This window comes from Callorhinus ursinus, unplaced genomic scaffold (assembly GCF_003265705.2).
Source record: "Callorhinus ursinus isolate GAN/ISIS: 27379988/994484 unplaced genomic scaffold, GSC_fseal_2.0 scaffold22, whole genome shotgun sequence".
Lineage (NCBI taxonomy): Eukaryota > Metazoa > Chordata > Mammalia > Carnivora > Otariidae > Callorhinus > Callorhinus ursinus.
In genome coordinates, this window is record NW_027397084.1 from 5,857,980 (window position 1) to 6,095,700 (window position 237,721).

A 237,721-nucleotide genomic window follows, 5' to 3' on the forward strand; every position below is an offset into this window, starting at 1 on the left:
GACACCCCCTGGGGCTGTCTAGAGGGATCCCACCCTCTGTAACTCTTCCTTTTTATGGGGCAAGTATTGGGATGTGCTTGCAAATGGGAAAAAATAGCCTTGAGCCTGGGGACCCAAAGGATGAGTGTGGGTTCCCGCTCCGTTACTAGAGTCTAGGACCATTATTTGCTAGCAACCGATGGTCTTGGGGGAAATTGAGTCGGAGTGCAGATTCACCACCCTTCTCTGGGGGAAGAAGCAATCCCTGGCCCAGCCAGCTTAGTGCCAGTAATGAAAAGAGAGACTCAGGAGCCAAAGAGCCAAGCATTTGGTGAAAAGCTTTCTTTGTGTTTATCCATGTATGTATAACTGTATCTTTATGTAGATCTAGACACATATGTATAAATCTGTGTGTCACATCCTCCATATATCTATATAGTGTATGTTTGTGACACTCACAACACAAATACAAAGGGTTTGTTTTTTATATTATCAAGGCAAATAAGGAAAAGGGATCCTACTAGAAACATTATTTTGCAGCTCGTTTTTTTTCACTAAATGTATCATGCCTTTCCCTGATCAAAGTTGAGGAAATTAAGGACCAGAGAGATAAAATGAGTACCCCATAACTAGGAATCATTCAGTGACTGAGCAGACCTGAAATCTTTATGCCTTCGTCCACCCCACCACCTGGTCCAGACTCTACCTCACAGCAGCACAGACCCTGCCTCCGAGATGGGGTTGGTCGCTGTAAGACCCTCTTCGGGGCAAAGCTCCACAACTTCTGGTCCCCTGCAGAAGTGCAATTTCATTCCAGATCCTGCAGAGCTGAAGCATCCGACAAGGCAAGCTGTCCTTTGTGTTCCTATTTAGCAAAAGGAAGACAAGTCCCAGGGAGGGTTCTTAGGCCTAAAAGTATCAGAAGCCCCAGAGGCAGAACAAATAAGTGGTACTGAGGAGTTGACTCTAAAAGTTCTGTCCTCTGGGGCACCCGGTGGCTCAGTCATTAAGCGTCTGCCTTCGGCTCAGGTCATGGTCCCAGGGTCCTAGGATCGAGCCCTGCATCCGGCTCCCTGCTCGGCGGGGAGCCTGCTTCTCCCTCTCCCACTCCTTCTGCTTGTGTTCCCTCTCTTGCTGTCTCTATCTGTCAAATAAATGAATAGAATCTTAAAAAAAAAAAAATTAAATAAATAAATAAATAAATAAAAATTCTGTCCTCTCTAATCCTTGTCACGAAAAGCTGTATGTATCTAATACAGATATCTATTTACCATGGCGGAAGATGGCAGCTTTTTTTCGTGAACCTCAAAGCTGACAACACAATAAATTTGTCTCTTCTTAGCCCAGTGCTATTGCTCAGTTAGGGGGGTGTTTTCTCAGTGTCTTTTCTTGTTCTGCATAATTTAAACAAAAAAATTCAGAAGACAGTTGTCAGATAGTACATTGTATTTCTCAGGATTGTTTAAGAATAGAGAACGTGTATGCCCATAATGAACTCCTGGTGCCTATTGTTAAATAGGGTAATGATATTAACAAGTGTACAAGATCTTCTAAATGAACTGTGAACTATTATATTGCAGCCATTGAGAAACAACATTCTATCAATAACTAGTCTCCTTGCCTCTTTGTTCACATCCTTTCAGTATATTCTCAACATAGTAGCCAGAACGATGCTCTTAAAATAGAAGACAAGCCGACCCATTGACTCCCAACTATGCTATAATGGCGGCAATGCTAAGTGCTTCGAAGAAAAATAAAGCAGGATAAGGGACTAGAGAGGGAGAGGTGCCATTTCAGATGAAGCAGTCAGAGAAGGCCTCACTGACTAGGCACCATTGGAACGGAGTCTGAACTAAGTGAGGGAGTGAGATGTGGGTAGAAAAGGGGCTGAAAGAAAGACAAGATCTGAGTCCACAGCAGACAAACACCACCATCTCAACACCCTACTTAAAGAAATGTACTTCTGGGGGCGCCTGGGTGGCTCAGTCGTTAAGCGTCTGCCTTCGGCTCAGGTCCTGATCCCAGGGTCCTGGGATCGAGTCCCGCATCGGGCTCCCTGCTCGGCAGGAAGCCTGCTTCTCCCTCTCCCACTCCCCCTGCTTGTGTTCCCTCTCTCGCTGTGTCTCTCTCTGTCAAATAAATAAATAAAATCTTTAAAAAAAAAAAAAAAGAAATGTACTTCTGCATAAATGGGCACTCGTTAGTTTCCTTTCCTACACAGCCACACCATTGCATCCTTCATATCTGCTCACCAAAAATGGTATTAAATGAAAAAGTCCTACATAACTACAGCCATCGACTCTCAAAGTTCTTTCAATGGCCTAAAGGTCCTCTCTCTCTGTCCTGTCTCCAACCCTCTCACCCCCTTGCGCAATTCCCTCTCTGACCCTAGTTCCTCCCACCCTCCCCCTTGTCACTCAACTCAGCCTCTCTGGCCTCCTTAGTGTTCCTGGAACGTCCTAGCTTCAGGATCTTTGCACCACGTTGTCATTGGTCCAGAATGCCCTTCCCGCACCTGGTTTTTACGACTTGCTCCCTCACCTCTTTCTGGTCTTGACTCAAACGTTGCCTTCTCAGGAGTCTTTCCCTTTTTCTTTCTAAAATTGCCGCCCCTCCCCACCACACACACTCAATTCCTTATCTCTCTCCTGTGCTATTTTTCTCCTTATGGCTTCACATCATCCATCCAGCATACTATAGACTATCATAGTCTTATCTAATTTTCTTATCTCTCCATGAGGTCAGGGATTTCTTGTTTTTTGGGGGGAGGTGTTGGGTTTGGTTTTGGTTTTTTGGTTGTTTGTTTTGTTTTGTTTTGTTTTGTTTCTCACTGCTTTATCACTAGCACCTAGGACAGTACCAAGCAACAGGTAAGGCACTCAATAAATACTGGTTGGTTGAATGAATGATTGAATGAATAAATGACAACCGTACTCAACAAAATGATCAGCTTTTTTTTTTTAAGATTTGATTTATTTATTTGTCAGAGAGAGAGAGAGCACAAGCAGGGGAGTGTCAGGCAGAGGGAGAAGCAGGCTCCCCACTGAGCAGAGAGCCCGATGTGGGACTTGATCCCAGGACCCTGCGACCATGACCTGAGCCGAAGGCAGACGCTTAACAACTGAGCCACCCAGGCACCGAAAATCATCAGCTTTTTGACACTACTTAGCATTCCAGTGAGTCACATCATAGTCATGGAGACTTGAAGCCAGTTTTTCCAACTGAAAGCTCACAGGCTACAGAAGAGTTAACCCAGATTTAGTTTAGGACAGGTCAAATACACTGTGAATATCCTATATCAGAGATTGCCAGGGTCCAGGAAAGTTACAAGGTTGGGATGTTAAGGCAGTCAAATATTCCAAGGGGAGCCAAGCTACAAATAGAGCTCGTGTACAGAGTAGCTCCAGCTGGAGGGTTGTGTGACTCACAGGGGGGAATGGCCTCCAGCGCCTCAGGAGGGACTTGCTGGAGAGAGCAGGCTGGACATGGTTATGTTGGCTTCCAACTGCTCTTCCAGCCTTCCATCCAAGAACTCCCACTATAGTGGGTTCACATCTGGCCTCTTCCCTCCTCCTCCTCTGTGCTTTACAACCAAAGTCCTCTCAACTCTGCTCCCCTTCAGGAACTTGCTGTTGCCCTCCAGTGGAAGGGTAGACAAGATCTGTTTGTCTTTATTGCAATGTGAGCAGGGAAAGCCCTGGCCACCCCCATGGCTTCCCCATAACCAGATGGGAAACTGGCCCCACCTAGCCCCTGGGAGAATCCTTTGAGGATCTTTACCCCCTTGTTACCATCCTGTGGCATATCTAACACTCTTTGATTTCAATAAATGCTGGTTCATGCATTAACGATCTATTATTTATGAGTCTGGTCAATACAGAGCACTTATTCCAGAGTTCTCTGCAAGACTGTGGGGCATTATACCTTCTAGATTATGCTGTAAGGATCTGTGGATAAAAGTAAGCCTGTCTCAGGGTGCCTGGCTGGGTGGCTCAGTCGTTAAGTGTCTGCCTTTGGCTCGGGTCATGATCCCAGGGTCCTGGGATCAAGCCCTGCATTGGACTCCCTGCTCAGTGGGAAACCTGCTTCTCCCTCTCCCACTTCCCCTGCTTGTGTTCCTTCTCTCACTGTCTCTCTCTCTCTCTGTCAAATAAATAAGTAAAATCTTTTAAAAAAATGTAAGCCTGTCTCAGATGTCATGTTTCAGAATCCTAAGTATCAAAATCCATAATTGGCTGCCTCCTTGAGAACAAAGAGAATGATGGTTTGTCTGCTCCAAGAAGGATACGCAAGAGGAACACAAACAAAGAATTGTTGCTATAGGGAAATGAGATTTTAAAATGACCTGAGAAAACCCGATGGTAGGGTGCCCTGGGGTGAACGCTGCCAATGTACAAACCAGGCTGGGAGTGTGGCTAATCAATGCTTATGCAGGCTCTCAGGCAAGCCTGTCGGGTCCCCCAGGACGCTGGAGAATTTTGAAGATAATCACCTGTGACACTCAGCCTTTCCTTGAGACACAATTTTAAACAACTGACCTTATTTCTGAGCTGAGTGGATGCCAAAATTGAATTTCTGCTCAGTTGGAACCAAATTCATTCCTAGCCATCTCTCAAGTGAGTTGGCAATCGTTGCTTTGAATTCTTTGTCCCACTTAGGCAGAATTAATTTGGAGTCATTTTGAAGTCTTTCCCCTTTGGACTGGGACATGGCGAGGAAGCCCCATGGGTCGGTCGGGTCTCACGTCAACCTCTCTGTCTATGCGTCTGCTTGGCTTTCTGTTTCCTTTGAAGTCTTGCTCACTTAATATGGGGAACAAGGCTCCACTAAGCTACCTTCTGCTTGGGGTTCACCTCAATTCCACGAGTATTTGTTGAGTAAACACCACAGGTCGGGGACTCTGTGACACTCAAAGGCAGTGGGGCTGGCGTTTACAGAGGGTCCGAGCTCTGGAGTCAGACTGGCTTCTAATTCTGGCTCTACTAACCAGCGGGGGGACTTGGGCAGTTATATATGCACCATAAGAGGGGCGCCTGGCTGGCTCAGTAAGTGGAGCATGCGACTCTTGATCTCAGGGTCGTGAGTTCAAGTCCCACGTTGGGTGTGGAGATTACTTTAAAAAATAATAATAAAATTTAAAACAACAATAGCAAGCAACCCTCTTAAAATATATATATATGCACCATGAGCCTTTGTCCCCTCAACTGTAAAATTGGGATAATAGTTCCAAAACTGAAGACATTGTAAACAAATTGAAAGTAGCATAAAATAGAATAATGAACAGCCTCACATGCAACACATGATAAAATAAGTCATTACACTATTTTCAAAGTACTATTAATCCCAAATCTCTGGAAGCTGACAGCTGAAAAAGGAAAATAAGCCTCACACACTCAAAACAAGTCAAGGATAGCAGAGGGCAAATGATTAAATTCATATAGCCAGTCCAGGAAGGAGCAGAAGGAAAGTAGGCACCAGTTTCAAAATGTATATTAAAGGAAGTAAGTGCTGTGAGCACTGGGAATGCACATCATGGTTCCTGCCTTGAGGTTTCCTTCCCATCATCTATCATCCAAGCCTCGGTGCTCACATAATTAGAAAATTCAGGGTGTTTTGTTCTCTCTGTGGTAAGCATGCCTAATTGAAATTCCATTGCATTCCAGTCCAATCACATGAGATCAGCATATAAATTAAAGGCGGTTTGAATCTCTGAGATGAGATGTAACTTTTGACTTTTCTACTTGAAGGAACAGAACAGTATCATTGCCACTCTACTGAATAACACCCCCCCACAAAAAAAGCTTCTCCCCGCCCTCCCCACACTCCCATGGTCTGCAAAACAAAAAAGACAGGAAAATCATGCCTAAAGTTTGACAGAGGAGTAGTCTGATTTACTAATAAAATTGCTCCCAGTAGGTATAATTTTATGATGCCCCGTGAGTCTCTCTCTCTTTAAATATGTATATATATAGTATATATGTAATAGTCATACATATATGTACTAATGTATATTACACATATGTAAGAGTAATCTGTGTATGTAATAATGGTAATAATGTATATGTGTATGCACATATATGTAATCGTATAATACTCTAGCAACTATTGTCAGTGGGCAATCTATTTCACCTCTACAATAAGCCTTTTGCCCACACGAAGTCCCTTAAGGTGAGTGACCCTCTAAATATAAACAGTCCATGAGAAACCCCCCTCATGGTTGTTCAGAGCTCCAGGAAACAGGTGACATGGGAGTGAAGCAGATATTTAAGGCATCGACTATCCTCCATAAGTGAGCATTTCTGGTTTTCTGACTTGAACATGTAGATATTTTCAACCTTTTAATTCTAAGCTGCCTTCTGCTTGGTCTCCTCTGGTGGGGCACACACCCAGTGAATAGGACCTGTCTCGTCCAAGAAAAACAGCCCTGAGTAGGCCACTTTCCTCGTATCTCTCCTGGGACAAACCAGTTTGCCTATCTTTGCCTGACATCCACACATGGAAATGTACATAAACGGTCACTTTACTGAAGCTCCTAAAATGTCCATTAAAAACTATTTCTCTCTTAGTTTAATAACACCAGTCTCTCTTTTAAAACCAGTTTCTGGTCAATAAAATGCTTGAGACAAATGACTGTGTAATCAAATTCTTTCCATAGCCCACTGATACGGTTTGATGATTTTTTTTAAAGATTTTATTTATTTATTTGACAGAGAGATAGAGAGCACAAGTAGGCAGAGTGGCAGGCAGAGGGAGAGGGAGAAGCAGGCTGTCTGCTGAGCAGGGAGCCGGACATGGGGCTCGATCCCAGGACCCTGGGATCATGACCTGAGCCGAAGGCAGCCGCTTAACCGACTGAGCCACCCAGGCGCCCCACGGTTTGATGATTTTAATTAATGATCGCTTTTAACTCTTTCATGTGATTTTTTTTCCTAAAACATTTATGATGCCAGTATTTCAAATAGGAATTTCCCCTCCGGGCAACTTTGGCAGACCATACTTTTTCCCCCACTTCCAAGGTGAGCTTATGTTGATTGTGATTTCATAATATCACTGATATGGTGTTCCCTTTTTAAGAAAGTGGATTAATTGAAGGTGGGGGAGAGCACAGGTGTGTAAAGGGGAAAACACTCTCTTTTTATATAGTTATTGAGTAATTTGCAGAAACCATCTACATCTCTTCTGTAAAATGGGGGAGGGTTGAACTGAATTTCCTTTGTGTCTCCCCCAGCTTTACCATTCTGTGAGTCTAACACCCACTTGACTTTGAACTCCTGGGGAGCAGTCAACAGGTATTAATCATCTCAGTATTTCCAAAGCCTCTCCCGAGGTCTGGCACCCAGTAGGGCCTTCTGTGTTAATAAATGAATTAATCACCTTGCCTTTTTATATGCTTCACTCCAATTCCTTCTGAACATAACAAGAATCATATGTTGCCATTAATGGCTCACAATTCTGTTCTAGGGATCTCAGGATCTTAAGTGCAAAATTTTCCTATTTTGTGTTTTATTCTGTTGCCAGAGGGCACGTACACATACACTAAGTACGTACGTAGTGCTGACGCTTTTGCTCGAGGTGAACCCGTTCATTAGTTCACACAGTAAATATTTGTGGAACCCGCCAGGCAATGGTATTATGATGCCGAACTACACAGTTTTTTCTTTTCTTTAAGATTTTATTTATTTATTTGAGAGAGAGATTGGGAGAGAGAGAAAGCACATGAGAGGGGATAGGGTCAGAGGGAGAAGCAGACTCCCTGCCGAGCAGGGAGCCCGATGCGAGACTCGATCCCGGGACTCCAGAATCATGACCTGAGCCGAAGGCAGCCCTTAACCAACTGAGCCACCCAGGCGCCCTACACAGTTTTTTCTATCAAGGAACTTCCAGTGTAATGAAAAAGTCAGACAAGTTAATATAAAATAAGTGCTCTGAGGGGTAAGCTCAGGTGCTGTGGGAACTGAGAAGCCGACCCGGTCTGAGGACTTCAGGGAAGGTTTCCCAAAGGAAATAATAAACAAACTCAGAACTTACAGCTAAATGGGAGTTAACAAAGTCCAAGTGGGGAGGAGGGTGGATGGCCTTGAAGGCAGTGAGCCCTAAAGGATGCTGAGTTGGGGTTTATTTACGGGGCAGCAAAGGATCCTGGGAGCAAGTTCAAGCAGGGAAGCGACACGATCTAATTCTATTTTAGGAAGATCTCTCGAGACAGTTGGAAAGGGACAAGACCAGGAAAGGGACACTAAAGATGAAGACGGTGGCAGTAGCCATGAAGAGAGTTGGGTGGATTCTGGATATATCGAGAAAGAGAGATAATGAAAGTTTATGTGTGCATGTTGGAGGGTGATCGGGAATAGACAAGTCTGAGTTTTGCTTGGAGAAACTGGGTGGATGGTGTGTCAGTCACTCTGATAAGAAACATCTTCTAAAGCATCAGTACTTTGGGAGGGGAGAGAAGTGATGATGAATTCCATAGGGTAGCCAAGGGATATCCAAGATGAGATTCCCAATAGTCAGTGGACCAGATGGGTCTGGATTTCAAGAGAGAGTTTGGGGTTGGAAATATAGAATTGATAGCCATCAACATAGCGATGAAAACTGTAGCTATTAGAATGTCTTGAGGAGGAGGAGAGAGCAGAGGAACCCCAAGAAATACCAGTCTTTAAAGTCACTCACATACTTTGCTTGCTGATTAATGTCACCTGCTCAGTCCCTAGAGCTAAGAACCAGATTGACCCTAGGTCTTAAAGGATCTGGCAAGTCACTTCCCACCGTGGGCCCATCTGGGAGCTCTGCGGAGGCCAAAGCCAAGCCCAAGGCACTTAAGGATGTCTCACATACATTATCAATTATTCAACCAAAAGAATTTGTGAGTATTGCTTGGTCATATGAGTGTGGAGAATAGGAAATATTACTATGAAATACATGGGAGCTAAAGCATGTTCCTGATCTTAATGCAAGAACCTTTTTATTGATTTCATCAAACACTACAGACAGAGGTACAATACCAAAAAAATCTATCTAGTGTAGAGATCCCTTGTTTGTCACTAAACTGTTACTGGGGTGGGGGTAGGGCAGAGGCAGCACAATTCTCTGCCTTTACCAACTTCCTAAATCACAGACACAATTTAATCAAGGAGGAGGAGATGACAGCTCTGATAGATGAGCAAGAGTGATGTCTACCAAGAACCACAACCAAAAAGAGCACTTAGACCCCTGATAACAAACTGAAATCAAGAGCTTTTGGCATCACTCTTGAGTAATATATGTATGATGTCTCAATAGTCATAAACGGTAGTTTTGGAGGCATTTTAATAAGCAGGGTTAGGCAGAAATTCATAACCAAGCAAATAATAACTCTTTTTATAATTTTATAAAACCCTGGGAAGATTGGAGTTATTTTCTTAGTTTGTTTTGTTTCGCATAATCTGAAGTATTCCAGAGCCATTTAAGATCTCACCTGTTGAGAATTCTCAAGCTCTTGTCAACTTTAGAAGAAATATTGTGATTTATGAAGGAGCTTAAATCAGATAAGAGATCTGAGGGGGAGCAGAACCATCCAAAAATTGTTATCTTAAAAGGCTTAGTTATTTTCTTAATCATGCATCTGCTACAAACTCACATTTTAAAAAGCTAACTTTTTGCAGGCACTCCAGTTCTGAGGATGTAATGAATCCCTAAGATTCGACATCTCAGTAAACATAGACAGGTACATTAGTGGCAAATAATAGAGTACGGAAAATGGAATCATATATCCTGCTTCAAAACCTCTCATGGTTTTGAACTCTTTGGACTTTAACAGGAATCTGGACATTATACATTGGCCCAATGAATCTGTAAATAAAAATCCATCACTTTTAAGTCTCCCTGTAGAGGGGTGTTCTAATGGAAATGAAGCTCTATTTTTTATTGAATGTTGAATGTTTCTTATATTTCAAACACACATTTATCAACTCATTCAATCCTCACAGCCCTACAAAGTGGGCACTATTATCAGCCCCATTTTCCAGGTGAGTAAACTGAGATACGGAAATGACAACCAACTTCCCAAAAGCTGCATAGGTAATAATAGTAGTATTTAGAGTCTGGGTTCAAAGTCTTCATGCTCAGTCATGGTCATCTTAGAGGCAAGATTTACCCCATGTTGTCCACAGAACACACACATCAGAGTCACTTAGAGAGCTTATTTAAAAATCCCAGTTCCCAGGGAAAACTCTTCCTCCATGCTCTGCCTCACAGGTGGACCCATCCTTCCCATCACCTTCCAAAGCCAGTGGATCTCCTACGCCAGTATGTCTCAGACTCAGAGCTCCCAGAATCATCTTTAGAGCTTGTTAAAAATGCAGGTTCTAGATAGTAGGTTTTTTTTTTTAAGTTTGTTTATTTTAAGTCATCTCTGTACCCAGCATGAGGCTCAGACTCGCAACCCAGAGATCAAGAGTCACGTGCTCTTCCTACTGAGCCAGTCAGGATGCCCCTAGATATTAATTTTTTGAAACTTTATGGTTAGCACGATAGGAAGCTCCCAAGTTTTCCTGTTTCTTTGATCCTTCTGTATTTTGAGAAAGAGGCTTATTGGATCTTTCCAGGAAACACAATATATCAAGAGTCCAGGTCTGGATGATGGGAGGGAGACTCCAAACTGCTGCTATGCGCGGTAACACAGAAGTTTGTCTTCATTGGGAAGGTAGCTGCAGCTCTGCGGATCTGTTTTTCATGGAGGTGTGGGATGAGGTCCAACAAAAGAAGCATACGGAGGTCTGATTTCTCCGTAGGGGAGTCATGCTCAAGTGTATTTCTGCTGAAAAAAGACACACTGAACACTGCAACACAGCAGCATAAGTTTAAGGAGGGACACAGTCCATAGAGAAAGCAGACAGATGTCTGGTTGGTGGATTCTGAAAGAATTACAACCACCATCTCGTTTTATGGTGACTCATCTCCATGATTGGCTTATTAGTTACCTTGTTTTTAAAACCATTTTAGTGGTTGCTGTCTACATCCTTTCGCATTACAGTCTACCTTCAAATCATATATAACCACTTCTTGCATAGTGTGGTAGAGAACCTTAACACGACATTCTCTGTTTTTTCCTCTCCTTTGTGCTCATGTTTCCATGCATTCTGCTTTTCCATATATCATAAACTCCATTATGCACTGTTGGCATTTTCACTTTCAACAATCACTTTAAAAGGTAATTAAAACTAAGGGGAGGGAGGCTTTTTCAAAATCTCCATTTTTACCATCTCTGGTGTTATTTCTTTGTGTGAAATCAGGTTCCGTCTGAAATCATACTCCTTCTGCCTAAGGATCCCCTTTAACATTCCTAAAGCACCAGGTGGCTTGCCCTTAGCTCCCTCAGCTTTCCTTTGTCTGAAAATACATTATTTTGCTTTCATTTTTGAGAGTTGTTTTTACCAAGTATATCATTTCAAGTCAGCAGTTTTTCTCTCGGTATACGAAAGATGTTTTCCCATTATCTTCCACTTTGCTTAGTTTCTGATGAGATGACACTTGTTGAATTTTTTTTAAAGATTTTATTTATTTATCTGACAGAAAGAGAGAGAGGGTGCACACAAGCAGATGGAGAGGGAGAAGCAGACTCCCCGCTGAGCAGGGAGCCCAAAGTGGGGCTTGATCCTGGGACCCTGGGATGATGACCTGAGCTACCCAGGTGCCCCTGAAGAAGACTTTTTAAAAAGGTCTTTGATTATAACTTTTTAACATTTGATGAGTTATTTTGGCTTTCCTAGAAACGCAAGGAAACACTTTAATCACTAATACATCATCAAGTCTAAATTTCTTGCCCTGACGTTTTTCTTGCTAGTATTATATTGTTAGTATCTGGTAGGCCTTAAGCTATTCATACACTTGTGTTGTTCTGTATTCAACCAGGGTGATATAGTTCTTTCAACTATGATATACAATTTATATTTATTGAATTAATTTCACTTTTCCAATCACTGATGAGAAAATTCCTACTCGGTCTAAAATCATGGCATTTTATCAAGATTGCTCAGAAGACTGAAGTCCAGCGTTCTAAATGTTCTCACTTCACAGAGTTGTATTCAGATTGGAGCAGGTGACAGGACTGGAGGGGCTGATGACTACCTATCTCATCTATTTTGTCTGGGTTTCTGGGAAGGCAAGAGTCAGGACTGTTAAAGAGGAGAGGAGTTTTATGCACAAAAAGCTTGGGTAATGATGTGGAAAAAACTAGAAGAGAAGTAAGTGACATGTCATCTGTCCCTCTGGATGAAGCCTCATGTACAACCTCTTTGATTATATCTCTCTACAGACTGTGAGCCCCTGTCTCCTTGCACTTTCTACAATTATATTTGTGTGGTGTTATTTGATTAATGTTTGAATTCTCCAGATATAAGCTCTGTGAGTTTTTGTTCACTGTTTATTCTTATCATCTGAAGTAGTGCCTGGCATATAATAAATACTTAGCAGGTATTTGTTAGATGAGTGAATGAATGAATGAATGACCTCATAACTTATTCCTGCTAGAATCAGATACCAAGGAGAAATACTTAAAACTGCAAATAGGGGAATGTTGATAATGAAGGAGGCTATACATGTGGGGGGGGTGTGGGTATGTGAGAAATCTCTGTACTCAATTCTGCTGTGAACCTGAAACAGCTCTAAAAACTAAAGTCTATTTTAAAAACTGCAAATAATTATGCTATTTTAACTGGTTTTTTCACTAGATGATGGAGATTAATAAAATGATGGAGATTAATAATCTTCAGCTACTGTTACAAATCGTGTGGCTTTATAACATGAATACAGTTTTGAGCAATAGAAAATTTCTGCTGTAATGAGTCTCTGCTCTAAAAATGTCATGTTCATTCTGGGGTGCCTGGCTGGATCAGTTGGTAGAGCATGTGATGCTTGATCTCAGGGTCATGAGTTCAAGCCCCCCATTGCGCGTGCAGCCTACTTTAAAAATAAAGAAAGGAAATTGTGACTATGTCATGATATTCTGCTATTGATTTATATTATAACCTGTATTTCATGCAATAGAGATTAAGTGGCAGCCTCGGGGTACAGCACGACTCCACAAGGCACCATCTACATGGGTTACAAATGAATGTAATCCCCTGGAGCCGCGTAGTAAAGTCACCCTGGTTAGGGCCTTAGGTAAAACAACAGGCCTAAAATAAGAAGAAGAAGATGAAAGAAAGAAAGAATAAATAAAACAACCAGGCTGATGATGGACTTTGTGAGACTTTGGAGCTACGATTGAAAATGAGGAGTTTTCATTTTCTGGGTGGCTCAGTCTGTTAAGTAGCTGCTTTCCACTCAGGTCATGATCCCAGGGTCCTGAGACGGAGCCCCACATCGGGCTCCCTGCTCCGCGGGAAGCCTGCTTCTTCCTTTCCACTCCTCCTGCTTGTGCTCTCTCTCTCTGACAAATAAATTAATTAATTAATTAATTAATTAATTAAAATTAATTTTTTATTAATTAATTAAAAAATCTTTAAAAAAAAGAAAGAAAGAAAATGAGGAGTTACTTCAAATAAGGGCAAAATTTCCTTGGAAGTTGATGGAAGTGTTCTAGGATTAGATTGTTGTTGGGGCGCCTGGCTGGTTCAGTCAGTAGAGCATGTGACTCTTGATCTCTGGGTCATGAGTTCAAGCCCCATGTCTGGAGTAGAGATTACTTTAAAAAATTAGATTGTTGTGATGGTTGCATAACTTTGTAAATCTACTAAAAGTCATTAAATTGTAACTTAAAAATGAGTGAATTTTATGTTGTGTAAATTATACTTCAGTTAAGCTGCTTTCTTAAACAAACAAACACTGCGTTCAGGGAAGTGTCTTCTATCCCTGCCTTCAACCCTGTTCTCTCCTACTCCCTACAGGAAATTATGTTTATTAGTTCTTGGTTTATCCTACCAGTTTTCCTTTGACAAATCAGCAAATACCTATGTATGAAGAAATATCTTAAGTGATTTTAAAATGTTGCCTTATTGGGGCACCTGGGTGGCTCCGTCGTTGGGCATCTGCCTTCGGCTCAGGTCATGATCCCAGGGTCCTGGGATGGAGCCCCAAATCGGGCTCCCTGCTCGGCGGGAAGCCTGCTTCTCCCTCCCCCACTCCCCCTGCTACTGTTCCCTCTCTCTCTATGTCTCTCTGTTGAATAAATAAATAAAATCTTTTAAAAATAAATAAATAAAATTAAAAAATAAAATGTTGCCTTATGTCTGAGTGGCTCAGTCGGTTGGGCGGCTGACTCTTGATTTCAGCTGGAGTCATGAATCTCAGGGTCTTGAGATGGAGCCCTGTGTGGGCTCCCTGCTCAATGGGGAGTCTGCTTCTCTCCCTCTCCCTCACCCTCTGCTCCTCCCCATGTTCGCATGCAGGCGTGTGTTCTCTCTCTCAAATAAATAAAATCTTTTTTTAAAATGTTGCCTTAATTACTGGTGATTGAGAAAAAGTGGATCTAATTGAGAGATGAGGAGAAACTCCCTGTAAACTTTATAAGGATTTTGAAAGAAGAGTAATTCTGGGGAACGCAAAAGTTTTAAAATTTATAACATTGGTTTCAATACGCCTCATTATTTGTGAAACATATGCTTTCCATTAACTTGAGTGAGGGAGTTACAAATTAAGAAAAAGAAGAAGGACAGAGAGGGAAATAACAAAATTGCCTTCTGGGAGAGCAGGAAGAAACAATTAGCAACAGTGGGGAGGGAAGGTTGTAAGAGGAGTTTGAGGGGTGTGTGTGTGTGTGTGTGTGTGTGTGTGTGTGTGTGTGTGTGTATCTTTAGGGATTTGCTGAGTTGGAACAGTGAGGGAAGGTTGTAAGAGGAGTTTGGGGAGGTGTGTGTATGAGAGAGTGTCTTTTAGTGGGATTTGCTGAGCTGGAACAATGACTATCAAAAAGAAAATCTGATATATTACAAGTTCACCCTGCTTCTGAAGGAGAAAGCAGGCAGGCTTGCATTGGACAGTTCCCCATATAGGCCACGAGGTGGCGACATCCACCCAAGACGGTCCTCTTCTGAGACCTAGGAAAGAGGCTGTATGGCTGTTAAGTATACAATTGTTGAACATACAGAACACTTTTTTTTTTAGCAGACTTTATTTTCCACGCAGTTTTAGGTTCGCAGCAATATTGAGCAGAAAGTACACAGATTTCCCATATACCCTGTGACCCCCCCCCCCCCACACACACACACATACCTTGCCCATTAGTAACAACCCCCACCAGGGCAGTGCCTTTGTTATAATTGGTGAACCTATATTCACACATCATTATTAGCCAAAGTCGTCCTTTTACATTACAGTTCACTCTTGGTCTTGTACATTCTATGGGTTTGGACAAATGTATAATGACATGCATGCACCATTAGAGTATCATACTGAATAGTTTCACAGCTCTAAAAATTCTGTGCTCTGCCTATTCATCCCTCCCTCCCTAACCCCTGGCAACCCCTGATATTTTTACTGTCTCCATAATTTTGCCTTTTCCAAAATGTTAGATAGTTGGAATCGTACAGCATGTAGCTTCTTTCACTTAGTAACAAATATTTAAGTTTTCTCCATGTCTTGTCATGGCTTACGAGCTCATACAGTATGTATAAATCTAAGAATGCAAGCCGGGCAGGTAAATGAAAAGCAAAATCTCCACAGTTAACATTAACTTTTCCTCTCACTAAATCTTCCAGTTGAGGAATTTCCTGACATGAAAATGGGTTTGGTCACCAAAGTGAGAAATAGTAAGACATTTTGTCTTCAAGACAAAAACCTACTTAAACTGTAATTTTGCTGTCAGCACTTAAGAAATTCACCATCACACTTTTCAGTATTTCCATGGGGAAGGTTTTGATACAACTAAGTATGCCAAGAGACTCATCTACCCTCTCCACCAGGTGGTGGGGATTCCTTCAGCTCTAAGCCAGAGTGGCAAATTGTAGTGTGTACCAAGGATAAAAGGTAGGGTGGGCTCTTTTTTTCCTCCTCACTTCATTAGGCAGGACCCATCAGTTTCCATTTTCAATGGCGTCTCCAAGAGGATTTTAGTCCTCCCAGGGGCCCCTATATCGAAAAAATGTACGTGACCCATGATCGCCTTAAAATTGCATAAACTTTTTAAAGTTTTCCAAGGGCTTTTTATTTGGTTAAGTTTGGGTTTTTTGTTAATTATATCAGGAAACAGGAAACGGGTAAAACACCAAACAAAGAGAAAATTGCAAAGTTTCAAACAATGCTACAATAAATAGTCTCACAAAGAGAGTTGTCCCTGGTATTCATTGAAATGTAAATGAATTTAGCTTTGGTCTTTCTCCTTCCTTTACAGCCCCGGTTAGCTTCGTTCTTGGGACACACTCCCCAACTCTTATCCTCCAAGAGATTTCTCCATCCTTGCCTCCCGTTCGACCTCACCTCCTTCTTTTATTTAATACTTACAGGAAAAGCTGTAGATAGGCATAGAGGATACAAAAATAACCAAATGAGCTTTAATTACACTCAGAAGAAAACAGATTTTTGGCCCAAGTTTTCCTTCATCAGAAAGGAAGACTACAGGGGGGCTTTTCCTTACTGGAGCAGGGGCTGAGGACCAAAACTTGGGCCAAAGCTACAAGATGCTACAGAGTAAACAGTTCAAAGTCCAACAGTCACAGGATGGGAGTGATGAGGTACTTAATATATGCTGCACATCCGGTAAACTCTATCCTATAGTACTGAGCGTCTGCCTATTGAGAAATCTCTTCCTATTTAATTAATGCCATCCATTTGAATTAGGGTTTTTTTTTAAGTCTGAATTAAATATATTGAGGCAGGTCTTGTCATTGCCTCAGCCAGCTGCCAGATTAGGACCCCTTTACCCAAGGACTTTATCAAGTCACAGGTGTCCACCCTGCTGCACCTGCTCAAGGGAATGAGCAGATGTCTAAGGAGAAGCCCTTTAAGAATAGCTGATGGGATCTGGTAGACCAGTTTTCCTTTTCCTTCACCCAACCAGGGAATTAGCTCTCAGGTTGTGTTATGCTGGATCCCAGAGTTCCCAGCTAAATTATGTTTCAGCTGTGCATGCTGGTATCTGGCTTGGTAACATAAGCCGTCTTGCTTGCGTTTCTTCTCCACTTGCCAACAATGGTTCTGGGGATCCCAAATACGCTACTCACTCTCACATCCTTGTCTCCCAGCGTCTGCTGTTAGGGAAGTCCAAATTAAGAATATATAGATGTGTGTGTGTGTTTGTTGTGGAAAAATACGTATAACACAAAATTTACCACTTCGACCATTTTTCAGCAAATACTTCATGGTATTAAATACATCCACACTATTGTGTATCCCTCACTACAATCCAGCTCCAGAACTTTCTTATCATCCCAGATGGAAACTCTCCCAGTAAATAATAACTCCCCATCACTTTCCCCCAAGCCACTTTACTGCCCTTGCTTCTCAGCCCCAGTATCTACTCTTCTACATTCCTCTCCATAAATCTATTTCAGGTACCACATATAAGTGGATTTATACACCATCTGTCCTTTTGTATTTGGCTCGTTTCATTTGGCATAATGTCTTCAAGGTTCATCCATGTTGTAGCATGTATCCTTTTTTAAGACTGGAAATATTTCATTGTATGTAGTACCCCATTTGGTTTAGCAATTCATCCATGGATGGACATTTCTGTCCGCCTTTCGGCTATTATGAATAATGCTGCCGTGAACATTAGTATACAAGCAGCTGTTCAGGTCCTTACTATCAATTACTTTGGTATATATCCAGAAGTGGAATTGTTGGATCATATGCTAATTCTATATTTAGTCTTTCGAGGAACCTCCATACTGTTTTCCATAGTGATTGCACCATTTTGTACTCCCACCAGCTATGCATAAGGCTCCAATTTTTCTACCTCTTTGTCAAGACTTGTTATTTTCAGATATATAGTTTGTAAATATTCTCTCCCATTCTGTGGGTTGGCTTTTCACTCTTGATAATGCCCTTTGATGTACAGAAGTTTTTAGTTTTTATAAAGTCCAATTTGTCTATTTTCTTGTTGTTCCCTATGCTTCTGGTGTCATATCCAAGAAATCACTGTCAAATCCAATGCCATGAAGATTTTCCCTGATGTTTTCTTTTGAGAATTTTATAGTTATACGTCTTATGTTTAGGTATTTGATCCATTTTGAGTTAATTTTTGTATATGGTATAAAGTAAGAATCCAACCTCATTCTTTTGGTAAATAATGTGGTCAATAAGTTAATTTTTAAAATAAATAAAGCCTCAACAATTATGAAATAACAAGAATAGTTTTGCTAAAGACAAGGGGGAATAGTCTACTATCTTTAGTAGTCCTCCTACATTCTTATTTACATGGTGGATTTCTGGTCAATTACCCATGCCATTATAAAAGAGCTACTTCAAAGACGGGTAGAGAATGATAATTCTGAAATCTGTGGGAACTGAATAATGAGGGCTGCCTAGTACACATATGAGTGGTTTTAACTTCAGTATCTTCTTCCTGACTTTGGAGGGGCAAATTATAATATTTAAGAGATGAGGATATTCTTCATAAAGGATATGAAGAAGCAAAATAGTGTTCAAAAATGTGAGCAAATGAGGGGTGTCTGGCTGGCTCAGCCAGTAGAGTATATGACTCTTGATCTTGGAGTCTTGAGTTCAAACCCCATGTTGGGCATAGAGCTTATGTTTTAAAAAAGTAAGCAAATTAGGAAAAAATTTAAAAAAAAAAAAAAAGATGTAGGAGCAAGTCTTGCTCTGAGGCCTTAACAATAAACCTCCAGGGGCACCTGGGTGGCTCAGTCGTTAAGCATCTGCCTTCAGCTCAGGTCATGATCCCAGAGTCCTGGGATGGAGCCCCGCATCAGGCTCCCTGCTCAGAAGGAAGCCTGCTTGTCCCTCTCCCACTCCCCCTGCTTGTGTTCCCTCTCTCGCTGTGTATCTCTCTGTCAAACAAATAAATCTTAAAAAAAAAAAAACAATAAACCTCCAACCATTTTTTTTAAGCCTCAAATTATTCCTAAGTTTTGTGAAAAATCTGCCAATCACATTTAATGTTTTAGATTTTGGGGAAAAATTAGAAGATAAGTTTGGCTTAAAAAAATCATAAAGAAACAAAAAGAGCTTAGAAAGCGCTGTATTTTCACTTTAATAGAAAATACTGGAAAGAATTTTTTAAGCCTCAAGTTACCTAATGAAAAATTAGTATTACTGTGAGTCACTAGGAGGGAGATAACAATTTAAAAAGTAAAAATAAGTAGACGGTCAGGAGTAAACATTTCAGAACCACTCATTTCCTCTTTAACCAAAGTTGTCCTCGCATTGGCTTTTTTCTCTGCTCTAAAGTTTTAAAACGATATTTCCTGCAAAGGAAATAAATAAAGGGACAGGTACAGAGAGACAATCCACTTTCTAAATGCCTTCCCTATACTAAGTATTATTACGCTTTGCATCCAATTAAAGAGGAATTTTCCTCTGTGATCAGACTCCTTGGTTTGGTTGTTATTGCTTCTTGTCCAGAAATGCTCTGGGTCTGTATCAGCCTGGCAAACCCTCCTTCCCCTTGGATAATCATTAACCAGCATATCAAATCCCAATCACTTACAATTAGATCATGTTCACTCTCCCTTCCAGAAGTGCAGCAAGAGTAAAAAAGGAAGGAAGCAATTTAAAAGCAGGCTTCAGTTTCTTCTGACTTTCTGGATTGGATAACTTTGGCTTGCTTCATTTTTCCCAAGAAATAGCCCAAATGATTGTACAATTAGACATCATATTATTTATAAACAATTATAAGTTTCCCTTAGAGATCCTATGCTCCAAATGAATAACAAATTGATGAAAGGCAGGAAGACAAAATAAAAAGGCAGCAAGAAGCCAAGATACATTTATTAGATATGGTGCTTACTTTTGTGCTTAGCAACGATGGCTAATTTGATGTTTTGTTAGTTGAGTTTGGTTTGAAGTTTCTTAGAGTTCAGCTTCAGTATCTCCTGCTTCTGATCTTGGCAAATATTTTACCAACATACCAAGAAAAAAACCAGCAAACTCCTTCCTCCCCCAGCCTCCAGCCTTCATCTTTCTCCTCTGTATTTTGTATGTTATTCTCTGTCCTGTTAAAGAGTGAGCAGGTGGGATTCTTGGCCCCCTCCTGGCCCTCCCTTCCACCAGTTGCAAAGCTGTGAACAATTAAGATGCAATATGGCTTCCAGGGGTTATATCAGATGCTCAGTTAATCATGGCATCAGGATTCAAATATTTAGGATTGTCCAGAAGAGAGCTGTGGGTGACTGAAACACCAGGCTTCTGAATTCTGTCATCTCCCTGGAATGGAATACGCATTGTAAATATGTTCACACCCTCCCAATCTATCTCAACTGCTAGAAGTTGTCTTGAACAAAGCAGGTATTGCCTTGCATTGGCCCTCAGTTTTTCCTTCCTGAAGTCAGAATTTTCTCAGTGGGAAGACTCAGACATACTTGCTAAAACCTCTGAACCATCAGGAAGTTTTAAAAAAGGTCTTTCCTTCTTCAGTCCACTTATTCCAGCATGCAAAAGCCATAGCTAAGCTCTAAGTTAGAGTCTTCTTCCACCTTTCCAGCTATATTGCAAAATGTAAGATATGTTTTTTAGTAATGAATTGAAATACTGGCAGTTGGCATTGATAGCTAATATTCCTTTACTTATGTGCATCAACCTAATCAGATTTACGTAGCCATTTTGCCCTTGTGATGCCACCCTCTACCACTTTCTTTCTGGATTGCCTCCCTGTGGCATAATTTAACTTGGGCTTCAATAATAAAATGCATTATAATTGAATATGGGTGGGTAAAATAAAAAATAGTAAAAATTATATTGAAAGCAAAGTATTTGCATTATTCATCATTGTTTTAAAATTGTTTTCTCCATTGAGTTTATTGCCTGATAAATATTTACGTATAGTTTAACTATGTGTGTGTACACATATATATACTTAATAGCCACTCTTTCTTTCTTTCTTTTTTTTTTTTTTTTGAGAGTGAGAGAGCACCAGCTCAGTGCAGGGGGACGGGCAGAGGGAGAGAGAGAGAGAGAATCTTAAGCAGGCTCCACACCCAGCACCGGCTCGATCTCACCACCCTGAGATCATGGCCTGAGCTGAAATCAAGAGTCAGAGACACCCAACCGACTGAGCCACCCAGGCACCCCTACTTAGCAACCACTCTTATGGGTTATTACCCTTACTTTGGCATTACAATCTCAGTCCTAAGAGATATTTGAAGGGGAAAAAAGTGTCTGGGGGGAGGATGTTGAACAGATCAATGAAATTATACAGATAATCAGTAGTCGAACCAGGACTGGAGTATATTTTTGTCCTTCAGTTTGCTTCTTAACATCACCCTCACTGATCAAGGTAACCCATTACCCAAAGTAAAATAAAACCAAACACTCCATTCAAGGGGCATTTACTATTCTCCACTGCTGATTTTTTTTTTTAAAGATTGATCGATTGATTGATTGAGAGAGTAGAGGGAGGGCCAGAAGGAGAGGGAGAGAGAATCCCTAGCAAACTCCACGCTGATCATCGAGCCCAACACATGACCGTAAGATCATGACCTGAGCCGAAACCAAGAGTTGGACACTCAACCAACTGTGCCATCCAGGCGCCCCTCACTGCTGATTTCTTTTCCCCAGAATTCAACATCATCCTCTGTATAATATATCATTTCTCTGCCCTATGATAGCTGGGTCTAATTAGCTTTGCCCGTGGGTTTTGTTTGTTTGTTTGTTTGTTTTTGTTTATTGGTTTGTTTTCAGGTCTATGCAGCGGCATCTTGTCAAAAACCCTTATTATTATTTTTATTAAACTTCACTGGAGCTTACTACAAGGCAGGTTTGAGTCTGATGTAACTCTGTCCACCTGTGTTCTGAACAAAGTTCTCCTTGCTAGAAAACCTTATTACATCTGACTTGGTTTCGCCAATAACATTTTCTCCAACATGTGCCCAAAGGCAATATTAAAGAGAGGTTCCCGGAACTACTTATAAACTCGTTTTGAGAACTGAGTATGACCTCCCCCAAGCCTCATCTAATCTTATCATGGAAAGGGAAGTAAAACTTGTCAAGGTTTAAGTTCCTTTATCTGTCACATAAGGGAACCAGGCTACATGACATTAAGATCTTTTGAGCTCCATGAATGCTGATTCTTACTTTCTGTAATATTTTAAGACCATACAGCCACAGAAATGGGATGTATCTTTAGAGATTTATTTTACACACTTGCTTCTAATGAGATTTCTCCCTTTCAGAAGAGCTTATGTTCCCTATCCCAAACTCCTTACTCAGGGTAGTTAGAAATGGCTTTATATATATCAAATAATCCACGGAACAGTTCATTTCCTATGAAATAAAGCAAGAACCCAGACCTGGAACTTAAGTGTCTTTCTTTGGGCTTCCGAAAAAGTTAGAGTGAAGTCCAAATTTGCAATGTTTCCAAGGTCAATGCTAAATGTTATATTTTTATATAATGTTGGACATAACACTGGTCAGATGATCATTCTCCCTCCTTTGGTGACTAGAGAACTAGATCTGACTTGTCATTTACATTTCTTGTCAATGTGATGCAAGAATTGTGTCCCCACATGAGTCAGTCTATAATGTTTACTGAGTGAAAAATAGCTACAGCTTTCAAAGGTAGGAGTATCAGGAAATAGAACGGACATAAAAGATATATATCCCTTCTGGGCAGCTTTCGATCTCATAAAAAAAAATAGAGACAGACACGTTTACTTTATCTAAACTGTAGAAATTCACAATTACACGCAGTAGTTAGTGACATTATACAAAATTAATACTGTGTGACCGGGTGTGGTTATTAGAGCAACTGAGACTGGTTGGGGTGAAGAAGAAAAAAATCCTCTTTTGAGCAGTGTGAGTTTTAAAGTGAGGGAGGGTTGTGTGGAGGTGGGAGAAGGAGGGGCAATCTGGGGCAGAGGAATGGTATACGGTATGACTCTGAGACACGTGCGAGTATGCGGAGATTTATAGGTGATTCAATTTAGAAGGGATGGTAAAATTACCTTTCAGTGTTTGATGTCTTATTAACTCTCATTCATGTACTCATACGGTAAATACTAAGTACCCACTACGTAACATTTATTGTGCTTGATGTCATGTAACTACCTAGAAGTATCCTTACTGCAATGATGAATTCCAAATAAACATCCTCCCCTTTTTTTTTTGCAGATTTTAACGTGTTTATTTCCACAGTTTGTTTTTATTAAAAGTGTTGTGACAAAGGAATCCTATAAATAGTAAAAAGAGGGAAATAATAGTGCTCCATAGCCCGAAGCAAACGGTGTAAATACCTTTGTAAACAAGGTAAAGTTGCTGCGCTTACTAAAAGGACAAAAATTAAACTAGTTACAGACACCACAATTGTTTAAGAGGTTAGGAAGTGTTTTGTCCCAAGTTTTGGTGCTCTAAAATGGCCAGCAGTATAGTAATTCTCTATTCTGTAGCCTTGATCATCTGTGCCTTCTCTCTTCCTATAGAAAAACACACTGGATGAAACAAGCACTGGCTCTCTACTGTTTTGAAGAGTTTTGAGAACATTGCCACCAAAACAACACAGCTGGAACCACTGGCCTTCTGGAACATTAGAGCTCCTGAGAGAATTTGAAACAGTCATCAACATTTTTCTCTATTTTTGCAGGAAAATACTGGAAGTAAATAGGAGCATGAAATTCAACAGCTGGCTTGGAGTGTTTTACGTTCAGTTGTTTGGAAGCATACTGATTCAGCTCCTTTGAATCTTCTCCTTAGAAAACACAGAATTACTCTATCACCTCTTAAAGCACACTAAGACCAAAAAAAAAAAAAAAAGGTCATTTGAGGATAATATAGTTTTTGCATTAAAGGTCAATCTGCAACAAGAAATCTGTTCAACTCACAGATCTGGAGACTCGTGGGGAAGATAAGCTGTAAGTGACCATTTGTCACTGAGATATGCAGGTGCTGAATTTCTTAGTAGATGCTGCCAGAGTAAACCAGTTGTGGCTACTGGGCAGGGGGAGGAAAGAAATTAAATCTTGTCCTCTACATGCATAGTTGTTTTGGGGGTGATGCCCCAACTCTGGAAAAAAGATCTAATTTCCACAACGAATTAATTAGGCAGCACAGCTCACTTTAAATAGTAGCTCATCTTTTTAAGCCTAGTTCTTACCAATGACTTGAACTAAAAATTCAAACCACTGGGTCATGCAGTCAATAAGTTAAAACTATAACAATAAGTTATAAGACATAAGATATGAGTGGAAAACAAACCCTATTGACCCGGGGAAGGGGGGTGGGGGCATTTAGTGTATTTTGTGTAGGATAAGGAACAGAGAAAAGAATATTTTCATTATGGCTTTAGGATGGAAGCGCTTCAGATAGTCCCGTACCCCCCTTCCCCCAAATCAAAACCCCGGTGGCAGTGACAGAGCCAGGAAACAACCTAACCTACCAGCCTTCCCCACCCCCTAACCGGGCCCGGTGGCTGCACTCCAATCGCCCCTGCTTCCCACGGCTCCGGAGGAAGCGGCTACAGCCCATTCCAGTAGATCCAACGCCCAGGCCTGGGCGTAGGGAGAGAGCCCTTATTGGTGGGTCGCGGGCAGCGAGGCCCAGATGGGAATAGGGCACGTCTTCAGCCCACAGCAACTAGGCGCCAGCGGCTTCAAGGGAAGACTTTGGGACCTGGATAGGGCTCCCCCTCGCACCAGAAGTCATCGGCTTGCGGGGTCTCCAGGAGCCACACCTCTCGGGGCAGGTCACAGGCCGAGCCGGAGGCCTCCTTGTCCCTGACGGGCTCCAGCACCCGGTAATAATGGCAGTCCCGGCCATCGTCGGGGTCATAGGGCGGGGCCAGAATGTCCAGGAAGGCGGCAGGTCCGTACACAGCGTGGATCTGGGGCAGGTTGTCCTGGTGCGGAGTGAGGACAGAGGGGCCGCTGGCCTCGGTGTACTCGGCCCGCGAACGCAGCACGCCCGACCGCACGGCGTCCCGCTCCCGGGCCTGCAGCGGTGGCTCGAACGGCTGCTCTGGCGGCGGGGCCCGCGGTTGTTGCCCGCCGCCCGCCTCCAGTTTGTCCATGCAGCTGATGCGCACGGTGCCATAGTGCACCTTGAGCATGCTGTGCATGCCCGGGTGGTCGTGCAATGGGATGGACGTGCCGCTCTTGAGCAGGAACACGCCGAGGCTGAAGCCGTCGGTTTCGTAGATGTGCATGTAGGTGACCGGCGGCAGGTTGGGTGGCAATGGCTGCAGCGTGGCCTTACGCGGGGCGATGTTCAGGTCCTCGGCGCGGACTTGGGTCAGCAGGTTCTTCAGCTTGCTCAGGTTCTTTGGGAAGCCCTGCGGCATCGAGGCCTCGGGGCCTGGAGCCGAGCCGAGGTCGGAAGCACTGCGGCCGTCCCCGCTGCCCCAGAAGGTGAGGCACGCCTGGCGGGCGATCCGTTGAATCAGGGAGGCCATGTTGTCTCGGGGCATGCTCGGCTGTTCCTCCGCGTGCCGAGGCCGGCCCCCGCCGCCACCTGCTTTCCTCCGACCTTTGCAGTCTCCCGCGGCCGCCAGGGCTGCCCGCAGCCCGGGGCGAAGCTAGAGGCCCCGCAAGTACCGGTCTTTCAACATCCTCCCTTTTTAATTCCGTTCTTGTCATCTCGTACCAAACACTGGTGTCACCTAAGTACCATGCCACTTTATCACGGAAGGAAGTCTTCCTTAATTTCAGTCTGCCCTAAATCAGTGTAACTGTTAGCTGGTCAGGCCACCTCATATAATCCCAGAGAATGGCTAACAAAAAACTCAACTAGAGCGGTTTATTCATATAGGGATTTGTTTACCTAAAGGAATAAGAATCCAAGGCTTGCTATAAGAAAGTAGGCATCCTTCGTTCCCCTGCTTCTTCATTCCTTAGTACTGATAGCTGCAGTTCCAAGCACTCTATGCATTCCAGATATAAAGAAATAGGAAGCTGAGAATTTCTATTTATCTAGATCTCATCTGCCAAACTGAGTCACATGGCCAGCTTTAACCACAAGGCAGTCTGGGAAGGAGAGATTTTTGGTTGGGGAAAGGGTAGCTGGAAGAAGGCTGGGATGGATGTTGAGTGTGCCCCTGACACAGATTCCAACTCCAAAGTCCTACCTCCCCTTTCTTATTCCTCTGTATGAGTTGTGGCCATACTTTTTCTTTCTTTCTTTCTTTTTTTGAGTTGCGGTCATTTTTTTTTTAAGATTTTATTTATTTATTTGACAGAGAGAGACACAGCAAGAGAGGAACACAAGCAGGGGGAGTGGGAGAGGGAGAAGCAGGCTTCCTGCAGAGCAGGGAGCCCAACGCGGGGCTCGATCCCAGGACCCTGGGATCATGACCTGAGCCGAAGGCAGACACTTAACGACTGAGCCACCCAGGCGCCCCGAGTTGCGGTCATTCTTAACCACGTCTTCAACTGCAGTTGGATGGGTTGAGTATACATGTTTGGGAGTGAGGGCTGCTCCTGATCAAAGAGTTGAAAAGAAGAACCCCCCCCCCATGCCACCTGGCTTCAGACCGAATAAAATGAAATAAAAACTACTTAAAAAAATAAAACTACTCAAACCTGTCCCCGGGAAGATTTACCTCTTCCTAGCATTTTTATGCTAAAATTCTGTTTTATTGTTATGCTAAAAATGTCTGTTGCCTTTCTAGCCTGAAGCCACATTGAGAAAAAGCCACTTTCTATTCCTTTGTTCTCCGTGGATGGCCGACTCTACAAGAGAAGAAAGAGCTTGGAAAGAGGATCACTCTTCCATGCTTGATACGTACATTTGGATAGATAATCGTCACCTCAAACTCAACAGCTTGCATCCTTATCTTATTTTTGCCCCTCTATAACTACTTCTTTGCCCCTACAAATGCTTCCCTTATCTGGCTTCCCTATTTTTGTTACCGGCACTATTCAATCACTCAACCCCAAAGCTCAGAGTCCTATTGACAGCTTCTCCATCGCATCCTTCCTTATAGCCACTGGAAGTCCCAAAAGGAAAGAAGTAAGAGTATGGTGCTAAAAATATGTTTGAAGAGGGGCGCTGGCTGGCTCAGTCAGAAAAACATGTGACTCGATCTCAGGATCATGAGTTCAAGCCCCACATTGAGGGTAGAACTTACTTTAAAAAAGTAATAAAAATAAAAAATATGTTTGAAGAAATAATGGTTGACAAAAAAGATACATAAAAAGAACACATGAAAAGATTTTCAATATGGTTAACCATTAGTGAAATGAAAATTAAAACCATAATAGAATACCACCTCAAATCTATGAAAATGGCTTTAAAAAATACTGACAGTACCAAGTGCTAATAAGAATGCAGCGCAGTTGGAACTCTCATACACCGCTGGTGGTAAAAACAAAATGGGGCAGCCCTTCTGGAAAGCCATTTGGCCGTTAACTTAAAAAGTTAAACATACCCCAGCCATATGACCCAGCAATCCACTCCTGCGGTACTCACCCTAGAAAAATGGAAGCTATGTTCACACAAAAATCTGTACATGAATGTTTTTAGTAGCTCTGTTCATAATAGCCACAAACTGGAAAGAACCCAAATGTCCTTCAGTGGGTAAATAGCTAAACAAGCTGTGGTGCATTCATCCAATAAAACACTACCCAGCAATATAAAGAAACAAACGACTGAAACATGCAGCAATTTGGATGAATCTCAAAAGCATTATGCTGAACGAAAGAAACCAGTCTCAAAAGCTTATGTACTGTTTAAATGCATTTATATCATTCTCAAGAGGACAGAACTATCTAGGGTTGAAGAACAGGTCAGTGATTGCCATTGTAGGGATGGGGAGATGGTGTGACTATAAAAGAATAGCCTGAGAGGCTTTGGGGGGTTCATGAAACTTTTCTGTATCTTGATTGTCATGGTGGTTATCCTAATCTCTACAGTATGTTCTATATACACCACAATACGCCTGTACACCAAAAAAGTACATCTTAGTATATCATAATTTAGGAAGGGGATAATGTATAATTGTAATAGCAAGTACTCTCCACACAAACAATTCAACTGATGGGAATAGAAGAAAGCTAGAAAGTGGTGAACTGGCCATGGGCCTCTGTCAGAGTGTTATAGAGAGAATGGAGAGGATTTGCTAATCTGCACATTTGGTTAAATGGAAGTGGGATACGAGAACCTCTGCTACGCTTCCATAATTTCACTCTTTTTTTTTAAAGATTTATGTATTTATTTTAGAGAGAGTGTGTGGGGGAGCGGGCGGAGGAGCACAGGGAGGCTCCCCACTGAGCATGGAGCACGATGAGGGGCATGATCTCACGACTCTGAGATCATGACCTGAGCCGAAAGCAAGAGTCTGCTGCCTAACCGACTGAGCCATCCAGGTGCCCCTTTTCACTTTTTTTTCTTTAAAAAAAAAAAACACAACATTTTGATCATTTGAATTCTCTAAATTAAAAAAAACCGTAGAAATGTCCTTCATCTTTCTTTTTAAAGATTTTATTTATTTATTTGAGAGAGAGAGCGAGAGAGGGCACACACAAGTGGGGGAGGGGTAGAGGGAGGGGGGGGAAGCAGACTCCCCGCTGAGCAGGGAGCCTGACGCAGGGCTCGATCCCAGGATCCCAGGATCACGATCTGAGCCAAAGGCAGCCGCTTAACCGACTAAGCCACCCAGGTGCCCCTCCTTCATCCTTTGATTACTGAAAAGCAGGAAAACTTTCAGTGCACATGAACTCCCGGATGTGTTTTACTTTAAATACGGGCTGTTTCAAATTCTTTCCCAGTTCAAAGTCCTCAGTTCCTCCTCACTGCCCTCACTTAAACCTGATGACCCTTGGTTACCCTCCCGTGGGGGGACGGCTTAAGTAGTGCTAGTTTGGCTAAGGTCTCCATTGACCAGAAGTAACCTGCATGATGGGTGACAGAACGGAATAGTAACTCGAGGGGAGCATTTATTTGCATCTCAAAAATATTTTTGAATATGAGCTCCACTGAGGTTAGATATTGAGAATGTTCCTTCTGGAGATAGATCAAGAGGAGAGACCTATCTGGGAAAGTTTAGCGAACTTTCCACCTTCCTATTGCCCTGTATCCATCATCTTTTCCCTCTCCAAAAGTCTCAGAAGAGTGGATCCTTCTCAAAAGCTACCAATCCTTCCATGTTCTGAATTCTACAAAGTTCTCACAGTCAAAATTTCTTTTGTGCGACAGAGCACATTTTTCTATGCTCCAAAACCATTTAATCTTGTGTAATCATTTCTGTGAACATTTAGAGATTTAAAAATGAATGGAGAGATAGGGGGACATATTTTCATACATCATCTATAGACATTTGTTAAATCATTCTCCAGCTGCTTTCAGCACAAACAGATAATTTACCTTTTCTAAAGAGATTTACTATTCCTTTACTATCACTATTGCTTTACTCAGAAACTTTTCTATCAGTCTGTAGAGATTCCATCTAGGGATAAGATGCTGTTAAGAGCGTTTCTGTCTACGTAAGCCAACAGGTATAGAGAACAGGAGGCTGAGGTCTATAGAAGCGGCACTACAGGTTGGAATGTCCTTGAAGATCCTCATACTGAAAGTTTTCCCACATGACTGTGAGCATGCAAACAGCATTGAGGAGAAATCTGTCAGCATCAGATCATGACTGGGGCATTTTTTTTTTTCCTTTTTCTGCAGAACGCTTTGAGGTTGTGACTTTTACTCCATGAGAGGAAGCTTTAGGAAGAAGTCTTGGACCAGAGAAACAGGAAGAGACCACAAGAAATGCCCACTGTCTCAACTATCTTCAGCTGTCCCAACGCTGACCTTAAAGGAACCCAATATTAGTCTGTTAGGAAGCAGGGCACAGGGGCTGTCTGGCCAGGAATGGATACTAGGAAGTGGCTGAAAACCTTTGGGCCTCTCTTCTCCCACACTTTATACCCAGTCACAAGCCTTTCTTGGCAGTCAGGACTTTGAACTCATCAGACCCAAGTCTGGCCTCATGGAAGAAATAATAATACCCATAGCAAGGACATTGGGCAGAGGATAAGAATAAGCAGAAAGTTTTGACTTAAATTCTGTGTGCCTATTCTTAAGTGAAGTATTTAGCATGGAGAGATCTAAAAGTCAACACCAGCTAATTGTGACAGAGTGGCTTTCTGAAAAAATGACTTCTCTTCTGAGTTGAAACTTTATATATATACTCTTGCTCCACCCACCTAGCCTCCTTTCTGGGGGGAAAAAAAAAGATTTCCTCTGCATAATTTCCTTCCCCAACTCTCCTTGCCACTTTAAAGATTTTATTTATTTATTTATTTATTTAAAGAGTGTGAGAGAGACTGAGTGGGTGAGGGGCAGAGGGAGAAGGAGAGAGGGAATCTCAAGCAGACTCCCCCACTGAGCGTGGGGGCCCTGCACAGGGCTCAATGTCATCACCCTGAGATCATGACCTGAGCCAAAATCAAGTCAGATGCTTAACCAAGTAAGCCACCCAGGCGCCCCTCTCCTTTCCACTTTAAAATAATGATAACACTACATGAGATGTAATTTATTGTGAGAAAGGCAAATGCAGAGTTGATTCTGCAAAATACTTATTACGCCCTTACTCTGTGCAAAGCAGTGCTAGGCACTGGGGCTGCAAACTGCAAGGATTCTGCACCCCCTGCCCTTCTTTCCCCCTAGAATAGTCTTCTTTTATCTTTTTATATTAACCTCCCTCCAAGGAAACATTTTAGATATTTTTTTTCCTAACCACCCCCCATCATGAAATTTTACTACCACAGAGATACCATGTATCTGTTTTATATTGTGTCTACTCTCTGCTTTATACATAGAAAGATTTTTTCTTCCCCTCCAAGAGCCAATTTTTACCTTTGGGGTGATTTTATCCTTGTGAAAAATGCATGCACTAGGGCAAAGACCGATAATAAGCAAATAAAGAAGAAAAGTAATTGTGATAAAGATGGAGGAAATACAAGAGGCTAAACATTCAGGTATGGTTACTTTTTAAAAATTTTTATTTAAATTCTCATTAGTTAGCATACAATGCAATATTGGTTCCAAGACAGTATAATTGCTTTAGATAGAGATACCCAGTTGCTTTCACTGACTGAACGAGAAATTGGAAACGGTTAATCTGCAGGCTTTCCTTATCTCGCTTTCTTCTCTACCCCACTTGGTGGGGAATATTGGACTGTTTAGTTGTCCTATGTGGCTTTATACTTGCAGGCAAGCCCCAGGGAAGGATGCCCATAGCTTCCTGGTCTCATTTTCCCTGGAGCCCAGTTGCTTAAGTTCTCTATCTGAAACTTGAAAGGCAAAGAAAGACTGAATGTAATCCATGATGTACAAATAATTTCTCTCTTCCTGTTTTTCAGACCAACTCACGTTAAGTCGTGCTGCCTCCCTTAATCATGCCAAGTTACACCCTGAACACCAGAGTTACCAAAAGCACTCATTCGAGGAATCCAATGTTCTTGGTCATTTATTTCTGCACAACTGGGTAGGCCATTGTTCTTAGTAAGGATGTGAGGCTATCAAAGATCAATTTAACTTGTCGTGATTGTGCTGGAACAAAGCATATATAATTGCATAATGCTCTCTCCACAAAATGTGCTCCAGAAAAATAATAAAGACAGGACAGCTGAATGCTGAAAAGCAATATAATGTTCTGGTTATATGCCCTGGTATGGGTTTTAGAGTCCAGACCTCTGTTTGCAAATTGGCAGGTAAATATTAAGTAACTTAGAGTAACTCTAAGACTCAGTTTATTCCTTTGTAAAATGAGAATAATGCCACTATCATACTGGGTTGTTACGAGGAATAATGAAAGTAATATATGTAAATTATTTAGGATAATACTTAGAGTGTAGTAAGCCCTCTATAAATAGCTGCTGTTATTTTAACTATTTCTGTAAGCCAACTGTGTTTTGTTTTGGCAATCCTTCCTAATTTTGCTTTTTTTTAGACTAAAAAGGTTAAAATTTGGTTGAAATCAAAGCAGGATCTCTGGCATTTAATCATGGGCATGGCATTTTGTCTAATATGTCTTGGTTACATTTGCCCTTCAGTCACATTTGTTAATACTTTTTTCTAAATTAATCTGTTACTGGGGCTCCTGGCTTGCTCAGGGGATAGCGCATGTGACTCTTCATCTCGGCATTGTGAGTTTGAGCCCCATGTTGGGTGCAGAGATTACTTAAAAATAAAAAATCTTTAAAAAAATAAAAATAAATTAATTAATCTCTTAGTTTATTTTCCTCCTTTGGCTGCTAAGTTACACTATATAAGTGAAAATTTTACTACCTTTCATCAGTGCTATGAGATGGTGAATTAAACACTAGAAGATCTGCTGACTTCGGTCCTCGAGGAAGCTTGCACAATTTGAGTCCTTGAACATTCAAAATCAAACCCTCTGCCTTCCCAATTCTTCCCTGAACCTCTGTCAGCTCTGAGATCCCTATCTGGCTTAGTAGCATCACCAACCTGATAATCATCTCTACTAATCCTCAGGGCTATCTCTTTTCACACACAGTCCAATTTCTCATCGGGTCTATGAGGTGTTTCTATTGTGTGTTCCTGCCTCTCCATTCCTTTCCCAAAACGTATCCAAGTGTATTTCCTCAAGAGGGGTGTCATTTCCACATGCCAGACATGTGCTCAAGCACAATGGAATGGACATTCATTGTGTTTGGGGCCACCGGGCACGTTTAAACACCCTTCCTACCCTCTGCGATAGTTCTCTTAGCCTGTTTAGTTAGGAATCAGGAATTCGGCCAGCATCAGGTCTGGTTTTGTGGGGCATGAAGCCAATAAAATTTCAGGGGCCTCCTTCGATAAAAAGCAACAAAATAATGAATTTAAAATTAGTTTTAAAAATTAAGTGCTTATTTCAAATTAGAAAAAAAATCAAAACAGATTACAAGTTTTAAAAAGCTGACCAGTACGACAACCGTCACAAATCAAAAAAAATAATAATTCTTTTTGACTACATCTTCACATGACAATGATTTTGTAATTTTTTTTAAAGATTTTTTGTTGTTGTTGTTTATTTGAGAAAGAGTACAAACAGGGGGAGCAGCAGAGGCAGAGGGAGAAGCAGGCTCCCCGCTGAGCAGGGAGCCTGATGCGGGGCTCCATCCCAGGACCCCAGGATCATGACCTGAGCCGAAGGCAGATGCTTCATTGACTGAGCCACCCAGGTGCCCTGTAATATTTTTGCTACACAAGAATAGAAAGAAGGGCACTTGGCGGGCTCAGTTGGTAGAGCATGTGACTCTTAATCACAGGGTTATAATTTTGAGCCCCACGTTGGGTGTAGAGATTACTTAAAAATAAAACCTTAAAAAAATAGAATAGAAAGATATTTTAGTCTTTCCTTTAGCAAGGTTGGTCAAGAAAAAATTTTATTGATTGTTTAGAAAGTTTCTTTAAAGCTTCACAACTCATGGTTGATCATGTTGTGTACATTTAGTAAGTGTGGTGGGGAAGACAAGAGTTGCAGTTATGGTATCTTTCTTTTGCAAATTGTCCCAAATCTATGACCTTTCTAGGACTCTCCCGGGGCCTTGGAAGGGCTCTGTGCACGTGAGGGGTCCCAACACTCCAGCTTCATTAGCACCATGTTCATGCCATCTCTCCATGCCTTGAGGCTTCACTAATCAGCTATAATCATGAAGATTTCACCCCAGAAGCAAACAAAGGCAGGAAGCAGGAGCCTTTGCAATCTATCATTTTACAGCAATGACAACAGAGGTTTTGCTCTTCCAGAACCTGCTTGGTGAATTTTCTTTGTTGGGTCCCCGGAGTGACTGGCATGGGCTATGGTGCCCTCTCCCCCAAGCAGCCTCACGATATGATGTGGGGCATGGATCCAGGCTGCAGAGCCTCTGGGCCCGACTTTCCAGCCCTCTTGGAGATTCCATGAGGTACCAAACTACTCTACTAAATTTAAATTATTTTCTGGGCACCTGGCTGGCTCAGTAGGTACAGCATGTTACTCTTGATCTCGGGGTTGTGAGTTGGGGCCCCACACTGGGTGCAGAGATTACTTAGAAATAAAATATTTAAAAAAATTTTTTAAAGAGAGTAGTTTCTGTTTGCAACTGCATATCCTGACTGATACATGTGAGACTGTGCTCTGCAGGGCTAAGGCTGGGGCTGAGGCATCATGAGCCCACGTGAGAGAATAGAATAATCCAAGGATGGAAAAGTGAATCTGACCAGAGTGCACAGGAAAAAACTAGTGTCCAAATGCTAGAAGAGTTAAGGATGAAGGTCAAATGCCTGGGGCTCAGAGTTGAAGGTAGAAGTCAGGGAGCCAAAAATCTTGATCGGTGGAAAGAGATGAAAGCAAAGGAGATGGAGAAAAGGTAAGGAAAGGTAGGTCAAGACTTCGTTTGTTAGGCCTGTAGTTGGATGATATATAGGAGGGTGGGGGGTGGGGCTTGAAAAGTAATAGAAGGCTGGCCAATACTGTAACTCAGGCTTTCATTAGCTTGCACTTGGACACACAAAAGCCTTCTAACCTCTCCCACCTTGTTTTCTGTCCTGCAGTAAAGTTGTTTATACGAATCATCAACTGGAGGCCATTGTTATTGCCTTACTTAAAACAAAATCAATTGTGGCTCTCCATTGCCCATAGAACATCACCGAAATCATTAGCCTGGCATTTCTGACCCTCTCTCATCTAGGTCAGCCCATTTCTCCAGCTCATTCCTCATTAATCTTCTTGTACCCCATACTAGAGCCACGCTTAACTGTTTGGTGTTTCCTAGACATGCATTTCATTTTGCCATGTGCGTGCTAGTTCTTTCTGCCTGGGAGCCCTCCCTGTCACTTCTCAGCACATCCAAATGCTCTTGTCTTTCAAAGCACTTCAAATGCCACATTTCTTTAGCAGCAACATTTCTTCCCCTGGAGCTTAACACTGACTGTAACTTTCATGAGACTTTTTGCTTTCCTTCTTGCCTTATAGTTATTTAGGCACATATTTTTATTTCCTCTAAGAAGCCGTAAAGTTACCCTGGATCAGAATTCCTGGCACAGGGCCTCGTATATTACAGATGCCCCAAATAGTGTCAAACAGAGAATCAAATGAAGCAACTCCTGACACATAATTCTCGGTAGAACCTAAAACAGGTGATGGTGACCTAAGGTGTAGTAGGAAAAGTGAAATGCAAATGGTTACATGTATCTCTGGTAAGTGTTCACTAATTTATTAAGATCAGAATTTTACTTTACCAAAACCACTTTCAGCCTTGGTTTTAATAATCTTTAAAAAAAAGTATAAGGGGGGGGCACCTGGGTGGCTCCGTCAGTTGGACGTCAGCCTTTGGCTCGGGTCATGATCCCAAGGACCTGGGATCGAGCCCCACATCGGGCTCCCTGCTCAGCGGGGAGCCTGCTTCTCCCTCTCCTTCTGCTGTTCCTCCTGCTTGTGCTCTCTGGTGCTCTCTCTTTCTCTCTCTGTCAATTAAATAAAATCTTAAAAAAGAAAAGAAAGGAAAAAAAAGCATGTTAAAAAAAAGGTATTGGGGAGGAGAGGGGGAGGGACACTAAGCAATAACTTCAGAACATTCTCCTTACTCTGATTTAATTGCAAAATAAACACCTCCCACAGCAATTTGTAATGCAGGGGAGCACTTGTGTCCACATGGGGGGAAAAATGAGTTTGGTACTTCGCTTCTGCCAGACATAGCGACGTAAGTAATTGCGCTTCAACAAACTGAATAATAGGAATGTAGTGTTTGGAGATCACCTTAAGAAAAATGAAAAGAAGATGACATTCCTTTAGTTTCTCAAATAGAATTATTTTGTGTTTTAATTAAACACATTGTTCTACCAGCAGCACTGCCCCCAAATTTTGATTAGCAAGTGATATGCTTGTTCCATTATAAAAAGCTAAGAAATTTTTGTTTCTCAGATTCTGTGCAAATAAAATTATATTTCTTTGCCAACATGTTAAATAAATGAAGCAATCTTGGGACATCTGGGTGGCTCAGTCAGTTAAGCATCTGCCTTCAGTTCAGGTCATGATTCCAGGGTCCTGGGATCGAGTCCCGCATGGGGCTCCCTGCTCAGCAGAGAGCCTGCTTCTCCTTTTGCCTGCCTTCCTCCCTGCTGTGCGCTCTCTCTCTCTCTCTCTCTGATGAATAAATAAAATCTTTAAAAGAAGGAAAGAAAGAAAGAAAGAAAGAAAGAAAGAAAGAAAGAAAGAAAGAAAGAAAGAAAGAAAGAAAGAAAGAAAGAAAAAGCAAGAAAGCAATCTAAATTTCAAATCTTTTATAGAGGTTCTTTTGCATAACTTCCCCATATCGGAGCTGTAAGTGATGCTTTTCCTTATTAGAAATTTATAGGAAATATTCTTGAGAGCCTTCTAATTTCCCTTATCAGTGTAAATCCTATATATATCAAACATAAAGGGAGGGATATTGAATCATAAAAAGAAACTTCTTCAACATAAAATCTCTACAAACGTGAAATAACTTCGGTAGAATAAAGAAGAAAAATTCTGATAAAAAAGTGTTTAAATCTCTGCCCATACTTGGGGAAAAGAAAATGAGACTAAAGTCTCAACCAAAAGTTTTGGGGATTCATCTGTCTGGGGCCAATTTTTTCTTTTCCATTAAAGCCTATCTGGGACATTTAATATATACCTTAAATATTTAAAAATAAATTCTAACGTGGGATCCAGACAAAACAAATGACCCATTAGACAAATATGGGGGTTTCAATGCCAACAAAGTTAGAAGATAGGGAAGGTGAATGGTGGGGGGAGGGAGTGAAATCATTTTGCTACTATTTTTATAAAACTCGGAATATTAATTTTCCTCATCTGTAGCTGGGGATTCAGTTAGTGTAAACAGGGAAAGATATCTAAGATTTTAAAAATGCCACAATTTTTCTTTGTTTGAATACTTTCAGACGTATATATTCCCCAGATATAGAAAACACACTGTGTGAAAGATAATTTAGCTTTCTGTGTGTCAATCAAGATCGTTGTTATCATCATTGTATATTGTATATCATCATTTTCCATCATAAACGGAGTCTATGGAGGCCATCAGGCTGAAAGCGAATTTATGTTCTAAGATATATTTTCTTTCATAAATCCTTTATATTTGCTGCTAGGCTTTAGAGCACATACCTTTAAGGCCTATTGGGAAAGGCCTTTATTTGGTTGGACCATGAAATTGCCAATATGTTCATCATTTTTAAGCTATTAAGCATCAATTTCTCCTGGCTTAACCTAACATAATCAGAGGTCAGGTCAAAAGCTGAAGAGGTTTTCTGTCAACTGTCTTTATCAGCATCCTGTGACATTTGCAGAACTCTTACCATCTTCAAAATAATGAGCTGTAGGCTATGATGAGCCACTTTTCCCCGTTCCCACACAAAGCTGAGGGATTCCTTATTTCCTTCCTCTGCCCTTGACTGGAGCTCATGGTCTTGTTTTCCATTGTCACTATCTCAAGAAAGTAGAGCCACACCTCTAAGAGAATGCCATCCTGCCCTGATGACTTCTCTGGTCATGTAACTTCTTGATCGTCTACTTCTGGTCCACTGTCATTAAAGCTCCACCTGTTGCTTTATATTGAATTAACTTTTAGTACATGATGAGGAAAAATACTTGGGATTTTGAATCACTGAGTTTTAGAGTGAGAGGAGAAATCTTAGCAATTGCTTAGCCTAACTGTCCTATAATGAATATCAATGTTGCTGGTTCCCTCTGTCAGCCCAATTTTCACCTGGTCTTCCATTCTCCCCAATGCCGCCAGTATGTTTTGGCAATGAGCTTGACTTAGCAGTGGGAATGATCTCATTGGTTCAGAATCTCAGTCTAAGCTAATCTGGATTCAGCTGGATCCTTGTTATTAGGACGGGTGTTACGGGCTGAATTGTGTCCCTCCAGAATTTACATGTTGAAACACTAACCCCCGGTACCTCAGAATGTGACTGTATTTGGAGCTAAGTCCTTTAAAGAGGTAATTAAGTTAAAAGCAGGTCACTGAGGTGGGCCCCGGTCCAATATGACCAATGTCCTTGTAAGAGAAAAATTTGAACCCGGACATGTACAGAGGAAAGAGAAGTAGAAGACCCAGGGGGAAGATAGCCATTGACAAGCCAAGGAGAGAGGCCGCAGAAGAAACCAACCCTACTGAAACCTTGATCTTGGACTTCTAACTTCCAGAACTGTGAGGAAAAAAATTTCTGTTATTTAAGACACCTGGTCTGTGGCATTTTGTTATGGTGGCCCTCATAAACTAATCCAATGGAGTAAGCATTGGAATGGGACCCAGTTTGAGACAACAGGGAGGGAAGTTTTTGGAAACCTCTAGGAAAAGAATATTCCTTGTTTAAAGGAGAATGCCATAAAGACACTCTTCTTCTCCGTGTTGTGAGGTGGAGATGTGAAGCTTGTAAATTCTGCAGCCAAGTTTGTTACCAAGAGGGATGCTACTCTGAAAATGAGCCAATACTCAGAGATGCGCCTAGCCAGGAAAACTGTGAAAACAGTTCCTGGAATTACTTAATTAAGCCAACCTCAAAGCCTGCTCTATCTCTAAAGTTCCAGTTATGTGGGCCAATAAATCTCAGTTGTTCAAACAAGCAAAAACCAAGTTTTCTGTTACAGTCTCTGTTGTGTTTGATAAGTTACCTACCCCTTCATTTTACAGAGAGAGCCTGAGCCTTCTTCAAATCTAAGGGACCTATCTGATGTTTCAGAAATTTCTTGTTTTGAGTTATTTAATCTATCCTTAACACAACCAGGTTAAAGGTTGAGGGTACATGCCTAAATGGTAAGAACATTAAGAAGAGTTTACAAGTAAAGGGTTTCACAAACAGGATGAAGAAAATATTCACTCTTAAATGATCAATCCAGAAAGGCTAAAGATAGAATTGGAAGTATTAGAAAAGGAGAAAAATAATCTGAAAAGTAGCTTTTGGGGTCAGTAGGTCAACTCTTATGTTCCTGCCACTAGCCTCCTTATTAGTGTCTTTAGTAGGCACTGTGGCTTACCCAACATGTAGGCCCCCACCTTTGTTTTATTGCCTTCCTGCTTATAGATCTCAAGATTCCTGTGCTGCTCCAAACCTTCTTCCATCTGGGAGTAGCCCACTTGCACCTCTGCCCAGTTTTGAACACCCGAATTCTTATATTTATGCTCTCTGCCATGATCTGGAAAGCATAATTACATTTTCAGTGTAGCTTTCATGTTTTTTAAGTGTTTTATGAGAATGTAGATCATGGCGATCCTTTTTTTTTCATTTATTTTGTTTTATTTAAATTCAATTAATTAACATACAGTGTATTATTAGTTTCAGAGGTAGAGTTTGGTGATTCATCCGTTGCATATCACACCCAGTGCTCATTCCATCACATGCCCTCCTTAATGCCCATCACCCACTTACCTCACCCCCACCCACGTCCCCTCCAGCAACCCTCAGTTTGTTTCTTATGATTAAGAGTCTCTTATGGTTTGTCTCTCTCTCTGATTTCGTCTTGTTTTATTTTTCCCTCCCTTTTATAGAAAAAGCATATTAAACATTTGAGGAAGTGGGAATTTTACCATATTTGCCTACTTTGAACTTCTTGACAGCTTCAAACCACTCTATCTCATTTACATTTGTTCTAGAATATAGAAAGTGTCACACTGATATATTATTTTATACATTTTAAGTCATGATTTTGTGAATGAAGTCCTTTAAATCTTGGCAAGCTAAATTATGAATAGGGATTATCAATCAAATTTAAATTTTATCTTTAAAAAAAACATGTTAGAGCAGAAAATCTCCTTAGAGCTTAGAATTGTGGCATACAGTACAGGACAAATAAATATCAATTAAACATTTGGATGAATAATTTTTTGTCTTTGTTTAGTTTTTTTTATGAATGATTTCTGACACCATTTTGTGAAGTGTTTGTGCATTTCAAGTCGATGAATAATTTTGTGTAAAAAAAATGACCTCTCAGGTCAGTTTAATATCAACTTTTCCAAAATTTCAAATAATGTATATAACAAGAAAAGACAAGCTGGGCTATGAAGTTAGTGGGCTGTACATGGGATGCTATTATTTGAACATGGCAATCAGTGATAGAATTGGACGGATATTACACAAAGCCTTGAATTTTGGGATGCCATTATGCAAGGAACCCATAGAAGGTATCCTTTTCTCCCAGCAGTGGGAGGAGCAGTTAGAGTTACAGTACTTCTAAATTGCTACATTGTCCTCTTTTACATGGTGCCATCACTTTCCTGTCACCCTTCTGTATGCTGTGGCTCAAATAAAAAAAAAAAACACTCTGGGGGCGCCTGGGTGGCTCAGTCGTTAAGCATCTGCCTTCCTCTCAGGTCATGATCCCACGGTCCTGGGATCGAGCCCCACATCGGGCTCCCTGCTCAGCGGGGAGCCTGCTTCTCCCTCTCCCACTCCCCCTGCTTGTGTTCCCTCTCTCACTGTCTAGCTGTCAAATAAATAAGTAAAATCTTAAAAAAAAAACACTGGGTTTTTACAGTTGACATGGATAGAGTATCACCCTTGTCTTCTAAAGGCTTCCAATTTGCTGTAGGGCCACACTATTGAGTATTTAAGCAAAACAGAAGTTGATTCTGTGCTAGAAAAATTTAAGAACTTCTGTTTGTTTTTTAATAAATCAGGTACAATCAAAATTCTGCTTCTGTTTTTGTTTTGATAGCTTAAATTCTCATGGTTAGTTCTTTTCTGCTGTTGTTCTTATTTTAATGATTTCAAAATTTGAAATGTTCAGGGTTTAAGTTGCTCATTCTCTTAAAATACAATTGCCATTACATCTGAATGTATGTCCAACCCTTCATTCTAGTCAGGAAGTTGACATGGGAATATTATCATTTTTTTAGGGTCAATTTACTTGGCCATTCATATTTTTCTGGAAACTGTAGCCTAGAAATTGGATGTGAATAGTCTAGAATTTCTGCATTTGTGATTGAAAATCCTAAATATTCAGAACACCAACCTTTGAAGTTAGCCAAAAATAGTCACCAAAGCACTGGTTGATTTTGTATTTTAATATACTCTATGTCTTCTTTCTTCATGCCAGAAATGACAAAAAAAAGTTTCCTTAAGAAAATGTTAACTACCTGATCAAAGAATGAAAAGAACAATGCATTTAAGTTTCATTCAGTAACATTGGCTTCACTGTCCTTAGCTCAGCTTTCTTTTCTTAATTTTGTGTATCGAGTGCTCCTTCTGCACAGATATCTGAAGACAAAACTGATTAAAAAGAATGTGTCCTGTTTCTTGAGTGTAGCTAGTAAGGATTAAAAACTATGCCTGCTGGCAGCCAATCAGCTATAATTTTTTTTTTCTTGCATGCTCAGCGTTGACATAACAAGGTGAATCTAATCTCCTAGCCAAGTTTTACTAACTGCAACTCTGGGGGGAGAAAGTTCTTTCTGATCTTTGCTGGTCTAAAAACTACAGCCATTGAGTAATTTCCATATTAAATTACATGGTAAACAAGTTATCTTCAGTTTTAGGCTATCAAGAAGACTTCGACAAAGTACTTTGTATTTCCATTTGTTTCCCCAGGGCAAAGGTTTTCTGCTCAAACCACCATTATAATTTCCAATCACTGAGATCTAAGAAGTTAAATGACACTAGGAGAGTATCAATGGCATTTTGGCACCCAACAAGAAACCATTAGAGATCCCTGAAAGGGCACATAAACTTTCTCACAGAGTCTAGGAAATAGCACATCAAATGAAATTTCCATCCAAGATCATGAAAGAACAACAAAAATCAACAGACAAAACTAAATAGCAATAACAAATGAAAACAACCCTTCATTTGTAGCCTCCTTCCTGGCTGCAGATTTGAGATTTCGTGAACATGCCAGAAGCAGCCAGGCAGGTCTCATGACTCACAGGCACATGATGCTTCTGCTGGGAGCTCAGACAGGTGGATCCAGATTTGATCGGTTCACCAACTTTGTTGTGGGATCTCAAATATATCACCCAGGGGTTGGTGGAAAACCAATCTTTCAATGAATGCTTATTGATTCAAGGTAATTTTGAAAAAGGAAAGAAAATGAACTTTCAAATTCAAGTAAGTTATGTGACAGCAGGCTCAGTATAAAGATTCACTTTTAGGAGTGATCTAGGTAAGATCTAGGTCAGTTTTCACCAATTTCTATGACCTCTCAGAGTCTCAGATTCTTCAACTGTAAAATGGGTACTTCAGTACTGTAAGTTGTTTTTCAAGGTGAGTGGAAATTAAGTACGAGCTATGTAAAGCAGTTTTTATACAGTAGGTGTTCAATAATGGTTTGTAGCCATTATCCACCTTAACCAACTCCCATTCCCACCCCAACAGTAACAGTTTACAGTTTATTGCATTTGTTTATTCATTCCATCTTTTCATGCAAATATATGACATTTTCATTTGCAAATGTAGAAAATATATGAACATTTCCTTAACGAGCATCCCCGTCTGAACCCAAAAGCAAATAGGAGTTAGTATATGAGATTTTCTTCTAGCTAACAAAGGTTCTCTGATCCTTTTCTGCCACGTTTTCCTCATCACCTGCCATTTGTATACCTATCTTTCTTTACTGGCTTTTGTTTGTATATAACCACAAGCTTTCACCGCTTCACAAATCTCAAATAACGGTTCAGTGGGTGGTGTGTCTTTAGAGAGGAGACAGATGGATTTGGGGTAGCATGAATCCTTGTTGTTGCTGATGGTGGTGGTGTTTTCATGCCTGCCAGGGAGATGTACGGTCCAGGGACTGAAACAAACAAGGAAATGGATAGATTGTACCTAATATAATAAGTAGCTTGTGTTTGTGCTTTATGGCTTTCCTGTATACTTTACTTCATTGAATAAGGTTAACATGGTTATTTAGCATTCTCCTGCCAGCTCTGGAGAGGGCCTTGGAATCCCCTGTGGCTGGACCAGCAGCATCAGCATCACCTGGAAATTAGCTAGAAATCCAGAATCTCAGCTGCCCTCTTCCCAACTGCTGAATCAGAGTCTGCATTTCAGTAACACCCCCATGTGATGTAGGTGGACAGTATAGTTGGAGAAGCTCTGACCTGGGGAAACTTTAAATCTTTTACTCACCAGTTGCCTAGGATTACTGACTGTCTCAAGATGTCTTTTAATTGAATTGAGACTTTATTCAAGACTCACAACATTCAGAATAAGTTTACTACATCCACTTGGTAGTATGCAATGTTAGTTATCTTTCACTGACTTTGGAAGCACTAGGTTTACTGAATGAGAGTAGACAGAGGTTTTTGTTTTTGTTTTAAAGATTTTATTTATTTATTTGACAGAGAGAGACACAGCGAGAGAAGGGAACACAAGCAGGGGGAGTGGGAGAGGGAGAAGCAGGCTTCCAGGCGAGGAGGGAGCCCAATGCGGGGCTCGATCTCGGGACCCTGCGATCATGACCTGAGCCGAAGGCAGATGCTTAACGACTGAGCCACCCAGGTGCCCCATTTTTCTTTTCACCATACTTGTTTCAAGATATTTAGGTTTTACTTTTCTTTGAACTTCTCAATCATGTGCAAAATTATGAAATGTTTCCTAACCAGTAGTATAAGAGATCAGGTTGTTATAAAGGCAGTGTCAGGAACTACCATCCTACTATTTCTTAAAAAGTTTACAGGATTTTGGTTAATGGTGTTGAGATGCACTTGCTCATTATTCTGTCAGTTGGTTTATCATTCAGCTGGGACCTGCAGCTCACTATGAAGTTTTTGGTGGATATACAGCTTTACATCATTCTGTTATTCTTATAATGTTATACTCATATTGCATTGTTAGCTAATTAACTCAGAAACAAAAGAAATACTAATGACAAAGTACAAGATTATCAATGAGGACCGTAAGCATGATACTAATTCTCCAAGTCTCAGATTGATCCTCTCCAGATCCATCAGGATACAATCATCAAATCAAATTCTTAAATAGTATATCCAAATGTATTGATCTCTTTTTAAAAAATCAAACTTAAATACAAAACAAGTGCAAGGATTACAGCCATTCCGACTTTTCAATTATCGGACATGACTATTCACACATGTGTCATTTGCAGGGAGATGTTTACAACCCCTGCTCCCTCATCATTTGTAAACAAAACACAAAAGAGAAAAGAGCAGTTGATTTTCTCCTATGTGGAAAGTGCAAAAATTCAAATACCAATTTATGAGAGCATTTATCAATTTTTGATGCCAAAACAGTTAAATTTTTCCCCAAAGTAAATAAAATAAATCTTTTAAAATTTATCTGTTGGTAAGTAAATGTTCCTTATAAAATTAAAATGATGTAATACTTATCTAATTTAGTTAATTATTAGATAATTAGCTAATTCCTATTTGTGAAGTAGGAAAAGATTGGATATCTTCACGTGTGATGTCCATCACTAAGGAATATATACAATGAGTTTCCTAATATAATATTAAATACTAGGCTGACCTAAAATAAAATATTTTAAAATAAAATATTTTAAATTTAAAACCTCTTCTTTAGTATTTGAGTTTTGTTTCTTAAAAAGTCTGCAGGGACCTCAATGAGATACCACCTCACACCCGTCAGAATGGCTAAAATTAACAAGTCAGGGAACGACAGATGTTGGCGGGGATGTGGAGAAAGGGGAACCCTCCTACACTGTTGGTGGGAATGCAAGCTGGTGCAACCACTCTGGAAAACAGTATGGAGGTTCCTCAAACAGTTGAAATTAGAGCTACCGTTCGATCCAGCAATTGCACTACTGGGTATTTACCACAAAGATACAAATGTAGGGACCCGAAGGGGTACATGTACCCCAATGTTTATAGCAGCAATGTCCACAATAGCCAAACTGTGGAAAGAGCCAAGATGCCCATCGACAGATGAATGGATAAAGAAGATGTGGTATATATACACAATGGAATATTATGCAGCCATCAAAAGGAATGAGATCTTGCCATTTGCAACGACGTGGATGGAACTGGAGGGTGTTATGCTGAGTGAAATAAGTCAATCAGAGAAAGACATGTATCACATGACCTCACTGATATGAGGAATTCTTAATCTCAGGAAACAAACTGAGTGTTACTGGAGTGGTTGGGGGTGGGAGGGATGGGGTAGCTGGGTGATAGACATTGGGGAGGGTATGTGCTACGGTGAGCGCTGTGAATTGTGCAAGACTGTTGAATCACAGATCTGTACTTCTGAAACAAATAACGCAACATATTTTAAGAAAAAAGGAAAAGAAGAAGATAACAGGAGAGGAAGAAAAGGGGAGTATGTCAGAGGGGGAGACGAACCATGAGAGATGATGGACTCTGAAAAACAAACTGAGGGTTCTAGAGGGTAGGGGGGTGGGGGGATGGGTTAGCCTGGTGATGGGTATTGAGGAGGGCACGTTTTGCATGGTGCACTGGGTGTTATGAACAAACAATGAATCATGGAACACTGCATCAAAAACTAATGATGTAATATATGGTGATTAACATAACAATAAAAAATTAAAAAAAAAAAAGTCTGCAGGGCTGTGGTTATGGAGCCCAGATTCACTTACTACTTTATCACTTCGTTTATCACTCATCTGAGACCTACTACCCACTATAAAGTTCTGCGTTATATCATAGAAAAAGGTGAGATTATTTTTAAATTCATACAAAAGTTTAATCATATATTACTGTGGAAAGAGTTTGAGGTCCAAAAACATTGAAGAAGCTGAAGTAAAATTTACTAGGGCATTTCCAAGCTTCTTTCAAATTCCCTTACTTCTCAGATACCCTGGGCCTTCCTGCTATCTGTCTCCGCTCTACTCCCTGTGAAAATCTGCTGTCCCAGAATTTGCTGATAAATTTACACTCAGATAAGACTGAAGGATTTAGTGCTATTAGGTGCTAGCACATTTTATTTTATTTTTAAGATTTATTTATTTATTTGAGAGAGAGCACTTGCTCTTTTTTTTTTAAGAGATTTTCTTTATTTATTTGTCAGAGAGAGAGAGCGTGCACAAACCGGGGGAGTGGCAGACAGAGGGAGAAGGAGGCGCCCCACAGAGCAAGGAGCCGGATGTGGGAATTGATTCCAGGGCCCTGGGATCATGACCTGAGCCAAAGGCAGATGCTTAACAGATTGAGCCACCCAGGCGTCCCAGATGGTAGCTCAATTTAATAAGAAGAAAAATCTCAGATAATATTAGAACCCAAGGTATTGAGAATGAACTGGAGATGCATTCTGACAGGTTGGGAAAACTTGATGCCTTTGAAACCACCTGCCTGCTTTGGCTATTTCTAAGTCCTGTCTAGTTGTAGAATGCTGCCAATATTCAGATGATTAAGCGTAGCAATGGTATCAATGTCAGCATGGAAAGAGAGTGTGGTGCAGAGCTGTCTTTGTCCTTGACTCTACTAGAAATTTTATATTAGTGAAGACCCATTTGTCAGATTTCCAGGTGGCATGAAACTGATAGAGTGAGTGGGTTGAATGGCAGTAAATTATAATCCAAAAGAAAAAGATGCTAGAAGTTGAATTTAACTTTTACCAGGGACAAAATGAATCACACTTGAAACCCCAAATCCTACTACACCACAGGAACAGATGGGTAAGATTCGGTCACCAAACGCATTCATTGCTTCATTGATAGAAGTAGAGGGTCTAGAATGGTAGGTGGTAGATTTCTCTTCTGCACCAGTCAGGACATCGGATGCATTTTAAAAGTTTGTTGAAAAACCTGGAATGGAGACAATCAATCAGAGGGGAAAGGCACATAAAACACATCAGCTGGAAAGGGTTGAAGGAACTGGGGATGTCAAGCCAGGAAAAGTGAAGACTCAGGAGTAAGAGACTATCCTCACATCTTTTATTTATTTTTATTTTTATATTTTAAAGACCTTATTCATTTATTTGACAGAGGCATAGCGAGAGAGGGAACACAAGCAGAAGGAGTGGGAGAGGGAGAAGCAGGCTTCCAGGCGAGGAGGGAGCCCAATGCAGGACTCGATCTCAGGACCCTGGGACCATGACCTGAGCCGAAGGCAGACTCTTGATGACTGAGCCACCCAGGCACCCCTATCCTCACATCTTTTAATCTCTGCCCAACGTGGGGCTCAAACTCTTGAGTCATATGCCTTACTGACTGAGCCAACCAGACACCCCTCTCTTCACATTTTTAAAGGGACCAATGAGAAAGGGTTAGACTTACTCTGTTAGGCCCTACGAGGGCAGAGTGAAACACGGTAATATAAATAACTCTATTATTCAGAGGTATCTGAAGAAAGGTTTCTTTGCCTCAAGGAGAAACGAATTCCCAATTAAAGATAGGGTTGAAGGATAGACTGAATTCTATTTGGCAAGGATAGCTTGAAGAACCAGATAAATAGTTGGACCAAATGCCTTTTACGGCCTCTTTCAGCAGAGAAACTCTGTCCTTCCACATTTCTATTACAAAATTACAGGGATGAGGAAGTTAAAATCATCAGAATAATCAGAAGTTGTATCTCTAAATCTTGGGTAAATTTCTTGATCATCTGCTAGTACTTGGAAGTTTCTTTTCTATTAAATCATTTTCTATTTCCAGAACACACGAATTGAATTTTTACTTCATATTGGCAAATAGACTACCCTCGATAATTCTTTGCACTAGGATACTTTTTGGTGACAAACCTTTGCTTTTAGTATGCAGATGAAAAAATTTTCATACTTTTCCCTTCAATATTTCTCATACAGCAAATTATTCTTTATAGTAGTAATCTCTGATGTCAAAGGTTTTTGGTTTCTCTAGGATTGTATTGGTAAAGATTACATACCAACTTTTATCACATTATTTCTGAGAAAGTAAAAGTACAATGATAGCTTTTGTGTAATTGATTTAGTGTGTGTCACAGTGAAGGCAGAGATACTTTTTGCTACTATGAATCCTGAGTCATGAATGGTTGATTCCCATACTTAGAGTGTTTACTGTGTGTCAGTGTCCTAAGGTTTAAAAAAATACCAATTCATTTGATCCTCACAACACTATAAGATATGTACTATTATTATGGCCATGTTCTAAATGAGGAATTAGGCAATAATTGGCCTAAGTACCACATAAGATTGCAGTAAGCCACTCCTCATGGTCACAGTATCCTAGATTTTTGTTTTTGTAATCACAACCAGGCTCAAACCCCTCCTGAGACATGCCATTACGTCTACCGTACCTCATAATGCCACGTGCTTCAAAACTAATTTTATTTTTCTTCTACTTCATTAAAATTAACATTCTCTGGTGAATTTATTTCAACCATTTATTAGGAAAAACAGAAATCTGATTGAAATTAGTTCACACTAAGGGGTATTAAACTATCAATAGATAGATTCTGGCTTAACATAGTTGTTGCATGGGTTTTTACAATTTAAAGGGGAACACTTGCTACTTTGCAATAGTTTTTAAAATTTAGGAGGTCCAACTTTTGGGGTCTAGCAGGAGGGACCAAAATCCCAACAGTCTAGCCCCAAACACAAAAGCTCTGCTTTTCTATGTCAGAGCTGTACATAAAATTTTGTCTGGAAAAATAAAGGAGACTCCACTGCTTAAAATAATAATGTATATAGAACCATTGCCCTAATGAACTTTCTGGCTCTTCTTCCCCTCCCTTGCCGGCCATGGAACATATTCCATCCACTCCCTCCCCAATAAGGAAGCCCTTAAGAGGCTCACAAAACAGGGCACAGCCCCTCTGTGTTCAATGAACTTCAGGAGGAGTTACAGGAAGTAATTTTTTAAAAAGTTTTTAGTTAAATTCCAGTTAGTTAGCATAGTGTTATAATATTCATATGGTATTTGTCTTTCTCTGTGACTTGTTTTGCTTAACATAATACTCTCTATCTGGCTCCATCCATGTTGTTGCAAATGGCAAGATTTCATTCTTTTCTATGGCTGGATAATATTCCAGTGTGTGTGTGTGTGCGTGTGTGTGCGTGTGTGTGTGTGTGTGTACCATATACCACATCTTTATCCATTCATCAGTCGATGGACACTTGGGGCTGTTTCCATATCTTGGCTATTGTAAATAATGCTGCTATAAACATTTGGGGTGCATGTATCCCTTTGAATTAGTATTTGTATTCTTTGGGTAAATACCTACTAGTGCAATTGCTGGATCATAGGGGTTCTATTTTTAACTTTTTGAGGAAACTCCATACTGTTTTCCAGAGTGAGCTCCAGTTTGCATTTCTACCAACAGTCCAAGAGGGCTCCTTTTTCTCCACATCCTCGCCAACACCTGTTGTTTCTTGTGTTGTTAATTTTAGCCATTCTAACAGGTGTGAGGTGATAGTTCATTATAGTTTTGATTTGCATTTGTCTGATAATAAGTGATGTTGAGCATCTTTTCATGTGACTGTTGGCCATCTGTATGTCTTCTTTGGAAAAATGTCTGTGTCTTCTGCTCATTTAATTGGATTATTGCTTTTTGGGTGTTGAGTTTTATAAGTTCTTCATATATTTTGGATACTAATGCTTTATCAGATATATTATTTGCAAATATCTTCTCCCATTCCGTAGGCTGCCTTTTAGTTTTGTTGATTGTTCCCTGTGCTGTGCAGAAACTTTTTATTTTGATGAAGTCTGAATAGCTTATTTTTGCTTTTGTTTCCCTTGCCTCAGGAGATCAGGAAGTAATTTTGAGCAGATGCTTTCAGCCTCTCAACAAAGTGAAATCATACCACAGAGGTGAACATCTTGGCGACAGGACTATTCTATTTGATACCTAGTGCCAAGAGCCACATTTCCCAGCATCCTGACCTTCAAAATTATTGACAAAGCAAAACTTTTAATACTGGGCACAACAGGAAAGTCACCAGCCACCTCTATGCATAGTCCCACAGTAGCATTCCTCCTTAGAAAAAGCCTGAGTCATCTGGGGACCTGGACACCTCAGCCCCAGGCAGGTGGCCCTGCTTCTCTTCCTGTTCACTGGCTGCGATTGCATCTGAGAGTGTCTACAACTTCTCTGGTGGAGTCAGATTTCTGGTCATGGGTCAGGTCACTGCTTGAAGCAGTTTCTTCCTCCACACCCAATGAATTCTCCAAGGAATCATGAGTATATATGCAGATTTCTAGAGTCACATCTTGTAGAATTGAGAGCAGCCGAGAAATGTCTCTCTGGTTCTAGTCAGTGATTAACTTTTGAAGGCAGCTCTTCAACAGCTGGTTTAAGTGTGTGTGTAGGGGTGGGCATGGGGGGACATAGAAGACCTATTTGAAGTCTCCTTTTCCTGATCAATTAATGGCCCAATTCCAAAGGGTTGTGACTATCGTTGAGTCAGAAGTAATGAGTAAATTTCAGAGATCTGCTGTAGAACACAATGCCTATAGTTAACAATAAGTTATTGTGCACTTAAAACTTCATTGAGAGGGTCAATTTCATGTTACCATAAAAAAAAAAGGTGGGAGAACTCAAGGAAACTTGTGGAGGTGATGGATATATTTATTACCTAGATTGTGGTGATGGTAACAAGAATGTATACATATGTCCAAACTAACTTTGTTGTATATATTTATTATGTGCGGCTTTTTCTGTACCAACTCTTCCTCAATAAATCTGGAAAAAAAGAACGAAGTCCTATTTTCTCACAAAGCTCTCGATTGCTGTAGAAGGGAAATCAGTGTACCTTCTCCCGGATGCCACACTATGGTGCACAGCTGACTAGACGGTTTTCCACTTACTCCTTTAGCCCCTGGGAGTGACAATTCAGTGACATCTGCCCAGAGGGATCAACAACTTGATTATAGTTAGAGCTGTAAGCCACATTTCCCAGAGAGAAAGCCTCAGTTACCATTTCTACTCAATTCCCACTGACAGGTTTCTTTTTATATTACTAAGAGTGAGATTCCTATCATTACATACACTGGAAACATGGTTTGAGCCTGTGGTAAGCCAGATTTCATCAAGACCTTTATAATACAGGTTTTACATGTGCTTGATGATTATTAAATGCATATGTCCAGCAGATTTGCCCTCTCTTAAATTTCAGTTCCTCATTTCAACTGACTGCTCAGACTCTGCTATTAGAAAGACCATCCCCAGCTACCAACCCTGATGTTGCATAAATCAACTCACTATCTTCCCCAGCCAAAATACCACTTCCTCTGGATTCCCCATTTCTGTCCCCATTTCTTTAAATAAAGCCTTTTTCTAGTCCCTCAGGACTCCTGAGAGTATACTCCTCAGAGTATTTTCATGGTTTAGTAGGTTTTGGTTTTGTGAGACCATCCTACAGAACTCTTCCCTTTCTGGCATCATGCCTGCAATCCTTACAGGTGCCAACAGGGGAAATGTGGTTTCTGGCTATGGAGTTCAATCCAAAGGTTAGCCTTCCCCAAGTGATTAAAGATTACTTTTTTACCTACAGATGATGTCAAAATAATAAAATATAAAATAAAATCCAATAATTATCAGTTACTCTGCAGCTAACTATGCTCTTCCTCAACTAGACCAAACAGAAAATACATTAATTTTAGCAACTACTAATTGAGGTGGTTACCCTGGTCTGTGGACTAGCTGTATTACAATCATTGGAGATCTTTTTATTTTTATTTTAGCTTACTTGGTTTTGTTTTGCCCTGTACTATTTAAAAATTATTTAGTTGTGAAAAACACAAATACATGTACAAAGTACCAATTTCAATAGTTATAAAGGATGTACAGTGAAAATAAAGTGTCCCTCCTATCCTAGACTCCAACCACTGAAACTCCCCTTCCTGATGCATCCACTCTACTGGTTCCTTATATTTCCTTCCACAAACATATCATGTATGCACCTAGCAGATATCTTGGTTAATTTGTTTAATATCCATTCTTAACCTCTTGCTATCACGCCTTCCTGTGTTGCAGGAGCTAGAAAACTAAAAGTAACATCAGCCAGACTCCACTATAATCAGAGTTCCTGATGTGATTTAGGTTCCTCTCATCAGATGCACTTGCATGACACTTGATTTTGAAACTGAGCTAAGTGAGGAGAGACAGCAAGAGGCATCCATTTTGTTGGTGTGAATAACGGCAGAGGCTGCACAATTCAGCAGTGTAGTACTGGATTTCCAATTTAGCAGAGGCAGCTTTCTGATTGTAGTGGAGGTGATGTAACTTTTACAGACAACCGCCTTACCCACAGCCTCCAGATTCCATGTATACATACCTGATTAGATCAGTATCGTCAGCTCTCTGGTCACCTGGTTTTGCACTGTGTTCTTTGGAAATGAATCCTGGAAGCTCAGCTGAAATCTAGTTAGTTATTCAACCATCAGTTCTGAGGCCATTGAAATAGATTTTTTTTTCTGCTTAAGCTAACTGGAGTAGATTATATTCTCTGCAGTTGAATCTTGGCTGATAAAATGTATCTAAATGTGTATGCTGTAGTAGGCTGAACAATGGCTCTCCAAAATATTCACATGCTAATCCTTGGAACCTGTGAATGTGCTGCATTTAATAGCCAAAAATAAATAAATAAATAAATAAATAAATAAAACCAAAAACCCCAAACCAATTAAGATGTAATTAATGTGGCAAATCAACTGATTTTAAAATAGGGAGAGTACCCTAGATTATTCAGGTGGGCCCAATGTAATTACAAGGATTCTTAAATGTGGAGGAGAGGGGCAGAGAAGAGTCAGTTGAAAGAATATATGACAATTGAAGAATGACTGGAGAGATGCAAAGTTGCTGACCTTGAAGACAGAGAAAGGAACTATAAGTCAAGAAGTATAGGTGCCTTCTAGAAACTGAAAATGCAATGAACTATTTTGAGTATAAAAATAAATATTGGGGTGCCTGGATGGCTCAGTCATCCCTTAATTTTTTAAGGAAGATTTTTAAGGAAGAATTGGCTTTTATTGATATCTCATTTTCAAATTACCATACAAACTTACCATAAAATAATTGGGCATTTTGCCCAACATCCGTTTGCAAAAAGTTTCCAAGATAGATGAATTTCTTGTTCAATTGGAGTAATAATTTTTTTAAGATTTTATTTATTTATTTGACAGAGAGATAGTGAGAGAGCACAAGTAGTCAGAGCGACAGGCAGAGGGGAGAGGGAGAAGCAGGCTCCCCACTGAGCAGGGAGCCTGATGCGGGACTCGATCCCAGGACCCTGAGATCATCACCTGAGCCAAAGGCAGCCACTAACCAACTGAGCCACCCAGGTGCCCCTGGAGTAATAATTTTTAATGAAAGTTCAGATTTATTTGTGTATGTGATCATTTCAATTATATGGCCATACCCAGATTTGATCATGTGAGTTCTGATGAAGACTGATTTTTATACTCAGTTCGAATTCAGTCAAAATGTATGTCTGGCATACTTTTAATGTTCAATCAGGCTTGGGAGCCACATATTTACTAAATATTTACATGTGCCATGTCCTGGCTAAACTGGCAGTAGAAAGATATAAATATCTGCACAGAATTGTACATGACAATTTATTAACAACCATGTTACCTGACCTAGAGCTTGTTTTTGATATTGACTCACTCTTTCTTGCAGGGGCAAGGCCCTTTTGTAATTCTACACATTTAAAACAGTATATATTCTGAGGATGAGTAATTAAGGTGAGAGGGAGTGTTTCTCACAATTTTATATTAAAACATTAAGAAATAATGAAATACAAACACAGGTATGGGTAGATCGGACTCCAGAAATTGATCAAGGAGATACAGATTAAGAATATGATATACGTGGCTTTAAGATCTGTAAGAGTAATATGGATTACTGTTCTCAAACATTAGGAAGAGCTTGTCATTGAAAGGTAAACAAACCTGAATTCCAATATCACTCTATCCAGCCTAAATCAAATCCAAACATATCACCTTAAGTGTAAAAAGTGAAATTAGAATGACTAGAGCTTTTACAGTTTGTGAAAATTCAGCAAGCTGTACATTTATGACATACATACTTTTGTGATTATATATTAGTTATCAATGAACATTTTGAAACTAGGTTAAATGATAGATTATTTTTATAATTTCAGAGGAGAAAAGGGCTTTCAACTGTAACATAAAACTCCAAAGTCATTATAGGGGCACCTGGGTGTTTCATTCTGTTAAGCATCTGACTCTTGATTTTGGCTCAGGTCAGGATCTCAGGGTTATGAGGTAGAGCCCCGTGTTGGGTGTGAAGCCTGCTTAGGATTCTCCCTCTGCTTCTGCCCCTCCACCCCTCTAAAAATTTTTTTTTAAAAAAGTCATTACAAAAAGATTGACATGTAGTTAAACATGCGAGTTTAAATCTTCTGAATGGCATAAAAACACTTTCAAAAGCAAAACAAAACAAAAACCCCAACATTAAGTTGGGAAAACATCTGTAACTCCCTTGTACAGACTCTATCAAACAGGATCCAACCAGTAAAAGAGATCTCTAAATATCTGAAACACAGAGAATGTAGTATAGGAATTGTTTTCATTGCTGATGCAAAAGGCAAAAAACCAAAAAGAAGATGGTAAGCACCTCAAGAGCAAGTAGCCTTTTGGCCCCTGAACTGGAGAGGAAAATGGAAGATGCAGTACTCCCAGAGCGCAGGAGCCAAGGGCTACTAGCTGAAACCAAAATGATGCAGGCCTTTCTAGTGGAAACAGAGCCAGAGGGACATAGAGAATGTTGGACATGCTACTTGACCTAGGAGCTAGGGGTGGATTATCCCTTCCTCTGGACCCTGTGTTAGTTTCTTATTATTGCTATAACAAATCAACACAAACTCTGTGGCTTAAAACAATAAATATTTATTATTTTATAGTCTGGTGTTTAGATGTCTGAAACAGGACTTAGTAGGCTAAAAACAAGATGTCAGTAGGACTGCATTTCTTTTTTCAGGCTCTCAAGAAGTATTTGTTTCCTTGTTTTTTCAGCTTCTACAGGCCACCTGCCTTGGGTCATGGCCCCTTCCTTCATCTTCAAAGAGAGCCATGACTGTTAAGTACTTCTCATAGTACCATCTCTCTGATTCTCCCACTTCCAGCTCCCTCTCCCAATTTCAAGGATCCTTGTGATTACACTGGACCCACCTGGATAACCCAGGATGCTCTCTTTACTTTAAGGTCAGCTGATTTGCAAACATAATTCCATCTGCAACCCAATTCCCTTTTGTTACATAGCATAACATGTTCTTCTAGGGATTATGACCTAGGCCTCTTGGAGGGGCCATTATTCTGCCTTCCACACCTTCCAGTCTTCCACCAGGACTCTCATGGTCCAAACTCAGCTGGAAGCCAACTGGGAAAGCAGTCTGCATGGGTCAGCACACCATATCTCCCCACCAGCCCATACACACCAATGGGAAAAGGAGAAATGGATCTAAGGGCAAATGGATACCAGGAAAAATTACTCATATCCCTAGATATGAGTTCTTAGAAATTGGTGAGAAAATGATACATAACAAAAATAGAAAAATGAACCGAGGATGTGCCTTGGTGGGTTGGCAATTTTTAGACGAAGAGATAAAAGTAGTCAATCTAAAAAGATTCTCAGCCTCCTTGATATAAATTCAAACAATAGGGAACACTATTTCTCCCACTATATGGACTAAATTAAAAAGATTGTTAATACTCTGTTTTGGTGGCTGTGTAAATTGTTGAAAAAGAGTAATTGGTACAACATTTTTGGATGGCTTTTGATCGATCAATTCCACTTCTGTGAAAAATTTCAAAGTGTGCAAAAACATATGTATAAAGATATTCACTGAGGCAGTACTTATAGTACCAAAAAATAAAACAACCTGTAAATAATTCAAAAGGCCATTAATAGAGACGTGGTCATGGTCAGGAAAAAAAAATGGAATGCACCATTTGTAGCAATGACTTGATATGGAAATAAACATATGCATTGACATGGGAATATGCCTATGGATGGACTGAAAAAGTACAGTTGCAGAACAATATGTGTAGTATAATTATAAGCCACTTACATGTAAGAACATGAACAAAAATTCCAGTTAATATAAATCAAACTGTTAATAGTGGTTGTTCTGAAATGTGGGATTCTTTGAGACCTTTACCGTTTACTTTACACATTTTTTGTATTGTTTGAATTTTGTACAAGTAATTTTTACATAATCTGAAAGAAAAGCATAAGAATGTGTATGTGATTAAAATGTGGATTTAAGAATAGGCCGATTTTTAAATTTATACTGATATATTTGATTTCAATTTATTACTTCACAAAAAAAGTCATCCTGAGTTAATGGTTAAAACATTCTCCTCTTGGGGTGCCTGGGTGCCTCAGTCGGTTAAGTGTCTGACTTCAGCTCAGGTTATGATCTCCTGATCCTGGGATCAAGCCCCACATTATGCTCCCTGCTTGGCAGGGAATCTGCTTGTCCCTTTCCCTCTCCTGTCTCTCCCCCGACTTATGCTGTCTCTCTCTTAAATAAATAAATAAATAAATAAATAAATAAATAAAATCTTTAAAAAACCAAAAAACCATTCTCCTCTCAACATGAATGAATGAATCAATTAATGAATCAATCAATCCGTCAATGAGAGAGCTTCCCTCTCAGACCTCTTACTCTCTCAATAAATTTGTTTAAATTGGGGCGCCTGGGTGGCTCAGTCGTTAAGCGTCTGCCTTCGGCTCAGGTCATGATCTCAGGGTCCTGGGATTGAGCCCCACATCAGGCTCCCTGCTCAGCGGGAAGCCTGCTTCTCCCTCTCCCACTCCCCTGCTTGTGTTCCTGCTCTTGCTGTCTCTGTCTCTGTCAAATGAATAAATAAAATCTTTAAAAAAAATTTGTTTAGAGAGTTCCTCTTTCTCAGGGTTCTTCCCCCAGAAAGGAAACTGTCCCCAAGCGCTTTCAATTCCTGTCTTTACAAAGTGTCTGCCATAAAGTTCCTTTCCCTTTCATTTTAGTTTAAACCATATTCAAACAGACCCATTAACTAACACTTTCATTTGGGGAAGAGAGATCCGAATGTGGACTTCCATTAGAAATCAGAATTCCTACAAGGCTGTTGTTTCCCTTGGCATTAGTATCAGTTCCCCGGGCTTTGTCTTTTTTTTTATTTTATATATATATATTTTTTTTAATCCCCGGGCTTTGTCTTTTAACAAAACTCTGCTGCGTGGTGATCACAACATCTTTCTGCTTTGTAAATGCTCTGTTTAATCAGATTCTGAAACACTGAGCCTGTCTCCAAATTCTGGGTTCTCGTTTCTAACCTGATCTGAGGTAAAAACCGCACACTGCTCGTGGGTAGGGAGTGACTAACTTCCTAATCAGCAGGTCTTGTTAATAGGTCTTGCGCATAGCCTTGTAGTGTTGTAATGGCCTGGATTTCTCCATTCTTTGTATACCCTTTAGGGGTGAGAGGTAAGGCTTGAAGAATCAGATGGTGAGTCCATGATGGAAAGAGAACATGCTCTCGTGCATAGTAACACAACTACATGTCTGCGCAGAGGCTGGGCTGATGGAAGTCAGACTTTGCCTCGGGGAGGGTCTACTCCGGTGTGGACTATGGAGTAGATAAAGGCTGTACGAGCGTTTCCCTTACACGATCAGCATTATTTCACTACCTCCTCCCACTCCATAATTCTTAGAAAAAAATATGACCTTGTAATAAATGGAATGAATTTATTCTGAATATACTTCTTCAGGTTTTTTGGAGATAATATTTCCAAGAAATTCAGGTATGTAAAAAATGAACTTAAAACGATTTCTTAATTCTTTAACAGGGACTGCCTTCACTAAAAAAGATAAGGGACCACTTGGTTAAGGATTTATCTTAGGTAATCACATCTTGGCTAATCATCTCCAGGAAGAGTTTGTTGCAGTGTGGCGAAGAACTCGTTTATAAGACAGCATTTGTTAAGAAGAAAAATCTGATCTAATCACTGAAGTAATAGTTCCTTGATTTGAAATCTTGAGGACACAGAGAAATAATTTTACAGTGTTTTTCTACTGTTAAATTTAGGGCATAATTATTGAGTACCTCCTGTGTGTTAATAGTTGGCAAGAATGCAGAACATAGATAAGGCATAGTCTGGGTCTTCAAGGACATCACCATCGTAACAGGAAATGGAAGTTGTATTACAAAAGAAAACACCTAAACACCAAATGTTTTAGGAGAAGTATAAGGACAATGTTTATGAAGAAGGAGAGGACACATTTAAGAAAGTCATGTAGCAGATGGCATATGAGAATTAATATAGATGATTTATATTGTGTACTTGGGAAATGCAGCTTCATTCCTAGACCATAAGCTCCATGATGCCTCCTTTATCATTTCTCTACACCCATCTACACAACCACCTTGTACAGGACAAAGTAGGTCTTCAGTGAATGCTTAAAGGTGGGAAAAGAAATTAGCATCAAGTATCTACCCTGTGCCAGGCCCTTTCCTGGTTGATTTTTACAACAGATCATTGAAGAAAGATCCCTTTAGATCCTCCTCTCACCCTCTTTCCTCCACCTCTTTAAACAAAAGAAGAAATCATGGCTCAAGGAGCAAATTGACTTGAGATAAGGTGGAACATGAGCTATGGAGTTAGCCTGGGTTCTGCCACTTAATATTTATGTGATCTTAGGCAAGGTAATTACTGGTCTTAGTGCCCTGCTCTTTAAAATGGGGAAAATAATAGTATGACTCAAAGCCTTGCAGTGAGTGTCATGTCAGATGAGATATATGAAGTGTGTGTAGGTCATTGCCCAAGACTTAAAATGATCAGATGGTGTTAGCTGTTATTAATGTTGCTGTTGTTGCCAACACTGGAAATAATATTGTCTACTTTACTGATTTATTTTAAGGAACTCATTGAGATTATATATATTAATGTGTAAACAACTGTTACCTTGAAATAGTCTCAATAGGTGCAAGATTATTTTTTAGAAAAGATATTTAATGGTGAGGGAGGGTTAGGAGGTCAAAGAGGCTACCTATGTCAGGTTTACTAGACCGGGCAGATTGGATTGACAATCCTGGAACAGTGTTGAAGAGTTAGAAAAGATGTGGTATAAAGTAGATAAAAGGGGTGGGGAAGGAAGAATGGAAAAGGAGGAAGATAATGCTCTAGGAACTAAGGGTGAAGAAAAGATAGGCCAAATATAAAATTATGAAGGGTCCAAATCAGAGACAAGATTGTTGGGAGAGAAAAAGAGAACACAGTCCATGTCGAAGAAAAATCCACTCTGTAAAGAAGAAGGGAGGCAGAGGGTACAGGAGATCATTTGGAATGACTCAGGTTCCCTGGCTGTAAAGTGGAGGTATTAGTCTAAGTCTCAGGAGCAAGCAGGTGGAAGTGTATCATGATTCACTTGAACTTGCCCTCAGATACTTAAGGAGATGTGAGGAAAGGCAAAGCTGGGGAAGGAGGTGTGGGCTGACAAGTGGATGGAGGAGAGATGCTAGGAGCCACATCTAGAGGGGGCTGGAGTGGGGGGAGTGGTGAGACCTGGCCCGGAAACCAGCAGAACGGAATGTGAATTCTCAGTAATGTGCAGAGAGGAACGTCTTGGTTTATGAGCTTCTTTTGCTTTGGTGGGCATTTAATTCTGGGCAGCAAAATAATATGAGAACAGGTAGTTTAAGAGTTCCAATGTCAGAGGGGGCATAATCTGCATTGTCACCTGTGCAGTTAAAGAAGTTACAAGGGATCTGAAATAAAAATTCCACTTCTTGTTTCAGAAACAATTCTTGGCTAGGTGGGCAGATGCACAGAAATGTAACAATTTGATGAGTGCCGTTTAGTGTCACATTAGGGCCAGATGAAGAGAGGCTAATGCCCAAGGGATAATGATTATAGACAGAATCCTCTATGGAGAGTGCCCTTGGGTTACTATTAAACAAACACACCAAAAACCTCTTCTGTCATTTCTATAAATGCATAAGGGACGAAAACACAGATGACTAATATTTTTGTTTTCAAAAAAGCTACCCTGGGGTAGAGGAACTTGTGATAAGTACAAATGTCATTTCTGATTATTGGGCAACAGGTCATTTGTATTTACTGCTTAAAATTTGCAAGATGATCTAAATAAGAATACTGCAAATACATTACTGACATGAGAATGTGCCCCGTTTACTGGTCTGTGTCATGATGATTCTAAATGCAGATTCTCTGCAATAAGGTGGATTTTACTTAAATAAGCATACATTCAAAGCATATCTTAGAATTTTAGCTGGAAATCACATTTCTTAAAGGCAGAGTTTGTTTGCTGTGTTACATCTCTCACAGTCCCCAGAATACACAGTGCCTTGTATATTATATTGACTTAGACATTTTTTATTTTTTAAATGTTTAAAAGATTTTATTTATTTGACAGAGAGAGAGAGAGAGAGAACACAAGCAGGGGGGAGAGGCAGAGAAAAAGGGAGAGAGAGAAGCAGGCTCCCCACTGAGCAGGGAGTCTGATGTGGGGCTTGATCCCAGGACCCTGGGACCACAACCTAAGCTGAAGGCAGACGCTTAACAGACTGAGCTACCCAGGCACTCCCCACTTAGACATTTTTTATATTAGAAAAGGCATAATTGATTGAGGGTAGTGGGTACTTAATCAATGCTTATTGAACAAAATGTTTTATATCAAAAGTTTTTAAAGATTTTATTTATTTGAGAGCGAGAGAGCGAGAGCTCGGGGGAGGGGTAGACACAGAGGGAGAGACAGACTCACATCCGCAATGTGGGGCTCGATCCCAGGACCCTGAGATCATGACCCGAGCTGAAGGCAGACGCTTAACTGACTGAGCCACCCAGGCGCCCCTATATCAAATTTTTTGAGATGTGCCCATTTTTGTGTGTGACCGTAGGTATGAGACTGAAAACGCAAATCAATTATCTACTTAGAATCCTTCATTAAGTATCCATAACTTCTAGGATAAGACCTTAAATCATTTCTATGATACACGAAGCCCTCTGTGTTTGAATCTGTTTTCCTGAGCCTCGCCCCCCAAAAGGCATCCCATGGTTTCAATTGTATACCTGCCTGTTGACTTGGCTGTCTGAATATTCTTCCTTGTCCTTCTTACCAGGCAACTTCAAAGTACCCCTAAGGGCTCCCCAATATTTCCTCTTTTGAGGGCAAAGAATATATTTTCTATCTCTATATTGATGACAGAGCAGGTGCTTATCTGTAATGGGTGATCAGTAAATGTTGGGTTGAATGAATGAGTACTCATGACTGGAAATTCTTGACATGATGTTTTGTGAAAAACTGAATTGTCTGATATTTGAAAAATGCAAGTGTATTTGTCATTGGGACTACTTAACATATCTGGTCCTTCAAAAGAGACTAGCTTTAACATTTTGAAAAAGTAATGCTTCTTGAAAGAGATTGTGTTTGAGAGCCTACAAGGCTCTTTGACTTACCTATATTATATACCAGCTCTGTGATGACACTACTATCTGAATAAAGTGCAAATGACATTATTAAAAAGGTTGTTCCAGTTGGCCAAGTGGTGAATCATTTGGTTGGGCTCACCATGTGTTTAAACTTTTTTTAAAAAAAGATTATATTTATTTATTTGAGGGAGAGAGACAGAGATAGTGAGAGAGAGCACAGGGAGAGGGAGAAGTGGGGCTCCATCCCAGGACCCTGGGATCATGACCTGAGCCACAGGCAGACGCTTAACCAAATTAGCTACCCAGGTGCCCCTAAACTTCTTCTTAATGTGCAAAAATGAAAAGGGCTTAGAATGGTCATATGTTTGAGCACATCCCAAAAATTGCTAACAGAGTAGCAGGATTTTGCTGCAAGCTGATGGGTCACCAGTTTGAGCAGGGAGATTTTCCAGCTTCAATGACCTCACAATATAGGCACTGTGTTTGAGATTATTACTTCCTGCAATTGTTCTCTAAAGAATGGTTTTTAAAATTCAGGTTATACATTGATGTAATCTGTGCCAAGCCATGATGTAAAATAGCCAAGCCAAAACAAGATAATAATAAGAAAACTGGCCAGGAAATCTAGTACTGTACAACTAAGAAAGAAGAAACAAATTAGCTGTCTGTAAGATTTGAGCTAAATGAATGCTTTAAAAATAACACAATTAATATTTAACTTCCTTCAGAATAATTTCCTGGTTAGAACAGTTTTTACCAGAAGGAAAGAAGGTAGATGATTTTTTTCAATATAGGTATCTTTTGATAAATTTCTAAGAAAAAAATAGGTAAAAATGATGGCAGTTTAGTGAATTACATTAGTCTGAAGTTATGTTTTCACAGAGTTTATAATATTCTCTTTGATACAAGATCAACATATTCAGTATTTAGCAGGAAAGAAAGTGAATGATTGGAGTAGTATTAGTCCATTTGTCTGGGAATATAAAGAAGGGTGAAGACAGATGGCTAGACTAAGGGGTATGTGCACCCCAATGTTTATAGCAGCAATGTCCACAGTAGCCAAACTATGGAAAGAGCCAAGATGTCCATCAACAGACGAATGGATAAAGAAGATGTGGTATACACACACACACACACACACACACACACACACACACACACACACAATGGAATATTATGCAGCCATCAAAAAATCCGAAATCTTGCCATTTGCAATGACATGGATGAACTAGAGGGTATTATGCTAAGTGAAATAAGTCATTCAGAGAAAGACAAGTATCATATGATCTCACTGATATGAGGAATTTGAGAAACAAGACAGAGGATCATAGGGGACGGGAGGAAAAAATGAAACAAGATGAAACCAGAGAGGGAGACAAACCAAAAGAGACTCTCAATATCAGGAAACAAATTGAAGGTTGCTGGAGTGGTGGGGGGTGAAAGGGATGGGGGGAATGGGCGATGGGCATTGGGGAGGGTATGTGCTATGGTAAGCACTGTGAATTGTGTAAGACTGATGAATCAGAGACCTGTACCTCTGACACAAATAATACATTATATGTTAAAAAAAAAAAAAGAAGATAGTAGGAAGAGAAAAATGAAGGGGGTGGAAATCGGAGGGGGAGACGAACCATGAGAGACTATGGACTCTGAGAAACAAACTGAGGGTTCTAGAGGGGAGGAGGGTAGGAGGATGGGTTAGCCCGGTGATGGGTATTAATGAAGGCACGTATCCCATGGAGCACTGGGTGTTATACGCAAACAATGAATCATGGAACACTACATCAAAAACTAATGATGTAATGTATGGTAACTAACATAATGTAATAAAATAAAATTAATAAAAAAAAGAAAGAAAAAAAGACAGATAGATAGAAAAAACCTAATTCATAATACGGTGACAATAAAGAAAATAAACACAAAGAGATTGTTTTTAGCTGAAAGGTATTTGAGGTTAGATCTGAATACATGGTAAATATGAGATTATCTTTTCACATTTTCTATCCTCCAATTAAGAGTGATTGCTGAGGAAAGCAAGGTTTTGAGCTGAGTCCTAGCTATATGAAAATGTATAAAATATAGTGCCATAACTTGAAGGTCTCACTGGGGAAGTGAGACTCACAAGATGAAAAGACCTCCACGGAGTAATTAATGACAAACATCTGCTTTGTACTTAAAAGTTTAGAACATAGTTTTACATGCCATTTTGTAAGTTTAAAATATTAATTTCTAGACTTCATTCTTCTACTGGGATTTCCTCTGGCTTTACCTTTGGAAGATGGCATCAACTCTGGGATGGTGCTTACTTCTCAACCTTTCTTACAGGCCTTATTCCCTGATCCTTCTAATTTCTTTTATGATCCAATACCTCAACAATTACCTCAATGGGATATTACCCTCTGACTTTGCAAACTGATTTGCTTATTCTGATTTTAAAACTTGTAAGGTACATGGTTTATAATGGAAATAAAACAGATCCAGAAATTTCTAGGATAGAATTGATTGTAAATGTTTTTGTCTCGTTGGCAGATCATGCGACCTGACTCCTGGTTAAGAAGATATGGTCGGGGGTGTCTGGGTGGCTCAGTCTTTAAGCGTCTGCCTTTGGCTCAGGTCATGATCCCAGGAGGCTGGGATCGAGCCACGCATGGGGCTCCCTGCTCAGAGGGAAGCAGGGCTTCCTGGAGCCCCAGTCATTTAAAAGGGCGCCTGGGTGGCTCAGTCGTTAAGCGTCTGCCCTTGGCTCAGGTCATGATCCGAGGGTCCTGGGATTGAGCCCCACATCAAGCAACATCAAGCCCCACATCGAGCCCCACATCGGGCTCCCTGCTCCGCAGGAAGCCTGCTTCTCCCTCTCCCACTCCCCCTGCTTGTGTTCCCTTTCTCGCTGTGTCTCTCTCTCTCAAATAAATAAATAAAATCTTAAAAAAAAAAAGTAAATATGGTCAGTCACCTTATCTACCTGTTGCCTCCACTTCCGTATCAATCATTTAGCCACTGAAACCTTTAACTGACTTTAAACTTTTCTGTTATATATATTCTGAATACATATAGTCATATCTATTATATGTTGTTATATATATCCTGAAATTATACCTTTGAAGGTATTATTATCAAATCCACTAGTCTTTTTTCCCTCCTCTTGTTTGTTTTCCTTAACTTCTCTTTAGTTCTATTCATTGGTCTTTCTTCTTGAATGTCTGGCAACCTAGAGACCTAAGAATTTTGTTCTCTTCCTATGTATTATATTTCTCTTTGTCTCCTTTCATGAATTCTCTTTTGCCTCTCACCAGCCTCATTCTTTCAAATTTTAAATTGTTTACTTTCTTATGGGCTGCTGGAGATACACAGACTTCTTTAAACTCAGGAATAGTTTGTTTGCATATCTGCCTTCCACTCCTTGCTTCTAAGACTCCTCCAGGTTGAAATTACTGCCTTCCTCCAAGCTTTAGTTCCATTCATACCATCTCCCTAAGCTTGCTTTGTTTATGGTAATTTATTTTCCTTTGAATTCTCAGGCATTTCACCTTTACTACCTCATACTTTTAACAAATGATGTGTCCATGTCTTACTTCCTAGATAAAATGCAAATCTTTGAGTATAAGGGCTGTACATCAGCTTGTGTTTGTTTGTTTGGTTGGTAGGGGACAGTGAAGATAATATTCAACAAATATTTGTTGAAGGAGGGGATCAAGATAGTGGGGTAGGAAGATCCTGAGCTTACCTCCTCCCACAAACACACCAGAATGTACAACTACATACAGGACAACTATCTCTGAGAATGAACTGATGGTTAACAGAATAGATTTACACAAGTGAGGATACAAAGAAAAAGCCACAACGAGATGAGCAGAAGGAGTGGAAATGCAGTCCAGTCAGGACCCACAGCCTGATGCAGTGACCTACAAGCAGGAGGGATATCATAACCATAGAGGCCCTGAGGGATGAGGGGCTCCACATCGGGCTCCACACGAGGCTCCACAGCTCAGAAAACCTGCACTGGGAAGACAAGCACCCATAACGTCTGGCTTTGAAAACCAGTGGGCTTATGTTGGCTTGTATCAGGGTTGAGTCAGAGGGCAAGCAGGAAACTGAGACTTTATTCTTAAAGGGCCCACATACAATCTCACTCACTGCCATGGCAACAGTTTGAAAGGCCCCCAGGTATCATGTGAAGGAGAGCCATTGGCTAATTTTAGGGCATGTGCTGGAGAGGCAGGGATCTGTAAGAATGTTCTTCAGAAATGGAAGCACTTGTGGGCACCATTTTCTTTTCACTTCCCTTCTATCTAGCTGGCTCAGCACTAGGTGGGTGCCATTTCTGACTCTGTCCGTTTATTGTGCTGGCACCACTTGCCAGCCCCAGTGTTCCCCCACGGACTTGCCTCACCCAGCCTACCTAACCCAGATCAGCACTCCTCCCGAGTGGCTCCCCACCCTCCCTATACCCAGGGGGCAAACTCGGTTGGCACTGGAGCCCCTCTCAAGCAGCTCCCCTTGCCCCACCACACCTTGTGGGAGGCCTTGGGAAGCATCAGTGGCCCTCTAAGTGCCCCCACACCAAGGGCCAGCCCTGCACACTAGAGTGAGTGCAAGAGGCATACCTGGACCTTGAAGCCAGCAACACTGGAGGCCTGCCCTGCCCTCCAACAAGCCCAGGGCTGTCACAGATTGGCCTCACAGGCAGGCATGCAGAGAACCAACCTTGTACAACAGTGCACCTGCAGCAGTCATGGCCAGGTATTTCAGCCAGACAGGTTTGGGGCTAGCTGTACTTAACAGCATCTGTGTAGCATTCATGACTGGGCCTGTCATATAGCCACAGCAAGGGAAAGCCTCACACAATAGCAAGTCCACACTAGTCACAATCCAGCCATAATAGGAGGGTGCACACTGCCCACACAGGGGACACCTCTGGGATACTGGTTCAGAAGACCTAGGGTAGTTTGTGCTACTGGGACCCACAGGGCACATTCTGCATAAAGCCACTCCATCAAGACCTGGAGATGTAACTGATCTACCTAATGCATAGAAACAAACACGGAGAGTTAGGCAAAATGAAGAGAGAGAGATATGTTCCAAATGAAAGAAGAGACAAAAATTTCAAGAACAAAACAAAAACCGAAAACAAAACTCAAAATCACAGACAAAATGGAGATAAGCAATCTGCCAGATAACGTTGAATGTAATGGTCATAAAAATGGTCACTGAACTGGGGAGAGGAATGGATGAATACAGTGAGAACTTCAACAAAGAGACTGAATATAAAGAAGAACCAGTCAGTGCTGAAGAATGCAATAACTGAAATGAAAAACACACTAGAGAATCAACAGATTAGATGATATAGAAGAATGAGCTGCAATGTAGAAGACAGGGCAGTGGAAATCACCCAATCAGAGCATCAAAAATAACAAAGAATAAAAAATGAGGATAGTTTAAGGGGCCACTAGGACATCAAGAGTACTAACAATCATTATAGGGGTCCCAAGGAGAAAAGAGAGAGAAAGGGAAAGAAAAAACTTTAAGAAATAATGGCTGAAAACTTCCCTAACCTGGCAAAGGAAACAGACATCCAGGTCCAGGAAGCATAGAGAGTTCCCAATAAGATGAACCCGAAGTGAACCACCCTAAGACACATTATAATCAAATTGTCAACAGTTAAAGATAAAGAACCTTAAAGGCAGCAAGAGACAAACCACTGGTCATGGACAAGGGAACACCCATAAGATTATTAGCTGTTTTCTTAGCAGAAACTTTATAGGCCAGAAAAGAGTGGCACAACCAGAGGGCTGAAAGGAAGCAACTTAAAATCAGAAATGCTCTACCCAGCAAGGATATCACTCAGAACAGGAGAGATAAGGAGTTTCCCAGGCAAGCAAAGACTAAAGGAGTTCATCAACACCAAACTGGCCTTACAAGAAATGTTAAAAGGACTTCATTAAATGATAACGAAAAGGCCAGAACTAGAAATTTAAAAATTATGAAAGAAAAAAAATCTCACTGGTAAAGGTTAATACATAGTAAAGGTAGTAGATCAACAACTTACATAGCTAGTATGAAGGATAAAAGACAAAAGTAGTAAATTATCCTAATCTACAATAATTAGTCAAGGGATAGTCAAAATAATAAAATGTAAAATATGTCAAAAACATAAAACACGGCAGGGAGAGTAAAAATGTAGTGCTTTTAGCACAGGCTTGAACTTAAGCAACCAACAACTTTAAAAAGACTGCTATATACATAGTATATTACATATGAACCTATGGTAACCATAAACCAAGTACTTCTAATAGACACAGAAAAAAACAAAGGGACAGGAATACAACTATAATACTAAGGACTGTCATCAAATTGCAGGGGAAAAGAGCAAGAGAAGAAAAGAACAGAGAAGAACTATAAAACAACCGGAAAGCAATCAACAAAATGGCAATAAGTAGGTATCTATCAATAATTAAATGTAAATGGACTAAATGCTCCAATCAAAAGACATAAGGTGGCTGAATGGATAAAAAACAAGACCAATACATATGTTGCCTACAAGAGACTCACTTGAGATCTAAAGATATACAAAGACTGAAAGTGAGGGAATGGAAAAAGATATTCCATGTAAATGGAAATGAAAAGAAAGCTATGGTAGCAATTCTGATATCAAACACAATAGACTTTAAAACAAAGACTGTGACAAGAGACAAAGAGCATTAATAATGATATAGAGATTATCCAAAAAGAGGATATAACTCTTGTAAATATCTATACACATAACATAGGGGCACCTAAATAGTAAAGCAAATATTAACAGACATAAAGGGAGAAAATGACAGCAATATAATAACAGTAGGGGATTGTAACACCCCACTGCATCAAGCGACAGATCATCCAGATAGAAAATCAATACAGAAACACTGCCTTCTTGGACACATTAGGCCAGATGGACTTAATAGATATGTACAGAGCATCTCATCTAAAACCAGCAGAATACACATTCTTTTCAAGTGCACACAGAACATTCTATGTGGTAGATCACATGTTAGGCCACAAAACAAGTCTCAATACATTTAAGAAGATTGAAAACCCACCAAGCATCTTCTCCAACCACAGCAGTATAAATGCAGAAATCAATTAGAAGAAAAGGGAAAAAAACACAAACTCCTGGGGGTGCCTGGGTGGCTCAGTCAGTTAAGCATCCGACTCTTGATTTTGGCTCAGGTCATGATCTCATGGGTCATTAGATAGAGCCCCATGTCAGTCTCCATGCTCAGTGGGGAGTCTGCTTGAGATTCTCTTCCTCTGCCCCTCCCCCAACTTGTGCACGTGCTCGCAAATATTTTTTTAAAAAAATAAATATTAAAATAAACAAACAAACCACAAACTCCTGGAGGTTAAACAACCTATGGATCAACAAAGAAATCAAAGAGAGAATAAAAAGATACCTTGAGACAAATGACAATGGAAGGAATCACAACAAGCAAAACCTATGGGACATAACAAAAGCAGTTCTGTGTAAACAACAACAACAACAACAACAAGCAGTTCTGAGAGGGAAGTTCATAATGATACAGGCCTAGCTTAAGAAATAAGAAAATTCCCAAAATAAACAATCTAATTTATATCCAAAGCAACTAGAAAAAAGAGGAACAAAACCCAAAATTAGTAAAGGGAAGAAATAAGAAAGACTAGAGCAGAAATAAATGAAATAGAGATTAAAAAATATATAAAGAAATCAATGAAACTAAGAGTCGGTTCTTTAAAAAAACAAAACAAAACAAAACCTTTAGCCAGATTCATCAAGAAAAAATAGAGGGCCCAAATAAATGAAATCAGAAACGAAAGAGAAGTACAACAGATACCACAGAACTACAAAGGATCATAAGAGACTTCCACAAAAATTATATGTCAATGAATGAAACAATCCAGAAAAAAATGGATAAATTCCTAGAAACACAAAACTTTCCAAGACTGAATTACAAAGAAATAGAAAATCTGAACAGATTGATTACTAGTAGTAAAATTGAATCAGTAATCAAAAACTCCTGAAAAACAGAAGTCTGGGACCAGAAAGCTTCACAGGTGAATTTCACTAAACATTGAAAGAAGAGTTAATACCTATCCTTCTCAAACTATTCCAAAAAATAAAGAAAAAGGGACACTTTCAAACTTATTCTATGGGTCCAGCATCACCCTGACACCAAAACCAAAGACCCCAGAAAGGAAGGAAAGACCACAGCAAAGAAAAAAAAAAATAAAAAAAATAAAACAAAAACAAAATAAAATAAAACAAAAAAATAAAACTACAGGCCAATATCTTTGATGAACACTGATGGAAATAACAGCAGCAAACAATCTTAAAACTTGTATGGGACCACAAAAGGATCCGAATAACCAAAGCAATCTAGAGAAAAAAAGAACAAAGCTGGCATTATCACACTCTCAGATTTCTAACTATACTACAAAGCTCTAGTAATCAAAAACAGTATGTTGCTCTCACAAAAACAGACACTTGGATCAATAGAACAGAGAGTCCAGGAATAAACCCATGCTTACATAGTCAATTAGTCTGTGACTAAGGAGGGAAGAATATACAATGGGGAAAACATAGTCTCTTCAATAAATGATTCTGGGAAAACTGGACATTGACATGCAAAAGAATGAACCCAGACTGCTTTCTTACACCACATACAAAAGTAACTCTAAATGGACTAAAGACCTAAATGTCAAGACTGGAAAGGATAAAGCTCCTAGGAGGACACATATGCAGCACACTCTTAGACGTCAGTCTTGGCAATATCTGTTTTGGATTTATCTCCTCTGGGAAGGGCAACAAAAGCAAACAAATGGGACTACACAAAACTGAAAAATTTTGCACAGCAAAGAAAACCATCAGCATAGTGAAAAACAACTTATTGTATGAGAGAAGATATTCACAAATGATATAATTAATTGGTTAATATTCAAAATATATAAAGAACCCACACAGCTCAATATTAACAAAAAACCAAAATAATCAAGTTAAAAAATGGTCAGAGGACCTGAACAGACATTTCTACAAAAAACACCAAATACAGATGGCCAACAGATACATGATAAGATATGCAACATTACTAATCATTAGGGAAATGCAAATCAAAACAATGAGATACCACTTTATACCTGTCAGAACGGCTAGTATAAAAAAAAAGCAAGAAATAACAAGTATTGAGGAGGATGTGGAGAAAGAGGACACCTTGTGCACTACTGGTGGAATGCAAAATGGTATAGCCACCATGGAAAACAGTATGGAGGTTCCTGAAAAAATTAAAAATAGAACTACCATGTGATCCAGCACTTCCACTTCTGGGTATTTATCTGAAGAAAACAAAAACACTAATTTGAAAAGATATTTTGTCTCTATGTATATTGCAGCGATATTTACAATAGTCAAGATACAGATACAACTTGTGTCTATCATACATGAATGGATATAGAAAATGTGGTGTGTATATATATTATATATGTATAATATATATATATATATTGTAAAGATGGGGTACACACACACACACACACACACACACACACACTGGAATATTATTTACGCATAAGAATAAAATCTTACCATTTGTGACAACATGAATGGACCTGGAGGGTATTATGCTAAGTGAAATAAGCCAGATAGAGAAAGACAAATATTCTATGATTTCACTTATATGTGGAATCTAAAAAACACAACAAAACCCATTCACAGGTACAGAGAAGAATCTGGTGGTTGCCAGAGGGAAGAGGGTGGGAGGATGGGCAAAGTAGAAGAAGGGGAAAAAAAGGCACAAGCTTCCAGTTATGAAATAAATAAGACACGGGGATGCAATGTACAACATAGAGAATATAGTTAATAATTTTTTAGCAACTTTGTATGGTGAGAGATAGTAGTTTAATTTATCCTGGTGTTCACTTTGAGTAAAGGACAGGTGGGGCTAGGTAGGGAGACATAGGTAGGGGGCTACTGACCAGGCTCACAGAAATCCCAGATGACCAGAAATGTTAGAGATGAAATACTTTCATGAGAGTTACAAACAAAACCAGAGGTAAGGGAACATAAGGAGAGGACCCTGTTTGTTTTGTTATAGACAAGATATTTTCATGAAAGGTACAAATTGGCCACTGAAATTTACCAAACCTGAAGGGGACATAAACATGGTGTTACCAGAGGTCAAGTTCTCTGGTCAGTTTTCTGTAGAAGACCCATCATAAAAGCCCTCAGTGGCAAACCGTTAGGGACCCCCTCTCACCCCAGAGTTTTTTTCTTTCCTTTCTGTTCTCACCTTCACTTAATAAACTTTCACCTCACCCTTTTGTGTCCAGGAGATTCATTCTTGGACTCCCTGAGACAAGAACCCTGCAACTCTGCAACAACTTCAATAATGTATATATGTTGAATCACCATATTGTACACCTCAAACTCCTATAATATCGTATGTCGACCGTGCTGAAAAATATTTGTTGATTGAAAAAGGGCACATGTTCTGTAGTTTTAATACAACACAGCCAACATGTACATCTCATTTAGTGTATTAAAATTTTTTATTTTGTCCTTTTCAGCTCTGATTATGATTGACAATTCTTATTATAAAGGTACCATATGCAACCTTTTTGGAAGAAAAAATATTAAAAGATGGCAAAAGCAGGTAAGAGATAGTGGGAATAAATAGAAGATTGCTACTATGTGACAGACACTATGCTTTATAGTGTAAAGATTTCTTTCAACAGACTCAACAAAATGTTCAGCCAGGTTTAGTTAATTTACCCAAGATCCAACAAAAAAGTAAATGGCTGTGCTGTGTCAGAAACCCAGGTCTACTTGATTCCAAACAGCAAGGCAGTTTTAGTGTTTAGATTCGTAATTCTTACAATTCATAGTTTTGAGAATTAAATGACATAATTGCTTTAAAAAGCATTAGGCACAGTAGTTGGCAGTCAACAAGTGTTGCTCTCACACATGTCTGGAATTGGGTCTATTTAAACAGTAGGGGGACAAACCTGGCTGAATTATACTTGTTCCAGCTCCTCTAAGAAATGTTTATGTTTGATTACAGTAATCCCATGTCCTTCCTCATATGGAGGCTCGAAAAAATGCCTGGCAATATTTCAAATAATGACTATTTCTTCCCCTGCTCAAGTAAAAGGATTTAGATGTTGTAGTCAGCTGACAGAGGCTAAATTAACCAATGATTTATTTCTGTAAAATATAATTTTGTGTGTGCCTAGCGTTTTGTTTTGTTTTTCCCACGAACAAATGCTTGTGATTCGTTAAGAACTTTGCAAGGTAAACTACGGGGTTCCGCGGAGGAGCTGGGCCTCTGAGGGTTGAAAGCAAGAGGTCTCTGTCTTTGGGCCTCTGTTTCTTGCCTTGTTTTCTGTTACGTCCCCCAGAACCTGCCGCTCTGCACAGAGGAACACCGCATCGCCCCCGCGGAAAGTGGGGCAACACAGGCTCACAACACAGGCTCACTCTGCTTATGAGCAAAAACTTTGTTTCCCTCTGGGGCGACAAACCATACAAAACGGCCGTCCCAGCTGTGCCGAACTTCAAGGCGAAGGAGTAACCGCAACTCTTCCGGATTCCTTCCTCTTCAGCCTGCTGCACCTGGACGCGGGTGGCGCGCGACTCCTCGGCCCTGACGTCACCGCACCTGGCACCAGCTGGGGTGCCGGGTAGTGAGCCGGGACGCGGAGGGGGCGGGGCAGGGAGACCGAGGGGGTTCTCGCGAGATTTCCCTCCTCCCGGGTCCAGCTCCCGGCACCTTCCCGGCCTCTGTGGGGTCTCCACCTCTGTTTTCGGTGTCGCATTCTAGAACGGCGGTTGTGGAAGGGAGCGGCGGGAGGCGGGCTCCGGGGTTCGGCGGGCTCTCCCGGTTGGAGCCGGCGGCCAGGACGTACTGGCAGGTCCCACCCCTGCTGCGGGAGCGTCCGGGGTTTGGGAAAGCCGCCGTCTGGGCGGGCGGGGGAGGGCTCTCCCGCGCCGCCGCCGCCGCCGCCGCGGCTTCGGCGGAGGCCAGGAGCGAGGAGCCGCCGCTGTAGCTTCTAGCTCGCGGGTCGCGCTGACGGGACTGGCCGGGGAACGCCGCGGGCGGATGGAGGCATCTCTTCACCCCGCCTGAGTTCAGGAGGGGCAGGAGCGGAGCGCGGGGCCCGCCTCCCGCCGCAAGTGCGGCCGCGCGATCTGCCGGAGGAGGAGCAGGGGGCGCCGGGCTTCTTCCTGCGGGAGCCCCCAGCATGGGTAAGAGACTCGCGGGATTTTCCTGCCGCCCGGCCGGACCTTCACGATTAGGGCAGGCGGTTCCCCTTCTAGGTCTCGGCAGGGAGGGACCGGGGTCAGCCCCTTCGCGGCAACACCGCACCCTCTCCACCGCCCCTCCTCGCCCTGCCTTCCACCTTGCTCTTCTCGCAGAGAAATTGGTCGGAGGGCTTGCGGGTGCTTTCTCCTGCGCTCCCCTCCCCGCCTCTTCCTGCTCTCCGGAAAGGTGAGGGAAGGGGGGAGGGGGTACCCGGTCCCCTCTCCGCGCCCACTGCCCAGCTAACCTTAGCCTGAACTTCCCTCCCTTCCCCAGCCTCCTCTTTCCCTACCCCCTTCTGGTCGGATGGGGGAGGGTGGTGGAAAAACTTGACAAAGTAGCACTTTTAATTTCTTTATCTTCTGCTAGGCTTTGTATAGATTGGCCTTTTAATAAGTTTTTCGTTTGTTGTTGTTAGGAAAGGTAATTTTTTTTCCTCCACTAAAACTTTTAAGGGAGGGATGTCTCAAGGACAGGGAAACTTGAGTATTTAATTTGTTTTTACCTAGGCAAGTGTGTTGGCACTTAAATATCAAATCTCTTCCTGAGGACCGAGTTAGGGTTTGATAGGATTTCAGTGTTGAACCCTTTGAGAAGCTGTTTCCTGTTTGGAGTTAGACTTCCTTGCGAGAGGAGAGAAAAGTACAAGGCCTTATTCGTTATTTACTATGTGCTTTAAAGTTTTGTTGGGAGCTAGAAAAAGCAGAATGTGTTGCAACCTGGTTTGAAAGGGAGTTTTGTTGAGTAGTGTAACAGTTCTTTTGATAGCACATTTCGGTGCGGGCTAGGCACTCTCTTAATCCTTTAAAAATTAAAAGCAATTGAAAAGAAGTGTGTGTGTGCCAAAATAAATGTGTGTCATTATAAAACATAAATTTGTGCCACCGTCGAGCATAAGCATGTTCTAGAAGAATAATCCCAACTTTGGTTTTGTAGAGTAAATCAGGAGAACGCTATCATTTTTTTGTAGTTGAGAGTTGGTACTCTTCATATCAACATACTGTTAACCGAAATTAATAATTCATGCAGCTAACAAATGATTTAGAAGCAGGACAAATACAGACTACTGCTGATGTGGCACCTTCTGCCCACACAATGTTTTGTGGGCAATGCTTTAAGCATAGTGTTTACAGATCCTCGTTAGCTCTTCTGTATTTTACTAGACTTTCTACTTTTTGTCTTTCAGGTAACTTTTGTACACAAACTACTCTTATACCTCCAGAGGGTAAAACCTTTGCTGTTTGAACTTCCACATGAATTCCTTTCTAATTGATTTGTTGAGTTTACTGAGTATTTGACGGTTTATTCCTTTACGCATCAAATTATAAAACCACTTTAACCGATTTGGATGAAAATCATACTAAAATATGTAATTCTTGTCTTAAATAGGATGCAGAATATAATTAAACCTTTTGATGGCCTAGGGCCATCATTTGTGACCATCGGTTACTGTGATGCCTTGAGGGATGTGTTGGATTGTATATAGGACTGTTGATTCGATTCTTTTGCATTTTGATGTTATTTAAATATTTTCTGCTTTCCTATTGGATGTTTGTCACTCTGATTAGAGCCCCCTTCATTCTCCCTTCTCTAATTTTTCTATGAGTGTGGGAATCATTCAAATTTGTAATTCTGCATAAGGGGAAAATAAGTATACCTTTACTTAGTGTGTGAGATGTTACCTTGAGGAAAATTAGCATCAATACTTGGGCATTGGAGTATCTATTTTAATTGTTCAGAGGCCTTTCCTTAGTGACTTCTCTGCTGTGTTCTGGTTAGGCAAGTTGCCACATTATCTAGGTAAAGTGTGTTGTTCGTATGCTCTCAACTTGACTACCCAGCATGTGTTTTGAAGGTTGATTACTTGGCATTTGTAGTTAATTTTTGAAAGGCATTTGTCAGGCATTTCTATATGAATGTATACTTTAAATTTATTGGTCGTGTAATAATGCATGTTAAAGTTATCAAAATCGTTTAAAAGGAGTTTCCTCTTTAATATAAATTTCATTTGCTTGGTTTTATTATCATCAGTCTTTATTTCTTATGATTTAAGATGGCAGCTTAAAAAAATATGTATGTTATTTTATCCGGTGTGTCACAGAATGAAAAAATCTTTAATTTCTTTGTTTTGAAATAATTTGGATACCTATTAAGTGATGGTTCCTACCATGTGAACTATTTAGGTAGGTAGTATAACTGGAGAGTTAAGAGCAGGGCTCTGGACCGGGACAGCTTGAGGTCAAATCCTGGCTCTTCCACCTATTAGCGGTTGTGACTGAGCGAGTTACTTAACCTGTCTCTGCTTCAGTTTCTTACTCTGTAAATGGAGTAAAAATAACCTCATAGGTTGTTACGGGGATTGGATGAGCTAATACTTGTAAAGTGTTTGGAACATGGCCAGTGTTGATTGCTCTTATTTTCATTTTCAAATGATTTCCCTAATTCTTGCACCAACTTATAAAAACAATTCTCAATTTTTGACCTTTGTTAGAAGCTCATATTGCATTTACAAAATTGGTGGAATAAGATGTTTTGTAGTAATGCAGACATTCATTTTTTTTCCCAGAAATTTAATTTTATGTATCCTTATAAAAATTATGTAGGGAGTTTTTTTTTTCCAGTATTGATTATATTTTGAAAAAGTCCATTATTGTTAGTAAGTTTAGTAGTTTTGGGGAAAGTAAATGGGATGAGTACTAGAAGACTAGTTTCTTTGAATTTTATGTTAAGCTAAAGCATTGCTTTTAGTTTCTTCATATAGAGGAATGCTTAACATGTAGAAATTTGAGGTATTCTGTGTGAAAGAATTTGTGGAGAGTTTAGAGATATAGAAAGGCAAAACTTAACTTTTCTTATTCCAGAAATACAGATCTGCATTTTGAAGGGGAAAAGATAGCAAATGGTACAAAGTGTTACAATGTCTGAATTTTTATTTTTGAAAAAGTAAGTGGATTTTAATGATTGAATTTCTGTTAATTTTAGGTAAGGTTATGAACTTCTTAGTTCAGGTTGTTTTTTTTTTTAAGCTCATATATAGCCAGTCAACATGTTTAAATTATGAGGCAGTTTTAATGGACAGAAAAGTGCAATTGGTTTAGAGATGGTCTATGCACTAGTATAATAGAGTGATTTATTTCCTTATTTTACTTTGTTGCACTATTTGGAGAAAATCTTGACTCATGCAGATAAGTAGTGGCAAATGGAAGTTGCCTGCTAAGGGTTCACCTTTCAGTCTCAGGATTTATTTCGGTTAAACTGATCCAGAGCATGAAATAGTCATATTAGGAAATTTTTGTTTCAAATTTGGATCACTAACAAAACTAATAGTAAGTTGTATTTGTTAATTACTAAGTACTCGTGATCAGGTTTTTCTAAGTGTTTCAAACTTTGAATAATTATAGTTCCATAAAATCCCATTAAGGGTGGACATTCACACTGATAATATTTTATATTTTCCTGTGGAAACTAGCCTGATCTATGCCGTATACTTCTCTAAATGAGGAGTTTACAAAGTAAAATGATGTCAGATTAACTTAATTAAGATCTAAATTTTAAGGCATTTGAGATAAAAACAAAGTTGTAAAACATGAAGTGCCTTTGGTTCATTCCATTTGCTAATCAAAAATGCCTCCAAATTTTTATTTGTATGTAATCCAGATCTGTGATTATGTTTTTGTCCTCTTTTCTGTGATGGAATATCTTTCTCTGTGAAATGTATTTTGATCGCAAATCAGTCAGTGTGATACATCCTATCAATAAATGGAAGGATAAGAACCATATTATCATTTCAATAGATGCAGAAAAAGCATTTGACAAAGTACAACATCTATTCATGATAAAAACCCTCCACAAAGTAGGTTTATGAGGAACATATCTGAACATAATAAAAACCATCTATGAAAAACCAAAGCTAACATCATCCTGAATGGGGAAAAATTGAGAGCTCCTCCCCTAAGGTCAGGAACAAGACAGGGAAGGATGTCTACTCTCACCACTTTTATTCAACATAGTCCTGGAAGTCCTAGCCACAGCAGTCACACAACAAAAAGAAATAAAAGGCATCCGAATTTGTAAAGAAGAAGTAAAACTTTCCCTATTTGCAGGTGACGTGATATAGGAAACCTGACTCTACCAAAAAACTGCTAGAACTGATAAATGAATTCAGTAAAGTCACAGGATACAAAATCAATGTACAGAAATCTGTTGCATTTCTATACACCAATAAGGAAGCAGCAGAAAGTGAAATTAAGAAAACAATCCTATTTACAATTGCACCAGAAATAATAAGATATCTAGGAATGAACCTAATCAAAGAGATGAAAGACCTGTACTTTGAAAAGTATAAAACACTGATGAAAGAAATTGAAGACGACACAAAGAAATGGAAAGGCATTCCATGATCATAGATTGGAAGAATAAACATTTAAAAATGTCTCTACTACCTAAAGCAGTCTACACATTTACTGCAGTCCTTATCCAAATACCAACAGCATTTTTCACAGAACTAGAACAAGCTGTTCTAAAATTTGTGTGGAACACAAAAGACCCTGAAGAGCCAAAGCCATCTTGAAAAAGAAAAGCAAAGCTGGAGCCATCAGTTCTGGACTTCAAAGTTACATTACAAAGCTGTAGTAATCAAAACAGTATGGTACTGGTACAAAAATAGACATATATATCAGTGGAACAGAATAGAAAATCCAGAAATAACCTACAATTACAAACATACAATTATGTGGTCAATTAATCTTTGACAAAGCAGAAAAGAATATCCAGTGAGAAAAAAGTCTCTTCAACAAATGGTATTGGGAAAAGTGGACAGCAGTTTGTAAAAGAATGAAACTGGACCATTTTTTACACCATACACAAAAATAAATTCAGAATGGATTAAAGACCTAAATGTGAGAACTGAAACCATAAAAATCCTAGGAGAGAACACAGGCAGTAACTTCTTTGACATCAGCCATAGCACCTTCTTTCTAGATGTCTCCCCAGGCAAGGGAAAACAAAAGCAAAAATGAACTATTGGGACTACATCAAAATAAAAAGTTTCTGCACAGCAAAAGAAGCAGTCAACAAAATTAAAAGGCAACCTGCAGAATGGAGAAGATATTTGCAAATGATATATCTGATAAAGGGTTAGTATCCAAAATACATAAAGAACTTCTAAAACTCAACACCCAAAAACCAAATAATCCAGTTAACCAATGGGCAGAATTCATGAGTAGACATTTTTCCAAAGAAGACATACAGATAGCCAGCAGTGACATGAAAAGATGCTCAACATCATTTATCAGGCAAATGCAAGTCGAGACGATTATGAACTATTACCTCACACCTGTTAGAATGGCTAAAATCATCAACACAAGAAACAACGGGTGTTGGTGAGGATGTGGAAATAAAGGAACATTCATGCACTATTGGTGGGAATACAAACTTGATGCAAGTACTCTGGAAAACAGTTAAAAATAGAACTACCTTATGGTCCGGCACTTGCACTACTAGGTATTTACCCAAAGAATACAAAATTACAAATTCAGAGGGCTACATGTACCTCTATGTTTATTGATTGATTGATTGATTGATTGAGAGAGTGGAGTCGGGGACAGAGGGAGAGAGAGAAAATCCCAAGCAAGCTCCATACCCAGCGCGGAGCCTGACGCGGGCCTTGGTCTCATGAACCTGAGATCATGACCTGAGCTGAAATCATGGGTCAGATGCTTAGCCAACTGAGCCACACATGCACCCCATGCACCCCTAATGTTCATAGCAGCATTATTTACAATAGCCAAGATATGGAAACAGCCCGAGTGTCCACTGACTGATGAATGGATAAAGAAGATGTGGTATATATACATGTGCATGTGTGCGCACACACACAGTGGACTATTCAGCCATAGAAAGGAATGAAATCTTGCCATTTGCAATGACATGGGTGGAGCTAGAGAGCATAATGCTACGTGAAATAAGTCAGAGAGAGAAGAATACCGTATGATTTCACTCATGTGGAATTTAAGAAGCAAATGAGCAAAGGGAAAAAAAAAGAGACAAAGCAAGAAAGAGACTCTTAATTATAGAGAACAAACTGAAGTTTACCAGAGGGGAGGTGGGTGGGGGATGGGTGAAATATGTGATGGGGATTAAGCAGTGCACTTGTGATGAGCACTGGGTGTTGTGTGGAAGTGTTGAGTCACTATATTGTACCTGAGACTAATATAACACAGTATGTTAACTAACTGGAATTAAACATTTTAAGTATGATAAATGTTTAAATTTCTAATGTATATGTAAAAAGTGGTGTCATGGCAAGGGCTTGAAGAAGGGCAAAGAAAGGTGTAATGATTCTTGATTTGGGTGAGAAGAGGACAAAGCTGCAGTTTTGTTTTCTAGGTAAAGTGGTGAAGCAAGGTTTTAAAGATCTGAAAGTGTTCAGTTTGTGTTCAAAAGAGAAAGGGTGAATAAAATCTAATATGTGATTGAAATTAGGTAAGTTTGGTTATCATTATGATTGCTCTGTGACTTGCTTAGTTGTAGGCTTTGATATCCAACTACTAGGCAGATTGACCTCAAGTAGGATTTTGGTCTTTCTAGATGGAGGAGAGGCCAAAACATTGGTCTGGGGAATCTGGATAGAGGTCTATATGTTTCTATAGTCGGTCTGTCAGCATGAGGGATGTGTGTAGTAAAAGGCAGTGTATAGAAAAATAGATGGAGTGGGCCAGCTTGGTGTGGGAATGGGATGGTGGTTGGTAGCAGGCACTAGGTAGATGTTCAGACTGATACCTTGTGGGAAAGGGGAGGAAATGGGGTTTGGCAGTAGGCCTTGAAGACCTAGCCACAAGGAAACAAACCAGACAGGGCTCAGATTTTTATGAGAGATACAAGGTAGGTATTTGTTCCCAGGCACAAAAATGAACTTGGTTATTGGAATTGTTTAGGATGAGCCAAGCATTAATACTGAAAGATGGTGAGCTCCAAAGCTATAGATGTTATATATTTTCTGTCTTGAGAGCATATTACTAGTCTGTATTCGTACCTGGATCTGTAAGTGGTCTTGGATAACTGGGGTGGAATTAGATTCTCTGTCCAAATGCTTGAGAGGATATTCCCTGGTCACAGTCTGGAATTCCTTCTGTTTATTAGGTCCCAGTGATTTGATCTGTCTGCTTTTTCTTTTTTCTTTTATTTTAAAAGATTTTATTCATATATTTGGCAGAGAGAGACTCAGAGAAGGAACACAAGCACGCACGGGGAGTGGGAGAGGGAGAAGCAGGCTTCCCGCTGAGCAGGAAGCCCGATGTGGGGCTCAGTCCCAGGACCCTGGGCTCATGACCTGAGCCGAAGGCAGATGCTTAACCAGCTGAGCCACCCAGACGCCCCTCTGTCTGCTTTTTCTTTGCTGTTCTTTTTCACCTGAGTTCCTCCTCTTTCAGACACATTGCAAAGCAGATTACAGTTTCAGCCTACCATTCTGTTTTAGAAACAAGCACACAATCCTTAATAAGTGTTGAGTAGTCATAACTACCAATATAATATTAAACAGGCAAGTAAGATATAAGAAATTTTTTTAAAAGATTTTATTTATTTATTTTGACAGAGAGACAGAGAGGGAACACAAGCGGGGGGGGGGTGGAAGAGCGAGAAACAGGCTTCCCAGTGAGCAGAGAGCCGGACGTGGGGGTCAATCCCAGGACCTGGGATCATGACCTGAGCCGAAGGCAGATGCTTAACGACTGACCTACCCAGGAGCCCCAAGATATAAGAAATTTGAAAGTATCAATAATGAGTCGTTTCTTGGTTTACTGAAGTGGAGTTAGGCTCTTTTTTAGAAAGACTTGGGTTTTTGTTTTTTGTTTTTGGAGAGTGTACCTCTCATTTTTACTCCTACCAAACTCCTCCGTTTTCTCTAATTGTCTTTTAGGTTCATGTTAGATGTTTAGAGAGTCATTTATTACCATTGTTAAGCAGATAAAATTCCCTTCATAATCTTAGTAGGGCTTCTCTGACCCAAGACTGTGTTATAATACCGGTTGACCCTTGAACAACTCCGGGATTAGGGGTGCTGAACACCACCTCCCCCCACCCCTGAAGTTGAAAATTCCAGTATAATTTTGATTCCCCCAAGACTGCGCTAATAGCCTACTTTTGGCCAGAAGCCTTACTGATAAAACAGTCAATTAACACGTATTTTGTATGTTACATGTATTCTCTGAGAAAATACATTTGCAGTATTATACTGTACTTATCAAAAAAATCTGTATATAAATGGACCAGAGCAGTTCAAACGTATGTTCCTGGGTCTAAGGTACTTTGATTTTTCAGTCAGAACTCTGGTTTTAGTTCCAAGTGAGGTAGACATTTTCCTTTCGGGGTCCTAAAAGTTTCCTCCCTTGGACTAAATTTAATATTGTTTCTTTTTTTTATTTTGGTTTTTGTTTGTTTCTGAAGGTGTCAGACACCTGGATGTTCTAGTCTCTCAGTGACTGTTTTCATTAAACTGAAAATGTATTTACTAGTTGTTCGCATTTAAAGGAGCTTTTACTCTAAGAAGAAGCTCTGCTTTTAAAAAATTCAGTGTTCTAAATTGATATGTAGCCTAAGATGTTGATCTGTTGCCAGATATGGCAATGTTATAGACTCTTTCTTTCCTAGAACCTATTTATACCATCTCAGTCCTTTCCTGCCTCTAGGTAGGAGACTTGCATTTTATAATCTTTCAAATTCTGTATCTGTTATTAAACTTCCCATCATGATCCCATTCTCTTTCCCAACTAATTTACAAAACAGAGATGACTAATATGGGATCCTAAATTCCAGCATCTGTTTTAGTGTCTTGTAGCTCACGTTCTTTTTTGATGATTTGGCGTTCACGTATTCCAAGAGAGTGACTGTGTGGCACCTAATCACTGGGAGTTTCTAGTAGAAAAATAACAACTTTAAGTATGCTAACAGTTACCACCAACATTAAGACAAAGGTTCTGTTCCAAGGTCTTATGGTAAGGAAAGGAGCTTTATATGAAAGATTAATCAAGGGGCACCTGGGTGGCTTGGTGGGTTAAGCGTCTGCCTTCGGCTCAGGTCATGATCTCAGGGTCCTGGGATTGAGCCCTGCATCAGGCTACCTGCTCAGCGGGAAGCCTGCTTCTCCCTCTCCCACCCGCCTGCTTGTGTTCCTTCTCTCCTGTCTCTCTCTCTGTCAAATAAATAAATAAATTATTATTATTATTATTTTTAAAGAAAGATTAATCAAGAGGTATTTGCCTTAATGTTAGGAATGTGGTTAATGCCATGCTAGCCACTAGGGGGATTAGGACAAATATGTTTTGGTGCGTTAAGTAGTTGATAGTAGTTTTACGGGTTGGGCCTATTATTAGAATTACTTGGATTAAAAAAAATTCCTCAACCCCTGGAGATTCTAACATATGTTCCTCTCTTTTCCTCCCTCCAGGGGTTGATGAGTGTCATGAATGTTTTGGGATGGCTTGTAGTGCTATGATATGAATATGACTTAACTTGATAGGAATAAAACTTAACATGTGAATCATTAGAAATCTAAACAAGAGAGGGAATGTAGCACATGAAGAGGATTATTCCATTGTCAGAAATGTTAAAATGTTATAGGAGAAGCATAAGGAAGATCAGGATATAGATTCCTGTGTTGGAAGATAAATGGGATTTGTTCATCTCTCATTAGTTTGACCAGTGACATGGCAGTATTTTTTTTTTTTGTATTCCTGGCACTGAGTCTTTAGAATTAGGTACACTTTCATTTGCACTGATATTTTTAAGATTCTCTTACTTGAAATATTAAAACTGGGGCGCCTGGGTGGCTCAGTTGGTTAAGCGACTGCCTTCGGCTCGGGTCATGATCCTGAAGTCCCGGAATCGAGTCCCACATCGGGCTCCCTGCTTGGCGGGGAGTCTGCTTCTTCCTCTGACCCTCTTCCCTCTTGTGCTCTCTATCTCTCATTCTCTCTCTCGAATAAATAAATAAAATCTTTAAAAAAAAAAAAGAAATATTAAAACTGTCTTAACATTGTCAGTATCTATCAGTGCCCTAGTACTGAGGCCAGAAATTTATGTAACATCTAGACTGACTTTAATAACTGTAAGAGTGAAATTTCTAGAGTATTTATTTATCATGATTATTATAATAAGTGCCAAATTGCTTGTTTTGGGCTTTAAGTATAGAAATTAATACATTTGTTTGTTTGTTTTTTAAGATTGTATTATTTGATTTTATTCTATACCAGGTGGTGGGCACAAAGCAATCCTCCTTAATAAAGTTGACAGTTAACTTCACTTAGAACACTTCTAATAAGGCACATAAAAAGTATTCATCTTACAAATTGTTCTGCAATCCCAGTATACAGTAGCTTGGAAAACAATGTTTAGAAAGCAAAAGCCAATGTAAACAGAATAAAACAACAATTATCGTATAGGTTTCCTATGGCTCTGATTTTATAGTTTTCTTATCACATCATCAATGTCAGAAATCTGATCCTTCAGCCGGCTGCATTGCTTGGGATTTAAAGAAATACCTTTTCTTTCAGGTTTCATTTCACCTTCTAGATCCATCCCGTATTCATTAACATGAACTAGAACTTTCCTTTTAAAGTCCCGAACACTGATGTGTACCTCATTTTCCCAATCTGAAACATGTTATTGTCTGTGCTGCTGCTCTGCTCAGAGGATGACTGAGCTCTTGAAGTGTCACCCGTCTTGCTTCTTCACAGGTTTTTCTGGAGCAACTTGCTTTTTCCTCTTTAACTTTTTGTCAACCTCACTGTCAGAATCGCTGCCAGAAGAGTTTGAAGAAACAAGTTCCTTTGATTTAGGCCTTGCTCCGCTCTCGCAGCCGAACTGCCTTCTGCTCGCTCACTTGCAAAACAGAAGTTAATATATTTGTAAAATTGAGACCATCAGTCTTGGCTAAAGTAGAGTATAATGTTTTAAGGAAATATTAAAGTTGATCTTTCAAATGTATACTCTCCTACTTGCTTTTTATTTATTCTTTAGAGCAGAAACAACTAACTTTAAGTTATTTAGAGATGTGTTCTCCTTATATCAAAGTTTTGTGTTATTTAAATTCCTACTGTGCTGCATCAGGTTGCACTCTGTTGAGTATTTTGTCTTGCTGTTTTGGAGTGTGTGTGCATAAATAAGATGAAGACTCCATTTTTACTTAAGTATTAATTACACCATTCTTATCAAACACATTTTATAAGGCAGTTAAAAAAATTTGCCTTAAATGATGAACATAAATCTGTTGAGAGTGCAGAATTTCAAATGAACGTCAAATGAAGATGTAAAGGTGATATTTTAGACCCCAAGATAATCTCTTTCGCACAAATATTTCCTGAATTTCTTATATTCTTTCTATTTTATAAAACCCAGTTGAACTTAGTTAGAACCTCATAGTGTAAAGCCTAAATAAAAACTCCTTTGTTATTCCCTTCATTTCATATGTAATGAATGACCTTATTTGCCCGGAGCTCATTGATGCCAGAGACTGTATTACTTATTTTGTTCTACTAAAAAAATTTAACCCCCTTAATAACTAGCAGAAAATTGTGAGTCTGCTATGTAGCCACTAAATCTATGATGCAATTATACTTTAATTTGGAATAATTGGGGAGAGGGATCCAGCCAGTCTAATGAATATTACAAAATTTAAGTGTGTTGAAATATATCCACCTAAACCCGGCTAAAAAAATGCTGACTACTGGAGCTACTGTTTCAAGTTGGTATGAGATCTAACTTTCTTTTTAGAAATAAACTCTTTAGGGGTGCCTGGCTGGCTCCGTCAGATTGTGTGACTCGATCTCAGGGTTGTGAGTTCAAGCCCCACATTAAGTGTAGAAATTATTTGAAAATAAAGTCTTAAAAAAAAAGAAATAAATTCTTTAATCCTTTCTGTAAGACTCATTGAGGTTCTTAAATTCTTTTAATAGAGTCAGTAACTTGGGATATTAAGCATCTTGTCAGGTGGGTTGCTGATGGCTTACCTCGTCTGTTTTGCATTGACGTTACATTCTTCTAGTAAATAAAGGGAAGATTATCTGTTTCACAAATCAGTCATTTCTATATAAGTCCCCAATTTATCATGTTAAATTTAAGTGTAAAGGCTTAAGTTGCTTAAACATTTGTTTAAAATAAACAATGTTGAGTAAACTGTAAGATTATACTATCTTAAATGGGTATTGTGAAACAAGTATACATTATGTTCTTTGGAGCATACTAACCTGATAAATTCCATATATGATTAAAAGTTTCCTAATAGATATGTTAAAAAATTAAAAGGAATAGGGGTGAAATTAATTTTAATATTTTGGATGTGTTGGGTTAAAGAAAATAATTATTTCAACATATATTCAGTATAAGAAATTATTAGATGGTTTCCATTTTTTTGTGTTTTTGAAGTCTGATACGTATTTTACATTTATTTAACATTTTGGTTTGGACTAGCCATAATTCAAGTGCTTAGTAGTCACGTGGCATTTTTAGAATGTAAACCCTTAGGTTTGTTGTGAATCTAATGAGAATATATATGAAAATATTTTAAAGTTATGCAATTGTAAATTATTATAAAAGGAATTGTACTATTTTAGGGTTTGTTAATGATAAACCATTTTTGGTTTTATCTGATTAATTCTGTATTAGATGTTTAATTATTGATTATTATGGTTAAATAAGTTAAATATTTTCTCATGGGAAAAATGTTCAGTTTAGTGGATTGCATGTAATAGGCCTGACGTTTATTTCATTCTGTCTTCTAAATAAAATGTGGTTTTTGGCAAATGGCCTACTGGTATATTAGAGAATTTGAAGCTTTTGAACAACATTTGGATTGTTACCTCAAAGTATAATTTGGCCTTAGTAATTAATTAGAGAGCTGTTCTTTCAGTTTATAATGCTTAACTTCAGAGATAAGTAAGATTTAAGAGTGGTATTTCACAAATAAATGAATGGTGTTGGTCAAGAGCACAAAAGAAAAACACAAATAATTATTGGGCATGTAATGTGTTCTCAGAAATGACATAGGAATATATTTCAGGAGCCTGTCAGTTTTAAACATGTAAAATTTTGCATGGACCTTTGTGATGGAATTGTTTGGGGTAAAGAATCTGTATCTTTTATTGGATTTTCAGTGAGGTCTGAGTTCTGAAAAAGGTTCTCAAGGACTCTTAAATAGCTATTGTGTGAGTTCTTTCCCACCTTTTAACATTTCTAGTTCTTTGTAATGAGTCATGTTCCATAGTAATTGCTTTTTCCCAGAATAATAATAATTATAATTCTGTCTTGTTAGTAAATACTTTGATTTAAATTAGACAGATATTTCTTGAGGTCTTGTGTATCAGCACGGACAGAAGCATTCAAAATAAAAAGGTGGGCAAGTTCCTTGTCCTGGGTTGCTGATGATTAATGGGTAGATTGCAGTATATTGCGATATATTGTAATGGGTGTTAACATTTGGTGAATATTATTAGGTACTCCTATTTAAGGCATAGTTTTGAGCACTTTACAGGCATTATTTAATTCTCAACAAATCTATATATTTTTGGGTTCTGTTATTTTTCTCATTTTACAGATTAGGAAGGAAGCACAGAAGTAGTTTACTGAATACAGGCAACTGTGTATTCCAGTGCTTGCGCTACTCTTAACCATTATAAATGGGGAGCGAATTCCTAACTTCCTCCGAGAGGTGTCATTAGGGTTACAGATAACAGGCATTCTTGATCCTTCTTACCTTGCCCTGCTTTTTTTTTTTAACCCATTCTTTCCACATTGTAATTTACTTTGTATTTTCCTTATTTACATATTTATTGCTTGTCTTACCCTTCTAGAATATAAATGTAGAGTATAAACTCCAGGAGTGCAGAGCTTTGTTTTTTTTTTTTTTTCCCTTTCTACCTTAGAGGTACCTGGAACTAGTGGCTACCTTCCAGTAGCAGCCACTCAAATACTTGCTGAATGAGTATTATCATTATACTTGCGTTAGAAAGAAGAATTTAAAATTCTAGGCAATGTGATGTCTTTCATTTCAGTGCTACAAATAGCTGTTTAGTACATTTGATATGTTAGGCACTGTGATGGGGCTTGGGCCTACAAAGATAAGTAAAACAGGGTCCCCTGCTCTCAACCCTGGCCAGGTAATGTTTTCTGGTAATTTGAATTTAACACCTTTTTGAGTGTAAGGATTTAGGTTATTTTTTAATGCATGTATTTACTTTTGGTGTATGCTTGGAAATGTGGAGAAAATAAAATGATTTCATGATTCTGATTTTCTTACAGGTTCTTGCAGTTATATAACTTCATTACACTTTTAAGGTCTACTTGAAGAGTGAAATTGTCTTTTAAATCCAGTTTCCATTTTTTGGTAACCTTAAAATTTCTTTTTTAATTGATACTTTGCTAATTATTAGCATTTAGGGAATGCTTACAATGCTAGGTATTTTATTCAGTATTTAATTTCCCCTGGAGCATTCTGGGGTAAAACATCATTGTTTCCATTTTTCAGAATTAGAAATTGAAGAGATTGTTACTCATCCAAGGTCAGAGAAAGGATGTGGAGAAGGCTGAATTAAAGTTCTATTGCTTTGATTTTAAAGCATGCCCTCTTAATTTTGTTTTGTTTTGTTTTTAAGATTTATTTGAGAGTGAATGTGTGTGCGCGCGCTCGCGTGCGCGGTGCACGCGTGCACGCTGGGAGGGGCAGAGGAAAAGAAGCAGACCTCCAGCTGAGTGCAGAGCCTGACTTGGGGCTTAATCCCATGACCCTGAGATCATGATCATGTCCTGAGCTGAAATCTAGAGTTGGACATTCAACCGACTGGAACGTGCAGGCACCCCCTCTTAATTATTTCTTAAAACATTGGGGGGAAAAGTTGAGCTAAACAGAGCAAGTAATACTGATTGAAATACCTGTCCTAATGTGGTTTAAGAATAAAGAAATGATATTAAATCTTTATCATCCTAAAATTGTGGATTGGTATTACACATTGTACATGTATTTGGGTAATTATTTTCTCTTAAAAGATTTTTAACTAATTTTAACTGTGTGTTACACTTTGGTCTTTTACTTACGTATCCAGTAGACTATCATAAGACTTTTTTGGTGAATTCTATAAAATTTTATGACAAATGCATGGTATTTTATATGGCTTGAAACGTGCTTAAAACTAATTTTAGTATTTTCTCAAAGTTAATGGGAATAAAAATCTGAATGAGAAATATTTAGTTGAATTTTCTAACATGTTTGCTCTTCAGATAAATTTTATTTGTTCTTAGGCTTTGTTATTTTGTAAGGAGCCATTAGTCACGCATGCATGGTAATTTGTTTTCAACTAATTATTAAGTATTTGGTCTTTGTGGGATTAAAATACTTTTGTTTTTAAAATTTAGATTATTTTTATAGACATTTATCACAGATCTGATTTAGTAATATTAAAAGGAATGTAATACTGTGTAAAAATTTTCTTACACCACATATTCTCTTCTCTGATAAAGTACCTGATATGCAAACTTTTGTGCTCTATTTGAATACAAATGGAAGGGGTGGGTTTTGTGTATGGTATCTTTAGAGTGATTTACTTACCTCTGTTGAAAAAAATGTAAGAAACGCTGTTTATCAGTTCTATTTTAACGAACATGAGGAAATTTTCTTATTAGTATTTTGACATTCTGGATAACTTTAGGGAACCTAAATAATGAAATGTCACTGGTAAATGATATTAAGCAATGCTCATCAATTTTGCATTTCTGCATTTATGTAAGGATAGTCCTGGGAAGAAGTTTCTGGTAAAGACTTTTGGTTCTGGTAAAAAATAAGTATTTAATCTTGGGAATAAAAAGTACTAAAATAAATAGTACTAAAGTACTAAAAAAAATAAAATACTTTTTATCTTTTCTATTTTTAATGGAATCATTAAAGTGTTTCTATTATTGCTTCTTTGGAATAAAGCTTATACTTGTTTCTGAATTTACAGTGGAGTATTTTTTTTTTTTTTTCAGTGGAGTATGTTTTTATAGAGAGGAAAAGTGAAGGGGGGGAGGGGCCGAGGGAGAGGGAGTCTTAAGCAGACTCTCTACTGGGTGCAGAACCCTAAGTGGGGCTCTATCCCGTGACCTCAAGATCTTGACCTGAGCCAAAAAAAACCAGGAGTCGGCACTTAACTGACTGCACCACCCAGGCACCCCAATGGAGCATAGTTTTGTTAATTTTTGTATAAGTTCTTGTAATTTGTCATTTGCTATAATAAAGGTTAAAGCTTAATGGTATGATATAACCAGTGGTATAATACAGAGTACATTTAATTTGACAGACCTAATTAGATATTGTGATACCTATCTATATTGTATTGATTAGAACCAAAGTAAGTATTCCCTAGTGAATGTCCATACAACTCAAACCTGTTTGGAATTTGTATAAATTGCTTATATTATGTTTTTTATGATGTGATTTTTCATTATCAGAAGAATACATGTTTATTGGGGCAGAATAGTTGGTGAACTTATATTACCATTGATATTTTGTGCGCAATTAAAAAAATCTGGATTTTAAGAAATTTAACCTTGGTTTTCAGATTTTGTTTTTTAAAAAAAATCACTATTTTTTGTTTTTAAAATCACTATTAAAAAATTTTTGAAAATGTAGACTCCTTAAAAAATACTATCATCAACCCCCCTGCGTGGTCCCCCTCCCTACTGAGTCCAGGTTGCTAAGAAAATATGTTTCTTTTTTTTTTCAAAGTGAGAATTAAATTCCTAGAGTGGCTGTACTTCATTTTAAATACTACATTTTCTTTTGCTTGTTTTCAACCTTGGTTGTATTATTTTTCTTTTTGGTTCTTAGAAATTCTTTTAATTCTTTGGTTTGCTGCAAATATTTATTCCTAGTTTCCAGTTTGCTTGCTTTTAAATTTTGATTGTTTTGTTTGCTTAGAAGCTTCTCACCACAATCTTGATATTTACTTCCATTTCCTTCCCTCCCTCCTTTGCATTTCTCCTACCCTCTTCCTTGCGCGTGCGTGCGTGTGCGCGCGCGCGCGTGTGTGTTTGTATGTGTATGTGTGAGAGGAGAGGTGTTTTTTGTTTGTGTGTATGGGTTTTTTTTAAGCTTGATTTTTTAGTAATCTCTATACCCAGTGTGGGGCTGAAAACTACAACCCTGAGATCGAGAGTTGCACACTCTTCTGACTGAGCTAGCCAGGTGCCCTGAGAAGAGTTCTTTTTCACTCAACTAGAATTTACGGGATGAGATGAAAATCGCTATGTAGCATATTTCCCCTTATATGGAATTTTTCAACCTTAGCAGTTTTGGGTCAGAAATTAATTTGTGTGGTGGACTATCCTGTGCATTGATGGATGCTTAGCAGCATCCCCGGCCCCCACCCACTAGATGCCAGTAGCATTCCCTGAGCTGTAACAACCGAAAATGTGTCCAGACTTTGCCAAGTGTCCCCTGTGGGGCAAAATCATCCTGGTTGAGAACCACTGCCCTAATATAAACTAGGTCTGAATGTACATGTTATAAATATAGTTATCCTGAGAAGAACTGAATTGCTAATTTGGCCCCAAAGCTTGTGTTTTCTGGGGCAAAGCTTGAGGTTAAGACCTCATGTTAGGAGCTTTTTACTGGGACAAGAGGGATTGAGTTCACACAAAACACACTAACGCTCAAGAATGCTACTTTGAATCTGTGGATCGTGTGGTTTTTCTTAATTTTATCTGTTTATATGATAAATTAGATTTTCCAAGATTTCTTTCTTTCTTACTATTTTTTCAAAGTAGGCTTTACACCCAAATGGAGCTTGAACTCATGACCCTGAGATCAAGAGTTGCATGCTCTACTGACTGAGCCAGCCAGTTGCCCCAGATTTTCCAAGATTAAACCTCTATCCCCTGCTTATTGTGGTGGCTAATTATCTATGCATTTGATAGAACGTTATGTGTTTGAGGCAGTATATTTGTGGGTACAATTTTTGGTCTTAATATCACTTAAATTGTTTTTAAATAATGATTATTTTAAGATAGTGAAGCTTTGTAGGCTTATTTTGTGTTTTATGGTAGTTTTGAAAGAATTAACCTTTAAAACAAATCATCTGTTTTTGGGAACTGTTTTTGAGGCTATTTTTAGGCCACTTTCTGATTTTATTCCTGGATGATGGCTGTTGATTTTATTTTTAGTCTCTTGAGTAATTCGTGTTTCTTTTTAAAATAGAAATTTATCCATTTAATTGAGATTTAGGGTTGGAAATTTATAGTCTAACCAAGAACCAGCCCAGTTTCATAGGTTGTCACATGACTCTGAGCCTCTGAGTCTGGCCCCAACTCTGCAGCATCCCATTTTAGAGTGCTGAATTGACAGATCTCTTTGTGTATTCTGTAATCTCTTGTGGCTCCAGTTTATTTTTCATTGCTCATCCTGATAGGCTTCTTTGAAGTATTTAATCTTTTGAGATGTTTTAGAAGTGGATTGCGGGGTGAGCTAACCATACAAGTGCTACTATTGTTTATTGGTTAGTTAAATAATCATAACTTAAGTCTTTGGGTTTAGGATGGCTATTTGTATATATATTGGCAAAAATATCCCCCCAAATCTAGGATGAGTTTGTTTATTTATTTTGTTTTAGTTTTTTTATTTTATTTATTTATTTATTTAATTTTTTTATTGCGAGAGAAAGAGAGAGAGAGAGCACATGAGAGGGGGGAGGGGCAGAGGGAGAAGCAGACTCCCTGCTGAGCAGGGAGCCCGATGCGGGACTTGATCCTGGGACTTGAGGATCATGACCTGAGCTGAAGGCAGTCGCTTAACCAACTGAGCCACCCAGGTGCCCTTGTTTTTATTTTTTTTTAAAGATTTTTATTTATTTATTTGAGAGAGAGCGCCAATGAGAGGAGCAGGCTCCCCTCTGAGCAGGGAGCCCGATGTGGGGCTAGATCCCAGGACCCTGGGATCATGAGCTGAAGGCAGACACTTAACCTACTGAGCCACCCAGGCGCCCTAGGATGTGTTTATTTTGAAGTTTACTGACTTTAGGAATATCTGGTTCATTTAGCTCTAATAAATGAGAAGTTAGTGTTTTTGGTTGTAGTTTATCTGAAAAAAAAAATACTACTTGAACTATGTATAAAATAGCTTTTACAACAAACTAATTTTTAAGGAATAAGTAAATTTTACTTAGACATGAACTGTTGAAATGAAAGTTGGACTTCCGAGTAGAGATTTTGTTAAAGTGGATAAAATATTTGAAAGTCAACTCAGGGTGCCTGGGTGGCTCAGATGGTTGAGCGTCTGCCTTCGGCTCAGGTCATGATCCTGGAGTCCTGGGATCGAGTTCCGCATCGGGCTCCCTGCTCCTTGGGAGCCTGCTTCTCCCTCTGCCTCTCTCTCTCTCCCTTTCTCTGTCTCTCATGAATGAGTAAATAAAATCTTAAAAAAAAAAAAAGAAAGTCAACCCAGTATAATTCTCCTGCAAGAAGGCACAAATAATTTAGAGTAATTCAACATAATTTAAGGAGGAGTTCATTGTATTGCTGACATATTTTTTTGCCACACTTCATGACTCACTATAATATTTTGAAAAACATTGTGTATGTTTATATATACATATGTATAGTTTATATGTGTATACATATATATGAATATCATTAAAGAAATTTAACAATTCTCATATCCAAATATAGGTGTTATAATTAAGTAGATGGCTAAGATCAGATAGCACTATTGAGAAGTAGACAAGAACTTGAAAAACAGTACATTTTAAGTCAGGAACATTTCTTGTTCCATATGATGTGTACTGTAGAACTTGTGGTTTCTAAGACAGTGAAGTATTGTTGGAAGATTGGGATTAGCTTTTTTGTATTGAGTTTAGTCTTAAATTATAAGAGAATTCTATCAGAGTAGGGCAGATGGGATTTATGGCTTTTTAATGATTCCTTCAGGGTTGAAACATACCCCATTGATTCTAACTAGCTCTACTTCTAGGTGAAAGGTTTTGATGTATGCTGTGGGGCATAACATCAGATACCCTCCTGTATCACCTTGGAATGAACCCTAACTGGAAAAGAACGACATTATAATAAGGAACACTTGCATAATTGGGGTTCTGCCACACTAATGTTCTGTAAATACAGCACATTATGAATTACCAACGTTAGTATCATCTTTAATTGTAAAACTGTTCATTTTAGGAAGTTTAGAGAAAACAGAATAAAGAAGGAGGAAAAAAAGACCTGTACATTTCTACAGAGTGAACAGTTATTTTGATGTATATCAGGTCTTAAAAAAATATATTTTACAGATTTGGTTTGTACTTTATACTTAGTTTGGTCTCTTGCCTTAATCATTTGAAATTTCCCTCTGCTGTGCAAAAGCTTTTTATTTTGGTGTAGTCCACATAGTTTTTTTTTTTATTCATTTCCCTTACCTGAGGGGACACATCCATAAATAATTTGTCAAGGCCAATGTCAGAGACTACTGCCTTTTTTTTTTTTAAAGATTTTATTTATTTGAGAGAGAATGAGATAGAGCATGAGAAGGGGGAGGGTCCGAGGGAGAAGCAGACTCACTGCTGAGCAGGAAACCCAATGCGGGACTCGATCCTGGGACTCCAGGATCATGACCTGAGCCGAAGGCAGTCGCTTAACCAACTGAGCCACCCGGGCGCCCTTGAGTTATTTTTCTACTTGGTGTAAGAAAGTGTTCCAGTTTTATTCTTTTGTGTGCAGCAGTCCGGTTTTCCCAACACCATTTATTGAAGAGACTGTCTTTTCCACATTGTACATTCATCATATAAGTGTGGTTAACTTCTAGGTTCTCAATCCTGTTTCACTGATCTAAGTGTTTTTGTGTGAACAACACTGTTTTTGATTATTATGACTTTGTAGTATATCTTGAAATCTGGGATTGTCATACCTCCAGCTTTGCTGTTCTTTGTCAAGATTGTTTTGGCCATTCAGTGTCTTGTGGTTTCATACATGTGCTGGGATTATTCTAGTTTTGTGAAAAACACTTTTGGTATTTTGATAGGGATTGCATTGAATTTGTAGGTTGCTTTGAGGAGTATGGACACTTTAACAATATTAATTATTTTACTCTGTGAGCATGGTATAACTTTCCATTTGTGTCGTCTTCATTTTCTTTCTTCAGTGTCTTATAATTATCACAGTATAGGTTTTTTTACCTCCTTGGTTAAGTTTATTCCTAGCTATTTTATTCTTTTTGGTGCAATTATAAATGGTATTGTTTTCTTAATTTTTCTTTTTGCTATTTTGTTATTAGTGTATAGAAATATAACCAATTTACGGGTATTCATTTTGTATTCTGCAATTTTACTGAATTCATTTATTCTAAAGTTTTCGGGTGGAGTCTTTAGGCTTTTCTAAATACAGGGTCATGTCATTTGGAAATAGTGACAGTTTTACTTCTTTCTTGCCAATTTGGATACCTTTTATTACTTTTCTTGTCTGATTCCTATAGCTAGCATTTCTAGTACTGTTTTGAATAAAAATTTCAAGAGTAGGCATCCTTGTCTTGTTCCTAATTTTTTTTTTTTTGGTTCCTAATCTTAAAGGAAAATCAGTTTTTCACCATTGAGTATGACATTAGCTATGGCCTTTATTATGTTGAGGTGTGTTTCCTTTAAATCCACTTTGTTGAGAGTTTTTATCATGAATGGATGTTGAATTTTAGCAAATGCTTTTTCTGCATCTATTGAGATGATCATATGGGTTTTATTCTTTATTTTGTTAATATGATACATCATGTTGATTGATTTGTGAATACTGAACCATGCATCTCTGTAACAAATCCTATTTGATAGTGGTGAATGATTCTTGTATTGTTGAATGCAGTTTGCTAATATTTTGTTGAAGATATCTGCATCTATGTTCATCAGAGAAAATTGGTCTGTAGTTTTCTTTTTTTGTAGTGTTAGTGGTTCAGGTATTAGGGTAATGCTGGCCTTGTAGAGTGAAATTTGGAATCTTTTCTTCCTCTATTTTTTGGAATAGTTTGACAAGAATAGGTCTTAACTCTTTAAATATTTGGTAGAATTCAACTGTGAGGGCATCTGGTCCTGGACTTTTGTTTGTTTAATTTCATTACTGGTCATCAGTCTGTTCGGATTTTCTATTTCCTTCTGATTCAGTTTTGGAAGATTTTATGTTTCTAGAAATTTATCCGTATCTTCTAGGTTAGCCAGTTTGTTTGCATATAATTTTCCAGAGTAGTATCCTAATAATTCTTTGTTTTTCTGTGGTCTTAGTTGTTACTTCTTTTATTTCTGATTTTATTTAAGTTCTCTCTTTTTTTCTTGATAAGTCTAGCTAAAGGTTTATCAATTTCATTTATCTTGCCAAAAAGCAGTTCTTGGTTTTATTAATCTTTTTTATTTTTTAAAAATCTCTATATCATTTATTTCTACTCTGATTTTTATTTTCTTTCTCCTTTTAACTTTGAGCTTTGTATTTTTTCTAGTTTCTTTAGATATAAGGTTAGATTATTTATTTGAGATTTTTCTTTCTTTTTTTTTTAAGATTTTATTTATTTGACACAGAGAGAGAGACAGCGAGAGAGGGAACACAGCAGGGGGAGTTGGAGAGGGAGAACCAGGCTCTCTGCCGAGCAGGGAGCCTGATGTGCGGCTTGATCCCAGGACCCTGGGATCGTGACCTGAGCCACCCAGGCGCCCCAGAGATTTTTCTTATTTCTTTTTTTTTTTTTTTTAAAGATTTTATTTATTTATTTGAGAGAGAGAGAATGAGAGATAGCATGAGAGGGAAGAGGGTCAGAGGGAGGAGCAGACTCCCTGCCGAGCAGGGAGCCTGATGTGGGACTCGATCCCGGGACTCTGGGATCATGACCTGAGCCGAAGGCAGTCGCTTAACCAACTGAGCCACCCAGGTGCCCGAGATTTTTCTTATTTCTTAAGGTTGATCTGTTATCTTTGTAAACTTCCTTCTTAGAATTCTAAGTTGGTAGTTTTTTTCTTTCAAACTTCGAATGGTTTACTCCCCTCTCTTGAGTGTTCCTGAAGAGAGGTTTGCTATAATTCTTACCCTTGTTCTTCTATATGTAAGGTGCTTTTGTTCTTATGGCTTCAAGAATTTCTATGTTTGGTTTTCTGCAGTTTGAAAAGGTTGTGATTAGGTGTAGACTTTTCTCACATTTTCCTGTTTTGTATTCTCTGAGTTTCCCAGGTGTGTGGTTTGGTGTATGGTACTGATTTTGGAAAATTCTCCATTATCTTCCTTTTCTACCATTCCAGTTACACATATATCTATTGAAATTGTTACACAATTCTTAGATGTTCTGTTTTCTTTTTTTTCCTCTTTACATTTCAGTTTGGGAAGTTTCTATTGACCTATTTTCAAGTTTCCTGATTCTGTCTTTGGTGGTGTTTAGTCTGGTGATGAGCCCACCAATAGCATCCTTTATCTTATTTGTTTTATTTTCCCAGCTTTTATTTATATTTTGTGCTTTAAAAAGCTTGGCAATTTAAGTTTTTGCTTAGATTTTAGAATAAAAGCAATATCTTTAGTGAAGGAATGCTCAGAGTGGGCAATTCCTCTCATCATATGTCTAGGAGAAATGAGAAGGGTAAGGATTATACCTCCCGTTTTATTTAGGAAATACTCTTTTTCATAGTAACTAAAGTCTGTAACAATATGAATGAAGAGCATTATAAAAAGGAAAAATATACCTATGTGTGCAGTAAAATAAAAATTCAAATAATAATTCTTACCACTCATAATTATCTCACTCATAACTTGAAAGTGACACAGTAAATCCATGATGAGACAAAGGTTACAGTGTACTGTGACCATGGTATAGCACAGAGCTATGTTTAGTCTATTTTTTTCATTTACATTTGCTGGGAAAAAAATTGGCCTTTTAGTTATACTGATGAAGTTTGTTTCAAAATTTTTACGTGTTTCAAAACAGTGTACAAAATTATGCTTATCCAGTAGTGGTGTAGGCTTTTTTCTTTAATTTGTTACTTCTGCTGAGAATACTGTGCATGTTGTAAGCACTGTTCTGCTTTTCTTAAGCTTTCTTTAGCTTTTGCTGCTCTGATTTTTCCTTAAAATTCGTTGTGTTCCAATTTCTTCTTTTACTCTTTTTTGTCTTTCATCTTTGGGTGAGCTAGTAAAATTGTTGGAAAGCTTGCTGTTTTTATGTCCATTAGGGTTTTCTGTGTGTTGTACACCAGGGCTACAGTGGTCTAATTCCAGTGTTCATTGGAGATTTTTTACAAACTGCCAAATGTAATTGTCAGGATTTTATTAATATTCTCCTCAAACTAAGAGTATATTCATTATTCCAGAAGTGTGCAGTACCCTTTCTCCAACCTAAAACTGAGAACTGGATACACCTGGATATCTGCTTAAAAAGGGGTTCTTCAGTTCTTTGGAATTGTTTTGGTTCAGTGACATCTAAGATTTCTCACTTTTCTTCTGAAAAAGCATCACCTCTTTCTGACTGCATGTTTTTGGCCAAAATTTTAGCAGTCCTGTGATCTCTGGTTATGTTGGTGTTGTATTTTTCCCCAGAAACTATATAACAGAGTAGGCTAGCTGAGCATGGGACAAAGCTAAATCTTTTGCAGTATGCATACGAATAAAAGCCTTCATTAGAAATTATTTATGTTCTGCTTTCAGTAGTATGGCATAAAGCCATTGATAAAACTTACTAATATTTCAAAGAGTTCAGCAACCCCATGGAAATGTGGTTTCATATATGAACCTGAGGAAAGTGTTGTTAATTTGTTTTCTGATAAATGCTCTTAATCCAAGAAATTTCCTATAAATTCAGTGCAGAACAGTCTTCAGGTATTCCTGTTCTCTGAGATACCTTCACTGTTGAAAAGGTCAGGAACTGTTTTACAAATTTCTGGTCCATACATTACTTTGCAATGCTCTCCAAACCAAAACTCTCCAAAAATCTTAAGAACTCTGACACCAATTGTATGTGAAGCCAAGAGGCTTCAAGTTCATCCTTTTCTGGATCAAAATCTAGATTATGACTTGGAGGAAGAGTATGGAAGATGCCAGCACTGATTATTTTTACTTTATCACCGTACACTGATTTGACAGATTACCCCACAATTAGTTGGGAAACATACTCAATCAGTTCAGTGTTGTTCTTTGAATTTTGTTGGTCTTCAAGTCTGAAACTGAGTCCATGAAATCAAGTATACAACACTGATGCAGCTAACTTCTGACAGAAAAGCTCTTGTTCATTTGAAGTGTCATCTTTGAGCAGGGACAAGGATTTCCCCTTTGCCTGTTGCCCCTGCTGCGGAACTGTCAGGAGCCTTGGGAGCATTTCTGCCTGTGTGCTGTGCATACTGATTTCCAGGTAAAGCTGACCATTTTCTCTGAGGTCCAGATGGTGGTGCTGGCAGCTTCCATTAGTGGTGATTACCAGGACACCTCCGTGGCCCTGGTGCTTAGGAGGGGTGCTTGCACGGAATGGGCAATGGCAGAGGGAGGAGGTAGGGGTAGGTGCAGAGAGCTTGTACCCCTTTGCCCAGTCCCTTCCCCCTTCTCCTGCCACAGTTCCCTCCTCCTGGGCACTGGGGACCTTCTTGTTACCTGTCAACCCTTCAGGGCCGTATCTCAGTGCTGGAAGTTCCTGGTCCCTGCTCCACACACAGCTCCAGGGGCTGGGAGAGGAGAGGGTTGATAAAGTTGTTTATTCTGGGCATAAAGGTCTGGTGGAAGGGAGTCTGAAGTTTAGAAAACTGAGGCAAGGGCTCAGGGCTGTGGATGCTGAGCGTGCCACTTGTCCCTTCAGTTTAGGTCACCAACCAGCTGGCCAGCATCTCAGTGGCTGCTGCCATGCATCCTACCTTGCCTGAAACCTTCTTCTGAGGTGCTACCATTGTGGATCCCCTCTGAAACACCACCTTTGCTGTGGTGCTCACTTTTCCCTTTCAGCACCCACCCCTCATTTCCTGGGGCAGTGATCTGCCACCCTGGCATCCTTTATTTCTGTTAGTATTTTTGATTTCTTTCATTTCCTTTTGATTTTAGAGTTTCCATCTGCTTACCTTACCCATCTGTTCTTGCTTGTTGTCTTTTTTCCCTCCATTATCACCCTTAACATATTAATCATAGTTATTTTAAATTCCCTGTCTGATTCCAAAATATGTATTATATTTGAGTCTGTCTCTGATGCTTGCTTTGTGTTTTTTCTTGCCTTTTATAAGCATGATGTATAATTTTTGTTGAAAGTTGCACATTATGTACTAGGGAATAGGAGCTGAGATAAACAGATACTGAGTGTGAGATTTTATATTAGTCTCTCCAAGAATTGTATTGTGTTTAGTATTCGCTCTAGGTGTAGGTGCCAGAGGCTTCACATTTCTTTAGAGTCCTTTTTTTTTGTCCTCCTGGCTGTCTGGGTTTTCCTAAGAACTTGGGTTTTCCTAAGAACTACTCCTCAGATGGAATCCTGAGACTATGGTTCCCAGAAGTTTCCTACTCTGATGCTATTCCATGTTCAGCCTGTAGTAGTTAATCAAAAATACCATTTAGGTGTTTGCAGTGGATTAACTTTCTGCCCCCAAAATGGTATGTCCAAGTTCTAAGCCTTGGTATAGATGAATGTGATGTTATTTGGAAATGAAGTCTTTGCAGATGTAACTAAGGATCTTAAGATAATACTGTCCTGGATTTAGGACTGACCACAAATCCAGTGAGCAGTGTTCTTATTAAGAGTAAGGGGAGGGAGATTTGAGACACACAGAAGGGCAAGATCCTGTGCAGATGGAGGCAGAGGTTGGAATTATGCAAGCTAAGAAATGCCAGAGATTTCTGGCAGCCTCCAGAAACCAAGGCAGAGCGTGAAAGCAATTCTTTCTCAGAGTCTTCAGAAAGATCCAACCCTGCTGATACTTTGACCTTGTACTCTGGCCTCCAGAACTATAAATGTAAAAGAATAAAGTTTTATTGTTTTAAGTCACCTAGTTTGTGATTGTTATGATGGCCCTGGGAAATTAATATAATATTCTTATCAGTTTATGGTTCTTCTTGTTTGTATTTGAGGTGATCTAGTACTTCTTGCCTTTGACTTCCTGGGTATGTCCATCTCTCCGTATCTTGAGCTGGCAGTTTGCCTTGTGTCTTCATTTCTCTGATGGGTCCAGGGAAAGTCAGTGACTTTCAGTTTGTTTAGCTTTTTTCTTGTAGGGGTGGGAGTGACAGCTTCTAAGTTTTTCATATGTTGGAGCTGAAACTGCAAGTCCAGTATTTTTTGTTTGGCAATTTATACTCTTATTATGTTAGTGATTACCACTTGTATTATTAGCTTTTAAAAATCTAAAGTTAATTAAAAAACAGTCTGTTCCTCATTCCTCTTTGCCCCCAAATACCTCTTAGAACTTTTTGTCTCCTTCTTAGTCTAGACTGTTCCTTAGTTTTGTTGCACAGTTACCATCTTAGCACTTTTCTTACTCTCTGGGATTGGCTCCAGTATTTCTTGGATTTCATGTCTTCCTTTCTTTTGTTTCAGATTTTTTATTTTACTGGGTAGCATGTAAGGTCATATGTAGGGTTAATTTCCTTTTCCTTGCCTGTGTGAAAATGTTACAGCCTATACTTGCCTGCTGATTTGGCTGAGTGTGGAATTCATTTTCCTTTAATACTTAAGTGGCCTTGCCTTTTTACTTCTCCCGTAGAATCTGTTGTCCTCAATGAGAAGTCTTCTGATGATTCTCATTCTTTTGTAGATGAACTCTTTCTTTTCAGAGAGCTTTCAGGGATATATTTATCTTTGTTATAAAATTTCATCTAAACGTGAGTACTTACTTTTTTGTTACTGTACTGGATTTTCATAGACCTCTTTATATTTGAAGATGTGTTTCATTTAGCTTTGGAGTATTTCCTTGTGTTATTTCATTGTCAATTCTCTATTTTTTTCCCCTTAGAACTGTTAATTGGATGTTGAATTGTCTGGATTGGTCATCTGTCTTTTATGTTTTCTTTATGTCTTTTTGCTTTACCTTTTCTGGAAAACTTTCTTGGATTTGTCTCCACCTCTCCAAAAGAGAAAAAAAGTTAAACATGTTGGAAGATAAAGATTTTTTTTTTAAAGATTTTATTTATTTATTAATTTGACAGAGAGAGAACAGGCAGGGGGAGCAGCAGAGGGAGGGCTAGAAGCATGGCCCCCCGCTGACGATGCAGGGCTGGATCCCAGGACCCTGGGTTCATGACCTGAGCCAAACGCAGATGTTTAACTTACTGAGCCACCCAGGCACCCCGGAAGATATAGATTTCTCAACCCTTTTTATTTTCTTAGTTTTTTTTAATAGCAGTCTTTTCTGATTTTATGAACTTCGTTATATCTCTTGAGGATAAAAATTTGTACATGTTCACAATTTTTATTTTGAAATGGTAAATTGTAGAAATAAGTGCAGTACAAAGACATTTTTCCTGTCTTTCTCCTGAATATCTTAGTATGTATTTTCTGCAAGCCAGGATCTTCTACTTGATCACAATCCAACCATAGAATTAAAAAATTAACATTTATTTATACATGCATGGATGCATGATTTCTTACTTTATTCAGTGGAATATATTGTTAACTTTCATTGTTTATTTTGATGCTCAGATTGCCCTGATTTGGCCAGTAGGAGCCTTTTTGATATCACTTCTCTCTGTCCTTTGGCATCACCTTATCTTTTTTAACTTGTTTTGTGACATAATTTTGTGTCCCAGGCTTATCTTGTACTTTTCCTGCCTTAATGGCGGAATCCCAAGGATTCCTAGTTCTCTGTAGTAGAAAGTGGTGTTTTTAAGATCTCAGCATTAGGTTTGCTCATTGCTATTAGACTGTTGCTGGTTTCACACCCTTTCAGTGGACAGAGCTGGTGTGTGTGTGTGTTTTATGTGTGTGTATATTTATGTATTGAAAACTGTTAAGTTCATGGTGGTACTTCTCATTCAGTATCACATCATCGAATCTAGCTTTTTCTCCTTTATGTTTGCAACTCCCTTCTCTGACACAGAGAAGCTTGGCTTCTATTACCCTTAATATATTTACTTACTTGATCAATCCCCTGGATGTAGCTAGTCTTCCATCTCTTTTGTCACACAAACACCCTGTTCTCCTTGGACTATTAGTCCTCATTTTAGATTACCTTTACCCTTCCATAACTCTGCTTGGAAATCTCCCACCCACCCCCAATACCATTTGACCTTTGATATCCCTTACCAAGTTACCCCTCAGCTTGGATGCCCTCTCCACTGTGCTTGGGGTCTGATACACCATGTCAGGGTGCCTCTACCTGGATGCCTACCTCACCTTGTGTTAGAGTGCTGATAGCTGTTGTAGGGAAGCCCCCATATGTGGATGCTCTCCTTACTGTACTCTGGCTCTGATAGCTTGACTTCTGCTTCTACCCCCACCCCAATTTTGGATACTTTTACTCTTCTTGGTCTTTAACTTCTCATATTAGACGACTCCTCCTCACTTCCCCTGCTTTTCCCCCACTGTGCTCTTCTATCCCTAAATGGCTTTAGGACTCAATTGTTTTGGAGGGTAGAAGGGGGGACGTGGGTGTATGTTTCATCCAGGAGTAATTTTTCATTTTATTATGGTTTTTCATGATTAACTATAGTCTATTCATATTTATGAATAAATAATAAGCTGGGGACACTATGTAGGTAGAACTTAGTGTTTTATTTTACAGTTATTAGGCAGAGAGCTGCTCATTGCTGTGGAGACCTCTAAATTCTGGAAATCAGTAGTCATTTCTCTAAGAAACAGCACTCATCCATAGGAGCTATACTAGTTTCCCCAAAGTGTGTGTGTGTGTGTGTTGGGGGAGGGGCACAGGTGGAGGGTGGGGATTAACCCTTTAGTTTTTGGCCTTCAGAGAAAAATGCCTGCCTATTTAGCATTATTGTCTTAGAACTATTGTGCTTGATAGTGAGTGGTAGCTCTTCCAGGTAGAGGTAATTCCCCTGTTTTCAGTTTTGCATTTCCCATAAGCCCTCCTTTTCTGAATTTCTAGCTTTTATAGGATTCTGCAGAGCAATTTGGTATCTGTTATAGTTTCCTGAAATTCTCTGGGCTTTATTCCTGGCTTTATTAGTTATGGATCCATTTTCATAAATTTGAGAAATTTCTTTTTGGCTTTCTTCTCCCGTTGGGATTTTCAGCTGCAAGTAGAAATCCTGTCTAAAATTTACTTAAAAGTTAAGAAAAAACTGGGGCCCTTGGGTGGTGCAGTCAGTTAAGTGTCTGACTCTTGGTTTCACTCAGGTCGTGATCTCAGGGTTGTGAGATTGAGCCCCGAGTTGGGCTCTGTGCTCAGTGTGGAGTCTGCTTCACATTCTGTCTCCCTCTCTCTCTGACCCTCCCACTCATGCGTGCGCTTTCTCTCTAAAATAAATGACTCTTTAAAACAGGTTAAGAAAAAACTACTTCTGTAATAAGAAAACTAATGGTGTTGTTGGTTAATATGCAGTTTGATGAATCTAGAAAAGATCTAGGCCATTTTCCTCTTTCTTCTTTTCCATCATAATCTCTTTCTTGTCTTAAGGAGGGATTAAGACAATCTCTTCATCTTTTTCTTGTCTTAAATAGTTATAGCAGTTTTGGGCATTACATTCTCACTGAGGAACATCTAAAGTCTGCAAGAAGACATTTTTTTCCTTGTGTTTTGTTTTTAAGTTTGGATAAAACTTTCTGCGAACCCTTGCTCATATCTTATTGGTAGAATCCATCTATCACATGTGTATTTGAAAACCAGTGTGTGCATGCGTATGTGTTTGTGTGTGTGAAATTACTATAAATAAATTGTCTTTAGTAAATAAATTATCTTGAGACCATTGCCTCTTTGACCAGCAGCATTAGATATTGGGCCTTTTCAGAGTACACATTTAAGCAAGATTCAACAAGATGACTTCTGCAAGTCAATAAGATGACTTGATTGTACATTAGTATTTGAAAAGCCCTGGTCTGAACAAGAAAAGATTTAACCCTCTGGGAATGAGGGAAGCCGCATTTGTAAAAGTACAAGATCTCAAAATACCTGAACAAAATCGGGGTTCAATAAGAAAGGAAGAAGGATGTCGAGAGTCAGTGTAGGAATGCCTGTTGGTTTTGCAACCAACAATGTCTGCCCATAATCCTTATCCCTTTTTTGGTTGTAACTGTGTGTGTGTTTGTGTGTGTGTATGTGTGTATTCTTTTTAAAAAATCATTGTTAGAGGAGGAAGAAAGGATGAATGGAGGTATGGCTAGTCTGCCATCTTGAATTGGAAATATGTTACTGCTTTCCTGTATTGAGCCCTGTAAAATATTAATAGTATGCACATACGGTGTCCTATAACCTAAAATTCTGTACTTAAAGGCAGTAAAATAGATCCTTACTAATCTTGAGGGTGTATTCATTTTCTGTTGTGTAGTAACAAAAAACAACACACATTTTATTATCTCACAGATTCTGTGATTAGTAAGTCTGGGTGTGACTAACTGGGTACTGTGCAAGGCTGCAGTGAAGGTGTTGGCCAGGTCTGGGCTCTCAGCTGGGGAAGGATCTGCTTCCAAGCGTACATGGTAGTTGGCATCATTTAGTTCTCTGTGGCTGTTGGACTAATGCCCTCAGTTTTTTGCTGACTGTCAGCCAGAGACCTTCATCAGTTTCTTGGTAGGCCAGCTCATAGCAAAGCAGCTTGCATCTTGAAAGCCAGCAAGTGTGAGAGAGTTTCCTAGCAAGAAGGACATTATAATCTTATGTAGTCCTATAAAGTCTATCATCTTTGTCATTTCCTGTTGGTCAGAAGTCAGTCATAAGTCATGTCCCCTGTCAAGGAGAGGGAATTGCACAAAGCCACGAATATCAAGAGATGGGGATCATAGGGACCACTATAGAGATTATCTGTCACTAATAATACATACATCTGACCATAAGAACAAGTTATGACATGAATTATATGTTGTATTGAGGCTTCTACTTAAAATTTGTACTGTTTCATACTAAGGCAATCAAGAAATTTACAAATGTAGCCAAATATTTAAAATCATTGAAGTAAGTCTTGATAATGTCTTTGTAATATTGTTGTTGTTAAACAGGCTCCTTAGTTTTAAGTTTATTAATATGGTTAATTGTATTTCATGAATTAAGTTTTAGACATTTCTTTTTCTTTTTTTTAGTTGACTATATTGTGGAGTATGACTATGATGCTGTACATGATGATGAATTAACTATTCGAGTTGGTGAAATCATCAGGAATGTGAAAAAACTGCAGGAGGAAGGATGGCTAGAAGGAGAACTAAATGGGAGAAGAGGAATGTTTCCTGATAATTTTGTTAAGGTTAGTACTCTCACTTAAATTTCTAGCTTTAGCTTCATAGGATTTAATCTTTAACTTTAAGAAATACATGTATTTTAAAAACTAAATTGTTCAAGGTGTATTTTTTACTCCACATTTGCTTGGTGTCCTAGTGGATAATAACACTGTGTGTATGTGTGCGTACATGTGTGTTTATATATGTATGTATGTATGTATCTACCTGTCTGTCTTTTTAAAAAAATAAACGGTACTTTGTGTTTGGGTAGCACTCTTTTACTTACAAAGTAGTTTTGCTGTGTACATTCTCATTTGAGCCTACTGTCTTGTAAGTAGGGCAGATGATAACCCCATTTTAAGTATGGTGACATATAGATGAGATGGTTTACCCAATGTTGACTAGCTAAGAAGATCTAGAATTTGAAATGAAATCCAGGATAGTTGACTCAAGTCTAATTGTATATTGTTACTTTCATAGTCCCTTTGCATTCCTCTGTTAAGTTTCAGCATTGCAGCAGGTATTTATCAAAGTAACAGTTTACTCTTTAACCACCAAACATTCCCTTTTTAGTAAATATTCTAGTCGCCCCTGCCAGAAAACAATCAAGATTCTTAAAATCATTTGCAAACAAAGTTCTCAGTAGTTTAGAGAAGGAAAAAAATAATATCTGTATATTTATACTTCACTTGTAATTGTCTTCTTTCCTGTATTAGTTTTCTTATACCTAGCTGTATCCCTGGCCTCGTTAGATTATGATTATGAGTTCTTCTGGGAAGGCTAGAATGTGTCTCATTTGTTTGTTCACCTTACGTAGTAATATCCACCTGCACAATGTGGATGTTTAGTAAATATTTGTTCCCTGAATAATTTGTGTTTATTTTAAATATGGTTTTACCTCTAAATATGAACTCCTACTGTAATATTAGTTGTTTCAGAAGTGAATTAACTATACTTTACCTAACTATATTTTATCTCTTGAAACAACTAAGAAAAGCTGTAATAAGGACTTGAACTTATGGGAGAAGGTCACTTTTGTTTTTTATTTTTTGTTTTATAAATCGACTTCTTATAATCTAAAATGGAGTGTAATGCAGATTTGGAAATTGGAGTAGAATAAATGGATTAAAACACAGTCAAGTTCCAGCTTTGTCTTTGGCTGGTGGAATAATATAGGTCAAACCACATAATTTCTCTGTTTTTTTATACTTAAAAATGATATATTGATAGTGTATAGTAAGCCATGCCATTGATCTCTCATTTCATTTCTTTTTTTTTTTTAAAGGAAAGTGCCTTTTCAGAGGTAATATATTGAAGTAATAGAACACTAGTTAAAGAAAAATAAGTTAAAGTATTTATATAGTTCTCTTAATTGTGTGCTGATGTATTGTCCCAGTAGTGGAGATGACCTATCACAGGACTGCATTTTGAAATACATGTTACTTTCCTGTTTCAGTACAACTAACACTAGAACTTGACTTGAATGAATTGCCTGAGAATAGAGGATGCAGTTTGAAAATGCTGGATAATAGAGGGAAGCATAATCTGGGATTAAAAAGTAACCACAGGGTACCAAATTAGAGTTGGAGACATCAGTATGAACTCATGTTTAGTTTAAGATATGTACCAACACATACAGATATATTTATATATGTGTGTGTTAATACTTGTATTAACTTGGTTAATAGACATACATATATTTCTCAGCTCTCTCCACTGAGACAGCCTAGAAACAGTGACACACCAGTAGCAATGACTATACCCAGTGTCCAGATTTTGGTTTCTAAATATTATTCTCCAATAAAAGGAAGCAGGGCTCCTTAGACAAATAGCTGATTCTAGGATTGTGGCAAGGAAAATACATGATGGACCCTGGAGCATCTCATAGTACCAGAAGGTAAGGAAGTGCTCAAAAAAAACCCACAAAATAATGGCCCATGTCAAAACAGCATAGGGGCCAATCTAAAAGAGCTTCCAGTGTCCAGAGCTGGAACAGTTTAAGCAACAAAATAACGTATTTGATCATTACCCAAAGTGGAGCATAAATATAACTAAGTCCCTGCTGATAAAGATAAATGATTGAGTAAATAAATAAATGGGGAAGGGAGAAATCTCACAGAATTATTTCAAATATTTGTAGAGACTTTCTTTCCCTCCATCCTCCCCCCTCCCCTCCCCTCAAAATCATCCCTCAGGAATGGGCTGGACTAAAAAAATAGATGGAAGAAGAAAATAGTAACTTTACAGTGGAGAAAGCTGGCAAGTACTACCATAATCAAGTGATCAAAGCTAATAACATCATCAGTGATATATTATGTTGATATCATGTATCCCCTTCATCTCTGTGGTATTTATTCTTTCCCCCAAACCCATAATCCCAGTTTTAGCGTGAGAAAAAGAATCAGACGAACCTAAATTGAAGGCACTCTACAAAATACCTGACCAGGGCTGAAAAAGAATTTCAAGGTCATGAAAACCAAGGGAAGACTGAGAAACTGATGTTGACTAGAGGAGCCTAACGAGACGTGATGACCAAATGCATTGTAGTATCCTGGATTGGATTCTGGAACAAAAAAATAGACACTGGTGAAAAACAGATGAAATCTTTATAAAGTCAGTGGTTTAGTTAGTAGTAATGTACTAGTGTTAATTTCTTAGTTTTGGCAAGTGTAATATGGTTGTGCAAGATACAACATTAGGGGAACAGAGTGAAGGGGATATGGGAACTCTGTGTACTACCTTCGTAACCCTTCCAAAAACCTAAAATTATTCTAAAGTAAAATTTTTATTGAAAAAATTAACCACAGGCAATCAACAGCGATAGGTAATAAGTTGGCTTTATTACTTCAGCTGTGTATATGAAGATTTAAGGGAAAGTTAGAATTTATAATTCACTGTCCCCTTGAAAATAAGCCTTTTATGCTTAATGTACTGTTAACATTAAGGTACATAGGATATTTTGTAAATGAAGACTATGGAGTGGATGGTAGAACTAACCAGGCTTCCTCTAAAGACTCACGTCCCTGTTATTATCTCAGATAGCTGTACTGAAGAGCACTGATACTCCATTTGGGCTGGAAGATGGATAGAAAGGTCAAATAATTTTTGCAGCTTATTGAAAAAAACTTACGGACACTAAATTGTTTTATGACAAACTGTTCATTTCATTGTCCCTTTGCAGTGTTATTTCATCTTTACATGATTTAAAAAATAGTTTAAAACAATATAGAGCAAGGATTCATGAACTTATGTATAGAATGTTATTTTGGCATTTTTGCTTTAGAGTGTTACTTTCATAATAAACATTACAGATAAAATTGAGTTTTGTTAACCTCCTTATCATTTCCCTCTCCTCCCAAACTCTGTATTCTGAAATTATATGTATCCTTATAATACATAGTTTTATACATATTTACCTGTGCATAAACAAATAGTATTTTGTGTGATTTAGACATTGGCATAATTGTCAGGTTGCAACTTTTTAAAACTTAATATGGGTTTCAGTGTGATACATAACATAATCATTTTGACTACAATATACGTTCATAACACTGTGTAGTTAGCTCATAAATGATTGGTAAATGGGGGCGTCTGGGTGGCTCGGTTGGTTGAGCATCCGACTCTTGGTTTCCGCTTGGGTTATGATCTCATGGGTTGTGGGATCGAGTCCCAGGTGGGGCTCTGCACTTAGCAGGGAGTCGGCTTGAAGAGTTTTACCTCTGCCCCTCCCCGCACTTGCACACATGCTTGTGTATGCGTGCTCTCCCTCTCAAATAAATAAATAAATCTTTAAAAAAATGGTAAATAGAGGAATGATGTCAGGACAATGGGAAAGTTGTGTTATTTTCTAGGTAAAGGGAGCTGTGATAAAGAGTGTAGAATTATAATTTCCATAAGAACGGGAGAGGCTCTCATCTTGGCTGCTTGTGTAAACAGGAGTTCTTTCAGCTTTTAAGTGAAACCTTTTTTTTTTTTTTTAAAGATTTTATTTATTTATTCCAGAGAGAGAATGAGAGAGAGCGAGAGAGATACCTCATGTGTGCGAGCTTGCTAGGGGAGGAGCAGAGAGAGAGACAAGCAGACTCCAGGCTGAGCATGGAGCCTAACTCAGGGCTTGATCTCAGGACCCTGAGATTATGACCTGAGTCTAAACCAAGAGTCAGATGCTTAACCGACTGAGCCACCCAGGCACTCCTAAGTGAAACTTTTTTTTGTTAAGGTGATCATCTGTACCTGGGTATTCTCCTCAAAGTTGACAGTCCTAGCATAAAAAGTTCTATCTTTTGACCCCTCTTCTTTCTGCACTATCTTAACATCCATAAACCAACCTTTCTACTTTACTGTTGTTATGCATTTTTAATAGCTATGGAGGAATCCCTCTGTCATCTGCTTGGGCAGCCTTAAGTTATTACCCACTTAATCCATTTTCTAAGGTTTCAGTTATTGTTACTTATTTTTATTTTTGTTTTAGTGCTCAGGTTCCAAAGTTGCATAGGTCTAAATTGGTATGTCCCAAACCTTACACTTTTTTTTTTTTTGCATAATCACTGGTATTTTTTAGTGTTTGATTTAGTTTTCACATACTCAGTCGTATTTTAGTGTATATGATTTTCTTTTTCCCCCAGAAGGTCAGATGTTTAGGAATGTACATGTAGTTTTATAGTAGAGATTGCACAGTCCTATGGTGTTCCATTCTGGGTCTTTACCACATTTTATGAGGTAAAATAGGACTATTTTTCATTTTTTAGCTATTCAAAACAGTGCTGCAATGAATATCCTTTTGTAGGTTATATACATAGCTGGGAATTTGCTGCATCCTAGGGTACGCACATATTCAGCTATATTAGACATTGTCTAATTTCTCAATAATTATTGCCAATTTAAATTCCTACCAGTAGTATGAGTTTTTCTTCCATGTTCTTTTAAACCTTTGATACCATCAGATTTTCTTTTTTTTCTTTCTAATCTTACAGATCTATAATAATATCCACATGTTTCAGTGTTTCATTTTTGTGATTATGAGGGAAGTTAGGCATTTTTTCACATTTATTGGCCATTTAAATTTCTTTTCCTGTTTCTAGCTTGTTCAGATATTTCTGTCCATTTTTGTTGAGTTCTTGCTCATTCTCATTGTAGTACTTCTTATTGTGAATACTGTGAATTCTGTATTGTGAATGCTAGTCGTTTGTCTTCTGCTTATGTGTCTTTTCTCTTTAACAAGTGCTTTTTGTGGCTTGTCTAAGTATAACTTGGGAGCAGGGAGGTTTTAAAGATAATCTATGTTTTCATTACTTTTAAAGTTTCGATTTTTCGTTGTAAGTCTTTATCAGTCTCTCTTTACTTTTTGTACAGATGTGATTTAGGCAGTAATTAAATTTTTTCCACATAAAAAATATTGAATCGTCTACTCTTTCCTCACAGATTTGTAATGTTTTAAGAATTGAGCCAAAATTGGGAAGAAACTTTCCTCATTCTCAACTTCAGTGTTTTGGACTAAAGTAGAGAGTCAAGTGTCTGATTTATTTGTTCCTGTAAACTTTGAGATTCAGTATCAGTGTTGTGACTTGTTGACATTTGACACTTTGGGTCTTTGTAATTGCAATGAAACAAAGTAAACACTCCTCCTTTAAACAAATACTTAGTAATTGTCTGAAATATTTTGGGGTGTGGTGAGAAGATTTCCCACAACTTATTTTATTGGGGGAGATAACAACATGAAAACAGAAGGATAAATTGCAGTGCTTTATTGGCTGAATGTCAAATGTGTGGTAAAGATGATGGGTGCTAAAGGATCTTGGAAAAAATACTTTTCAGAAAAGATGTTGAAAGTAACATTTGACTTGGTCTTTAATAAAGATAGGAAGTTAGAAGAATAGTTGGTGTGCTCTATGTCTGACAACGGCGCAAAGTGTTTTATGGTAAAAGTAATGGACTACTTCGGTTGAATGTACGTTTTTCTATGGGGGTGTGTATAATGGGATTTAAGGCCAAAAGTATGGATTAAAGCCAGTGGTGCTGTGCATTTTGAGGATAATGTAAAGGTATTAAGACTATTTAAAAGATACTAGGGAAATCACAGAGTTTTTAGAGACAGGAGAGGGAGAATAGAATGCTTTAATGGATTAATCTTAGTGAGAAGGAAAGGTTTTATGAACGGAGAGTTGAGGCTATAAAGTATAGTAATGTAAATGAGAGTTGTGCAGTGAGAATGGAAGCAGAGGGATAGTTAATAGGCATAATATCTTTTATTTGTGTTAAGACTTTGCAAGTTTCCATATATTTTCTCACTTTATTCTGCAATCTATGGAAGTAAGACAAGGAATATGTCATTTATGCCCAAAGTCATACTAGTGATAGTTGGTGGACCAAGGACTTGGTAGTTGATAGCTCTGTAGTAGGCAAATGTCAGCCTGTTTTTAGATGAGAAATGTATTTTATATAGTATGTGCTAGTTATTGGAGAAATGTGATCATTTTGTAACATTCTCTGCTTTTAAGAATCTAAAGACAAAGTGATATTAATCTTAGCCATTGAAATTCTCCAGTGGCATCAGCATAATTGAAAGATGTTAGAATTACAAAATTAAATGCTTTTGATAACCTTTAGAATTAACCCTTGAAGAAGAAAATTCAAACTGCTTCCTCAAAATGCAATTTTATGGAAACAAACTTTTTTCCCCCAAAAACTAAACTTGAGATTTGACATGAGGGCATTGCAAAGACTAAAGATGGAATGGAAACATGAAGAAAATGTACAAATAATGAGATGTTTGGAAAATGAAGCAGGACTTGTAATGCTTGTGTAAAATTATCTGTAGGTAACTTTATAAAATGGAATCAGTTTCATTCATGTTTTTCTACTGCCTCCATCCCTAGAAATGTGCTGAAAAACAAAGTTTAATAGGGAAAATTGAAGGCCCAATGTATCAGTAAGAATGGGATAGCTTATACTGTAGTAACAATATTAAAATCTCAGGGCTGGCATAACACAAGGAATACATGCTTTCGTACAAAATTTCATGTAGTCCAGGTAGTGAGTTATGTTAAATATAAGTAAAATAAGAGCTTTCTTTATTGCAAGTAAGATTAACAGCAACCAAGTAAGGGATAATTCTCAGTAAGCTCTCTTTGAAGCCTGTAGTTTTCATCAACCACATGTCTCTTCTTGCAGCAGTTACCGCAGGGTTTTCAGTTCTTTTTTAGATAATGGGACTCTTCAGTATCCTTGATAAGAAATGAGATTTCCAGGGCACCTGGTTGGCTCAGTCGGGTTAAGTGGCTGACTCTTGGTTTTGGCTCAGGTCATGATCTCAGGGTCCTGAGATTGAGCTGCATTTTGGGCTCCCTGCTCAGTGGGGAGTCGGCTTGAGATTCTTTCCTCTCCTTCTGCTCATCCCCTGCTTCCTGTGCTTGCACTCGCTCTCTCTGTCTCTGAAATAAATAAATCTTAAAAAAAAAAAAAAAAAAACATTTCCCAGGCACTCTCTACTGAGCTATGTTTTAGTAACATCAGTGCCAATACTGTGGCATATCCTCCTCATACCCTGCCTCTCCATTGTTTTATTCTTTTCTGTTTGCCATTTATTCATTTGTCAAATATTTACCAAGGTTCTTTCTATGTGTTAGGACTTTTATAGATGCTAGGGACGCAATGGTGGATAAAACAGATAAGTTCCCTTCTCTTTATGAGTTTATTTTCTAATGGTGGAGAGAAGACAAACATGAAAAAATGAATAAGATGATAATTCTGATTGTCATGAGTGCTTTGAAAGAAAAAAAGTGAATTGTGGGAGGTGGAAAATGGCATTTAATACTTTACTTTGGGTGTTCTAGGAAAGTATCTTTGAGGTTGTTTGGCCAGAAAAACCCAGAAGGGTGCAGAGGAGATAAGGAATGAATTCCCTTTGAGAAGGATCTTGAAATTAGAGTAAAGTAGGCTTAATGTGATAGTTGTGGTTGCGAATCTACTAGAGCTATGTCAAGAAGATAGCATGGCATTAGGAAAGGAATATGGCCTTTGGAGTCAGGATGTATAGACCTCTGTTTGACTTCTTACCCCCTATTCCCCCGTACCCACACACATGCTTACTGTGTGTTCTTCCTTAAAGATGTCTCACTCTAGAGTATGAATTTCTTCCTGTGTGCATGTGGGGAATCCCACCTGTTCGGGTTGTTGGTAGGAATTAGATTTTGAGTGTTTGTACTTTGCAAGTAGATACATTATGGATTTATTATTTTATCCTGTTGTTATTATTATTTTTTTTTTGCTCAGGAATTGCCCATCCATTTCATAAAGGGAAGGTCAGAGAGGAAAATCACCTAAATTGTTAATTTAGTCAACAAATAGGTTTTTTTTCCTGGTGACTATACTATACCAGGTACTGTTAAATCAAACAGTAATAAAATAGGTAAATAAGTTAGAACTTTTCTAATTTCTCTTTTAAAAAAGCTAGCAGTTTAATTTTTTTTTTAAGATTTTATTTGAGAGAGTGAGAGCCCTAGAGAGAGAGAGCAAGCAGTAGTGTGGGGCAGAGGGACAAGGAGAAGCAGGTCTCCTACTGAGCAGAGAGCCTGACATGGGGCTCGATCCCAGGACCCTGGGATCATGACCTGGGCCGAAGGCAGACACTCAACTGACTGAGCCACCCAGGCGCCCCAAAGCTAGTTGTTTTTAAGGAAGGACAAAAATGAAGAAGAAAGTAATTAAAATGAGAAAATATGGGAGAAGCAGTTAGTTTGATTAGCCTATTTCTCTAAACCAAATCTATAGTCTTCATGGTGGTTGTGGTGGAACAGATGAAGTCTGTTTAAAAATGGGCCAACTGTGTGTGAGAGGCTAGACAATAAAAAAAGCTTTTAATGTGTTCAGATTTGTGTAAGATCTAGCTCCTTAGGGTAAAACTAATTTTGATAGGTCTTTTCTACTAGAGCTATGTCAAGAAGATAGCATGACATTAGGAAAGGAACATGGCCTTTGGAGTCAGGATGTATTTAGAAAAGTGATCTGGTGGAAATAAATTTTTTTTGTTAAGTTCTTTGGAATGGAAAAAATAAATAAAATCTTTAAAAAAAAAATAAAATGCCTTTGGAAAGTTGTTTTAGTTACTGAGAAAGGAGAGAAAGCCGACATTTGTCAGGACATGTTATTTAAAGCTGAGGATTTGTGTTCATGTCCTGGTAGAAGTATTGGCGGTAAAAATATTTTTTAAAAATCATAACGTTGGTTGAGGACCTTGGATCTACATTTAAATTGTATCTTACTAAAGAGAAAACCTGTGCTGAAAAAAGAATGAGTTACCTCCAAGTCTAGTTCCCCACTCTGTCTCTGTGGACACTTGTAGAGGGAGGAGCTGCTTGTTACTGCTGAGTGGTGTAGGATTTGAGGCTCACTAGTCCTTGAATCCCCCTTGATGAAAGGGCAGGTAAATGCCTCCTTAGTGCTGCCTTGTGGTCTCCACTGACAGAGAGGAGAAGGGGGCTCATTCCCACCCGGTGGGTACGAGAGTCTTGGCTCTCCACTTGGCCTTGTCTGACACCACGCTGGCTGGAAAAATGGGGTAGTGGTAGTGAGTGGGCGGTCTGGTTACAGCCTGGTGAGGGTGGAAGTCTAGGCTCCCTGTTTGTTTGATTCCTTTTTCTCTGTATTATTTGACTACAGTAGACTGGTTTCCATCTTGCCTAGGTTACCCTTTTCTTGGTCCTCCTGCTGGAGAGAGCAGGCTTTTCTTGGAGCTTTTTTCCTCTCCTCTCAGGGGCAAGAACAGTTGCTGGTTTCTCCAGTACTCAGTCTAGAATACGTGAGGCAAAACTCGTCAGCTCACTAACCAGGTTCTGAGGAACCTGGGCTGTCTTGGCTGGTCTATCTTCTTTTCTCCACTTTCAGAATATTTTTATCTGTTTATTTTTAATATGTAATGTCTAGAGTTTTTAACTGTACTTAAGTGGGAGGACTAAGGAAGCCGTTGATCTATTCCATCTAGATGGTGATGCATTTTTTTAAAGTTTTTATTTTAATTCCAGTTAATTAACATACAGTGTTATATTAGTTTCAGATATACAGTATAGTGATATAACAGTTCCATACATCACCCTGTGCTCATCACTGGACAAGTGCACTTCTTAATCTCCATTGCCTATTTCACCCATCTCCCCAAACCCCCTCCCCTATGGTAACCATCAGATAGATGGTTACGCATTTTAATAGAGATTGAAGTGCATATCATTAATGGTCTAAAAACTCACTACATAGAAAGAACTTCTCCTTTTAGAAATGGTGTAGTAATAGCTAGTTTCTCTTAAGAAAAGCAGAGAAATATGAGTGAAATAAGATATTAAAAGAAATTAATAAATACTTTTATTGGTTGTACTTAAAGAGTATTCGCAGGACAGTGTGGATAAGGGATGTTATTTGTGAGCTTTGCTATAGCTTTCTTGTGAGCTTTATACTGATGGTGGTATAGGTTATTACATGATGTTATTATGATATTTTTACTTTAAAAAATAAGTGGATATATTCATTGAAGATGTCTCAGATGTTGGTAAATGAATTGCTTTTCCCCATCTTTTTAAATTTAAAATGAAATTTTGTTTCCTTTTGAAGAGTTCTCAGAGCTTGATAAGGTGTTTCAGACTTTCTGATATAAGGAACAAGGAAACAAAAGTTTTTAACATTTAAGTATTTTTGGGAGCTGGCAAGTGAATAAAAGTCATTTGGATATTTTTTTCTTTATTTTGACTTAAATTTCTAGCAGTATTTTTCTCATTTAGAAAAAGATTTAAATCAAATCACTGAATCTTTTAAGTTTTTTTTTTTTTTTTTTTACTTTATTAATTGACAGAGAGAGCGAGCAGCAGCAGAGAGGGAGAGGGAGAAGCAGATTGCCCGCTGAGCAGGGAGCCCCATGCCAGACTTGATCCCAGGCCTCTAGGATCATGACCTGAGCCGAAGGCAGACACTTAACTGACTGAGTCACCCAGGCGCCCCTCATTGAGTCTTTTTTTTTTTTTTTTTAATTGGGGAGTTTGACAACTTATCTTGCATTTAAGAATGTTTGTCATTTTATGTCTGTATTCTGTGGGTTAAATGGTTAAGCAGACATTAAGTCTTTTAAGTGCGTTTAAAAACAAGTTACTTTTAAAGAAAAATGGCAATATGGGGATAAGATAATGATCTGATGTATGTGGCTAGTTTGGAAGCATCTTAGTGATTTCTTGTTTTTTTAATATTACATTTTTCCAGCAGAATGCAGATTTTGAGTTTTTTTAAGATTTTATTTATTTATTTGTCAGATACAGAGAGCAAGAGAGAGCGCGTGAGCATAAGCAGGGGGAGTGGCAGGTAGAGGGAGAAACAGGCTCCCTGCTGAGCAAGGAGCCTGATGTGGGACTGGATTCCAGGACCCTGGGATCATGACCTGAGCCGAAGGCAGATGCCCAACGATTGAGCCACCCAGGAGCCCAAGAATTTTTTTTAATGAAGGAAATGTCAGCATGATTTTATGTTACCTTGATATTTTTGAATCCCTTATTTTTTGAAACCTGTTCTTTTAGATAAACCTCAGTGATGTTTTTAAGTTTTAGGAGATGTATTGGTGACCTTAATAGAATAGTTCAGGAAGTTGGCTTTATATCAGGAGAAAATTTTGTGTTTGATTTACTTTCATTATTTGAAACACATTAGATGAGAAAACAGCTGTAGATATCAGAATACTAAATGAAAGACAGCTTATTGGGAATTACAATAAAAACAGTAGATAAAACGTCAAAGTTATACTTATGATACATTGTAGTACATATTTTGTTATATACTGTAAATCATTAAGTATACACACAGCAATTTGTTCTGTGACTTGGGATATTTTTGATAATATTCTGAATCCTGTGTAGGCTGTATTCACTGCATTAATGAAATAGTTCAGTACAGGTAATGCTAGAAAAAATGTCTAAGGATTTAGACATAGTAATGTGTGTTCCTACAACTAAGATCTTTCTCTGAATGCCCCGGGACAATTTGACTTGTAGCACTGTTTGTGAGCACACCAAATTTTTTATTTAAAAAAAAAAAATCACTGAAATAATGTTGAAACAAAATTCAAGGAATATAGAAGTGGCTATTGTGAAAGTTACATTTCTTTCCTTATCCTCCTCCAGCCTCCTTCCACGTTTAGGAATGTGGTAGATACAGACTTATCTGTAGAAAATTTTTTTAACTGAATTATTTGTATCCCCTTCCCCCTTTATAGCCTATATTTAAATTTAAGACATTATTATATAAATCATGTTAATGTTTACCTTGGACTTACCTGGAAAGTTAAATTCTAATTTTTCCCCTTAAGGAGTTAATACATTTTGTTTCTGCTAAGGTATTTCAAATTGTAGAAATAATTGAAGCTTGGAAAGTTTGAGTGCCAGAACCTGGGCTTCTGGGATATCTCCTGATCTTGCTTTTTGGATCAGCACTCATTGCCTGCTTGATAATGTCATCTGTGGCCTCAAGGAGTCTAGCAGCTTTGGGAGAAGGATCTCCATGTAGGTCTAAGGTCTTTTGAGTTACAGATCTATTAGCCCTCATTACCTGCTGTATCTTAAAATCCCTTCATCCTAGAACTGCAAGCACAAATAACATTTTTAAATCCATATAACTAGTATGAAAAATGTGACCATTATAAATTACTGGGGTGTTTTCAGTGTAGTATGTCTGAGTTCTTTATTTCGTGTCTTTCCCACTCTACTTCACTTGGCTCTCATTAACATTCTTGTGATGGAAAAAGAGAAAGGAGTAGGATTCCATTGACAATGAATGTACATAACTTTTTCTCTCTCTTTTCCTACTTTTGTCTTTTCCAGTGGGGGAGGGGCAGTTGCAATAGGAAGGCCCTTTGTCCAAGTTGGAGAGGCTGCAGTTATGTGGAGAATAGCATATTTGGGGAAGAGAATAAATTTAGAAACTTTGAGAATAGTCCTGTTATATCTGTTGTTTTCCTTCATGATTTTGATATGTTGGCACTCAGGAGGTGTGTACTTATTTCATATTAAGGAGATTTTCTCCTGTCGGTCCTTTCACTTTGGACTTAAAGGTTCTTTGCTACTATCTGATTTAATTTAGACATAAAAATTAGTATCTAATGACTTGAGGTCCATGATTCCTTATATACTATTACTTACATTCTAAAAAAACAAAATAAAAACTTTAGGAATAGGGTAAACCATTTTAGGTTGCAAACCTCATTTTCAAATATGGGTCTAATGGATGCAGCCAAAGCTAAAACAGTGGACGTATTAAATAAACATTTAATTCTGCTTATATTCATACATCTTTAGTAATATCAGTTTATATCCATATCTTCTGATTTATGTTTTGTAAAGTTGGAAGTACTAGTTTTAATAACACTTTTGGAAATCCTTAATGTTATATTAAAAACATTAAGTGTATTCCTTAAATTTTAATTAGCATAAGAACTGTGACTCAGTTTAGGATGACCATCTCTTTCATTTGAGAAACAAAAAAAAAGATTCTTTTGCCCTTTAATCTGGTTTTTATTATTCTTTGTGATGTTTATTTAATTCTGTGATATAGAAATTAATTGCTTTCTTTTTTCAGATTATGATCATGCATTGGCTATGATTAGATAACCAAATTATTATGAAGACATATTAAAACATGAAGAAGTGATTTATGAATTTTATTGATCATCTTTTAAGTTGTTTTTGGTTAGTGCAGAGTTCTTTGATTATCTTAATAGATGAAGAATAACTATATCCTTTCCGAACTTCTTGGCTCCCTCTCATTTGCTTGTATTTTTTGCCTCCCTCTAAATTGCCTCTTCTTACTCCTTATCTATGGAACAAATTAGTGTAATTGCATTCTTATTTATATGGAGATTATCCACATTGTCTTTTTCTTGGCCAATTTTGCATTGATTATTACCTATTTTGTAGGATGTTTTTCTCATTTGTAGGGCGAAATTCAAAGTTTTTCTGAGTTTGTTTGTCAATACACGATACTCCTCAAGTGAGGATTCTTTTTTACTGGATTTCCTGGAGTCATTTTTCAAAGTTAGGAAAGGAAGTGAAGTTGGTAGAAAATAGATACTACCATGTTAGTAGTTTATTTACTGGCTGGTTGGGTAAAAGGAAGCAAAGGGCAGAAGAAGGAAGAAACACTGGACACCATAGTAACACTTCATAGGAGTCAGTGAGATTTGCTGTTGAAGATGATAGCCAAAGAGTAATTTGGAGGCACTGTGTGTCTAGGAATTAGGGAAAATTAGGTTGGTGAGTGAGTGAGTGTATCTAGTGGTTGTGGATTGTAGCAGGAAGAGGTTGCAGAGGAAGAGGAGGTGGAGCTCAAGGCAAACTTTATCTGTACTTTTACTTAGAGCTTTGAGGTCACTTGATACTTGTGATTAAACATCTTGGTTGGCACTATGTATTTGAGTGGTTGTAAACCTGAGTCTTCTCTATTCAGTGTAGTCTATATACTTCTAATTCACATTCCCCGTTTCCTTTTATGTTTTGTGCCCTCAGAAGATTTATTATATCTAATATTCTTAGATGTGATTATGTCTCTGAGAATATTGAAGGTCCTTAAAATGTTTCTAGGTCTTGAGCGATATGTTGTAAGTTTTCTTTTGAAACAAGAAGCATTGTCTCAATATATCATAGTTATACATGTGGTAAGTTTTTATTAAAAGATAACACAAATATCCAAAGTTATATAGCCAGTGAAGAGGATTGAATCGAGATTTATAACCAGGTCATCTGTCTCCTGAACCTGTACTCTTAATCACAATTCGTCAGATTGGAGTTACTTTACTAGAGGAACAAAACTTGAATATCAAGCCAAGTTCTTGGTCCCTGTATTAGAAAACAATAGCCCTCAGAGATATATGACTTTCAGTTTTTTAAAATGTGGGCAGCTCATGAGACAGTAAGAAGAATTCAAAATGAATACTTTTTAGCATGTTGAAGTTTTAAGTTCTGTTCTTTACAAAGATTTTATGCTTTTATTAGTTTGAAATATACTAGTGCAGTCTGAAAACTGAGGTTTTCAAGTGTTGATATCCCATGTGTTGATAGCAAATTGGAGTATTTTTCCTTAAGTGAATTACCAATAAAAATGAAGCAGCCCATTTTGTGAAATACTTTGTATTTTCCACGATTTATACTTTAATAACTTTTCACAATTCTTGACCAACATAAGTTTTCCCAAAATGAAAAACTTTTTTTCTCATTGTTAAGATAATATGCATTGTTAAAAACAAAACAAACATAAAACAATTCTGAACAGTATAAAGAAGTGAAAATTGTCTGAAATCCTACCAGCTAGAGAGTAACAACTGGTTAACCTTGTGGTAGATGTAAACACCTAGAGATAACAAATTCTTTGTTAACTTTGTATGTGAAAAATATCTTCTGGTTAGTGATTTGCTTTTCTGATGGTTCCTTTTAATGAACAGAAATTTTTAAGTTTTATTATCAAATGTGTGAGGTATAGGAATACAGTTTTCTCCCAACCCCCTAAATATGGAATATTAGTTTTATGAGCATCATGTGTTTTTCTTTGCTTTTTGCCTGTTATAAGTCAAGCTTTTCTATTTATGGACTATTTTGTTTCATTTATCAGTATGTCTTTTTAGGCCAGTACCACACTGTCTAAATTACATTATCATATAGTTTTTCTTTATATCTTATTAAAAAGAAAAGCCCCCTCACTTTGTTTTCCCTGAAGTATTCCGGCTGCTCTTGGCGTTTTTTCTATACAAATTTAAAACCAGTTTATCGCTCTCCCAAATCTGTGGTACAGTTATTGGGATTGCATTGCATCATTGCATCAGTTTTAGGGAGAATTGATATCCTTAAAATAATTTGAGCTTTTAATCACTGAACATGGTATGACTTCCCATTTGTCTTTTTTTAATTGCATACTTCTTTTCATGAAGGTTTTTTTTTTTTTAAGATTTATTTATTTTAGAGAGTGAAAGAGAGTGTGAAGAAGCAGGGGGAGGGGCAGAGTGAGCGGGAGAGAGAATCTCAAGCAGATTACCTGCTGAACAGGGAGCCCAACTTGGGGCTTGACCCCATGACCATGACATCACGACCTGAGCTGAAATCAAGAATTGGACAGTCAACCCACTGAGCCACCCAGGCGCCCCTTCTTTTCATGAAGGTTTGCATATCTTCTGTTAGAACTATGACTTAGAACAGGTTTCATCAAACTACAGCCCACAGGCCAAATCTGAACATCACCTGTTTTTATAATACCCATGAGCTGAGAATGCTAGTTAATAATTTTTAAATAGTTGGAAGAAATCAAAAGAACAACATTTAATGTCATGTAAAAATTACATGAAATTGAAATTTTAGTGTCCATAAATAAAATTTTTTGGAGTATAGCTGTGTTCATTCATTTAAGTATATAGCTGCTTTTGCACTACAAATGGTAGGGTTCATTTTTCCAGTAGAGATTATATGGCCCACAAATTCTAAAATATTTTACTATTTGGCCCTTTATAGAAAAAGTTTGCCCACCCTGATTGAGAATTATTGTTTGTTTCATTGTTTATATATCTCAGAGTTTCTTTGTATCTTGGGGTGGAGGTGGTGTTTCAGCCTGTCTTTCTTTATGTCTGTCTCCAGTTCTGGTAAGACTTAAACTCATGAGTCACTGTTACCAAAGTGTGTTGCATTCTTTAGATATGTGTGGGCAGAGAAAAATTTGATGTCATGTTTTATATAATAATCACTGTACCTGTGTTTTGGTATTTTACATTTGAGGATTTAATTTAATAAAATACAACTTAATTTGCCTGTTTACTGATATCCTCTTTTATAGGAAATTAAGAGAGAGACAGAATCCAAGGATGACAATTTGCCCATTAAACGGGAAAGACATGGGAATGTAGCAAGTCTTGTACAACGAATAAGCACCTATGGACTTCCAGCTGGAGGAATTCAACCACATCCACAAACCAAAAACATTAAGAAGAGTATGTAAATAATTTCTTTCCTGTTTAAATCAAAATAAAGGATGTTTTATAACCGTTCATAAGTTATGTTAAGAAAAATTAGCTTAACCTTTTGCAGTGGACTGCAGAAACTTCCTCCATATTCTCATGTTACTAGTTACTGGCCCTTGTAGTCATTCTTCTTACAAATATTGAGCATGACCTGCTGACAATTGTTTATAGGAATTAGAAATTAAAATATGGGGCTTTGTTTTCTTATTTGCCTTACAGGTTCTGTTGAATAGTTGATGCTTTGCCTTAAATTTATTTTAATACAATTTATATATTTATGCCATAAATAAAATTTATTTTGTGCTAAGATGTCTGCTCATCTTTAAGTAGTATAGATGCATGCATTTTGGTAGTATGTTTTCTTAATTGGTTAGACATCTGAATATAGACATTCAGCTTCCTAAGGTGATTGGCCCAGCAGTCCTTTTAGGTATTTAGTACTCTCTAAATATGTTAGAACATTTTAGCATAGAGGGAGAGCACCACATTTGAAATCAGACATGAGTTTGAGTCCATCTTATGACCTTAGATCATTTAACCTCTTGAGTTTTATTTTGCTGCTGGTGAGAAAGTGGTAAAAAAGACAGCTAGTATTGCTGTTTTCAAAAAGCTTACAGTATTGGGAAAGACTGTTATTAAAGTATTAAACATTAAACATGTACAAAATACAGCATTTATGGGAGCAGATGGTATTTTAACATAGTAAGACCTGAAGCCCCTTGAGAAATTGAATACTGAATTACATGATTAATTTGAGTTAATAAGTGGTAAATGAGTATTTAGCCACATTTATCTTAGATCAATGTCTTTGATATTGTGGTCTGTAAATCCCTTGTGGTACCAAGTAGTCTACAGTAAAGAAATTTTGTTTGTATATATTTTACAAATACAAGACTATGATTTTTATAGAGTCTCCTTATATCTTGCTACTTCTGTGCTACTGTCTGTGAAGTTTGGGGGAAACCTTTACTTCTCGGTTCTGTCATCCTTTGATGTTTTCATAAAATGAAAACAGATTTTCATAAAAATTAAAAAGATTTCATGACAAGACAGACCAGTTAAAGGATTCTGTGTTGTTTCCCAGTAAAGGCATTGTACAATATTTAGATATTACGCATACTGCTTTCAGACTACTGCCTGAAGGTGAACAGTTTCAATAGCTTTAATTGTCCTGGATGCTCAGACTCTATTTTAGAGACTGGGGGACAGATTACCGAGAGTATTTCATATCCTACAGGTGTACCTCTATATGGAATTTTTGTGCACAGGAGAATTTTAAGGCCCACTGGTGTGTTAATTTATGACCTTTGTCTATTATAAAATCCATTTACCACTTTCTTTAGTTTTACTGAGCTATAAAAGGACAGTTTTCTTAGAGACTAGACAAAGGACTTCAAGGTTATGATTATTTTATTCATTTTTGTGTCCTAATAAGAGAGGCCATACTAAATTTTACCTTCCTCAAGAACACTGGTTATAATTCTTTTTCTTGTAAAAGGAAAAACCATTATGTAGTTGGTGCCAGGAGGTTTAGACTTTTTCCTGAGGATCCTCCATAACTTGTTTTTAAGTGCATGTTCTTGCAAGGACTAAATTGGTAATTTGGTGCTAGCTAACATGTAAAACAGGATGCAGGTTGTTTTTGCTTTCAGATTGATTTTCCAGGAAAAGCAAGCTAATGTTTTTTTTTTTAATCTGATTTTTTTTGTTATTGTTTTTCTCATATCCTTAATTCACAAAATAGACCAGTTATTCAAAAGGTGGTTTATTTTAATATTAAATAGTAGTGGATACTACTATCCAATATTATTTATAATTTAAAAAAACATTGTAAAAGTTGATAAAATAATAACTGCAGTGTGAATGTTCAATTTTAATCTCTGTATGCCAAGACAAGTGAATCTGTATGTGTATTGAATTCTGTTTAAGCAACTTAAAAAGAGAGTTTCAAGTACATACTGTGGTGTTAAGTATCTGGAAACTGGGCTTGTTAGCTATTCTTCTTTAGTCTCCCAAGCCAAAAAAGTCTTGGCTATTTCATGAAGTCTAGTCGCAAAGCCATTGAAACTTTTGCTTTTGTGTGTAAGCTAACCATAATAACTGGTAAAACAAACTGGTATTTTTTTAGGGTGAGCACAGAATAGTGTTTTCCAGGACAATTACTAGAAGTTGCTAAAGTTATAGAAGAGAAAAATTTGCACGTCTCATAGCAAAAACTGGTACAGGTCACATTGCTGCTGAGACCTTTATAAAATCAGGCACAGAGATAATGTTGTAGAGAAATTTGTTTAAGCAACTTAAAAAAGTAAAGTTACTATTTTTCCTAAAATAAATAAAACAGAAAATCCTAAGTTTAAATAAATGGCTCATATTTTGTAGTAATAATAGGGGCCGTTCAGATATTTTTTATCCAGTGTGGCTCTTTCCTTTGGGGGAAAAATTATTTGCAAATAATTTTGCAAACTACTTTGGAAAACACTCTGGTGAATTATGCTTAGTGTGAACAGGGAAAAAACCACAAACTCAAAGTTTTTGGTTATGATATAACTAGGCTTCTCAAAGTTAATTGATATGCTTGGGTGCAGGGGGGCTAATTAATGCTCTTTATCTACTTTAAGTCATTTAAAGGTATTCTTACCCATTAAAAAGAAGCAAGCTACATTTTTTTTAAAGGCCTAATAAGATTATCAAATGATAGGATTTTCTTTGAAGTGCACCCTGAGCAGAATAGAATTTTTTTTTAGTAATGTAGATCATTTCTCTTTCACCTATGAAGTGCTAACTACAATAGACACATTTTCTCAAGCTCACTTCAACTTCCAAAAGTATTTAGGGACTGTATTTATCTATAGTGGAAGAAATGAGAAGTTTTCCTGCAGTATGCATAAAAGCCACTATTAAATAACTACTTAAAAATTTACTCTGAGATGTGATGAAAGGTGACATTTGAAAAATTATACTGTAAATTCTAGGTTAGTTATAAAAGTATGGTCAGCATTGGGGTGCCTGGATGGCTCAGCTGGTTGAGCGTCTCCCTTGGGCTCAGGTCATAATTTCCGGGTCCTGGGATCGAGTCCCACATCAGGCTCCCTACTCAGTGGGGAGCCTGCTTCTCACTCTCCCTCAGCCCTTCCCCCTGCTTGTGCTCACTTGCTAGCATGCTCTCTCGCTCTCTCTCTGTCAAATAAATAAATAAAATCTTAAAAAAAAAAGTATGGTCAGTGTTTACTTTCTTTGGTTCCTTCTATTGTAAAACATTTTTAAAATCAGATATTCCAGTATGAAGTGGAGGAAACAATTACTGAGGTATAACTGTTTCTTATTTGGAGACTAGATTTTTCTATTTGATTGTCATCTGTTTTGCACCTCTTTCATGTGTTGATTGCATATAATATGCTTCTTTTATTGTTTTGGAGGTTCACTTGGATTTATATTTTTGTTTTGGTAAACAATTTTCATAGATCCATAGAACATCAGAGCTGAAGTAACAGTCATGGTTGTGTAGTCCAGCTCTTTTATTTTGTACTTCAGGACATTGATTCCCAGAGAACTTAGGTCAAATAATGAGGAAATGACAGATGTACTAGAACCTAAGTCTTCTGACTTCCAAGCTAATGTTATTTCTTCTGTAGCATGGCATCTTTTTTTTTTTTTTTTTTTTTACTATATACAGAAGTTTATTTGGAGAGGTTATGACTTGATGTAGTGAAGTTGTATCTATTTAGACTGCTTTTCAGCATTCTATTTTGTTGTCAGCAACAATTTCTTTAGAATCCTTGTATTATCAACTCCTATTTCTTTGGGAAAACTTAAAAAAATTTTTTTTTAAGATTTTATTTATTTATTTGACAGAGAGAGAGGCAGACACAGAGAGAACACAAGCAGGGGCAGCAGCAGAGGGAGAGGTAGAAGCAGACTCCCTGCTAAGCAGGGAGCCCGATGCGGGGCTCAATCCCAGGACCCTGGGATCGTGACCTGAGCCGAAGGCAGACGCTTAACCGACTGAGCCACCCAGGCGCCCCTGGGAAAACTTTTTTATCTAGAATATCTGCCACGTCTTTTCCACCTTCTTATATTGTGTTCATCTTTAATTGTGTAACTCTGATCATTGTTCTTTGAATTCTTCCACATCTGTTCCAGTTCAAACCTGTCCTTTCTATTAATTTTTGGGATATTTGTAGTTTGCTCTAAATATTTACTATCTCATTATATATTTGTATTTTATTACTAATTGTTGCCTGTTTCCTAAGTTCTTTTAGTTGCTTAAGTGTGCATTTAATTTATTAAGAAAAGTCACAGGATTGTTGGTGGTAAAGGGTTGATGGAATGTGGATACTCTTGGCATGATGTTTCTTGGCATTAATGCCATATAGTTAGGCCTAGATAATTGTTCATTAATTCATTCAAAAATATTTAATGGGCCTGACATAGGCCAGGCACTATGTTAGATAGTGGGGAGAAGGCAATTAAACTCAGTGCCCATTTATCTTTAGCCTACAGAGGATGGGGTGTACACACATGAAAATAAATCATTATGATAGAATAAAAAGGAAAAAGTGAGTTGTCAGTAACAGGTAGGTTACAGAATTAAATAGTGTAAGTATAGGGTGCTATAGAAACACAAAGGAAGAGTACCTAATTCAGAAAGCTATTTGGGAAGAGGTTTCTTCTTAGTTGAGACCTGAAAATGAGTTGAAGCCCGAGAAAGGTGGACTCTGTGGATGAAAGTAAAGAGTCCTTGGCCAAATAAACAGTATATATATTTTTAAAGATTTTATTTATTTATTAGAGAGAGAGAGAGAGTGCATGAGAGAACACGAGCAGGGATAGGGGCAGAGGGAAAGGGAAAAGCAGACTCTCCTGCTGAGCAGGGAGCCTGACATGGGGATCTATCCCAGGACCCTGGGATCATGAGCTGAAGGCAGTCGCTTAACTGCCTGAGCCACCCAGGTGCTTCAAAAAAAACGGTATACTTAAGTCTTAGAAGGAATAGGATTTGTCATTTTTAAGCAATTAGAAATCAGTATAATTAGATCACTGAGTACAAGATTAAGAATCATCTAGGGCATCTTAAACTGCAGATTTTGATTCAGCCTGCAAGGGCTGCTATAACAAAATACCCCAGACTAGGTGGCTTAAACAACAGAGGCTTATTTTCTCATAGTTCTGGAGGTTAGAATTCTAAAATCAAGGTGCTATCAGAGTTGGATTCTGGTGAGGCCTCTTTTCCAGAATTGCAAGTACCTGCCTTTCCCCTGTATCCTCACATGGCCTTTTGTGTGTGTATGCCCACATGCACATGTGCACAATTAAGTGTGTGTGGGGATTAGGGCTCCCTTTTATGATGTTATTTAACCGTAATTACCTCCCCAAAAAGGCCCTACCTCCCAATATAGTCAAGGACACAGTTCAGTCCATAATGGGTAGGTCCAGCGTGGAGCCTGAGATACTGCATTTCTTGCTGCTGGTCTGAGGAACATACTTTGAATAGCGAGAAGTTATCCTTGAATCATAGGATTCCTGATATGGATATCTGATCATCTACCCATAGGTGCTTTAATGAGTCAGTTTTAAAGATGGGGGTGAATCTGAGTTCTCAACTCTTAGAGTTTGAAAGAAGTTGAGAACCACAAGCCTGGATGGTTATAAATGATTGTCACTTACTTGAATAAATGAAACTTGTTTGAAAACTTTAAGTAAAATTATTATCTTTACCTAGGTGAGTTTGATTTTTATATGTCAGAAAATAGAACTCTTAATATAAGATACATTTTGGACTTGTTCATTTTGTGACTTTTTAACACAGACACTCTTAAATTAGTGCATTTTTAGTATTTCCAGACTTTGATCAGGAAGTAGTCTGAAAATTACTGGCTTGAAAGACAGCTTGTCTGTGAAAAAATTTGTTGTGCCAACAGTGTCTTTTATTGTTTTTATTTTAAGTTTCAAAATTGGCATTGGATATTTTACTTTGGTCTAATTGGTGGGATTAGATGTATAAATAGATTTCATGGCTGGGAACCATGTACCTTATTTGTATTTGGTTTGAATTTATTTTGGCATGCGTAATGTGGGGGCAAGGTGAAAAGCCAGCCAGAACTGATTGTGGTTAGCTGCTTAGAATGCTTCCATGTTCTGTTTTATTCATACATACGAATTCTATGGCAATAAATATGGTGTGTAAATAAAGGTGCTGTTGTTTGTTTTAATGATCTTTCTTAACTTCATTTTTTACTATGCTACTTCTTTCAGAGACCAAGAAGCGTCAGTGTAAAGTTCTCTTTGAGTACATTCCACAAAATGAGGATGAACTGGAGCTGAAAGTGGGAGATATTATTGATATTAGTGAAGAGGTAAGGAAAACGTGCTAGAGATAAAGCAGCAATTGGAATTGATGCTCTGGGTATTAGAAAACTGCTTTATAAGAGTATTAATTTTTCATTGAAATTTTTGCCAGTTTTATTGTATTATAAAAATTTTAAAATACAGGTTTTAAAATGCTTCTTTAATGTCTTAATGTAAGGTTGTCTTACCTGTTGGAATAAAGCTTTAAATTCTTACTATACCTGGTTATTTGTGTACTGTATTTGTATGTGTTGACTTTAGGAATAAAAGTTTTTAAGCTGAAGATTAATGTAATCTAAGTAGCTAAGAATAAAACATTTTCTTCGATTCTGAATTCACTTTAGGCCCAAAGCAGTAAAATAGAAGCAGTTTTACCTTCTGCATAGCAGGGATACAAAAAACAGAATCTTTTTAAAAGCTTTGCCTTGTTTGAATTGTCACATTCAAATGTGAACCAAAAACACTTTTCCCACATTTTAATATCTTACAGTGAGATTTAAAAAGATGGTAGACATAACCTTTCATATCTCTTCTTTTACCATTAAAAGAATATTAAAAACTTCATTTGGCAGCTGAAGATCCCATTTTCAAAGTATATGTTTTGATATCAGATATAGTCATAGGAATTGATTTTATGTCATAACATCATGTAATGTAATTTATCACTTAATGTTTATATTAAATTCCAATATATATATATGAGACAATTCTGTTTTATTTCTACCAGGTGGCAATAATAATAATGTTTATTGAGGCTGTGTGTCTAAAGCATTATGCTAAGTGTTTCACATTTATTTCCTTTTAAATTTCTAAACAACCTAAGGAGACAGGAATTTTTATATCCATTTTATATATGAAGAGATGGAGTCATGGAAGATAAGTGATTGGCTCTTCTAGTTACTGTTGCTGCATAACATGCTGGCCCAAACTTTGTAGCCAATGAACCTTACTAGGTTCATGGGTTGTGTGAGTCAAGAATTCAGAAAGGGCACGGTTGGGATGGCTTGTGCCTCTGTTCCAATGTCTGGAGGGCTCAACTGGAAAGACTCAAAGTTCGGGTGCTGGTGGAATCATGGGAAGGCGCCTTAACTGACGTGATTGGTACCTAAAAGGCTCGAAGACTACCTCTGGGGATCTATTAGGTAGCTTCTCCATTTGACTTGGCTTTCTCATTGTGTGAGGCCCCGAGATAGATAGTTGGACTTATTGCATGCCATTTCAGGGCTCTTAGTGTAAACATTTCAGCAAACATGGTGATAGCCTTTTATAATCTGACCTTGGAAGTGATAGTATTACTTTCACCATATTCTATTGGCTACAAGCATGTCAAAAGCCAGCAAGATTGAAGGCAATGGAACAAAGACCATCTGTTGGTGGAATGTCAAGATTACCTTGTAGATGATCATGTGGGATAGGAGATCTTGTTTCAGCCATTTTTGCCCAAGTCCATATGCATGGGATGCAGAGGAGCCAGAATCTGAATCTACAGTTTGAGTCATTATTCTTTACTGCTATACTATCCTGCCTCTTAGGAATTTCTTAATTTATGGGAATTACAAGGTTATTTACCCTAACTACTCAGTTGCTGCCAATTTGGGATTGCAGGTGTAGATAATTAAGTTTCCTGATGTTTTTCTCAGTTGTATCTGTTACAGTTTGGTCTGTGTATCTCCATCACCTTGGTTTGAAGAACTCTCAATCCTTTGGTGTCTCCTTAAATCTGCTGAAAAATTCTGAACTCTTCAGTCTTAAGAGCCTTCCATTTCTCCCTCCAACAGTTTGTATTCTAGCTGCCTTGTATTTCAGTTGTATATATTCCAGGAATAAATCTTTTATTTTTATGTCACTGTATTTTTAACTTGGTTTATACCTAGAAAACTCTTATTCAGCCTTTAATATCCAGCTTTTTTTGTTATTTCTTTTTAGGGAAGCCTTTTTTGAATCTTTCAAGCCCTTCTTTTGTGCTCTTATAGCAATTTGTTCATACTTTTGTTGTAGTACCTCTTACATTACATTGTAATATCTGCTTAGTATTTGTTTTCTTCTTTAGATTGTTTCACTCAAGGGCAGAGATTTCTCATATGCAAATCTCAGTCTTTAACTAGCAGTCAACACCATGGCTCATACATAGTGAGTGCCTGTTGGATGAATAACTTATTAAAGTTTGCTTTGTAATTCTGAAGTGAAAAACATTTAAAACATTTTAAATAAAATAGCCTTTTCTAGCAGTGATATTTCATGTTCTGCTGTTAACAGTGAATAGTTTACTCTTAAAATTTTTTTTAACCTATTAAGACCTTTTAGCATCCTTAGTAAAAATTATACATTTTAAAAATTATTAAATAGTATTAAATAACCATGAAAGTTAGTAACCTTGTTACTAGTGAATGTAAATATTTTTCTAAAGAGTTTGGTTCCCGAGGATATTTCTGGTTGACATTTGGGGAGTGTTCTTTTTCTTACTTGGGTTAAGATTCACTGTTTAAATAAAAGGCTTAGTAATTTTATGTGGCATTTGGGAAAGTATAGTCTTATATTCATCAAACTTTGTCTAAATCTGAATTTTCATATGCTTAAATAATATATGAAACATATTACAAATATTGACATAATTACAAAATTGAGGCTCAGTGGTGTTTAAAAGAGTGATGTTCCAGAAGAGAGCTATCTACTTCCTGCTATTAATACCTTATTCTTGGTTATCTGGTATTTTTATAAAAATTACTTACACGGTGGATTGCAGTTGATTACAGATTCTCATTGTAAATGTTCTAAAGTGCTACTGATATGACTAATCCCATATATGATAAGTCTAATCAATTTAGATTTAATCTACTTAAAATATATTTTTCACCATTATTTTCTTACAGATTTAGAGGGATTATTTTGCATCACTAACTTTGTGCTCATTCACTTATGTAGGTTAATTTTCCCATAGCGGGACAATTTTACTTAAGAGAACTTTTTATTATTTTTGAGTTGTGAACTCTTTCAGGTAGAAGAAGGCTGGTGGAGTGGAACGCTGAACAACAAGTTGGGACTGTTTCCCTCAAATTTTGTGAAAGAATTAGAGGTAACAGATGATGGTGAAACTCATGAAGCCCAGGAGGATTCAGGTAGATTATTTAAAAAATTTGAATAGATTTAAATAAAATTATATATGATCTAATGCTTATTTGGTATTTTTTGAAACTCTGTTCTTGTTGAACTATGAGCTTCAGTTTTTCTACTTTTAAAAAGCAGCTTATGACAGGGACTTAAAATGAACTAAGTATCTAGGCAAATAATTTAATATTTTTCCTTCTCTGATGTCTGTTTCAACCTAAAGTAAATGTTTAGTTCCCTGATTATGAATTAATACTGCTTATGTTATCTGATTTCTTTCCACTTAAGATGTACTGATGTTTTGATTTGAGTTTGCAAATGTCATAACTACTTCAGAGATTTTAGAATTTTTTAATTAAAAAATCTTGCTTTTGTTTTTGTTCCTATTCAGATAATAAATTAGTTTTTTGTGTAGCCAGAATATCATTTAATATTTTGTGATTGCCCTCATTTATAGGCTTACCCACAAATTCATCTTAAATTTGCTCACCATTTAAAAGTATGATTGAGAACATTTATCCCAGGGGCGCCTGGGTAGCTCAGTCGTTAAGCATCTGCCTTCCGCTTAGGTCATGATCCCAGAGTCCTGGGATCAAGCCCCGCATCAGGCGCCCCGCATCAGGCTCCCCGCTTGGTGGGAAGCCCGCTTCTCCCTCTCCCACTCCCCCTGCTTGGGTTCCCTCTCTGGCTGTGTCTCTCTTTGTCAGATAAATAAATAAAATCTTAAAAAAAAAAAAACATCCCAAAGCTAAATTTAAATTATTTTTATTTTTAAGAATTGCAGTGGAATTTAGTTTAGTTTTTTTTTTTTTAAGGTCTATTTATTTATTTTAGAGAGAGAGAGAGAGCATGTGTGAGTGAGCAGGGGGAGGGTCAGAGGGAGAGGGAGAGACAGTTTTAAGCAGTCTCTGCCCTGAGTGCAGAGCCTGATGTGGGGCTTGATCTCACAACCCTGAGATAGTGACCTGAGCTGAAACCAGGAGTCTGACACTGAACTGACTGAGCCACCCAGGCACCCTTGTTTTTTGTTTTGTTTTTTGTTTTTTGTAAGAGAAATTAAATTCAAAAGTGGTAATGCAGGGATCTAAAGTAGATCTTTTTATGTATGGAAAAATGTATGTAATGAGGTTCAGTATATTTTCAAAGGCAACATTAAATGTTGACAGTATTTAATATTGACAGTATTATTTAATTCATAGTTCACATACAGATTTAATGTTTTAGTATATGCTTTGTACAGTTGTTTTTTTCTCCCAATTCTGGACAAGACTATGCAGGGAATTTATTTCTCAAGTTTCTTTAGAATAGTTTCCCAGTCTTTCATTGTTTTTCTTGACAATTTTGAAGGATTTATGCTGATATTTTATATAATGGATCCTAGTTTGGGCTTTCCTTCAGATTCTTCATGATTAGTTTCAGGTTGTGTTTTAACCGGATTACAAAATGTTATCTCATTGCATTGTATCAGGAGGCACATGATGTCTGTGTGCTTTCTTTTTGGTGATGTTCAATTTAATTACTTGGTTAAAGCTGTGCTGCCAGTGTAAGGGTACTGTTGTTTTCTTTATGATTGGGAAGTGTCTTGGGGGGAAATACTTTGAGACTATAAAATTGACATTCTTCTCTAAGGAACTTTTCTTTCTGCTCAGTTTGTTTATTTATCGGTGTGGACTCACCAGTGGGTTCTATTTTATTCACTAGGTATTAATCTGTTAATGCTATTTATTTTGATACCACCAGATTTGGCCCATGAAAGTTCCTTCAAATTAGTTTCTGTGATTTTTTTTTTAAATCAACTTTATTGGAAATATAATTTATATATAATCTGCCTATTTAAAATATGTGAGTTTGACAGATGTATAGTATACATCCATGAAAACCACTGCCACAATAAATATACAAAATATTTGCATCATCCCCAGAATATTCCTCATTCCCTGATGCAGTCCATCTCTTTTTCTGTCTCTGGTTTCAGGTGATTATAGGTCTGCTTTTTTCTCATTATGGATCGGTTTGCATTGCTGTGTCCTCTGAACAGGTCTTCATCATTGTTTGAGCACTTTGTTATTTTGTTGCACAAGATGTTCCAGGCTCATCTTGAACTTTACCTACTTCATCCTTAATCGGCTACTTATTCAGGCAAAGTTGGTTAGTAGTTAAACACTGAGATCTGAGTACAAGTGTGCTCATTGATCCTGGGGTGATATTGCTTCTAGGCACTCTTAGTGGATAAAACGGGGGAATGCTTACACATGTACACACATGCCCACATACACACTCCTATATCTCTTTACCTATCATCCATCTCTCTACCTACCTACCTACCTACCTACCTGCCTGCCTACCTATTTCTGCTGGTGCCTCTAATTCTATTTTAATACCACAGGGTGCATTCTAGTCTGCAGTGATTTCGTCTTTAAGCCCGTTAGCCATAGAGATGAATGAAATAAATGAGTTTACTTTACTTTTAAGGGAATTTTCAGGAAAGGGTTTTAGGATCAGTTTTAGTAATAATAGGTAATAGAATGATGGTATAGATCAGTCTGGTGAATAGTTTTAACTCATCTTATTTTTAGAATAAAATAAATGACCTTAGGAAGCAGTAGAGGACAGTTTAATCAGTGAATATTTCTTAAGCCTACTATGTGCTAAGTGCTAGGTTGGTTTTGTGAGGGTACAGAATCCCCTCTGCAGTCCAGAAGCTTAAGGTCCAGGCCTCTGAGGGATAAGACAAGTATGAACTCAAATTAGTACATTTCAGTCTGGATTAAAATGGTCTGAGTGTAAGAGGTGCTGGTGGAAAACAGTTCTAAACAGAATACATTGTCACTTAAAAAATTACTTTGTACATTTTCATCTTTTCAGAAATATTCTAGGAAACATTAAAAATATAATCTGCAGCTCTGACTACAACTATTTTAGAAGATGTTATTTTCTAAACTTCTTTTCCTTCTAATTGTTCTTCCCCTTGTTTTCCACTATACAGGCATTTTTTAAAAAAAATTTTAATTGTTATAAAAAACACATTATGTAGAATTTACCATCTTGACCATTTTCTTAGCATAATTCAGTAGTGTTATGTATATTCACATTGCCATGCAGTAGATCTCCAGAACTTCTTCATTTCACAAATCAAAACTCCATACCTATTAAATAACTCCTCATTCCTTGCCCCTTGAACCACCATTCCACTTTGTTTCTGTGAATTTGACTACTTTAGATACCTCATATAAATGAAATCATACAATATTTTCTTTTTGAGACTGGCTTATTTCACTTAGCATAATGTTTTCAAAGTTTGTCCATGTTACAGCATGTGACAGAATTCTCTCAGATTGAATAATATTCTATTTTGTGTATGTACTGCATTTTGTGTAGCCATTCATCCATTCATGGATGTTTGAGTTGTTTCCCCCTCTTGGCAGTTGTGAGTAAAACATGGGCTGTTAAAACACGGGCATACAGATATTTGAGACCTTGTTTCCCGTTTGAATATATACCTAGAAGTGGGATTGCTGGATTATATGCTAGTTCTATTTTTAATTTCTTGAGGATATGCTGTATCATTTTCCATAGTGTTTGCACTATTTTACACTTCCACCAACGGTGGAAAGAGTTCTAATTTGTCCACAACCTCAGCAAACACACTTGTTTTCTGGGTTGTTTTTTATTTTATTTTATTTTATTTTTTTTTATTAGCTGTCCTTATGGGTATGAGATGATATCTCATTGTGATTTTGATTTGCATTTCTCTAGTGATCTTGAGCATCTTTTCATATGCTTATTGGCCATTTGTGCATCATCTTGGGAGGAGTATCTGTTCAAGTCCTTTGTCTGTTTTTCAAACAGATTATTTGGTTTTTTTCCTTTTATAGTTGAGTTGTAGTAATTCTTTATGTATTATGGATATTAATCCCTTATCAGATACATGATGTGCAGGTATTTTCTCCCATTCTGTTAATTGTTTCCTTTGATGTAGAGAAGTTTTTCATATAGGTAGTCTCATTTGTCAGTTTTTTCTTTTGTTGCTTGTGCTTTTAGTATCATATTTAAGAAATCATTGCCAAATCCAATGCAAGTGAAACTCTCTCCCTGTGTTTTCTTGTAGGAATTGTATAATTTTTGGTTTTATGTTTAGGTCATTAATTCATTTTGAGTAAAATTTAAGACAAGGGTTCACCTTCATTGTTTTGCATGTGGATATCCAGTTTTCCTAGCAGCATTTGTTAAGGATGTTACTGGACAGAGAACTGGTTCCAAGCTCAGGTTTGGTTGCTCACTGCTAGAAAAATCAATAGTCAAAGGACAAGTGATGGTGGGAAAGGAAAGGTTGCTTTATTCAGGAAGCTGGCAATCTGGGAAGATGATGGAATAATGTCTCAAAGCCATCTTCACTGTCCAGGTGAAGCTGGAGAGTTTTAAACGGGAAGGCATGGGAAAAAAGGAGGAGGGTAACCTGCAGGAGAAGCCGGCGCCGAGGCGGCTTAGCCATATGTTGACATGACCCAGAATGGACTTGCTGGCATCAGTGGCAGCTGTTTTCAATGTAGTCAGGCCTTATCTTCTGGGAAAGTCTGGTCCTTTAGTCCTCAAGGTCAGTGATCTGCAAATCTCAAAGAAAGTAGGTTAGTTCTGCTGCAGATCAAGGGATTTAAAGCAAGTAAGGAGTGCGTAAACTTGAAGCAAGGTTAATAATTACCCTTAAGACCCGTGGTGATGCTGTTACAGAGAGTCCTTTCCCCTTTTGAGTCACCATAACACCCTTGTTGAAGTTCATTTGACCAGTCTATGCAGACTTTTATCATGGCACGTATGGCTATTTATATGTTTATGTTTTTCCTCTCCAGTAGACTGTCAGCTGTTTATAGACAGAGACTGTTCTTTTTCTTTGTTTGCTTACTGCTTACTATAGGGATCCAAAAAATAAATAGCTTATGATCTGTTTAATTTTTATTCCGGAGTATTATATTTTCTCTCATGTCATTTATGTGCCTTTTTATAGGGCCAACACTTTGGGGAGGGATAGTGTAAAAAAAGCTTCATAATTTATATAGGGAGCAGGTAGCCCTCATACCAGTTGGTTATGTCATCTGTTTTCTAGAGCACAAGGACATGGTACGGATTATTCCTAGGGAGAGTAGATGAATCAATCTCTGCTATGGTTGGTTAACCTACTTGCATGGAGCACTGTGCTTTTCAAATTAGGGGCTTGATCATTTAGCATGTGTGGGTAATTATTGTATTCCTAATCTGACATGCCATCTTGGTTATAGAGAGGGCTAGAGTATTGCTTTTTTCATGTTTCTTGGTTCATATACATGTTTGGGAAGCAGATGAAAGCTGTAGTATGCTCTCTGAAAAGTACATGTAATCATATGAGTAAAATTTTACATACTAATTCATGTGGTACATAGTTCATATATACCCATATACATATATATGACTAGATCATATATTGGTTCAAAAGTCAGTATATAAAAAGATATACATTATAATACTTGTCTCCATCCATGCAGTTGTCTCTTCTGTACCAGAAAGTATTTGTATATTCTTGCTGTCTTCCCAGTGTGTGTTTATGCAGGTTCCCACAAAAACATTTATTTGAATAGTTCCTTCTTTCTTAAATAAAATGTAACATAGTATGTTGTTCAGGACAACCTGAAAATCATGGTGGCTTAAAACAAAGACATAGTCATTTAGGGACTTAGACTGATAGAGTCTCCTTTTTGACACATGGCTTAGACACAGAGGCAGGGCAACAGGAACATGACTTTTAAAGGTTCTGCTCCAGATTTGGACATAATCGCTTCCACTAATATTATATTGGACCATCATGGCTATGCCTGAGTGAAACCGAGTAGGGATATGTAAGTTTCCTACAAGGGTGGGGCACTAAATGTGAATACTAATGCAATCTACCACATACAATACCATGGATCCTCTTTTAAGACTCCGGCCTTTCAGAGGAGCTTCAGTGTTTTCTTAGCTCTGTACATGTGCTGAAAACGAATGAAAAGAACACTATCTTCATGGGTATTTAGTATGAATGGTGATGGCCTTCTGGAAGGTGTGAATTTCCATTTTTAATTTGGCTCCCATTTCTAAGTGCTCTCCCGCTGTATATTTTTCTCCTTAATTTTGCAGTAAACTCTAGGTTCTAAATTTCTCTAAGGCTCTACCTTTTAAACTATGTGAATTAAAGAAACAAATAATTGAATCCTTTAAAAGCTTGTCTTTTCTTTGGTCAGCTTTTTTCTAGTGTCCTTTTTTTGATCAGTACCTCATGAAGCATGCCCTCATTTTTCAGATTATATATATATGGAGAGAGAACTTGGCATAGTACCCGGCAAGTTTTGAAGTATAGTTGATATTAGTTCTTTCTTACCAGCTATTTTATTTTTACTTCTTTACCCCTTTCTTTCCTTTAATTTTCCTCTTTAAAAAAATGTGGAGTTAACCATTTTGAGTAGTGACATGATAAAATGTTAAGCAGAACAATTTTTTTTTTAAATAAAGATTTTATTTATTTGAGAGAGAGAGAGAATGAGAGAGAGCAAGCATGAGAGGGGGAAGGGTCACAGGGGGAAGCAGACTTCCTGCTGAGCAGGGAGCCGGATATGGGACTTGATCCCGGGTCTCTGGGATCATGACCTGAGCCGAAGGCGGTCGCTTAACCGACTGAACCACCCAGGCACCCCTAAGCAGAACAGTGTTTAATACTCAGAGTTAGAGTGGGGTGGGGTTGGGACATTGAAATCATTCTTTCAGTGCAGCTGCTGATTACATTGAAATATAGAAAATCATTTAGATAGGAAGATATATGAGTCATAAAAACATATACTATTTTATGTTCTACTTATTTGAGAATATTTGGTATTCTAAAGTCAGAACTCATGTCTTGAAGATGTGTAAAAACATTGAGAACAAACAAGTACTGAAAACATAGTGGTACAGTTATTACTTAGTAGACTGTCCCCTGAATTACTTCTGATGCATATTTTTGTTCATATATTTCATAGGTATTGGATCTTCTAATATTTATTTTTAACATTTGGGGCACCTGGTTGACTTGGTTAAGCATCCAACTTGATTTTGGCTCAGGTCATGATCTCAGGGTTGTGAGATTGAACCCTGCGTAGGGCTCTGTGCTGGGCATGAAGTCTGCTTGATTCCCTCTCCCTGTGCCCCTCCCTCCCCCAAAAATTATTATGAATTAAAGCTTATGGTGAAATGATGTTTATGATGCCATGTAAACTCAGCTCTTAAAATATGTACAAAAATTTTTTTTAAAGATTTTATTTATTTGACAGAGGAGAGCGCAAGCAGGGGGAGTGGTAGGCAGAAGGAGAAGCAGGCTCCCTGCTGAGCAGGGAGCCCTATGAGGGACTCTATCCCAGGACCCTGGGATCATGACCTGAGCCAAAGGCAGACGCTTAACCAACTGAGCCATCCAGGCGCCCCAGAATTTTAAGGCTATGTGGGACCACTAGCAAAAGAAATACAATTTAAATTTTATTATATTTTATATTTTTACATTTTATATTATATTTATAAATTTTTATTTTAAATTTTTATAATCATAAATACTTTGGGTACTTTCTTGCACTTTCAGCCTTATTTGAATTTTAGTAACTTTGCAGAAGTATGTCTGTCAAAAATGTACTTCTTGCTTGCTTAACCCTTTTAAAATAACACTGCATTCTAAATGTGGAGCTTTGTGATTATGGGGTGGGAAGTCAGTGGTTGAAGTACACTATAATTTCCTTTTTTAAAAAAAAAAAACTTTTAAGTTTTAGGCGGAAAGTTTTTGCATATTGATTTGAATGCCAAGAAGTGAGTGCTTTATAAGAACTTTAGAACTCTTGTGATAAAAGAATATAGATCTTTGAGCTTTGATTTAAGAGTTCCATCTAATGCATTATTTACAGAATTGATGTCCACTATTCCTATGCCCTAATGAAGTGTAACGTACTCTGTCTATAATTGGTATTTTTATAGTCTTTTTAGTCTATTTTACTTATTTAGATAAATATCTTCTAATATTCAATTTCAGGAGAAGCTTTGCTTCTGTAAAGAAGTGTTACGTTTCCATTTTTATAATGAAATGACTCCTTTTTCATTTTGTCAGATCTACGTAACCCTTTTTGTTTAGAGTGTCCTTTATCATCTTTTACATTCCACCTTATTTGCTAAGTAGGACCTGCTTTCAGTTTCCCCCCATATTCTATAAAGCCAGTGACTACAGTTTCTGTATTTTCCTCCCTTGTATAAAGTCTTCTGCCCATCTTAAACCTATAAAAATATCCATTTAGATGTCTATGAGGCATCTCAAATTTAAGATAGTCAAAATTGGTCATTTGTCTTGTTCTCTGCACCTAGATTTGCTCTATACAGTCTTCCTCATCTAAGTTAATGGCAACTCCATTCTTCTTTTATTTAAGAATTAGATTCATCTTTAACTCTTTTTAATCTCACATTCCACACTTGATTCATTAACAGATTCTGTTACCTACTAAATAAATGTATAGAACTATTTTCAGGGCGCCTAGGTGGCTCATTCGGTTAAACATCTGCCTTCTGCTCAGGTCATGATCCCAGAGTCCTGGGAATCGAGTCTGCATCAGGGTCCCTGCTCAGCAGGGTGTCTGTCTCTCCCTCTGCCCCTCACCCCACTTGTGTTCTCTCTCTCTCTCTCTCTCTCTCTCTCAAATAAATAGATAAAATCTTAAAAATAGAACTGTTTTCTTTTACTGCCTCTACCTGGTGTAAGTTATCTTTTGCTGTACAATTGCAGTGGGTTCTTAATTTGCCATTACCTGCCTCCAAAATGTTAATGTGCTCACACTCTAGTAGGTACATATTTTACTTAGAGTAAAAATCAAAGTCTTTTTAAATTGACTACAGAGCCCTCTGACCTGGCACCCCCAATGTCTTCCCCTACCTCTCTGACTTTGTCTCCTACTTAACTCTCCCTTTTTTTCATGTTGGTCTCCTTATAGTTTTTTAAAGATGTCAGGAACATTCCTGTCTCAGCGTTTGCAGGAGTTAGATGAGATCACTCAGAGAGATGGTCTAGAGTGAAGAAAAGAGCTCTGGACTGAATCCTATATAGCAACATTTATGGTGTGGAATTAGATATAATTACTAAAAAGAAGACCAAGAGGGCACAGAGAGAGAGCCAGGAGAAAACCTACGAGTATGGGGTAGTCAAGGAAAGAGTTTTTCAGGGAGGACATAGGCAGTAATGTCTGATGCTCCTTGTGAGGTTAAGGTAAGTTAGATAAGAGAGAAAATGTAATCCTGGATTTAGGGATGGAGAGATCATTAATGACCTGGATAAGCACAGTAAAGAAAGGTGATTGGGACAGAAGCTGAGTTGATTGGGGGGGGTGGAGAGTGGTGGAGAAAGGAAGTATAAAGCAGTCCAGCAGTTTAGGACAACATATTCAAGAATGTTTTTGTTCTTAAGAAGGAAAAGTCTTGATCATTTTTAAACGCTAATGGCAAAGAACAAGTAGAGAGGAAGAAGTTGAAGATGCATATTTGGAAGAATGGGATTTATCACCAGAACAGGATTTACCCAGAAGGTAGAGGGAATGAGATTCATATTGTAGGTATCATTAGTCTCAATTGATTGGCGATACATCAGAGTTAGTGTCGAGAAGCTGAGGGGGAGATGTCTGACTTCTGATTTTTTTCTATAAAAAAGGAGAGATGCTAAGAATGAGAGGTCAGAATTTTGAGGCGATTAAAAGGGTTCCAATAGTTAAATGTTAGAGCCATGCATCCCTCTGGGCTTTACTGGGCTATCGGAGGGATGTGAGGCATAAAATGTTTGAGAAACCCTGATGGATTGTTCTTTAGAAGTTCTGGTTTCTTGTGGGTAGAAACAGTCATTCTCTTAGGAGAAGTGAACAGTGTTTTAATTGGATTATTCAGGCTCTGAAAAAGAAGACAGTGCTTGTTGCTGGTGGGGCGCAGGGGCTTGTGGAATGGCGGTGTACGCTGGTCGTGCCAAAGGTGGTAGATTGAACGCCGGTGGCCTGCAGCCTGGTCTGCAGGATTTAAGGTGGTGTCTGTAGTTCCACATTAGCATTCACCTTGAACAGCCTGAAGTAAACAGCTTTGGAAGGAAAATTGTTGGGGGGCTTTGATGCTTTTACTGGTAATATTTTGTGAGTCTTTATAAATTAGGTTATAGCTAGATGCTGTTTCTAAAGATTCTGTTTAGGAGCTAAGGAATACAGATTTTAACTACTTAAAACACATGCAACATTTTCTTAGGAAATACAGGATTATTTTTAAAATTTTTGAATGATGGTAAAAGATATTCTTTGGAGTAAAAAGGGGGAATTTGTGCCAGCAACTTTAGATTCTCAAATCTAAAGTCCTACTTGGTTTACATATTTTACTTTAACATATTCTACATGAGTTCCCATTTAGTTTAATGGTGAACTTGTATTGCTTTCATTAAATGCTTTGTATTTTCATCAAGTTTCTACTTTAGCACTCAGTGTAGTTCACATAAAGATTCTTGGTTTTTTGTTTTTGTTTTTGTTTTTTCTCCCAACGATTTTACTTTGGGACTCTTGGTTCTTTTGTCATTTTATACGGAGGTACAAGACATTAAGTGGCTTTTGCTTATAGAGATTTAATGAAAAAGGGAGAAAGGATTTTAGGCCTAATAGGAACACTTGCTTGTTACATTTTTTGACTGACACTGGCACACATAAAATGTAGATATAATTTTTCTACAAACTTAGAAATTCAAGGACAATCTGACAGATAAAGTATATAGGCATAAAAATATTAGGAATACCATATAGGTAAGATTTCTGTTTTGTCTGATTATAAAACCTCCTGTTTGGCCGCTTTTCCTTTCTCTCCTCCCCCTTCTTCACTCATTCTTCCTTGTAGTAGTTAAGACATTTTCCCTTTTATTTTTTGGTTCTTCTATGTGATCATGCTCTCTCTTGCTTGAATGGTGCTCAGCAATACATCTTTAAACTCTTCAAAAATCATAGGCACTGAACCAGATCCTGTTAAGCACTTTATAGTAATCTGTTTAATCCTCATAGCAGTCCTATGAAGAATCCTGTTTTATAGGTGAAGAAACTGAGTACATACAGTGGAGGAGGTGATATGATTTGACTCTAGAGTTCATGTGCTTTATTACTGCACTGTGCTGCCTTCCAGCCATTGATTCAGTAGTCATTATAGGGGCACCTGGATGGCTCCGTCAGTTGAGCATCTGCCTTCGGCTCAGGTCATGATCCTGGGGTCCTGGGATGAAGCCCTGTTATCAGGCTTTCTGCTCCTCTCACCATCTCCCTCTCCCTCTGCTGCACCCCTTGTTTGTGCTCTCTCGTGCGTTCTCTCTTTCTCTGAAATAAATATATAAAATCTTAAAAAAAAGTCATTATAGTAGTTTTGACAATTTTCAATGAGCTGAAAATGATCAGCCTATCCTTCGTATTTAGATATTTTTAATATCTAGCCATTTATTTTAGTGATATGTTTTAATGACTCCAGTAAAGTTTACAGTTACTAAATCTAAAAGAAAATTTTCATTTTATGGCCATAATTCTAAAAACTGAAAATCGTACCTTAAAATAATTTGATGACATTGCCTTTATTAATTTGCAGCTTATTAATATCGTAGATTGTTTCAAAAAAGCCTTCCAGGTAGGTACCTCATACTGTTCTGTGTCTGAATATTGTTTTGTCTGATAAGCTGGTTATTGAAGATGTATATTACAATATTTAGAACACAATTCAGCAGTGAGGAGGCAAGCCAGTGGAATTACCTTCCTACCATACAAACTGGGAAATTGAACAAATTATAGAAAACAAATGTTTTCAGATGATAGGAAACACAAGAATGAGATACTTGAGAAAAGGGGAAACAAGGAAAATCCTATCATTGTCCGGAATTTCTACCAGGAAGTAATTTTTGGACTGCAGTGCCAAAAGGGTGAACCTCAGCAGAAGGTTGTCAGTTTTGTTGAGGAGTTAGAGACTTGAGTTCAAGGAAGCCAAGGTAGTTAGAATTGTGGAGCTGATTACATGGGGAAAGAGAGAGGGCGGTGGGGGGGTGGGGGGAGAGAAAACGCTTCAACAATGTGTTTCCTTGAGCGTTTGGCTAATATCAGTCTGTGAATGCATAGAGTGAAACCCCATGAGCTTAGACATGAATAGTTGGTGAAGAAAAATAAATCACTGGGATTAACATGAATAATTTCCAGTGCTTACACAAGATCAAGAATTGTTTGAATTCTCTCCATCTGGTTTTGAGAGACTTCATTGAATACATGGGCAATTCAGTGGAAGGGTGAAGTGAGGGTAGATTGGTGTTCAAATGGAAGCTATTCTAGTTCTACCCTGAGAAAGCTTCACACTAATATGCAGGTACTTACCTGTTTGCCAGAAAAAAATCAACACTCTTTTTTTTTTTTTAAAGATTTTATTTATTTACTTGAGAGAGAGAAAAGTAGCAGGGGGAGGGGCAGAAGCAGATTCCTCACTGAGCAGGGGGCCTGATGTGGGGCTCGACCTGAGCTGAAGGTAGATGCTTAACCGACTGAGCCACCCAGGTGCCCCCATAATTAGTACTCTTTAATGCAGGGTTTCTCAACCTTGTCCTTAGTGACATTTGGGCAGGATAACTCTTTACTTTGGGGGGGGGTCTATCCAGTGCATATAGAATGTTTATAAACATTTCTGATCTAAACCTACTAGATATCAGTGGCAGTCTTCAGTTGAAATAATCAAAATTGTCTCCAGATGTTCCCATGTATCCCTTGGGGGATAAAAGCACCCCAGGTTGAGAGTCACTGTTTTTTTATTTAAAAAAAGTTTTTTTAAAGATTTTGTTTATTTGACAGAGAGAGACACAGCGAGAGAGGGAACATAAGCAGGGGGAGTGGGAGAGGGAGAAGCAGTCTTCCCGCTGAGCAGAGAGCCCGATGCAGGGCTTGATCCCAGGACCCTGGGATCATGACCCGAGCTGAAGGCAGATGCTTAACAACTGAGCCACCCAGGCGCCCCCAAAAATTTTTAATTTTTTAAATTTTCTTGGGGGGTGGGGGCAAAGGGAGAGGGAAAGGGAGAGAGAGAATCTTAAGCAGTCTCCGTGGAGCCTGACACAGGGCTCAGTCCCATGATCCTGAGGTCATGACCTGAGATGAAATCAAGAGTTGGACACTTAACCTACTGGACCACACAGGGCCCCAAGAATCACTGGTTTTTAGAGGATTACAACAAGATCTAGCCCTCAACAACATTAAATAAAATGAATTACTAGCTGTATATCAAGACTTGCAAAATGTGACCCACAGTTTGGAAGAAAATCTAGTTGATAGAAAGTGAACCAGAAATGATGGAATTAACAGCAAGGATGTTAAAAATAACTATAATAAAAATGCTCAGTATGCTCAAGGATGTAATAATAGAAAATGTGAATGTAATGAGTGAAATAGAAGATAGTAAAAAAGAACCAAATGGAACTAACTCCTAGAGATGAAAAACACAATATCTGTAATGAATTCCTTCTTGTGGAATTTCAGCAGTAAACTAGAGAATGAAGAAAAGATAATTGAAACTTACACATGTAGCGAAGACTCCATCCAAAATGAAGCACTAACAGGATAAAGACTGCAGAAAACTTGGGATAATTTTAAATAGTCTAACATGTGTAGCTTGAGTTAGAGAAAAAGAGTAGAGAAAAGGTGGTCAGGAAAAATAATTTGGAGAAAGAATGTTAAAATATGCCCAGATTTGATACAAACTATAAATCCACAAATTCAGAAAGGATAAACACACCCACACAGGGCTTGCAATGGCACATTATAATTAAGTGCTGAAAATGAACAGTAAAGTGGAAGATCTTAGGAAACAGAAGAAAAAGGTACTTCAAGTAGAGAAGAATTAAGATAAAAACTACAGATAATCATGAGAAACTAACTGGCAGAAGACAATGGAATATCTTTGAGGTGCTGAAAGAAGAAAAGTGGTCAACCCAGAATTCTATTTTCGTGAAAATATTTTCCAGAATAAAGGTGAGATAAAGTTTTCAGACAAACAGTAATAGAGAATTCATTGTTAGCAGACCTGCTATACTCTAAAGAATTAAAGTTCTCTAGGAAAAAAAACAAAATGATACCAGGTGGAAACTTGTATTTATATAAGTGGAACGAAGAGTGACAGAAATATAGGTAAATATGTGGATAAGTATAAAACACTGTTTTCCATTTTCAAATTTCTTTAAAAGATAATTGATTTTAAAATAATATATTATGGGAAACAGCTTATGTAGAAGTAAAACAAATGACAACAGTAGCTGTAAACACAGAAGAGATGACATGGAAGTGTACCTATTATAAGGCTATTACATGTGAAGCGGTATAATTTTATTTGAATGGTTTTTGGCAAGTTAAAGTTGCATATTATAAGCCTAGAACAACCCCTAAGAAAATAAAACAATGAGGAATTGCTGATAAGTTAATAATAAAATGAAATGCTAAAAGAGTACTTTAAAAAAGAGAGACATCAAACAAAAAAATTAACTCAAAATGCATTAAAGTCTTGAACAAATACCTGCAACCATGAAACTCCTAGAAGAAAACCTAGGCGGTAAGCTCCTTGACATCAGTCTTGGAGATGATTTTTTAGACCTGACTCCAGAAGCAAAGGCAACAAAAGCAAAAATAAACAAATGGGACTACATCAAACTAAAAAGCTTCTCCACAGAAAGGAACCCATCAACAGAATGAAAAGGCAGCCTATGGAATAGGAGAAAATATTTGCAAATCATATATCTTATAAGGGGTTAATATCCATAATATATAAACAACTCATCCAACTCAAAAAACATGATTGAAAGATAGGCAGAGGATCTGAATAGGTATTTTTTCAAAGATGTTGTAGAGGTGGCCAATATATACATGAAAAGGTGCTCAACATCACTAATATTCAGAGAAATGCAAACCAAAACCACCTGTTGGAATGGCTATTTCAAAAAGACAAGAAGTGTTGGTGAGGATGTGGAGAAAAGGGAACCCTCCTGTACTGTTGGTAGGAATGTAAATTGGTGTAGCCACTAATGAAGACAGTATGGAGGTTCCTCAAAAAATTAGAACTACTTTGTGATCCAGAAATTCCACTTTGGGTCATTTACCTAAAGAAGAGAAGTACACTAACTTGAAAAGGTATCTGCGCCCTTGTGTTCATGGCAGCATTTTTTACTAATGGATAAAAAATGTTTTACATATGCACAATGGAATATTTTTCAGCCATAAAATAGAAGAAAAACCTTGCCATTTGCATCAACATGGATGGACCTCGAGGACGTTATTATAAGTGAAATAAGTCAGACAGAGAAAGACAAATAATGTATGATTTCACTTAGATGTGGAATCTAAAAACAAAACTGAATTTAGGGATACAGAAAACACATTGATGGTTGCCAGAAGTGAAGGGTATAGGATGGGTGGAATGGATGAAGGTGGTCAGAAGGCACAAACTTCCAGTTATAAATAAGTTCTGGGGATGTAATGTACAGCATAGTAACTATAGTTAATAAAACGGTGTTGTATATTTTAAAAGTCATAGGAGAGTAGATCTTAAAAGTTCTCATCATAAAAAAATTTTAACTGTGTGATGATAGATGTTAATTATAAGACTTTTGTGGTAATCATTTCACAATATATATACACATAAGGAATCATTATTTGTACACCTGAAAGTAATATAATGTTATATGTCAGTTATATATCAATAAAAAAAAAAAAAAAGAGGAAGAGACGGCAGAGCCCACTGTCTTTATGTCCACATACTGAGGAAAGGCCGTGTGAAGGCACAGTGAGAAGGCAGCCATCTGTAAGCCATGAAGAGAGATCTCACCAAAACCCAACATGCTGGCACTCTGATCTTGGGCTTCTGGACTCCAGAACTGAAAAAAATAAATGTCTCTTGTTAAAGCCAAAGGAAAAAAAGAGAAAAAGGAACAAAGATTAACTGGGTAAATAGGAAACAAATAGCAAGATCATGGATTTAAACCACAACAGTGATTACATTAAAATTAAATGGTCTAGGGGTACCTGGGTGGCTCAGTCGTTAAGTCTGATCTCAGGTCAGGTCTTGATCTCAAGGTTGTGAGTTGAAGCCCCACACTGGACTCCATGCTGGGCATGTTGCTTACTAAAAAAAAGTCTAAAAACTCTAATTGAAAGGCCAGTTGACTGGATAATATGCTGCCTACCAGAAACTTGCTCGATATATTAAGATACAGGTTAAAAGAAAGAAAAAGGGTATTCTGTTGCAAAGCATAAGCAATCTAGAATGGTTACATTACTAATGATATATTAATATACAAAGGAAATAGGGATAAAACGCATTTCATAATGATGGAGTCAATTCATAAAAATTACATAACAGTTGTAAATATGTATAACCTAATACCAGAACTACAAAGTACATGAGACAGAAACTGCCAGAACTGAAAGAAACAGGCAAATCTATGCATAGATTTGAACATGCTTCTCTCATTAATTGATAGAACCAATGGACAAAAAAATTAGTAAGGATATAGAAGAGTCAAATGATCAAATAAGTGATCTAGTCGATGTTCTGAAATAGTTAACCCAACAACAGTAAAATACACATACTTTTGAAAAGTACATGGAATATTTACCAATAGACCCTTAATGTTTGGGCATCAGACAAGTCTCAGAAATTTAAAAGGTTTGAAGTCCTACACAGTAGGTTTTGTGACCTCAGTGGAAGTATTTCAGGAATAGATACTTGGGAAATTCTCAGTTACTTGGAAATTAAGCAATCTTTATAAATAACCTGTGGATCAAAGAAGAAATTGTGAGGGAAATTAAACTGGTTTTTCAAAATGAAAAAAAAAAGGAAACAATAAAAATTTGTGGAATGCAGGTAAAACAGCACCTGTAGAGAAATTTATTGCTTTCAATGCTAATACAAGAAAAGAAAAAACAAAAGTCAATAATCATAAGTTTTTATCTGAAATCAGTAAAAGAAGAGCAAAGTAAACCTGAAATAATTAGAAGTCAGGAAATGAGAGCAAAAAACTATGAAATAAAGAACAAACCAACTTTCAAGAAAATCAGCGATTTCAACAGTTGAGTTTTTCAAAAAGGTATAAAATTGTTAAAGCTCTAATGGTTGCTCAGAGAAAAAAGGAAAAAATATTACTGATAATCAGATATGAAATGTCTGATTGAGTAATAACCAGTGATATGAATATCACTGCAGATCAGACATTAAAGGGATGATAAAAAATATGAATTTGATAACTTTTTGTTTTTTATTGTTCAAGGATGCACACATTCCTTGAACAATACAACTTATTAAAATATAAATAGAACCCATAGTCTGAGTAGCAGATGAAGAAATTTGAATTCATTATCAAAAATCTTCACACAAAATACTGCTGAATTCTATTAAGGATTTAATCTTACACAGAGTTTTTCAGATTTCTTAGGTTGGTATGACTTTGATATAAAAATCTGATGAAGTCATGAAAAAATGAATTATAAACCATTATGTCATGAGCATAAACACAGAAATCAAAACAAAGCATTAGCACATCAAGCCCAGCAAAATATGTAAAGGTTATACATTATGATTAAAGGGAGTTACTCCATTCATTCAAAAGTAAAATATGTAAAGGTTATATATTATAATTAATGATGTTTATCCCATGTATTCAAAAGTTAATATACTATATTAAACAGCTTAAAAGATGGCCATCTCAGATGCAGGAAGAGAATTTTATGTATTCAGTACTTAATTTCAGTAAAAAAGCTCCATAATAGCAACAGTAGGAAACTTTATAAATTGAACAAAGCTCATCTATGAAAAACCTGCAGCTAACCATTTTTTTTTTTTAATATTTATTTATTTGACAGAGAGAGAGAGATAGCAAGAGCAGGAGCACAAGCAGGGGGAGTGGGAGAAGGAGAAGCAGGCTTCCCGCCGAGCAGGGAGGACTATGTGGGACTCGATCCCAGGACCCTGAGATCATGACCTGAGCCGAAGGCAGATGCTTAATGACTGAGCCACCCAGGCACCCCCTCCCCCCGCAGCTAACATTCTTAATGCTAGATAAATAGTGACATATCTGTACAATGGAATACCAATCAGCAATAAAAAGAAATGAAGTAGGAATGCATGGAACAGCATGGATATAGTTTTATACATTCTGCCTAGCAAAAGAAGCAGATACAAGATGTATGTGCTGTGTGATTAAATTTATTTGAAACTCAAGATACCTGTAGTGACAGAATGAAGATCAAGGTTTCTTGAAGCTTGAACTTAGGAAGGATTGATGAGGGTGGTGTATGAATGCCCATTTGGGGTGACAGACGTGTTCTGTATCTTGACTGTTGTGGTTCCATGGTGCATACATTTGTCAAAAGATATTGGAATATCCATTTAAAATTGGTTCATTTTATTGTATGTAAACGTTCTAATAAATGATTTAAAATATATTACAAAAAGTTATGTGGCTTAGGCTAATATTGAAAGTGGTTAGTATAGATCACTGTACTTGTTAGCATTACATTTAAGTTATTAAAAGTTGTTTCCTTTAATTCTCAAATGTTTCAGATGTGTGAGTAGAGGCTTTTGTTGTTTGAACCATTATTAATAATTTAATGATTATTAATCTAATTAAAATGTTTGGTTCTGGGATCATCAAGAATTCAAATGTTGGCTTTGTTACTACATATATGGCTTTGGAAAGGTTCTTTTTGGGGGGGGGAAGTTCTTAATATCTCTTTACCCAGTTATTTTCAAAATGAGGAATAATAGTTCTTAATGTTAAGCCTATGAATGATTATGTAAATTAGATATAATTCATGTACAGTGCTTAGCAAGTGCCTGTCATAGATTAAGCCCTGAATAAATGTAACTACCATTTTTATTAATTTACCTTGTTGTTATTCTTACTGTTAAACTTCAACAGATTCCTTTAGTTCAATGAACTGGTATCATGTGTTTTTCCCTACCCCTTGACCCCATTCTGAAGTGTTTCTGGGATTTTCTTGGATGATATACTCTAGAACTTTTTCTTAGATTATAAGGCCTTTTGAGAATCTAAGAGATAAGCTTCTTATACCCAGAAAAATAAGCTGAAAAAAGACCCATACAATTTTCCATGGGTTGTTCATAAATTCATTAAAGCCTGTAAATAGGATCCTTTGCTGCTGAGCAAGATTGTAGAAACAACTTTCTTACTTATATAATGTTAAAATTTCTTTAAAAAATTTTTTATTGTAGTTTAAATTTTTATTGGTTCAAATTTAGACTTCATTCATCTATGAGTTAAAATGATAAACTTCTAAGAATGAAAATGGACTTTTTATTTTTATTTATTTATTATTTTTTTAAAGATTTTATTTATTTGTCAGAGAGAGAGAGCACAAGCCGGGGAGCAGTAGGCAGAGGGAGAAGCAGGCTCCCCACGAAGCAGGGAGCCTGATGTGGGGCTCGATCCCAGGACTCTGGGATTATGACCTGAGCCGAAGACAGGCACTTAACTGACTGAGCCACCCAGGCGTCCGGAAATGGACTTTTTAAAATAAAAATTTGCTAATATTACTAGTTGCTGCATTTGGAAACTCCCCTACTTTGATCAAATTGAATCTTATGTAACTTTTAGAAAATGATAAATTTTTGTGCAACATGTTAGAATTCTGTCATGTTTGGCCAAGAGCTGTAAATTTTGACATGCTTTTGTTAAGGAACTTGTATTATATGACTTCCTGGATTTCTAAATTAGCATTTTACTACCTAAATATTCCTAAAATTGTTATTGTTTAAAACAATATCCAAAATAATCAGTTTAAGTGAATTTTACTTTTTTGGATATTTTAATGCTCTTAATTTTTTATTTTTATTTTACCATTTTTAATTAGGAGGTATAGAATGTAAACAGTATGGAAGGGGATCTTTGTGATTCTGCATTCTTCAAAAACAAATTATTCTTTCAGAAACTGTTTTGACTGGGACTACCTCACCTTTACCGTCTCCAGGGAATGGGAGTGAAACTGCACCTGGATCAGTTACACAGCCAAAGAAAATTCGAGGAATTGGATTTGGAGATATTTTTAAAGAAGGCTCTGTGAAACTTAGGACAAGAACATCTGGTAGTGAAATAGAAGAGAAGAAAACAGAAAAGGTAATGATGAACTTCTAGATTAACTGCACTTATTCTCTCATTAAGTATTTTTTAAAATGTAAAAGTCAGTTTGCAACTCTGTTATATTTCCTTTTTTAAGATCACTAATAATTGGTTATGAATGAGAAGACTGAGAAACTGCAACTTTATAGTGATTACTTTAATGTTTATATTTGATTCTTATAAAATGAGAATGTTTACTGGTAAATTTAACACCCGACTTTTCTTAGTGGAAACTTTAGAGTTTTTGGTTATCATAGGTAAAAATAGAAAAGGCGATTTTTTTTTTTTTGCTTTGCCTTTTAAAAGCTAAAATTACATATTTTTTCTTTTAATTTGAAATAGGCCTAACATGGGTCATTTTAAAATGGATTCACAATGAGATACTAAGTTGAATAGGCTCTACTTAACTTTCCTCTGGATTGCCTGTTAGGAGGAAATATGCTAATCTCTCTCTCTAAATGTATGGAGAACTTTATTTTTCATTAGTATTTCACTGGCGTTGTGAAGTAAATCAAAATGAACATACCATAAATTATAACATCTAATAACAGATTTTATTTATTTTACTTTATTTTTTACCACTTGGTGAGATCCTTTTTATTTTTTCCTTCCAAATTAATAACAGATTTTAAAATAAACTCCCAAGTCTTTGTTTTGGGGGAAAATAGCTGCAATTTCTGGAACACTAATTACAAGGCTATGTTGTTTCTGAGGCTCACATCTTAGAGATACAGACTACTTATTTCAGATAGGAGCTTTTTCCATTGACTTTTAGGGTGTTTCATTTTAGTTCTCAGTTCTATGACTGTATTTAACTCTTAAGAGTTTTAAGTATTTCAGTATTTGCTTGCCTAGTTCAGCTGTATTTCACTTATAAGACTGTTTTGGTTGGTGAAATGTATTTTCAAGTTTTCTTCTACAGTGGTTAGTTTCAACATATTTTTTCTTTCCCAGCTTGCTACATATTTTTTCATGTAATAATGATTTGGATTCAGGAAAGAGAACTTGTACTTTCTACCCTACCCTCTCCTAGCTTCAAGACTGTCTGGCAGTTAGAATATGGGGCCTAATTGATTCTTGGTTTTAAAGGTGAAGATTGGAATTCTTATGGTTTTGGAATGGTGCTGTATAGCCATATAAGAGCCAGGAATGCTGGAGAAGCAGTGTTTGCATTATGAGGGACATTAGGTAATCTGGGGCTCCTTTCTAACTCTAAAGCTTATGATTTATATCAAATAACTTTATTTAATTAAGGATTACACTAGTACTCTTTCAGAACACTTAAGATGTTCACTATTCAAGAGTTATTATTAGTGAGAGTCGTCTCAGGGTCACCCTGTATTGATGGCCTTTTGAGCCTTGCTTTGATCACTCACCCAGGAATTGATAGAGAGCACATTTGCTATGTTTGTGGGTGACATCAGATTAAAAGAAATGATGGGTAGAATTGGGAGAAATTAAAGTGAGTATCTTAAAATATACAGAACACACAGTGATAGGTAGTTGGTACATTTAGATTTTTAACTAATGACAGCTAAGGTCAAATGTAATGTTTTTTTCTGGGGAGAGAAGTCAAGGAAAACACGAGTATGAAGGACTTACTTAGTCCTTTACAAGGTAAAATTTTCTCCTGGACTATAGTTACAGAGGTTGTAACATTAGCTAGGTATTTTTATTCAGATAGCAGCAATGAAGTATAAAGACTTTCTTTTCTTCCCTATGTCATCGTAAGGAAGTTTAGTGCTGTTGTTTAAGAGCCACTTTCTAGAGTCAGACTTTCTAGATTCAGATCTGGGCTCCACTACTAAATTACTGTTATTGTGGGCAGGTTATTAACTGCTTCCTTATCTATAAAAGGAGCACATAATAGTGCTTCCTTTATGCAGATTGTTTTGAGGATTAACTTATAATGTATATAAAGTGTTTAGCTAAGGGACTGGTATTCAGTACATTTTCAGATGCTATTTTTTTTTAAGATTTTATTCATTTATTTGTCAGAGAGCACAAGCAGGGGGAGCAGCAGAGGGAGAGGGAGAAGCAGGCTCCCCGCCGAGCAGGGAGCCCAGCGCCCCATGGGGCTCGATCTCAGGCCCCTGGGATCATGACCTGAGCTGAAGGCAGACATTTAACTGACTGAGCCACCCAGGCGTCCCAGATGCTATTATTTTTATTGATTTTAGAGGTTTACAATTAAATTACTGTATTATGGGTAGCAGAGAATGTGTATGGGGAGTTTTAAAAATGTGAAGTTCTGAGCTATCACATTTAGGAAAGCTTATGTCATCTTTATCTTTTCATTGCAGAGTTTTCAGTCACATTACTAACCTGGCTATAGGTATCGTTCGGGAAAGCTGGCTAACGCAAATGGAAATTTTATTTAAGAATATTATCTTAATTCTCACCAAAAATAGTTGATACCATCCTTTTCTATTCCAGCCCTTAGTTATACAGTCAGTAGGATCCAAAGCACAGAGTGTGGACATAACAAAAACAGAAACAGAAAGTAAAACTAAAGGTAAGTTTTTGAATAAAATTTGCATATTGGGAATGAAGCATGCTCAAATACATAATTAGATTTTTTGAAGATGTTTGTTAACACTGTACTACTTGATCACAGTATTAGATCCTATGAGATGTAAGTACTACAGGGTCAAAGATTTTAGTGTGCTTTGTTCACTCATGTATCCCCCTGTAGTTAGAACTGCGCCTAGAACATAGTAGGCACTTAGTAACTATTTGAGTGCATGTATTAATGAAATTGTTACTTAATTCAGTGTATAGTATTGGCCAAAATTATTCATTCATCTTTAATAGCTTCTAGTGTGCATTTTTTTTTACACAAAGTAGAGGCTTAATAAGCATTGTTGAAAAAATCTATTTAAACTACATTATTTACATTTATTTTAGCAAAGGAATATTGTAGAACGTTATTTGCCTATGAAGGTACTAATGAAGATGAGCTTTCTTTTAAAGAGGGAGAGATAATCTACTTGATAAGTAAGGTAAGCTATTTCTCAGTTTTTCAGTGCATCATTTAATTTATTCATTCTTACATTCCTCCTACAATGTAAGCTCTAGAAGAGCTGGAACTTTGAGAACCTGGCACATAGTAAGTGCTCAGAAAGGTTTTTTTTTTGAGAACATTTTTATTGTCTGTCTAATAATTGATTTATTGGGGATTATTTTTACCATCATGTGTGTTTTTTCTCTAACCTCAACTCCTCCAGATTTCTGTTCTCACTTCCTAGTTCACCTCATTACATTTTTCCCCCATCTAATGTTTGTTGTTTATAATATAAAAAGAGATCTTCTCCCTCTGTCCCTTCTCCTGCTTGATCTCTGTCTTTCAAAATGAATAAATAAATCTTAAAAAAAAAAAAAAGAGGGGCGTCTGGTTGGCTCAGTCCTTAGGCATCTGCCTTTGGCTCAGGTTATGGTCCCAGGGTCCTGGGATTGAGCCCCACATTGCGCTGTCTGCTTGGCAGGAAGCCTGCTTCTCCCTCTGACCTTCCCCCTGCTTGTGTCCCTTTCTCGCTGTGTCTTTCTTTGTCAAATAAATAAATAAACTCTTAAAAATAAAAAGAAGAAAAATAAGGAAACAATTTAAATTCCATCAGTATGTAAATGTTTATAAAACCATACAGTGGAAAGTGATGCAGCTATTTTAAAGAATGAAGTAGTTTTATAACTTGGAATAAATTATGGCAAAAGAAATAGAAAACCCAGGAGTATTTGGGTCTGGGCAGAATCCCGTTACTATTTGTAATAGAGGAAAACTATAAATGTTTTGGTTTTGTTATAACCATATAGAATAATTTCTAAAAAATTTCCCCTTGTTTTAAATTGACTTTGTTATCAGATGGTTTAGTGTATGTGATTTTTAATATCCATAGTTTTGGACTGATAATCATACAATTTCTCATGGAAGGGGGGTATTTGGAAAGAATTGTAGAATATCTTGTTAATTTCTAAGGCAAATGAATAATGTGCTTGTTTTTTGGTATATAAAGTGTTAAGAATGTTAAGTAAGATACAGTTTAGAAAATCATATTCTTGCTCCACCTCCTCTCCCACTTTACTTTTTCCTTTCTTCTTGTAAACTGAATTTTAAAATTATTTGACTTACTTAAAAAAATGAAACCCAGTTTTATAATACTGCTGGAAGTAATATGTGGGTAATATTTGCTTTTAGGAGGACCTTATGATCTGTTTAGCCCTTTTTTTTCCTTGTAAAAATAATGGAATTCAGTACTTTCCCATTTTGTTGTAAACTTTTTTCTTATTTAAAGATAGCCCCAGTTATTTTAATTATTCCTCATTTTGCATTATAGGAGACTGGAGAAGCTGGCTGGTGGAAGGGTGAACTTAATGGTAAAGAAGGAGTATTTCCGGATAATTTTGCTATTCAGATAAATGAACTGGATAAAGACTTTCCAGTAAGCTTTTATTTTTCAATGATGATAATAGTTTAATGAACCATTTGCCAATTATTTCTTTAAAAACAGGTCAACTTTATGAGGGGGTTTCCAATTTATATGTTGAGGTGAAATTAATTTGAACTGTAGTAAAACAAAATAATATTTCAGTTTTGTGTTTTATTTCTGGTGTTCTTTCCCCACTGACTATATTGAAAAGTAATGTTAGACTTTTACTTTATTATAATTAAAAGAAAAAGTCTCTCATAGTAGTAGTTAGACAAATTAACACTTCCCTGGAAGAAATTATACTTGAATTTTTTGGAAAATCTTATTTTAAGCTACTCTTGATCTTACAGTACTACTCTGTCAATGCATTTTTGGGAGGGTAAGAAGCAGTCTTTGCTTTATTACAGTATTTAAAGTGATGCTGAGTCATTCATCAGTGCTCTTTTGCTTTTCTGCAACTTGATCCCTTTTTTTCCCCATAGGATGTTGGACCTAATTGAGGATTGATTGATTGATTGACTGAAGTATAATTGACATACAATATCCTATTGGTTTTAGGTCTTATGGATCATAGTGATTAGATATTTTATTTATTTATTTATTTATTTATTTATTTATTTATTTATTTATAGATATTTTTATACATTACTGAATGGGCCCTATAATAAGTCTAGTTCTGTCACCAAAGTTATTATAATATTATTGACTGTGTTCTCTCTGCTGTACATTACAGCCCCATGACTTACTTATTTATTTTATAACTGGAAGTTTGTATCTCTTACTCCCCTTCAACTTATTTCACCTGCTCCCTAGCCCCTCCCCCTTATGGTAACCAACAGTCTGTTTCCTATATCTGTGAGTCTGTTTCTGTTTTTTGTTGTTGTTGTTCATTTGTTTGTTTTTTAGATTTTACAATAAGTGAAATCATATGGTATTGTCTTTATCTGTTTGACTTATATCACTTAGTATATGATCCTGTAGGTCCATCTATGGATTTCATTCTTCTTATAGCTGAGTAATAATCCATTGTGTATGTATACATCACATGTGTGTATATATATGTGTTGTCTTCCAGTAGTGAACAGTTTTACTTCTTCCTTTCCAATTTGGATGCCTTTTATTTATTTTTCTTGCCTAATTGTTGTGGCCAAGACTTCCAGTACTGTGTTGAAGAAAAGTGGTGAGAGTGGGTATCCTTATCTTGTTCCTTATCCTAGAGAAAGAGCTTTTAGCTTTTTACCATTGAGTGTGATGTTAACTTTGGGTTTGTCATGTATGGACTTTATTATGTTGATGTACATTCCTTCTATACCCACTTTGCTGAGAGTTTTTATAAATGGATGTTGGATTTTTTAAATGGTCTTTCTGCGTTTGTTGAGATGACCATAGGATTTTTATCCTTCATTTTGTTAAAATGGTGTATTATGTTGATTGGTTTAAAGATGTTGAATCATTCTGAAATAAATCCTAAGTGATCATGATGTATGATCCTTTTGAGGTATTGTTCAGTTCAGTTTGCTAATATTTTGTTAAGGATTTTTGCATTTGTGTTCACCAGAGATAGTGCCTGTAATTTTTTTTTTTTTTTTCTGTGATGTCTGACTGGTTTTGATATCAGGGTAATGCTGGCCTCATAAAATGAGTTTGGAAGCATTCCTTCCTCTTCAGTTTTTTGAAATAACTTGTGAAGGATAGTTACTAACTCCTCTTTAAATGTTTGGTAGAATTCACCTATGAAGCTGTCTGGTCCTGGACTTTTAAATTACGGTTGAATTTTATTACTTGTAATTGGTCTATTAACATTTTCTATTTCTTTGTAATCAAGTCTTGGAACCCAGAGGAAACGGATAAATTATTAGAAAAGTGAAATTTATCCATAAATGGAATTTATCCATTTCTGGGTTTTCCAGTTTGTTGGCATGTAATTGTTTGTAGTAATTTCTTATGATCCTTTATATTTCTACATGTCAGTTGTAACTTCTTTTTAATTTCTTGTATATTTATTTGGGTCCCCTCTCTTTTTCTTGATGATTTTTGAGTAGAGGTTTATTGATTTTGCTTATCTTTTCAGTAGTCAGCTTTTAGTTTCATTGATCTTGTCTTTTGTTTTTTAATCTCTATTTTGTTAATTTCTGCTCTGGTCTTTGTTCTACTAACTTTGGGTTTTGTTCTTTTTTTTCCTAGTTCCTTTAGGTGTAAATTTAGATTGTTTATTTGGGAATTTTCTTATTTCCTGAGGTAGGCTTGCTTGTATTGCTATGAACTTGCCTGTTAGAATTGCTTTTGCTGTGTTCCATAGGTTTGGAAAGTTGTTTCTATTTTCATTTGTCTCAGCATATTTTTTGATGTTCTCTTTGATTTCTTTGTTGACCCACTGATTGTTTAGTAGCATTGTTTAGTTTCCCTGTGTTTGTATTTTTTTCCAGGTATCTTCTTGTAATTAATTTCTAATTTTACACCATTGGGGTTGGAAAAGATACTTGTTATGATTTCAGTCTTCTGGAATTTTTTGAGATTTGTTTTGTGGCTTCACATCTGGAGACTGTTCCATGTGCACTTGAAAAGAATATGTATTCTATAGTTTTTTGGATAAAATCGTCTGTATATATCTTTTAAGTCCATCTGGTTTAATGTGTTAAGGCCAAGGTTTCCTTATTAATATTTCTCGGATCTATCCATTGATGTAAGTGGGGTATTAAAGTCACCCACTATTATTGTGTTACTGTCAATTTTATATCTGTTAATACTTGCTTTATATATAATTTTGGTGCTTCTGTTTTGGGGGCATAAAGATTTATGAATTTTACAACCTCATCTTGGATTGACACCTTTATTACATAATACCCTTTATCTTTTCTTACAGTCTTTAAAGTCTCTTTTGTCTGATGAGTATTGCTACATAAGCTTTCTTTTTGTTTCCATTTGCATGAAATATCTTTTTCCATCCCATTACTTTCAGTCTGTGTCTTTAGATCTGAAGTGAGTCTTTGTAGGCAGCATATAGATGGGTCTTGGTTTTCTGTTTATCCATTCATCCACTCTATGTCGTTTGATTGGAACATTCAGTTCATTTACATTTAAAGTAATTATTTGTAGGTGTGTACTTACTGCCATTTTAATTGTTTCCTGTTTGTTTTTGTAGCTTTTCTCTGTTCATTTCTTCTCTTGGTCTCTTCTCTTGTGGTTTGATAGTTTTCTTTAGTGTTATATTTGGGCTCCTTTTTCTTTATTTTTTTGTGTTTATTCTGTAGGCTTTTAGTTTGTGGTTACTACAAGGTTTCTGTATATTGACCTATATATGGCAGTCTATTTTAAGCTAATAGTTACTTAAAGTCAAATGTATTTCTAGCACTAAACTTTTATCCCGCATCTGATCCATGTTTTATGTTTTGATGTTTTACTTTACATCTTTTTATTTTGTGTATCCCTTAACTAGTTATTGTAGTTATAGTAAATTTTACTATTTTTTTTAACTTTTATACTGTTTAAGTGGCTGACTTACTGCCTTTATTATATATTTTTATCAGTGAGATTTTGTTTCTTTCATATTTTATTTGTAGTTATGGTCCTTTTTTCTACTTAAAGAAGACCCTTTAACATTTCTTATAAGGCCTTTTTAGTGGTGATGAACTTACTTAGTTTTTGCTTATCTGGGAAACTCTTTATCTCTCCTTCAGTTGTGAATAATTTTGCCTTGTAGAGTATTCTTGGTTGAGTTTTGCCTTTCAGGTTTTTAAATGTATACTGTCACTCCCTTCTTGCCCACAAAAAGTTTCTGCTGCAAAAATCAGCTGATATCTTATGGGGTTTCCCTTATATGTGACTGTTTTTCTTTTGTTACCTTTAAGATTTTCTCTTTGACTTTTGCCATTTTAAATATAATCTATCTTTGTGTGGCTCTTTTTGATTTCATCTTGTTTGGAACTCTCTTTGCTTCCTGGACATGGATGTCTTTCCTATACTAGGTTAAGAACATTTGTAGCCATTATTTCTTCACATAGATTTTCTTACTCTTTTTCCTCCTTCTGAAACCCCTATAATGTGAATGTTAGTATACTTGATGTCATTTCTGAGGTCCCTTAAACTATTCTCATTTTTTTCTAAAGATTTTATTTTTCTTGACAGAGACATAGAGAGAGAGGGAACATAAGCAGGGAGAGTGGGAGAGGGAGAAGCAGGCTTCCCGCTGAGCAGGGAGCCCGATGCAGGGCTCAATCCCAGGACCCTGTGATCATGACCTGAGCTGAAGACAGATGCTTAATGACTGAGCCACCCAGGTGCCCCAACTATTCTCATTTTTTAAAAAATTCTTTTTTCTTCTGCTACTCTGACTGGGTGATTTCCACTATTCTGTCTTCCATTGGGGCGATCCATTCTTCTTTATCCTCTAATCTCTTGATGCCCTCTGGTGTACTTTTAGTTTAGTTACTGAAATTTTCAGCTCTGTGACTTTTTTTTTTTTTTTTTTTGAGTGAGAGAGAGCACATGTGAGCAGGGGTAGGAGAAGCAGAGGGAGAGAAAGAATCTCAAGCAGGCTCCATGCCCAGCGCAGAGCATGACACAGGGTTCAATCTCTTGACCCCAAGATCATGACCTGAGCCCAACTTGAGTCAGATGCTTAACTGACTGAGGCACCCCTCTTTTTGGTACTTTTATATTTCCTACCTCTTTGTTAAGGTTTCTTTCTGTATTCCTTTATTCTTCTCCTAAGTTCAGTGAACATTTTTATGACCATTAGTTTCAACTGTTTATCAAGAAAGCTATTTATCTCTCTTATTTTATATTGTTCTCTTGTTTTGAACACATCTTCTTTCTCTGTATATTGTTTGTCTTTCTGTGTCTGTGTCTGTAAATTTGGTGGAACAGCTACCTCTTGGTCTTGAAGGAGCGGCCTTGTATAGGAATGTCTCCTTTGTTGAGTATGTGTACCAGGGTGATTTGGCTGGGTAGCTGGAGCTGGAGTAGACATGGGCTAGGGGTGCCCTGGGGCTTGCTACACTAGGGCACTTTGGCAGGATGGCTGGGGCTAGAGTTGGCCTGGGCTCCTTGGCAGATGACTTGAGTAGGTGTGGGCATGGGAGGGATTCCAATGTACTCTGTGCCAGGGCCACAATGGTGGGAGAGCTTGAGCTATTGGCTACAGGCCTGGCATATCCTGGAGCTTCTGGGGCCACCTTGTTGTGATGGCTAGAGCTGGGGCTGGCACAGGGCAGTGGATTGCCTTGGTGGGACAGCTGAAACTGTTCTGGGCTTGGGGGTCCAGACTTGCTGGGGCAGTCCTAGCAGGCCAGCTAGAGTACCTGGACTCTTCTCATCAGTACTGTCAAGTATGGGTGTGGGGAGCATAAACACTGGCACTTGTAGGCATCTTTGACCCCTGGAAAGAGTTCCAGCAGTTCCTTCATTTGGCAGAGGCTCTAGAGTTAGTAAATGGATTTCCTTCACTTGTAGTCTGGCTGCCTTTAAATTGCTGTTTTGTTTCTGTGCCTCAGGGCAGGTGAGTCTGCTTGGGACCCTCAGTGATATCCCTCCCTACTGCAGGTTCTTGTATCTGGGGTGTGGTTTGTGTTGTTACCTTGTTTGCTACTGTTCTCTATGTGGTTCCTCTGTTGTTTGTTGTGTAGAAGCTATTCAATCCACCCTCACTTTTTCAGGAGGAATGGTTCTATATATAGGTGTAAATTTATTGTGTCCATGGGATTCCTCCCACAAAGTTAGTTCAGAGTCTTCCTATGCCACCACCTTGGACTGCCTCCACTTGCTACTTCTCTAATTGAGTTAGAGAGCGGACACCCAGAGCAAGACAGTCTACCGTATTTTATTTAAGCCAATGTAGAAATTTCTAACCTTTGTAGTCTTTATGTAGTTAAGTAAATTATTAGAGGTTGTGCTATGGGTTAATGCTGTCTGAGGTCCTTCTTTTGCTAGATTTCATTCAGTATTTATTCAGCCTTTCAGGGTGTTTTATTTTAATGCCTAATGAACAAATTATTTTGGGGGCGTTTATTTGGTGTTTATACAGCATTGACTCTCAGTTATTTTTTAATTTGGGAAAACCAAACTCACATGCTTAGGAATATTTCAAGTTTTTTAAATCATTAAATTAAGTCTTAAAAATAAATGAACACTGGGGTGCCTGGTGGCTTAGTCAGTTAAGTGTCTGATCTTGATTTTAGCTCAGGTGATGATCTCAGGGTTGTAGGATCCAGCCCCGTGTGGGGCTCCACGTTGGGTGTGGAGTCTGCTTAACATTTTCTCTCTCCCTCTCCCCTGCTTCCCCACCGCGCTCTCTCTTAAAAAAAAAAAAAATGCTTATAAACCCAAGAGAATTTGAATAAATTGAGGAAAAATAAACCTTTTTTTTTTTTAAGGTTTTATTCATTTGTTTTAGAGAGAAAGAGTGTGTACATGCGCAAGCAGGGGAGGGAGAGGGATAAGCAGAATCCGCACTGAGCATGGAGCCCAGTGTGGGGCTCAGCCTCACGACCCTGAGGTTGTGACCTGAGCCAAAATCAGGAGTTGGGCACTTGACTGGCTGAGCCACCCACGTGCCCCACGGGCCTTTGCTTTAAATCTTCTGAGAGTTCTGAAGAGTTAGGAGTATAAGCTAGATCCATCTATTAGCCACTCTTTTTTTAAACCTGTCTCTCTCTTCCTTTCCCTGCCACCTCTCCTTCCCCGTACTACTCAGTCGTTAAAGGGAGGTAAAATTGTGTCTAGGAATCTTAAAGTAGGGGAAGCGGTCACGAATAGTTTTGATTATCATTAAGATATTTTGGAGTTTACCAAACTCACTGGTGAGTTTTGACATATTTGAATTTTGATCAAGAAGGCATTTGTTCTTTTTTTTTATTTTAAAGGTTTTATTTACTTATTTGACAGAGACACAGTGAGAGAGGGAACACAAGCAGGGGGAGTGGGCGAGGGAGAAGCAGGCCTCCCGCGGAGCAGGGAGCCAGACGCGGGGCTCGATCCCATTACACTGGGTTTATGACCTGAGCGGAAGGCAGACGCCCAACGACTGAGCCACCCAGGCGCCCCAGCATTTGTTCTGATAGATTAAATTTTTTGTTAGTGACCTTTTGGTTGTTAAGATCTTTTTATTTTATAATTTTTGGCAGGGATGCGATGAGGACAGATATTCCTTCAATTTAGATTATTAATGATCAGAATTTAAGTATAAGTATGTAACATGTAAGTGTTCATGTATCTTCACCATTGTTATTTTAATAGAAACCAAAGAAACCACCACCACCTGCTAAAGGTCCAGGTAGGTAAGAAACACATTATTCAGTTTGCTGTTTTTCATATTTTCAAGTTATAAAGTGGTGAAATTGGGTTTTAAGTATAAACCACTTATATTAGCAAAAACCATATATGCTGTGATATATACAAACTTTAGAAATATATAAAAATTAAGTGTTTACATATATTAATATCAGTATTTTTTAAGTATAAACTTAAAATAGGATCTTAAAAGTAATTTGGATACTTTAGTTATAATTTGCCATTTCTAATTAAGAAAATTGACAAAGTTTAAATGTATTTAGGTAGAATACTTAATATATTGATCTGGCCAATTAGTAATTTAACCTTTTCACATTAAATACATTTGTTAATGTCTCATTTAAATATTAATTTGTATTTCTTCCGACTATGTGCTCTAAGGGTTAAGCAAACTAGATCAGTTTATTTTTATTTTTTTTTAAGCAGTTGAATATATTACGGTGTTCTTAGAAGACTTTTCCGGAGTTACAGTTTTATAATCTGGCTCTTACTCTGTTTCTGTAAATTTTAGCCCCTAATTTCTGATTTTTACAAATGAAGTACAATTATTTTTCTTGGAAGATTTGCTCTATTTTAAAATAATACAAGTCCTTCTTCCCTACTCCCAAGTTTTCAGCTTTGTATTTGCTGACCTAATCCCATAACAAGTAAAGCATAAGTTAAAAATAATTTTTATAGAAGTTGGTGTTGGAGGCTTTTTAGTCACTAGTCATATTTGGGCTTTTAAAATTTAACTAAAGTTAAATAAATTAAAAAATTGAATTCACAGTCACAGTAGTAACATTTCAAGTCTCCATACTCAATATTGGATAGCACAAAAATAGAATATTTCCATCATCATAGAAAGTTCTACTGGAGAGTGGTGTTGTAGATGATATGAACGCCTTCATTTGACAAAGAAAGAACTGAGACCACAAAGTAACTACTTAGTCATGTAATAGTGGTAGGTAGGTGCAGGATTAGATATTTAGCCTAGTGATTCTGGTACACTGTTCCTCTGTTAAGCCATGTTTCCTCTAATGTTATTTTAAAACTAACCTGTACTGTTTAGTGGTATAATCGTCTTTGTGCTTTGAAACTATTTTTTTTTAAGTATTAACTTTGTTTTTTTTCCTTAGCTCCAAAGCCTGAGCTAATAGCTATAGAGAAGAAGTATTTTCCTATAAGACCAGAAGAAAAAGGTGAGACTAATTCTTCCACTTTCAGAAAAGTAATTCTTCCTTTTGTTGTCATTGTAAATAATAATCTCTCTCCACACGGAGTGATTTACATTGATTTTTAACAGCTGTTCAGTATTTAGCAATGTTTGGAGTTTTCTGGGAGGAAGTAGTTTGTCAAGATTGATAGGAAGTTAAGATTTCACTCAAACTGATACCAATTTACATTCATTAAAAAGTTAAACCATTACTTCAGTAAGAATGTGGTGTTTCATTATAGTTCGTTATATAAGAAAACTAAGCATTAGTTATATTTTAATTATTTTTTTAGAGTCCCAATTAAGTTAAAAAAAAATTTCTTAGGTGAGTTCTAACTTTTAAAACACGGACGTGATTTGTTATGTATTATCTAATTTTCACTGCCTATATTTGTCATATAAACTTGGAAAGTTGTTCCAAGGTACACATGTATTTTGTTAAAAATAAAAACAAAAAATATTTTGCTACTATTAATTTGGAGAAAATAATTCTCTTTGTGCAGAAAGATCTGCAATGATTATATCTAGTATACTAGGTTATATATACAGTTGACCCTTGAGCAGCATGACCCAGTTTGAACCACAGAAGTCCACTTGCACATGAATTTTTTTCCCAATAAATATGATACAACACTGTAAATGTATTTTTTCTTAGGATTTTATTAACCTTTTCTTTAGCTTACTGTATTATAAGAATAGAGTATATAATACACATAACATACAAGAAATGTGTTAATTCAATGTTTATGTTATTGGTAAGGCCTTCTGGCCAACAGTAGGCTTTCAGTTAAGTTTTTGGGGAGTCAAAAGTTATACTCAGATTTTCACCTGTGTGGGAGATTGGTGCCGCTAACTCCCTGTGTTGTTCAGGGGTCAACTGTACAAGCAACAACTTGAACACTGTTTTAGAGTGCTTCTGTTTCTACTGCCAGTATTGTTTGCCTATCCTTGTGTGTTGCCTACAGTGTTCCTTTATTCTCTTAACTGATTTCTCTCAACTTTAGTCCCTTGTCTGCTTATATTTCATATTGTTGCCAGATTCATTTATTTTTAACAGACTTTTTTTAGAATAGTTTTAGATTGACAACAAAATTGAGCAGAAAGTATAGAGAGTTCCCATATACTCCTTGCCCCCCCGTGATAGCCTCCCCCACTATCAGCATCCTGAACCAGAATGGATCTCCACTGACATTATCACCCAAAGTCCATAGTTTATCTTAGAGTTCTCTCCTGGTATTGTACATTTTATGAGTTTGGACAAATGTTTAATTTGACAAATGTGTAATGTAATATCTTACAGAATATATCTTGCTACCCTAAGAATCTTTTGCTCTTTCATCTTTCCCTTCCCTCAGCTCCTGGCAACCATTGATCTTTTTATTGTCTCCATAGTTTTGCCTTTTTCAGAATGTTGTGTGGTTGGAATCATACAGTATATAGCTTTTTCACTTTGTAATATGTATTTAAATTTTCTCCGTGTCTTCATGACTTAATAGCTGATTACTTTTTAGTGCTGATTAATAGTCTGTTAACTATCTATAGCACAGTTTATCCAGATTCACCTATTGAAGACATCTTGGTTGTTTTCAAACTTTGTCAGGTATGAATAAAGCTACTATAAATAACATCCTTGTCTGGGTTTCCTGGGGACATAAGAGTTTAGTTTACCTAGGTAAATAACCAAGGAGTGTGATTGCTGGGTCATGTGTTAAGAGTATGTTGTGTAAGAAACTGTCAGATTATCTTCCAGATTCTACCATTTTCCCATCAACAATGAATGAGAACTCCTGTTGCTTCTTATCCTGGCCAGCTTTTGGTGTTGTTGGGAACTGACCCCCAAATTACAATTTTGTATCATCTTCTTTTTCATTCACTAAATACAGTAATCACACTCTTGTCCCTGAACATGTGATGTACTTTCATAGCTTGCTTTCTTTCTCATTATCTGTGCTCAGCATGGAAGTTTTTTATATTCTTTTTTTTTTTCTTTACATTTGAGAATTTTTTATTTGTTATGCAAAAACAATTTATACTTTGAACTATTTCTTAATCTCAGCTGTAATATGGCTATTGTTAGGTCTGAGTCTTGGATCAGTTTATTTTGGTACCTGGTTATAATACCTGTCCTACATGAAAGATTCATTCTGTAAAGATATGTAGAACCACATGTAAGAACTATGTTGTTGGCTTCATTACCGACATTATGATATTCCTTTTATAGTCTCCTCCACCAAGTAGATTGGGAGTTTGTTAAAATTTAGTAGTGACTTCCCATATTCCCTGAAATCAGTCAGGTGATCTTATAAACAAAGTAGAAGGTGATGCATTTTTGTATCATTTATGTGGTCAAAATCCTGGCCATGATGAAGTAACAAGGACTGAATTTGCCCTCCTGAGTTAAACAACTAGAAAACTGGACAAAGTACATGAAATAGTGGTTTCAGATATTGGACAACAGCATAGGATTGTTATCACTGAAGGAAGTTATCACTAAAAGTAAGGCAAGCCCTAAAATTACCCTACCTCATTGTCTAGAAGCAATTTACAGGCAGCAGAAAGGAGGAAGTCCCAACAGAGCCCAGTTTTCCTGCAGAATTGCGGAAATAGGAGATAGGAGTATAGGGAGGCCAAGGCAGCTACAGTGTGTGAGGCAGAGTTCCAGAATGGAGGAAACTGCACAGACAGCACTCTGAGATCTTTGTAGGGCTTACCATGAAGCTTTGGCTGAGTACTGTGAATTACACACATAAGAAAGGAAACTTCCATAGCTGGAGAAATAACTGCTGGAAAGCATTTGGTGAAGCAGTTTCTGGAACTCACTAATAGTTCATGTTTCCACAAGGCACAGTGGAAAGACTTCATAAGGCATAGGATAGAGTCTATAAAAGATTGTATCACCTTAGACTAAAGGTTTCTTTGCATGTACCTTGGAAGCAGATTGAACTAATTCTAGAACAGAATTCAATACAGTTTGAAAGAGTATAACAAAATCTAGCAGCCACGTGTGTAAAATACACAATGCCCATTATCTGATAAAAAAAAAAATTACCAGGCATGTAGAGAAGCCAGGATAATAGCAACCTGTAACTAGAAGAAGAATTAGTCAACATAAACAGACCCAGAAATGACAAGAGATGATGGAAATAGCAGTAAGGACATTAAAACAACTATTACAGTTGTATCGCATGTGTTCAAGAAAGTAGAAGAAAACACAAGCATGATGGTGAGAGAAATGGAAAATGTAAAAAGACCCAAATTGAACTTATGCACATGAGTTAATACAGTATCAGAAATGAAAAACATTGCATGGAATTCAGCTTATTGGACACTATAGAATGAAATATTAGTGAACTGGAAGACACAGCAATAGAAACTACCTAAAATGTGCTAGAGGGGTGCCTGGCTGGTTCAGTCAGTAGAGCGTAACTCTTGATATCAGCATTGTGAGTTCAAACCCCATGTTGGGTGTAGAGCCTACTTTTTAAAAAAATGTACTAGAAAAAAAAGGAATAGAGCATTAGTAACTTGAGTGCAATATCAAATAGTTTTTTTTTTTGTTTGTTTGTTTGTTTTTTTAAGTAGGCTCCACACTCAGCATGGAGCCCAGCACATGGCTTCTTGACCTCATGATCCTGAGATCAAGACCTGAGCTGAGGTCAAGAGTTGGACACTTAATCAACTGAGCCGCCCACAGGCCCTGTTAAGTAGTTTTACGTATGTCTAATTGGAGTCCCTGAATCAATGGAGAGAGAATGGGACAGAAAAAATATTTGAAGAAATAATAGTTGAAAAATTTCCAAACTTATTGAAAACTGTAAGCCCATAGATCTAAGAAGCTCCGTGAACTCAAAGCAGAAGAAACATGAAAGAAACCACCTAAAGGAACATAATCAGTTCAGTGAAAAGCTGTGATAAAAAGAAAAGCATAAAGTCTGAAAGAAAATAATTCTCAACCTTGAATTCTCTACCTAGCAAAATACCTTTCAGGAAGTGCAGGCAAAATAAAAGCTTTCAGACAAAATCTGAGAGAACTTGTTGCCAGCAGACCTGTATATACTACACAGAAAATGTTAAAGGAAGTACTTTTTGGCAGAAGGAAAATGATGTTACATGGGCATTTGGATAAATAGAAACTAATAATGCCAGAAATGGTAAATATTTAAGTAAATATAAAAGACATTTTTTTCTTATTTTTTTTTTTTTAAAGATCTTATTTATTTGCCAGAGAACACAAGCAGGCGAAGCAGCAAGCAGAGGGAGAGGGAGAAGCAGACTCCCCACTGAGCAGGGAGCCCGACGCGGGGCTCGATCCCAGAACCCTGAGATCATGACCTGAGCTCAAGGCAGATGCTTAACCGACTGAGCCACCCAGGCACCCTTTTTTCTTGTTTTTAAATCTTGTCAATAACACCAAAATTCTTCATTGGAAAGATTTTAAAACTTTTTTTTTTAATATTTTGAACTGTATTTTTTTTAAAGATTCTTATTTATTTATTTGACAGAGATAGACACAGTGAAAGCAGGAACACAAGCAGGGGGAGTGGGAGAGGGAGAAGCAGGCTCCCCGCGGAGCAGGGAGCCCGATGCGGGGCTCGATCCCAGGACCCTGGGATCGTGACCTGAGCCGAAGGCAGACGCTTAACGACTGAGCCACCCAGGCGCCCCAAAACTTTTTTTTTTTTTTAACTAAGTGTTGGTTTCAGATTTGTGTGCAAATGTAAGGATTTTTTTAATTAATGAAACAGGACAAATGTAAAATGAGGGAAACAATTCTTAATATTTTCAAAATATTCTCATTAATCTGACATGCCTAAACCTGGTTCAAGGAAGAGAAAAAATGTCAGTGCTTTGCCTAGTAAGCTTTGGAGATGTGCATTGGGAGAGAGAACTAGTATCAGTCTGAGTGTTAAATATTGGTATAGATTAAAGGCTTTCTTTTTAAATAAAATTAAACACAAAGTTCTACCCTTTTTCCACCCTCAACAGAGGGAGCTTGTTCAGACCATGGCCAGGGCCAATTTGAGGAGCCTTAAACTTCAGAGAGGAAATACAGTATATCCCACCGGCATGTGTGTTCATGACTTTTATTTCTGTTATGATCTTAATTCTACAGAGGATATACTTTGAAAAGCTCTGCTGTGTTGAGCAGAGGGGAAAAAGGAGCTACTAGAAAACATGAACCATGGGACGCCTGGGTGGCTCAGTCGGTTAAGTGTCTGCCTTCAGCTCAGGTCCTGATCCCACATTGGGCTCTTTCCTCAGCAGGGAGCCTGCTTCTCTTTCTGTCTGCCGCTCCCTCTGCTTGTGCTGTCTCTCTCTCTCTGGCAAATAAATAAAAATAAAAATCTTAAGAAAACGTGAACCTGATTACCCTATTACCTTTGAGTCTTAAGTGACTCTCCATTGTCTCATGGGATACTTTTCAAATCTTAAGAATAAATCTTGATTGTTTGCTCCCTGCCCCAGGCCACCATGTAGTTTTTATTTTTTCAAACCTGCTTAGTAGTTTCCTGCCCCCTATTTTCTCAGAGGTACCTGAATGCTGGCCATAGTGTGCTTCATTAGAAGAATAACATCAACACTTTGGAGCACAAGTTTTTCTCCTGCTTTTTGGAAAAAGTTTCTTGGACATACCTTTCAGTATCCCACTTCATTCTCAGTGACTTGTATTCTTGATATGAAATATATATGAAAGGAAGCGAGCAACTGATATTTACTTTGGAGTGACAGAGAGAGAGACATGTATATGTGTAGGAGAGAATGTAAGCAAAGCTCTTAGGCTTATAAAATCATTTAAATGGTTACCTTTATGTACATGTTCTCCCTCGTGGTCCCAGTCATATCCATAGGAAGGGTGTAATGGGCTGCTAAAGCCCAGACTGGTTTAATACTTTTACTAGTAGAGGCAGTGAATCTGTATTCACTTGCTTGAGGAACATTTTTTTCCAGTTTCTATATCTGCAGGTGTAAAGGACAGAATTTGTCTTATTTTTCAGTTGATTCATAAGCAGAACATAACCAGATGGTACAAACCTCCAGGCAGGAACTAAATACCAGTATGTTAATAATGGCAGTAGTGTTTCATAATTAGCAGAATGGGAAGGGAGAGTTGTGCTGGTGGATGTTCCTCTTGAGGTTTTCTTGTCTATGTATCTGGCATTAAAGGAGGACAAGTTACTGTTGCTAGGAAAATGTTTACATGCTAGGAATTCACTACTAATATAGGAGACTACAGATTTTGAGGGTCTAGTTGGCAGATTTCTGGGACTTCCAACCCCAGTAAATTGAATTGTGAATCTTACCCTATCTCCTTGAAAAAGTTATACTTTATTGACTAAGATTTTGTCTCTTGCAAAAGGTTGTGTGACTGCTGCTGGTTCCCACACAAGGGTCCAATAGCATCATTAATTCATTTGTTCAGTTACTGAACTAAGAATTAATAAGGACTATCAGAGTTGGATCTTTTGTTGTCTTATTCTTGATTGCTTAGACAGTCATATATATAAAGGCTCAATGGCTTAACCACCATCTGCATGCTGCTGATTGCCTTTCAGTGTTTGGGTTTGTTCATATGCATTGCTGCTTTCTTTGTACTTTGGTTTGTTTGCATTTCATACTTTCTGCCATATATATATAATTATATAAGCTATATATAACTATATAAACTATATATGTAGTATAAAATTATATATATAAGGTATATATAATTTTTAAAAATAATATCCTTTAACAGAGGACCTAGTGGTATGACGTTTTATTTGAAATACATTTTTTTCTCCTGTTTTTGAGAGATAATTTTACCTTACATTGAATTCTAAGCTGGCAAAATAGGTTTTAGTACATAATTCAACATATTGCCTGAAATGGAAGTCTTGAGGTATTGTCTTCTTTACATCTTTGCTCAGCAGTGTTCTCTTCTTCCTCTGAGCCAATAAAAGGAACGCAGAGTAAAAAATTTAATGAAATTGAAATGTAATAAAAAGTTGTAGTTTTCCAATTCATATGCTGGCTATGGATAGTCAGTATTGTTCATATTACAGAGAGATTTGGAAATCCGTATTCAAAATACGCTTTTAAATTATGTGCTCTGGAATTTTGGTATAGTACAGTTGAGTGTGGAATTAAAATCAAGATCTGTGTGTTTAAGACTCATTTCACGGCAGTTATTATTGGAGGTACTGAACTCAAATGCCTTTCCTCTGTGATACAATCTGTAGCGCATAGACTCTTGAGTTGAAAGCTGTGGCAGGACTCTGTTGTATTATATATTTAGTATGCTTACCAGAAAGAAAACAGTACTTGTCTCTAATGTTCGACAAAGAATCATTCCAGTTTGAACCTAAAAATAATCTTGACCTCTTAAGAAGTAGCAAATATACACAAACAATGAATCATGGTACACTACATCAAAAACTAATGATGTAATGAATGGTGACTAACATAATAAAATAAAATTTTAAAAAAAGTAGCAAATATTCGTTATTATACTTAACCCACGCATGAAACAGATTTTTAATCAAATGTTAAACACGCATTAACAGTTTGCAAAATCAGTATATATATATGTGAGGCACCTGGCTTCTGCTGATCACTAGGAAGATTAATTTTTTTTTGTTTACTTTTTTTTTCTGTTTCAAATGATATTCTGACAATTGCTAGTTGACTAGTTAATATGCATGATAATGAGATTGTAACCATTCAGAGACTTAGAAAATGAGCATAATGTGTTGATTAGAAAAGGGAAGGTGATTCCAGGCCACAGAAAGAGAATGTGAAAAGAATGAGAGAAAGCATAACATATTCAGGAAATGGCTATAGGTAACTAAAAGAATTGTAAGAAATCAAGCTAGAAAGGTAGCTTGGTACAGTTGTTTTTGGTCTTGGTGGTATATCAGGATTTACATGGGTGTCTTTTAAAAATACGCTGATGCCAAGGATCCTCTTCCAAAATTTTTATAGGGTAGAACTCATTGTAGTATTTTTAAAGCTCTCCACGGGATTCTGATCTGAAGACAAAATTAATAATCACTTGTGTGATTCATGGTGTTTCAGTGCTATGGCAAAGAGTTGTATTTAGCTATTTGTTTATATCTTGCCCTGCTCCAAAAAAGATTTAAAGTAATAAGGGTTTCAGAGTTTATATTATGGAATAAAGTGTGTATGTGCATGTTTCATACAAATATGTGTCAGTCGTGTTATGACTCACGGGACATGAACTTATTACTGTGTTTGAATACTTCGTGTTGCACTTGGGAAAAAAACTTTAGCTTATAGTATAGTCTCGAAAGAAGACTTTCCTGACCACATTAGCCTTAGTTTAGCCTACCAGATTTTGAGGGATCTTGCCCCCTGTCGGGTGTTCTAGTATATTCCATACTTCTCTTTACTTGTTGACTGTGTGTTGTAGGGTCCCCCCATCTGTAATGTTCATAGGATGAATTTTTTTCCCTCCCAGTTACGTGGTATGAGTACCCTTTCCTTAGAATCCCATCTTTGTCTTGCACTCCCCTCAGAATCTTCTTATATGTGGTTCCTTCTCATTTTTCATATTCTAACTTAAAATGTCCAGTTTAATGTCACCTCCTAGACATTAGTCTTTTCTTAATTGCTCTAAAAGTAGATATTTCTCAGTATTGTCACATATTAGTTTAGATATTTTGTGCATATTTTTTTTTCCTACATTTGACTAAACCTCATGGGGTCAAGGTGTAGGGTCCGTGTCTGTGTGTGTGTGAATTTTATTCGACATTGGTTCTATGGTTTCTTGCAAAGTAAGTATATAATGCATAAGGAATACCCAGTATAATAATTGTGTAATAATACACAATATTTTTAAAAACTGGTGTGACATGTTCAGATATGTTTTTCTGAAACTGTTCTATTGCTATTATTTGAATAGATGTGGTGGTGGTGTGGATAAAAAGGAAATTGGAATGTTTTAAGAGCAAAGACTGTTTCAAACTGAAACAATAGGGAAACAGTCTGATGTAATTGGAAGTCTAGAGGGAGGAGTCATATGACCCCCCCAGCGAATAATTTCATTTTGGACCTGGATTATATCTCTCTCCATTTGCCATCCTTAGTGTCTACTTTGTCTTCAGATTGGTTTCCCTTGAGGTCACAAGAATGCTGACTGTGACAATCAGGGCAACTTGGTATCTTGTCCATTTGATAGGAAAGAGAGGAAAACCTCTCCAGAACCATAGAATGTAAGTCTTTTTCAGTTTCTTGGACGAATTTTGGGTACATGTTCAATTCCAGGCCAATAAGTCTTATAAAATGAATGTTGTGCACTTACTAGCTTGGTATAATCATATGAAGGTATGATAGATTTGAGTTAATCAACTATATTATCTGCTAGAGATGTTGACACATACTTAGGCTCTACCATAAGAAAGGTGGCTTAGGTTTTATATTAGTACATCTTGGTTGACTAAATCCCAAGGGTTGTGAGGATGGGGAAATGAGGTATGGATTATAAAATAAAGACAGTTTCTGGTGGAAAATACATATAGTTCAGCTTTTGACTTGGAATTTGATATGAATATAGGAAATATGGGATGAATCTTGGCTGAGAGTTTGTATTAAGCATTTATTTATAAGGTGCTGTCTTGGAACTTAGCTATTAAATGTATGGATACGGGTAATGTGTTCAAGAAGGTTGCTTAAAATGAGAATAGGAAGAGGGTTCAGCATGGAGTCTTAGAATCTGTGTACATTTAAGAAGTTGTTAGATGAACTGGAACTCTTGAAGAAGACTGATGAGTGACCATACAGGCAGGCAGAGAATGATCTGAGTGAGAACAACTAGTAGGGTTGTATGAAATATATACATATATACTAGATGTAGAAGAGCTGTGAAGGGTACAGGAAATTATAGGGTCAAGATCTAGGAGAGGAGGGGAGCCCACTAGAGTAAGTCCAGCATTTGAGCCTGTGTTTCCTTTTGAGGCATTTGCCAATTCGGAAAGTGGTAGCTGAACCTGTGAAAAGAACTTTCAATATATTTTAGGGTTTGAGAGACAAAAATTAGAGTTCAGGGCCCAGATAAAAGGAGATACCTTAATAAACTCCTGGACTTTAAGATTTTATTTATTTATTGGACAGAGCGCGCAAGTGGAAAGAAGAGCAGAGGGAGAGGGACAGACACCAACTCTATGCTGAATGCAGAGCCTGAGGTAGGGCTTGATCCCACAACCCTGAGGTCATGATCTGAGGCCGAAATCATGAGTCTGATGCTTAACCGACTGAGCCATCCAGGTGCCCCTCCCATATAACTTTTGACTCACCAAAAACAACCAATAGCCTACTGTTCACCAGAAGTCTTACTGATAACATAAACAGTCAACTAACACATATTTTGCATTATATATTGTATTCTTATAGTAAAGTAAGCTAAAGAGAAAATGTTATTAAGAAAATGAGAATGTTAAGGAAGAAGAAATACATTTACAACACTGTATTAAAAAAATCTGTAGGTAGGCCTGGACAATTCAAACATGTTATACATACATATATTCATATATATGTGTGGGAATATGTGGTGGTATTTTCAAAAGAAATTACTGAATTAAAGCTTAACAGTGGAAAAAAAGATCTTAAGAGGTATTGAATACAGTGAAAAGGTTCAATGTACATGGAGTTGAAGATCCAGATGGGGAGGAGAGAACAGGGACTAGAAACCTTATTTGAAGATACAGTGGTTTCTAGACTTCCAAAAATGATGAAAAGCAAAAAGCCACAGAATCAAGAAATAATACGGAGCCCAGCCTGGATATATACAAAACAAAAAACAAAAAACAAAACCTCCATACACTCATTATAGTCATGCTGCTATAAACAAAAAATAAAATAATACTGAAAGCAGCCAGAGAACAAGACACATTAACTTTAGAGGAACAAAAATAAGGCTGACAGTTGCTTCTCAGTGGAAAAAAAAATTGAAGCCAGAAGACAATGGAATGATGTCACCAAAGTGTTGAAGGAAATAACTGCTGACCTAGAAGTATAATGCCAGTGAAGATACCTTCAGAAAAAAAGGTGAAATAAAAACATTTTTAGGCCAGTCAAATCTTAAGAGAATTTATCACTGGCATGCTAGTACTATAGGCAGAATGGAAATGATTCCAAATGTCAACCTGGAGAAACAGCAAGAGCAACAGAAAAGTTTAAATAGGTAAATCTAAATATTGACTGTAAGAAACAATATATTCTGGGCTTTTATAGATATAAAAGTGCAACAAGACAGTAGGGTATAAATGGAATGAAAGTGTTAGGGCAGTAGAAAAATTTATATATCCTTGAAAGGATTTGTCCTGTAATCTCTAGGCAATTATAAAAAATAGAATAATGTATAAATAAGATAATAGGAGAATGTGGAATAACAAAAATACAAAAAGGCAAGAAAGGAGAAAAAAATGAAATGGACCAAGCCAGAAAAAAATAATACTCGGTAATTATTTTACTCAGTAAAATACCCTCTTACCCAGCACTGGCACTCCTAGTTATATATCCACAGAAAATGTAAATGGACTAAAGATTCCATTTAAAAGAAAGATTATTAGACTCAAAAAAAAAAAAATCCAACCATCATCTGCTAACAAGAGACATATCTTAATGAGAAGAATTCAGGAATGATAAAAGGGTGGACAAAAATATGCCAGGCAAATGCCTAAAAAAAAAAAATGCTGGCCTAACTATATTAATAGCTGACAAAGTAGACAGGATAGCAAGAAGCTTATTAAGAGGGACATTTAATTAAGGCCATGTGATTTATAAAGAGAAGTTGCTTTTGCAGTAAAGATGGAGTAAATGATACTGATATTCATATAAGAACTAAGTCTTAATCTCTATCTCACATAGTACATAAATTTGAATCCAGAAATAGGTATTTGCCTTATGACCAAAGTTGCACTGTAAAGAAGTGATAAAGGGCATTCTTCAGTAAATAAAACTTAAACCTTACACCTACTTTATAATACCTTATACCTACCTAGCTATCTTACAGTAGGCACAAAAGTTCCAAGTGGATGATGGCTCCACAAATTTTCTGCAAGATACTATAAACCAGTATTTCTGTGTCCTTGGAGTTGGGAACTATTTCTTTAACAGGATATATAAGACATTACTGTAAGACAAAAGATTGACTTTTTGGACTACATTAAAATTAGGAATGTCTTTTACAGAGACACCACATGGGGGATAAAAAGTTATGTCACAGAGAAGGAAATGATTTTTTACAACACAGATAAATGACAGAGTACTTATATATTCAGAACATATAAAGAATTTCTACAGATCAGTAAGAAAAAGCTTGATAAAATGCAGCTAAGAGCATTGAATATGATACTTCATCAAAGTATGAAGTTACTCAATTTCATTACTCAGCAAGGAAATACAATTTAAAGCAAAGTAAGAGTCTCACCAAAATGGGTGAAGTTTTGCAAAGGAGACTAACAATACCAAATGTTGGTGAGGATTCAGATTAGCAGAACTCCCATACACTGTTGGTGGGAATGCAAATTGTTATATCTAATCTGGAGGACTTAAGTTGAATATATTCATACCCTCTTACCCAGCACTGGCACTCCTAGTTATATATCCAGCAGAAATATGCTGTGTGTATGTACCAAAGATTCAAATAAGAAAGTTTATCATAGCATTATTTATATTGGCTCTTATTTGGGAACAACACGAATGTTCATTCACAGTTGAATGGATAAATAGATTGAAGTATATTCACATGACAAGCAAGATACTGTGCAACAACTTGAATCTTAGGATTTTACTGATGTGCAGAAGTGATCTATATAGGGTTAGAAGCCACCTTTGGGTGGGAGCAGTTGTGTAGGAATTGGAAAGGGGCATGATGGGAACTTATTGTGGCTAATGTTCAGTTCTTGGCCTGAGTGGTGGTTATTCATGTGTGTTCATGTGATGATAATTTCTTGAGCTTTGTACTTACACTTCTGAAAGTATGTTATGCTTCAGTTTAGGTTATTTCAGTGAGATTAATATGGGTAGATTTTTTTTGTCCTTAAGTTTTCTAGAAATGTTAGGAAAATAGATTCAATTAAGAATACATTTGCGGGGCACCTGGGTGGATGGGTTGGTTAAGCATCTGACTCTTGGTTTCTGCTCAGGTCATGATCTCAGGGTCATGAGGTCGAGCCCTGTGTTGGGTTCCACGCTGGGTGTGGAGCCTGCTTGAGATTTTCTCTCTCCTCCTCTCCTTATACCACATGTGCACAAGTGTGTGCTTTCTCTCTCTCAAAAATAAATTCATTTGCTACTTTTTGGATAGTACTGTGTTTTGCTCTAACACATCTTTGAGTAACAATTGATAAAGAATGGATTTGATTTTTTCAGTCTGAATTTATGCATTCGTAATCCATTCATGCTTTGGTGCCAGTATAATTATTTTACTTTTCTATTTTTTTAAATAATTTGAGTATCATTGACACACAATGTTACATTAGTTTCAGGTGTGCAACATAGTGACTCAACACATTTATACATTATGCTATAATCACCACATATGTGGCTACCGTCTGTTTCCATACTTTACTATAGTGTTTCTCGTTTCTGTAACTTACCCGCTCTATAACGGAAGGCTTTATTTCCCAGTCATCTTCCATTTTGCCCAACCCCCCACACCCCTCCCCTCTTTGCAACCATCAGTTTGTTCTCTGTATTTATAGGTTTGATTCTGCTTTTTGTTTATTCATTTGTTATTGTTTTAAATTCCGCTTATGAGCAAAATCATAAAGTATTTGTCTTCCTCAGTCTGACTTATTTCACTTAGCATAATACTCTCTAGGTTCATGCATGTTATCTCAAATGGCATCATCTTATCCTTTTTTATAAGTGTGATATTCCTCTGTGTGTGTGTGTGTGTATACATATGTACACTTCTCCCCCATCTTCCATATTCATTTGTCTATTGATGGACACTTAGGTTGTTGCTTCCATATCCTGGCTATTGTAAATAATGCAGTGATAAACATAGGGTGCATATATCTTTTAAAATTAGTGTTTTTGTTTTGTTTGGGTAAGTACCTAGTAGTGGAATTATTGGATCATATGGTATTTCCATTTTTAATTTTTTGAGAATTGTTTTTCTACTCTTATTCATGCAGTGGGGAACTAATCCTCATCTGAATTAACAAATGGATGAATTTATTACATATAGTGTTGGTAATATATTTTTATATTCTGTAGTAAATATGATAGGGCATATTTCAGTTATTTTGCTGTATTTTGTTAGCTGCCATATATTTTAGCTGCTTTCAGTTAAAAATTTTCTCCATACACTTATGATCTTTTCTCTGTCTTAAATTATAACTTCTGTACCTTACATATTTCTTCCTTTGGGCATTTGAAAAACTAACAAGATGTTTTTTGTTTAGTCTAAATTTCCTCTTGGTTTTGGTGAATTTCTAGCTAAACTAAAATTCCTTGCACAGTTGGATATCCACATATAAAAGAATGAAGTTGAACCCTTACCTCATACCATATACAAAATTTGACTAAAAATAGATCATTCACCTAAATATGAGGGGTATAAAACTAAAACTCTTAGAAGAAAACATAGGGCTAAATCTTCATGGCCTTGGGTTTGGCGATGGATTCTTAGATATGACACCAAAAGCTCAGACAACAAAAGAAAGGAATGGTTAAATTGTAATTCATTAAAATTAAAAACTTTGGTGCAGCGAAGGACATAATGAAGAAAGTAAAAAGATACACCACAGAATGGGAGGAAATACTTGCAAATCCTATATCCAGTATCAGGAATATATAACAGGTTTGGTGTTCTGATATACAAAGAGTTATAACAACTCAGCAGCAAAAAGTCCAGAAGTGGGCAAAGGATTGAAATAGACTTTTTTTTTTTAAGGAGATTTTATTTATTTATTTGACAGAGACACAGCGAGAAAAGGAACACAAGCAGGGGGAGTGGGAGAGGGAGAAGCAGGCTTCCCGTGGAGCAGGGAGCCCCATGCGGGGCTCGATCCTGGGACTCCAGGATCATGACTTGAGCCGAAGGCAGACGCTTAACGCCTGAGCCACCTAGGCGCCCCAAATAGACGTTTTTCTAAAGGAGATGTGCAAATGACTAATGAGCACATGACAAGATGTGCAGTATCATTAATTATTAGGGAAATATAAACCAAAACCACAATGAGTTGCTTCACACTCTCTAGGATGGCTATAATAATAATAAAAATGAAAAATAATAATTGTTGACAAGGATGTGGAGAAAATAGACCTCTCATACACTACTGATGAGAATGTAAAATGTTTCAGCTGCTGTGAAAAACAGTTTGGTAATTCCTCAAAAGGTTAAACATAGAATTACTGTGTGATCCTAGATATATACACAAAAGAATGGAAAACAGATATTCAAACAAATATTTGTATGTAAATGTTTATAGCAGCATTGTTCATAATAGCCAAGAGGTTGAAAAAACCCATATGCCCATCAACAGATGAATGAGGTGTGCTATATACATATAGTGGATGTTATGTAATCACAAAAAGAATGAAATAATGATACATGCTACACTGAGAATGAGCCTCAACAACATTACGCTATTGTGAAATGAGCCAGACACAGAATATTATATGAGTCCATGTTTATGACATGCCCAGAATACCAAATCTGGAGAGACAGAAGGCAGGTTGGTGATTGCCAGGAGATGGGTATAGGAGGAAATGGGAGTAACTGAACAGTGGGAACCAGACTCTTCTTTTGGTGTGATAAAAGAGTTTTGGAACTTGATAGAGGTGGTGGTTGCAGAACATTGTGAATTTACTAAATGGCACTGAATTGTTCACTTTAAATTGTTAGGTAAATTTCACCTCAGTAAAGGTAGATAAAACCTAGTTCCCAAATACATTGCCATCATATATAATAAATCAACATACTATTGTTGATTTAGTCATGGCAATACCAGAAATGATGAACTTAGTTTTAGCACCTTTGATTTCCATGAATATTTAAGTGTGTTCTTTTATTTTAGAAAAAACTACAGCGTTGACTTGATTTCAAGCTTTTAGTTACATATCTGTTAAAAGAAGTATGTTCAGTTAATCAGTGAACTTCTATTTAGCCTTCAATATTTTTCCTGATATTTTATATAAAACAGGTTTCTTAACATTTTCTAGAGATTTGGTTGACTATTATAAATGATACAGATAGCTCTTTTGGCTTATAGTTAGAATTGGATGGTATTATGATGTAATTATATGATGCATTGTTTACTTTGAGGCCATATGAAAGTGGATTTTTGTACAACATGATGACCATGGGTTTAATAGACTTAAGTTATATTTTCAAATGATCCAAAGAAGCTATACATAAATGATAAAACTGAAACAATGGTAATTTGTATTTTCATTGTTATATTAAATTTATTTTGAACCAGGGGTTTACCCATGGCTTGCATGTTTGTTCAAGATTCATAGTCACCAGTTTCTGATTGATATGAAATCTCATGAAATTATTTGTGGTCCTGTGATAGACATTCTTTACAAAGACCAAATAAATTTTGAAAATTACTCAGTATTGCACTTAAGAGCTTCTTATTTTTGCATATGACACATTTTTGCTGACTGCTATATCATGGATATCTAGTATATGTGTACCTGTGTCAGTCAAAAAAAAAAATCTGTTTTGCCCATTCCCCTACCCATTTCCCCTCTGGCAACCACCAGTTTGTTCTCCGTGTTTAAGAGTCACATGTGTGTGTCAATTTTAATATTTGTTCTTAGTACCTTGAAAGATCAGGAACCAAGTGTGTCATTGTGTATAGTACCATGCCTTTTTGATGATAAAATTGTTTTTATTAACATGGCTTAAAATCGTTCCCAGTGTTGTTTATTTCCAGCATATTTCCTTATCTAGTTCATAGAATTATTTTTTTTAAAAAGATTTTATTTATTTATTTGACAGAGAGACACACAGTGAAAGAGGGAACACAAGCAGGGGGAGTGGGAGAGGGAGAAGCAGGCTTCCCGCAGAGCCGGGAACTTGATGTGGGGCTCAATCCCAGGACCCTGGGATCATGACCTGAGCCGAAGGCAGACGCTCAATGATTGAGCCACCCAGGCACCCCTAGTTCATAGAATTATTAATGGTGTTAATAAACTGGAAACAATGAAATTGTGTTAATATATTCCGAGTACAATTGTGAGGATTATAAATACAAGCCTGTAATTTTCTCATCTGTGACTAGTCAAGCTAGCCTGCTTTTGTTAACATTGGGTGTTTTCCTTTATCATTGTGATTATTTTTAAATAAGTATGTTAAATGTCACTAGTTTCCTATACTTCAGTCTCAGCAAATGGTCTGGATTTAAGCATAGATAATATTGTCCTCTGCTTAGAGTAAAATCATATGTGATTATATATAGTATACCGCCTCTAAAAACAAAGGATGCTGAGAAGACATTAAGAACTGGGCATTATTTGTTGCTCGGAAGCTTATTAATGGTCCTCCTTCCCACCAAAGTAAGCTTTTTTAGATATTTAAGCTTACTAAATTATAACTTCAAAACAGTGAACACATAGATAATGTCTCTCTGTTTCACACATTTTCAGCCTGATGTGAGTTGTAAGAAATAGAAAAACCTAAATAATTTTGATTGTTAATAACTTGTTAAATATTTTTAAATAACCAGATGAAAAATCAGTACTGGAACAGAAACCTTCTAAACCAGCCGCTCCACAAGTCCCACCTAAGAAGCCTACTCCACCCACCAAAGCCAATAATTTATTGAGATCTCCTGGAACAGTATACCCAAAGCGACCTGAAAAACCAGTCCCTCCACCACCTCCTATAGCCAGGTAAGTTTTACCTAATTTTAATTTAGGTAATTTTAATTGAGTTAACTTACCTAATTTAGTTTATTGGTTACCTGCCTTTGACATAAATGCTTTTCTTTTTTTTCTTTTTAAAAAGATTTTATTTATTTATTTGACAGAGACACAGCGAGAGAGGGAACACAAGCAGGGGGAATGGGAGAGGGAGAAGCAGGCTTCCCACTGAGCAAGGAGCCCGATGTGGGGCTCCATCCCAGGACCCTGGGATCATGACCTGAGCCGAAGGCAGACGCTTAACAACTGAGCCACCCAGGCGCCCCTGTATTGCTTTTCTAAATGTCAAAATAATTTTTAAAGTATTTGTTTTCCAGATTTTTTCTATAGACTATAATGATTCTCTGTTAAATGATTTATATTCATACTAGGTAAATACATACCTACTAGGCTGTTTTTACATTTCTGATTTTATTGTGTTTAGTGTTATTGTGGAGGTGTATGTTTATGGAAATAATTTTGTGGACAGAAAGAAAAATTATTGTGCTATAACATCTTTAGTGTCATTAATTCAGTGTTAAAAAATGGTTATGATTCACATACAAGTGATTTGTACATATGTTTGATTTTCTCATTTCAGGATTAATGGGGAAGTTTCTACCAATTCATCAAAATTTGAAACTGAGCCAGTGTCAAAACCAAAGCTAGATTCTGAACAGTTACCACTTAGACCAAAATCAGTAGACCTAGATTCATTTACATTTAGGAGCTCTAAAGAAACAGGTAAGTTAACATGTAGAAGGGTGGTACATTTAAAAAAAAAATTGCCAATACAGTTTTCAGAAACTAAGAAACTTGTGTATGCATTTTATGTGTGGATAGAGTAGAAATTAATTAAAATTTGTTTAAAATCTATGAAGCCAAAAGAGAAAAATAAAACTAAAAGAAGATAAATGAGCAAAATACTTGATTCATGTAAGGACTGAGAAATGAGTTAAAAGATCATTTATCATATATTCTGTCCCCTTGTAATGCAATGTCCATACTAAGGCAGATATGAATACATTTTAGTTTTAAAAGTTTAAGAATAAAGAGATAACACAGATTATCAGTGCCCAGCACTAGATTATATTGAAGATTATTTTTACTTCTTTATCTCAAGATACTTTTGTTTCTAATTCAGGAAAATACACTTTTTATGTCTCTCTCTCTTTGTGTATGTGTATCAGCAGGCTTTACTTCTTTAGTTAAATGTTGTTCCTTAAGTTTTAGGACTGATTTTTCAACTCATCAATCATCTTTGTCTCCTGGTCTTTTATACCTCTTAGTTGTAAAATGGAAAACCTGAAACAGAGCAGTTTTGATAAAGGTCTCAATATTAAAAGCATAGCACAATCATTACTTTGTAGTAATGATTATTGTATAGTACCTTGCATTTGGTTTTAGTTTTTTTTTTTTACATTTTCAAAGCACTTTCTTATATATATTCTTATTTTATCTTAATAGTAACTCTAAAAGGCAGACGCTATTTTGCTTCTAAAGAAATTAAGCTATAGGCGCATCAAGTGTCCAAGATGACATAAAGCAGAAGAGAACTTTTTAAGTCCCCTTTATATAAATGCTCATGATATTCTTTTAAAAGTGTTAATGTCTTCGTGTTAACATTTCATATTTATATTCAGACTTAAAGGCCAATTATACTCGGGTTTTTTTTGTCACTGTATTGTAAGATACGCTACTTACTACCTTTTGAAAACTGTTAGGTGATTTTATTATTTTCTTGAATTGTCATTTTGCCAATACAAAAGCTCTGACCTACACATGTTCTCCTTCAGTTTTTTAATTTGAATGTTTTATAGACCCTTTCATCATATATTTGGATCCTGCCTGCTCTGGATGAAGCCATATTCATTAATAATTTCTGGAAAATGAGATGTTGATTGTATTTTGGAGACAATTCACTCAGTTATATTTAGTGTGTTGTATCTGGTGAAAATTGTTATTTACTGTTAGTGAAATAAAAACAAAAAAATGTTCTTTATAGAAGGTTTTTAAAAAATATCCTTTAGGGGCATCTGGGTGGCTCAGTTGATTAAGCGACTGCCTTCAGCTCAGGTCATGATCTCAGAGTCCTGAGATCAAGCCCCACATTGGGCTCCCTGCTCTTTGGGGAACCTGCTTCTCCCTCTCCCTCTGCTGTTCCCGCTGCTTGTGCTCTCTCTCTCTCTCTCTCTCAAATAAATAAAATCTTAAAAAAAAAAAAATAACACGTAATAATGTCAAACTATTGGTGGTTTGTAAAGTTTGATTTTTTTTACTCTTTTTGGTCCCAATTTTTACTTTTATCCATATCCATTATTTACTCGTCATTAAAAAACAAATAGGTCTTATGAAACAGGGTTTGCAAATTCCTAATTTCTGTTTTGTGTTTTTTTTTTCTTCAAATGAATAAGGAAGTGATTTAGAGAAGCTGAGACATGTAAGGACAGAAAACTAACAGCTAACTTCCATACTGCTGTCCTTTATTCCTTTGACTATCAGGCTGCCTGCCTTTGGTGTACTACACTTACCACCCAGTTAAGTTCAGGAAATACACAAAGCATACCACAGAGATAATTGAGAGTTCCATTCCAGACCACTGCAATAAAACAAATATTAAAGTGAGTCAAATGAATTTTTTGGTTTCCCATGCGTATAAAAGTTACGTTTAGACTATGCTATATTAAGTGTGCATTAGCATTGTGATTAAAAAAATGTACATACTTTAAAAAATAATTTTATTGCTAAAAAATGGTAACCATCATCTGAACTTTTAGCAAGTCATAATCTTTTTGTTGGTGGAGGGTCTTGTCTTAATGCTAATGGCTGCTGACTGATCAGGGTGGTGGCTGATGAAGGTTGGGGGTGGCTGTGGCAATTTCTAAAATAAGACAACAATGAAGTTTGCCACGTCAATGGACTCTTCCTTTCATGAACAGTTTCTTTGTAGCATGTGATACTGTTTGATAACATTTTACTTACAGTAGCACTTTTTTCTAATTGAAGTCAGTCCTCTCAAACCCTGCCTCTGCTTTGTCAACTGTGTTTATCTACTATTCTATATGCTTTATTGTCATTTCAACAATTTTCATAGCATCTTCACCAGGAGTAGTTTCCATCTGAAGAAACCACTTTCTTTGCTCATCTTTAAAGTTTTATCGTGAGATTATAGCAATTCAGTCACATCTTCAGTCTCCGCTTCTAATTCTAGTGCTCTTGATATTTCCACCACATCTACAGTCACTTCCTCCTCTGATGTCTTGAACCCCTCAAAGTAATCTGTGAAGGTTGGAATCATCTCCTTCTAAACTCATGTTTGACCTTTCCCATAAATCCCTAGTGTTCTTTTTTTTTTTTTTAAGATTTTATTTATTTATTTGACAGAGACACGGAGAGAGAGGGAACACAAGCAGGGGGAGTGGGAGAGGGAGAAGCAGGCTCCCGCCGAGCAGGGAGCCCGATGCAGGGCTCGATCCCAGGACCCTGGGATCATGACCTGAGCCGAAGGCAGACACTTAATGACAGAGCCACCCAGGCGCCCCAATCCCTAGTGTTCTTAATAGCAGCTAGAATCATGAATGCTTTTCAGAAGGTTTTTAATTTACTTTGTCAAAAGCCATCAGAGGAATCATTATCCATGGAAGCTGTAGTGTTATGAAATGTATTCCTTAAATAATAAGACTTGAAAGTCAGAAGAAAGTCACAATTACTCCTTAATCGGGCCACAGAATGGATGTTGTGTTAGCAGGCGTGGAAACAAGATTAATCCTGTACATCTCCATCAGAGCTCTTGGGTAACAAGAACCTTCTGAGCAGTAGGTCTCAACAGTGGGATTAAAATATTGAGTAAACCATGTTGTAAACAGATGTGCTGCTATCCTTTTTTGTTCCATTTATAGAGCACAGATTTAGCATAATTCTTAAGGGCCCTAGGAATTTCAGAATAGTAAATGAGCGTTGACTTTAGCTTTCACTAGCTGCAATTAGTCTCTAACAAGAGAGTCAGGCTGTCCTTAAAGCGTTGAGGCCAGGCATTGGTTTCTCCTCTCTGGCTATGAAAGTCCCAGATGGCATCTTCTTCCACTCTAAGGCTGTTTCATCTACATTGAAAATCTGTTGTTCAGTGAAGCAACCTTCATTGATTAGCTAGATCTTCTGTATAACTTGCTGTAGCTTCTGTATCAACACATAACTGCTTTCCCTTGCACTTTTATGTTATGGAGATGACTTCTTTCCTTAAACTCCGTGAACCAACCTCTGCTAGCTTCAGACTTTTTTTTTTTTGCAGTCTTCCCACCTCTCTCAGCCTTCACAGAATTGAAGAGAGTTGGGGCCTTGCTCTGGATTAGGCTTTGGCTTAAGGGAATGAATGTGCCTGATTTGATTTTTTTTTATCCAGACTACTACTGAAACTTTCTCCCTATCAGCTTGTTTGCTTTCTGTAATTTATGTGTTCATTGGAGTAACACTTCTAATTTTCTTCACGATCTTTTCCTTTGCATTCACAATTTGGCTAACTTGTGCAAGAAGTGTAGCTTTTGGCCTATCTCGGTTTTCTGTATGCTTTCCTAACTAAACTTAATCATTTCTAGCTTTTGATTGCAAGTGAGATACGTGTGACTTTTCATTTTACTCCCAACACCTAGAGGCCATTGTAGGGTTACAGATTGCCCCAATTTCAATGTATTGTGTCTGAGAGAATAGGGAGGCTTAAAGAGAGTGAGAGAAATGGGAAACAGCTTCACTGTGGAGCAGTCAGAACATATAGACCACTTATAAATTAAGTTAAACATCTTACATGGGCACAGTTCGTTACGGTTACAATAGTAACATTAAAGATCACTGATCACAGATGACCGTAACAAATATCATAGTAATGAAGAAGTTTGAAATATTGTGAAAAGTACCAAAATGTGACATCTGCAGTGCTGTTGGAAAAATGGCATCGATAGACTTGCAGGGTTGCTGTCAACCTTCAATTTGTAAAAAATGGAGTTATCTGCAAAGCACAGTAAAATGAGAAATTTTATGTTTGTGTTCATATTACATAGGAAATATATATTGAGCGAGTGTTATATCCCATTACTATTTTAGGCACAAATAATATGCTAAGACAAAAGGCCTGACTGCTATAGCATATAGCTTATATTCTGAACTTCAACTCAGGTTATTACTCATTTCCATTTTTTTGGAATATTATGTTTTTAGTCTTTGTAGTGCAAAAGTGTTTAAACTCTTTTTTTTGAGATATTGACACCTTAAAAAAACACTGTGTTCTGCATCAAATACAGCCTCAAATTTTGCATTAGGTTGAGGCATATTTTAATTTATATTTTTGGCACAGTTAGAGGTTTCAAATTTTTAAAATAGCATATGAACCTAGCCCTTTAACATGTTTCAGAAAGTTTAAAATATACATGAAAATCTTCTTAGAACAGTCTCATTATTACACAAAATAATAATTTCAGGTGATGATATAGTAAGCAAGTATACTTTGTTATTAAAAATGTGGGTTTTAAATTATTAGCTCATTTATCATTGTCTTGTTTTTGCACTTAAATGGTAATTGAATGATCCAATATGTCTATGATACCTGACATGGAAGATGTTATAAAATGTTACTTCCCTTTTCCTTTCCTCTGTTGTTAATCTCATCTTATTCTGTTTCTGCTCTTCCCTGTAAAATAGGATAGAAATTCCTGACATTACGCTCAGATATGATTATACTGTATATAAAGCCATTTATAAACTATTTTTAAAATAAATGTCCTTCAGTATATATTCTCATATATAAGATAGTACTATAAATTGCGTAGTTGTTAGAACATGTTTTAATTTTTTCCTCTCTTTTTCATTAAAAATTGGTTTAGAATAATCTCACTGCTACTACTGGTCAATTATAAAGTTCACATGGTCTAAATATTTCTAAAATAATAAGTTATCTGGGACATAAAATTGGTTTACACATTAGTCTTAAAATACAAGATAGAAGATTTGGTGGTATCATACATATTACATTGAGAAAGCACAGCTGATGAAGTATTCTTAGAGTGTTATATTATCCTTTTTGATTGTTTTCTATGATAAATTCTTCTTGGGTTAAAAGGAAATTTTAGAGGTACATAATAGTATTTGATCCCAAAGCATTCATTGTTAAATAGTGAAACATTCTTTGTTTTGTTTGATAATCTATTTTTGTTTGAATTATGTTCTCAATGTTTATTCATTTATTTCTTCCAGAAAGAGTTTAAGGTGGAATTTTTCTAATAAGATGCTTACCTGTTGAGTGGTAGATACTATAAAAAATGAGTCTATATCTAAACTAGGATACAAAAACAAAACAAAACACACCCAAAAATATAGAATTTACCTGGAGAATTAAGAGCAGAGATTAAAATTATTATTTTCTTACAGTAATTTTCTTGATAATTCCTTTATAGCATCATATAAAGCATAATTGAAGATTCATTTATGGATTATGTGATTTTAAATGTATAAGTTGTATTTTTATAGTGAGATATTTAAAAATACTATTTGTCATGTTTTTCTTTTATTATAGAACTAAAATTGTCTCTTTCATTTAATTACTGTCATATGCTGAAGACTAAAACTTGACTGGAAGGTAGTTTAATTTTAGTTATAACTATATTAATGAGTTGTTAATATATTGATTTATTACTCTGACCTCTATAATTTTTTACTAAAACATCCTTTTGAAGCTGTGTTGGTGTTCAGTGAGTAATTTTAAAAAGGCTTCTTTCTACTTATAATATATTGAAATTAATACTAATCATTTTTTCTTTCCAAAGATAAATCTAAAATCTGATACACATGTGAGTTTAGATAAACTGCAGTAGGTATATGCTAAACATTGAAATGGTTCTATTCATTCTACAACTGTTCCTTTTTCCTGCTTTGTAAAATAATTTTTTTGATTTAGTCTTTTTTTCTAGACATTCCTATCCTTGACTTTTCTTTCCAGATTTTGTTTCCTAGCCTGTTTGCCATGTTTCCCTTCTTACGTGTCAGGAAATTATCCTACCTTTCTCCATTTTGGTAAGATGACAATTTATAAAAGAAATCAAAACAGTATATTCCATATAAATAGGTGGTGCACATTGATTTTTCTTTGTAATTGTACTAAAAGTGTACATGTTTGTCTGTCTATTCTAACCCTTTTGGTTTTCCATTTGAAAATAAAATGAAATTTATGTTGGAAAAATTTTCCTGATTAAAGATATTCTTTTGATAAAAGTTTTTTTTAACTGAAAACCATAAAAGTCAGTTTATTTTCTACCAAAATTTGATACTTCATTTTGACTTTTTAAAAAATTTTGTGTCTTCTTAGGCAATGTATAGAAATGTAAGTGGCTGGCAGAGTGGCAATATAATTGGAAGAGTTAAGTGATTGTCATTCCTTTCATGCCATGTGTACAGTATAAATCCACTCTTATTACTCTTAGGTAAATTTTAAACGTGTTCAAATATATCATGAGTCCAAAATGTGCACTGTTTTATTTTACTAACCTAATGGCTTACATGGAGGACCTGAGAAAGTTTTAGAATAGTAAAATTATTTGTCTTGGTGGTGTAGCCCAAAACTGGACATATGGAAGGCATTTTTACATGAGCATGGTCTATAATTTTATAAATCTACCTTTTATTTATCCTTTCAGTTTTATTTATCTTCATCCCTTCCTATGTTTTTCTGTTTCTTTTTCTTTCTGCAAGTTGCTTAAATATGCATTTGAAAATAATCTTCACAGGCCAAAATTACTGAATTGTACTTTTCAAGGTTTTTTTTTATAGGTTGCCAATGTACATTTATCAGTGTTAAAAGCAATTTTTAACCCTTCAAACTACAGCATATTTTTAACATTTTTTAAAATACTGATTTTCTTTATGAAATTTACAAATAAAATGAAATATTTAAAAGTATATTTAAACTCAAGGTCTTTCACATTATATAATGTGTTTTCCATTAAAGCCACTATCTCTTTTGTTATATTTTATAATTATAAACAATTATCAAAAGACTCAAGACCAGAATTAAACTGAGCACATTTGATTGCCTTTTGTGATGTATTAGCCTGGTAAGCAGATGACTAGATATAAGATAGAATTCACAAAGTAATCCCACAATGGGAGGATGGAAAAGAATTAAGAGGTCAACAAATACTTAAATTTGTTACAAAACACATATTGCCAAACAGTGATAACTTTTCTTGTGTCTTACCTTTGTGCCCTTTTACTCTTAACATTTTTTTCTAAATTGATTACTTTGAATATGAAAATTGATGAATAAGCTTTGAGGGCAGTAATAATAATAATTATCTTTAGATGTCTTTTAAGAAATAACAAATCACTGAGTTTGGATATCTAAATATTTGACAGAAATCATTATAAACATCTAAGCAATGGGAATGTGCAGAATTAATTCTGTATTTGGAAGACTAAACCAAAGATATCTGCTGCCATATCAAGTATCTCAACTGTGATTAATATCCCTAGTTTGGAATCTGGGCTAAAAGAAGATTATATTGACAGTGGAAGTGTCTGGAATTATCCTTAGGATTCTCGTATCACTTACAGATTTCTAGGTTTTAATAAAAATCACCTTTTCAGCAAGGTTTTCTGGATCATCTAGAAAAAGGGAAGGTGTTATATGCCATTATTTCAAAGATACAAATTACATAGATAGGTTTAAAGAAACCCAAGTCATTGGATCAAAGGTCAACCAACCTTTGATAGTGGTAAAACAAGTGAATGATCTTTGTAGCATTTTTCCTTGATACCCTGTTTGCCTTAGATTTATAACTGTCTTATAGTTCCCAAACAGCTGATGTCTAAGCAAAAGTGCAGTGAACTATGAACAGTTTGAGTCCCAGCTACAAAGCAGTGTGTACACACACACACACACACACACACACACACACGCACATATATAAAGATCCATTAAATTACACTTTCACCTCACAGTTGGAAAGCAGCAGAGTCCCACATACAGTTGAGTTCTTAAAATTTGAATATTAGGATACTACTTGAAATTTAAGACATTTTATGTGTTAATTTTCTGATATATTGTAATTAATTATAAGTTAAAGAAGTAGATCTGTTTTTACAAGCAAGAACTTAAGATGACAGTTTTTTTATGATACTGTAATTTTTGGTTCAGATTTGTATTTTTCAATAAGAACTTTTTTTGAGGTCTTAGAAACATGAACTTTCTATTGTTAGTAAAGTCTTATGCTATAAAATGTATCAGGTAAAGAGGATGTTTGTTTTTAAGGGTGAGTGTTGTTTTCCAAATGCATATGAAAAGCACAGGTTAACTTGTGAGTCCTGGTGGTACTTTTTAATGTATAGTTTGTTAGAAATCCAGAAACGTTCTTTTTTATCTTTTAAGATGTACAGTTACGTCTTAGTAGATATGTTTAATTTTATTCTCCAGATCTTGTAAATTTTGATGACATAGCTTCCTCAGAAAACTTGCTGCATCTCACCGCAAATAGACCGAAGATGCCCGGAAGAAGGTTGCCGGGCCGCTTCAATGGTGGACATTCTGTGAGTTACACTTACTGTTCTAAAACACAGAATTTAGCAAATCCAGAATCCTTCTAAAGATAGGAACAAGGAGGATTTGTAACTCCACCAAAGTTTAAAAATCAGGAAGATAGTTATGATACTCAAGTGGCAAATGGTTGGTTGTATTTAGGGAGATATGGGGTCATGTTCATTTCAGAGAAGATTACAGAATCAGGAATAAAGAGCTATCCTGAGACCATAACCACAAAGCACATGTAATCAAAAGGGGTCAGGGTACCCATATAATCTATCCATCTCACAACAATAATTAGAATTGAGTGGTACATATTCACCTTAGGAAAGAATGAGAACATTCTTTTCCTCTGAAATAGTGGGGGTTTTTTTTGTAGTACTAATGCTAGTATCTAAATGTGTAGCTTCTTTTTATGTTTTCTCTACATTGCCTGGAATGCTGGTAGTATTTTATTATTAATATATTAGCTCTTGAGCGCTATGGTGCTTTTAAATTACCGAAGTAGAGAAAATTTTTGTTGCTAGGAGGCAGGCTATTTTTACTTTCCAGATATGCAAGTGTGTTATTCAGCTTGAAATTATGTAATATCCTGTTAACAATAATGGAATATCTGGAACACTAGGTGCTGAAAAACAGTGATAAAAATTACTTAGTTTATCATCCAAATGTTTATTGCCTTTTCCTTCTTTGGTATTTTCTGTTTGTTGATTTTAAAAAATCATTCAGCCAACTCAAAGCCCAGAAAAAATCTTGAAGTTACCAAAAGAAGAAGATGGTGCCAACTTAAAGCCATCTGAATTTAAAAAGGATTCATGCTATTCTCCAAAGGTGAGGGGCATTGTGGCCTAAGATTTGTATAATTTGTAGGATTCTTTGTGAACACCAAAATTGTAGAATTTAAAGTGTCTTCTAATAATTATTTCTTCTGCCAAGAAATAAAAAAATTCTTGCTAAAAAATGGAGTTACTAAAGTCACACTGTCCTCTGTAGATCATTTTTTAAAAGAGCTTATTTTAAATGAGTAGTATAAATGTTACACGTTTCATATTTTTTAAGGCATAGATCTATCCATCTGTTTCATTTTCCCATTAAACATACACTCTTTAGGCCAGAAGCCATCATTTGTTTACTCCTGACCTAGCATGGTGCACTGAATATATACTGGAATGAATGGCAGTATACATGGATTCTTCCATTTGTTACATGGTGTTAAGACTTTTCTAAACTCTTGCATTTTTATTTAAGATAGTATTATCACAACCTATACACATCTTATATTTAAGAAATTAGTGTTTTCTCCTCAAATTCGTTCCAAGCAGCATTTGGCTGCTATTCCAGTTTATCAGATACACTTAAATCTGATTCCCTCAACTTGTCAACAGTCGATTGAAATTTTACTTCCTGTTACTTGAGTGAAATAGTAAAAAGAGCATCAGGCCATGGATTCATTTTAATGCCTCTTCCATGGACTTATTCAATTCTTCATAATTACTTTTAAGTGAAATTTAAATAATGACTATTTAAAGTGGAGGATCAAAGCAGCACTTTAATAATGCTGATATATTCTTGCCTCTAGATGCTCCACTCGGCAAACCATTCATAAGATAAATCTTAATAGGTTTTTCTTTTCCACTTTTTAAAAATTATTATTAATAAATCTTTTGACATTTCTCACATAAACTAGTGATTCCAAGTTTATTCTTTGGTTGTTTGGTGGTTTTACTAGTTGTGAATATCAAGCTGCTTTTTGAATTTCCAAAGTTACCATTTATCTTGAATTATTACTTTATTTACCTCCTTCCTATAAAATTTTTTGAACTTAAACATAAATATAAATACAAATAAAGTAAGAAAATATTCTATTATGTTTTCAGCCATCTGTGTACCTTTCAACACCTTCAAGTGCTTCTAAGCCAAATACGGCTGCTTTTTTAAGTCCATTAGAAATCAAAGCTAAAGTAGAATCAGATGATGGGAAAAAAAATCCCTTGGATGAACTTAGAGCTCAGATTATTGAACTGCTCTGCATTGTAGAAGCGCTGAAAAAGGATCATGGGTAAGTAGCCCTTGTTTTCCTCTTTGAAAACTGCTTAACACATACGTAAAGAATTCTTTCAAATTCTATCAAGCAGAGATGTAATCTGCCAAATTTCTAGTATAAGCAGATATGTTTCCAAAGAAATTTTCATTAATAGTGCTTCCCTCCTTTCTGCAAAAAACTTGAATTAGGAAACTTGTTCTCATAGGCTTATTATGGAAAAGGTATATATGTACCCATAATTCAAGGGTAGAAATCTTCTGGTCAAACACATGGGTTAATTAGTCTTAAAAATATTAGGAAAAGTTATATTGTATTTCAGATCTGGAGTGTATATTTACTTTTCAAGAGGGACTGAATCACTGTCTCTGTTAGGGTTGAGATTGGTATGTAAATAAAACCAAGGGGTTGGGAATAGGTGATCTTTAAAACCATTCTCTTGGGCGCCTAGGTGGCTCAGTTGGTTAAGCAACTGCCTTCGGCTCAGGTCATGATCCTGGAGTCCCGGGATCGAGTCCCGCATCGGGCTCCCTGCTCAGCAGTGAGTCTGCTTCGCCCTCGGACCCTCCCCCCTCTCATGCTCTCTCTATCTCATTCTCTCTCTCAAATAAATAAAATCTTTAAAAAAAATAAAAAAAAACATTCTCTTAATTCTGAAACTTTTCAATAATAGTATATGGTGAGATCCTAAGTGAAAGGGAATTTTTAGAGTGAAAACAAATGTAAAAGGTCACCTACTATAGCTCCTCTCCTTTCTTTTAACTGAAGAAGTAAAGGTTCAGAGAGGTAAAGCTATTTATCTAAGATTATATGGTTCTTAAAAGGCAGAGCTAGAACTGAAATCATATTTTCTGTTGGTTTAGAGATATTTTTCTAGAACCGTTATTATTTGAGCTTTAGAACTTGTTAACATTAAAAAATAAATAAATATAAAAATAGAACTTGTTAACATTTTAAACATAGTTCTACAAAGGCCCAGTAGGTAAAACAGGTCAAAGATGAGCTAATCTAACTGAACCAAGGGTGAGGGTTGGTTCAGGTGCTCTTCTCCTATCTCATCTTCCCCTGTAGCTTCTAAAAGTATTTGATGGTATATGGAATCTGGTATAAAAGTCATTGCCAGAAACCATGCTGCCTCAGAGCTGAATTTACCATTTCTCCCCCAGTTTTCAGATGGCACTGGATTCTTTATTAAAGATGATATTGAGGGGTGCCTGGGTGGCTCAATCGGTAAGGTGTCCAAAACTCTTGGTTTCAGCTAAGGTCATGTGATCTCCTGGGTCATGAGATCAAGCTCCACGTCCGGCTTCATACTCATTGGGGCGTCTGCTTGAGATTCTCTCCCTCTACTCCTCCCCACTGTGTGCGTTCTCTCTCTCTCAAATAAGTAAATCTTAAAAAAAAAAAAGGTACTGAGATTAACAATATATTTGTAGTTGCAGAGCACTTTTACAAATGTCTTTTAAGTAGAACCAAAAAATTTATCTTGAGTGACTACTTAAAAAATATATTTGCATATATAGAGAGAGAGAAAGAGAGGGAGAGACAGAGTGTTCTTAATTTGATACATGTTGGGTCTTTTCTTTACCCTTCAGTTTATCTGTCTGAATCCTGCGGAACTTTTTTTTTTTACAGATTCTGCAATATACACATTATAAACTGTAAGTTCATTCATCTAGGAAGTATTTATTGAACACCATCCATGTGTAAGTTAGAGAACTCTCCTAATTTGTTGATTTTGCCATTTACATTTTTGATACCAAGTCTGCTATTTTTAGTGAACTGATAATTACATTTACAAATTGCCCCTCGGTGTTCTTAAAGTAGCTGTAGGATGAATAAAATATTTATGACATATATATTTTAAAACATATATATATCAGATATTTTAGAAATCTTTCCAATGGGTGTTTTCAAAGTTATTTCCTCTGGGAAAATGAAATGGATGGCAGATTTTTTAATCTGAAAAATAAGAGCATCACAGGAGAATGGGTAAAACATATACTGGTATGTTGATACAACAAAATGCTATACAGTGTACAGCAAGAAAAAATAAATGGATTGTGGCTATATGTGTCAACATGAATCAGTCTGAAAAAAGAGGGTAGGGAAAGCAAGTCAGAGACATCCATACAGTATTATTTCATTTACATGAAGTTTGAAAAGCATATAAAATCTGTGTGGTTTCAAGATATTATTTGTATATGTGGTAAGAAAAGAAAAGAAATAAAGACTATAGAACTCTTCCTGTGAAGGAGAGGAGGAAAATAGGATTGTGGGTCACTCTGGGTATCAGAGGTACTGGTAGTAATAATTTATTTCTTGAGCTGACTTGGAATTCTTAGGTTTTTTAATTATTTTATCTTTGTAGCTTACAAATACATAGTCTTTATGCATTCAGTGTTAGAATCTAAAATGTTTGGAACAAATCATTAAAAAAATTGAAGGTTATTGACATGGAATGATTGACAAATGTATTAGTAATCTGTTTCTTTAGTTGAAAAGTTATAGAACAAGAGATATAGTTTGATCTGTTCCTGTAAAAAGAAAACAATGTTACATAAAAATTTTATATTCACAAATGTGTTTTTAAAAATAAAAATGTGATAGATAGAGCAGGATAAATATTTTTAGGAATAGATCCTCATTTAGATATAATTTAAATGTATAATAAACTCAAAGTAATAGAATAATTAGAAAATGGAAGCATTATTTAATTTAGTGGTAACATTTTAGAACTACAAAGTTAATATTTTAGCACATTTTCTATCATACTAAAATAAACTCTAGATACGTTTGAGTTAAATATTTAAATTATAATTTAAATTGAAACAGTAGAACATTTATTCTCAATATAGAGAAATAGCTTTATAATCATTAAAACCACAGAAGAAACTAGTTTTGAAACTATAGAATTTAAAAGTTTCTTTCTGGGGCGTCTGGGTGGCTCAGATGGTTAAGCGTCTGCCTTTGGCTCAGGTCATGATCCCAGGGTCTTGGGATCGAGCCCCGCATCGGGCTCCCTGCTCCGTGGGGAGCCTGCTTCTCCCTCTCCCACTGCCCCTGTGCTTGTGTTCCCTCTCTCACTGTGTCTCTCTCTCTCTGTCAAATAAATAAATAAAATCTTTTAAAAAAAATAAATAATGGGGGAAAAGAAAAGAAAAAGAAAGTTCCTTTCTTTCTCATGTAGTCTTTCTTCCTGAGCATTTTCATGCATTTTTCAAGCTATTATTTCTATAATACTCTTGAAGAGAATTTTCCTAGCATATGTCAAAAAGCTGTGAAAATGTCCCTACTTTTTGATTTAGAAATTTGATATGCTGGTATATTCATGATAAATAAAATTCCTATTCTTTCCATCTCCCCCCAAAAAGCAATAACCAGAAAACCTGAATATTTGAGTATCAAGCAACAATTATCAGAAATATGATAATTTTAGCAGCATGGAAATATTTTAAAACACTTTGTGAAAAGACACGATATGGAATATATAGTTACAGCTGTGGAGGGAAGATGACTATATAAAAAAAGACGAGAATACAGAAAAATGCAAACATGAGTTAAGGAGGACGGATTGTTGGCTAAAGTTTTTTTGTTTATTGGTCTGGTAATTTTATTTATTTATTTATTTATTTATTTATTTATTTATTTATTAACGATTTTATTTATTAGAGAGAGCATGAGAGGAGGAGGGCCAGAGGGAGAAGCAGACTCCCCGCTGGGCGGGAGCCTGATGTGGGGCTGGATCCCAGGACCCTGGGATAATGACCTGAGCCAAAGGCAGATGCTTAACTGACTGAGTCACCCAGGCGACCCTGGTTTGGTAATTTTAATGTAGTATTTAATTTTAAAAAACTGATAAAGAGAAATGTAAAGTCCAGGTAACCCTGTTAAATAATACATGTTTTGACATTACCAAATTGCTTGGGCTTTAGAGTGTCCAGCCTGGAAAATGCATGATAACTGAATATGGAAAATTCTTCTAAAGGCCAATTATTATTTCTTTATTTTATCATGAGCTGCTTTCTCTGTTCACTTAAATTCTTTATCACAGGTAGGTTTGCCATGGCATTGCTGAGTTTTTTTTTTTTTTTAATGTTGTATTGAACCATTCCATTAGTGAATTTGAAATTTTTCTTGATCAATATGGCTATTTTCTTTAAAACGTTTTCCTCATGTTTTGGTATGTCAGGTAACAGAGATCCCGTTAACATTAGTCAAATATATTGTTTAAATGAAAGACTTAACAGTAATAAATAGTTTGTTTTTAGGAAAGAACTGGAAAAACTACGAAAGGATTTGGAAGAGGAGAAGGCAATGAGAAGTAATCTGGAGGTAATTCATTTCTCCTAACATTGATTGTAGTCAGCATAAACTAGGTGTGTTTTCCCATCTCTGCTAGGTGATTGGGTTCACTACAAATTATGCTTTCCTACTTCAGTTGGACACTCCCTGCTGCTTGATAGCCATTTAACTAATCTCTTGTTGACTCCCTGTCACATTCCATTCATTCATGCAGCAAATATTTTTGAGCACTAGCTCTCAGGCAATGTGTGAGAGGCATAAGGTATATATTCATAAATAAACATGGTTCTGGCCTTGTAAGAGTGTGTAGTTTTAGATCTTTTGCATTCTTGCTTTCTTGAACTATTTCTCTTTTTTTTCCACAGTTAAACTTTTTTCTTTTTAATTCTTTTTTTCTGCCTGGAGGCAAGGGTGGTGGGGGTGAGGGTGGTAATGGGATGGCTATAGATTTGTTGACTTGATTTCTCACTGAGCATTTACTTCATAACTATGAAGTCATCATCTTCACTCTGCTGATGACTACAATTTCACTTATTTTCCTTAATTTTTTTTCCATCTGCTCCATCCATGCTTCCTTTGGTCTTCATTTGTATTCTTATTTTCTGCATATTTCAGAGAAAGTGTACTCTGCCTTTTTTCAGAGTCTCTTCCCATTTGGTACTTAAGTATTTCATGTGCCTCCCTGTTTTTACCTTGCCTTATTGCTTACCCTATTGTTAGCATTGTGAAACAGAAAGAACATGGGACTTGGTAAAAACAAAACAAAACAACAACAACCAAAGAAAACCTTGAGCCCCTCTTCTGACTTACACTGGTGACTTTCAGCTCTAAACTATGTGTCAGTTAGGCTTGGCACCTCCTGTACGTTATCTCAGTGGACACACATAACAACTTGTAAGGATTATTGTTCCTATTCTAAGGATGAGGAAACTAGGGTTTAGAGTGATTAAATCAGCAGTTGGGCTGAAATTTTTAACAGAAACAGCCAGACTTATTGAAACTTTGCTCTCAGGGATTAAGTTATACTGTTTGAACTTGAGGAAGTCACTTAGCTGCCTTTTAGTTTTAGTTGTTGAGATAATATATGTGAAGGTCTTTGGTAAATTATCAAAACTCCATTTTCACTCCTCATCTGACGTATCCCTTTTATTGTTACTTTCCCTTTTTCCATGAAAATACTCAATTTTTCCCCTTTAAAAAAACCAAAGTCCTCTTTCAGGTCCAGCTGCCCTCTTAATCTGTAGTTTTCACTTTTCATTTGCTGCAAAACAACCAAAAAAAAGTGTACGTTTGTGGTCTCTAATTCTTCACCTTTAATTCACTCAACAACTCTTAACGTTTTAGGTTTACTGAAGGCAACCAGTGTCTCCAGTTTCTACAGCATTTCACATTTTTTAATCTGTTGCCACTTTTTCTGCCCTGGTTTATGTGATCTATATTCTTTTGTTTCAGTCCACTTCTCAGCCCCCTCTTTTCTCTAAGTGAAATGTTGCTTCAGAGCTGCCCTTGGCCCTCCTCTCAGCATCTCCTCACTCTTTTCATACCTGTGCCCTCAAGCACTGTGATTAGCTTTCGTCCCTCTCCTATCTGAATCTGATTCTCTTTTCCCAGCTTCTGTCCTGTTTCCAGCTGCTCGTCTCCCTGGATGATCCGCCGTGATCTTAGAACTAGCATGTACCCTTTTATGTTTATCATCTTCCTTTCCTGCTTTTCCGATTTTCTCTTTCTGTTGATCATTTCATTGCCTTTCAAGTCTTACATAGTACTTCCGTTCTCGTTCCATTCACATTTAGGCCAGTTAGCTTTACTCCCTCACCTTATCTCCTTGTTCCTAGTATTTCCGTTCTTCTCCCATGCTCTTTATCTTCTCTTTAGCTATTTAAGTTTCTCTCATTCTTATCTCAAATTAATCTTCCTTTATTTAGTACTTTCAAGAACTTTCTGTTACTTGCTGAATAAAGTTCAGACTTCTCAACTTAGCATGTGAGGTCTTTCATGTCTTGGTCCTAGTTTATCTTTTCTTGCTTGCTGATCCTCAGTTGTCCCTCACAGTTAATTCGTCTGAATTTTTGCTCTTACTGTATTTTCTTGGACTTTCATTTCATCTTCTCATGCATAAGTTCTACAGATTCTCAAAGCTTACCTCCAGCAGTCACCCTCATTAAGTTAGTACCCATCTTCCTCTGATTTAAAAGTAATTTTGTCTTCTTCCAAATTCATGTCCTTTATTTTGAAAAGGTTAAATAATAATTTTCCATCTTATCACTGTGACATTATGGACTTACTTTGCCCATCTTCTAGACTGTAAGACTGTTTGAGGGTGTATCTGTCTGTTCCATCTTTGTCCATAGTCCTAGCAAAGTGCTGTACACATATTAGATAGCTAATTTTTGTCAAAGAATACATATTAAAAATGTCTTAAATTCCCAGAAATTCAGAAATTAAAAACAAGTTTCTTGATTTTTATTTGTTGTATTTCCTACATACACATATTCATATATGAAAATAAGGTGTTATAAGCAAGAGGAACTAATACAGTGTTAAATTTCTATATATGATTTAATTTGTCATAAAAATCATAAATGAATTATTTCATTTTTGAAGAATTTTATTTGATTCAATTTTTTAGCAAAATCAGCTGTTACTTAGACTCGCACTCATTTGCATTACAATTTTTTTTTTGCCTAATGGGGAAAGTTTGACCCTCGTATTTATAAGAGCACACCTAATAAGACAGAGTTTTAAGATCATACATTCAAAGGAGAAATTTTGTTCCCTAAAGATTAAAAGCAGTACTTTGAACTATGAAGTTAACATACAGTATTAAATTATACTGAGGAATGATAAAAGTACTAAAGATGAACAATGAACATAAAAGTGCTAGAAGAGGAACTCTAGCAGTAAAAATATTTGCTTGATATCTAAATTTATGTGACGGTCTATAAGGAGTATTACTGATTGAGTGCAGGGTTATTCTTTCTGTCCCCTACTCCTTTTTTCACCGGTGTTTTTTTTCCCCCCATTTTCTTTGCATCCTTGCTTGTTAAAATTGGTCTAGTTGGTTCATGTATCTTTGGAATAGAGATGATACTAGCACAACATGATGAAGATTGAAGGTATTTTGTCTCAATCCAGGCTGAAGACCAAGGCTTGTCCCAAAGTAGTGCTGTTAAAATATTTACCTAATAATCATATTAGTGGAAGATTAATATCAGGAAAGATCCTAGAATTAACAAACCATATTTGAATGGTTAGAATCCCTTAGGAAATTCTGAGCATACTGAAATTATACATTTTGACTGGCAAAGTGCTTATCATTTAATAATGAATTGTTTGTCAGAGGTTTGCTGTAGCAGGTATTACTTGTATGCAGCGCTGGGGACAGGGATGATGCTGTCAGGAGAAGGTAAGGCCTGAATGTTTCCGCATGCAGTGAACGGTCAGAGATCATCAAAACCTTTCATAATTGGGAAGAGTAAAAAACTGGCATTCAGAGCCTTAGACCCAGTCAGTGCAAGTTCTGTACCACTTGCTAGTGTGGACACTTGGCATGGTATTTAATCATGATTTGTAATGTATCAGAATTAAATAACCACAGTTATTGTGAACATATATTGAATTTTCCTAATTCTCTTAAGTTTCTTAAATTGTGAATTTCTGTTAAGTGAAGGATGTCTTCTGCCTAAAGGTGGAAATATTTCCAACACATTGACTGAATCTTAGATACATTCCTGGGTTTTAAAAAGAATTTAATCTAGAACATACTGTTTACAGATGAGGAAATTGAGACCAAATGAGGTTAAGGGATTTGCCAATTTCACTAGGTAGTAAGTGAAAAACATAGGACTAAACTGGTCTTTATTATGATCATTTTTCAGTTCTTTACTGCCACCCCCCCTTTGTTTAATTACAGGTACTTGTACGTTTCTTAATTTGGTTTCAAGGATTCTCTTGTTCTTTGGAGGGCTGATTTTATGACAGTATTTTTTTCGGATAATCCCATTCCTTAATATTGTTCTGGCTGAAACAACTGTAGTTGCTGTTTTGTGGTTGTCTCCTGCCATTTAGGAACTGTATTAGGAACTTGTGGTGTGTTCTTCTGTTAAACTTTTTCTTTATTGATCACACCATTGGAAATTGGATTTTAGAATGGAAATAGAAATCTGAAGTCTTAGCAAAGTATGATTGGATCTTAATGACATAGGATAAAATAATTTGACTAAAGATATTTTATTTATTGTCAACTTATGTTTTATATCTTAGGTGGAAATAGAGAAGCTGAAAAAAGCAGTCCTGTCTTCCTAAAATGGCATGGCCCCGTGTTCTTAAGGTTCCAGGGATTCAGAAGCAACACTATGAACTTCAACTGACTTGTTACTTAAAAATAACAAATGCTGTTGTCCTGATAAAGAAATATGAGTATTTGAACTATAATCTATAGAAAAGTAGGGAGAGGGTGGATTTTTTTTTTTATATATATTTTGTTTTGCCAATATGAAAAAAGAAAAGGCCTTATTTCTTATGTGCTGGAATTGCAAACTTTTTTTTTTTAGTTTGCTTGAAAATACTACTGAATCTGTATAAAAAGGAAAGAAAGTTCACAATAGTTTTTTTATTGAAACTTGTAGTATTATTTTTAAAGAGATCTATACTATAAATATGGTGATATCTTTACAAATAATCTGTAAAATATACTATTTGAGAGGGACAAATTAGCTTTATAGTAACTATAGCCACTACTTTTCCCATAATACATAAGGGATATAAACTTTGTATATATATATATTTTTTACTTTTAGCTTCTTACCCAGGATTACACTGTTGTGCCTGTTTGTTTGCAGTGCTGTTTATACTCTGGGTGATGAAATAGGAGTTTCCTAGCTATAAACCAGATTATTCACCCAAGCATATAGTAATAACTAATGAAACAATCAAAATAATTTCTTCAATTTTTAGAATATTTTATATTGCTTGCACTATAGGATTCATAAAAGGAATTTAGCTAAAATATATTGGATTGTTAACTATATTTGGGAAAATATGAGCTATATTTTAAATTCATTAGGTCGAGGAACTAAAAATGTCAATTTAACCCTTAACTTGTGCCTAGAAACTACAGCACATATAATATGCAAACACCAGCCTTATTGCTGTACTTTTCTGCTTATTTTACAGGCTCAGAGATTACTCATTTTGTGATCTTGTGATTGAGTTGTTCATACTCCTCCCTCTGATTTTTAATAATGGTAATATGAGGAGAACAAAACTCAGAACACTGAGAACTTCGGTGTGAGGTTTCATACTTTGACAAATTATCATCGTGTAAATACTCAGGTTTGACAATGTGTAGTTTACCTAAAAGGCCAAACTAACTGGTGGAGATATTTTAGGCTGTCATTTAGGTACCAGAGTGTTAGTATATCAAAACATAACAGTACAGCTTATTTAAAACCAAATACAGTTGACCATATTCAAAATGCATTTTCACAGGATGGATGAATTAGTAGTTTCTTAAGAGTCACTTATGAACAGTTGAACGTTTTAAAATGTTGTTTCTATAGATAACCTGTCTTAAAATATGTGGGTTTGTATTAAAAATAGAAAACTTGACTTTTCATTTATAAGAAAATTAGATTTTAAGCTTTATTATAGCAAAGACTTTCAGATTTTGAGTACCACCTATCATGCTTCCGTTTTGTGTTATTTTAAACGACCAAACCAGTTCTTTCCCTTTAAGTTTTAATCTTATATACTGAAATCTTATTAATGAAATTTTGCCATGTTGTCTCACATAAAAGAGAACTGAAGTAGAAAATAATAGAAATTCCAGGAATTACTTAATGTTAAATTCAGGAAACATGATTGTGCATTGAGTATGTACATTTTAACTCTTTAAAGTCCTTGGGCTTTTCTGATTAGGTCACTACTGAACGAAATTGTTTACTCCTATTCTAATATTTTTAAATGACTTGTTGAATGATTTCCTTCTTGCTAAAAAAATTAGATTTTTTAAATTTTATTATGTTATTTAGATTTTATTTTCTTTTAATTAATTGTCCTTAGGTAGAAATAAAAACATTGTATCCTAGAAATCATTCTCCAGCTTTCTGACTGGAACATCTATTAAGTGACCCCTCCTCACCCTGATAATGGGGTGAGGGAAGTTTCCAGCAGATTTCAGACTGTTCTTAGAGTTTTTCTTGGTCATTTTCTCACTAGTGCATAAAATGAAGGTGGTCATGAATACTGACATACATTTAAAGTATCTGCTTTGTATACTCCTCAGTCAGAATAGAAATTAAAGTACTGTGTCTCTATTAGAAAATTATTATGGCTCTATTTTTCTGCCCTTGATCAAAAAGTAAAGTTCTTAAAGCCAAACTCAAGGGAAGAATGATTACTTCAATCTAGCAATTTACCAGTATTTGCTCTTGATGTGGGAATTTTATTATTTTTATTCATAAAGTTCATATCACAAAATAGCCTTTATTTGGGGATAAATCATTGTTTTTTTCTATGAGCGAGTATAAATGACAGACTAGGGATGAACAGTGTAGAATCTGTCATTGCCAAATTATTAGTGAATGTATTTTTCAGGTCTGCTATTCTTTGAAACACATAATATTACTAATTTTCCTACTTGTATTTCAGTAGTGGAAGTATTTTGTGTGTGTGTGTGTGTGTGTGTGCTTGCTTGTGCAAGCTTTAGTGGTTGGTCTTACTATAAAGCTGTTACCTCTTTACAAAATTTAAGTCTGAAGATAGGAAGAGAATGGGGGTTCTCTTTTTTATGCTTTACTGTGATCACGGGGGCGGGGGGGGGGGGGGGAAGAAACCCAAGTGCTCTCTTGAGTTGTTGGTAAACATTTTGTGCTTGCATTTAAACTTGAAATGTATGAACAGAATAAGACAATCAGTTAAAATCAGAAATGAGAAGCGTTAAAAATTTAATGGCCTTGTTTTGCTGTAGCAATAAAATGACCAAGTGCAATGATTTGATTTAATAAAATCATCTTTTAAAAGTTGCTGCTATGAATATTTTTAGCCATAAAACTTTACCCTTGTTTTAGCCTGACTTGCCTTCAGTAACTATTATGTAATGCAGTTGGTGTTGTGGTATTCTAACATTCCAAAAAAATAAAAATAATATATATGTGGGGAAACTCAAAATAGTATACTTCACTGACTTGTTTACAGGTGCTGTAAAAAAGCATGCTTCTCCCTCAAAAAGAAAAACAATAAAGAATAGTATTGCCAGTTGTGTTGGTCTTTATTAATTTTTCATTAACATCAGCATATGTTTACTGCAGAGTATGATGAAAATTCTATTACTTTGAGTTTTCCAAATAAGAGAAACAATGTAAATAGTAAAATGAAAGCATTAAAAGTTCTAGACCTATGTGACTTTTACTGAACCTTTTTGAGTCTCTTTTCCCCCTGAAACTGTGAGATGATAATTTCTACCTCACAAGTTTATTGGGATAATTTGAAATGATTTATATAAAGTATGTTGCAGAATACTTGGCGTAGAGTGTTTTTTTTTTTTTTTTTTTTTTTAGTGGAAGCTTCTGTTCTCTTCTATGATGTAAATTAGATAAGATTTAAAAGAAAGGCATAGTAGTTTTTCTCCCCCTGTTTTTGAGTACAGCATCTCTTTTGGGGGAGATAGCTCCTTACATTAGCATTATATTCAAATAGAACTGCTACCATCTTAAAGATTCTGCCTCCCTGACCACCCAGTGATTGACCCAACGGAGAGTACTTTGCCCAAACTGAGTTCCTGACTTAGAGACTGAGATTGTAAAAATTTGGAAGAAAAAAAAAATTTTTTTTCTTTTTTTTTTTTTTGTTTGAAACAGCACTGATCTCAGCATGGGAGTGCTCTCAGTTAATAGTCTGTCATCTGGAAAAAGCTGATTGGGAAGAACAGATCTTTAAATAGAGCATAAAGAGATGGAAACAATCCAGAGAATTTTAAAACCGATTACAGTCATTCCTAAATCCCAGCTATCCATCCACTGCTTGGTTCCTTAAGCATAAACTTGCTCTTAAGTTTTTTGGGTTTCTGATCTCACAACTGGAAGCCCTGATAAAATAAAAAAAAAAAACAAAGAGTCCAGAAGACATCAAGACCCATGTACTCTTGCTGAAAATATGCCACATACACGACTGTAAGCTTCTTAGAAATCCACCGGAAGATTTGAATCCTAGAAAAGGAATGACACCAGTATGAAGTAATACAGAAAAAAAAAATGTGGCAAGTCATTTAAGTTAAAAATGTAGTTTGAAAATTCCTACATGCTTCTTACTGGCCTTGATAAACACTAGGCATAAATTAAGCCTGCCAGGCACAGGATGGTGAAGTTTGGATTATAGAATTTTATTTTTTATTTTTATTGGTGTGGGAAACAAAGGCAGAAGGAAATGTAGATAAAATTAAATGTCCTTATAACCTGCAGCCCATTGACAAATACTTGAGGCCGGCAGAGTATTATGTTCCTCCAGGAAGCTCCCAATTGTCTTAGTATTAATATCTTGCTAGAGGGAAAAAGAGCCTTGGTTTGACAACAGCAAGACCTCCAGTATCCTGTGAGTCTTCTTTAGCATAATGAAAATCCTTTTGACACTTCCCTTATCTTTACTTCCCCCACCCCCAAAGTATAAAATCAGTTGCTCCTCACAGTCCCAGGACCTCAGCTCCTTCCCCTCCCCGCGCTTTAGTAAAACCCTTTTTGTACCAAACGTGGCTCTAAAATCTTGGCCATCGACTCCAGAACCTCACCAACATTCCAAAACGACGTCATTGTTTTTTGGATTACAGAATTTTAATATTTGAAGGGACATTAAAGAGGTTGAACAGTCCGATCCCTGTGCGGATGGTTTTATATGAAAATACAATTTGCACGTTTAGTCTAATTCTAGGAAATAAAAGCAGATAGCAGTTTAACTCAAATGAATCTATTTGGCTTTATTACTTGCCAATTAAGATTTAGAGAGTAGACTGGGTGGGTCTTGGTGTTAAAATTTATTTCTGAATACTAAACATTGTTTTCATTTTGCCACTAAGACCTTTATTGTGACTATGCTTGTGTGTGTGTGTATGGAAAATAAATTTAGAAATAGGTATCAGTATTTTTTTGTATAGAGCCAGTAATCTTTTCTATCACAGAAGGTGTTGTGGTTTTCATTTTGCAACTATTGGGTGGTATTTTTTTCCTATCAGGTTACAAGTGTTTTTTATTAGCTACATTTCAGTTCCTAAAAAGTTGTGTGAATAAAGTTATTAAAAGTAAAACTCATTTTTAAACAGTGTACTGAGTAACTTAATTCTTCAGTAAAGAAAAATCACTTAACATTTCATAGTATATAGTGTATTTTTAGAACTGTTCCTAAAACATTAATTGAACAGAATGCAAATGCAATCTGATATGACAGAGTAATGACATTTTTACTCCTCATCTCCCTTGAAACTGACTAAAAACAAACAGGATGAAAAATAGATTTCGTAGATTAAAAGAGAGATGTAAAATAAAAACATTGCTCTCCGGGCGCCTGGATCACTCTCTGGGCGCCTGGGTGGCTGTCGATAAACATCTGCCTTTGGCTCAGGTCATGATCCCAGGGTCCTGGGTTGGAGCCCCACATTGGGCTCCCTGCTCAGCGGGAAGCCTGCTTCTCCCTCTCCCACTCCTGCTTGTGTTCCTGGTCTTGCTGTCTTTCTATCAAATAAACTCTTAAAAAAATAGCGCTCTCCAATAAGGAAACAACCACAATTTATAATAAAAAAATAACCTCCCAAATGCTTTGAGATTTGGAACAAAATGAGGGACAGCCTGAAGACTGACATAAGCCTCCCCAGACCTGTGTCAGATGCAGATTCCTCTGAAATGTTTATATGATCATCTTAGGCCCAAATCCTGTATGGCAGAATGGCAGGGGACATGGGACTGAAGGAGAAGCCACACTAACTATTAATTTGAAGGCTGAAAACCAAGGGGAGGGAGACATATTCTTAGGAAAGAAAACAGCTCTGATGAGAGCGTGTTTAAGTAACAGACGGAATTAAAGCTACGTTCCCTCCCTCATCGAACTCCTCCCTGAGCTAGTCAGCAAGTAACTGACACTGTTCAAAGGTGAGTAATCAGACGCAGTACACACAAGGACCTTTTCAGATGCTTGTGCTATATTCAAATGTGTAAAACATTGTCCTAAAACAAAGGCTTGATCCTGCAAATAGAAATCCCTGTGACACCCAGGCACCCCTAAGTGGTCAGTTTAATTACCCTAAGGTTAACAGGAAATTTATCTTTAAAAATAGGTATCATGTCAAATACTGAGCTAATGTATGCATTGTGCTTACCATGTTCCAAGCACTGTTGCAAGTAACATTTGTCTGTCATCTATCATGTAATAGGCACTATTGTTACCCTGCACCGATGAGGAAACAGGCTTGAGAGGCTAAGCAACTTGGCCAAGGCTGCTGGGCTAATAAGAGATGGAGCTAAACCCAGGCAGGTTTTGAAGCCTGTGTTCTTGATGGTATGCTAGCCCTACATAGGTAATGTATGGGAAAGAAGGAGCCTGAATTGGGAAATTCTATTCTTAGTTTTTTCAAGTCTTTGTAATCCTTTATATTATTTATTAAATGTTTCCATCAGTGAGGGAGACTAGATAATTTACAAAGTCCATTTTCAGCGATCTCATAGTCTGTTTAGATTTCTTTGTGATGCGGTCACATACAAGATTTTAAGGAACATTCTCTGTTTCTTTGCAAACGTTAAAGTGATTTTCATGGCTTTTCAGTCAAGGTGGGGAAAGAAAAGCCTTACTTGGCTCCCATAAAGAAATGACCACTAGATGGTAGTCAAATAAAGCTCAGCTGCTTTTGTGTGTCTTGAGTAAACCACAAGGCCTGTAGAAGCTGCAAATAAAATCTTTGGGCTCCAGCCCTTTGAATTCATGCAGAAGTAGGACACAAGCACCACACTTTCCTAGCCTAGCCACTTCTGCTGAGTTCCACATGATATAATGAAAAGAATTGAGGCCTTGGAATCCAAGAGATCTGGCTTTGAAAACTGGCTCTAAAAAATTAGTAGCTGTGTGAATTTGGCCTATCACTCAAATCTTATCTCTTCCCTGATATCTTAGGAGATTTTTAAAAAATTACTCTTACAACTTAAAGCCTTTCCCTCTTACCATACTCAGAGAAGAGAGAGAAAGGGGGCCCTGAGCGCTTTGTATTTGATTTTTCCCTGAGCAAACAATCTCATCACAACAACAGCAACCAAAACCATCTTTGTCCTGTTTGTTGATACCATGAAGCCTCCTCTGAACCCAGGCTGGGTTCTTCAGCTCTTCTCACACATGTGATCTGCTATTGTCCACCCTTGCTTCGCTGGGAGCTGCTTATGTTTCTCCATTTTGTCCTGCAATGTGTTCCTATATCAACCAGGCCAAAGACAACAAATCTCCTCCATGGGCACTTAGGAAACAAGCTCACAAAATAGCTTGTGCTGTGGGCTTCTTACGGAGATTCTGATTAAGCATCTCTTATTTTGCCACTCTGTCTTCTCCCCAAGGGCCTAGTCTAATTGCCACGGAGTTGGAGTCTGGCATGACCGTCCAGAGCAGGGAGTCGTTGGAGGGTCCATGGTGCTATGACTATACTTGAAAAAGCAAATCTATTTTCAGCTCAAATTCTAAGCCTAAATGACTTTTTAATTCCAAGAAAATGGAATTAAAGTGTCCGTATCATGGTGATGACAGGACTACAGGGCCACAGAAACAATAGTATCCCAGAAAGGGTAAGGTCATCAGGAAGACTATAGAGGTGGGACAGGTGTTGGGGGAGAACAGAATGAGATAACATCAGACGGCTCTTTCCATAACCAGTAGACTCACAGCCAGCCATCTGCAGGGCACTTCCCTGACTATCAGTTGGTCAATAAGCGCTCAAGGCTTAGACAGTTATTTTGAGCAAGTGACAGAACTAGAGATTATCTATGACTCTTAATAGTGATAAAGGTTTTGGAGTGTGACAAAAGCAATGAAGCACACGAAAGTATTCAGATGTAGAAAGAACCATTTCCTTAATCTCACCAAGACTATCACCTGTCCCGTGGCAGGAGGGAAGGAAATGAAGAATGAAAGAAAATAATGTATATTTATCTTAGTCCATTGCATATGTCCATGTATGTGTAATGTAAAAATGCTTTATGCTTATTTGATTTTATCTTGATCTGAAGCCCTTGTTCCCACTGATGGCAGGAAGAAAAGACAAAACCTCATTCAAAGGCAACAGTCTCATATGGTTTACATTATTATATGTATCTAAAGTAGCAGTTAAAGTTCTTCTCAAGCTGTTTCCCCTACTCAAGGGTCTTTGTTCTTAGTGTGGTGACTGTGTGCTGGGAAAGTAGATACATCTTGGCAGCAGGAGGAAGTGAGACCTCAGGTTTATGTGCTGTCCTTTGAGTCTTCGTTGGTCTCCCAGGGCAGTATCTTCCCTGATCCCATGTCCACTGAGGTGCTGTTCACCCCGACGAGTTTCTCATGGCATTGCACTGATAACACACTTGGTTCCTGCCCAAATCTCCAAGAACAGGGGCGCCTGGGTGGCTCAGTTGGTTAAGCGACTGCCTTCGGCTCGGGTCATGATCCCAGGGTCCTGGGATGGAGCCCCTGCATCAGGCTCCCTGCTCGGTGGGGTCTGCTTCTCCCTCTCCCGCTCCCCCTGCTTGTGTTGCCTCTCTCGCTGTCTCTCTCTCTCTCTCTATTAAATAAATAAAAAATCTTAAAAAAAGAAGTCTGATCGTAGCACTGCCTCATCTCATGTTGATTTTTCCAACAATTCTCGAAGCTACCCCCAACTAAGACCTCCACAGATTTCTGGGTAAAGTTACGCTCAGGCAGGGGAAGAGAGATGGTTATCCTAACACCTAGCTCATTACACTCTTATTTCCTTTGCTTTTACCATTTACTGCCTTGGTTCAACATTTAGCAACATGCCAGGCCCCTCATGAGACCCCTCTAGTCTGAAACTCCCCATGACATGTTAGTGGAAATGGGGCTTTCATCCCTCGTTCTTGGGTCTCCCCAAGTGTAGCTGTGTGTTCCTGAGGCCCTTGCTTCCCTCTGCCCTTTCCTTTCCAGACGAGTATAGACCTGAGAGGATACTTAACATCTCATGTCTTGCCCTGCTCACGTCCTCTCTTCGGGCCCCTCCTGTCCCAGAAGGAGGAGGGCTCTGTATTCATTTTCCATTGCTTCTGTGGTCACCACAAACTAGTGGCATAAACAACAGAAAGTATTATCTTACACACTGGAGATCAGAAGTCGCTGTGCCAAATCAAGGTGTTGGCCAAGTTCATTTCTGGAGGCTCTGGGGGAGAATTCTTTCCTTGCCCTCTCCAATTTCTAAAGGCTGCCTACGCTTCTTGAATTGGGACTCCCTTTCGCTGTCTTCAAAGCCAACAATGTTGGGGTGAGTCCTCACATTCCCTCTCTCCACCCTTTCGTATAGTCCCATCTTTCTGTGACCCTGACTCTCCCATCCCCTCCTTCTACCTTGAAGAGCCCTTGTGATGTTCCTATGTCCCAGCCCCATTCCCTTCTCTTTGGAGTATTGTTGGAAAGGCGCAGGGGAACAATTCAGTTCACAAGTGAGAGAAAGTACGTTTTTAAGCGGCGTATTTCAAAAAGTCATCCCCAGTTTGAGCAGTGACTTACTCATGGAATTCTGTCAGAATTGAGACTGCGGGGCGCTGTACAAATCCTTTGCATAATCCTCTGAGGTAAAACAACAACAACAACAAAAACAAAAACAAGAGAACAGAACAAAGAACCCTTTACATATTGTTTCATGTGTAATAGATAGCTGGACTGGTTGGACACTACCTTTCTAGAGACCCCCCCTCACCCCCAAGGAGTCCCCCTGGTAAAACCTCAGGACTCACGTGCCCCAAATGTGAAGTTCGAGGTAAGTGGAAACTTTCACAGTATTATCACTTTTAAAATTTTTGTTGCTTTTGCATTTTGTTTTAGACACTTTTTTCCTTTTTCCTTTACTTTATGGCATTTCCGCCGCTGGGGCTGCAGGTAAATGGGGGGGCGGCCCGCAGACGGAGAGGAGCGGCCCTGGAGCTGGCTGGGGGCCCGCCCCCGCACACCTGCGCTGTGGGCTGCCTGGGAGTCACGTGCTGCAGCGTGGTCCTGGGATTGCTTCAGGCCGAGCTGCGTCTTTCTGGGCGTTTTTCCCTCCTGCCCCTATGGAATATCCCTAGAACGCAGTGAGAGCGGACAGGGCTTCCTGCAGACTCTGTGATTTCTGGTGCGTTCTTGGCAACCACGCGCTTTGCAGGTGCAGGCTGAGACTTTGGTAACAGGTTCCTAGTATTGCTCCCCTGGCCGTTCCAACAGATGTGTAAACCTCTCATTCCCTGGATTAAAACCCTCAGAATACGAAGAGTTGCTTCTGTTTTCTGAAAACCTGACTGATGAAGGTTTTTGTTTTGCACTTTTCCCACAAATCCCACAAATCGCACAAATCCCACAAATGCGGTAACCAGAAGAGATAACAATTACAGATTTTTTTTAACAATGACAAATATTTTAAAAAATTAAAATTTGTCCATGTGGCATGGATATATACTGGATATTTTATTACTTGACATTTTATTAATTTTTTCACATCATTAAATATTCCTCAAAACATGAATTTACATGTGTAATATTCTATCATATAGACTATAAAATATATTTAATTGTTGAATTGTTGGACATTTACATAAATTTCTGTTTTTCACTATTTTAAGGCTGTGGTAAACCTTCTTTTACATGGATATTTGGATACATCTCATATCCTTACAATAAAGACCTAGAAGAGGCATTACCAGCTGAGTTAATGACATGAAGATGTTTAATGCTTTAAATATATGTAGCCAGAGTCCTTTACAAAAATTGTACCTATTTATACTCCCTACTTCTCTCTTCACAAGGCTTCCATCAGTCTGCAAGGGCTCCAAGTAGGCTGAGCCTCCATCCCGGGTTTACCCTGTGTATAAACTCTGTGGTAGCTATAGCAATAGGTAACATTAATACAAATCCATTAATACACACCCACAGTAAGGCAAGAAGAAAGTGAGACTAGAGAAGACCTGATGAGAGGGGCGCCTGGGTGGCTCGGTCAGTTTAGTGTCTGCCTTTGGCTCAGGTCATGATCTGGGGGTCCTGGGATCGAGTCCTGCATCAAGCCCCACATGGAGCCCCACACGGCCTCCCTGCTCACTGGAGAGTCTGCCTCTCCCTCTCCCTTTGCCCTTCTCTCCCCTGCTCATGCTCTTTTTCTCTCCCTCAAATAAATAAATAAAATCTTAAAAAAAAAAAGACCTAATGAGAAAATAATAGAGAGTAATAAGCTAATGCCCTGCTCTACTCAAACCCCCTTCTGACCTTGGTCATTGTCCCAGATGAGGCTTTTCCATTTCAGAAGAGTTTTCTCTTATGAAGATAAATTATTTATCATGAGGCGGTGAGTTCCTAAGGCTAATAGTCTGCTAGAAAACTTTCTTCTTCTAGACCTGGGTGAAGACAGATTAGATTCACGAGCTTTGATGCCTGATATTTAAAGCACATCCCAGCGTGATCTGTATTTACTTTTCTAGTTTTTTCTTCTGTTTTACTCATGCCCAAAAAGGCACATATGCTCTCAGCTATACTACAGCAGTACCAGTGATGGGAGAAGTAGTGATAGTAATGGTAGTAGGAGTGGTAGTAGAGATAGCTAATGCTTAAAAGGACTTACGATGTCCCAGGTACCCTTGGAAGGGATTTTAAATGGATTGACTCTGACAATCCTTTGAGGGAGGTAATATTATCAAATCCTGTATTTGGCTGCATGTAAACACACACACACACACACACACACACAACAAAACCACAGTACTGTCTAGTTTTTTCTCATAATGTCACAAATCAGGAGATAGTCAGCCCAGAACTTGTGTAAACTGCTCAAGGATGGTATCAAGAACCACAGCTTCTCCTATTTCTGTTCTGCCATCCTTAGCATGTGGCTTTCATTCTTGATTTTACAAAATAGGTATTGAATCTGAATCCCAGGTAGAAGGCGGGAATGCCTTCTTTCATGTGCCTGCTGAATCTGCTCCCCCGACTTCCCTTTCTTTTAATGGAAAAGAATAGGAACATTTCCAAAAGCTTCACCCAATGACTTCAACTAACTTCTCACTGACCAGAACTTGGTCACATACCCAGCTCTAGTCACGAGGGTCTGTTGCAATGCATGCATTTTAACAGAGCACATTGCAACTCTGAAGAAGATCAGACAGAGCTCGTTAATAAGGAAAACAGAGTACAAATATTGGGTGGACAAATAGTTTGCCACACCCCCATCTACAGATGAGCAAACTGTGGAAGGGAGAGGTGATAACTGGCCGAGTTTACATAGCTGGTTGGTGATGGAGGAGGCATAAAGGCGCCTTTTAGAGAACCAATCTCTGGTGCAGTAGGTCTATATGCTTTGAGAATCCCTCAATAGTTCTTTTGGCTCAGAAGGATGCACTCACACACATACATGATTTCCATACAGTTTTAAGGGTTTGATGTGCTTCTACAGCCTATTTTAATAGATACTATTTTAGGACCCCCTAGACACCTCTATGACACTAAATTGAATTAATAAGAACTAAACCTTTTTCTTATAAAAGGTTTTGCAAGACAGGATCTACAGACAATGCAAGGGGCAAAGGCTAGGTTACACGTCAGTATTTTTATTCACTACTGAGTAGTTTTTTCCTACTCTTACATGAGGAGATGAGAGTCAAGATCTGGCTTCTAACTTGGCCTTGTGTTCCCCATCTCAGGGACCTTAAGCAGATTTTATCACCTCTTTGGATCTGTGTCTTCAAATGAAAAACTAGAAACTTGAATTTTAAGGGCTGTTCAAACTCTACCATTATATACATTTAAAAAGTAGTATGTTTAGTGTTACCCCTTCTTGCCCTTGATGCCACCTGTATGAACTGTTGGTTGTGACTCCTCTTTAGAGTTACTCTTGTTTAATCTTAGGGAGGACTTCTATAGTCAACAAGTCAGCAGTGTTTACCCACAAGTCCAGCAACCCCTGAGAAGTCAGGGAAGCGGGTGCTTCTGGAAGCCTTCCCCTGAGACCCAAACCCACAGGATGCCAGGCAAGGACAGCAGCAACCACACTGAATGAAGGCACTGGGAGGTGCATCGGGAAGTGAACCAGAACTGGAGCCGCCAGTAAATATTAACACAGGAAATCAGCTGAAAGGACCGGTCCTTTAAAAAGGAAAACAAGGAGGTGGCTTGAGGTGAATGGATGAATACAATGGAAAGGAAACACGTTCCCCCTGGGACTCATTCACCATCACAGTTCCTTCCAGCAACCAGACTCTTCAAGTTAGCCAGCAATGGCTAATTTTGTGGTAGATGATAAGGCTGGAAAAGGAAGATAATAGGATCTCCTGCTGATCAAATTTGAGCCTAAAAGCCTCCTTAGTGATTAAGATGGGAAACGAGGTTATCAACCACGTAAACAGTGGAGTTGAAGAAAGGTGAGGGGTGGGCAATGAAGAGGGAATGCAAATTAAAATTGAGGGAGAGTTGTAGAACTTGACAGATAAGCTTTCCTGATGGCTGAGAATTCAAACCAACATACTTTCCTGTGTTAAACAATACTGGAACTGAACATTCTTTCCTGTCCCAGTGTGAAATACCACACGCACAAATAAGCAAAAATAGCTTAGGTACCTGCCCTTCAGGAAATATTTACCCCTGGAAGATAAGCTCTGAACCACATAGAACAGCTTATTATCGACTGAAGCAGCTTGTTCATCAAGACATGCTGGAGACCTCTGCTGTGCTGTTCCCATCCAGCCAAATCTTTATGTCGTAGACGGGCCAAACCCAACCAGTTCTCCAGTTTTCAAGGCCTGAAAACTCTATAAATATCTGACTTCCCTCTTCAGAAACCAACTCAGTCTGCCAAGGTGATGTTTCTTACTACATACAACAGGTCTAACGGACTCAGCTTTGTTTGATCAATAAATTGTTTGGGTAGTCATTTGGGCCATTGACCTGTCAAAAGGGAAGTGTTGTTCTTATGTATGACAAAAGTTTTATTGTATCATGTCAGAAATGAGGCCACTATATCATACCAAATAGCCTTTAAATTTTGCATATTGGGTTAAATGTCAAGGTTTCTTTGGCTCCTTCCAAGAAGGCCTTAGTAATCCTTGAATTCTTTTCACCCTTGGAAATCTGAAGAGTTCACAGAAACTGTATTTCCCATATCAGTCCTGTGGCAACTCTTACCCTCCTCCCTTCTGCCTCTTCCTCCACCCCCAGAAGGCAGAAGAAGGTGACCAGAGACTGATAGAATTCGAACCAATGTTCTTTCCAGGGTAAGTAATTGTGGGTATTAAATGAATTCACAACCAAACATTTACTGTATGTGTACACTCTGGTTTTCCTGTGGAAGGGAGGGGAGATAAGCAGACAACCTCCAAATAAATACATATGTAGATAATTATAACTTAGAATAAAGGAACTGAGAGAAACAAATGGTACAGTAATTCAGGATGATGAGGTAGGTGGGCAGATGGATGGGGGTCCCTGTTTAGAGAGAGAACAGTCCAAGAAGGCCTTTCTGAGAGTGATACTGGAGCTAAGACCCGAGAGAGGAGCAAGGCTGGACTGAGGTAAAACAGGAGAGGGGCCTAGGACCCAAGGTTTAAGGAGGGCTTCACTCTCAGTCAAGTGCAGGTTTGGCACTTCCCTGAGTGAGAGCCTCTTCAAGGTTTACTCCCAGGTGCTTCTCTTCCTTCATTTTAGTCTACTTGGCATGCTAGAGAGGAGAGACAGCCAGTCCCACAAAGAGTGTGTGTGTGTGCGTTGTGTGTGTTGAAGAAGACAGGGGGGCAAGGCGGTGGGGCGAAGGAGACACGGAACAGTGGTCCTGGGCAGAAGAAACAAGACACACAACGGCTGGGGGTGGAAAACAGCTTGGTATGTTTCCGGAGCTTTTCTACCTCTGGGTCCTCAGAGTGTACTGGCGGAAGAGAGGCCCAAGGTGGGGCTGAAGAGGCAGACATGTCCCAGGTCAACTAGGCCTTGCAGGGCACATGGAGAGCACCAACCTTATGCTGAGTGCAATGAAAGTAGGTTTAATCAGTGGTTTGAAAAGAGCAAATGATATGATCAAATGTATGTTTGAGGGTACTTTCGAAAGACAGATTTGAAGGGGGCAAGAGTAAAATCAGGGAGACAATGTGAAAATGTATTAGTGTAGGCAAAGGGAAAAGATGTCCTGGACTGGCTGGAGATAGAGAGAAATGGACAGATTTGAGATGTATTTTGAAGAAAAAATGATGGGACTTGCTGACATACGAATGTATTGCTGAGGAGAAACGTGGCCTGCAGATCAAGGCTGTGGAAATGGATGAGCTACTCCAGGAAGGACAGAGGTGGGGTGGGAGGAGAGTGAAGTGAGGCAAGGGATGAAGAGAGAGGACTTGGGAGACTTAGAAGTCAGTAGAGACCAGAGAGGAAATAGGGGGGTGAGGATCACGTGGATTTAGGTAGAGGGTGTTTCAGCAACCCAAATGTCCATTGGTAGATGAACAGATGAACATGTGGTATATATACACAATGGACTATTACTCAGCCCTAAAAAGGAATGAAATTCTGACAGATGCTACAGCATGGATAAACCGTGAAGACATTATGCTGAGTGAGGGAAGCCAGTCACAAAAAGACAAATAATGTATGATTCCACAATATGTGAGGTATCCAGAAAAGCCAAACTCATAGAAACAGAGAGTAGAATGGTGGTTACCAGGGGCTGGGCGGAGGAGGACATGGGGTATTAAGTTTTAGTTTTGCAAGATGAAAAAGTTCTAGCGATCTATTGCACAAAAATGTGAATATACTTTTAACACTGTTGAGTGTTAAAAATGGTTAAGATGGCAAATTTTATTTATTTATTTAATTTTCTTTTTAAAAAGATTTGTTTATTTATTTGTCAGAGAGAGAGAGTACACAAGCGGAGGGGGAGACAGGCCGAGGGAGAGAGAGAAGCAGACTCCCCGCTGAGCAGGGAGCCCAACATGGGACTCGATCCCAGGATCCTGGGATCATGACCTGAGCCGAAGGCAGACACCTAACCGACTGAGCCACCCAGGCATCCCTGAATTTTATATGTATATATATATATATATGTATATATATATATATATATTTTTTTTTTTTAACCAAAAGAATAATCTTTTTAAGCTGTTTCAAAAAAGGGAGAAGGGGTCACCTGAGTTGAGTGTTGCCAGGAGATCAAGTGAGAAGAGAATAGAGTTGATAGGTTGATTTACTAAGAGGGAGAACATTGGTGACCTTTCTACATTGGCTGCAGTGGCGTGAGGAGAAAACTGGATTGAGGGACACCCAAAGGTTAGGAAGTGGAGACAGCCATGTGGACAGTTCCCAGGAGAAGGTTAGCTAAGAAGGAGAACCTGGAGCAGTCAGTAGGAGCACAGGGAACAAAGCCGGGGCTGCTGTTTTGTTTTAGGAAGGAAGATACTTGAGCATATTTGAGCGTTAATGGGATGACCTATTGTGGAAGGAGAGATTGATGAGGCAAGAAGTGGGAAATCTAAGGCAATGCCATCCTTGAGAAAGCCTGAGGAGAAGGGATAGAGCTCCTGGGAAGGGACACATTTTGACAGGAAGACAGACACTTCCTCTAACACGATAGGAGGGAAGGAGGAGAAAGTGGGAGTGCATGCAGGTTGGAGGGGGGTGGTGTTTGTGGGGCTGGAGGTGAGAAGTGGATAGAGTTCTCATCTGATGGGTTCTATTTTCTCTGTAAAATGTGAAGTAAGGATGGTAATATGAGGGGTGGGGGGAAGTTACATCAGTGGTTTGAAGAGAACAAATGTACTGTCATTTGTCATCCAGGATTATGGAAAAAAGGAGCTTGCCAGTGAATCACAGCAGGATTGACCCACTGCATGGACGGGCTGTGGGATTCTGTATTCATTATTTTAAAGTAAAAGTACCATATTTTATATTTTATCAATTCTAAGTTGCACCTCTGAAATTGAGATATATTCTAGTATTGTTCTGTGGGGTTGTATAAAGTTTCAGGACATGAGAGACTCCATTTTGAAACTCCATTTTCCTTTCCCACGAATGAACTCTTAAGCTGGGCCAGAAACAGCAATCGTTTCAAAAGTAGCTGCTCATAAAGTTTCAACAAAGCAACTGGCATTCTGATCAAATGAGGACAGTGAAGTTAACTAATACATAGCAGGGAGAGTTTTGTTTGATAGCACCAATAAATTCATCATTAAGGTAGTAATCAAAAGTGTCTCAACTGGTCGGTACCAAATTAGCAACTTTTTTTCCTCTTCTCTTCTCTATCTAATTCATGTAATTACCCTACCCTTCTTTTTCAGAAAAACCTCATGCTCTTCCCTGCATGAGTGGGACACTTTTCCAGTTACTCTGGAATCTGTGCTCCCCCAAATATAATTCTGAGATGCCAAATAAAGACTTTTTTTTATTCTTTGTCAGTTTTGCCTCCTTTTCTTGGCTGACAGTCCCATAGTCTTATATCATTGTTTAGAGTTTAACTTTGTTTTTTCTTAGTGGGCCATAAAACAATGGGAATCTTACAATCAGTGGCATCTTAGAGTCAGTGACATATGGCACTTCTATCCCTGCCAGGTTCATCTGTTTGTGTGCAGACATGGAGAAGGCATTTCTTTCCGGGTTGGGTTTCAAAGACAAGATGAATAGGTAACAGCATGACCCTAGTTGTCAATCCCAAAGAGCTCACTTGGGGAATGTGATTGCAACGGGACTGTGAGCATTGTTTCCTGAGGGACTCCGCTCTTCAGTACTGGAAGTATTTGATCTGAAGTTTGGTCTACAAGGCCAATCTCTAAGATGTTTTGCCAGGTTAAGACTTTATTATAAAATTCTCTTGTAAGCTTAACTATCATAAAACAACAGTCCAGGGGCACCTGGGTGGCTCAGTAGCTTGAGCGTCCAACTCTTGATTTCAGCTCAGGTCAGGACCTCAGAGTTGTGGTATCAAGCCCCACATCTGGCTCTGTGCTCAGCATGGGGTCTGCTTCTCTCCTTCTCCCTCTCTCTCTCTCTCTCTCTCTCTCAAATAAATAAATAAATAATTTTTTAAAAACACACACACACACACACACACACACACCCCACCAACAACAACAGTCTAGATTTCCTTTACCAAGGTGTCCAATATTGGATGTTCAGCAATTATATCCTAAGTGGAGGGTGGTTATTCAAGAGAGAGTCCAGAGAGCATATGTTGCTATTCATTAAATATTTGTTAATTATCTGCTGTATCTCAAGCAGTCTGTTTTGGGGGAAATAAAAATAAGCAAAATCTGGGTTTCTGATGTAAAGGAGCTCACAGTCTGCTATAAGAGAGAAGAAACAGAGTTGTTACCAGAGGTATTCATTCATCCAATCACTTGGGTAACATATTTTTTGAACTCCTACCAAGTGCCAGGCACCATTCTAGGTGCTAGAAATATAGCAGTGATAAAACTGACAAGGTTCCTGCCCCCACAGTCCTTAGCTTCTAGTGGGGGAAGATAATAAACCAGTAGTGTTCTAATAAGCACGATAATGTTGACTGGTGATATATATGAGGAAAATAAATGGAATCTAACAGAGAATGGGGTGCTAATTAAGATAGGGGGTTAGGGGTATCAACTAAATTACTTTGGTTATGAGTAATAGAAAACCTAACAGTGGCATAAGTCTTAGGTGACTTAATTATTTTAAAAAGCCAGGTGTTATTAATTTCAGTAATTTAGTGGTGTCATTAAGGACCAAGGCTTTTTCTATCCTTCTATTTCCCCTCCTTAACATGCTGGAATTCTCCTCAGCCTCATAGTTGCAAGATGGCTGCCATAGCTGTAGACATTACATCTTCTTATGGTTCCCAAAGCCAGAGGGAGAAAGAGTTGGGGGAAAGGAGGGAAGATAACTTCCCCCCGCCACCAGAGTATCTCCCTCATTGTATCAGGAGAAAATTCTTCCTAGAACACTGTCATCTCCCAGTGGACTTTCCCTTGAAATCCACTGAACACAGTCACCTGCCCACATTTAATTCAGTGACCAGGAAAGAAGACCTGTATTGCCACAACCTGTTCAAAATAGTTATGAATCATCAAATGTAGATTTGGGGTGAGAAAGAAGACAGAATGACCTTGGGCAGGTAAATAATGACTGCCAGATCAGGGAATGCTTCTCTGAGGAGATGACGTGTGAACTGAAACCTACATGATGGAGCGGCACTGGTCTTGTGTACCACAGACCATGGTGGTGCGAAGGAGGGAACTGGGCAGGGATGGTTGGTCATGGAAGGTGCAGCAGTGGAGGAGACACGTGAGGACAAGCGTGAGTCAGCCAGGTGAAGCTGTGGGTGGGGATGGGCGGGGGCCTTTCAGGCTGTAGAAGAGGCCAATGGAATGGAAAATGGATATGAACCAATTTGTAAGCTAGAGCAAGATGAACAAGATGGGCTAGGTCACAACCCTGGTGAAGATGACTTCAGAAGGGAAGATTCAGATTCCAACATTGCAAAATCAGCGATAAAGTGTGTGCAAGAGGAAGGGTACTCAGTTTCACCTCAGGCTCTGGAGGAGACTTCCTCAAGAAAGAGCCAGTGGGGTTGAATCCTGACTGAGGACAAGGAGTTAGCCAGCAACCAGAGGTGGGAAAGTTGTCCTAGGCATGGGACGCAGCTTGCATGGAGGCTTGGACACTTGAAATAACACAATGAAAACACTCAGTAGGGCATTATCAGCATGTAACGTGCGCGTCAGGGCACGACGGGTGAGGAGGTTTTGCTTTATTTAGTTTAGGCCAGTACTTACCTTTTAAAAAGTTGAGAGTCCCAGGTAAGAATGCCCGAGCTGGTTTTCTCAGTTTGCAGTGGGAGGTTGGGCTTGGATGATCTCCAAGAACACTACCAGCTTTTACATTCCTGGTCTCTAGTAGATGCTTGATAAACGTTTACTGAATAAATGAACTATGAACAAGCTTCATTCTTTCCTGCTGCCCAAACTTTGCTCATCCATATAAACGGCTGTGTCCTGGCCCAGCCCTGCAGGATCCATGAAGTGGTCCCGACCACCAGCCTCCATTCACTTTCCCCTGCATTGGACTAACTGTTTCAGCTCCTAACAAAGGAGACCTTGCCCATTTTCACATGTATGTTTCTTCTCTTTCCAAATAGACTGTGAGCTCTGAGAGGTCAGGGTCATATTTCATGTAAATCAACATATCTGCCACTCTATGGTACATTGGGAACATTGTATATATAGAACAAAAATATTGAATTTTCCCATTTGATGGATGGACTTGGGTGGATTTCAGCCTCAAAGGGGATTCTCAAATTTCTTGCCACTCCCTAGAAGATCAAGAACTAGCTAAGAAGCAAAAGAGGATGAAAGAGCGCTGGGATTAAAAATAAGGTGTGTCTGTCACAACGTTATGAGAACTTCTTAGTGAGGGTTTTGAAAAACGCCACTCCATAAATAATCATAAGTGTGGTTTTTGAAACATGGGCCTTTTTGGAGAGCTAAAAAGCCCATGAATGCTTAAAAAAAATTTAGAAAGGAATTTCGAGTGTTTCAAAGTTAGAAAAATACTTCACTGCCCATGTTTCCTTCCAAGAGCCTTGGTCCTCATGTCAGTCAGTAGAGGCTGGGTTATGCTGAGGTAACAAATAGCTCCCAAATTTCAATGACTAAGAACAATAAGGATTAATTTTTGGCTCATGCCCATCACAGAACAGCAAGGCCCTCTGCTTCTTACAGTCATTCAGGGATCCAGGCTACCATTTTGAATTGCCGGTCACCATAGCAGAACAGCTTGCATGCCCCCATCCACCCATAGAGAGGTTACGAATTGCAATGCTACCTCGTGCCTGGATGTAGGGACAACCGGGAACGATCAGAGACCCATACTATCATAATCCTAGTGACCCAAGAGCCAGTCAAAGACAGAGCTGCAGGCATAGATACTTGTGTTTTCCATACCCCATTTTCAGGTGTAGGCAGATTCATAAGGGTATTCGTAGGTACGGCCGAGTACCACAGATCCTGTGCCACCACTGTAGTCTTGGCCCCCTCGCCAGAAAGGGAAGCCTTTGCTATTTGTGAGAGTCTATGTGTGGCTCACCTAGTGCATGACTCATCCATTCTCTGGCACTGGGCCCTTCCCACTGCAGGAGTTACTCCCATGCCGGACTCGTCCGTCGGGCTGCAGCGCTCCTGTATGTGGGGCTGGCTGCTGGCACGGGGGCCAGGCCCAGCCTGGATGCCTCAGCTGGAGAATCTGCTGTTCAGGGCTACATTGGCTGCTCAGAGCTACAGGAGCCCAGCCTGCTGATTTGTTGCAAGATACCATGAAGGAGAGCCACTGACACCTGTGTCTCCAGCTGCCAGGGACTGTGCTGTCAGCTAGCCACAGTGAGTACTCTCACATCCTCCTTCTCCTTCCAGTGACTTCCTTTGGAGAGGAAATTCAGAGATGAGCAACCCATTATGATTCTACAGTTGCGAGGCTTTGTAATTTGGGGTTTTGTTAATAACATACACAGTGAATAAATAATGAAAAGGAATTTGGTAATTTGGAGGCACTTTATGTAATTCAGTAAGATCTCTAGCTGGGTATGAAAATATTGTGTTTTTATTACCCTCTGCTCCTCTGATCCCATCCAGGTATCAGAGTCCAGGAAATTGGAATCTTTAAAGAAATGGTTATTTTTTCTGATGACTTAAAAATGATTAAGTGCAAATACAGAAGCAAATTAACTGTTTTTAATCATTATTTCCCCTCATCAACCTTTGTCATGTTTTATCTATAATTTGGACTTATTATTAGGCATCACCAGCTTTAAAGTCTCCCTGAAAACAGAGGAATATGTTTACACCTTCATAAAAAAAACGTCCTGCACTTCCAACAACTAACCGATGGCATTAAGAATTTGATCCTGAACCTTATTTTCCTCAGATCAGACTTTCTCAGGAGGAACGTAGCCTTTGGGGAGATTTCTCTCGGTTCATAAGCTTGTTGGCATTGTGTCCGCCTTCCCAATGGGGAGAGGATCCCCAAACACCTCTGTTGGCATCGATTTTCACAGCATTCCTTAAAATACTGCTGTGGTGGATGCTTCATTCTTCTTCTTCCTTTCCCTGAAGGATTACTGATCGCTATTTCTTTTTTTTTTTTTTTAAGATTTTATTTATTTATTTGACAGAGAGAAAGAGAGACAGTGAGAGCAGGAACACAAGCAGGGGGAGTGGGAGAGGGAGAAGCAGGCTTCCCGCGGAGCAGGGAGCCCAATGCGGGACTCGATTCCAGAACCCTGGGATCATGACTTGAGCTGAAGGCAGCCGCTTAATGACTGAGCTACCCAGGCGCCCTGATTGCTGTTTCTTGAGTGTAAATTTTGAGAGTTTAGTTTTGCTTAAAAACTTTTATCCTGGGGGTGCCTGGGTGGCTCAGTTGTTAAGCATCTGCTTTCGGCTCAGGTCATGGTCCCAGGGTCCTGGGATCGAGTCCCACATCAGGCTCCCTGCTCAGTGGGGAGCCTGCTTCTCCCTCTGCCTGACGCTCCCCTGCTTGCGCTCTCTCTCTCTCTGACAAATAAATAAATCAAATCTTAAAAAAAAAAAAAGCTGATCATTTAGGGGCACCTGGGTGGCTCAGATGGTTAAGCGTCTGCCTTCGGCTCAGGTCATGATCCTGGGGTCCTGGGATCGAGTCCCACATAGGGCTCCCTGCTCCTTGGGAGCCTGCTTCTCCCTCTGTTTCTCTCTCTCTCTCTGTCTCTCATGAATAAATAAGTAAAATCTTAAAAAAAAAAAAAAACTTTTATCCTGGGGCACCTGGGTGGCTCAGTCGGTTAAGCAGCTGCCTTCGGCTCAGGTCACGATCCCGGGGTCCTGGGATCGCGTCCCACATCAGGCTCTCTGCTCAGCGGGGAGCCTGCTTCTCCCTCACCTTCCCCACTCATGCTCTCTGTTGCCATCTCTGTCTCTCTCTCTCAAATCAATCAATCAATCTTAAAAAAAACCAACAAACTTTTATCCTTTGAATTTTGACGAAGTGTGTTTTTCCCCTCCTACAGGAAACTCACAGATGGAAGAATGAGGCTTGAGTTTATCTCACATTATCTTTGGTTTACTGTATTCAATTTCCTCTTTCAGAGTTCATTTCTATTCTTAGAGTTTGGAAACATCAACTTATTTGTAGCTCAGAGAAATGATTTCGAGTACTTTGCTGAGCAAATAATTAGCCTTAAAAGACTGCAAAACGTGTACTTTATGCCTGGAGGGCTTGTATCCTAAAAGGGTACTAGCCCAAATCCCGTTCCAAATGTATTTGCGTGATATAGAGTTAGAGCATCATTGTCTTTTTGCAAAATGAATGAAAATTTGTAAATAAAAACCAAGACTCTTATTCAAAGATACTGAGATCAGGGGACAGTGTCAAGCCTGGTGACAGCTTGGTCTTTCTAAAATTGGACCTGGGAGCGGGTACATGGGGTCTGGGGTGGAAGTGGTTTGTCCTGGGTCTGGGCCATAATGGGTTGCAGTGTCTATGGCGAATAATATTTCTAAACGTGTCTAAAAAAATAATAGAACTGACTAAAAGTCACTCTCCCTTTTATGATCTGCATGTTCCAGTGATTCTAAACCACCTCACTGATAAAATACTTAGTTCTCACCCTGGGGCAGAGCACTCCCCCTCCCACCCCCACCAGCCCCTCCTGCCTTGGTACTGCACCTGCATTATGCAAGATGGGACTTCATTCACCAGTGGAAGAACAGTCTGCTTTAGAACACACTGGCTAGTTCCACAAAACCATAGTTTTTTTTTTTTTATTAAAGATTTTTATTTATTTATTTGACAGAGACAGACACAGCGAGAGAGGGAACACAAGCAGGGGGAGTGGGAGAGGGAGAAGCAGGCTTCCCGCCGAGCAGGGAGCCTGATGTGGGGCTCCATCCCAGGACCCTGGGACCATGACCCGAGCTGAAGGCAGACGCTTAATGACTGAGCCCCCCAGGCGCCCCTCCACAAAACCATAGTTTAGCATGTGGTCTAATTATCTTTCATCCCATAATCTTGGGTATTCACGGTTTCTGTGTATTTTTTAAAAAATGTGTTTCTCTTAACATAATCTTGATCTCTCAAGCCTTCTGTGTGTTTTTTTTTTTAAATGTATTTCTCTTAACATAATCTTGATCTCGAAAGCCAATAGACTCTGGTTTTATTTTTAGTTAGGGTTAAGTCTGTAGAATCATGCTGCCTTTGTGTATTATTCTTGAATCTTTTGATTGCAATGAACAAGCTCCTAAATCACATGACCTTAAGTCCCAAAGGTGATTTTATTTTAAAGATTCTAGGGTATCTCATAGAACCCAGGGCATGAAATAACAGGGTTCTGAGCATCACCAGGACTCTTTTAAAAAAACCTTTTTCCTTCTTGGTGTATCTGCTTCATTTTGTACTGTCCTTTTCATAGTTGGCTTCTTCTCAGTTACATATCACTGGGTGTTGGTCTCAATTCTGTGTACTAGGATCACCTGGAGAGTTTTTAAAAACTCATTCATCCCTAAATGTTAACAATTAATGCGATCTAGGTGAAGGGGTGTGTGTAGGTGTTCACTGCACAATTCTTTCAACTTTTCAATAGTCATGAAATTATTCAAAATAAAATAAAAAGTTCTTGGAGAAATATTAGTATCTGACCCTTACTGCCAGAAATTCTGCTTCAATGGGTCTAGACTGGGTTTCAGACATTGGCAATTTTTTTTCAAAGCTCCTTTGGGAATTCAAAGTCAGAAATTCCTGCTCTGGGCTGCTATCTTTGTCAGCTTCTCTAGAGGGGAGTGACTCCCATTTCTTTTCTCCTATGGAAGTTTGACAATCCCTGGGGTGAGGACTGGTCAGCCCAGCTGGGGTCAGCTCTGGCCAAGCCCATCTTCAAAACGGCTGCACACACAGTAAACGTGAGAGATGTAAGCAGTTTCCAGACCCACATGGGTGCTGTAGGGGCCAGCTAGGCAAAATTATTAATAATCATAATAGGTGTCCAGTGTACTCTTCCAGAAGATATGCAAATTGAGTTCTGAATGGTTAAATTTGAGAACGTCTGGCTATTGAGAAGTCAAAGCCTTTATTTCCTATTATAGCTATTTTTCTTTTTTAAAAAAGATTTATTTATTTACTCGGGGGAGCAGGGACAAAGGAGGAAGGAGAGAGAATCTCAAGCAGACTCTATACTGAGTGTGGAGCCCGACTCAGGTCTCAATCTCACAACCCTGAGTTCATGACCTAAGCAGAAACCAAGACTCAGATTCTTAACCAACTGAGCCACCCAGGTGCCCCTCTATTATAGCTATTTTTTCAAATTATGTCTTTTTTTAAAAGAATGGAATGATGGAGAATGATTCTGTTCTTTTGAAAGCTTTGTATAGTAAAATAAAAATTAAATCCATTTAATAACAAAACAAAAACTCTGTCCATATCAAAGCAGGCCTTATAAGTTGTTATGCTCTAAATAATGTACATGAATAAATACCATTAATGAAGATCCCTTCTAGAAATAATGTTCCAGTTGCAGCAAGTATACATTTTCATGTTTCCATAAAGAAATTCTCTAAATCGGTTAGCAGGCTCTGAGTCACACCTCCCTCCATAACTGTTTTGCAGGACATTCTGTCTCAGTCTTGTCTTTGAAGGGGCTGCCTCTTGAAGGGTCCAGCAAGAATTCTGAGAGTCTGTCTCTCAGTCTCAAATTTTCTCGCAGCTGAAAGAGATTGGTGCTATCACTTCCATGTAAGCTTTGGGGTGCAGACCTTTTGTGATGGTCCCTAATGCTGTGGCTCTTGGATTTTAGTGCTCCATGCCCCTGAGTCACCCATGGAAAGTCCTGTCATCTCCAGGGGCATTGGGTTGCTGATGACCAGGGAGTTTGTGCTCTGGGCATGGGGAGGGTGGCAGTAATTGGTGAAGGAAAGCAGGAGATGAACAAAGCTAATGCAAAATGGCTGAATGGTGCCATGTTTCCAGCTGCTCCCAAAAAGAAGACTGGGCTTCCTGTAGCAAGAACTGGACTTTAAGGGAGAGAAAGACTCTGATTCTGAAGGAATCAGAGCAGGAAGAGAGAGGAGGAAGAACACATGAAGACAGAGGAGCAGTTCTCCATGTCGCTGGGAAGTTGCAGAGACTGGGCTTGATCTGGGTAGTTTCTGACCATTGAGAAAATAATCAGTGTGATCCCTGTGGACCTGGCTGCCAGAGAAGAGAGTGCGGCACAGATGTTTCAGCGTGGGCAATGCGGGGCTGAACACTGAGGCCCAAAGACCAGCAGTGATTGTCCAGCTCAGCAGAAGCTAGCATGGTTGGAGGCTTATCCTAGCATGCCTTTATTCCAATGCTAGGATATCATCCCTGGGAAGAAAGGAAGAGGAAAAGAAGGAGCAAATAATGAATTGATCAAAAGAGACCCAGTTTAAACTGAAAATCAATGAGTTTACCCTGTATAGGCAAATTTTCCACCATTGGCTCAAATAGGGTTCCAGTGCTAAATAAATTCAGTAATAGTGCAAAACACAGTTACATCTGTGCCAACCTAGTTTCATGACTGCTAAATGTGTGCTGCTACACATAATCATCTCGGTCTTTGTACTTGTCCTTCCTCAGTGGATTTATCCAGAAGGTCTTGCTTCCCTCCAAAATGCTGGCTGTGCCCGAGATGCTCTGCCTCATTCAGCTGAGCCCACCGTGTCTTGGTTCTCTTTGTCCACTGCCCTTTTTCCAGTATCTCATCCGTGAAAGCCATTTCAAAACTTACTTGGTGCTAAAGTCTCTTCTGCCCAATGACGGCATTATAAACAAATCCCACTTTGAATAGAAACACTGATACCTGGACTATTTACTCATTCATTGAATCATCCTAAATGAGAATAAAATAAGAATATTTTTAGGCATTCAAAGATTAAAAGAGTTTGCCTTTCAGAGATCTTCATGAAAAGAAGTTTAAAAAGGTACATTCCAGCAAGAAGTAAAGTGAAAAGAAAAGGCACGTAATACAAGAAAGCATGTAAAATATAAGGAACCAAAAGAGAAAGGAGTTTTTTCCTAAACATAGAACTGAACCAGGATGAAAATATCTTTTCAGGTTTAGGTGTTAAATGGCTCCTGGTTTTCATACTGTTTTTTTTTTTAATTTTTATTTTTGAATATCTACTTAAGGACATTTTTCTTTCTATTTATATTAGAAAATAATTATTCATGACTCTTCCATACATATGAGTTGTGAATAATACTTTCAAATATATGTAATATAAATGAGAGAGTACCAAGTGTCAAATGTGAGGCAACTAAAGAGCACCAACAAATCATGAACCTTTTTCATCTGAGATAACTATTTTCAATGTGAAATAGTAATCTGAAACTCCAACTTGTGATCTGGTTAAAAATATGCATATTTTACTGTAATGTTTAAGGCACTGAGCCAAGAAATCCACATTTTTAATCCCTCCGCTGCCATGCTGATCAGAGTAAGGGTGCTCTTTAAAATTTCTCACTTTAATATTCCCATTTTATGACAAGAAAACGGAATTATTACTCATCCATGAGCATAATCATAGGGTTTGTACTATATAAAATTCAAATTTAATACTCTATTATAGACACCCACAGTTCAGAAATCATTCTTAGGTGATGAGACCATTACACATTTTAATCTTCTAACAGTTATTTTAGTACGATTAATTATTATGCACTTTTATGCTGGGCTTGCTCACTTCTGAGTCTTCACTCGTGTGTATACGAGAGCTCGGGGAGGCTTTTGCAGAAGCACAGAGCATTATGGCTCCATGCGTTCCACAGCCGTGAGACTAGCAGGGCTTTTATTGGGGAAAAAAAAAAAAAGTCCTGAAGTCTATTGAAAGCTGAAAGATGATAGAAGTAGGAGAAAATTTGCGTTAATGGAAATACACAAATCTTGAGACAAATTTTTCCCTATAAGTACTACCTAAATATTTAGCCCAGTTATCTCAATTATTTTGCTCCTCCTATACTTCCTCTTGATTAATGTCATCAAAATTCACCCAGATGCTTAGCCTAGAAACATCAACATCATGTTTTTCTCTGCTATATTTTTCACATTTGCTTTCTTTCCTAAATTTTACTTACTCTTCTAAACTGAATTTTTAACAGTATTCACTTCTTTGCTCCTTCTTCTTGCTCTTTTGGTCATTGGGTCTTTTGAATCCATCCGAATGCCATTGCCATGGTTCTGGTCTTGACGATTGTTCACCTGGATTAAGGAATGGACTCTCCACTGGCTTCCTGGCCCTCATCTCTGCTTTTGCTCCTATCCTCTGTGCTGTTGGTAGAATAATTTTCTTAAATGAAATCGGATCCTGTCATTAAAGGATTTCATGGCTCTTCATCATCCATGGAAGAATCCCATTGCTTTACTGGGCTACATAACCCACATCACTTTGGCATCAATGCAGTTTTAGCTGGTCAACTACATATATTGCTTTCCCATTGAACACCTGATGTTCCAACATTGTGACCCTCCTGGTCATCCCGAACACTGATCCTTCCTGCTTCAGACCTGCCATTTCTCTGTCTGGAATACTGTTTTTCCTTGCCTCCCACAAGATCCACACCTAAAGTCATCTTGTTTGTGGTGGTCTCCTAAATTACCATAGGGAGAGTTTATGACTTTTTGCCATAGTTTATGACTTTTGCCATAAAGCTTATTTTGTATACCTCAAGGGGAATACTTATGACCTTAATTTATAGCATTTATATTTTCTATCTTCCTTAATTACACTTTAGATCCATGAAGCCCTTGTCTTGTCTGTCTTCATAACTGTCTCTGGAGCCTAAGTTGTACTTGCATGAAACTGGTCCAAGATAAAAGGTTTCTGAATGAATGAATGAATGAAGAAATGAGACTCAGAAAAGTTAATATCTTGCCAAATTTCATAAAACAAATCATGATAAAATTGGAGGAAGAACATAGATCTTTTGACTTTCAACTTATTTCATGCTCTTTCTGCCACAATGTTAAAAAGTTTATTTTTTCCAATTATAAATCTAATTATTTGTAGAAAATGTATTCTATATGTATGTGTATGTATACTCTATTTATAGAGAAAGAAGAGTATGTGGAAAATTATTCTGTCCTTTTTTTGTAGTTGCTAATACTTTGGTGTCCTTCCAGTGTTTTTATTTATGTTTCCTAAAAAAAAAAACCAACTTAGAAATTAGAAAAACTTTGGTAAAGATGAAAGTAAAAAATCATCCACATGCCCATCTCCAGAAACACCTGCTGTTAATATGTTGCTATACTTGGTTCTGGTCTACTCACTCCCTCCTTTTAAACCACTCCTTTGTTTTGGTAAGAATAATATATGCTTATGGTAAAACAATTCAAAGAGAGCAGAAAATTAAAAATGCAGGAAACGATGCCCAATTCTGACACCAGAAAAAGCCATTGTTAATGATTAAATAGTATTCCAGACACCCAACTGGCTGAGCCTGGCACCCCCATGAATTTCTTGATATTTTGATTTTAGGGGTTTTATCTTAATCTGTTATTTTACCATTTCTTTTTTTGTTTTTGTTTTTTTTTTAAGATTTTATTTATTTGACAGAGAGAGACACAGAGAGAGAGGGAACACAAGCAGGGGGAGTGGGAGAGAGAGAAGCAGGCTCCCTGCCGAGCAGGGAGCCCGATGTGGGGCTCGATCCCAGGACCCTGGGATCATGACCTGAGCCGAAGGCAGACGCTCAACGACTGAGCCACCCAGGCGCCCCTTATCATTTCTTTTTGAAGCTGATGTGTAATTAAAAAAATCATAGCTTGAACTGATTGTGTGTGTGTGTGTGTGAGTAAGAGAGAGAGGGAGAGAGAGACAAATCCCATCAGTCATAATTTCCCTTCTCCATATACAGTCTATTGCTAACATCCAATTTGAAAATTTCTCCCGTTAAAACAGAAGAAATAAAAGAATTCTCACATTTTGCTTCTCTCTATATTTCTGGGTACTAATGAGATTTCTGAAGATTCTTTTTCCACTCTAGTTTGACTAAAAGGGGAAGAGAAAAGAAAGATAAAGTTTAGGAGCTGTGCTCTGCTTCTACATTCTACTCCATTTCAAAATTTTCTACTTCTTTGAGAGTTTTTGAAGTTGTTCCCTTAAGTTCTGCCCCTTTTCTCATTTTTTTGCAATTAGTGAAGTTTTTGCTATTTTTTCAATATTTTGTCAGTGTTGGGGGAAACATTCTATGACTCATTTCCAATCAAACATCTTAACTGAGAAATCCCACCACTGTTTTTCTATAGATGTGCATATTTTTTTAAAAAAGATTTTATTTATTTTTCAACAGAGAGAGGGACAGCGAGAGAAGGGAACACAAGCAGGAGGAGGTTGAGAGGGAGAAGCTGGCTTCCCGTGGATCAGGGAGCCTGATGCGGGGCTCCATCCCAAGACCCTGGGATCATGACCTGAGCTGAAGGCAGATGCTTAATGACTGAGCCACCCAGGCGCCCTGATGTGCATATTTTTAAGAGAGCACCTTATTGACTAATTTTCCCATTAATATTATATAGTGTTATAATTATAATATTTAATATATTAATAAATATATATGTAATACTGCAACCTCATACTAATATATTATCAAAGCTCTTCATGAGTGTTTTTTAATGTTTATATAGATTTATCATATATATAGATTTATCATAGATTTTTATATAATTTCTCATAATTTTATATAGATTTATCACAGATTTATATAAGATTTATCATAATTTCCTATTCCTTTCATTATTGTTTGACATTTACGCTGCTTCCATACTCTTTTTCTGCTGCTATATATACAAATCTGCCATCAGCAGATTTGCATAGCATTTTCCTGTATAAGTTATTTCCATACAATAGAGTCCCAGAAGTGTTGCAGTGCTTATCTGGGATGACTAAATCACAAAACCATTTGTATTCATTTTCACATCACTGCAAGTCAGCTTATCTTATTAATTAACTGTTCCTTCTTGTCAGTCAAATGAATTCTGAAGGACTAAGACCTAGGAAAGGAGGCCCTTGATGTGGGACAGGTTGCTTCAGAGTGAGGAGCTTTGTCCAAGGAGGGAGATTCTAGACTGGAGCCAAAAGTGAGACCTGAACATCTGGGCACAGCAGCGGACATGACTCAGGAAAAAGACAGAAGGAATTCTAAGGGCAATTCTACTTAGTTAGTTAAGGTTATTTAAATTTCGATCTCTTTCATGTATCTATCTATCTATCTATCTATCTATCTATCTATCTATCTATCTATCTATTTTTCCCCCCTGGAGATGGTGATCAGCCTTTCAGTCTTTTTACATCTTCAGGACAAGAAGGAGAATGGGACAGCATGATGTAGTTAAAAGAACCTGCCCAGCTCATAAAATTTTATGATGTCAAGATGAAAGTTACGTGTGAAACTGTTCTGAAAGAATTAACCCCATACAAAGATCAGCTCTTTAACCTATCAGAAAAGCCATATGACATACCAAAAAAAAAAAAAAATCACAGACCTGGGTTCAAATCCCAAATATGCCACTTAGTACCTGTGAAGTTTGGCGGGGTCAATTTTTAGTCCCTTAATTTTGGAACATCGTGAAAGTCACTTCAGTCTCACAGAACTACCTGATGGCATTAAAAGAGTTAATGCGGACATAAGCCCAGACGCAGAGTAAATAGACAATAACTATTTGTTTTATTCTCTTCTTCCCTTCCATGATGTCTGCATTCAGGTGGGAGGGATGGAGTTGTTGATTGACTAGAGGTAAAACAGCCGGGTGGGGAAATGACAGACACAATGGGATCATCCACCCCTGGATACATCCAAAGTGTATTCCCACTGTTTGTTTGGGAACTTTGATAGTATTTTGCAGATCTCACTGGGAGCCTCAGCAATTTGCTACAAAACCCAATTACTAGCTGCAGGCTGTCAGCGGACAGAGCTGGGGATTGAAATACTCCTGAGTGGCTGATAAAGTTCTGTCTGGAGTTTTGTTTATTTTGTTTGTGATTGCCATGAATCGTGTTCCTATACTTTTGTGTTTTCCTAATCAAGATTTCAGGGTTCCAGTTGTAGAGTTTTTCTCCAAAATCACCCTATAAAATTGCTCTGGTCTCTCTCGCTTATGTGTGTGAGTGTGTGTTTAAATTAAGCCCTGTTTGTTTCTGATGGGGCCATCCACAGAACACGTCCCAGCATGCAGCTCCCCTGCTTGTTTTCTGCCTGCTTTGTCTTTCATGAGTGAGCTGTGCCTGTTGCCAGTCAACCACGTGGCTTTGGGGTGGAGGAATCTGACATAGAGAGAGGAAGAGCTATGTCGAAATTAAATTGTTAACGAAGATGAGAATCGTTAGGTGAAATCTGGCACTTTTGGAATTCTTGCTCTCATGCTGATTTGAGTAGCTTTGACTTCTAGAGTCTGCAGGTCTCTAGGGAGCAAAGTCCATCAAAGTTCCCAGACCCTTGGAGCTGCTTTAGAAGCCTCATTAGGCTGTGGCTTCCCTGAGGTGGTGAGCAGACAGGGAAAGAAGTTATCCTTGTGGTTGTTTAATTTCGAGCTGTTAGGACATCACTTGGAAACTGGGAGCTCATTTTATGTTTGTTGAATAAACACATACATGAACATCTTAGGCACCTTTTTCAGATTTGGAAAGCAGACAGCAGAGAATGGGAAAACATATTCCAGTTTGGATGTTTGGAAATAGGATGTCTGCAGATCTAGCCACAGTCCCCGTATACTCTACTGTTCTCCACCGCCTCCTTCTTCTTCTTTATAAAAGAGAAGGGACATGGTTTCTTCCCTGAAAATAATTGTAACATTTTGTATTTGGCACATTTTACTTTGTGAAATGTCAACGCTGATGTAATTGCTTCATGTTTTTTTGGTGTGAGTCGCATGAGGTAACTTTTTTTCAGGTTGTATGTTCTTGAGAGATAAGCCTTTCCTGAAATGGATGTCTGTAATGATTTTTTTTTTTTTTTTTGGCTTGGGATACACGAAACCAACATTTTTGAACATTTGTTTGAGAGAGAAGAGTTACATTCTGGCTACCCTTGCATTGCAGAAAGGTGTGGGGTGAGCAGGCAAGGGAGATCTGAACCATTCAAGACCTGAGGCTTTTCAAAAGAAAATGGGAAGGAGGTGGGTGGCGTGGGGGTTGGGGGCGGGGGTCAAAGATTGGACTCCTGCTGCTGTCTTGACACTATACTTTTGGCTTCTTCCAAACTTTTTGCTTTCAAGGGACTGGAGAAAGAACTAATGATTATGGCTTAATGTCAACAAGTCTGGAAGAAAATTGATTTTATTTAAGTCCACTTAAAGAGCAGTTTTATAAGCAAAATACCAACAAAGCCAACTTTAGAAAATGTTTCTTCCAGTTAAAAGAACTAAGAAAAAGTTCAAAACGCACCTAGAGTCCCACTGTTGTTGAAACTTGCACAAAGATAGCATTCCAGAGTTGCGGTCCTCAGTTCGTCTATGACAAGCTAGTCCTAGATAGCAAAGAAGTTGCTAGAAAATTCTGGGCTCCAAAATTTTAATAGTAGCATAACTATCAAAAAAGTCCCTACTGTAAAGTCTGTGAAGGTCATTACCACATAAAGCACAAAGTCCTCATTTTGCCATGCATAAAAAACAATTTTAATAATAATCAAAATGCACTTTGATAAAATTAAAACAACTACGTTTAAAATTTAAAACAACAGGACAATAAAATATTTTTTTCAATATGACACCTTAAACTTTTTAAGCAAACAAAGATTTCATATTGATCCGTCCACCTGATCTAATCATTCAACTTCTTCCCAGCCCCTTTTAAAAAATCTATTTGAGGGGCGCCTGGGTGGCTCAGTCGGTTAAGCGACCGCCTTCGGCTCAGGTCATGATCCCAGGGTCCTGGGATTGAGCCCCTCATCGGGCTCCCTGCTCAGCAGAGAGCCTGCTTTTCCCTTTCCCTCTGCTTGCCCCTCTGCCTACCTGTGTTCTCTGTCTATCTGTCAAATAAATAAATAAAAAATATTAAAAAAAAATCTATTTGAGTATCTGGGCAGAGCAGTGCTAACCCTTCAAAAGTTTGTTGTCTTCTATCATTCCTTAAATCTTTTTTTAAAGTAGTTTTAAAGAGAAAACATTCTGTATGATGAGAATTTTAATGTAAAATTAATGTAATTCAGAAAAACATGGACTCAGGCTCAGATTTTATGAAAATTATGTCAACAAATTCATCAGTGGCTTTAATTTCTAATTTTGATGATTTTACCCAAAGCAGTAACTGCATTGGTGATGATTGTGGTAAGTCACTTTGGTGATTTTCATACT

General features: G+C 37.6%; 2 protein-coding genes and 2 pseudogenes across 5 annotated transcripts; 1 reads left to right on the plus strand and 3 right to left on the minus strand.

Moving 5' to 3' along the window:
- Window positions 1-23,168: 23,168 nt before the first annotated feature.
- Window positions 23,169-25,496, minus strand: LOC112837999 (2-aminoethanethiol dioxygenase-like). The gene has a single exon (XM_025890708.2). It carries the CDS (start codon window positions 25,463-25,465, stop codon window positions 24,653-24,655), a length of 813 nt encoding a protein of 270 aa, XP_025746493.1. The 5' UTR covers window positions 25,466-25,496; the 3' UTR covers window positions 23,169-24,652.
- Window positions 25,497-73,006: 47,510 nt separating this feature from the next.
- On the plus strand, window positions 73,007-206,473 carry CD2AP (CD2 associated protein). Of its 4 annotated transcripts, none has more exons than XM_073905063.1 (18): window positions 73,007-73,506; window positions 105,735-105,895; window positions 122,703-122,856; window positions 129,139-129,239; window positions 132,227-132,347; window positions 152,355-152,542; window positions 154,982-155,060; window positions 155,453-155,547; window positions 156,877-156,981; window positions 164,203-164,239; window positions 165,375-165,437; window positions 183,136-183,301; window positions 183,912-184,054; window positions 192,762-192,874; window positions 193,596-193,697; window positions 194,744-194,925; window positions 199,168-199,242; window positions 203,476-206,473. In XM_073905063.1, the coding sequence occupies exons 1-17, from the start codon at window positions 73,503-73,505 to the stop codon at window positions 199,226-199,228; spliced, it is 1,875 nt and encodes a 624-aa protein (XP_073761164.1). In that variant the 5' UTR covers window positions 73,007-73,502; the 3' UTR covers window positions 199,229-199,242; window positions 203,476-206,473. The 4 variants fall into 4 exon arrangements, with proteins under 4 accessions (XP_073761164.1, XP_025746347.1, XP_073761165.1 ...); XM_025890562.2 differs by having other exon boundaries at window positions 152,397-152,542; window positions 199,179-199,242; XM_025890561.2 differs by having other exon boundaries at window positions 73,008-73,506; window positions 199,179-199,242.
- LOC112837780 (activated RNA polymerase II transcriptional coactivator p15 pseudogene) lies at window positions 84,020-85,582 on the minus strand (annotated as a pseudogene).
- LOC112837779 (serine/threonine-protein phosphatase 2A 56 kDa regulatory subunit alpha isoform pseudogene) lies at window positions 97,678-98,749 on the minus strand (annotated as a pseudogene).
- Window positions 206,474-237,721: the final 31,248 nt, after the last annotated feature.

Bases quoted from the DNA above. Each gene is read 5' to 3' on its own strand.
- CD2AP (XM_025890561.2), top strand. The intron at 164,240-165,374 runs GTAGGTAAGAAA...TTTTTTCCTTAG, and splicing joins ACCACCTGCTAAAGGTCCAG to CTCCAAAGCCTGAGCTAATA. The intron at 165,438-183,135 runs GTGAGACTAATT...TTAAATAACCAG, and splicing joins TATAAGACCAGAAGAAAAAG to ATGAAAAATCAGTACTGGAA.
- LOC112837999 (XM_025890708.2), bottom strand. From the start codon at position 25,465: ATGCCCCGAGACAACATGGCCTCCCTGATTCAACGGATCGCCCGCCAG.